Here is a 284,640-nt window from a genome sequence, read left to right on the forward strand (position 1 = left end):
TGCGTAATCAAACTGAACACATATTGGCCACATGGAGAGCACATGTATTTTAAAAAGGCTATAATTGTCACATTTCTTTTACATTTTCTAGACAGGTATACTAGAAGACAATTTACCTTCTAATTTTTTTACCTCACAATTGATTATTTCGTGCTTGAAAATCTTATTTCCGTTGTCTTCGTTTTTGTTTAATTTTATCAGAATTGGCTCAGTGTCTACTCACGAACTGTCTATCACCTACCGATGTCGTAACAAGCAAATAAAAATATACCTTTCGCTTTTAATTAAATATGTCTCTTCGTTGTTATAGATTGTGTAGGCAAGAATCAATACAACGCTTTTGGTTTGTTTGAAATCATTAACCTTGATCACTTTAATTTCGACAATAATCGTAATTAATCCTTAATATAATAAAAATATTGCTTCCTTTCCAAGTTTTAGACTTTTACAAATTATGGTTTTAGCTATAATTTGTGTATGATATGCCGCTTAGCGACAGTCAATTAAAAGGGCGAAGTATGTTTACCTCTTTATTGATTCATCCCAGCTTAGCTGTCAGTTTATCAGCAATGAAACTTCATATCAATGAACCTTCACACTCGACCTTTCACCCGGACATGCCTCCGTCCGTCGAGTGCCGAAATTGATTTTTAAACACATAATATTTTTAAACGAAAGTAAAGTAGATAACAAAAATAATGACCTAAAAAATAAGTCACTTTTCATACTTAAAAAAACTGTTAGGTATAACCGTATATATATGTATAGATATAGCTGAAATCGATTTGTACTAATTTATATGAAAACTGCAACAATTCCTATTATTTTACATAAAAAAGCTTTAGCAACATTCAAATATTGCAGATTAAAAATCATGATAAAATTTTAAACGTATAAACACATCAATATCTATAATAATTTCAAACAGTCCGCTTCATTCACAACTCACAAGTCACTGCAGTACGTGACGCGGTCGCGAGCTGACATATAAATTGTTACAATACTTTAAGAACTGTACAAGATGTTAAAGACACTCTTCCACTTGTCGGTATTCGTAATAAACGCGTCGTTTCTGTGTTACGACCAAATGTATCTTGAACTGCCGATGCCACACAAATCCATGGAGAACTTACCGTTCAAATCAAGAAGCATGTTTTTAACTATATGGTGTCTGGTAAGCGTGAATACATAGTGCATACAGGATTCTTATAGTCAGTGTATCTAATATTATAAATTGATCAAGCCATTGAGAAATATTTAGAACACAATAAAATACTTGTAAAACCGGTTTTCAATTTACACGAGGTTACTTTTACATAATTTCATATTGATAGGTAATCATATTTTGAACAAGCAATTATAACACATTCCTACAGCAGTTATTTATAACGTAATGGTTCCCAGGGAAACATTCCTTATGATTTATAAACCATAATTCATCTTCTTTAAAAAAAAATAGTAAATCTGTAACTGAAATACAAAAATCGATTCAATAATACCAACAAACTTTTTAAGCAATATTTACTTCGAAAAGATTTTTGACATAAATCAAAAACGTTACAATAACTATTGACAGGAGCAAGACCTCAGTTTATCGAGTTGATTACTAATTCTTGTACAGAGTATAACAAGATTAAAAATATCACAAAATTTTATCACAGATAAAGGTCTGCTTTGATTTATAATACTATAGTACCAACTTTTCTTTAAGTTGTAACAACATAACATAATTAATTATTAAAATATAAAAGGTTCTTTCAATGAGCTGTATTGTTTTAAATGAAATATTATAAAAAATCTTTGAAGCAATTCATGTTCCTAAACACGCTTGCACAATTTACTTCCAGCAAGCCACATTCAACTTTGAGCAAGGCAGATAGGCGACTGTTATTATACGTGACAAATGACAAACGTCAAAACGTGACATATTCCACCATAGATGATGACCAGAATAATTAAAACCTGTATGAAACCTGTTTGAATAGAGTTAGTGTAAACGAGAATTATTAATCTACTTTGAATTGTTTTTTAATCAGATACACACATATAGGCTATCGTTATAAAATTAAGTCACATAAACAAATATTTTTTTAATCAACGCTTTACTGAATATTAATAAAATATTTTAATTAAAATATGTTAATATCAGTAATTAACGCCGAGTGCATTTTAATATTTTAATTTATTTAACAAACTCATTACGGGTTATCTTTATAATCTATTAAGTATTAACCTTTCGCTATTATTATAAACGTATGTCTTATAAAAAATCGCAGTAACGCGATTTTGTTTATTGGTTGTCCTAAAAGTGTCCAAATTTGTAAAGCCAATGTGGAAGTCCGTTGAGATATCGATAAAATGTTTTGTTTTATATTAGAAATTAGCAATTTATATTTTTATCCGAGGGATGTTTTTAATTTTTTGTGCGTTATTAAAAATATAAAATGTTTTTTGAAATATACATTATAGGTAGCGCTCGTTACTCCTTCAACGTGGATTTAATAACAATATATAATGAATATAAATTACTGTTAAACCATTCATTTGTCAAGAAAAAGAGTAAAAGACATTTTTGTACTAATTACTACAACGATTACACATTTAACTTAGAAATTGAGTTTTTTTGATCAGTTTTTGAACGGATAATCTATTAGTGTGGGACCGATTTTAATAAAAATATCGTAAAGACAATCTCCCCAACAGTTACTTAAAAAAAACTAGAAGTTATGGAGCATTTCTGTTCAGTGACAATTACAAAACAAATAAACTTACATATATATTATTATTTTATGTATCATCATAAAATTCGACCTAATTTTTATTTTAAATCAGTTTTTACGATTAATATTTTTTTAATTACTTTATCTTGTTTAAAAATATGAAAACCTTTATTGATCTATTCGTTTTATAATTTTGATTTTGTATATTACGTTCGTCAATATTAATGTATCAACACAAACGCCACACAACCCTAGCTTAGTATTAATAGCCCTAGTTTATTATTATTTAGATTTATATGAACTATTCGGGGATTGTCATTTATAATTTAAGAAAAAATAAATTATTTACTTTTATTGATATTTAAGACATTTGATCGTACATATGTACATATTTTAAAAAACCTATGGTTTAGAAATCCGAGCATTATTGTAGTTATATTTAATCAACTTTGAAATAAAATATCAAAAAATTAAAAACTGATGTCTACTGTCATAATTTAAAACTATAGAAAAGAATTCTAAGAATAATTTTGAGTCATAATATGTACATAAATAACTGCACTTTTAATAACTAATAAGTAATTATCTTTGATAGACTTAAATATTAATATTATTTACAAACAAAAATTATAGTTTATAATAAAAATCTTTTCAGGTATTGCAGACAATATACCACTTGGTTTCGTTTTTAAACGACATCGCGGGATCAAACGCGAGGGCGCCAAAAAAACCGCCTGTCATCCGAAAAATTAAAGACACTCTTTTCAGTGTTGCATTCACGGCAGCTATTTACGTGTCTCTCGCGTTTTGGGGAATATACGCCGTGGACAGAGACCTCATATTCCCAGATTCTATAGCAAAAATATACACACCGTTATTCAATCACATCATGCACACAACCGTATCTGTGTTTATATTAATAGAACTGTTGACATCCCACATAAATTATCCGTCAAGAAAAGTCGGACTTAGCGCCCTCTTTAGTTTCAAACTATTGTATTTGATGTGGTTCTTTATTATTTACGTCAAAACAGGCGCCTGGCCGTATCCTATATTTGACAAGCTGAATTGGCCGGCAAGGTTCGGATTTATAGCCGTGAGCCTCTACATTGCTTTTATTTTCTATGTAATCGGTGAGAAGATTAACAAAGTTGTGTCCCATTCTAAGGTTACATACACAAATGGCACCACGAAATCCAAGTCGAAGAAATCTTAGAGTTTGAATTTAAATTGCTCAAATTATAATAAAGAAAATTATAAATACATGTTTTTCTGTGTGTGTTTTATTCCTACAACAAGTTTGTTATCTTGTAAAATATATGGTTAAGATCTCTTAACATATCTATGTTGGTTTCGTAATAATTTTTCTACTAGCGTGGAGGTCACTTAATTATTACCTATTGCAGATAGTAAAACTTGAAACGAAGCGACTTGAAATAACACAACATCCTTTGCGTAATGGTAAAATTATAAAAGACGGGAAATTAAATAACGTTTCAGTGTGGCCATGTTACACTTAATGACCAATAAGGTATCATTCAACTGAAGGTTTTTAATTGTATATATGTATATATATGTATGTGTGTGTGTGGTTGTGTGCGTTTGTTATTTGTATGTTAAATTCTCGATCCAAAATAGTGTCTACTAAAGTATTAACAATACAAAGTGCGACCATTTCTTGTAATATATAATTGCCTACATGTAAAAAAATGATAAAAAAGGATTATCTTTAGAAAGTAATCGGTATATTTTCATGTGTTTATATAATAAAATTGCATTTTCATACATTTCCGCCACTGCATTTTTGTAAATATGAAGCTATTATAATCCAATTACAATACAATACAATTTATTTTCTTTTATATAGTCATTTTCTTGAAATTCTACAAGACAATACAGGTTTAAATACACTGTTAATTAAAAATTATCTTACGACAATTATATATGATTACAGTAGGTACAAGGTCTTTACGCCGATATCATAACTTCAAAGATTATTTTTTGTTCAAAACTTGTAAAACATGTTTAAAGCTAAGTGTATTAAAACATTAAAGTAACTTCCTTGCTTATATCATTTGACCTTGAATTTACTTATAAAAATATTTTTTATGACTTTCTATATAACTATCTCTAAGTACGCAGTCTTATATGTTATTTATAATCATCTCTGTACCGGTTATAGTTAATGACATTATTCCATACACACTGTTGTTTTTATATTACGATACAATAATAATAATGTTGAAATGTTTCTTCAATTAAAAAGACTCGAACCAGATATCTTCTTTTTGTCACGTTATAATTTCTGTACTTTAATAGCTTTATCAGCTATCGTGACCTCACTCCAATTAAGCGTCCTGTATGTATAACCATTGTATAAGGACAGTGGTGCCATCTGTTAGGTTTTCATATGAAATTTGTTTTAATCATCCTTTCTATCTTCTCTTTTCTAATTATGCAGTATATGAACATCGTAAAGATGTCACCACCGTATATTAAATACGTAAGATTAAATTTTTAACAATTACAATACTTTACAATTAGTAATTCTATGTATAAAATTTAATTTATATATAAATTTAATTAAGCAAATTAGGTGGTGTTGGATAACCTTTCGTTTTTCATATACGTTATTATAATTTTAGTAAAAATAAAAAATATGTTTTGTTCATGTTTAATATTAAAAATTATGTTTATGATACAAAAAATATGTATTTATATTTTCTAATGTGCAACACTATTTCTTTCTAGATAATAATATTTCCTATTTTTTTTTTCATAATCTATGGTTACATATGACAGGTATGAGGACATATCTTTAAGTAAATCGGTAATGAGCAATCAATGGATGTGTTATGAAATGAGAACAATGATATATAAATATTTTATTTAATATTGAATTATCTAGAACTTGAGTAGCTTTGTAAGCGAGTAACGTGTTTCGGGCATTTGTTTCTTGTCGTGGATCGCTAGGTGGGATGGTGCGAACGTTATTTTGTTATACGCGACCCTTCGGTGTAGCAGAGTTATCATGTGCAAGAGATCCCAAGATTTTTGATACTCTTCTATAACGTTACAAAGCTCCTGTATCATGAATGAACCGTCTCTATCTCTGAACGAGACATAATCTGGAAAAGATTATTTGGAAGTTTATACTTCATGAATAGTTTTGTTGTTTTGTCATTAAGTTCCTCAATTTCAGATATTTATGAGATAGCAAAAAAAATACTTATTAGATCCTTTCTATGAATAAAAAGAAACAATCACTTAATATAAGTATTTATAAAATATAAAATTGATATATTATGATAGCTAGAACAAAGCAATTTCTTTATTTTATAGACAATAGTCTAATAATTAATAAAAGACAATAGTCTAAACAAATTAATACTAGTAGATTTAATTAGAAGAAACCATTTGTTTTTGTATAAAATATATACGAGTTTCTAGGTTGTCGCTGTTATACACGAAAATCACTTGTTTTTGATGTCTCACATACACTTGACTCGATTAATATGGCTTTAAAAAAAAATCCGAAAAACTGTACATATAATAAATATTTCTGCTGAAAGCAAAGTTCTTTTTAAAACAGTTTAAACAGTTCCATCTCGTTATAAACGTCATGATTGGAAATTCTTTAATCAGCTCGATATACCTACCTTCAACAGTAGAATATAAGACGAGGAAGTCCGCGTGTGTCGGAATTACAAACGTGGCCTCGCTGCCGTCCATCTCAAGTCTTCTACCATCGTCCACCAACCGACCACGACATGCCTACATTTTGTTTAAAACACAAACGTTATTACCTAATATAATAATCTATATACATCTCAGCGTTTCAGTACCTACTGAACCGCTTTTTTAAACTGGGATTCGTTTTCCGGCTCTTAAATTGAAATTGATTGTCCGATGTATTTTTTTATCAATAAGAACCACCAAGACAACCGGGCTATCGAGAAAAAAACCTCAACTCGATTGGACATTCGGTTGCGAAGATCATCTCCGTCGATGACTGATCTGAGTCGCCAGTATGGCGTTCCGCTCGCTTCGATAGCTTCAGTCAACAAAGAAAATCGTATTTTTTGGAAGTTTCACTTTTCCGCGCGAAGGGACTTCACGCACAATAATTTGGTTTTTTATATACATCTTACATAGTTTCTTAGGACCGAATAGTCAAAATCAAAAAGTATTCGTTTAATTAAAAAATAACCATATAAAACATAAAAGTACCTGAACGAAGAACAATTTCGGTTTGCCCACGAGTCCAGCGTCGCCGCTCTCTATCATCATAGTAACATCTCGGAACTGATAGGTCCTGTCCCTCGCGTACAAATCACCACATTTGTCACCGTGCGTCAAAAAAGCGAAACACACACAGGACGTCGCTTTATGATTTAGTTTGCTAACTAAAACATTGGACAACTCACCAGCCGATCGTAACTTTATGGATAAGCAAATTCTGTTTATCCATAAAATTATAAACTAAAGCACTCTTTAAATAAAACATTTCAACAGTCATTTAGCACAAAACAACTAGCATATTATTTATAATATATGCCGAACATTCGAACAATCACATTCGGTTGGCAGTTTCATTTAAATTTGAAACTCTATTTTGTTGCTGACTAAATATTTTGTTTTTAATAAAAAAAAAACCTTTGATAACGAAGATTAATCGCATGCTTACTTGTATTATGATTAGGAGAATTATGTATTCTTTTTGGAGTGAAAAAATTACTCACACTCTACTACAGCGTCGAAAATTTCACCGTGACTGAAGTCATCGTGAGTTGTAATTTTGAATCCCAAATTTCCAAAAACTTTTTTTAGCCTTTCGACATCTTTTTCTGTTCCATTTCTATCTGATGGTTTTTTGTAACTGGAAAATCGTAATATTTTGTGTTTTTATTATAGTATTGAGATAAAACACTTAAAAAACGAAAGATTATAATCTGTGTGCAGCGTAGCGTAGCGTAACATATCTATTCTTTGTTATTTTTAATTCGCCAACTTTTTTGTCTCCATATTTTGTGGCTTATTTACTTTTATATTCCTCTTTGATGAAAACCGTTTTACGCATAATATACTGTTTCATAAATAAGTAGGTACACCTAAAATCTAAATGCTTCTATCTCTTTTCCTGAGTGAGTAATGCCTTGGTCTGATTCTAAATACACCTTGTTTAGAAAAGTTATTTTATAAAGTAACAAACAGTCGCATAAAGGTTCCATTATTTTCGAGCCAATACAGTTGTGGGAATAAAATTATATATACCTAGTAGCCATTGCTGACTTGAACTGATATCTTTTCGTCACTGACGAACGAAATGAAACGGATGATGATGATGAATGGGAACGAAAAGAAATCAAAACAAAACATCAAGAGAAAATTCAAATATGTACATTGTTTTTAGAAGATAGTAGATACTTACAATAACAGAGTCTTACATAGATGAGAGGTTATGCTTTAGAAGTATGTTATTAAATATATTTAAACTTATAAATGAGGTACCTGATCAAAACAAGACCCTTCCAATTGCAAATGTTTATATGTTGATTAAATTGAAAACAACAAAAAACTAAAACATACAATTATTTTGCTTTATTTAGTAAAAAATAAAACATCACTTTATTATTTAGTAAAAAACGAATTATTTAAACCTTCTAAAATTAATAAAAAGTCATAAAAAATACGTACATTTTTTATTTTTTTCAATTAAAAGTAATTATTAAGTAGGCATTACTGTTTTGCTGACTTTGATAAAAGATAGTATTCCAGGAACTAAACCTAGTCTAACTAGAAAACTCTGATAGAAGCCGAGCAATAGTTTTCAAGATTATATGAATACATAACTATATGACTTTTAATAAAATTTTACGTAAATTCATAATTTTGAATAAACTGCTTCTAATGAGATCTAAGATTTTCGCGAGTTTAATTCATTTAAGTGAAACTAATATTTTTCGGATATACTACGCGTGCTTTATTTTTTGTTAAAAGTACATACTCCCGACTTTTCGGTTACTTTTCGGCAACCGTGATCACAAGTGATCAAAAGTAAGTAAATAATATGTGAAATCAGGATTAGGTAAACGTCGATTCTAAATATTATTTAAAAATAAATATAAAGTAACAAGTAAAATTACACAAATAATGCACTTTATTACACTTACTTAAAATAGCGCGTCTTTTCATACTCGAAGTGATTAAAAATCACAAGATATTTGTCGCCCGACATATCATAGTACATAATATCTTCATCGGTAATTATTCGAGATTCTTCTGTGGGGATGAAAGTTCTAAAACCAAGTACAACTTTAGCTTTAAAACAAAAAACATAAAACCAAGTAGCTTTAAAACATTTTCAAGAAAAAAATAACAACAAAACTATCATACTCAACTAGCTACAGAAATAATAACGGTTGATAAATTCGATAATAATTAAAAACGGAACACTCACTCAGAATGAATATTTGCTTCAATATAGGGACTCCCATCCGTTACTGTTTCATCCATTTTATATATACGTAATGAATTATTTGCATATAATTTGTAACGTATTCACAAATACGTGTCTTTGTTTGAAATATAAAAAACAATATAAAGTGAGTAATCAAGCCAATAAGTGATATCGAGAAGATAACGACGATAATTCCGCTGACGCTTCGCAACTCCTGATAGGAGCTTAGTGTATTTAAATGTACCTAATCTGATGGGTGTAACGGGGGTGGCCTTACAGTTACGATTCCACGAAAGATGTATATTTTTGTCCGAACATTTTGTCATTTCCATTGACAAACCGAGCTTCATGTTAGTTCAAAATATTTTTCGAATATAATACGTATATAATTTTTTGAATAGTTAAAATATATTGAACTACCGTCTCCGCAGAAACTTAAAAGTATGACGCGTGACTTACGTCACCGACACCATAACTGACCATCCATTATTCAGAGCTAAAAGTTACCGCGTGGATATTTTCCATAATCTATATATCCGGATATCCGCATGTCAAGTATTAGTAATAATATAATCGAAAAATTAATTAAAAAAACTTAATTAATCATCTGCTTACCAAGTATTAAAATAAACAAGACAATCGAGTTAAGTTTACTACAATGAAAATGCAGATATCCGCCGTATCTCAATACATTTTCAGACCTCCCTTAGATTACCAAGGAAAGTCACCAAGTTCACGTACTTCATACAATATGGCCACACAAAAACCTTTTCTGATTTATTAAAAAAACTGCAAATAAATAACTTTCAAATCCAAATTAAATTCATACAATCGGATGCCATAGTTTTTCAAGCGATAATTCCTTAAAGGTTATTTGTAAATGTACGGTTGTGATTGGAGTATATATGATAAAATAATATACGCTTTATTATATAGTAACGTTTATTTTAATCAAAGTTTTTATCTTCTGCTCAACATCTCAGATATAAAAATACTAAATCCGTTCAAATCTTAAGTATCAATTATCATGTAAGGAAGACTACGCGTCAAGGATGTGCAGATAATAAAATTATATTTTGACATCTGATTCAAAACCTTTGACAACAAACGAAATATCATTTTCATCCGGCTCATTCCTTCTCCTCCTCGGACGTTTCCTTTTTGGAGACCACGGTATAGTGGATAACTTCATTTTCTCCATTAAATTATTTAGTACAGAAAATATACTTTTATACAATAGCAAAACCGTATGAGATCCTTTTAGATATTGTCGTAAGAAATTCATAGGATCCTTCTGATTTTCCAGTTTCAGTGCAATGTTATATACCAATACGCCATTATAACATCTATAGTATGTTGTACAATCTAATGGCGAGCCGCATAACGTGTTTAAGCTGTTTATAGCTTGCAAAGAAACTTGAAACTGAGCCATACAGTGTATTTTCTTAATATCATAACTTTTAGGTCTCTTACGCACGCTTTCGTCAATTTCAAAGTGTTTCAAGAGAACACTAGCAGCTACGACACAATCTTCATATAGAACCTTATTTTTGTTGAGAAACAATTCATCGTTAGCTTCATCTGCTACTCTATTTCTGAATTCTTCGATTTTCTTAGCGTGCCTGTTATTGAAATGAAAGGCGCCACGACTGGTGCCTGTTCGTTCATCGATGACGCTCAACATTATATACGTCAGAACTAAACTGTGCAAATGAAATTCTGGAACATTACAGTACGATATCCACCAAAGAAGCGATATGGCAAACAGTTGGAAATTCGTCGGCAGTAGCTCAATGTCAGACCAATCAAGATTGGGTAGTTTTATGCCAATGAAATGGTAGAAACATTTCTTCAATTGATCAGCGCCGAGTTCAGGGAACGTTATTCCAAATGGCCGCTGTACAGAATAATCTCTATCGATTATAAACTTCCTGTAATGACGAAATTCTCTACCGATGTAAAAACATTTGTCATGAGAGTAGTCCGTCAGCAAGTCAAACAAGTATCTTAGAACTGGCAACACACAAAAAAACGAGTCGTCTTCAGTGAAATCCTCCGCTTGTGGGTTGCAAATATGGAAGTGATGATAGTATAGATTCAGAAACATTTTCGGAATTTGGTTGTGTCGTATCTTTTCCACTAACCAATCAGGTAACCGGTTTGGACCAGTTTTGACAGGTTCCTTAATTTCTATAGCTTCCACAGCTTCTTCTACACTTTCTTCATCAGTAGAATCTTCTGAATCACTACTCATATCTGTTTCACTCTTTTCATTTTCTGAATCACTACCATCTTCATCTATAATATCTGGCATTTTGAGCTCCTTGCTTTTTATAGAAACATGCTCAGATAAATTGAAATATTTTAATGACTGACACTGGTTATTGTGATAACCCTCAACACTCCGTTTAATGATTGCACACACTTTACTCTTCTGATGTTTTTTCAGTCTTCCTAGAACTTTTTGAACAGCCGAATCAAATGTTTCATTCTGCAACCATACAAATAAAGCATGAATATTTCTCTGCTGACTATTCTTCTTCTTCTTAGTTTTTTGCAGCTTTAATTGTGAGAAGAATTTATTGAAGACCCTCTTCTTTACATAATCATTTCCGAGCAACGTGGCCAGTAATGGTAATAACTCAGGCTGTAGGTCACCAAAATGTTTACAAAAGTATTCCACTGTGAATAGCCTACATTCCAATGCAAAGAATTTATTATCTTTTTCTTCTATGGATTGTGCCTTCACCTCTAAAGTGTTAAAGGGTATATACTTGACATTGTAAATAAAAAAATCAGAATCATAGCTCAGTACAGGGCAATCAAAATATCTAGCCAGGGCTGCTATTTCATCATCTGCCTCAAACGCACATACAGTGTATGATATTTGGAGCTCATTGAGAACCTGTGTAAAAACATCTTTCAGTAAATAGGGAAAGATGTGTAAACTGTCCTGAGTTACGGGATCCAAGCGAGCTGTTCCTTTTAATTTTGAACGAAGCCGGCTAAACACTGTTTTGAGTTTTCTGTGCTCGTGGCAGCCATCAAATATAATAAAGGGTGTTATGTTACATTTACGTAAGTTTTTAAAAAAGGTTTTTGTATGCGAGGCATATTTATCATAATCTCCACCGAATGCTGAGAAACTGATCATAGATCTATACAATTGGGCACATAAACTGTTACCATCGATTACAAGTTTTGAGTCATGTAAATAATACCTTTTCATAAACATATTCTGATTATAATTTATGTAAGTAGTCAATCCTCTAACACCCATCTTGTCAAGGTATTGATATGTTTTCTCGTTTGTAAATAATTTTTACATTCTTCACGTCACGACTTATTTATACAAAACTGAGGTTAGTTTAAAATGTTATAATCCAATTACCATTACAACAGGTGAAAAATTATACTAACTTTCCTCTTTGGTAAAATTATACAATAATCTAATATCGTGATTTCGTAAATGATAGCACCAATTATAAAGAATTAAAAATTATTTCTAAGACGAGAAATGAAGTCGGGACAACTTTGACGGTTGTCAAACAGTAAAGAGAAGAATTAAAGTAATTTGGTGTCTCGAAATAATTTTTTGATATATATATTCTATATCCTGAAAGTAATGGTATAATTTTTAATTTCTTCGATCTTAAAACCATTATTAACGAACACATTTTTTTGTCATTATTGTGTTGACGTCCTATTATTAACATTAATCTATTTATAATCTATATGCGTTTTAAGTCAAATTTTGCTAACTTCAGTTTCTAATCTTTAATGCCGGTGTTTCTTCATACAAGCGTTTGCATGTGGCTTTTATTTAAAGCACGTGTTTTTAGTATAAAGCTATACAGTTACAGTAATTAGTAAAACTTATAAAAAAAGGTATCTAGTACTATAAATAAGAGGTTGCAGTCTACTTGTAAGTTCGAAAAACTAAATATTCAATATGACTGAAGAAAAAGAGGTACAAGCTGAAAATAACGAGAGTCAAGATAAAGAAAATAAAAATGAGGATGAACAAAACAAAAATGCAGAAGTTGACAGTACAGAAGAAAAATCTGAATTGGACAGTAGTATAATTCGTCAAATCGAATACTATTTTGGTAAGTTGGTTATGAATAAATTTTTTCCATAAATGTTTACACTATGCCAGGGTTACAACGATCTGTTGATGAGTGATCATTCTATAACAGCTATTTATTTGCCTAGCCATTTAAGTTTTTAATCGAAATCGTTATAATTCAAATTAAAAGCCAATAGTAAACAAAAATGTACGCTATAAAATAATGTACATTCTTTACAGAATATATTTATTTATAAATCTATTTGTTTAGGTGACCTTAACCTACCAAGAGACAAATTTCTCAGAGAGCAAGTCAAGCTTGATGATGGCTGGGTGCCACTGGAAGTGTTGACCAGATTTAACAGACTTGCAAAACTGACGACTGATATCGGAGTTATTGCAAATGCTATCAGCAAGTCTACATCAGGTCTTCTAGAGGTATTTAATGAGACAAAACTTAGCATTCCATGGATTCAATGTGCGGGGGCTAGACCCATCACATTGCAGGGAGAGGAGCATCAACAGTGTTTGGGACTTAGGATCCAGGTGTAGGTTTAAGGGGCCCCTATCTAACGCACTTTAAATGCTCCTCTCCTTACCTAATCAAATTTGAAAATGTATAAATAAAAAATATACTTATATATGAAAAAGTAGGACAATTTGACCTAAAATGTTTTCCTTCGTTAATGAACCTATAAATCCAATACTGATTAAATTAGTACAACTCAATAATTTATTTAACTTACTTGTTTTTTCTCTCACTCAAAATAAATACAATAATATTAGGTACATATACATATATTTTTGCAATGAATTTTTTAATAATTTTTTCTTGGTAAAATCTTAATCTACCTGAAAAGTATAATAAAAGGACCGTGCTGGATTGCAACCAGTTTTAATAAATTTTTAATCATTATATCATAAGAATTAAATATAATTTCAGATATCTGATGACAATCTAAAAGTCAGACGGAATCCTGAATTGCCGATACCTGAGATGAATGAAGAAAGACGTAAGGAGTTAGTTTCTAGAACAATCTATGCTAAAGGATTCGGCAAAGACGCCTCCCTCGATGACATACTAAAATATTTCAAGCAGTTTGAAGAAGTGGAAAACATTATTATGAGGAAATATCAAGATAGGAAGACAAAGACATTCATTTTTAAGGGTTCAGTATTCGCTACCTTCAAGACAAAAGATCAGGTATGTAAAATAAAGGTATATAAATATTTGTAATCAAATGTAATGTGCATTCTATACAATCTTATGGTATTCTCAAATTTTGTACATTAATTCAGAAGAATTTTTTATCTGTTTTATAGGCAGATAAATTTATGGAAACAAAGGATTATAAATTTAATGATACCGACCTACTGGTTATGTGGCAAGACGCATACGTAGAGAAAAAGAGGGAGGAATATGCAAAATTGTCAGCAAACAAAAAGAATAAAAACAAAAATGGAGAATCCGAGGTAAGTGTAATAATAGTTTAAGGTATTGGATAAATGAAAAAGTGTTAACGCGTCAATGGACGAGCCGTGAATGTTTGTCCAAACCACATCAAGTTTCTTTTAAGATATTATAATAATTAAATCTTCATGCTTCAACATGAATATATCATTAAAAACACATATGTGTCATTGATTGATTGATTGCCTTCAATCGACCGTCGTAGTTAAACAAGTATTAAGTATTATGTTTGTCTTAATTGCTAACTCTGATTGAGATGTTCCTACTAGGAATAAATCAAGTTGCAATCAATACTCTTTATTATGGTATAATGCACCATTCTTGAGATTCAAATTAAATGTTTAAAACTAAATAGTTTACCGTTGTTGTTGGACATTATACTTATATATTATAATATTAATAAAGAAATGAAACCTTCCAGCAAAAAGAGAAAAGTGAATTCAAACTGCCCACTGGAACAGTGCTTCACTTCAGCCAGGGTCATGACAAAATGACCAGAGAGGATGTCAAAGAAGTCCTCACTCCATTAGGTAGTACACACAATAACTTATTACTTAAGATATTATGCTCTCCTAACATCTGTTAAACTGTAATTTGCCAAAAAAAATAATTTTCTCTATCCTATATTTATTCTTAAAGTTAACGATACAAAAATCTTAAGACATATTTATAGAGACTAACAATTTTACTTTTAGGTGGGGAGGTGGCTTTTATCAGTTTTAAGGTGGGAGATACAGAGGGTTGGGTTCGTCTGGCTAATGAAGGTGATGCTAAGAAAGTAGCCGAGAAGATTCCGGATGGTAAAATCAAGATCGGCGAATCTGAGGTCGTTTTCCGCGTATTAGAAGGGGAAGAAGAGAAGAATTACCTCGATAAGACTATAGAAGAAATGTCAAAGAGACGACAGAATATGAAAAAACAGAAGAAAGGTGGCAAACCACAGTACAGGAAAAGGAAACAAGATAATCACGACGATGCACCAAGAGCAAAAACAAGAGCAAGCTAATTTTGACGTACAAATGTATTACGATCATATATAATGTAAAGTAAGACTAGCAAAACGAATTCCCCACGCCTATTATAACATGCTGTAGTCATGTTTGTTAAATCTGTTATATACATAGCTATTTTGCTTCTGTTATATTAATAACTTGGATATATTCAACACATTAAAGTTCTATTTTGGCATTATTGGATTTTCATTTATATTTTACGTAGTACATGTTACCCTATTACTGTCAAAATTAACCTTGTTAAATGATAACAATTCTCTCATTACATTATAATAACTTTGTGATTTATTTTTCAAATTTTGTTGTTTTGAGAATATATATGAATTACATCAGCTGACAACTGCGTAGGTCGGATTTAAAGAGCGGATATTTTTCACAACCTTTACTACAGTAATTGATTTACCAATGAATTAAAAAGCGGATTATTCAGATTGCATCCTTTAAAAAAACTATAAGCACTATCCAAACAAAAGGAGCCTGTGTATTCTAGCTCTTGTATAAATAACTGTTCATTCAAATTTTGTTGTTTAAATAGGAAGGGTTATTTATGCCCGTTGAATATCGAGTATAAATAAGTAGTACATCTAAATTGTATTTTTTCCGAAGTAATCCAGTATATAATATTTTTTTATATATTTAGCTTTAAAGATGTTCATGTTGAATAAATATGTTTCAAATTATAATAAATGCTATTGAGTGAAGTAGTCCTCCAAAGTCCTCAAAACGGAAGTCAGTATGGAACAACACAATAATTTACTAACATCTAGTCTATTCAGTAAAAACTTTGTTAAAGCTAGACCTGGTTAAAATTAAAAATATTGAATAAAAATTTGTAGTATTATTTTATAGTTTTTTTTTCAAATATTTTTTTTTTAAGCAGAATAATCATTCTGTCAACTGTTTCGACAACAGGGTCTGTACTGTGGATTGTCAAAGTCAGTTAACTATATATTAACTCTCGTATCAACAAATATCACGAATCACGGCTTTAATCAATTTGATTTTAAATTGAGTTAATAATCGTTCATTACAAATTTTTATTTGTACTTTGAACAATGAAACCAGAACCGTCGTCCGGCGAAGACGAAAAGGATGGAATTGTTACCGGTGATGTTATTGGAGATACAGCTTACAGTGAACGATTTGTGTTGAGACTATTACTGAAATTTGCTAATTTAGACACTTTATCTGAGGAATTAAAAGAGAAAACGTTTGAAGGAGATCTTTGCACACTCTGGGATATGACTGCAGAACGCGATGTAGTTGTATTTCTTCAAAAACACGATACACTGAAGCTAATCAATTTTTCTTGGCCCATAATCGAGTCCCCGCGAATTATAGAAATTCTTATCGGCATTATTGGAAACATGTGTTGTCAGAAAGAAGTAACTGAGAAGCTGTTAGAAATGAAAACATTTGTAAAGTCTCTGCTGTTGTATATACAATCGGATGATAGTTTAATAATTATACAGTTACTTCGTCTTATTAATTCAAGTTTATTCTTAGCACAAGACAATTTTGTATCAACATGGATAGAACTATTCATAAGTTCGGGTTATTCTAACAATCTATATTATATACTTAAGAATTCATCTAATAAAGAACTTTTAGTGACCGGTTTGGAAAATTTTAACACTATATGTTCTTACTGTAACACTGAAAGGCACAGGACACAGTTCTTTGGTCACTTTGTTAACTCTGTTGCCATGGAATCTTTATCAACAGCATTTATAGAGGTTGTTGTAAATCAAAAGGACTCTTGTGAGAGAGATGAATTAGAAAGAATATTATTAATTAGTTTACAGATTTTATTAAATTTAGTAGGCTTTGAAAAATCGTGTGAAATGTACAATGAGAATAAAGATGATGTTACAAAGATGATATCCATCGTGCTATCATACTATGAAGAAAAATTAAACAATAAAGAGATTGACTTGGATCTAGTCGATATAATTGAATCCACAACAACTATAGTGAGAGCCCTTGAAATAGCTGAGGTTTGTAGTCACAAACAATACTTCCGTCCCAGTTACAGTATGTGGAAGACGTTGAGCGAAATCGCAATTTTCGATAAAAATGGAGGAGCCAGCTTCGAAAATGAAGACAAAGAGGAACTGCAGGTCTTTTCTAAAAAATTTAAAGCCTGTTTGAGTACACTAATTTTCACTTACATGGAAAAAGCAACAATTGAAAACCTATTGAAAGTTTTAGACGAAATAGGCGATGATTACGATGAGTTCCTGAGTTTAGTGAGGGATGTTGATTTGGCCAAGGCAGTCTCGGAAAGATGCTCAGGTTATAGGACAAGGTTAAAAGAGACGGAGAATTGTTAATTTATAGGTTATAACATTGAGATATTATTTTGTATATTTATGTAATTTTATCTCTAAATACACAATAAACAATGATAACAATCTTTTAATTATGTTTCAATCATTTGTAACCATTTAAATCAATAAAATTCATATCAATTTTTACTTATAAAGCAATGAACCAGGTAGTTTAAGGTATCCCATCGCCCACCGGGTAACCGGTGCAATCAGTCACGGGGGGGGGGGGACCTTGACCTCCTTGTGGGGTCTTGGTCCATGGCTGGGGGTCAGCCCATGGAGGAGGCGGCCGTCCGCGGCTGCCGCGTTTGGCGTCAAGACGTGACAACCCCATCGTCCACCGGGTAACCGGTGCAATCAGTCACGCGGGGGAGGGTTCGCCACTGAATGCGGCGAACGGAAACTCGGGCCTCTTCGGAGGTCCGGGTCACTTGATGGCCGGTCTCCGCTCTGTCTGCCGTTGGACGCTTGCGCTCGGCGGTGGGTAGCTGGAGACTGGACGCGTGGGCTTGGGTGGTAAGGGGTTAACCCTCTCGCGATTAAGCAAGCCCGCCAGGCGGAGGGTCGCTCCTTGTCACGTGGAGTGAGCTCTCGGGGGAGGTGGCCGTTCGCGGCCTGCCGCCGGATCGTCGCGGATGCATGCCTTGAGCGATTCCCGCGTCGAACCACCAGGCGGTGAGGAGAGTGACCGCTGGTGTTTTAGTGGGTAGCATGGGCCCTTCTAGCCGATGAATCCCACATAAGATCCTCCGTCTCCCCTAGACGGAGGGGTAGGTATAAAACCTTTCACCGCGTTAAAAAAAAAAAAGGTAGTTTAAGGTATGCCTGCAAATTGGTTTAACAAAAAGAAATAATATATAAGTATTGTGATTGGTGGATTAAAGTGAAGTGAATAAAGGGAAATCTTTGCAATTATTATTAAATTTAAATATTGGGATACCATACAAAACAATTATTGGTCGAGTAAAAAAAGAATTAATTTAAGAAAATATTCTTATCACGTTAAATCTTTTTCATGTAATAGATATTTAACAAAACTAATGAAATATATAGAATAAATGTCGAAGTTCTTTTCATGCCAATTGATCAATATATACATATATATTATAAAGTCCCTCGCCGCGTCTGTCTGTCTGTGTGTTCGCGATAAACGGAAAAACTACTGCACCGATTATCAAACAGTTATCACACCCGATAGCGTGATTCTCGAGGAAGGTTTTAAGGTTATAATTTGTTAAGTTTTTGTATTTACTTGTGTGTACATTAACGATATTTGTTGAACATGTCGGGAAAACATGAGCCGTCTGAGAGCTTTTAACGAAAACGCTGCCTTAAGTCTTTGAGATATAACAAAGTAATATATAATGGAGTTGTGTATCTTATATAGATCTACAGAAAAGTCCGCGGTGGCATATGTCTATACCTTAAGGATAACATACTATATCCATTTTACAACTTTTAAAAATTGGCATTCCTAAAGCGTTTATTAGAAAGCTATTTACATAAATACGGTATTAAGTCTTATCAACATAAATTACTTTGTTATCAAGCCTTCATCAGTATCTGTCTCATCATCATCAGCCTATCAGAGCCCACTGCTGAGTAAAGGCCTCTTCTCACATGGAGAAGGTTAGAGCATTAATCACCATGCTTGCTCAAGACGGGTTGGCGATTTCAATCTTATAATTTGAAATTGTAAGTCCAGGATTCCTCACGATGTTTTCCTTCGCCGTCTGTCAGAGGCGTGTAAATACTGTTAGAAAGTATCCGTAAATTACTTTTTAAATAATTTAAAACGGGCATCCCGTTTGAAAGTTATCATAATATAAGTTTAATTATTCTCAAAATTAAATAGGCTATTTTTTATTTTTTGTAAAGAGCCAGTGCGCAGCCGGGGCTGGTACCTAGTTTTAAATAATTATAAACTCACGGTTAAAATTAACTGCTAAACTGAAACTCTTTCTACGATTTAACTAACAGATTGAATATGAAATAAATACTTAACTTCAAAAAGTTATTTTAACTGTAGTACACTTGGAATTAATACTTAAAGCCTGAAAAATGAAAGGGACCAAATAAAATGACAATATATATGGGATTATATATTTTGTAGACATTATAAAGCAACATTTACATTATCATTAACGAGTTTGACACCGCTGGGCGACTAAAACTACTCGAATGTAAAAGTACATCAACAGTACGAAGCGCTACATACATCACAAACACGCGGCCGACAACACGCACGCACAAATACTGAAAGGGAGAACAGACATTAATAACTGTATATAATATTTTTTTTACATTTAATGTACTTATACACTAACTAACCACTGGCCCCGAACGGAGCTATATCGCACGTTAAATATCAATTCGTATATATCGATTAAGAATAAAATAAAAAAAAAAACAGGATAAAGACTAGACTTTACACTGATCAACGATAAATTACTAACAGCAACAACGCTAGTGGCGCCTCCAGCGGAGCGGACGACCTAGACAACGCAAGCGCCGACGCCGACAGCGCCTAGCACGCGTCGCCGCCGACAAACCGGACAGCGGGAACACTCTGAACGCCGCGTGTTCGGTTTGACGACGAGGAGCGCTAGGGTGCCGGCGGTACTCAAACAACTGAGCGAACAGAATAATATTATATATTCCCTCAAACGTAACACGTGACCGTAGCGGCCACTGTCCACAAGGCGAACCAATAATATACAATCATATACGTTACGGTTACACTACTTAATAAATTATATAAATAATCTGAATTTCTTTAAAACAAGTCTTAGGCTTCAGAATCGCGTCGCATGTACCGACAGTGCCGAGAGCCGGCCCTCGCTGGCGTCTCCGCACATAAACAAATCATTACACAGATAACGCTGTCCATATAACACTCTCTATATATAAAATAGTTTTCTATCGCATTAAATTTAAACAAAAAAAAACAAAATAAACTGAATGCGTGAAGACGTAAATAATTATTATTTACATACTTGTAGGCGAAACAGTCGCTGTACCTGCGCGGGCGGGGATATGTGCCGAGGCGACGGACACCCTGTATATGCGTTACGTTATCAATTTGAACATTTATATCATTTAAAAAAAGCTACACAATTCATTAAAAACACGCGAAGACTACTCTCTCGTATATATTTAGTACACCCATCAAAATATATCTAACATCAATGTAAATATTAATTTTTTTAAAGCAACACCATAGACAATACCACTCCAGCCGAGTTTTCAAAATGGTCCGTTTTTGGCACATTCCCATCGAACTATTTCGTAAAAATAATACTTGTAACGCATAGACTGGCAGTGTCTATTGATAGAGCTTAGACTATATTGACCAAACCTCCGAGCTTATGTATCATAGAGCAAACTTTTAACGTTTTATAACCACATATCCATCAAATATTTCAAATTTCCATAGACAAGTGGTGGTGGAACTTAACGGGCGTCGAGCGACCGCGCGACATGCCTACTATAACGATATGTATCGACTGTTGGGATATGCTTCGACAAAGCCGCTCTTCCTATAACGACAACGCGTCCACGTCCCCCGCCGTTACGCGGGCGACACAGGTAATAACTATTGGACATAGACAACACCAGCCGGCGACACGCGAGTAGCGTTCCACGGCCACAGTCTATAGAAGGCTACGTTATCTTTGGTACATTTTGTGAGCGAGACGATTTATAAGTGTTCGACTAAACATTAAGAGAAAAGCCTTAAGCGATTACGAATACATCTATATACCGAATACTGTCGTTGCCAATTGATTACGAACCTTGCGCCCGTCACTATAAGATCCGATTCCCCGTGGCCGGGCGCGGGGACCTCAATCACTGGAATGTTCACACGATGGTCCCCCGGCCGCCAGCGCTCTCCTTAGGCGTATCCAACCGATACACGACGACACATCCATTTGTACTTATACACAGACATCAATATATTTATATTTCTATATATATGTATATTAACCACATTATTAACAACCTAGTTTCCCCTCGTTCGTTGTCTTCGCGGACAGTCGTGTTCCCTCTATCTCCGGGGTCGCGGCTACATCACATACGGTACGTAACAAAAAACGAGTATATCAAATACAACCGACGCGGACATCTCTGTATCATGAAGATACATCGACAGATATGCTTTGTAATCAATACAAACGGGGTCAGGATGTACGGGAGCGGTCGGGTCGGGCGACAATCGATCCTGACCCATCGCAATATCGACTAAAATCGCGTGCACGATCCAAGTCGGGTGACGTCGGAGGCTGCGATGGGGTGTATCCGAATGCACGCGACTATCGCTCTCGGGTGCGGATGAATAGTGGCGAGATTCTTATGCGCCGGAGAAGCCGTACACCTCGAGCACGCGGATCTCGAAGTCGCCGGCCGGGCAGAGCGGCGGGTTGTTGAAGGTGGAGCAGCGGTCCGTCTTACCGAAGCGGATGTTCTCGTCCATCCAAATGGCCTGACCGTCACTGAAAAAGCGATTACCATAACAGCTGTTTAATTTGGGTTAAAATATCGTGTGGGCATAGGCCGTATTTAACGTGATCCTTAGCTCGCCATACATGATATCGTTATACTTACCATATTGGACGTGGGATATTATGCGCTCCGCTCAAGGCTTTAAACTAACATCAAGTAACAAAAGCTGCTCGTATAAACCAGTATATACTGACCCTCCGCCGATAGTGATCATGGTATTATCAGCGGCCATGAAGAGTGAGTTGGCGTGCGTCGTCTTATTCTCCCCCTCGTCCTTCTTGTCCGTGCACCCGACCCACGGGTACTTGGCTCGCACTGGGTGCAGGCTGCAATGTTATGATAGTATACAAATCAACTGACCCGCCTCCTATGGTGATCATCTTGGAGTCAGCCGCCATGAACAACTCCGAGCCGTGGGAAACCCTCTCCTCCCCCTTCCCCTCCAGCCCCATAGAGCACCCCACCCACGGATATTTGGCGCGCTCCGGGTAAAGGCTGTGGATTTAATGTTATTCGTCTCTGTCTGTTACTGTGTGATATGTCACGTGAAACACTGTTAATATATAATTACTGTAACGTATCCCCAAGGCTCGGTCACCATGACATTTAAATATCACCGTTAATTTACTAACACAACGTGAAAATACACACAATATTATTCGTAACATTTTTAAGTCTGTGAACGAGTCTTTGACGTGACAATGAATTCCACTATTTATAATGATGTTATAGACAGGGAATTATATCTGCCACTGCTGGGTTTGATTAAATTAATTGTTAATAAAGGACATATGTTTTATTTCTTCTATTTATTATTATTAATAGCCCAAGAGCCCGCGGCGGTCAGACTTTTTTTTATATTTTTATGATATTAAACTAACATCTTTTTACTCCATACAACCTGGTTATGAACGTAAGAAAATTATATTTTATTAGATATCTTAAAAAACAGTACTCGACTAAGCATTCGCGCTCGCACCTATAGTGGACTTTCGATGTGTCTGGCAAGATGTAAAACCTGTCCGACTATTGAGGTAACGTCTTTTTATAGCTCAGCAAATAACATATATAAAATTTAGCTTTTATACTATAACGAAAGTATAATTGTAATTTATTAAAGTTTAGGGGTGTCTGCTAGAGGGTAGCAACTGTCATAAGTGTCCGGCAATGGATGACGAGATTTCTCAAGTCATCCCGAAGGAAATAATAAAAAATTGAACCTTATACTTTAACAAATTTTAAGAACTGTTTTATACACCTTTACTACCTGTTACCTGCCCAGGTAAGCACAACCCAAACTCGCTGGTGGTTCTTATCTGTATAGGAGACATATACAGAGAAACTTTCAACTATAATAAAATAATGAAGATCTGGCTTTCGTGGGCTCTTGCTCTATAAGGGAGATTATTTACAGAAACATTAGGACTGGAATACTTGATGAAACATTCATTACACTGGAAAAAGATATTTAGCGAATCTTAGCAACAACTAGGTATTTAACTTACTCACTTATAAGTCTAAAACGCATTCAAAGCTATTCATTACATTTTCTATAAAGCAAAAAAAATTACAAAACATTCGTCATGCAGGAAAAATAAAATGAGCATTGTTATTAAAGACGAGAAGTGAATAAATTGAAATGATATGACAAGTTTGTTAAGACAGAGATAGGTCGTGATGTGTGTGCTCAAGAATATGAAGCCTTTACCCGAAGAGACCAAAGAGTGTGATGATTTATATATATATATATACAAGGAATAGTTAACGCGGATCGATTTGTTGGTAACATAATAAAAGTTAACAAACAGTTTGAATGTTCGCTTTACATTTGAAATGAAAAAAGTAACAAATAATATGAACACCTAAACGTATATTGATAGTAAAAGCATTTTAGCTACTGTTGTTATATCATAAATAGCCAATTAAATACCATTACAGGAAGCCTCAAAATCTACTTCATGTAGAAAACCAACTTATGCAAATATAAGTGCATAATTACTAACTTCTTAATACATATTAGTGAAAAATTAATTAAATTATCATATATCTCCCTAATGTCCACTACCCCCAAAAAAATCCCAGCGAACAGATTATATGTAAGCTAGATGTCTCACTGTTAAAGTTATCTCACCTGAAGAGGAATGTCTCTCCAGTGCCGAAGTACGCTTGTCTGTTACCACGTTCGTCTTTTTGGTTCCGTTCGAACCACCGCGTCGAACAATACGCTCCAAATACCTGGAATTGTAGTTGTAATTAAAAAAACATTTCACCGATTTTGTATCCTGGATTATGTTGGGGGTAAAATTATAATACATTATGGATGCACAGCTTTATTTAGGATTTTATTATATATAACATAACCTCTATCACTCACGTGCAATAGTGTGTGTGGAGAGTATTTATTAGTCATTATCTTATCTGATCTGATATCTTTCAGATAAACTGTTACAAAACATCAGTTTTAAAACATGACAAATTCAATATACGTTTAAGGATACGATAATGAATTGTAATATAACATACAATCTCACCTCATTATTACAAGTCTTAATCATGAGTAACGTTGGCTCATGGTGTTCCACTCTGACGTAGAATGTTGTCAATGAACAGCCGTGCTCCTCGGTGGTGTAGAGCAGCACAGGCTGATACATGGTGATACGTATCGGAAGCCACGACCACAACGTGAATAACTGGAACATTGATAACGTGTAGTGCGGGTTCGATCCCGGTCCAAGGTACATACGACATGCGTTATGCTAACTAACATCGAACTTTCTAAAGGATTAACTAATTAATGGTTGATTATAATTAAAAAAAAATAACTCTGAAACTAAATCTTAAGTTATTTTCTTAATGGAACACATATGTAGACTAAAGTGATACATGATATAACTTAATCTATAGACAAAAAACGGCACATAATTAGTCGTGTCAAGTGACAGCTACGGTGCCAGTGCTGTGAACATCTAGACAACAAAAAAACATTAAGACGATTTAGTTATATGGATAGACAAACGACATCACATGCAAGTATTAATATAGCTATAGTGGAGATATTTTAACACGACCCAATACATACAAACATCTACGAACTATATATTGGCTAATTAAAAATATCTCCATATTAAAATTACGCTATATTTAATATTACAGAGATAAAAAAAAATATGACACAAGTATAGGAGCTACATTCTAAATCGAAGAAGCTAGCAATAGAATTAAATGAAAATGACCGGTGAGGTGTGATATCTGTGTGTGTTCGTCCGCTTGCCCCCAGTGCGGTGACGTTAATCAACCAGATGTTTATGTCTCTCCTTGGATGTTTTAACAATTAAACTATTATGTGAATAAAATAAGACCACCCACCAGATCCGTGGGAAGTGGCGTTAAGGGAACAGTACCTTGGAACATTTAAAACATATTTTGTTAGGACTTGACACGCGTCTGTTTGTTATTGGAGTTAGCAAGCCGTTACCACCAGAGAGACATAAACGGCAGAAGCCACCAACCCGCAACCCTAACCTTCTGCCGGAGGTCCGAAGTGTGTTGGCGTTCGCTGAACACCGCGTTAGGGAATGGGAACCACAGGGCCAGGTGGGAAGAGCGCGGGCTCTGTGGACACGACGTGATGATGAACAGGCTCACGGCGGACGGTGATGATGAACACGTGAATGTTCAGGGTGAACTTGTTAGCGGTGACTAACGTTCTTAGGAGAATGCTCGTTCAATAAATAGGGTTGAACTCGTAGTGCCGTTTAGTATATTCTCTTATTTATTTAAACTTAATCTTCCCGTATGGCAACTATAGCATTTTCAAAACCATAACTTCTTTGGAATATAGGTACATGTTTGTGATGATACATAGACTTATTTTCTTGATCTTGTGATAACGAAAATAATCGAATGTTAATACTTCGGAGACTATCAGTAACTGGTCACATGATGTTACTAGCAAAACAATATAAAAAATAATAATAAAACCGAGCGGTCATGCGCCACTGGCTGTGTTGATCAGATTCCATAATTAATCGCGGTTAAGTATAAAAAAGAAAAGATAAGAATTACAAATAAAGAGTAACGCTGTTGCCCGACTGTTACATGTAAGAGTGAACCGAATTAATAACAAAATCTGAACAAACGTGCACTTACCACAGAGATGCAAATCATAATATGTAACAAAAAAAATAATAATAATAAAATCGAAGCGACCTTTCGACTGGAAAGCTTGGCAGCAACAAAATAAAACACCTATAGAGCAAGCTGTGCATCTAAACATCGATAACTGTCGCAAAGACATTAGATGACAACACTACGTCTTACTTCGCTCTGGTCTAGAATCTGCGACTTGATCGCTTGAATCGGATAAACGCCCATCGATAGGGCTCGAGGGCCCGGCGAATGGGAGCCCTAACAGGAAAACCGACACAAGAGTTAGCACACACAATCGATGACATGCCTTAACATCACTGTAAACCTATTTGTTAATTCGTCAAGCCGATACTCTTACACTAGACCGCGACATCATACGCATGCCAATCAAACTATCATATAGATATAAATTTAGGAAATATTAACAGTCTTACAATAAAACGGAACATAGATACATTAATGGTGAATCGAAAATCAAAACCATCCAAAGCCAGTGGGAACGAACATCGGCTGTCCGCCCGCTGTCCGGTGCGAGGACCGCGTGCGGCCAGCACACGAGGATATAACACATGATATCTGTTACAGAGCTACACGGAACGGTACAGACATGGCGACAAAATAAAACAGGATAGGACGAACGGGATATAAGTAACGAGAAATTGAGAATCGTGATTTGTATCATCGAAATATTTACATTCGATGTGAATCAAAGTTAGTTTTGTTAGGGACGCAACCGAATGATTTTATGACAAAATAAAAGCGAAAGCCACGCCTATGTTGTTGTGTACGATACCATCTGTTTGCACGTCTCCTCAGACATTTTCTGCAAACCAAGTAAAATAACATCTGATATACCATAGTAACACATTCAATATCTGTTCTCCGCGCTGCTCTACAGCGTTCATCGCATAATAAGTACAATTTAGTTTTTTTTTATCAATAATTCCATATATTGTCTTCATCTCCATGAGCCTTGGCTTACATTTATTACACGGTATGTCTGCACGTACCTCTCGTATGGTGAGCGTGTGTGACATCATCTGTATGTTGACTTGTGACTGGCTCGTCGGCAAGTTATCGGACGAACGGGAACGCACAAGCCTCAGGCCAGATATCACCTGCTTCGACTTGAGTGTCATCTCCGTCTTTATGAACACCCTGGATATGTACTGGGAGCTGGAAGATGAAGTGGAAACGAGACATGTGAATTGGACGAAATTGATGGAGCGAGCTTTCGTACATTGATGATATTACAACAGAAAAACTAGCAAACTCGACTGAATTGTATTCATTTAAGAGTTTCACTTACCTCAAGGCCCTTATACTAAAGGCGGTTCTTAATAGTTTGGTTGGCGAGGCGGGCATGTTCCTACAGAACTTGTCCACGGCGTGGTCGACCCCGTTCTTGGTGGCCTCCGCGTACCACTCCGAGCTCTGGTTGCTCGAGTGCTTTTGGAACAGGATAAGTATCGCGAGGGCTACCCTGTAGAATACCTGGGTGAAGGATTAGGCGGGTATTCGTAAATCTGCTTCATCTAAATGCTTCCAATTCTGATGCCTACAACTGCTTTCCTTGAAATTTTTCAAAGAGCAAAATGAATGGGATGAGTGAACACTCAAAAGGGGTCAGCTAACCTTCATCCCCTCGTGGAAGAAGCAGTCGAGCACTCTAACAAGATGTGGGAATGGCAGCGCTGCCAATATCCACCACTGCCAATCAGCGTAGATGCGCTCCGGGCCGATGGTACCAGACAATCGAGACAGATGCTGGGCGGCCGACTTCTGCAACCAATCGGCGATGCTGTACGGACACTTAGATAAACCTACATCCTCTTAATGGACTAAACAAACGATCATAGACGACAGCCTTAAATATATATTATGGTTATGCATAGGTTGGATGTTTTAAAACATTAGAGCTTATAATTAATATAAAAATTACGATACAAAATACTAATTAAATATGTGCTATTTTATCAGTCTTATCTGTTATCATTTCAAATTTCTTTCGGAAACTTCCAATGCATCATCTGTTTTGAATCAATATCCCGAAATAAGTACAGAATATGTTAAATAACAATAAAAAATATATAATTTTCTTTTACGATAATCGTCATAGTTTCTGTGTTAGATGTGAAGGGAGATAAACAACAATGTATTTTTAATTATAATAGAACATAATTCTCCCGATGACACAGATACTTGATTGTTCGTGTTTTATTTACGTTCGGACGTCACGTCGCGTCGTGCGTTCAATCATTGAGTAGTTATAAATTGGATACCAGTTTTATAAAATTTTGTGATAAAATATATTCTGCTTTAAACGACAGCAATGTTGACCTAGGTTATGAACCATAATATATGTATTTACATATGTATAAAAAAAAACTATATAAAATCAATTCTATTATCATAAAATTATCTAAAATATTTAAAAATTATGAATATGTAAACATAACAGGAGACGTGTCGCGTGCCAGTTGTGGTAGTGAGGTGTTCGTGACAACATTTCATAGCCGCCGCGTCACGCGATTCCCTTTTAAGGTTCCCATACACTACCCCTCTCAAATAATTAGTAAAGTAGCGTGTTTGTTATCGTCTGTGTAAAATTCTATCACCATAAACTATGTATTATATTTTATATAATTTGTTTGTACGTATATTTTATTAAATTTATTTCTGTATCGACAGTAACCTCGCCGACACGAAGGAATAGTCAGGTTGTTGGTTATGAATTTCATTGTATATAGACATTTATATATATATATTGAATCTCATTTTTCAAAAAGGACATTAAGTATGTTCCTAATGAATTTTATTTTTGAAATAATTTCACTAGCAAACATTTGTCGGACAGCATATTCATGAGCCAGAGTAACATATTTTATTTCACAAAAAGTATGTACTAAAAATAATTACGCGTATGTTTAAGCCAAATAAATTACAACTCTCCGTTCATACTTACATAAAATGCTATATAACAATATACATGACTGTCGATAAACAGATGTAAAATGCTTTAATTAAAGTACGTCAGTAACCGATAACAGATCTGGGTGTGGTTGATATCACAGCGCCGCTATTTGTTTAAGGATCCCAGTTCACCTAAGATACGATAGCTCTTCATGACGCTGCATCATAAAAAGAACATTATTATCAGAACTATGCAGACGGATCCGTCTTCATTGAGATCTGAGTATGGCGATATTTAATTTATAAATAAACTAGATTTTAAGTTCTAACGTGTTCAAAGACCTAAAAGCTAAGATTTCTGAGTTTTAACAATATTTTGAGCGCGTCGCATTTTTTTTTTTTGTTTACAACATTTATTTGTTTTATTTAGATTTTGAGATATGAAATAAGATTATAGTGGCTTTACGGGGACTTTAATTTTACGATTTTATTATTGTTCAATGCAGGATTTTAAAACCAGGGCGCGTAGAGGAATCCTCGAAAGGGGGTTCAGAATACGAAAGTTTGCATTGCTAAGAGGAAAAACTGAAGCTGAGGTAAATATTCCGAAACATAATTCAGACGATGCTTGGTGTGTCACGACAAGTCGTAACACGATGAAGATAAATTGGTATGACTTTTACCTTCTTGAAATACTAATTAAACGAAATTGCTTAAATAAAAAATAAGTAATACTTTTGACGTAATGAAAATTTATTTTTTAACATCGTGAGATAAGGCGGAAAAAACGGCTGAGAGAGCCTGTTTAGAGAAATAATTTGGAGACCAGACTTACGGCATGTTTTTTAGCGATCTGCATAACAGTCTTCCATGTGACTTCGTTGAGTAGTTTTGTCTGTGTTATGAACATCTTTTCCTTGGACGCCACCAGACTGGCCATACAGTGGTAGCATTCCTCCTCTGAAAACAATTAACAAATAGTCATACATTTACAATTAAATAAATCCTTGTAGCTGAAAGAAAAAATATACGATAATATAAAATTGAAAAAAATCATAACCTGTTCATTAAATATGACGCTGTTAATAAAATTTTATGGAAACATTTGCTATCGTAATTAATGCTTCCGTTTTAAATGACAGTCTCTGTTTAATGTACGAGACGAATATAATATGATTTATAATAATGTTAACCGGATTATAATTTTAACGATCCGTATGATTAAATATGATTTACAATTCATATAAATGCTCCACATCTTGACGGGTTATTGGAAATTGGATTGGGGGTGTCAATTTATCCATGGTGGCGTCACCCCCAATAACTGGCGATACCAAAACATTGGCGCTGATTTGTTCTTGGATATGACGGCGAAAGGGTCCATTGATATGTGTAGTATGCATCGCGTTATGTAAACGAAATAAATTAATTTGTCGCGTAATAAAGTATGTGATTTCAAATGATCTGTTATATATTTTATAAACAAATTTGATTTTATCTATTAATGAAAACACGAGAAATGTTTTACATTCACGTACACTAATATACGTGTATGTGACGTCACACGAACTCAATTGTGACATAGACAAATGTATAAAAATGGTTTCTTGAAAGTATATTTATTATATTTCTGAACGTAAAATCTAATTTTCTTTACATAGCTTCAGAGAGCTTATAACAAAAGCTCTTACAACGCCCTCCTTAATACAATTTTATCGCCCGGGCAGTCTAAGTGTCTGAGTGGAACGTTAATAGGAAAACCTTGTTACCTCAACAGACATTACATACTTATAAAAGTATATAAACACTGGAATATAATATCAAGAGAGTTATAATATATAGTATACAGTAAAATACAAATTCTCTAAACTGGCTCCGTCTTTATCTCGAATCTGATGTGTGTTAGTTTATAACTATATCAATCAAAAGCAACAGAAGCTATTTTTTTCAATATTTAGTTAACGGTTATATGGGAATAATTCTCAAGGACATAGTATTCATAGTATTTCTCTTTCAATAACTATCGTCATGTTAAGTAGACCAAATAATTAAAGCTATGTTAAGTGAATCAAGTGAAAACACAAATTAAGTTTATGCAATTGAGTATTCTTATTAATAAATGCGGTAATTTATGCCTATATAGTAACATATGAATTATTTTATATATATATTTATTTAGTCCTAATTCATAATAAGTTAATGTTCACAACGTACTCGAGATACTCATAAACAATTGCTTATGTACTTCCGAATTTCTTTGCAGCGAGCGCAAGCATCCGTCTGACGTGACAGTAATTCAAATACTCCATCAACATATATATTAGTTGAAATATACAAAGGAAGTATTACATAAAACGCACTATAGAACATGAAGAAAAATGACCCAAATGTTATATTCCGAAGCCAATACCCAATAAGAATTTAATAGTATTTTGAAAACATATAAAACATTCTTGTTTTACAACTGTTTGAAATTTTTTAAGAGCCTTCACGATACAACTCATCGTTCAACATTTCTTACCTAAATTTATATAGAATCTAATTCAACCGACTGGTTGAAACTATATCGCATCTTGCGATGGACAATATTAATAATCCTGTCCGTCTGAATGCGTTATTAATGCGAGAATGTTTATAGAGTACCGGAAAAGGGCAGTAGGATAAATTCCTTAGTAACACCCACGCGAGCGAATCCGCGGAGAAAACTAGTTACCTACTGAGATGTTAGATACGAGAATCTATTGTTCTTCTTCATCTATCTCGCACGGAATAAATTTTATTTCATGAGTCTCGCGACTAACATAAAAAACACGCAATGATGTGGATATGCTTCAAAGTAATATATCATATACGAAATAAGATAGCGGATAGGATAGGATAGGATAGGGGATGTATTTCAATAATATAGCTAGGTTTAAAGTAATTACTTCCAATTCATGCTTAAAAAAAGTCAAGTGTAATTTAAACAAGTTTGTTTTGTGTAACCAAAATCATATGTACATATATATATATATATATATATATATATTCATTATTTTTAATATTTGTATAATAACAGGAACGTAAATAAATCTCCAATACCTACATATTACACTTCCTCATTCCTGACACTTGACCTTATTACCTACCCTTTCCGTGATAAGCATGAGATTTTAAAACGTAGCTGTTGTTCTTTACTAAGCACGTATTTAAATTATATATGTTATATAAATATATAATTATTATGGAGTAATGGAATACTTAGACACTTCTAAAAAAAATTGTATTAAGTTAAACAATTTAAATTACTTATGAGGTCGAAACTCGAAAAAAAATGCCTACATTATATACATGTATAGATGTGAATTCAATCATTTGTTTTTTTTTTTGGTTATCTAACTGATAAAAAAAAAATAAGATTATTAAAAATCTGTTCTTTACAGAAAAATAGACCAAACACTGTTTTACGTTAAACTGTGTAAATTACGTTACTATTAATGAAGTAGAGGACGTTACTTCACAACCAGGAAATAAGTTCGGTATTTTTACATTAATTAATTAATCTATTTATTTATTTACATTGATACTCATGACAAAAATCCTGATTATATCGAATTGAAGTCCTAAACGACTTCCTTCCTTCGCAAACATCAAAATGTGGAAAATACTTAAGTAGGAGATCTGACGTCAAGGAAGTGACACTCTACTCCCCAATTCATTAACAAACGTCCTAAAGGCACAAAAACGAAGCGATACTTAAAAAGTTACATCTTTATCAAATAAAATGTATGAGTTAATGTACACGTGAGGCCAATAAAACGTTAAAACACGTATTATCAAAATTGATAACCTATTATTAACATTGAAATAAAGTTTCATATATAAAAAAACATTATTGTTATTAAACAATAAGGTCAAATTTAAGATGAACGACCAAAACAAATATAAAAGTCGGTTATCTCGGAAGAGTTTATGAGCTAATTAATAACACACAAACACACACAGACACACACACACACACACAAACACTGTATTTTGAATTAGCTACAGACGACAATTTGTTTACGTCGAAGTTTATCAACAGTGTACTTGGGTCGTGTGAGGGAATATTAGTTGCAAAATAATAACATATATCACATACTAGTTTTTGTCTGCGACGTCGTCCACGTTGAATACGAAATCAGACACAAAAAATAAATGTTTAGTTGGATTATACGGTTATTATATAACTCTATTCTGTGATAACAAAATTTCAGGATTTTATACAATATCTTATTTTCATCTCTGTGCTTCATAATTTTAGATTTTTTTCAAAACACTTAAAGTAGTTTTTCCTTTGAAGAGCAACAAACATCCATACATACATATATATCCTGCTAAAATTTCACATTTATAATATTCTGATAGAACGAAGAAAGATATATATATGACAGATAAGAGGCACTGAAGTAGTGAACAAATTAAATTTGAATATATCATCGAATGACACAAAATCCTCTCGTAGTACGACAGCGTAGTTCATAGAAGATCCCAGCCTAAGAAGAGACCAGAACTAAGAAACAACTTTAACAAGAATAACATACGAAAAAATTCTTACACATAGCTACTAAGCATATTGTATAAGTAACAATAGCTAACATACTATGTTACTCATAATATGACATTATATATGCGTCATATAAATAGCTCTTATATATTATTTACCTCGATTTTATACGGCTATAACTCTATAAAATGTCAGCAGAGAATATAAATAATATGTCACATACTAAGCGGCTTGTTATAACGTTATGCGACAGTATTTTAAATGATAATGTCTCTATTTGGGTATTATGTATTGACTAATGTATATTTTATTGAAAATAAATATTTATATTGTATTTTTATTAACATTCACGACACAGTTATTTGTTGTTTACTTGCTCCCTATTAAATACTAGTGTTGGTAGCAAATCATTGGATTTCAAAAGAAACAATACAACCTGTGTATCCGGATTTTTATTGAATAGGTTAAACTTTAAAAATACCCACAAACCGTCTGTATACAGACATGAATATTCGACATCGATAAATCGTTGCATATATAGTGAGTATCGATTTATCGGACACGCTCCGACAGTGCTCTGAGAAACTTCGAAATAAATCATCATCTTGGGGTCAAAGGTTATGTTATTTTCGTACAATGGGTGGCAATTGAACTGGTGACCTCGGCACAACGTACGCGATTTATTACTGTGACACTGAACATACCGGCCACACTAAGGTGTTCTCTAACATGACTTATCGCGATGATATATATAGATAACATGTAACACGTAGAGTATTCAAACAAGTGTTTATTAATTGAAGAATGCGATAATATTGTATTAAAAAGTAACCGCTACAAAGTAATACACAATATCTTATACACAGCAATGATTTATAATTTATGTTATGTAAATAGTTTCTGCGATTTGATACTGTTAGAAATAATCTGTAGCATGGATTAAAGAAAAAGAATGAAGTTAAGTTTTTCAGTCTTTTAATAATAAAAAAATATATTTATGGCTATGATTGTTTTGTTCGGAAATAACGACAATTTTCAATATATTTAATTATTTTTAATTAAAAAATTAATTAGTTTTGAAACTAATTATTTCTTACAAAGTAAACGTTACTACATAACAGTGCTATGAGATATTGTGAAGTCCGCGTGTGAAATTACGACTACCCACCAACTATAACTAATGGCAAATATTTATTGTTAAAGGATAGGATTTTTTAAGGCTTCTTAATCCATCCATCTGAAACCATTACCAGGTTTACGACGCCATTCATCATACGAGATATCCCCTTTCAATGGCAACAATGTACGATACTGTTCCAACTCGCAGACGCACACACAACATATGTTCAGTTATATTACGAAATGGCAGTCGTAAAACATAGACGAGCGCAATAAAACGAGAATTCGCGGTCTGACATCGAACAACACAAAAATATAATAAAACCAATCGAGATAAATAACCATAAAGCAGAAGCTTTGATGGTTATTAATAAATGCTGGTCAGCCAGCAAACTTCAATTGTATAAAACTAAGCTCCTCCCGCGGCTCCGGATCTATTTGGTTTGTTTGTTTTGGACGACTTTTTTGTTTTGAGATCCAACATATTCTAATATCAGTATGTTAGCGCTAGTTTACACTCACACACACACACATACACTAATAAGAAGCCTTTCCCGTTTAGTGTTAAATAACCTATGTTAAGAATGTAATGTGCGAAGATTTATGAATGAAAAAAATGTTAACGCTGTGTGCTATGAAGTCGTGGTGGCCTGGAGGTTAAAGGCCCGCCTCTCATGCGTGAGGGAGCAGATTCGGAACCTGGCAAGCACCAATGTGTACGAGCTTCGCTCGACATAATTACGGAATCCTTTCAATGCACGCATCATCATTTTTGTTTCATTGCAAAATTACAATAACTTATAATTTAATTCAGTTCGCATTCGGTCACCAAGCCTAGCGGGCGTTCTCATCACTCAATCAATGATATGTTTTATAATATTATAAAAAGCAATAATTAAGTGTAAAGCAATCATTTTATTAAGTGTACGAACAAACAAGTGCCCGTACATTTAAAATTTAAACGGTCCTACGAGCCTTGTTGCTCGTACACAATGTGATCTTTTCCGAGTCATATGTCCTTTCGAAGAGTATTAAGACACCACTGACAGACGGTGAAGGAAAACATCGTGAGGAAACCTGGACTTATAATTTAAAAATTATAAGATTAAAGTCGCCTATCCGCCTTGATAAGCGTGGTGATTAATGCTCTAACCTTCTCCATGTGAGAAGAGGCCTTTGCTCAACAGTGGGCTCCGATAGGCTGATGATGATGATAATGAAGTGTAAGAAGTACTGAATTCTGCATTAACGGATGAGTAATCGAAACAAAAGGGTACTTTACTAATACAAATGATATTGTCACTTTTATAATATCATTAAAGATTTATGAAATTAAAATAAATCAGATGACATTCCGAATAAACTTTGTATAAAACAATCGTCAATAATTATCAATTCCTGTTTGGCTGAGTTGATATCTTCCTGGTTATACAAAACATACTAAATTTGAACTACTAGCGACTAATAGTTGACGGGGAGCCAACTCACTCTACAACACTAGACTCGTGACATCTCTACATTAATACATATAGTAAAACAAGGTGTTATCATAAATATATATATATATATATATGTATATATATATCGGCGCCATTCTTATTACTTGAATAACTAATTATTGAGTGTAGTTGAAATTATCAGGTTTTTCGCTATAACCACCTGCGTGGCCACTTGTGCCAGTGTCACAACAATGAGCGTTGTTTGGTATAAATAGAGGCGAGGGTACATATTAAAAACAGTCTTGTTCGAGCCGTTGCAGGGATCAGACCTCTTCGAAGGAAGTCATTCGTCAAACCGGCTATGATGTTCCCTTCAATAACCTGAGAGCCTGACGACAGTCAACAATATAGGCGTTGGTGATGTCAGTTATGCTAACGTCACTCTTTTCTAAAACCACGGTTTGGACATTACTCCGACATGTACATCTTAGATAATATTCAACTTAGGCTTCTATTTTGGTATTTTAAAACAATTTAAAGATATTTCATAGTATATATTTCTTAACATTACACAATATAGTCGGCGACCCGAATGAGTAAGTGATAATTTTACTATGAGAGACTCATTACACTATCTTGTACCTAATTTCAAAGTAGCAAATGTCCTTAGTAATTGTTTCACGTCGTGATGCAATAGGAATTAATTGATGAAGGTTTAAAATATACATTATACATCGTACATATTTAGAAAAAAATATAGAGAATGGATTAAAAATCATAATCTATTTTAAGAAGATTTCCATTAATTATAGTTGAATATCAGGCTGCAATATTTTAAAATAAATAAATATTTTATAATATCTTGTTTTAGTGTTTGTTTACTATAGCAGTATATTTAAATAATAACGAATACGTTACGTCAAAACGACCGAAGTCACGGTTAAGAGTTAATGAACACGAGGAAAATTTGCCCCTTGTTAAATATATAGAGAAATAGAACCGCTCTAATGTACTAATAGATAAAGACTGAGCGAAGTTTATTATTCTAATGAAGATATAAAAAATAATATGGATAAAAGTTCACTGTTAAGGAAAAACGACTTTGTAAATAGAGAAATAATTAATAACAGACTTAGAGGTAACGCTCTGACGGTTCACGGGAAATTGTATAGTTTTTATGATTTCACGATAATTTTTTTTGTGTAATACATCTGATCTGATGTATATATATATATCGCTCACATTGTTCTCTTACGACAAACGGATAAGGCTTCTTTAAAATAACGATAAAATACGAGACCTCAACAACCAAAGATATTAGATCAAAATCTACGCACAATCATATCACAGATTTAGTATCGGTAGATAAATGAAAATAGTAATAGTATCCAAGTTTCCAAAATTAAATTTCTATATCACGTACACTACCAACGACTAAGCTAGCTGATAGATAAAGCCGGTGACAGATCCAGGTCCGACGTCATCATGACATCTGATAGCACACAGTAATATCAACCGGTCACTCATCCAATTAACACCGATTAACATACGTACCGCAAAACTAATATCAAATGTACAAAACAGTACGAGGCTTAGCTTGTAGGCTTGATATCAAATGTACTGAACGGTAATGTTGTTTGTTTACGATGAAAAAAAAATAAACATATTACGAATTATATCAGTATGATTTAAACAATAATTTATATACAGAATCTAATCGTTGAGTATTATTGAATAGAAAATTAAACTTATAATGCTGGTAAATACGTATTACCTATATATCCAAGTAACGGTGGAGACAAGAACAGATTAATATAAAAATACGTACACTTTTTAACGAATGAACCACTTTAAGCACCGACAAAAATTCTGTTGAATGTAAAAAACAACAATCTAAATATTAAAAATCATGTAAAATTTGATTACTAGAATCGATATAAAATTTCAAAAAAAAAAATCAATACAATTATTACAAAATAGTTTATATAAATTTCCTTCAACAAATTAACCGATTAGCTATATACATATTATTGATTTAAAAATGGCGGAATACGAAAAACCCGCTTCCATTTTATACACATTAATGACATCAGTTCATTAGATTTGCTCAATGTCCCTGCAAACAGACACACCCACAGATGACGATAACGTCAGTGGAAAATTGCAAGCGCACAACTAATAACAGCTTTGCTATCGGTTTTGCAATTTTCAAATAGTGATTCGTTCACGAATAATTTTATTTCATACAATGTTCTAAAGAAATATACATACGAAATGTTACATAATAATAACACAGCACACAGACATACATGTTATATATTTATAAAATGAATTTCAAATTCGTTTGTTTTTCAAAATCGTAATAACCGAAACGTATATATATATTTTCAATACTAAAACTATGCCATCAATTAAACGATTATAATTAAGAAATATCAACATCGTCCAATAAATAAAAATATTACTTTGTAATGATTTCTAATCGAAGTACCTTCAATGAAAACAAAAAATGCAAATTACTGCAGCTCGTTAAACTGTACTATTAAAATGAAAAATGCCATAAAATACAGGTATTGTAATAAATTATACATAAAAATCAATAACGACCAACCACAATGATATTACTATATAAAACTTTTAAGGCATGTCCTCAATTTTATTGCATATGAAACGAAACATCCACACGGGATACTGTATAAGAATCAAATTAAAACAAAGGACATGTCCTTTCTGAATTCTAATAAAGCACTTATATATCAGGCCGGATTATAAGACAGTTTCATTATTATAATGTAAAGAAATATATAATGTTGAGTAATATAAGACATCAAAATGAAATGTTTTATTATTGATGATGTGAAAATATGTTATGACCTGAAAAACAAAGCACCTAAAAGATAACATAAACAAAGGTAAACCGTATTTATATAATCCTTTGTTTGTTATGCTAACGATGCTGTTCTATTCAAAGATGGCAAATTAATTACGGTGTTGTTTTTAAACGTATTCTCTACCGTTGACGATAGCGGTTGTCTAAACTATTTTTTATTTGATTCTTATTCACACAATACGAACATAAATCTAATAATTAAATGGACTTTAGTTATGCAAACGCTTGATTCTAATGTCGGTTTCTATGCAACCACGTATTGTTTATGATACATTAGAGATTTTATTATATATTGTCTCATAACTTCGATGAAAATAAGCGAATTGAGGCATTATCGTGTAATAATAATTTTAAAGCTACGTGTATTTATATAAGTGGTCATTTGAAATCTCTACTAATATCGAGTAGAACTATCAATACATTTCTTATGCAACATTACTTAACATAACTAGGAAGATATATTTAATTAATTATTAACAATCTTCTGTACTAACATTCCATTATTACGGCTTCATTAAAAATTCATCTAGTTTAACATTTATATTTTTTATTGTTACCGTATACACACTTAATTATAATAAAGACAGAAAGCACATCACGTTTTAAAATTGTTGTAGACCTGTAACCTCGTATTCCCGGCGGAGATTGAGAATTGAGATTTCATATAGATTTATAATCCACTTCGTCCGACCGGCTCGTCGGACCGATCCGACTTAATAACTAGTCGGATCAATTCGACCTGACGACTCGTCGTACCAAACAGTTTCCGTAATATATTGGTTATAAACGCACGGAACCGAATTCTCTGTCGTTTCTTTACAGCTCAAGGTCGAAACTATTTTCTTTAGTCCTCACGTGACTCTTGAACGGCTCGAGTTCCTATATCGAATACGATAATACCCCGAGATATTATAATGGCAATTTCAAATTGATTTTAATCTCCAGACAACACTGACTTGTTAGATAATATTTTGTATGGGTTAAATTTTTAATATCGCGGACATTTTGACTATAATTCTACAAAATTATATTTAAATTACAACCAGTGTATAAAATTATATTTATTACATAATTTTTCGTAACAAAATGTTGCTGATCTCGACTTAACCCACGTGGATCGAGGCAAAGCGTCAAAGTAAGAGATTAAGGGGCGTGGACGTCATGACCTATATAACAGTAATGGACCCAGCGGGGCGGGCGAGATAACTAGCTTTTGAATATTGGAGACGTGTTGGTTATTGCATGGAGGAAGGTTGGAAATGTGAAAATGGTCTTAGTATTGCTAGGAACACATTTTACAAACATTTTTACGAAACTATGAAATTATTTAACTGAAAATTATAAATTTTTCTTTTGTAAAACTAAGCTTTATTGATCTGAACGCATTTAGCATACGAAGCGTTTGGATTACCAGAAGAAATTATATGAAAAATATATTATTGGTTTGTAACACAAAAGTATAGGCTCATCGATTAATTCGTTCATATATTTCCATTATCGTTCCGATAATACAATATCGCTTCCAACAAAGGTGTGTAAAACAGACACATGTTATTTATCTCAGCTTCAAACGGAACCAATAATTCGGTGTCTGTATTGGAATCCGCAAGCATTGATCTTATCAATTCCTAAAATAGCTTGCAGACGCGCTAAGACGCAGACTGTGTTGCAGAACGAAACACATCGGAGATATAAATACAGTATAATGAAACATATACAACGAGTAACAGAAACAATGACGCCCTTGAATTCATGAAGTACCCATTCTCACGATGGAAATAAAAAAAAAATCGCTATCAGAGTATAAAAAGTTATACAAAGCGAGGGCTTTGTCGTAATTTTTTTGTTTCGGTTAAACGCAAATCTTTTATGACAGAGTTTAATTGTGCACATTTTAAAAATCTAATTATATTTAAATCATATTAACAATTATTTTATTTACGAAAAATATATTTTTGCTTCTAAGAGTGCTGCTTAGAAGAAAATAAATATAAAAAACAATACTTTTATAGGCTCAGGTATTTAGTATTTTTGACATTAATTTTATAGTGGTAACAGAGAATTTCCATAAACTAATAGCAACTCTAAAGTTTTTATATGTGGACTGTGCACATAATTTAACACGTAAAGTAGCCGATGGCTTTAATTTCTATATAATAAGTTTAAAACACACATGTGCATGTTATCTGTATATTATGTAATAACTGTATTGGCTCAAACAGTTTTCGAATCATGTAATTTTTTATTTTATTATTCAAAAAAAGTAATTATAACAGCATATGTAATTATCCCATGAATTAATACTATTTGTGAACATGTGCATTATAAATAAACCCAATGCTTCTATTTTAAATGTACAAACTATACTCTGATAAATAAAACAAAAATGGCAGGAATCAATGAGAAACTCATTCTATATAAATAAATAAACACTCAGTTAACAAAAACCAACTCAAATTATTAAACAGTATTTTAAAAAAGATAACAAAAGAAATGAGAAAATTAAGATCGCTTATCTAGTCCGAGTTCGTATAAAAAAACAAAAATATTAACTTATCAGACTCGTTTTGATCTCTCACAAACAAAATGATATGAAAAACCATTGTACGAAGCGGTGAAGGACAAGAATGAAGCTGTTTTACGTGACACGAGTGTTCAAGTTAGCTGTATTGATGTACAAAAAGTACAGGAAGAACGCGGTCGCGGTAGACTGACCGTGTAGCAACTTGCTAAGGGACGTTTTGCTACTATCTTTCTGAATAAACCTTCGACCTTTAGTAATATGAGAGATTGTGCTTCAATCACTCTTATGAAGGCTATAAAAACGGTACTGAAGCTGTAAGTAATTGACAGTTTTAATACTTAGCTAGCAAGAGAAAAGAAACATAAATATAAATTACAAAGATGGAAGTGTCTGAGCAAACAACTTATCTGGACGTGAATAGAAATAAAATTTTCAATACATTCAGTGGCAACTTAAATATGTATGGTACAAGAATAATTTCTCACGATCCTCCAACGATAACACGCGCACCAGCTGATGCTTTGCGATTACTATCAAAGTTTTATATGAAATATGACGCTATTAACTGTATTGAATAATAACAAAATAGATAAAAAAATAACATATAATTGAACGGAAATAAATGATTGCTAAACAGTAGAGAATAGTGTTTGTATATACAGGGATTCTGGCGGAGAGCCAAACTAAAACATGGGGGCCCCAGTTTATATTGAGCGGCAAATTCAAAACAAAGTGACATTTTTTTCGGTGTAAAACGCCAGCAGATAATAGACCGTATACTACTGACGCGAACCCAAAACAACGAACCGCCTCCGAGCGTCAGATAACTTCAGTGTCACGGCCGTCATGACACTGCGATCCCAAATTGTAATCTAATGACATTGACACGCGACTGAAACAAAACAGCTCAAGTTGGATGTTTCTATGTTCCAACTTGCACAGACCAAGCGGCGCCGGACGATAATTTTAAACATACGCTGTACCACCGAAGCCGGTTAGTGACGTTCTTTTAAAGAAATTGAATTTATATAACCCAGAATATATAGGAGAGTTTATACATCGCAATCGATTAAAGCGTTCTTACTTTTTATGCTTTAGATCATAAATTATTTAGTTAAGAGGAACTGAAAAGGAAATGGTCACTTTTTAACCATCCGGTCGGTGGCTGAATTGACGCAGTTTATTACCACATCTCCGCAACAAACAGTTTATCTTGAGGCCCAGGTGTCCCAATTACAGTATTATTCCATTAAAGTGTAAGAAACGTCACAGCCAGCGATGTTTATATTGAGATCTTATATAAACATGTGTTATATTTAATAAATTCCTGATTGCTCTCAAACAGAATGAGGCGTCGAATGCGGGATTAACAAATCGGTTGACGTTTTGCAAATCAGTGGTATGCCGATGTGGGGGGCTATTAATCGTGATCACGTCAATGCTTCAACATTTGATGGAATAGCATTACCGACCGTGTCTCGTCCTACAAGAGTTTAATTTAGATTCCTATATGATAGGTCGGGAATCAGCTTCAATGTTAAAGCATTCTGTGTTCTATTCCCGTGGTATATGGTTTAGAATGTTGGATGTCGGTTATGGCGCAGGACCGGGCAGAAACTCGTATGGCAATTTGCCTATTGCCGACTTCAATTATCTCCCTCCGCACTTATTACTGAATTAAGGCGATAGCGACTGTAAATTTTGTGACGCCTCTGCAATTCTTCTAAATTGGCAGAATGGGCTATATAACCGGCTCATACCGATAGGACTTGTGTAGGTACATTTTTTAAACAAAAACTATTCGATACTCCGACGTCCACGGAAATTGATATCCGAACCAATAATCATTTTATTATTTTAAACAAACAGTTCGATCAATACGAAACCAATAAAATTAATTAACAGGAGGGACGTTTGGAACGACAGCAATTTACAAACCGACAGCACTACACATATCAAATTAAAAACGCTGTTGGTGACGTCCGCTTGAGGAACATTTTAATAGCCGAAGATTATTGAGTGTTTAAAGCATAACGTTGACGTATTTCATTTGGTCAATTATAATGAAGACGTTTTGATGATCATTATCGAATGTCGTTTCTTTACGTCTTTTCAAGTCATAATCACGTTTTATCTGATGGTTCGTCTGCGTTCACGTGACGTGTTTATCGTTTTACGTGTCTGCTGGAAAGTAATGTTGACAACTCACCAGGCATGAAGTGCAGTAGTGCAGCAGTGATGGGATAGAGGCTGGGGCTGTATGTGATGTCCGGGCAGGCGTATCCCAGGACAGAGACCACCCTGTCCGCGACCGCGCGACCCTTGCGAGTCAGATGGTAACCCAGACAGTGGGTCGCCTCCACGAACGGTGGCAGCATGATCGGTTTGTCCGGCAGCTCCACTGTCCCGAATACCTGCATCATTTATTACAGAACATAAATATCAATCTTACGAATAAAATTTTATTATTATTGCGCAACAGCCTGTCTCGTTACGCAGTTGTAACATTTCATTGCTGTTATAATTGATCAGGAAACAAACATTAATAAACTGTTTTGTCAAAATGCCAGCCAACATATTATATTAGTATAGGTATTAAATTTAAAAAAATATATATAGAGCACGACAAGTGGGCACTTAAAAAGGCATTATATAAAAACGGGATTTCAGTAAACGAGTGAGGCTTGCTTATATTAACAATAAAAAAACATTTCACAAATCCCGTTTTACGACAAGAAACAAAAGATTATTATTTCTTTATCGGAGTTAACTGAAAGTTACCGCGATATCAAACTAAGTTTTCGCGATTATATATTCTAAAGACGGTAGGGACATGTTTTACGTAATTATCGCGGACAATCATGACAAAAACATTACATGCATGAAATATTTATAGATGATTGTATTGTATATATACTTCAAAGAAGCAATTCAGCAATGCTATTCTTTGTGAAAAGACGCCCTTAAACGAACTTATTATTCAACTGAAAATAGTTATGATATTGGTATTTTTAAAAGCACCTAGGCGTACGTAGAGGAAGATAATTTAAAGAAAATTACATAGCTTTAGATTGAAAATATTTACCTACAAAAATATATATTTTTTAATTATTTTGTAATAGGTATATTTTTATATATAGTACAGCAACAAATCAAATTTTCACGCATTGACAATTTACGTACCAAGCTGTGTTTATATATATTTTTTACTATAAATATAAGGCTTTGAAATTATAAAACTTATTTATATTTATTTTAATAATTTAATATATCCGTACAGATTTCTATAACACTCTTCTCTGCGAAAACTTATAAAAAACACTATATATGTAATATCGAAATTTAACAAACATACAAGATCGAAATGTTTATACATATATAATCTAATACAGAACGCTAGTAAATCTTTCTAACTAGTTATAACATACATTTACATTTTCGTTTATTATCGATAACACGCAAATGAGTAAGTAACTACAAACCCACCAGTCGTTCTGACCGCGACATATTCGCCACAGTGTTCGTGATTATCCACTTTACCGACAAGGTCGGCTACTGGCTACTGTACTGGCTCTACAAATTATATATTTAGTCTAGATACAGCAACAGCACGCTATGATTGTCTGTATTTACTCGACGGCGAAACTGTCAGACCTTAGCTACTTATTAATAATACCGCTCATGGGTCATAAGAGTAACATTTGTTCAATGTTAAAGTAAATTAGAGCAAGTTAGAATCCAATGTAAACTATTCTGAAAGCTAAAAGTTGTTATACTTATTCTCATATCCTCAGCAGGACACCGGTCACTAAGCATTGTTGTATAAAATAGCTTATGTCTTAGTCTACTAATGTACCAAACTCCGTTATCAGCACAAACCAAGATATCTGAAAGTAAAATATTTTCCTAGCAACCGTCTTTCTGATGACCATTATCGCTGTTCAAACATCTTGGATCAATATTTTCAGGAAAACAGATAAGAAGAAACTTTTTGTTGGGTTTGAAAAAAAAAATTAACAAAGCATAAACCTTAGAAATATTGACGTAACACAAAAAATAAGCGATCAAGTCATTCATGAGAATCGTAACAAAACATCTGCGATGATGAGAGTGTTACTAATTGAATGCTAAAGAGGATACAGGTCCAAGTCTAGACAAGCTATTTGCATGCACAGGATGTAAATCTGTCAATCTGACTATCAGACGGATATTATTGAAATATATACGGGAACAAATCAGAACATCCTTTTCATATCAATTTAGGTAATGTAATGTGGCCGATGAGACGGCTGGATGTATACTGAAATATTAACGAACGTTTTCATATTATTTTATTTATTCATACAATTTTAACTAATATTATAGTTAAGTTTTAGATTGTGATATGTATAAACGATTTCGACACTTATTTATAGCCCCGTATCGAAGTTGTAAAGTATAAGATACGGACGATGGATTGCTCGCTGACTTGACTCATCGCAGCTTGTACGTTTTTTAATTAGGTAACAAATCTTCACCGTGATATCGACCTACAACTACAACAGGTTCGATGTACGTTAATCTAGTCTTGATAAAAAAAGCATTAAAAAACCACGTTAGAAAATTAAAACGGCCACGTGTCACGTGAATTTATGGAGCAACGACCTCGTTATTGGTAAATGATAAAATAGCGTAAATGTGACAAACAGATCTGTCTTTGATGTGAATCACTTGGCAACAGCTGGAACCGAGTATATAAAAATTTTAAAATAGTATTTTTTTCAATAATAATTATCTGTAAAGTATCAGATATATTTTATAACAAAAAAAAACATTAAAAATATTATATTTAACTAAAAAAACCAATCGCTTATACCTACTGTCATTTGGCAACAATTGATCCCGTACTAACGCAATGATTCTCATTGACGTAAATTACTGTATTTACTGCGCATTGTAGCATTAATAAATGTATTATAATATCAAAAAAAATATAACAAGAATAGAAAAATTAATAGAACATATCATGAGCTATTATTACAGTGGCGTAAATAAGTGTATCTCATTGGTCCTGACGTGTAGCCCGAGTGCCGCTCCTAACACCGGCTTTTACGCTCAAGGCCGTAGAACGAGATAACTTAATAATCAGGGCTGTTACTTTTATTTACATTTCCCGACTCAACGGATATAATTATGCTTAAAGAGTTCCGCGAAAATATTTAAACTTTTATGTCGCTTTGAACATCGCTTTTTTTGGTTAGTTAAAATCTTCGCTTCGAAATTCGTGTTTACGAATTGCCCAAACCAGTTTCGGGGACTAATTGACACCATTGACCTTGAAATGAATGCTGCATGGAAGTGACATTATCGGTATTGTACTGCTGAATAAAAGTTTAAAATGATCGTATACAACAAAATAACACCAGGTGTATGAAAAGAAAAAATATATGATCTATTTTATGTCCACATGAATCTGGTCATTAAGAGATAATCAAACTAAAATATTATAATGTTTAAGTTATTACAACTATTGAAATAAAAATAATACTTTGGATTATATATTAATGAATAGACTGAATAACAAAAAAAAAAAAAACAAACAGACAGCTCTTTGAGCTTTATATTGATACGTGGATCGAAAACAAAACAGTGTTAAAAAATTGGAGATGTATTGAATTCTTGGCAGTTGTTACAACTGTTCTTAACATCGATGTGAGTATAAAACGCTGCCCACTTTATATGTTTGTCAAATGAACGTTTTAAAATAAAATATATTGTATTGAAAAACTTTATATTGGATAAAATCAAAAATTCAAAACTACATATATTGTTTGTTCCTCAAGATCGTATCTTGTATGTTAAGGTCACCTGTTACTGAATAATATGCATTCATGGAGAGCACAAAACACTTGTTGGCAGGTGGGATATATAAATGTTACATACCGCACTAGACGAATACCTCGTCGACAAACGAATCAATATATTTTATATACGAAGTACATATAGAGGTACATATGATATAATATATTAAACGATTTCATCTATTTAAAATCTGCAAATGCATTCAACCTTGATAACGGATAAGAATGACCACTCGATGCAGCTTGGGATTGAGTGGCTCTCGACGGAGCGCAGCTGATAATGTCTTTGTTCTGAATACACGAGCATAACACACTGTATTAATTAATAATAGTATAATAGAAGTATTGTCTTAATATAAATTTATCGTCTTGATATACCAAACGAATATCACTGTAATGAAATCTTAAATTTTATTTCTATCAAAACAAAACATTTCATTTATTTTATTAATTTCATATCTTAAATATCTCTTTTTTTTTCTTTCTTGTTATTCTTATATAGGTAGCTCTCTGGCACAGTAATGAAGCAATTAAAGATCATAATAGGTCTATAATGAGGTGGGTGAATCGCTTAGGTTCTAATTAGTGTGACACAACCTCGTCGCGACCTCATGCAGACAATCAACCAGTAATTGAATCAACCCGACCGCCGCTAACATCAAAATTGATCGTCTCTGTTTACAGGTTTACAACTATTATACACTAGACTTTATAATAAGGAAGTCATTTAAAAGAATTCTTCGAGTGTTATGTCATATAGTATCTCTATGCATTTAAATTACAAAACTTCTAGACAGGTCGCAATAAGATCAGTTCATCAAAAATTCGAATGAGGTCAATGATATAAACGTTGTTGTATTCAAAGTAAATATCATCTATATATAAAGCTCTTTTTTTCGCTATGTACCAAATGTTGTTTAAATAAATACATTGCCAACGTTATTCTCTCGCGGATAAGATGGATGGTACTATTTCGGGAGGGCGAATCAACGAGGAGGATTCGTCGGAAATAACTAGTGATGTTGCTACCAAAAACATTCGAGCACAACACGGAGAGACGGGCGTTACCCACGATATAAACATACTTTAGCTAACAGGTTTAAAACATGCCCATTGATATGTTATAAAGTATCAACAATTAATATTATTTTTAAGCGTTCAACGAGAATGGCGTGTAATAAATTTATTTTCAATTCGTACATCATTACTTTATTATATATGTATGTTATATACATCGGCGAGTTATATTCGCATCACAGCGGAATACCACCGCTCTACACAACACCGTAAATCTTTCACGCTCTTAAGTCGATTATGGGAAAACAATAATAGATCTACCGACAATAGCCGAGATCCGTTTGAACTTCTTTATAGACATGCTCTGGATTGAATAATGGGAGGTGAAATATCTTCTTCAACCTTCACTTTATACATCACTTATTATTCTACGTTAACTTATTAACTCGTTTCGCGATACAACGCTATGTTTACAGAATCATATACAGATGTTTGCTATCTGACAATTCCGATTACATATATTTTTTTAACTCAAGTGCTATGTAGTAATCTATAGACTACCTTATTTATTTATTGCCTTCTGAGATTTCAATAACATATAATTTTCAACTATAGATATAAATACATGTTTAATGACGTTTTCCGTATCAGAGTAACATTTCTCTGTAAACACTAGCGACCCGTTAACCTGGCTTGTTTACAGCACACTGCTTGATTGATAGCTATCAGCTGCGGCGAGAGGTTATCACATGGGTGCATTATTATAATATACTTTTTAATATATTAAACATTATATAACAGTCACAATATATAATAAGGTTTAATTTACCGTTAAATAACTTAAGAGACAATCGCTAGATGGAAATCATTCTAATAAGATATGAAAGGTTAAATTTAAATCACGTCATGCTATATATATTTATATAGAATTATAAATACATGCACATTATGTTGGTATGTATATTGATATGTGTGCATATTATCGTATTGTGGTATCTGTGTTACGCAACGAGGATACAGCCGATGTACTAGTGTCATTACACACGGTATACATTTGAATAAATTGCCTCAGACGTCTGATCAATGACAGCTTCCTAACACAGCGTGTTCACTACGATTTTCATTAAAAAAAAATAGTTTTTCTTAAACTTTAAAGTCACGATGGACAGCTATTTCTATAAAAAAAAATGTTTTCAACAAACTGTTCGAATGTAATTCGTACGTAAAAAAATGCAGTAATGTTTCATCGACAAAAGACATGGTCACTGACGTCACGGTTCAACGACCGCCTAATGTTTGATAACTTTACACTACTGTGCACTCATATTTTAACGTGTAGTTAAAAAATCGATTGCTTCACTTCTATTACTGATATTATATCAATAAATTATAACGGAGACTTCTAAACAGATGCTGGTATAAGGTGATATTTTTTATATAAAAATTAATATATTTTAAACAAGACAAATATCTTAAATAACATTAAAAAATTTAGAAAGCGAATACGAAGCGGTTTTACTTTTATTTATTATGGTGAGATCTTTTTTTTATGGCTTTAATATAAAAACTAAATATTATTTTTAACGATGCCATCTACAGCTATAATTATCGTTTGCAATAATAACTCCATTCAGTTGTTTTTAATAAGGATTTTGTGAAATAAATTTGAAAGAAAAGGGAAAAAAAAAAACCTACCTGCAAAATACATACTATACTGACCTAATATAACTATAGCTCTGTATATATTTTATCAAATTCGGTACAAAAATAAACCCACATGGACAAAGTCGAGGGTAACATTAAGCGGAACGGTAAACATTTCAACACGTTACAACAAGCAAACAAACTTAGAACATACAAAAACATGCATGAGAAAGGAACAAATAAATGTCTTTGAAGTCAGTTTTACATAACATTTTCAAGGTACTACAGTCATGTGTCTCAGACGAAACACTACTTAAAACATCACTTGTAAATCAACGACAGTTCAATATAGTTTATATTGAGATGATAGTTTTTGTTATGACAAAAATATATATATATCCCAAAGTCTATGTGAAATGTATGACAAATAAATTGATATTGCGAAAAGTTTTTAATAGCAGTAATATACCTTTAACATCCCGAGCAGGATGGAGGCAATATTGGCAATATCGATAATATTTAGTTCAATGTTCTAGAAATTCTGTTTAATGTCCTTAGAAAATGATATCGATCAAAATCAAATGTGATTAATTACACAAGCGTACTTGTTATACGAATAACTAATAGCTTAATATAATTAAATAGACTATAAATTTACCTTGCGTATATTATTGTTGGGGTATTGAATAATAGAAGCATTTTTTACCATATTATCTTCAATCGACAATTAGAATTATTTTTTGTAAAAATTAAGTGCGTATTCATTTTATCGTATAATTTGAAAAAATTTCATTCCGACACATACATAGCATGGCGATGTCGTTTATGTTTAATAATAAAAAATACATATATATTATTTATAACAAGTGTTTTATACCATAGAAATATCACAACTGTATGAATATAATGAGGGAAAAAAAATGCTGGCAAATAATGAGAAAATCTAAAACATGAAGACGATATTAATTTACCACAACATGTGAAACAATTTGATAAATAAAACTAATATTTTTCGGATTACACTACGCGGATTTTATTACTATTAAAACTACATACTCCCGACGTTTCGGCTACTTATCAGCAACAATGTGCTCATCTCGTCTGCCCGTGATCACGGTTGCTGAAAAGTAACTGAAACGTCGGGAGATTGTAGAGCTTCTTAAATTTTAAAATACGCGTAGTATTATCCCAAAAATATTGGTTTTATTTAAATGAAAACTCGCGAAAGTCTTAACAAAAAAAGAAACAATTTGATGTCAACAACAGCATGCTGTTTTTTTCTTTAAACAATGATAATATCAAGCGTCTTGTAATGTATGTTACATCATTTATTTTAATAAAGCCATGTCCGAGTACAAAAGTATATTACGCCAATACTATTTGTATTATCTGATATATATATCACCTCTGTTTTAGTCATAGGTACGTTTCTTGTACATACATATTTCATACAAACAATAAAAAACAGTTTTATTGAAGTTGGGGGAAGAACCGAACAAATAGGTCAAAATGAATTGAGTGCTTTGAAAACTAAATAAAAAAAGTTGAAGTGGCTCATTACATGGCCTGCAACATGATAACAAAGTCGTTACAAAAACTATATTTATTTTGCTTTTATATTCAAAAAATAATTTTCTTCTTAATTTCAAAATAAAATTAAATATTATTAACCTTCCCATATTTATTTCAACATTGAAATATTTTCATAGTGCAAATTTTCACGGCCAAATGTAAATGACTTATTATTATTTTTTTTAGATTTATAATTATTTTAATTCAATAATTTTTATTTAATTTTTTTAAATAAATCTAATCCAAGGTTATAAGACAACTATCGGTAATAAACTTCAAACTATTTAGTAACGATAGCATAAAATTTAATTAAAAAAAATGTAAGGATAAAACATGTTTAAGAGACGAAAGTAAATTATAAAATGTCATATTTTGCTTTGATGAAATTTTGATTTATTTTTATCATAACGACAACAGCATCGCCGGACAATGGGTTTGCATCAACTGTCAAATCTGTCGCTTGAAGATTTGAATCTTTCAGCCTTTCTGTATTCCCCTTTGTGTGACTACACCAGAGAAACAGGACGATTCTTAAAATATATTTTGGGTAATTACATAAACGTTATTTTTTGAACCTGTCCTGGGTCTATAACATGCGTTACAATACATACAACAGTTAAGTATTTATATAATAAACGTTATAAGTCACAAAGTGAAGTTTATTCTCTAAATTAAAGTTATGTCCACAACTAATTTAACTACGAATTCATGGAAATACCTTAGTTGTATATATATATATACACAATATCATCATAATGATAAAACGGAACCAATTAATTCCATTGATTATTTTAACAAAGTTATATAAAGCATAATAATCGCTAGTTTTCACCTTAAGACGTAAAACGGTCACTTTTTTCTCATTCATAAGTCTTCGCCCACGTTCTCAACATAGGAATAATGGACGACTGGAAACTTTGATGATGCCGATATTAAAGTACTTATACCACGCAAACTCGTGAAGGTACAGTTAGCAGTGGGACCTTATACTTTTTATATATAGAAACATTATATTTATATAAAAAAAGCTGTTTCAAATTCGATTTAACACTGAATATAATTAACATTATCAAGTTAAAATTGTACGTTTTTTATAATAATAATTTATTACTTTTTAGATCAAAATATTTTGCGAATGTTGTTTACAAAATAGATCAATAGAAAAACATTCTCTAACATATTATTATACAATCTCTAATAGGTATTTACTTATGATTTTAATAACTCCTTTTTTGTTTGCATGTTCCAAAACAAGTGTCAAATTCAATTACCAATATTTACTTTAATTTAGGTAATAACAACTTTTGAGATTTTCAGTATCAAATAATATTAAGGAATTGTTATGTAGAATAAATTTTCGTAACACGAAATTATTTCGCATACGGGCACTTGTTTCGCGTCACGTGTATGGGGTAGTTCAAGGTCGCCACGGGAAGCCTCGCGGGGACAGGAAGTCGCCGTCTCCTTACACTTCCTGCCACCGATACTACTCACAGCCGGTTATTCAAAGTCAAGGTTACATGATCAGCTGATTCCATTTTTTTCTATCCATTGTATTCAATAAACACCACAATTTTTTTTATAGAATTCTTATATCCGTTTGTGTTTAAAAATATGTCTTATGTAGGATAAGTGTATAGAATTATACATGGATAACTAAATGGAATTTAATTTCGACGCGGTTTAAATAAAAGATGATTAACACGTGACCACAATGTAGGTGAGAAAATCAAAGTGAAGATATATTTTTGGTATTGGCTCGCGGCCACCGCTCGCGCGCAACGCTATGTTAGTCAATAAACCGCCCGTCATGAATTTTATATCACGGACATAGCCAGGCGGTAAACAGATATTAAAATAATAAATTAATTATCTATGCATTAAAATACCATAGTAAAAACAATTCCTTTCTAAAGATAACGTTGCATAAAAATATAGTATGAATGAATGATTGTTGAAGCGGAAAATTGGAACGTTACGATAACACTGCACCATGGCTTTGTTTACTATAATAGAAAATCATCTTGTAGCCTTTTAAACACATTCATATATTCATATATAAAACATACTTTAATATATATGAGATTATTAAGTGTTTTATTGTTGTAGGTCGTGATATCTTTAATTAGATGACGTCACGACTGATGACAAATAACATTTGTAACACATTATCGATTGGAAAATCAAATAAAATGTGTTAAGATAAAAGTATAAACGGGAGCAAAGAACTACATTTAACTTAAGGCAGTTGATAAAACTACCGCAATACTAGTCGTTGGATCATATATGACTAGACTATAGCGCGCCTATTCAGGTTCACCGAGATCGATTAACGATAACACGTAGACTCTGGTCCCTGTAAACTAATTACCAAATATTATGTCAGATAAACATGATTAACTACGTTATTGATCAATAAAACATAGCCGTTGAAAATATAAAAACGAAGAAAATATGAAAATAGTTCTCGTTGCTGAAATATAATTAATTATTTAAATATAAAGCCTACATTGAGTAACAAGTTTGTTTCATTATTCTAAAATTATTTATATATAAGCCCAACTCAATATGTATTGATGTACAGTAATAAAATTAAAGTTTCTCTGTATGTTCAAACTCAATTAAATAATTGTTTTATGAGAATAAATATACAGAATATATCATACTTTCATATCGATTAATATTTCAAAAATAATGACTTGTATCCCCATAGATATAACAAAACAGAGGCCGCGGCGTCCAAAACGTATCTAAGTATTTTTATCCTTACACTGATAATGTCTACTCCGTAATCAAACAATGTCGAAATTAAAAAACACATCATTATTTAGATTGTGCCTTGGAAAAACAAGCGCATCTGAGACATCGCTAGGTCAAGACACGAGAGTCGTTGGCACAGAACCAGGGTAGTCCGAGTGACAAGTGATATGAATTGAGAACGCCTTTCAAAACAATCAACATCAGGAATGCTATTGACATACTCTAATACGAATGGAATCCTATTTAATATTCGGATATCGGAGCAAGGTTGATCTGGGACCTGTTTAAGAAACACCATGTGAAATTCGTACACAAAGACTTTGAGCATCTTTAGATAAAACCAGTAACTACCCTCAGCTTTCCTAGCTACTTCCATTGTTATGGTTCGATATAAATTTTCCTTGTGTCTTATCAAACTAATCTTAAAGTAGGTATATTTAAAGTTTAATGAACATTTTCTTTTGATGACTAAGAAGTATTTATATGCGTACAAAACTAATAGGATAAATATTTCCAAACAGTCACAAGTCAAAAACTTCGATACATATTTGGTAAGGAAAGCCAAGAGTGATGTCATCTATGGAGGGAAAATATCAGATACAATATTCGAGTAATTTCCGAGAAAATCGGAAACTTGGCGAGCGGCTCCATCGCCTTGTTACCGCCACGTGGCCGGAGTAATGCTACTTGATTCATCTCTGAAGTGATTTGTCACGCAATGAAATCCTATTCTTTTGCATCACGAGGAAAACAAGAGAATGATAATTAAGCCTCTGCTAAGTCAGAAGAAAAAATTATATTCCTTTGAAATAAATTAAAAAAACTTTATGATTACAAAAACAACGTACAAGTTGCACAAAGCCTACACATTAAGGCACATACGTGTAGCGAGTCATGTGCGTAGAGCGCAGTCTTTGAAGGTGAACCGGCTCACTGAGTGTATTGACAATAATTTTTACCTTAACAATGTACCAGAATATATGGCTTTCTTTATATAAAACAATTCTATTGTTAAATATCGGAGTGAGAGAGTTAATTTCATAGCTTTCGGAATTGTTTATTATGGTGATTAATAAATTTGAAATATTGTAAATAGTACACACTCTTATTTTTACCGATTTGGCTTACTGTAATCTTGGATCTAAAAAAAACAACAAAGATATAAACGGGGCAGGTCGTGCCAATGTGTGATAAAAATTCGTCTGAATCACAACGACATTAACAACGTTAGTCAGATATCGGTATATGTTTAATTACAAAGCAACAACGGAAGGAAATGTTTTTGCTGCGCTGCACTTAGATCACCTGTTACTTATGACGAAGGTTAACTGGTCATTTGACGCCGTGCCAACGCAATCCGTGCGAATAACATCGGGAACATAACGTATTCCAAAATACAACCGAATCGATGTTTATTCGTCTTCCTTTTTTTTTTTTCTCGTATCAGCTACCAAACGGATGACAAATGACGTACAGATCGAATATATTTACATGGCGACCTTGACCGAGATATTAGTTGGTAATGATTTTTATTCCGAACAGATTGTTATAATAGACTAGAAATATATTGACTTGATCATTTATTAATTGGTGACATATTTAGACTGAAATAAACAATATAATGACGTACTAACAACGTGATAAGTGTCTAAATAAGTGTCCAGTAGATAAAATGATAATAAATAAACTAAGTAAATAATATGTTTCGTAAAACAACAGACATCTTATAATATCGTAAAGACAAAGGACAATAAGTGCCTTTTTAAACGCTAGTATTATATAAAAAAGATTACAATAATATATATATATATATATGACCACCCTTTAAATAGTAACGTTATTCCACCTAGCCGACCTTCACAATGGATCATAGCAACAAATGACTATTGCTACACTTTATAATGGTAGGCGTAAAGGATTTCCTAACATTTTAAAACAATAACAGCTCGGAATGGTAAATTTTCATCGACACCAACCTCTTAGCGGTGTGGCCATTGTTAAGGCTAATTGTAATGCCAGAGACGTGTTGAATGCGCGCGCGCACGTTGATATCGAACGCAAGGACTCGCCCGGCGCTCGCCTAAAGTTATCCCAACAAACATTTCGCTACGAAATGACTCACGGACAAACATACATTTTCTTTACATCAGTTAATATAAAGGCCATATTTCAATAGCGTAACGACATATTTGTTTTGCTGTTTCACACGCATCACACGTAAAAATATTTTACACATTAATTTTCCATTGCGAATTCGTTTAAAAATCAGAAAATTTTATGCTCTCCACGTCTGTGAATTTTAAATAGTTTCTGAACATATATTACAAATGTCTATGAAACCATGACATTATATTATTTTTAGTCTATAATTAACTAATTAATATAACTAGATAACATTTTTTATTTCCAAAAATGCTGGTACCTGGCAAAATTTTGTGTTAGGACGAACATTCATATTTAGAAAAATAATGTTCCTTTCGTCTTACGACAATATTTACAATGCATTAATGAACATGTTTACTGAATTCAGACTTAAGTCTTGTTTTGAAATCAAAATAGTCAAGAATTTTTGTACTATTTAATTGAATAATATTAAAATTCGTGTTTATTGTTAATTAAAAAAAGTAGTCAGAGTTTTAAGAAAAAGAAAAAGAAGTGGATCAAAATGAATTGTTTGTTACACTTTATATTCGAGAAAGATTACTTATCTTAACCTGAATGAAAATTCGAATAGACGACCTTGGCGGGAACGAACGTCACTTTCTTATCAGAGGGCAAGATATGACACAAATATTTGGGCGGCGTTAAACAAAGCAAATTAGCGCGACCTTAGACGCTGTATACACGGTTTGGCGCGATAAGAAAGATCTACTAAATAGTAAAAAAAGGTTTTTATTTCTAACGAAGCGAAAGTTAATAACCTTGCGGTGACAAATGTGGTTTGAGATCACTGACCTGTGTAACCATGTCCCAATAGAAACCATCGAGCATAGATTTTCCATGTTGGTGCTGACGGCAGAGTGCCGGCCAGAGAGACGCTCGTATGGGGCTGTTGATAGGCCAGGAGTTCTCTCTGATGAGCAGTTTGAGATCCCGTTTGCGGCCCTGCTGGAGGAGCGGCTGGAGTTCCTCGAAGGTCTTCAGAGGCGCTTTCTTGCCTGCGAATAAGGGTGAGGGTAAGCACTGCGTCCATATGGGGATCTGTTCGTTCTGTGCGAGTGATTCGGCGCTCTGAGCGCGGAACGCGGCCGGTTCTATGTACATCGCAAAGGTGGCGCGGGGCACATGCTTTCGATGCGCGCGCGCCTGCGGCACTGCCGACTGCCGACGTGCCGAGGTGCCGGCCGCAGCCACCGCCAGCCTCCGAAATATAAGATAGCGCGCCGGCACTCTTACTAGAGTTTATCTAACACTGTCACCGTCCATGTGCTATTATTACAACAATATTGAACTTAGATTGGAGTAAAAATAATTTATATAATAAGTAAGTTATTATTTATATCCTTTTAAACAAACGGTCGTTCTATATATAAATTCCGATATTATTTCGAGTAAATCGTAGATCGAATGCGCTGTATATAAATTATAATTTATTATAGCTCTATACAAATAATTCGCAAAGTAGGCAACAGATTTCAAAGGCATCCAAACTAATTTTGGATAAAAGCCAAAGTGTTCTCGGTCAGTCGTATATTTACGTACATACACAAATGGCACATAACAATAGTTATGCATTTCTGCGATAATATTATTATAAGTTATAGAACTAAATCTCAAATACCGTGAATGCTTATTATAGATATTTTAAAAATGACTATTTTAATATATATTTTTTTACTATTACGTTTGATTTTACTTTGAACAATAAACATCATGACATTATAATTTAAACATTAAGTACATAATATTTCAAGGTTAAACACATACAAATACATTAATCATTCAAGTTAAATTTCTACTCTCACCGAACCGAAAGCGGTCGACTGTTGGGAACAGATAACTGGAGGTTATCAGTGCAGTGGCGATACTTATAAAAATCGTCGGTCGATTCAATGCATTTATCACAGAACGTTTACTAAACAAACAATATACATAACGTGCATATGATTATTACGCAGTATTTTCAAAGTGATTAATTGTGCACTCAGAATGTTGTCCACGTTTTATTTTTATTATCATTATGTTATAAATCAAAGGTATGAAGTTTTCATAAATTCATATAGCGAATATTATAAGATTTACGGTTTATTGTATTAGTTGAATAAATTGGCTTCATAGAATATTTTTCATTATTTAGTAGTCGGATATATGCGCTTTATAGGATAGTGCTGAATTATTACCTAAAGTTTTAAAGTCTTAAAGTCGCACACTATGTAATGGCCGGTAGGTTGGTGTCTCAGCGTATAGCAAATAAAGCATACTGACAAAGGTGTCAATCAAAAATAAATAGAAACCCTTGTAGCGTCTCCGCCACCACCTGCACTTTGATGGGGTTAAATGGCAACCAGTTGATAAAGAGGTTATCTCAAACCCTTATACATTCAGTTATGTATTACTTGTTTTGGCCGGCATGTTATTTATATTCATAAACTTTGTCACAACACTTAGAATAATTACGTTTGCGGTTTCAACAATAAAATCTAGACGTATGAACTTTATTTTAAGAGTATTGTGTTTTATTATAATTATAAATTTTATAACTCTCTTACTATCCGTTTATTTTACATTCGTATATATATATTTGATAATATTTTCCTTTCAATCTTTTATATTCGTCCAAACTGAAATTATGATTACTATTTAAAAAAAACTGTTTATATAAGACAAGAAAAATTAAATTAAAATAATCTACTACATTAAAATCAAAACAGTTAACGTGTGATTTGCTGTACCTACTAAAATTAAATCTTCTACGGTAAATATTTTCTCAGTCACAGACAGTATTGCGATATCGTTTCGTCATACAACGATAAAAACTACTCGACATTATCTAACAGAATAATCATTTACAATGCTTCGACTTGTAAGAGTATTGTTACCTGGGTGTTATAACCGAAATTATAATAAAAGTATCGTGCTCAGTGTTTGATTGTAAGGAATTCAGGAGAGAACTCGCATATCATGTAAGTAGCGTTCACGATTAATGTATGATAATGTATGATATTCATATGAAATATATTATTTTTAATGATACGTCGTTCAATAAACAGATATTAGCACTTATTTCTATGTATATCTCATTGAAATCAGATATCAATACACATTTTTGACAAATGGTCCTTTCGTATGTAGATTTATATAAATGTTTATTATCTTGTTTGTTATTTCAATATATATATTCAATATATAACTATATACGTTGCTTCGAGTGTGTGATGCCAAAACATAAGAGTAAACAACGATTACTTTTTTTTCTATTTCTATTTTAAAAAGACGAAAGTTTAGTGATATTTGCAAGGACTTAATATATTTCCATGGGATTTTCCATTTCCATGAAATTTAGACCACATTTTACTGAGAAAAATTTGGGTTTCGTAATGGAAACCTTTTTTTAATAGTACCTTTAAACGTAATGAAAAGAAAAGAATTAAAAGTTTTAAGATATGTGTAGGCGAGGCGCCACCCCTAGTAGTTACAGAAATTATACTTTTTTACGGAACCCAGCATGTGTTTATATCTTTTTTCTTTATAGTTAATAAACATTAATTGCAGGCAGTAATGTGCGGTGCCATTATTATAATTACTTGCTAATTATTGGTTAGAAGAAAGAATGAGACAGTAAAATGTCATTTTATATATGAAAGTTAAAAAGTGTAATTATATATTAATATCCGAGGATTCGGTATATTACAGTAAATAAATTAGATAAAATTACATTAATAAATTATTGGATAATGAACGAATTTGTCGGAACTTGTATTTTGATGAACCTGGTTGTGATATCAACGTCCATGATACCTCGACAAAGTCTTTTTTTTGTCGACTGCACCTAATTCTTCCACCTTGCGCTGTTTGGTATTTCTTTATGCTTCTATACCAGAAATTCTTGTGAGAACATCTTCATTCTACCTTCAGCTACGAGTTGTATAGCTTCGTTATTCCAATAGGCAATAAGTATTTTATAAAAGTGGTCTTTGGACGTATCACAATCATAATTAATTGGTCTCTGAGAAGAACAGATAATAATTATTTCTTCCATATTTACATACAAACTGATGTTATATACAGGACTATTTTGTTAAGTTAGTGGAAAAAGTATTCTAGCCCTGTGCTGGTTGAAAAACTGTATTACAGTGAAAACATTTAGAATATAGATGTATATATACGGATAAACTTATTGTTAATAGACTTACAGCCTTTGATATTATCACACTAACAATAAGTAAATCCATTAAAAGCTACGTTTCTTTTGTAAGTGATGTAATTCACACTTCATAAATTTTAGTACGGAATCGCAACATCACGATTCGTTATTTGTGAACAAGTACAAATATGTTTTTCTCATAATCACTATGGAGTGATTTTCAGCCACGGGTTCAATTCCGCTGAGACGGTTAAATATTTTAATTTATCAATCGCAGCCAGTTGCCCGCCGACCGCTGGCTTAGGTGAGATTAAACATGCGTGTTAACATTAACCAATAGCATTCTGATAACTATAAAGTTTTATAACCAAGGAAGCCCAGAGGATTTTTCCGCTTAACAGAAGTCGAACACACTAACGTAAATCCTAAATGTATCAAAATTAAATTCGTTTATAAAATAAGAGTTAAATAGTTAATATTAAATAATAGATAATATCGCTTACGCTTGGTAATTTTATTTAGCAGTAAATCAAATACCAATTTCGATCTAACAGTATAAAAAAAATCAAAAATAAAACAAGAATAACCACTGCTGACATCTAACGACACAGATTGGAAATCAAATATTAACTATTATTATTTACACTATTGTGTTATGATAGATGTCACTAGTATACGTTATTGACAAAACGAGCCGAATCATTAACCAACCGTTCTATGTAAAATATATATATTTAATATAAACCGTTTATAAGATTCACCACCTATGTCCTATAGTGATTATCCAAGCCACACAAAGCAAGGTGATACCTAGAATAGACTTAGCGGATAATCCCCCAAATCCTCTGGAAATAACGTTTAATATAGTCTGATCTGAATCATCGCGATTAAAAAGAATTCCCTCCGATAATATCAATACAAAGAAATCCGAACACGTTCCAAATAACGCCGGCATCACTTGCAGCATGTAAAAAATTAATACACTCGACACGATTCCATTCTATATATAAAAATAATGTTTTATATTTTGGTGTGTGTTTCGTAATAGTGATCTGTTAATTAAGATGAGATTATCTTTATATTAAAGTGTAGTGCATGTTATTTTTGATATTATTACACAGGGTGTTCGATCCCATTGTGGCCGAAAGCACTACGCATGAGCCAGCCAGGCTTATTCACCACTACCAAGTACATATTAATTTTGTTCCGAATTGTTTCTGTATTAACAGACATATCCAAAAGCTTTTGCTTAAATAATAAGTGAGATATTATATATTTATTAACATCATTTTTAAGGACCAAATCAAATTCTAATTTGTTTGATGTCTCTGTTACACGATCCGTCGGCAAACACTCCCTGTACCTGTTGAACATTTATTCAACTTATCCTGTTGATATAATTAAATATAAAAAAAAATACACACCTTTTCCATTTCGCATCACCGGGTTAAGAAATTGCATTCTCTAACTAGAATGACTTCAACAAATTTTTGATAACACTATTAAGTCACAATACAAACGATCACATATTTGCACACAAATATTTAAAAACCATTTTTTTCAAAGTACTCGTATAATCAGTACTGATTTCCAGCGTCGGCTCAGATTCTAATAAAACATATTCAACTATTATTAACTAGTAACTATTGAAAACGTTGAAATCCGTGATAATACTAGCATAGTAAAGAATTAATTCTGTTCAAACACTCGAATATGAGACATAGGACTGAAACAGAAAATCACGAATGGTTAACAAATTAAATGTCATCAACTATAACAAACAGCACCACAATCCATGTGATGCTGTAAGCGTGCCATGAAACATAAACAAGCGTTCTTATTACTTATTAAATGTTTTGCAATGATAAGATTACATACAGCCACAGCCATACAGCCGACGTCGAGGATTAAATATTTGTATATACATATAACACACACGTTTTATACACGAATAAACAAGTCTTAGAGATTGGGCTAGTTAAACACAACCGTTTCGAGTTAAAACAATATTTGACAAAATGTTCATATGTAGCTGCTGCTGTTATTTGAACATTTTGTACATAGCGATCGTACGTTTTGCGAAAGTTTTGCGAAAATACCTCTGTTATATATTCACTTAAAAACTATTGAATGCTATATATGTACTTTTGTGGAACACCAGCCTAATGTGGATTATAAAGAAATATATTCGTACCCATAACGTTATAATACATTCGTACTTACGTACGGTAAATATAATATATATATAGTAAATATGAATGTATTATCACGTTAACTTTACTCGTAAATCCTAACCTGGTTTCCTCAGATTCATTGTCAGTAAACACGGCCACATTAACAGCTCGTTGTTCATTAATCTGAGACTTTTATAACCCACGACATAAGCGTAATTAAAATTAAATATAGCCACTAAAAAGTAGTCTATTTAATATTGTGGCGAATTTTACATTATTGTTATTTGTCCAATTACATTATTTGTCCGATTGAATTTTAAAGTCTTATTTATTGAGTAGCTATTATTATTTCATACGCGTTTATGTAAAAGAGCCTAAATACTATAGACTACCAAATCGCACTAAATTCATTTCTCGCTATATATCACGCTAGTATAGAAAATGTCTGTATCGTAAAAAAAAAAAATATGTTAGAACGTCAGCTACAATAAGTTGTAAAGTCTATTTGTCTACCGGCAAATTCAAATCAATATTATAATTTTATGAGACAAAATATGTCCTCCTGCACATAACAGCTTGGCATTTACATAATACATTGGCCCATACTCTTTTAACTCATTTAGATTTCGTTCAAGATAGTTATCGAGATGTTTATTACTACTGATGTAATGCACGAATCACTTAAATTAATACGAATACCTTTAACACAAGTACAGTTCACTGTTAAAACCGTTTACGTCATAACTTTATGAATTAACGACGCGGTATTCATCCTACTTGATGGTCGCCGAGTGGCCATTAATCTTACTTCTCATTGGTTAAAATCCAAAACTTCACAAATTATCCAATTATGAGCCAATTTAACAAAATTTAATCCCCCCCCCCCTTTGGTAACTTTTCGTTCTTGTTTGAAAATTATTTTATAACGTAAAAAAAAAACAATTGATATCATTATGGCAATTTGAAATGAGAAAGCTGTCTGTTATTACAGTATATTAGCGAGGAGGGTACAATTATTTATTTTGCGTGAAAGTTAATAGGAAATGACTAGCGAACATTCTGGTATGTTCAAGTAATTTAATTTGTGTATTTGATTCACAATGACACATTATCGTGAAATTAAATCGCAAACGTGCGTTACTTCGTCTTAGCCATAAACTTATAACACCGACATTTTCTGCCCGCAGTTCCGTTTGTTTCAATAACTATCGCTGTCATCAAAAAATTTGAGATCCATTTTAAAAGTAACTGGCTATGCAAAATTTACTTAAAATACTCTATGGAAAATTTACATAAACAGATAAAAAATGTAGGACTTACAATCAGACGGAGTTATTTTCTCATTTATAGTATTATTATGATTTATTGCTGGCTCAATCCGTTTCGAGCTCAGGCACATCCTCTTACCTATCAATTTAAATGAATATTACGATCATATGTGAAAAAAAAATATTCTATAATTTTTCCATATCTGGGTTGCAACATCCTTATCAGCGGCGAACGTCTCGTGTCGAGTTACATCTCTTATCAGCTAATCTCGATGTATTTCAGATAAAACTTGCACATATAATCTCATAATATTTTTATCAATTTATTGTATAATTTAACCTAATTGTTTCTTCTTATCGAGAAAACGTAGATTCTAGCAGCTTATATCAATATATAATTGATAAAATACGTAATAATAATGACGTCACGCCATCCATGATAATAGAAATTAGAAATGAGTGTTTATGCAAAAATCGTATACATTGTATACATAATATCAACCCTATATTTTCAAGTAGCCAATGTGGTTGTATTTGAGTTTAACATAGGTTATGGAAGCCTATTGTTTCACTGTTTAGACATCGTACATACAATATGTCTCTGTGTTTCATAAACAAATCCACAACAATACATGAGAATTCAGAGAAATCATTGAACATTTGACATTTACCAAAATATACAGAATAAATATGTGAAAAAAAAAAATTAATAAAAAAAGATAATATTAAAAAAAAACTGTCATTCATAAATTAACAGCAGCTCTAACTATACAGCCCGATGTCTGAATCAAGACCAATTTAAAACAACATTGTATGAATGAATCACTGCAATTCTTTTTATAATGCTTATCAAATTATTAGATACATCTCGTGTTGTGTCATATTTACTTTGAGATATCAGTATTATTTGATAACATTTTTTTGAATTATTCAATATTATTTAATTCATTGTAAATGACAAATTTTCTAGAAGTAGGTTATTTTATCGTCACATCAACATGCAGAATATTATCTTATGTGTTTATTATTCAAATCATTTGCAACAACAATATAAGTCATGTTTCATAAATTAACAGGCATGTGTAAAGGGTATTGTAACTTACATTTTCAGATTGAAATTACTTTGGCATTCACATTTTTAATATAGATTACACAATACCATACAAACTATTGCCATGTGCAATGTAATGGACAAGCACGTTTTGCCAAAGGACGTACTCAATGAAAGGTCAAATTTTAAATTGTTGATTTGAATATTTTCATAGACATGATATTCTTTTCATTAAATTAATTCAACCAAACATATTCATTTAGTTTTTTAATTAATTATACAATCAATTTATTGACAACAGTAATATATAATATTTTTTAGGTATCAGGACAAATGTAATGTATTGTGATAATTCTTAATTATCTTTAAATTATATAACATACTACATATAAATCAAGAAAAAAAAAAAACTAAGAAATATTGAAAGTGTTTGAGAACATACCTGGAGGGCTGTCTGTTAAAATTGTTATTCCGGATGGATCAACATGAGGGGGGAATGCCTCATATAGGTCGGGCTCCTCTTCTAATACCGCAGACAACATCACGGAGGGCATACCGGCTCAAAACACACTGACTAGACACTACACCACACTGCACTACACTGAGTCAGCCTGTCTTCACACCTGGCTCACTAGGCCCATCTCCCAGTCACTAAGTTGTTCCACCGGCCCCAACACCTAGGTCAAATCCTGCTGCACCATTTTCAGATCTGTAAGAGGCAGAGAATAACCAATAGAGTATTAAAGTTGGATCGTTTAGTATCAGTGCGCGATCGCACATGAATTGATCGCCAGACGAGAGTCGATAGTAAAATAATTATCTAATTGGTTATAATTAAAACAATGTCTGTATCAGCTGATTGCCTCCGTTGCCAGAAGGGGCTCGTTATTTTACATCTATTTTAAGACTTTATGGCAGCTGATCGTACGGTCTTCAATGTCAGGTACCGAGAAACGTCCGACTACTGAATTTATGAATTACAAAACCGAATAAGATCGGTTTGAAACTATACTTACCGAAATCTTGGAGATAAATGATGCGGAGCAGGATTCGCGACTCCGTATTTACCGCTTTGGAGTCCCCGCGGCAACTAAGAAGAGTGCCCAGTTCCCGGCGCAACGTAATCACGGATGGGATAATAGTGTCGAGTGGGAGCCAACGCTTTTGCTTTGTCACTTAAACGAACCACACAGTACATCACAGAGTTAAAAGAGTAACTGACCATACGCACGCATACATTGTAAGATTATATCAAACTTTTATATTATAACTTGAGATTTTCAACCTCTAAATGAATAATCTAATTATCGATGTATCCGGTGAAAGTCCTATGTGAATTCAACTAAAAAATAGTTCTCTCTGTTGTAAATTAATAAATTTAATTTATTAACTTAACAATGACTTCTTATTAAGTAAAATCTTAGCGATCAATGGAGTTGCACGTAATATTTCGCGATTTGCATGAAAGCGAATTTTGTAAGAACATTGCTCATCGCCCACCTTCTTCCAATAAAAAGCATAGACTAATCATTGATGTCGTTTAACAGTAAAAGACTAAAGCACAATGTAAAGCTCTCTGAAAAAAATTTAAAGTTTTTTTTTAAAGTTTCTTATCATTTTAATATATATATAATATAAAATATGTACAGAGCAGACAATTAAAAACCTACATAAATTGTTCTAGCGTTATACAGTTAATTCTATTTAAAAATATTTTTATTTTAATAAATAAATTAGACGCTTTAACTTTGTTTTTTATTTTATTATAAAGGAAACAAAAAAGTATATTATGTATATTTTTGCTACATTTGTGCTACAGTATATAACATATTTATAAATAAGTATAAAAAATCTGATAAGAAATAAAGGTAGAAACACAATATAACCAACATTTTTAATGAATACATTAATATGTTTCTAGGAAATTAAATATTATTACAAAACGTCTTAATTTTTAAGTTCCAAACACACCGGTATTGTTAAATTTGGATAAACGTAACGCAGGCATTATGAAATTCAAAGAGATTTTTACATGAAAATTACGTTAATAAGCAATTGCTATTAACTTTAAACTAGAAAACGGGTAACGATTAATATAAACAGTTGTTAACTTTTCATCTTTTGCGAAAATAATTAGTTTATTCTATTAAACAAATTTAATCTAAGATTCAAAAAACCTATTCTGCAAAGCAAGTAAAATGACTGTCTAATATCGATAATTACATTAAATTCAGCTTAAAATATGTTTGTCATACTATATAAATGAAATATATATAGTATGACAATATAGTATTATAGCAACATCATATGTGAGATGTCATTTAGTGCCAAACTCATTGAAATGACGTTTGACATATCAGAGATGAAAATTTAATTTTGGAAGATTCAACGTATTCGTGAAAACAGATACTTGGATGGTGAATAAGTGCATAAATTGAATCTAATCAAAGGGGGTCATGTCTTCTTCAATATCAGAATACTTGAAAGGTATAAATAATAGTTGGACCTATGTATGTTTGATCAAGTGTCGTATTAGTTACCATATGCATTTATTATTGTTTGCAGATACAGTGACTGTGCTCATAAACGCTATTGGAGATAATGATAATACAGTCAACAATGTTATTATTAAATCTCTGGTGAAGATATCAAATGTACATCCAAATGAAGTTATCGAGATATTTTGCGAATTCTACCGCAATACAGTTAAGAGTAATGTTATTCAGTTGGGAAACCTAGTAAAGTACGTTATGATAGATTTAGTCATTGTTTAAGAGGTATCTATTATCCTAAGCCAGTCAAAACATGAATTAGTAAATGTATGTTTACCTATTCTTGAGAATTTTTACAATGTGCCTAAATGTAAAATTTTTCTTCGCCAAGTACTATGTATTGAACTATTAATATATTTATTGTAAAATTCTACCGATGAAATATCCTTATACTAATACTACAGGGTATTGGAACAAACATGTGTGAATCAGCTCAAGAAAATTGATCAAAATGTAGCTAAAGAGCTCATTAATGCGATGCTCCGTGCCATGATGGAGAATCCTCTGTATGAGCCGGTAGTTCAGATGGGGGCATCATCTGTTCTAGTTGCTATCAGCCATGAGTACTTGGATCTGGTGAGTTGGGTGATTTTATTTTTTTGTCCATTATAACATGTGCTTATTGTTCATGAGAGATTGTCATATTCATATATGTCGCAGAGAGAGTGTAATCTTTCCACAATCAATGAAATTATTATAAAATGAAGCTATGGAAAAAAATTATGTGAGCTATATTCTATGCTTAGCATTATTTTTCTTATTAATTTGTCATTTTGGTATTTATCTCGTTAATTATTACACAGTTATATACATGGTGAAGGTCATATATAATTTTCAATTCAAAAATAGTGTTATTTTATTGCCTCATTAAAATTTTTATGCAAATTTCATGGTTGTTTTTGTGATGTTGGTCACATCTCACAAATTTTTTAACCCTCTAATGCATTCAACCGCCTTGAGGCGGACATAAAACCACACTCTTGTAACTTGCTCTGTATGTAAATTTACTTGCCAATCTGCATAACACCGCCTAGAGGTTACTAATAGGTATACGTGAATTTTGTTGGTATGGAGGGGATCATGCCATGAAACGTGGTCGAGCGGATTCAGTCACATGTTTGCGGACAAGTGGTGAGGTTACATGCATAAATTGTTCTGCGTGAATGTCCAATCTTTGTGTAATAATTATACGTTTGTGGAACTTCGGTTGAAGCAGAAAAAATTATTGGTGAGTGACTAGATACCTTTATTATACATTTCTTCATTTGAGTGGAGTCGAATCAAATTTGGTGTCCTTCTTTGGGCCCATTTGAGGACCCCGTCTTTAGGCGGACTTATGCATGTGACTCAAAATAAAAATTTCTTTCGACGAGCTACAATATTTTTGACTTGTGTTGGTATGCGGTAGATAAAGTATATATTTTCAGATATGGCAAACCAAATGCGTAAAGATTTCATAAAATTATCTGAAATGGGTGAAGAGGAGATCTGGCAATTGCTAGATAATATTCCTACTGATGATGAAGGGACAGACGATGACAACGATGACGACGTTGATAGCGATCAAGGCGCCCCAAATCTTGATTTCATGCATACTGAAGATGAATTGGAACCACTCACTGACGAATCTCAGAAAACGGAAATACCTACTAATACAACAGAATCGGGCAGTGCAGTGTCAACAATTTGTCCGATTGTTCCAGAGCAACTTGATCAAAATGAAGAAATAAGATAACGTGATTTTTGATGGTATGCCAGATCTTGGGGCTGCGTCAAATGTTGTAGTTCGCTTGTCAAAACAAATACCAAATTTCGTAAATCACATCCTATACTTCGATAATTTCTACACGTCCCTTGGCCTGCTTACGTATCTCCGAAGTAGAGGAATTTACAGTTTGGGAACTGTGCGAGTAAACAGAGTACCCAACTGTAAATTGTCTAGCGATGCAATTTTGCAACAGAAAAAGTTGATCGTGGTTACTCAGAAGAGTTTGTAGGTACTGCATATGGTATTGATATATCCTCTGTGCTATGGAATGATACGAAAACTGTGCGCCTATTGTCTACCTACGTTGGAGTAAAACCATTTGCGTCTAAAAACATAAACAAACAGATTTCAAAAGTAACACGTTGGGATAGAAAAAAGAAAACCCACTATGACATTGACTGTCCACAAATCATCAAAGAATATAATCGGCATATGGGGGGTGTCGATTTGATGGATGGCTTATTAGGCCGTTATCATATTCGTATGAAAACCCGGAAATGGACCAACCGAATTTTTTATCATATGGTCGACGTGGCAATGGTGAATGCTTATATACTTTATCATCGGTTGCATCCCCATGCAGATAAAATTGAGTTGCCAACGTTCAGAACACAAGTCGCAGAATCACTCTGCGTGTGCGGCACTATTCCAGTAAAACGAAGCGTTGGCCGACCATCCAATACGACACCGCCACCAAAGATACCAACAGCGAAACGAGCCTATCTGCCAACCGATGATATTCGTTATGACCAAATTGGCCACTGGTGCGTTTTTAGGGATCGGTCTGGCAAGAAGCAGTGCAAATACCCTAAATGTAAATCGGAAACTCAAGCATACTGCACTAAATGCAATCTATCTTTGTGCAGTTCAACAACAAAGACATGCTTTTATGATTTTCATAACAAATAGTAATTGTAAAATACAGAAAGTCTCACTCAATGTATAATAAAGGAAAAGTTTTTTAATACTACTCACTGCATGCGTCCGCCTAGAGGCGGATGATTGTTTTTTACCTATAACAGCCGCACCTGATAACAAAATCAGTTTTCTTCTTCATATTTGTTGTTCTAAATATGAATCTAAAATTAGCTGAAATTTTCAATACGATAGAAAATTCATGCATTAGAGGGTTAATAGAAAGGTGTCAATAATATGGATAGGATATGTAAAATTTAATACCTATAAGTTGAGTGCAAAAAATTATAAGCATAGTAGAGTAGCCAAAGATCTGGTATCTTATAAGTGATATAAATAAATTATGTATTCTTACGCAAGATTTGTTAAGTTGTTCAAAAACCAGTTTGTTTTACATGCTAGTGTGCTGTTACTAGTGATTCTGTCAATTGTATCAGCACAAATCAATCCATTACAATATATTTAGCCATATTAGCACTAATTTTAAATATTAATGTCTCAAAGATTACTATGTCAAATCATTTATGTACACGGACGAGAGAGAAATATTAAATTGTACATATATATGTTATTATTTGTGGTTATATTTTCTGGGTGGCAGAAATGTAAATAAAAGATAATCTTCCTCCTTCCAAGGTACTCCGATCTTTAATCGATCAGATATCACCCGCTTCCTTGCCGCATTACACGATCGCGCACACACTCGGCACGCTAGCGGCGGTCAACACGCACGAACTTGTGCCACACGTCAAGGAGATCCTTGGCAAGATGCTGCCGTTACTGCCTCTCGTTAAACAGGATGGATCCAAGCAAGCCTTTGCTTATGGTCAGTGGAATTTGACATTTCTTTCAGATGACGTCAATAATTCCAGGTGTACTGCTTCTTCACTTATATCAATCCTGGTCTTCTTTCGTGTTGTTAGGTACATTGGTCAAAAACAAATTATGTTTATCCTCTTGTCCTGTATTTAAGTATTGCAAATACTTTTTAACCAGCGAAGCTAATTTATTTGTTCCGTTTCTTGATATCCGTGGATCAGTGTAAGGGTCACAGCTGTTTTCAAAAATTATGTTAGATATTTTTGGCTTGTGATTACTCAGTAACCTCTAATGCGTTGAGGTTTTTCAAATGTTATAAAATTTTGATATAATTAATTATTTCAATTGATTCTCCTTAATATTTTTTCTATTTGCGAATTATTTTAGTCTAGATATATTGGAAGATGTAGAATGTACATTTCATTTCAGCGTTCGGCCACTTCGCTGTAGCCGTGTCCGAACAAATAGGCGACAATGTTGCAAACGACAATATAACATCCATAAAGGACAATTTTGTCACGGAATTCACTATAGTCTTCGACGTGTTGTACAATCAATGGCTGCCGTGCCACGAACCCAAAGTATCAGAATCGGTACTCGAGGCCCTCGGCCCCATCACACGGCTCATATCAGAGAGACAGTTCAACGAAACGGTCAACAAGTTCGTCCTGTCACTGCTGTCCTTATATCGCAAACCAGCTATCAACTTCTACTGCATCAGTCAGTGCATATCATACTTATTGTCACCTTCGCCCTTAAATCCAAAACTGACGTTAAATGACAACGTCATAAATTCCATCAATAATGTGTTGTTTAACCTGGTGCTGTTGGAGCCCGATTACGATCAGCCGCACACCGTCAAGAATCACTTTGAAGTACTGCGCTGCTTCGACCACATGACGACGCAGTTCTCAGACCAAACCGTCGAAAGTCTGTTGCATCACTGTAAACATAACCAAGAGAAAGACAGAATGAAAGCCGTCATAATCCTGACCCACCTAACGACGTCCTCGCAGATATTTATCGAACATTTCTCGTCAAAGTTCATAACGATTTTGAAAGTGATGATCGTGATGGAACAGGGCGTGAAGATGAAGAAACTCCTCGTCAAGGCCATAGTGGGCCTCGTGTACAGGAACTGCATAATGTCGCCGGAGGATTTTGTGATGGTGGAGTTTATAATAAAGCACTGCGGATACGAGGGTACACCCACCACAACGAAGGCCGAAGTTCTGGATCTACAAGACACTTGTAAAAGTTCCCTCGTACTCATGTGTAATACTGTCACCAGCGTGCGCTCGCAGCTACGTAATTTGTTATTGAATTCGCTAACTGTCGACGAGTTCACCTCTTCCATGTCGACCGTCAGCCACTGTCTGACTTCCCTCCTTCAGAATAATTCAGACGTAATTCCCGACGAGCAGTCGGACAGAACAGAGAGGTTGAAATTAAACTGTTCACCAGATTTAGTTTTTGTCAGATGTTTGATTCAAATTGCGGACCCTGACCGAACCGAAACTAATAAAAACGTACTCGTCTTCTTGGACGAATTTTCCGGTGACGTTCATAAGAATTTGAAAAATAAGTGGACCATCGAAATACAGCGGCTGTTGAAGTTTGTGGAAAAAAACGAATCCAAAGAACAATGGCACGGGATGCTTTTGGATCTCCTAGTGTCAGCCATAGAAGAAGTTAACAGTAACAAATGGGTGGAAACGATATCGACATTGGTGTCGCAGCAGATTATGGGGAAAAAGCAATCGCCGATGTTTAAAGGAGTCTCACTTCAATATTTAGCGATACTTTCATGTCACTTGTCTAATGCGGCCGTCGTAGAAACTGTTCTAAAGATAATACTGCTCGCTTTGAAATCGATCCCCATGGCCAGTGTGGACTGTGTGAGCAAAGCGGTCGGCATCGCGTCGAGGGTTCACGGAGAATGTGTTCTCAACGAGCTTGACGCTATCTATAAAGAAAATGAAGCGAGACGCGGCAATAAACTCCTGAATTTCCTGTCAACCCGAGCCTCGAAGAACGAGCTCGAATTATCCATAGTTAAATATGCCGTGATAACTTGTTACGGTAAAGTAGCGAACGAGTGCTTGGATGTTCACGTCCTGGCCAGGTTAGGCGAAAATATAACTTCCATACTCTATGAAATATTGAAATCGAATCCGCCCTTCGATTTGTGCAAAGCCAGTGTGACGACTCTTTATGAAATAAGTAAGGCTTTATATCCAGCGGCACATCACAATGTGGCGTTAAGAAATCGTTGGCAGCTATTGAACGCGGTGCTGGAGCAAATATATAACAGTAACCTCGACAAGCGACACGTCGAATTGTACCCGATTGTGGTGAAGGCTTCTAAAGCGTTGACAAAATTGCAGAAGGGCATTTTGCCTGAAGAGAGAAATACCATTTTAAGAGTCTTATTCAGCAGCATCTTCGGTGAACTGTCCTCATATAAACAGAAATATGAACTCGAAAAGAACGGCGATCAGAACGACTTGCTCGCCAAAACATTGAACGATTCCCTCACGCTGTTACATGAACTAATCAAGGAATTGATCATTCAGTCAACATGCCTCAGTACTATCGACGATATTGTCAGTCTATCGATCGAGTGGATCCGCCACGACAACGACGAAATCCGCACCGCAGCTACGCTAATACTGCAAGTGGTTTTCGATGCATACATTAAAAACGTCAAGCTCAACTACGAAACTCCAAGTAAATTCGGACAAATGGGATATCTCTTGGGCATCATCGTACCTGGAGTCGCCGACGCGAATTTCGCTGTCAGATTGACAACGATAGACTGCATCAAGCTCGTCATACAGATACAGGATCTGTACGAAGGGCACACCGTGAATCCCGAGGACGAATGCATAAATGGTCTATCGAAGTTACAGAATAACGTACTAACCAACGACTTGAACATGATAAGTCACTACTGCACCAATCTCTGTGATATGATTTCTCATAAGATACCGCATTTGCATAACATGCAGTTTGTGGAGAGCCTGTTGGACGGCTACGACGACCAGGAGTTCAGGAGCGTCGGCATCAGCTCTGTACTGGACGCCTTCATCGTCCAGAAAGGTCAAGACCTGTTCCAGAACATCGAGAGGATAGTAGAGGTCCTGTTGACCACCATGGACGAAGTCGGCCACGACGCTCGCATCAGACTCATGAGACCCGTGACGTCACTCACGCGTCATCACTCCAATGCCGTGACAGCCGTGCTGTTGGGACAAAAGCTGCCTTTAATACCGTAAGCTCGTTAATATATTTTTAAAAGCCCAATGAAAAGTATGCCTTTTGTAACAGTAACAAGGACCATAATAGCCAAATGATGTCTAAAGGAATGGTATTGTTCCAGTTCCGTCATATCTTGCTGGCGTTATCTGGCCCGCGACGAGAGTCTGTCTTCGGCTATAGTCGATAACTTCTTGCGACTGATGACCTCCATCGAGCTTTACGAGGATCCTTATCACATCACGGAGAATCACGTGGCCGCCTTGCAGCCTTTGACCGTAAGGCCGCTAAGATTTATTGTACAATGCACAATACATTACGGCGCGTCACAACACACATGAATCACAAGCTTCTTTGTTTATATTTATAGAGTTGTATCAGACTGGACTTTATCGTCGCCACATATTTTATACAACATCACTTATATTAGAAAAAAATACTGATTCATGACACATGTTTTCGGTTAAAAATCTTAATCTATATAAATGTTTTTAGCGTAGAATAAAAAGAGATTTCATATTAATTCCCAGCTGATAAGCGCCCTCGGAGAGATGCTGCAGGAGTTAACAATGAGAGGAACGTGTCTCGCCAAGTTCCCGGAGCTGTTCTCAGTACTGTACACGACTCTGGCGTGTTACATAGAAGCCGAACCACCAGCGTACAGTCTGCCGCACAAGAACCAGGACCGCTTCGGATTCATACCCAACAGAGAAGCCATCAAGTTGTCGCCGGCTCGGATCACCATCAACACCTTCAACGTCTTCCTCGAGAGAGCTGACTGTTACAAGGTACACAGCTTCACTGATTTCACGTTATGGGTACGATCATTCGCGAAGGAATAATTGATATGTATTAAAGAATTTAATTCAAAATATAGAGATATTTTTCTGACAGGGATTTATTAATTTTTTATTCAAGACCCCAGTATCAACAAAAAAAAAAATGAAATTATCCAAAATTTAAAATTGTCGTGTATATTTTTTGTTCTGATGTATTCTTCACAATATCCAGGTGAAGGAGGCGTGTTCTCTGTGCCTGAGCGTGGAGCACGGTGACAGCACCGCCACTCTGTTGGAGCTGGCTCCGATTCTGTCCGCGGCGATCAGTGCGTCACCCGCCCTGCCCAAGGTGGTGTCGCGGGTGGCGCTCTACTCGCGGTCACCTCTCCCGCCACAGAGATGTGCTGCACTCGCCTTATTGGCGGATCTCTTGAATTACAGGTGACCTGGACAATGGCTCCGTTAACATTCCCTGTGAGGACGCCTTAAAGTTTAGAGCAATCTTATATGTCCATCGTTAGCTATTATTACGCTAGAATTGTCTACTCACTTAGTGCATTCTATTTAAAGTGAGTAGTTTTCGACAGCATGTTCTAATAGATTCGTTTTAAATCCTAACTAAGTTGATAAATTTATATATACGAGAGCTTGTATTATGTATGCTTGTATTATTGTATATTATGTTAGTTTTCCTAATATATAATCTGTTTTCAGATGTAATGACAACAGCGTGTTGATCGAGACGGTGTTGTCGTCGCTGTCCACCGGCTGGAAGGACGGGGACGGGCGAGTGAGGTCCGCGTGTCTACGGACCGCCGCCAACGTGTGTCGCCTGGCCCGGGAACACAGGGAACACGCCGTGCCCGCCGCACTCACCGCGCTCAGCCAGGGAATAGACGCGCACACCACCATGTTAGTTACCACACGAACAGGGACGAGATTAGGTCTGAGGGGAGTAGGGACACGAGTAGCGACACTTTGTAGTGTACGGCAGAGCACACACTGATAGGCTAGATACCATCCACCTTCAGAAGCTGCCGGTCAGCTCGCATCTCATACGGTACATACATTTCATTATAGAACAATTATATTCAATGAGGGATTCGTTACTACAATTTTTAAAAGACTCGGATAGTATATTCGGATACTACGCTCTTTTAAGGGTAGTTTCATTTAGACCTAAATACTATTTACTACATTTTAAAACTAAAATGTCGCTTGATGGCAAAGTTTTATCACAGGTCGACCGTAGACAACGTCCCGCTAGCTGCCATCCAGGGCCTGAGCCGACTGCTCATGGAGACAGACGACATAGACAAGGAGTTCGAGAGAGAGCTGGTGGCCGTCTCTCAGAAGATACGACCCTTCATGAACACGGACTGCTGCCACCTGAGAGAGAGCTCCATCAGACTGTTCGGGCTGGTGGCGGGCAGGCTGCGGCGCGGCTCGCTGGGCGACCAGGCCGTGAGCTGCATACCCTGCTTCCTGCTACATCTGTGTGACACCAACCCCGCCGTCGTCAGGGTGAAGGACGTTCCAATATAAACTACCTTATGTATAGATTTAGTATTTATCACCAGAACAAGATGAACTCTCTATGTTCCAATATAAATTATCTAATACTTAATATAGTATTTACAATTTTAAAAATTTTGCCTTTTGTCCTTTTGAGGCCGAACCTATACTAAATTCGATACATGACCAAAACAAATTGAGCTCTCTTTAGTGTTTTTCCCTCTTTATTCTTCACCTGTGCTACACAGCACAAAACATTGACGTGTACAGAGTATGATACATGATGATCCCTTCCAGGCCAGTAAGTTTACCCTGCGCCAGGTGTTCAAGACGTTCAACGTGAAGAAATCCAACGACTTCGTCCAAGCGCACCTGCTGGACGAGGGCCGGCTCTATCTGGACGAGTTCCTGTCGGCTCTGCTGCGCCACCTGGCGGACGAGATGCCCGCCGCTATCGTCAAGTGCATCGAGACGGCCGGCAACTACCTACAGGGCGCGAGAGACGAAATAAAACCACACGCACCCCTGTTGATAGGTGAGGTCCGCTGTATGTGAGCGGGCGTCTATACGTGCAGGAAAACACAGTTTATATTACAATAAACTACTCCCGTAAGGTTCAAAACAATTGGCAGAAAAGTATTCACAGTTATTTTGACACGGAGGGTGTTATTAGAAATACCTTAGATTAAAAAAAAATATATAGCAAGAACATTAACACCAAGGAGTATCAAACAGACGTTTTACTAAATAATCAGTTGCAAAGAAAGCAAAAACAAAGAGTAAATATATACATACAATAATAATAATGTTATATCTGTCTTCTATGAAGTCGTTAGAGTTAGACAAACGGACAGCTGCCATCTGGAGACCTGAATGTATAGACAACCGGGGTCTAGTCAGTGTTGTGTGTTTGTGAAGACAAAGATATAGAAAAGAGGCATTGTTTGTCAAATTATTAAACAAAATACGATGTATGCACTCATTAATGTTCATGAACTTATATTTTAATATATATTGTAGGAATATGAGAGGGTAGGAGAGAATCAATGTAGGAATATGAGAGGGTAGGAGAGAATCAATGTAGGAATATGAGAGGGTAGGAGAGAATCAATGTAGGAATATGAGAGGGTAGGAGAGAATCAATGTAGGAATATGAGAGGGTAGGAGAGAATCAATGTAGGAATATGAGAGGGTAGGAGAGACTCAATGTAGGAATATGAGAGGGTAGGAGAGAATCAATGTAGGAATATGAGAGGGTAGGAGAGAATCAATGTAGGAATATGAGAGGGTAGGAGAGAATCAATGTAGGAATATGAGAGGGTAGGAGAGACTCAATGTAGGAATATGAGAGGGTAGGAGAGAATCAATGTAGGAATATGAGAGGGTAGGAGAGAATCAATGTAGGAATATGAGAGGGTAGGAGAGAATCAATGTAGGAATATGAGAGGGTAGGAGAGACTCAATGTAGGAATATGAGAGGGTAGGAGAGAATCAATGTAGGAATATGAGAGGGTAGGAGAGACTCAAACGACATATAAGCAGTTGTCAGAGGACATCAGGGCTCTTTTTCGTTCGTAACGCGCGTTGGTGTGTTAGTTTAGTCGTTAGTAGATTTTAGAAGTGTGTTTAAATCTTTCGATTGTGTTATATTCGGATTTCATTTAACGATTAGTTTAAATCAAGATAGTTGAAAGTTATTCATTTGGAATTGTTTTTATTTTTGTGTAAATTTAATAAATTAGCGGTGGAATTGTATCGAATGTTATTTTTTAAAAAGTCAATTCTTACCTTGTTTTCTAAGAATACATATAAAGCCTGTATGATGACATAAAACAATGAATTGAATTTGTTTTACAACAGTATGTTCGTCCAACGTAAGCCACTTCATTCTATTAATTGCCGCTGTCGGGACCTCTGTATAAACGTGACTTGTATGTGCTTAACATCAGTAGTTGTTGCTGTTGGTCCGAACACTCGCGATCCCGTATAACCGGGTTACTACTGAACATCAATATATAATATACTACTGACCAACAAATATATAGTTGCGTTTAGTATAAATCATTATACAGTACTATTGACAGCGTGCATATATTGTAACGTCTTCTCCAGGTATTCTATATTCCGAGCTGGCTCGCCTCCCGGCCTCTGAGCGCTCGTCCCTGGAGCGTGACGTCACACAGCGTGCCAGGACGCGCCTCCTGGCGCTCCTCACCGACACCGACGCCAGAGTGAGACAGAACGCTGCCGCAGCGCTCGCTAACATGTGTCTAGTGTAAGAGAGAGAGGGGAGAGGGGAGAGGAGAAGGAAGAGATTATCTGACCAATTGTATGTTTTAGAAAGTGTCCTTACTGTTTGTCTGTTCTCCATAAGGAAAGTTATATGTTGTCTTTGATGTAGCGTGAACCTTAACAATGTGATGTAAAGGTTTAACAAATGATACTTAAATATTCAAGAATATATATATATATATATATATATAAATCAGGTGCTAGCTACGGTTATTAAAAATGTATGTTGATTAAATATATATATATATGATATAAAATAAAATAATATTCGTTCTTCTCGTTTCTAGTGCTGTACTGTATGGGAAAATAGCATTAGTTATATGTAAGATGATTCATTGTTACTTATATACTTGTCTGCTGAAGTCTCCCGCCGCCTCCCTGCTATGGTGTGTACCGACATCGCCGGCTCTGCTTGCGAAAAAGCTTTCACAGAAAAATTCTGCAATAGATTATAAACGTGATGTATTTTTATCTGTCGATTATTTATAATCTGTATATTATCGTTCATCTCACTCGGATGCGATCACACATCATTGATTAAAAATATGATGTAATCGCTGCGTTATTTGATATTAACCTGCAACTTGTTATTCGAGGCTTTAAGAGAAAGCTTACGCCTTGCTGACACACCCCGGCCGAGTCGAGGAGTGAGGGGACTGTCGGGGGACTGTCGCTGAACTATGATTACTAACTTAACCAAAAAAATATATTGGCTTTAGAGTTTTAGAAACTTCTATATTATCCATTAATTTATATTATATTTGAATACGTAGTCATTAAAATTTCTATGATTTTAAACATATATCGATTTTATTATGAATTTTTTTTTATCGATTAACTAGTTATGTGGCATATTGATTCGGGGACTTATAATGCAGTAGTCGTCAGTCGTTACGTCCTGTGATGTTAAAATAATTCCAACACACTGTATATATCGGCCGTCTGAATGAGCTTTGTAATGTTGATATATCTTATATAAGAAATACAAGAGTTATCGGAGCGGCTGTGGCTGGTGTTGTTTCAATAAAGTGATATTAAAATTTCAAGTTTTCTTCATTCCCCTCAGCAGCTTCCTCTGAGCTTCCACGGCTGCTGTGACTTTACACGCGGCGCACCTGAAAATTAATATTATATATATATATATATATATATATATATGTATATAATTTATGCGTCCCTTGGTTGTAGGATCTTTGTAATATTCTTATCTTTTCTTTATAATTGTAAATATATATATAATATTATATTACAAAGATCCTACAACCAACGGACGCACTAGTTAACAAACAACTCTTCCCACGTCGAGGTTGCCAACTCGGAAAAAAATTACTGAAAGCATTCTACGCAAACATTCTCAACAGGAGCAAATTGCCAAAAACAAAATCAATAGTACAGTGAAGACATCAGACCGAACTTTTAATTATGTTGAACCATTATTGAGAAACGCTATGTGCATTTCTCAGTACCAAAGAAGTCTTGTGTAAAATACATTTCAATATATGTTTTTAGGCAGTATCCTTCACGAACTCCTTACCTTGGAGTCGGGACGCTTTGTGAGTTTCAAACATTAATTCACATAAATAATCTAAGTGTATTGCAATGAGCATGAAATTAATTCTTGTTACCGCAAGGGTCTCCTGAGATAGAATTCTTTGTTGTGGTCACAGTGAGCCCTCAGCTGTCTTCCGTCCCAGCCAACAGATTCCATGCGCCATTCCGGCGACACGTAAGGAACTTGCAGCTTCTCCAATGTTATCTAGTTATTTATATCGTTAGAAACTACCGCCAAACATTATATATACATAATGTTCTACATATAATAATATTTTACCGGGTTTGCTGGAGCTGGTAGTCCGGGGAAGGGCGCTCTAGTCGCGTTATTTGAAGTGACGCCACCGTAAGCGTTACGTATTGTAGTCTCGTACATGAAGCTGATTAAGAGGTTCCGAATCCTGTGACAAGTAACATGTTTATAATCCTTAAATGTTGCAATGTGTGGGCAGTATCTAAGACAGCTATATTTTTATTTACTCTGGATCAGCTATGTCGTCCAAGCTTATTGCGGGACTCATTATAAGTCTCGGTCGAGTCTTTTGCGCGTTCTCTCGGGCTAGATCCACTAGATTTTCCTTGATAGAGAGGGAGAAAATAAATTAATCCAGTGCCACAAATCAGTATACAACTTTTTTATGCTATGGCTTCATTCGCACTGAAATCGTGGAGTATTTTACCAATCCTGACGTATTTTATTTGTTGGATAAATATAAAAATTATTCAAAATATAACTTCAAAATAAGAATATTTCTGTACAAACAGATCCAATTCCCTATATACATAATGGTCACCATGAACTCACTTGCGTTTGTTGAATGTGTCTTGGGTTGGTCCGGACTATTTCTTTAGGTTTCACGAGCAGTTCGGTCGGGATATGTGGATTCTTCCAGTACGAAAGCGTATGTATGTCTTTTAAAGGAGGAGGTCTCACTCTTAGACATCGAGGTTTCTCCTCATAAACTGTTCTGTATGGATTTATATCTATTTCACCATCTCGAAAATCAATTCGATTTGACGTGCCATAATTGAATAGCATATTTTCTACTGTTCTTAAATCTGTCATTTTTAAGGAAAAAAGAATATAAAAACTTAGTATAAAATAAATTGATTTACAAAATTTGCGTCAATATTTTTATTTCTTTCGCCTGAAAGTAATAAAAAATTGCCGTCGTTCAATATATTTCACTACTGTCATCGAAGAAAGAAGGTTATACTATGAGATATTATTAAAAATTGCTCTTTATGGAGCGACTTTCATAACTAAGCTCTCTTACCTATGTCCGGTAACTTACTCAGTACCAAATTCAGTGCAAGACATATTTATATATCTATGAATATTTTTATTCATCTTTACATAGATTTTACTCGGACCATGTACTTAAATTATTGTGTTTAACCTCTTTAAAACTGCCTAATCTCTCTTTTTCACACTCCAAGGGGTGAGGTCCTAATTATATAATGAATGTTGACCTACTTTCGTCACGGTCCTTGAACACCGAAATAAAAACCGCAACGTGTCGGTCATTATATTAAGTTTATTAAATATGAATATTTCGTATAGTCGAAGCCGACTTTCGTAATTATTCAATTGAATAATAAGTTATGTACACGAACCATAATCACATACTTGATATTGGAATGTAAACAATAACATTTTTAATAACCTGATTGCTTAATTTTTCCTTTTAATAAACATCACACAACCTTTTACCTAATATTTTAATACCTAGACGGTATCTGTTTTGGCTATGACCTATTTATCGTCAGTTATTTATTTGACAAAACATGAAATAAATGTTTTGTTTTTGTCTTTTACTTAAAATGGGTTGAAAAAAATGAAGAAGTCAGATTTATATCTTATCTAAAGATGATTTTGATGCGACCTAGTGCTTTTTTTAACAGGAAGAAAATCATTAAGAAAAATCATTTGATAATTTTACGATTGTAACTTTACAAATATGTCTTCAAAGTATTTTTAATGTCTGTGCTATAATAAATTATAAGATAATTTAAAATAAAAAAACGTAATTCTTAATTGTTATATTAATAATTAATACATTTCTTAAACAAAATAAGCACAAAATTAAAATAAATAAAACTATTCACTTCCTTCTAAAACAAAGACAAAATCTTACAAAATACAAAAATATTAACAAACTAAGTACATACTTTAAACATGAATATGGGACAATTGGATGTGTCTGTAAATAATATAGACAAAACTTAAAATGTCACGCATTTGACCTGACCTACTTACACGAATACTCTATACTAAAATATGTAGGGTTCATAGAGAATGCAGAGGTTTATGAAAATTAAAATGGTGGAATTTTAAAACAGCCAATGAAATAAACTCAAACTTTGTTATGTTTCAAATTCCTTAACATTTTTCTATGCGCGACAACCACGGCAGATTCTTCACACATCTTGCATCTAGAAATATATTTTAATACATTAATTGAAATGTTTTACCTGTCACAACATTCTAAAACACAGTAGGAGTAGGTAGTTGTTTGAAAACTACATTGCAGACATTAAATTTAAGTCTATATTTCCTTCCTCTAAGGTATTCAAATGTGTAAAAAAAAAACATGTCACTTAAATGTGTACTATTAGTATAAAGTTTTAAATACTTAGGCAGCTCCTGTAAGAGCCAGAACCGCTGAGTGGGATCGCAATGACTTCTCAGTTGTTTTTGATCCCAGGTCACAGACTCCATACGCCATTCCGGCGACACGTAAGGAGGTTGATATTTTGGGAAGATAATCTGAGAGAAAGCATGTGTTGATATATTTTACATTTAATTTAGTATAAATACGTAGCAATTTTTATAGTGTGTTTATTACATTCGAAAAAAAGGACTATAGTTGTGTAAAATATAACTGCTGTTGCTACTTTATCATTTCCATGAAATTTTAAACGATTTCTGACATAGACAATAAGTACGTACATACTTTGCATCGGATAAATAACCCATTCACACAATGGTGTATTGTCTAGTTCTCAATTGAGTACTCACAGGGTTAGCTGGCGCAGGTCGACCTGGTAGGGGCGCCTTGATGCCCTCACTCGCACCCGAGCTCACGTGTACCTTCATGTTCTTCATATTATCAGTCATGTACATATCAGATATAATAATGTCCCTCGCGCTCGAGTCCTCGATGTCATCCACACTGACAGCTGGCGTCATCACCAGGCGAGGGCGTGTTTTTTGGACTCCTTCTCGTTCACAGTCTACAGGCTTAGCCTATAGGAAATATATTATAACGACGTCCAGCAAGACGGGTGACATCACTACTTAATGTATGAACACTTACATGAGGTCTTTGAACGTTATTGGGATTGGTGCGCACTACATCTTTGGCCACATGAAAACAACTAAACGGCGGTCGCTGGTCCTTCCACTCGATCAAGGTGTGACAACTCTTGTAGGTAGGTAGCGCTCGCTCGTGATGCGACAGTTTCTCCTTGTGGAGTGTTTTCGGATATTCCCGTATATCATATTTGTGGTAATCGGTCCTGTACGTGGTTTCGTCTTTGAAGAGCATTTTCTTAGCGTTTTGTATTGTCGTATTCATTCTGATATGCAATGTCCGCGATAAACTTCGTTACTTAATGACTGTTGACTGTCAGTTGCCACCAGCATGTTGAATCAGGTTTAATATGAACAAAGAAGTATGTATAGAATTAGTAGTACATAAGATATTAAAGACAGGTAAAGATAAAATAAGGATTAAGGCTGTCATCTAGTATTCTAAGACCAAACGAGTTCGGCATACCTCCTTAAAATTGGGCGAAACATGTTTCGAGTCCTGTTTTAGTAAATGTCCTAAATATTGTTTTATTTTTTATTGTCTTCAGTCAAAAGTCAAAAGTCTTTCAGTATTGTGTTATATATTTTGTAATTTAATTCAAAAATTCACTTTAATGCCGACGATATTGATTTTCTTTCGAATTCTAATAACTGTACACACTATTAACAAGTTACAATTCTTTTAAATTAGGTGAGATATTGTACAATTAGGGAACAAAAGTTGAACAAACGAACATATTACCAGTATTTTTGTGTTTCGCGTCAGTGAGTATAGGTACGTAATATGTGGGTATATGATTTATTTGAACTGAGTCATGCAATAAACTAAATTAATAGTATTTTTAAAACTAATGTATTTGTAAAGTTACAAATAATAATGCAAATGAAAATCTCATTTATTTATTTTAAAATCCACCAAATAAATTACACGTCGGTAACAATCGTTATTCAATAAAAACTAATAAACATACAAAAAAAATAAATTATATCTTTATCACAAAAGTAGGTAAAATGCGATAAATCTAAATAATTCTTATGTATAACGGAAGGAAATTTATTATATAAAAAAAAACATATTTAAATTACACAGCTATTGATTTCTTTGATTTGGATTATAAAAATAATATTATAGCATTAAACGGATCGCGGTGACAGTTTTGAAAACTGGCAACACTTAGAACAGATTTAATAATATCAGTTAAAAAAAATAAAAAAAAAAAAGATATTTACAATTCCGCACTAAGGAGATTTCCGTCGGTTGTAAATACGAATTCACGTACAATAATATAAAAATATTAAGAACTTCTGTCTCTTAATACACCGACTTACTTCGTTCAGCGAAGGAAAGCACATCAGGTACGCCGTTTCGATAAAACATAGACAGATGCTTACATCTATTAATGGAAAGCATTAGCGTCAAATCAGTGACTCCGAAGTCTAACGATCACTCATATTATTTGGCATCCATCTATAGTCTTGATAATGAAAGATTTGTAGAAGAATATTTATTATATGTCAATAACGTAATAACACATTTGAAATATAATTCGGCAAAACACTGAGGAAAATAAGGACGCAATACTTTATTTACGTAATAATAAAGAAATTCATTGGTTCCGTTTAAAATTATTATATACATTATTATTATTAAATAATTCAATAGAATAGAATCTACAGTAAATATATAATTTAAACACGTTATATTTTAATTGTAAACATGGCATCGTTTAAGAAAAATATTCAATCTGTGCTTAAAGCGAAATTACAACCCTAAAGATGAAAATGGCGGCAAAAGTGACATTCGGTAAAGATGGCCGCTTTAGAGAAAAATAAATAAATAGACAGAATTATATCGTATTGCGTTACAATACAAATGCGAATTTTTTCTAATAATTTATTATTATAGTCAACGTCAATCGGGTACATTCAGTTCGGCCCATATCGGACAGAATGGGGACGCGGGTCCGCCCCACGACCAGCCGCGAGGTATGGCCAGGTGGCAGAGGCCTGTCTTGACGACGCCCGCGTGTCCGTTGAAGGAGCTGTCCTCGACCTCCCCTACACACAATATAGCACACTGACCCGCGACGCTCGGATCCAAAGACGACACTATCGCCGTGTCCAAAACTGATTCACAGTTACGTAAACCTGAAAATCAACATTAATCATTCCATGGTTACAACACAAATCATATCTCTATAATCCTAAACTCGATAAATTACAATGTTACAATATAAAATCCGTTTCTTATCGAACGTTAGCTTCCTGCGATAGTTTACAAAAATATAGCAATATACAAACTCATCGAAGCGGTAGTCGCTGAGATATGAAACACGATATATTTCCTTTCGGCCGACAAGACGTTACTATTTCATTTGTTTTCACTGATGTAACAAATTTTATTAATATCCTGCAATATGTATAAGCCTATGTTTAATTCTATTCAGATTACATCAGCGTCTACAAATCCAATTGTAACAAAATTAAATTTCATCGACGGCATTACTAAGGTGCGAGTTTTTAAAAATCAATTTCCGAATATACTTTAAACAGCCACTCACGTCGAAGGTCGATTGAGATATTTAAAGCCAGTGATTACAAACCACAAGATAATGTCTGTGATTTATGATAAGGGTATTAAATGAAGAAATCTTTATTCACGTCATATACCTAATGTTATGCGAAAAAAATCACTGATCTTTGTAACAATTTTACATAGAAAATATAATATTTAATATTTAAGTTATCATAACATAAACTCGACGAAATTTTAAATAGAGAATAAATGCTAAAAGATTTGATTGAAATAAAACCTCTTTGTTTGATTCTAACTATTTTAAGTAAAAATCTATAATATTATATATATATGTTTCGATTGTGTACAATCGAACCGCTCCTAACATCTGGTTAATTAGATATTATAACATTATTAATTACGTTAAGTGGCCGTATATTTGAGTCAATCTTTGTTCTCGTGAGTCATTATCCCACAATATCGTCTCCAAACTATAAACAAGTGTTAACATTGTCCTCGCATGATTTATTAACGCAAGTGCGAAAATATATAATATTTATATAAATACATCAACCAATATAAAGCGATCAAAGATTAACAATGAATATGTTATAATTATTAATTCCCTTTTAAATTTAAATTACAGTTAAAATAAACCTTAAGACGAACTTCAGTGAGTATATTTTTGAATGTATTTCGTCTTCATTAACTTTTACCGCGCAATGGCGCTTCGGTTGCCATGACAACCAATAGTTAAAGAGTTTTAATAAAACACGTTTTACATCCGGCAATTATGATGTTCAGATCTAAATTCCTTGCTTCGAGTCAAAGCTCATTCAAACCGTAATTAGCGCACAGCGGACCTAAGCTAACAATGTCAAGTAGTTTCTAGAACCATGAAAGACAGAAATAACCAAGTCTAGACAATACTCCAAGTAAAGCGCAAATTAGCATCAAAATGGTATCCAGTCAGCGGAACGAGATATTCTAAATTGTATCATATACGTATAAGACAAGGTATAAAATGGTTTCTATACATACATTGTACATTTTTCCAACTCAGAAAATCCCCGAAGAAAGCTAATTGTAATTTTGAAGTGAGCGCCATGTCAGCTATCTCTCTCAGTTTGTTGCTCTCCTCTTCACTCAGACGGTCCTTACATTGGACGTTCAACATTATTAATGGCCGGTCATTTAGTAGGAACACTGAAAAAAAAAATATGTGTTATTAAATAGTAAGCCATGTTGATGAAATATTGAGGAATAATTTAGATCGCTCCAGTTATAATCAAAAATTAATAATGAAAGTCTATTAAACCTTGCTAATGAATACAGCCTATTCGTATGAACTTATTTTTTCCGTTTTTCGTATAATAAAGAGCCAACGTTATAATACTTTAACCGGTTGTGTTAAAATACAGACATAATTGATATTAAAAAAAAGGCAAAACACAAGGATATTATAAATACGATTTATATAATTAAAACTTCTCAATCCTCGATCTATGTTAGAAATTAGCAATAATATTAATTATGCAAGTTCAAGTTTTTAAAGTCGTTTTAACGTTTCCCGTATCTAAAATTCTTCTGTCGCGAGAGCACTCCTTAAACTAGGTGTCACGTGATCATGACCACAATGACATTAAGGAGCACAGCTCTGAAGGTAATTGGATCAAACTTGTGCGGATTCTGGTCGTGTGAGCCGCCATCCGCTGATTAGTGGTGGTATAAGTTTCTAAGGATTTTAAATGGCAGAAATCAAAAGCAATATCATATTGCGAAGCAAAACGACTGGTAGGTAATAAACGTTTAAAATATAGCTTTATCACAAGTTTGTATCAAACTATACACGATCACTTTCTAGTTTCAAAGCCTGGCGCGAGGAGGGTAGTTAGAGGTTGACGACGATGCGTGTGTATTTGTTTGTAGCATCATAGCTCTCAAACGGAACGACCGGTTTCGATGCAATTTTTTTCATCTGAGAGCCGTATTTCTTGTGAAGGTTCTTAGCTGCATTAAATTAATTTCGCTCTAACAGTGTAAGAGTATCAATTCTTTTCCAAAATAATGTAAGGTATTTCTGGCCTGTGTTTCCTCGATAAAGTGCCTCATGCGGCCCACTATAATCGTTAAAACGTAAGGTCGGTATTTTTTTTTATTTATCCAATTTTTCACTTTCTTATACATATTCCTATCATGTGTAATCGACACATCATCATCAACGTTTACATGATAGTTCATGTGCGAAGATTTACAACATACTGAAACATGTATTAGGTTATACGATGAGAATTCGTTGTCGGCTCATTTATATGAACATTGACTTTTAACTGTTAAGTCAAAAGTATCCCGTCGTGATTACCCTCAAGCTGCATTACATACGTTGATACATAAAATATTTTAATACGATACATATTACTATATTACTATATATATATATATATATACAAAATGCTAGTAATCTCAAATCTGTCGCATTGGACATATCAAATCTACCCGCGTGATGATCGTTTGTGAACATTCCATTCATCAATTAACCCCGAGCTCCTCAGACGAGGGTCAAATTGTTACGAACTTCTAAATATGGACGTACACTGTCTGTGTTGGCGTACCTTATAAAATTAATTTTGCTCGAAGGCAATTATTACACAGATTATAACACATTTTAGTAACAGATATATAGATTAAAAATGTTTAAAAGAAATAAATGTATTTACAGGAATATTACGCTCCAATATCAGTTTTTTATTTTGCAGATGTTATTCCAGGGTCACCTCCAAGTGTATTTAGTGCTGATCAGGGTTCGGACCCTGGCTAAGTACTGATCCGGTACTTAGCAAGAGTCCGAACCCTTTTCACGATACGTTCAGGAAATGACCTTGTTTTAACGAACATTCTAATTAATAGCATTTATTGGTAAACGTAATTAATTTTAAATTACCCAATAAAATGACGGTTCAATCTTATTTAATTATTAATAAACAACGCAACACCTTTCCAGTGGTCCACATTTAATGACGCGTCGTTAAAGACGGATCTCATTAAGGAAACTGACATTTCGATTATGTTTTTGTTTTTAAGATATAGACGCGTTTAACTAAAACTAATACACTCGACGTTTCGGTTACTTCGCAGCGAGCGTAAACCGTAAAAGTATTTATTTTGTTTGCAACGTATAGTTTTGTTTCGTTCTTTCACTGTACATATGAATACAACGGCAGGTACATTTTAACGTTGTATTTCCTTCGATCTGGTGAAGGTTAAAAATATGATATTACTTCAAAACTTCAAGTATCGTCTATAAATACTAACGTATTCGTGACTGTTTGTCTTCACGTAGAATGTTTTAAGAATGGTCTTTTTGTGCTATGGAAACCATTGAAAAATTACTTAAAGTGAATTTTAATACATTCGAAGCTTTACCCACACAAGACTTATCGTACTTATTAAATAATATATGAGGCACACATTTATGTAAATGTTCAAATATATTGATTCCTGTCACTCATATTTAATTGGACACATTACACAGTCGACACGCGATAGTCAACACGAATACTTAGTTCCATAGTCGTACTTAAATTTTAATAACAGATTATTTGAATATGTATAATAGTAATAGGTGTAACATATTTTTTTTATTAATTACCAAAAATATAGTATCCAATACGTCAACATATACTTACCATTATATATTTCTGTATTTTCATTATGTAGTAAGTTGCGTTTATTTATCGACAGTGTGTACCATAGTATGATTCCTCTCACCATATACTTAGCGTTTCTGGTTTTTGCATTCATAAATCATCGCACAATAAAGTATTAATGTAGGCTATTTAATTGAAAATTGGAAACGCTTCGTAAATATTATAATAGTAAATAGTATAATAGACGATGTCAAACTTGTGGTAAACACGAAACACGTTCCATACAGTTCGCACGGCTGTGATTAACTCCAAGCTGATGTTATACGACGTTATACGACGAGGAGTAAGAGTAGATGAATCCACTTGATTTTCCCTTTCATATTAGAAGGCGGCCGAGCCAAAGAGTATTTGATAAGAACTAAAATTTATATCGCGGCAGTGACGATTTTACTTAGTAATAACAATTTTCTGAACATCAAGCCATCTTCTGTTTCAGTCTACAATGTATCCGAGAGAACTGCTTTATTTATAACAGGTACACAGCTGATAGCATCAACAAACATGTCTAAAATCTATATATAAATAATTTTCAATCGCATGGAATTAATTTATACCTATCATATGATGCAAGAAGTCTATACTTTTTTATGCAAAAGTTCGTTTTATTACAATTATTTTAAGTACTATAAATTTGTTAGTAGTCATTTGCAAGTTCATTGATAAATGATAACTACGAAAAAGTGATGACGGTTGATAACAGATAAGATCGGTTATAGACATGAATGTGAAAAAATAGTTGTCATACATGAAAAAAAAATGTTATACATGGAAAAAAAAAAGTTATTGATTGACATCTCGCCATGACGAGAAAACTATTAAATACTTAAAACTTCCATTTCTAAATTTAATTTTTTTTACGTAAGAATAATATCGACGCTTTGTTGAAGTTCTAGAAAGATCTTTATAAAATTATATTAATATGCAACTCATTGACGAGTTGCGGATTGAATGCAGGCCTTAAACGGCTCGGGCTTTGGTAGTCGGCCGATGCGGACGAATATGACCTTTAATCATAACTAAATAAGGTCAATATTAAACGCAACAACGTATGGTAAATGTCGTTAGCATTGGACATTAACGGTTAATTGTTCTTATTTTAAATAACTTTATTCATTTTCAATAAAGCGATGAAAGTTATATTTTATTCATCACCTCGTATTACGCGGAGTATTCTTTTTATGAAAACTATAATTAACACATAAGTATTCGTTCGGTATGCGTGTTGTTGCGAATGAGGCACGAATTGAACCAATTATGCCAATAACAATGGTCGATGATTTAGAATCGTTCGTTGTGTAGACACGTTACATCGGACGGACAAACGATATTGTACACATATACAGTGCGTCTAAATCTGTATACACATACGGGGCAGAATCTCTAAAGGTCAATGCCAATGCTCTTAAAATACTTAACAAAAATCGAACAAATATCCACAATGGTTGAGCTCTCGAGTGTAACAAATTATGGCAGCGACAACATTCATTGCAAAATGTGCTTTATAAATTTGAGTTATAGCTGAAATTTCAGCAAACCATGTCAAGATAGGTCTTCGAATTGTTTAAAACACGCGATTGTTAAGTATTAATTTCTGAAAATTTTATATGATTTATGTGAATAGTATTAATAAAGTACATATTGTACTCATATAAAGTGTTCAAGCAATTAATGTATCTACACTTATCTACATATCTACGTATCTACGTATGTATTCTTAACAGTAAAACTGTTTGGTTTTCAAACAATGCACTTAAAATAAGACGAGGAAAAGCGATCCTTCCGCGATTCGTAATGTTACGGTAGAATACAACCCGCACGAACGTACTTCTAAAACATTCGATCAAACGATACTTGCGTTGCTTGGTAGCCATCCGTATAACTGAGAGTAATAGTGTATTCGAAATTCAAATAAAAAAAAATCACAGATTCCCAATTTGACATATCGTTGTTGATAGCTGGAACACCTGATTTGAATACGTACCATTTGGTACCGAAAATATAATTTAAACTAAACAAATATTAGGATTTTTTACAGATAAAATATATGGAGGTTACTGGTACGACTGAAACGCTGCCACAGTATATGATAATACATTACTAATATGAGATCTCCCTTAAGGCGCTCGCGACAGTTGTTATGACGAACATCTAGTTTACTCTTACTATGCGTCACCAAAATCGAAACAGGCAGTTTTGAGTGTCTCCTCTATATACTCGTACAATTATTTATAAGGATTCATGATCAAAGAATTAGAATGTAGTGCCAAGTGTAAGCTGAGACTGGTATGACCTAAAACTAAAGGCTGTATACATGCGCTGTAAGCAATTAGTTATTCAAAAAACTAAATACATAAATAACTGGTGTAATTCTATAATGTATGTATTTATTATCTTTATCATTATAAATTTTATCTTTATAATATGTTTATTAATGATAAGGGACTTTTGAATCTATCAAAGTCCGACGTTCAATCACGAAGAACATTACATACGAATAGACATCACATACTACACTCATGATAACCATCATAGACATATCGTATCATAGATTTATCATACAAATGTTTATAGTCGATGTATGAAAATTAAATTTTTGCATTTCGCTATAAATCGAAAATCTCTTTATAAATATTGTGTGACGTGATCTATCTCGGGAGTGGCTAGACAGATTTTAAACAAACTTTCATATTCAAGTACTCACCCTGTGGGAATAGTAGCAATCTGTCACTCTTAATACTGTCAACTGTCTCCAGGATCCTCGCAGCGTGTTCCGAGATGACGTCTCGTTTCGCGCGCGTCACTTCCTCCACGGACACGTGTTTGTTGGATCTCTCGTATAAGAAGCCGAGGCTGCTTCTGTCATTTAAAATACATAAAGCAACTTAATTATAATTTTCACTTCGATCACAATCTCTAATGTACATTGTGTATAACAAATGACACGAGTCATTTTAACATCCCGATGTAGTGATATTTAACATTTCTCTGAAATATGGTCGCAGTTGGAATTAAAACATAAAAAACTTGTCGAATAACTCGTTACTGAAGGTTATAGGACAATTGCGTCAATGAAAATTATGCATTTTTGTTCCAACATTAAACATTATACGAGCATAAAAATTACTTTAAACTGACATCAAAATAGGGAGGTTCTGTGTATGTCATGCACATTGTATTTCATACAAAACAGATATGCGATTCAGAGATATTTGATTAATATAAAAATATTATACATATAATAAGACGTCGTTTTGTTTAAAAAGATATATTCTTAATATATTTTTTTTATACGACTCCTGTTAGTTGCATAAGGACGATATACTAACGGGACACATGCCGTGATCTATGTGCACACAATTATAGTTTAAAACTTTAACCAGACACAATGACGTCATCGCTAGTAATTTATCGGAATATTTAATGTCGGCTTGGAATTTGAAATATGTATTTATCAAATTTTTTTTTGGTCAACTTCGCGACGGACGGTAACGTAATAGAAGTATTGTTGATATTTTTATACAAGATAGAATCCTGCCATGACCTCTCTTAAACACTAAAATTAAATTCATTAAAAAAATTAACTTCATACTTGCGATATAAATTATGAAAAGATTTATGGCTAGATAAATAATGTTGACAAAATACCTAGCCATTAAAACGCATTCCACGTCTCCTTTATCAAAATAACATTATAGCCCATTACCCTAACCACACGACCTCATTGTCGAATTAGAAACAAGACTTTCTAGTTTTTCATTCATAATGATATTATCAGCTTAGGTATATGAATAAAAAAACTCGAAATTGTCTGTGGCTGGTTGACGAACACGAACAGATAGTAGGGGTACTCGTTTCGTAAAGAATTCAATAGTTTTTTGTTTCACAGAATCTCGTCAGACATCGCGATTAGATCATTACGTTATATTTGATACCTTTTCCAATAATCGCGTATAGCTAACACAATTAAGATGAAATTTCGTACAAACTTATACTGGAATTAACTCGGCCTAAATTAGTATTTCAGCGGATGTAGCGAGAATACTGCCAATTACAGCGTATAACTATGCAATAAAAGTATGTTTGGAAACTAGAAGCAGACTTAAAAATATGTCCGGCTAGTTCCATTATATGAGAGATATCTGAGATTTAAAAGAAAACTAAGCCCATCAGATACAATACGTTTTTTTATTATTTTAAACTACATCCTACCGACGCGTATTATTGTTTACGAAACATTTTATCTGGATATTAACCAATCGACACTATGTGTAGAAAGTGCATCATATCACGCAACAACTAGCGACGATTTTTTAATAACGTTTATAAAAACAATAATAAAGAAAAAAATCAAGCAGCATTTAAAATCGGTATCAATATATTAATCTGTGGCTCTCAATTGAAAATGTGTAAAATAATTACAAGAAACGTGTACCATATGGGGGAAAACAGATATAACAAAATATAACTATTTCGCGCCTTTTTTCAGAATAACGTCTCGTTTATTTCATATTTTTTTTTCGTATAAAACAAAAATTTATAATATTTTAAATTTATTGTAATGTTTTTTGTCGTTTTAAAATAAGACAGTTTAAGTAAATATGAATATAAAATTGTCAATTTAATGAAAAATCCTTAAATAAATAAATTTAATTTACTTATGGTATCACTAAAAGTGAAATGTTACACTTATATTTTTTTCATGAAATACCACAACAGGAATGTTTGACTGTCGCGGAGATACGTCAGAAAAAACAAACAGACAAACATATAATACAAACAAAACTAACAATGTTTGTAAATCAGTTATCCAAGTTAACAAAAGTCAGTAGCGCAGCGCGGAACCTGATAACATTCATTGCAGTTAACGAAATTTTATTAGAAAAGAAAAAAATGCTTTGTATTTTTGTTGAGTCCAAGGCTCAAGGGCGTGCAGCCGATGTTCCTAAATTACAAATTTATTTATTCGATACCTAACACTATACTGGACATTATACATAGAATCGATATGAATATTTACACTTTACCGATTTACTCGAAAATCGTTTTAAAATTATGTTAAACATTTTTTGTGTCCAATATTCTTCAGTGCCAAACAAACTCGTGAATATACGTATGTACTTAAAAAAAAAAAACCATTATTGCTACAACGACGTATTATTATTACAATGAAATGTAGGTACATTTTGGGTATGAATTGTGTAACTGTAAGCGTTCCATATTTAAAAAAGAACGCGTGTTCAGTTCCGTGCAACACTATTATATACATTTAAACAGTACACAAATAATAATATTTTATTAATTTTATAAAACAATACAGATTGCGACGTGAAATTCTATACTCTGTCCGCAGGCCCGATGTATTTCGCAACAATATTGAGACACAGCTAAGGTTCAGTATACAATATATATATGATAATATAATGGTTAGTTATTTGAAGAAATATACTATTTAAATAATTATAAAAATCTACATTTCATTTTTAAAAATGTTTGGTGATTTATACATAAAATCTATTGCCATTTGTATTTATCAAATCTAATTTCATTGTTTTTTTTTTCATTCGTAATATTCATTCGTAATATTCAAATGCGATAAGATTAAATATTTTTCCCAACTTTTTCACGTGTACACGTATCAACGAAACCAGAGTTATCTTGATCACAAGATGACTGAGATGGATATAGACAAAATAAAATAATAAATAATATATATTTTCTTACATTACATTTAAATTGCTTTTATAAAGCCAATATAATGTGAACTCACCCTTTTCCATCACTCGGTAGGCAGTAGTTCCAAGACCTATTATTCCACCTCCACTCAGTCACTCTCCTTAGAGCCGGTGAGTTCAATTCTTCACATATCATACGTAGAGATGACTCCTCACACACATCCTGTATAGCTACAATTGACAATCTGAAAATATGATACCATTAACTCAGAGCAAGCGAAAAAAAAAAATTTAATTGCAATGTTAGTACATGTCATTCAGCGAAATGGCAGTGTTTTATTACTTGACATACTTATTCTGCTGTTTATGTAATTCATTTACGCAGCAAATATACAACAGTTCAACGGGTTTATATATTTTAAAATTTACAGGAATTAAGTTATACAGTTACATTTAAATAATTATATAATACCTATATTCTAAAATGGTCCGGCATATCACTTCTCTGACACCTGGATTTGTGACTTTATCGACACTGAGCTGATGGAGGTTCCAAGATGCGAGACGACAGCATCTCACTCCATCCCTCTCATATCTGAAGACTTCCTCCACAATGGGACGGTGAGAGTAGGCTGACAGCAAATCTAATATATCATTCACCGGCGCCGTAGCAAAACCATTTGGCAATGTGATTGGGAACTTTGTAGGCATAGACATACTTTTTCTATGAGGACTCCTTAGTGATTTGGTTTCCCTGTTTAGATATGAGTCATCGAGAGATGTCTCTTTCCAACCATTTACATGTCCGTTAGTTAAATGTTGCACACTCTCACTCTTGCGTAATTCCAAATTTAAATGTGGTTTAACAGTACTCAGCCTGACAATATCTATGCCTCTGACTTTTATTAAGTCATCCAATGATTTGAATGGTCCTTTCTTATTTCTATAATCTACAATATTAGCAGCTAATTCTTGATTGAGTCCCGGCACACATTGCAGTTGGAATACACTGGATGAATTCACAGAACATAGTTTATTTTCATTTGTAATTCTTACACTGTCTAAGGAATGAGTACAGGAACTTGCCCTTGATATCTCTCTTTTGGAATTTGTACATATTTCTGGTCTTAACAACTCAAGCTTTTCAGCTCCAATACCTAAAAAGATTTTATTAAAGTTTAGTTTAAAAATACTTTTTTTTTTATAAATGGAACAGAAACATAATTAAAATGAGGAAGAAAAAGTAATAATACATGTTCTTAAAACTATTTATTAAATATTCAAATTCAAAATAAACACAAAAGAAAAATAATCACCTGACACTAAGGCAAGGTCGTCGACGCGCTTGAATCTGCCAATCATTTGTCTGTGTCGGACAATTTCCCGCGCGAGCTGGCGAGAGACCCCCGGCAATGTCATCAGCTGTTCCTCGGTGGCGGAGTTCACGTTCATCAACTCAGGATACTCCTCGGAAGGTGGCAAACTGAATGTGTGGCTCAAATTAGACTTATTCAACTTGGAGCGCCGTACAAAGGACCTGAAGGACCTTCGGCTACTCCTACTCCGAATAGAGCTCGGGCTTTGCCCCATGACTGCTCCCGCCACTTTTATAAAAAAATAATCATACCACTTACAATTAAATGTGCACTTTAAAACTATTATTAGATTACACTGAAAACCTGCGCTTACTTATCACTGCGTACATAACCGACACTAAACTTAAACATAAATCACAGCAACACTAAACTTAGAACCCGCCAAATAAATATTTTATAATTTCTTCCTTTAAAATATTACTTCTTACAATTAGAGCGATTAACGAGACACTATCACCCGACAGCCAAATCACTACAATAGAAACGTCAAAATAAAGGTATGCCAAATGACAAGAGACAATTGACAACTATGAACTGACTTTAGAGATAAGCATATAGGAATCGAAAATAACTAAGCATATTCATAATTATATTACTAATTATTTTTTTTTAAATTAATTAAATCACGTATTCTTGTTCAATTTATAATGATACAACAATTATACTAGTGAGAATGTATAAAAAAATCCAAAGTAACTTCTTATAAAAAAAAAGTTATTAATGCACCAAGGTTAGGACATCATTATCTAAAAATATAAAAAAGTGTGTGAGAACAATTATTTATTATCGTTTTATTAAATTAATAAAGTAATGACTTTGACGAACATTTACATTAAAATATGGGTAGAACGCGTAGTTATCCGAAAAACTTTATATGAGTACACGAGAAAATATATCATTATGAGTTAAATCTAACAAAATACAAAAACATCTTTGTGTAATTATTAAGAATATTACGCTTAAATAAGTTAGCTTTAATGATTATGATAAACGATCCTTCAGAAAGTTCTATGACTATTAACTCTTGGGTTTTGATTGTGATATAAATAAATCTTGGGTACCTACATTATGGGATAGAAATATAAATAAAAACGCCTTCACAGATTCCTTGTTTATTGAAAATATTTTATAACTTGTACAACAGTCGCCTATAATCTGTATTGAATTATTACAGCCACAATTACACTTCAGTGCCTCTGTAAGATTTACATACAGAGTAAAGTGGTTCAAGCTCTGCAAAGCTTTTTTATTATATTCAATAATAAAAATATCTCTAGAGGATTAATTATTATAGGACAGTCTCGAGCACTACATTATAGCAATAACTAGTTCACAATGCAGATAAGAAATATTATGCCACATTAGGAGAATGATATATCATTTTTAAATAATTAGTGCGCCTCAATTCTTTATTCTGTGGAAAAATTAGAAGCTTTCAAAGCTACAGTTTCAAATTAGAATATATTTATTTTTTTTATTAACATTAATAATTACTATTAAAGTATCGAGTAAGCTAGATGTATGTAAATGTCCAATCAGAGCATTCCAGAGTAAATATTAAATGCATATTTACTTGGATACCATTGGAATCTATTAGACCTTCCTTATACCTATATGTGACACTCAAACAAATTAATATTTTATTAGTGTGTGTCTATATAATATATAAATTATGATTTATTTAAATAAAACATTGAACAACCGAAAATTATATGAGTTAATACAATCTAGACTATTGAAGCGTATCGACTACATTTAATGAGAATCTAACATTAAATCACTATGCCTTTTCACTTATTTGATAATTAATAATTATAAAATAGTGAATTTTTATGGTAAATTATCGTTCATATCAATTCGCTTTCTCTGTTTCTAAAAATGACAAAATTAAGTAAACGGTTGTAAACAAAAAAAAAATTAATTAAATACCTAACAAAGAGTAAGTATATATGAAGTATATATTTTATATAAAAAGATGATTTTGTACAAAACATAGTAGTGAATAAAGCGTAAGACATTACAACGCTTGACTTACAGGTGGCTATGAAAGTGGAAATGATGTTATCACAGAATGAATATTTAGTACGAAGCGATAATAAGATTTCACTTTGACTAGGAAGTTACCGAGTACATGAATGAGCAATATCAGGATATAAGCCAGATTTCACCTCAGATAATGATTAAAGTTGCCAAAATTATATAATATATACATTAATCTTTACATACACAAGAGTTTGGTGCTTATTATGCAATTTAGCCACCCTCGATTAGTATTACTATAAAAATATATTTTTATCCTTAAGTATCCTGTCACATCCTCAGATATATTAAGTTCATATTATAATTACTAATATTAATACAGAATGGAATTTATTTATATACTACTGAACATTCATGTCCTGAATGAAAGAGATTTTCTCAATGGGAAACTTATACTTTTGTTCAATGAAACGTTTAGTGTTAAGCTCTCAGAGACTTGACGCCTCTTGGGCATAACTTAGAGCCGTTATATGATTTACATTCTACATGGGTATATTTACTGAATCAACATCTACATACAGATAGATAAGTATGGCTGAACGTAATGTTATAAAGCTATGCCTTCGTCTCTTAAGTACTCAAATTTGATAATAGTGACCTTAGTGCGAAATCACTAGAGAGCAAGGGGCGAGAAAATGAAACTTCAATAGATATTAGATAAATTTACTATATTAATAAGCACCAAACCAGGTTTGGAATGTTCTGTATTGCACCAACGAACACAAACCAATCGTTATCAATAACATAGATACATCTCACAGTACAAAAATTTATATTCAGAATAAAACGTGTTAACACAAGAAGGTCACCATTACAAAGTCTGTCGACTGAGGCGTCGCTTCACAGAATCATTACAATGTGTACTCTGAATTTGACTTCAGTACATCGGTGTTGTCACATTAAGTGTTATTTTATCTTAAAACATGATGAGCAAAAAAAAAAATAAACAAAAAAGTATTTATATATTATTATTAGCCTGCCATCGTGGAAAGATAGAAAAATTGGTGATATGCTATGATGACGATAATACTGTTTTTTTTTTTTACTACATTTGAAATGTTTTTAACATAGAAGTGCTTGTTGTGTTTAATTATCAGCAGGCAACATTGCGATTATTTTGTGTGGTTTCCAAAAAACATTTTTTTTTCACCATGACAACATTCTTTAAGTCACAATCGGATAATGATTTGTACAAACATTTGACTTCATTGTGCATAAACCCCTCCTATGACTTCCAGTCTTCATAGAAGATCACAATTTTGTCTAGCATTTTATATAGAATAAAACAGTTCAAAACAGTATCCATCATGTATCCGAGTTATATATATATTAATTTCATTCTATACAAAATGTTAAGTAATCTCAAGATGAATTCGAACATTTGCTGACTTATCCATAACATGAAACCTCGGCTAGACGCCGGCATTCGTATCAAAGTTCAAACATAAGCTAACTAAATAAATACTTAATATCATAAAACATATTACATGTAAAATATTACCGGATAGGAAACTATTACGACTATCGATAACGCACACCCGATGTGTGATCGGCGCGACGGAGACGCCTTCCGGTCGTGGCTGCCGGGGAGGATCATCGATAACATGAATGACGGAAAACGCCTCGTCCCATCCCTAGCGTTACGATACATCGATACTTCACGTGGTACATCACGCAGCCGGTAGCCTTACCGTTAACATTTCACAGTGTATTATTAAAGTGACGTCACAGCGGCGATGGATGCTATAGTAGGGGGCGCTGCGGGTCACACACCACCGACACGGTCCTGCGATACAAACACGGGACGTACATTAGTTAATGCGTGTTATGATGTTGCCAGGCCAATAACGGACCAACCGAGGAAGCATGTTGCAGAGTAAATTTGGATTCCTCGTATTCACTACTTGAGAAAATAAAACTTATACACACCATAACGAATATCAACGGCGACGAAAACAAGTGGAATAGTCATAGCTTCAGCTTACCGTACTTTTTATCAGTGTGGTCGAGAATACTCGGATCAAAGCATTTGCTATATTTTAAACTGCCGCTACATGGAAGGAACATATCGCATTTAAGAATGTTGTGGTTCATGAAGCAGGGCAATGAGGACAAAACAAAAATAATTGACAAAGTCTAGGATCCGGCAAGGGTGTCCACTCGGCCTACCGTTTTTAGTTATCTTCGGGCATGATGGTATGGACGAAGATGGTCGCGGTCAGAGTAGAGATAACAATCAGTGGCAGTATGAATGGAGGGTAGGTACGGCACCTTCTCGTTTATCCCGCTAGCAGTCGGAGGAGTTGAGGTCTATGGGCGGCGGAGGTCTCTTGGCGCGCGTGAGTCTATCGAGCTCTGCCGCGGCGTCCGAGCGGGCGGCGGCGGCTGCGGGCGAGGCGTCCGGGGCGCGCGCCCCCGGCGACCCCGTCTTCTTGTATAACAGCGAGTTGAAGAAGTTGGCCAGGACGCCCTCGTTGCCCGGAGTGCCGGTGCCCATGCCGATCTTGGCGCCGTCCAACTGATGACGTCATCAACGGTTACATATCACCTCTTTAATTTGGTTGCCGCATTATATACATACATATTGCATACATTTGAAGCTCACAAACGTTATAAGCTTACACATTGATTAGTATCTATCAGGTTACAGTGAGAATTTAACAGCAATTTTGATCAACTGTATATGATAAGGCGGCCCAAGCGTCTACAGTAATGTTGCACAATATAGTTGATTGTACAACATTATCAGCAGCGTAGGGATCATATTGAAAAATTGCACAATGATTGAACAGAAGTTTGAGTAGGGAGTATTGCGCAATTGTTTTTCAGTGCACTGTTTCGAGCGGTTGTGATCGGTTCAGTCCCGTGAATGGTTCGTCAACCTTAATGCTAAATATTATTGAACGTTTGCATTACAAGAACGTATTCAATATTATTGCACATAAAAAGATTGTGCAAAATATTGTACATGTATGAGCCGCCTCAGTAAGATATAGTACCTGTGGCGTGACCCTCTGCGCGGTCCTGAGCGGGGAGTCAGCCCTGGGGGCGGGGGCGCCGGCCTGCAGCGCCGCCAACTGCCGCTGGAGGAATGCCTGCTCGTCCTCAGCCTGCACCTCCGCCTCACAACGAGTGCCGCTCTGAAGTGAACAGTCATACAGCATTATAGAACTTCTTATTGGTGGAATACTTCGTCGTAGCAAATATCAGCCAATAGGAAACCCGAATACGAGTTTTTTTTCCCGTCAAAATGGACTAAACGGATATCGCTGACAGAATTGTTTTATTATCACCACACAATAATTACCACGGAAATTGTATTTCAAGGTGTATCAGACATGACCCGTGGCTCTGTTTGGCTTACATGTTCTGTCCTCCAAGTATCCGGATGGATTATTTCTTTATTGTGTACAATTTACTAATATCAGCTGGCTGCGAGTGTTTCTATTAAAAACGTATGAAAGAGGCTAAGCGCACGAGCTCAATAAACCAAGCGAGCAGAATGCGATAGACGGCAAGTCACAGGTTCGGAGTCCGAACTCTATGAACATCAAGTACATGACTCATGGTCTGTGAGAAAGGTTTAATTGTTTTATAAAACATTCATTACTATAGCTCAAACTCCGTCGGTCTTTTCGATATAATTGACAATCATCCATCTCTCAAAGCCTATTACCTAATGTTATCCTAATCTGTACATGTTTGTTCTTAGCACTAAATGATCTATTGAAGATAGTTTATTAGGTATAGACACACTGTTTTCCTACCAAATCACATCAATCAATCAGTCAACAAGCTTTCAGTACGTCAACCAACCTTCCTGGTAGCGGGCTGCACGATCGCGTCTCTGTAGTAGTCGTCGGGCTGGCACGTCTGCATGTTCTCGTACAGGATACTGATCTTCTTCATGCTGTCCCAACCCGCCGGTCTGATCGAACAATATTATAATTAGCTCAATAGATACTTTTCATTTCTTCTCTCCAAACTTTTTTATCGTAGAGTATATTCAGTAGCGAACAGTCGGAGTAACGAGATCTGCTACACAGACGAATTAGTCTCCATATATACCAATATTTGTTTGGGATGGACATTATAGCGGTTATACTCAAATTGCACGACTGTAATTATGTTTGGTTGCCTTTAAAAAAAATTTAAGCAACTTTATAACAGCGTATCGGTATTAAAAGTTTTTTTTAATAATTTGGCCATGTTTTATCGACAATTTTTTATAACACAGAATCAGACCCATAATATAAACATTGCTAAAATCTAGTAATAATCCCGTTAAAAAGGCTTCTTACACTTCTTCGACGCCAACTAACGTACACCGGCCCTCCAACCACCTTAACGAGTGGCGACTGTGTCCACGAGCATTGCTGCTGCAACAACGACCTGGTGCCAATATGACTTATACCACTCACATGAGCACAGCATCTTTCTCCACTATGAGCGCCGGCGTCCTGAACGGCAGACCGTATATCCGGTGTGTGAGATATTTGTAGAGCAGGTCGCAGTTCTTGTCCTCTTTGGAGCTGGTGTAGAATAACGCCGCTCCGTATTGGAGACAGAACCGACGGATCCACTGCTGCATGAAGTCGAAATGCTCGTCGCGATAGTCGTGCTCCTTCTCCAGGGTACTCATGTAGTCAGTCTGAAGGAAAAAATTAAATAATTAATTTAAGAGTTAAAGGAAATTATGAACAAAGATATTTCTAAAGTTAGAAATGAGTAGTCTCCATTGGCTGTCGGGCACGTGTTCGTATCGTTAGGCTAAATCATAAGCTGACCTTAGTGGCAACAACCACGATGTCCAGGCCAAGGTTAGTTGTGAGCACAGCCTCGGGCAGCTGGTTGTCTTCATCGTCGCTGTCCAGGTCGTCGGACAGGTTGCGGGAGGAACGCTTCATCGGGGACGAGGCGTTGGCCTCGAGCTCGTCGCCCGGCTCCGTATACCTCTGCCACTTCTGTACCTGCTGCTTCTTACTTTGTAACCTTTGTTCTGGAACCGTAGAGTTGATATCAAAAGTCGTCATTGAAATTATCCATACACATTACACAGGACATACTTAAAACAAATACAATGTCTATTAGATCATTAATATCTCAGAGGCAAAGAAACGTCACACTACTACACACAAGCCATAAACTGTCAAAAATCGTAATTCATACTAACAGTTTTGGGTTTAAAACTTTCTTTAACGACGTAAGTTACTATGATATAGCATTTATTTAGTAATAAAATCACTCATAAAGACAGATGGGACATGTTCAAGGAGAAAAGAGCCATTAGTTGAAGAAAATTATTCAATGTTCTTTTAAAATCGCAGTGCTCTTAACATGGAGATAATTTAAATTTCATTTATATAACAATTAAATAAATAACTCATTAATAACATAGCAACATTTTAGGAAACCATAAAAATGCCTATAATTACTTTAGTATCTTGTTACTTCGGCAAAAATTCTATGAACTGTTGACAGTTTTATTTGGAATTAAAAACATTTACACCTCAAGTAATTTTGAGACGAACTAGCTTATATAGTTTGTTATATTCGATTTTAACACGAACTGTTGTCTCCGACTCATATGGCTATCTTTAAGTTATAAATGAAGTCAATTTAAGAGCTCAACCAGTTCCAGGATGTCGAGAGCCGAGTTTATACGTATCATAGCTCACAGGTCTTTATTATAAATTAATGTTACCTTAATTAGGTAATAATTTAATACGTTACGTTACGCTACGTTAAGTATCATTACTATCTGTAATATGAATAAAGAGGAGCTGCATTGACTAAGGGATGCTTGGGCGCGGCGGGATAGGCGCGGAGTGGTGACTGGTGTGATGTATAGTGGAGGGGGAGAGGTTATTTAAAGAAAACATTCAGATAAAATTCATCATTATTCTGTTCAAATTGGAGATAAACGAGTGCTTTGCAAAGAACTTGTACAATTTTCATCATTCTCTTCAACAGTCAGTTGTATTGCAGCTAAAATAATAGTGGACATATATTAGCAACTTTAACTATAAGTTATTTTGCAATATTTATGACTTTCGACAGCACACTTGTTATTCACGGAATTACTTGAGGTATTTTATCATTCAACATTTTACGCGACGTTTATAACTTTGCAGTAACCGTGATCACGACCACACGAAACAAACATGACATAAATTTCGTAAGAAAATTGTATTTTTATAAAACTGTTGATATAGGCGGAAGCTCAATGTCCTTTGTACGTGAATCGTCAAATAAACAATCCTATCAAAATATACTTATGAATGAAAAAACATCAAAGTGATCGTGTACAAAATAGTTATAAAATTATTTTTTATATATCAATCAAAAAAAAATTATTATTTAAAATCATAAATGAAGGCAAAATGATTTGAAAGCATTCGTTTTTATCACAAAGAAATATCTTATTAAAAAATACTTAGACTAAAAAACCAAAAATTGATTATAGAGACATTAAATTTAAAAATTTTGTATTTTTACTTTTATACGCTATACACGTGTCTTTTCGGTACCTAAGCCTATAATTCTTCCCCCCATCCGCCATACAGCGCGAGTCTAGACGGTTAGATCCGCGAACTGTAAAATGATATCTACTGTATAGAACCCGCGCACATCAAAAGGTTTAGGTAGAACTAGTTAGCGGCCAAGGCTAAATAAACAGTAGCTACTATTACACATCAAGCATCAGTTAGTTGCCGCTGCTCGTTTCAGCTGCTACTTATTAGAAAAGAAAAATTTAACGCCTCAAATTTTATACATATGCATTAGAGATTATGAAACAGGAAGCAATGAATAAAACTAATATTTTCAGACGCACTATGAGTTTTTTTTATATTATTTTTATTTAAATGAATACTCTAGAAAGTCTCAGGTAACAATATGAGAAGCAATTACATTATTTTTTAAATGAAATTATTGTTTATAACTAAACATTATAATGTGTATGAGAACGCAGATTCCGTTTACGCTTGTGCATAAGAACATTTTAAATGTACATATTTTTATTTTCAGCATTTACAGTTAGCTGATACAATGAGCGGTTCTCACGTCAGCTGAACATGACACACTTGTAGGAAGATATTTAGTCAATATACCTTTCACTATATCATATCATTTCGCGTGTTCTTATATTACAGCTAAACGAACAGATTTCGATTAAACTATTATATTTATATTCTACAGATAATAAACGTTAATTTAATCGAGTTAAATAAAAAAAAAAACAAAATTGCATTATAACGATTTTATTTTATTGTCTATTGTAAATCAACGTCGATTATAATTATCTGTGATCACAAAAAAAAAAAAAAAACTCAAAGTTGAAGTTTGAGGGAAAGCGTACAAAATAGGTTGATGAAGATTTTCGATTCATCCTTACAATGCGAGAGCATGAAACAATTGACACACATACGACAACTAAAACGCAAACCTGTCGCATAAAACCAGTTGACGCTTTAATTAAGTAACAGTGACGTAACACGTGACTCACCGCGGCAAATAAACATTGAACTTAACATTCTGTACACAGCTTTAAGTTACCGCCCGTGCGAGTCACTATTTTTATAGCAAATACTGGAAACTACTGCACAATGATCAAAAAATTGTCCAAAGAAAGTTGTATGCAATATCACGATGTAATAAATCGTATCAAAATATCCCTGAATAGGTCGGTTAATTTTGCTTGACATTTGAATTGCATAATTCCGAATGAACTCATTGATATTAAAGTCGCTAATAGCAGACATGACTAATAATTTTTTTTAATAAAAACTCATTAAACAAAAAGGAACCATAAATAATAATTATTTTTTAATTTCATTTGTCCGACAAAGATTTTGTATCAAGATTCTCTTGAAATAAATCAATGAACAGCAAAGTTAGGGTACAGTCATATGTGACTCGTTTCAATTTTATATTAGCTTGTTATGTGTTATCTATTTTCTTATATTAAAATATAATAATAAAAACAAAACACGACAAACGAAACTAATTAGAATCCAATTAGCCAGTGACTAGAATAAGCCAATGTGAACCCAATGTGAACCTTCTCTTGTTGGTATGATAACATTATTCGTCTCAACATGTTTTATAAATATCGTGATATATCAAGCACTTTGACATACTTTGTTACAAGTCATATAAATATATAATAATGCAAAAATTACTATTGAAGAAACTTTAATATATGTTAGCTGACAAATTAATTATAAAAATTGTTATTTGAATTAAACAGGCCTGTGCAAAATTTTTAAGAATTTTTTTTTCAGCTTAATATATTAATTAAACATATACCCCTTGTTGATATAAAATGTTTCCATAAATAATTTAATGTTCATTTATTATTTTAGATATTATGATTCTTTGATTTTTACTCACCATAGACATTCTGTAATTTTTATGTTCTAAATTTAAAATAATATATAGTATATACCGCTCTTAATTATGAAATGAAATGATGAATGAAAATGAAAATGTTCTTACCGGGGGTGAGATCCAATTTGTCTATGTGATCACCGAGCACAGACGCCCAGCTTTGTAACTGATCTAGTATACCCCATGGCGTTGTCATTGCCACTGTGAGCATCACTAATGTGTGGGGGAATGTTTCTTCGTTAAGGGCAAACTTGAGCAGATTTGTGTGACCTGGATCTCCGTCGAGTACCCATACACTGAGCCTAGTGTGGTCTACAATAGAAAGATTCTCTATTATTGCTTCCATTTTTATTATTTAAAAGGTACCAATAATAAGTTTGAGCTATATATTAAAAATGTGTAAGAGTCATGCTAATACCAATTTCATTTTGACAAAAATTTAAATTGGGCATATTAAATTTAAATACACATAATGTGTTAATTCTAGACAAAAAATATCTAGTGTAATAGTTCAGTATTACTATATAAGTGCAACCTATGGCTATTTTTGACAATTAAAAATAAATTACAGTACTGTAATCATATATTATTTCTTCAGTGACTACTTCATTACAATACCTACCATCACGGTACTCATCTCTAACATCTATGAATGCATATTCAAGAGCTGATCCTTTTTTAGGGTCTTCAACCCCCTGTAACTTAGCTATGAGAGTTGTCTTCCCAGTTTCGTTGTCGCCCAGAACTAGCACGTTCTTATTGGAAGGTAATTTAGTATTCCCCTGATTTTGAACCTCCTCTAGTATAGCAGACCTAAAACATAACATCCACTTGGATATACACTTCTTAAAAGCATGATTTAAATGCTATGTAGTTAAATCAAATCTAATGCCTCGAGAATTACATACAATCCTTTATAAACAAAGGTAACTTCGCAGCCAGGTCACATATTTCTCAGGTACAATTCTTTGACATCACGTAGGTGTGACACATTGGATACCCTATATGGATGCTGTATGCTAGTTATAAATGATCAGAGAACAATTACCACAAATTATCCTTCGAATCTGCGTCATCTTTCTTTTTAGACTTAAGCCCATTAGCTTGGCCGTTTGTCTCCATTCTTTAGAAATGATAGAAGATAACAACGGCACAAGAGGCTTTTCTTTCGTTTTCGTTTCGGCTGTTCATACGTCACTCTTACAGACAGTACACAGATTGTACAAATTAGAAGAATATTTGTCTCTGACTTTACGCATTATGATCACAAACATGAAGATTCTTTGATAAGTAAGAAAATTAATTGTATAATTAATGGAGAAAAGGAGTATATAAAATATTTAAAAAACGTTGACACTTGTATTGCTCCATTTAGAAATTAGTTGTCTTTATCATCATAATGGATTGTCGAAAAATTTTTATTGTTATTAAGTCAAATTAGTCTTATGTTATTAAATTTTTATCGCCTACATATTTGTGTCTCTAAAATAAAAAAGAAACATATTCTGTGCATTTGCTGCACAAATAGACTAATTTTTCCGTCAAATATTTGACAAACAGATGGACTTTGACGTTAAATCCAACACAAATTCTAATAACTTAAACTGTGTATTTTCGTTCATTTGTACTTGATAGTATTCCCTTTAGATTAACAATCGAAATAACTTCTTTGTTGTTTGTTTGATATACACTTTGTAAGAATTAAATGATCATACGATAATTTTTTTAATAATTTGCTTATTTTCAACGAGTAGATGGGATTGTTTACTATTTGTAGTCATTGTTTAGTGTGTCATTCTTAAAATTATCACCGTGTTAATCTTTAATTAAATAACGACATCTTAGAAGACTAAAATATTTAATAAAAGTGCTTAATAAACAATAAATAAATCATGTATAAAAAACCAACGTCCGGGAAAAAGACAAACTTGTCTCAGGTGAGTCATAAATATTCTCGATTGCGTTTATATGATCACTATTATCTAGTTTACTTACTTTGATATAACAATAACCCTCCGTCCTGTTTAATAAATTTATAGCGTGATGTCTTGTATACACCTTTTTTTTTTAAAAAAAGAAGTTATTAATTTGATGTGAATACTTTTTTCTATATTTTTATGCAACAATTATAATTGGTCTCAGATACATTTTTTTTCATGGAATGCTATGTTTGAATAAATTATTTTCCAATCAAATATATGCTTTCAGTTTGGCCTGATAGACATCCCAGATTTGGATGACGAAGAAGCAATGGATCTGTCTGATGATGATGTGGATTTAGAAGCAGAACTGGCAGCACTTAGCGGAGGAAAGAAGCAACAAAGACAACGCAAACCAGCTCCTGTACCAGCCAGTGACCTTGACGCTATGATCGCTGCGAGCTTGAAAGATATACCTTCAGATGAAGATGTGTCAGGTATTGAATAACGATTTTTTGGTCTAAAATATTTCACAATAATAACAGAAAATGCAATATCTTTGTTTAGGGACTACATTAAAAACCATATTTTACTGTTTTACAAGGTCAACAATTATTTAAATCCACTTGTTTAGTTTCCTCTAGAATAACAAGTAACATTTTAACTGTGGATATTTTATTTATTGGTTAACATATGAAATGCAGAAAGTAGTTTAAGGTTTATATATTACATATTGAATATTAAATTGTATTTTAACACCAAGGTACTGAAAGCATATCTTTGTTTTAAAGACAATGTTATAATTTTTATACATATTTCAGGTGATGAGGATGATCCGGATCTTCTAGACGAGCTTCAAGCCCTAGCGATAGATGACCAGCCTCAATTAGAACCTCCACGATCAAGGACAAGTCGACCGGCACCACCTCCACCGTCCGCTGAGAATAGTATTGTCAGCCTTCTACAAGAAAGAATCTCCAATTATGCTATCGCTGAGAAGAATGCTAAGGAAAGCGGGGAAAGTGGAAGAGCTAGACGGTAAAGATGGAGGATATTTGTTAAAAACTTATTTTGTATTAATTCCGAATGGTAGGTTAAAACATCAAAGTCTCAGATTTATAAAAAACCTACTAATAATGACATGTATAGTTTTTCACATGACTTTACTGATCAGGTTTGGTAGAGCCCTCAAGACACTCAATGACCTACTGAAGCAAGCTAAATCTGGAAAATCAATAAACGATGAGGACATTCCTCCACCAGTTAGTGTGGGGAAACCTAAACCGGATGTACCAAGAGAGATGCCATCGAATGACCCACAACCAGAACCCACTAACACACTTCCTGAGCCGCTGACACCAACACAAGTCCCCTTACCCCCGCCGAGAACCACTTCCATACCACCCAACCCTGAAGAACCTAGATCTCCTACTCCACCAGAACCCAAAGAACCTCCACCACTTCTATCAGATGTGGATCCTGCCAGGGCTCAAGGACTGCAATTGATACTGAGTGAGTTCAGAAATACAATAATGTAATTAGTCTTCGTGATAGGATTATGTCAGAAACAAGAACTAGCAGGTGGTTTTGTTATTACTTATTACATTTTGTGGTAAGTCACAGTGTTATAATCCTACACCATAGACAGCACAACAACCAAAAGCCCTTATTTTGAACAGACATATTAAAGAATTGACATTACTATCTTGTGCCTAACAAAAGACAAAACACAGGAAGTTTCTTAATTTTATTGTTCCCAAAATGTATTACAGTTAGTAACTGAAATTTCTCATACTTTCAGATAGGAAGGCGGAATTCAAAGCAGCCGCCCTATCCAGCAAGCACTCGGGAGACAAAACCTTAGCGCTGGAGTACCTCAAGGTTGTCAAACAGTTTGATATAGTGGTGGAGGCGTACAAATCTGGTCAAGAGATGGATCTCAGCGAACTGCCAACTCCTGAGGGCATCGCGGCCGCCGTCAAGGGACAGAAGGAAGAAGAACAAGTCCAGAACGCCGCAGGTGTCTAGAAGATTACCAAATATTTTGAAGCACATACATTTATATACTTAATTTTTTCTCCATTGTATCATACATCAGATTTTTGTTCGTGTATAGAAAATCAAATACAAACATTTGACTGGTTTTTTTTTCCGTATTAATTCCTACTTAATGGTTTAAGTTAAAAAAAGCCTAAAGAACTGAATAACTATAAAATTAAAGTGGTTAGTTTTATGTAAATTCAATTATGGATGAAAAAAAAATTACAAAAATTAAATGCTATAATCTGTAGCAACTTATCTGGCAATACTAATCAAAATAGAATAATAGAATAAAATTTATAATCTTTGGTATATTTATAAACTATAGTGACATTTATTTCTTCTTTCAGAACCAGACCCTGAAGTCCCTCCGGAGCCAGCAGGTTTAATCACTGCCTCCTCTGTAGACGAGGCTCTGAGACAACGACTCGCGCATTTTCAGGTAAAATGTTTATATTAAGTACCAATGTGATCTTTTCCGAGTCGTATGTACTTTCTAAGAGTGTTTAGACACCACTGACGGACGGTGAAGGAAAACATCGTGAGGAAACCTGGTCTTATAATTTCAAATTATAAGACTGAACTCGCCAATCCGTCTTGAGCAAGCGTGGTGATTAATGATCTAACCTTCTCCATGTGAGAAGAGGCCTTTGCCTTTGTAATGTTACTTTTCAATAATAATTACATTATAATAAATCAATCCTCTATAGTCGGTCTATAAAATCCGTTAGTGCTCTGTGATTCTTCTTTAATGTTTCAGTATTTTGTCTCTATTTCAACTATCAGTTACACAAATGTTAAACCAATCAATCCTACTTCTATGTATCTATAATATTTTTGTTTGTTTTTTATTCAAATATGTCACTTCAGAATACACAATAGGAATATATGTGATGGTTGAAATTAATTAGTAATTTAATTCTATCTATATAAGTATTAATATGGTAAATGATGTCAAAGGAACAAGAAAGTAAGGCGAAGGACGAGGGGAACACGTCGAAGGCCCGTCGTATGGGGCGGATAGTGAAACAGTACCAGGACGCCATCAAGATGCATAAGGCCGGGCGTCCCATACCCACCGACGAGCTGCCCACGCCCAATGGATACGCACCCATACCGACTGGCGAGGTGACGCACACATCAATACACACGTTGATGTCGTATAAATGTTATATAATTTTTGGTCTAGATGTTAATTGATCATTATGTTTCCAGTCGCCCTCCCCGCGGCCCGCTCCGTCTGCTTCCCCCCGCCGTCCCGCCCCTACGTCTGTCCCGTCCCCGTCCCCGTCCCCGTCCCCGTCCCGTGCCCCGTCCCGTTACGACAAACAGATTGCTCTATTGCTACACAAACAGAAGCAATTTAAAGAGGCAGCGCTGCAAGCTAAGAAGGACGGTCAGTTGAACTTATATTAATATTCATAATCATGGTCAGTTTTGATAACTTCCTAAACAAAACATATCACGAGAAGTTTGTACGCGTAGGTTTCTACACACACCTACTAATATTTTCTTCATACAAGATGAGGTTTGAGTTTAGACGTGACGTATTTCTATAGAGAATAACCCGCACCTACTTCCGCTTACGGTGACACGGGCTGGAAGGCGGCGCTAGTATCGACTCGTCGTTTAAATTCGATAGATGGCATTTTTAAGAAAATATTAATGTAATGTAATAAATCTTTGTGAACATCGCATTGACTTTTGTGTGAAAAAAGTATGTAAGTGAGATCGTAACAATATTGGTTCAGCCGTTTCATGTGTGGGGTAAGCACTGCTTATTTGCTTTCATGAAATGCTCGTCACTGGGTGCGTATATAACGTATAAAATATGTTATATAATAATATTAAATATATATATGTATTTAGATTTAAAAGTATACTATAAGAATATCCGTCTTGCATTAATAAAGACTGGGTTATCCTAAGACTCGTTTGTCCCTAAATATCTCGTGTGCGTCAAGCCAGTTTTACTTAGAAATGATAAGTAAAAAAAAATTACTAATTGATTTCATTCTAGTTTGTAGCGAATTTTTGTGTTAATTTAACATTAAAGTAGTTTTATTAATAATATTCCAGGTAACATCGAACAAGCGAAGGAATACCTCCGAGCAGCGAAGGGTTTCGATTCAGTGTTGGAGGCGGCTCGCGGCGGATTGGCCGTGGACCTCGCCTCACTACCACCATCTCCCGGCGAACAGAAGACCTTGGAGGACACGTGAGATACACTCATATAGTGATCGTAACAAATTAAACGGTGACGTGAAAAATTTTGCACGTTTAACCGGAACTGTACTTGGTTATAACAATCACGTTATCGTAAATATCCAAATTCTAGATACTCCCAAAAAAGCTCTACAAGAGGAAAAATTATCTTAACATTTCAGTTTCGACATAGTAACAGTGGAGGAATGCGTGTCTGTTGGCGACATCACGAGCGAGGATACCGACGTGATGGCCGCCTTACAGAGGCAGCTCACCAAGCAGATGAAGATGTGTCTCACCAACAAGGAACATTACCGCGCCATGGGCAACGTGGCCGAGAGCAACAGGTACCACCACCTCGCCGCCACCACCAAGCAGGACCTGGACATGGTCATAGTGGCCAGGAGGTGGGTTCAGGAATACAAGCACCATAAATCATATATAGTCCAGGACTATAAGATAGCAGCAGTCACTGGTCCGCATACCTTGACATATGTCAGCAATAAGCTCTAAGAATAGTTATTATGTGAAACTGTCAAATTATTTATATCGGAAAATTTGTAGTGAGTTCAATCGTATATAATGTTCGTAAAAATTAATCCTAATTTTTTTTAGACACTGTTGAAATTGACCAACGAAACGATATATATATTTAATAAAAGTCCATAGACTAAATCCAATAGACGTCCCAAAAGAAAATATTGTGGTAAATAAAAACGTTTTTAATTAATTCCAGTCTCAGCCAGGGTCCTCCCAAGTTCCACTACGAGAACCGCAAGTTTTCTATAGTACAATGCAACACCGACCTCAACGAGACGGACCTCGAGCTGACCATAGTCCGAGGGATCACGTACAACGTCGCCAACCCCAAGGACGTCGACACATACGTCAAGTTTGAGTTCCCGTTCCCACAGGTTATATTCAAGTATTTAATAAAAATATTTTTCTCATTGTACACTGTAGGAAGCATATATTTTTTCTTTATGTCAACACCTAGTTATCAAAGCTGACGATATTTTGTGACTTTTCTTATAAACATAAAAATTACATGTAATATTATTGTTTAAAAATAAAGTAAAATGCATTTTATATAAACCTGTAACCATCAAAAAAATCTTCAACGAAGCTATTAAAGGCTGGATATACCCATTATATGAATATCGGTAGTTTTAAATGTTGTAACACCCTCATTAATATCATTTATAATGGTATTAAGAATTCATACTAAATTAAAATAATTGTAGTTAACATTTTGATATTTGCACTTAAAGCTGGTTACAGTATTGCCAGTTATAAAAATTCAACTTTAAATAACCCTGAAAAGTAAAGAGAAATTTAGGTAATAGTTACTTAAGGATAAAAACTAATTTCTTCCCCCAGGATGCGCCCGTTAGTGACCGTACTCAACTGATCAAAGACACGAACAATCCTCAGTACGACGCAGTGTTCAGTATACCGATACAGAGGAGCTCGAGAGCGTGTCTTAGAGTGTTCAAGAGACACGCCATCAAGTTTGAGGTGTACTCCAGGGGGTAAGGAAATATCTTATTAACCGACTTCAAAAATAGTTTATTATGTATGCATGCGGCTTCGCACAAAACTGTACATGACTCGATACAGACTCGATCTGAGATAATATTTACCAATGTTATCTTATTCTAAGACATTCAAAGATTATAATGGAGCCATATTTCATATTTCTCTCATCTGTAAATAACAAATTTTCTCACCAGAATGAAACAAACACAGGTAATTGTACACTAATTATGACATTACCACATCGGCTCCAGTCATGACATTACCTCATCTCATGACCATCAACGTAATGATAACCGATAATTTAAATTTATCGCTCGTAATTTACGTTTGCTACAACGTTAGTAATTCATATTATTATTACTGTGTTTATAATTTTTTCATTTCTTTTCCTTTTTTTTTTATTGTCATACTTATTTTAATCGGCTGTGACACTGATACGTTGTGAAGCTGAATAACTCCGCAGTGTATTTAGTTATTACGCTGATATTCGTAAAAAACGTATAACTTTTGGTTAATATAAATCTTTTGGTCATTTGCATAAAATACTGGACTGTAGTTTATTACATCATTGCATTATAAATGTTATTTTAGACAGATCACCCAAACCTATTGAGCCACTTTATTTCGTTCTTTAGTCCATTATTTTGTCAGTCTTGATATATCCATCTGTTTCTTCGTCTGCTTGGACTTAAAAGAATACATGTATTAAGATAAATGGGATAACCACAAGACAGCGCCATCTATCGTCTGCGGAACGTGACTTGATACAAAAAGCTACTTTATGCGTCTTCCAAGTTGATCCTCCCACTGCATACGTAGTTTCCAGTTTTTGCATTCACAAATCTTGGCGCTCTCATCTTGTAAATATAATCAGAGCTATATGTTAATCACTTTCTACCATTCATCGTCCATGAACTCATCATTTATATTTAAAAAAAAAAAATTTCTCATAGCTTCTGGCATGTATTGTATAATTTAGTTCGTGTATAGACAACCCCGCACGTGATGAGCCCTTCCCCGTTGTATAGGTGTTCGTTGTGTTGCAGCGGATGGTTCAGGAGCGACACCCTGGTGGGTTCCGTGTCTGTGAAGTTGGCGCCTCTGGAGTCCGTCACCACGCTCCACGACTCCTACCCCGTTCGTATCATATATTAAACTCAGACACCAACACTTTTCATACATATATAGCTATGTACAAGTCACTCAGTACCTTGCATAGTACAGAAATCTTTGATATTGACCTTGTAGAAGATTTCGCAATATTTAGAAGTAATCATATAAAACTTAGCTCTCATAAATTTTATTACCTTAGTATTCAAATCTCATTATATGATATCACAACAGCTTACTTCCTTTTACTTATTATATTAATTACTTACAATATAATTCTGATACTTTTCTCCTATAAAATTAATTAAGTTACTACAATTTCTTCTGTAACCAGCTTCCCATACATTGCCAACCGTTGGCTCTCCTAATACTTATTTGTTCATCAATTAATTGTATTTATAACTGTCCCCTCAGTTAATGGAGGGTCGTCGTCCTGCCGGGGGTTCCCTGGAGGTGAAGCTTCGTGTCCGGACTCCCCTACTTCAACAGCAGTTTGAGCACACCACAGTCCGATGGCTCATCATAGACCCATAGACTACAACATGCTTGATAATTCACAAAAAGTAGTAGGAAAGGTTCGAGTCTCTTAGACGATTGGGTTATACACATATAACTTTAAAATAGCAGGTTATATTATATAATATTTTTTGCTAGGTGGCATTAATTTTTTATTTTTCCAAAACAATGGAGAAAAATTTGTAAGAACTGATAAACAGCTTGTTTTATAGCAATATTTAGTGCCACTGTCCTAAAAAATGTATTAATTTTGTTATGTGAAGTAATTTTAATGCTCCTCACATTGTTTTGTGAACATTGTGTTGTTTTTTCTCCTTTGACAGTAATATTTTTAGTTTCAAACTTATATAAATCCTTTTTATTTTCAAAAAATTTCTTCACAATCGTTTGCTATTTCATCTTTCAGCTGAAATCTCAAATAAACTGCTTTAATAAAGACGTGATCCATTTATATCATTAAAACATAATAATTTAAGCCATAATAATAATCTTCATTCTTTTCATGTAAATAACTTTATATATATATATATTTTACAGTATATATCTTTGTTGTATTTCCAACAGCAGTTAGATAAGTTTATTTTGTATATTGAAGACAAATTATTGTATGACAAATATTATGAAGGTGGTAGAGCCTGGCTGTGGTCATGTAACTACAGCTCGAACATGGGCTGGCTCGACCGGGCAAGTACCACCTTCTTACAGAAGCTCGGTTTGAAGTAGCCTTTAATGGCTGCGTTTCATCCGATGAGTCAGAGAGCCGGTTGCCCTTTCCCTATTCCCACCTTTTCCTGACATTCCCTTATTCCCACCCTTCCCTATTCCTATAAAACAAGCTTGGCAACGCATCCGCAACAGAGATGTGCGGATGTCCATGGGCGACGGTAGCTGCTGCCCACCAAGTAGGCCGTCTGCTCGTTTGCCACCTTTAACATAAAAAACAATAAATATATATTATCATATGTCATCAAGTCCACACCGCTTCAAGTGCCTGCTTGCTTTGTACATAATGTTAATACACCAAATATATATGTAACGTTGATATATCGTTTCATTCATTAAATGTCTTCTGTACGCCAGAATCTTATTTAAACTGCCACCTCTGAATAACCAGTAATTACCATAATTTATGTGCCCTGTAACATAATTTAATATCAACAAAAATAATTTCTTTAACTCCGAACAAATGTTTAATATTTCGGTTATATAGATTGTGCTTCAGAATGCATCGATATGATAATTGAATGACAACAGTGTATTATTATAATATATTAACGGTTACCCAGCATTTGAAGGCTGTTCGAATATTTCATGAGGTCACTGTTACCGGCTGTCGGCCAGTTTGACAGCATCCATGCCTTGACTTTGAGACATTCTGTTTAACTGGATTTGATATGCGGAAGTACATCGGAAATTATTCATTCACATTACATCTGCGATTCTTTTAACTGTTTATAATTTTTATTTCGTCATTTCAGATATCAAATAAGTAAAGATACGAAATATCTATTTCACAGTATGTGAAATGGATTTTTACATAAATTTGTTATTAATGAATGTTCCTTCCTATTATAACAAAAAAAATCAAAAAAGGAAGGTGTGGCCCATGAGGGGATCGAACCCGCGACCTTCGCGTTATTAGCACGACGCTCTAACCAACTGAGCTAATGGGCCTGTACTAGACATGTCGAAATAATAGTAAACTTTAAATGAGACAACATCTGTTTAAATACTATTTATAATGAATCTATGATAGACAGGAGTCATTTGAAATACACATTTTTATTTAATCAAAAACATATTTTCGTATGATTTGTATGTAATTTGTTTAGTTTTAATCTTATATATAGCTTTCTAACTTTCTGTAAATAGAAACATTAAGCTCAGACGTGTTTGACGTCATACCGACACGCGATCACTGCGAAGGACATACAACACGTGCGTGTCACACTGCAGAATATTGCTCTCTTCGGGAATATTTTAAAATAAATATATATTTTTATGCACAAATTTCTATGTAGTTTTTGTCCTTAAAAAGACTTTCGGATAACTATAATTATTTCAAATATTTCCTGAACAACCCACAACGGTTTACAAAATTAAATTTAGACATTTTCCAACAGATGTTTAGCGAAATTAAATTAATGTCTTGAAATCTCTGTTTATTTTTGAACGGTTCTAAGTCCACTAGTTTGAAATAGGTGTAGATGTTTAACGCTTGCCAAGTTAATTTTATATGAGCTGACATCTTTTGTGTAGAAATGGCGGTCAAATTACGAGACTGGAAACTTCTAATGACATTTAGTTTTTTTTATACGTCACAAAATACGTTTTACTTCCAGAAACGTAATTCATATTTATTTCGTTACTTTTAGTTGAGTTAAAATACGTAAACTTTAAAAATTGCATACTTTTTTTTTTACTGTAAAGTAAAAATTTTTTGAATTTAACTTTATAATATTTATTATTTCATTTATTTATAAGTTTTAAATAATTACATTGCCGTTGGATTGGAGAGTTCTAATTTTAAATAAAAATCGTCGATTTAAAATTTTGTCGTTTATCTGTTTTTTTATACGTACATAGTATGGTGATTTATATTTGAATGAATATTCTGTAAGTCAATTCAAATTAAATTTAACCATTACATTTAATAGTACTCATACTAAAAATACTCATTTAATAAGCCAGGGCCATAAGGTCTATGACGACGTGTTTTGGGTTAAAGAACTTGGCACAAATCGATTGTTTTAGTCTTAATAGGTAAAACCGGCGGAGACCGGTTTTTTTGGCAAGCGGCCGACCACGCCTTCGTATTGACTAAGTCACACTTGCACTTGGGAATGTTAAGCCATTCCAAATATGTAATATATATACATATTATTGTATTAATAATTGTTTAAAATTTTTGGTAGATGGTGATCAAACGTGAATTAGTTTTTAAAAATAACCAAATTTACAAAATGCAAATATACGTTCTTTAAGGGACATTAATGTAAAATAATTAAAATCGTGCCATTTATTATGCAGTACAATGGAAAGAAAAAACATCTTTTGCGTAACCTTTAGTTCTGCAGATATTTTCTCTCGATATGTTCACCTTCAGTGTTGACGTCACAGGCGAGGGCGAGGTCGAGGTCGCGTAAGGTCACTACCAACGTCTGCACTCTCTTTATGTGAAAATGCCTTTTACTAAATACCTATAGGTTTAAAATAAATATTATATACCAAATCGATATTGCTATAATAAATAGAGAAGAATTTTAAACATGTTTTTTTATGAGCATCGCTTCACAAACCTGTGAAATGTCTCTTAAGTGAAATGCTTTCTCTATATTTAGTACCACGTGTCTGCTGGCTTTGTGTTTATTATTAAACAGGTCTCGAGTAAAATATTACGCAGAAGTATGACATTTCATTTTATAAATAAAAGAAAACACACTAATTTCCCTGGAAATAGTGATCTTATGACAACGATATTGCAATTAGTCATTAGAATAAAAATTGAACTCTCATCTGTAGGTTGAATGAGTACCGTCGCCGTACTGTCCGAGCCCTAAATACCGTGGGAAGCAGACCAATTTACACTTGCGAAAGGTATGGAGCCGTGCGTGTGTCGAATTGGACGAAATCTGTTACGGAGACCTTTTTCTTTACACTCTCACCTTACGAAATAAACATGTATCCCACTGAAGACACACCTTACTTAGTATAACATTGTAACACATACAATTAATGTTTGAAATTAAAGGATCTAAGGACTTAGTATTTTTATTACATAAAATTATACAATTCAAATATGTATAACGTTTCTGACAAGATTAATGTGATTACTTATGACAGATAAGTGACATTTTTTAAAATAATTAATAAATTATAGAAAAATAAAACTTATTCTTATTAAAAATTGATTTGATAAAATGCGATCAACACCTTGAAAAATATCGTTTATAAGTACTTAGTTTTCCGTATATTTTTCTAGCCTTAAACGTTATTATAAATCTGTAATTTAAATATAAAAATCTGATTGAAGAAATATTTTTGCGAATTACATGTTTTCCTATTATATTTATAGTTTATATAGAAATAGCGTCTGTATGTTAACAATGATTCTGTGTTTCATTGAGTTGGCGTAAGGGGGGAATCGATACTGGGCCTTGGGGTGAGCGAATGACGTCAGAGTTCAGACGCCCACTCGTCGGTTTATATATATTTTGTTGGGTGAATATTACGATATATTTCTTATAATAGATGTATTTTTGAATTTATATAGAATATATTAATTTTGGAATATGGATGTATAAATAACACGGAAAGTATTAATTTTGTAACATTATTTATAATATAAACTATGTTATGAATATGAACAGTGGCTGTTTAAAATTTTTACGTAGTAAACACTATTTGCAATTTGGAAGCAACTAAAATATATCAGTAATATTAGTCGTAATACACTTTAGTCTTTAATATTCTGGTTTAGGTAATTCAATATTTATTTTGGATAAATTCTTTGCAGTAAACCATGTAACCTAGTAAATTTACATAAGAACTTATGCATTTGCTCCTTCTCATGTTTTTAAAAAGACAAGTTGAGAAAAATTAAAATACAATCTATTTATAAACATAATGAGTTGTGAAATGGTCATAATTTAATGTCAATTGAACTGTCAACGCTCAAGTGACATGAAAAGTCATTCGTACCAAATGTCAGGTTATAAAGCAATTGATGTGAATTAAAAGGATTATTGCAGAAATTTTCTTGGACGTGACTCTATTACCCATCGTTGTGGTGAAAGGTAACCAGCGATTTGTTTGTGAATAGTTGTTTGAATGAAAATAGAAGGAACTTAGGCTTATACAACATGATACTGTGTATATTAGTTTTGTTTTCAATACTGTATAATTTTTTTTTATATCAGCGTGTTAATATTTAAAAAAAGTATATTATATCATTCTCTTTTGAATTAAACCAAAGCATAGTACCCTTCATCGTGAAACCATCCCTGACATTGGCAGAGGGTGCGTCGTCCAAATGTCGGGTGAGGTGTGGGCGTGAGGGTGGAGGGTGGAGGGTGTTATGAATGGCTGACGTCACGCGGCGCGCGCACGGACCTTGAACTTGATCGATCTTGCACTTGAATGCAATACTGTTTATTTTGCGAGGTTATGTAAACTTGGTGTGGGTTTCATGGACATACTTTGATGTTTACATTTTCTAAATTTAAACCTCGTCGTTCTACAGTCGTACTGATACATTATTTATTCATTCTATTAAGTATTTTTTTTTATTTACTAGACTTAAATTGAATAACAACTCATATTAATGTTAATATTAATATTTTATTTAGAATGGTACGTTAAATAATGACTTGCTTTGGTTTTGACTTGTGAGACTGAGGTTTACACGGTTCGTTTATATTGCTCTGTAACTCGACCATTGAACATTCGTCTGATTCAATGAAAATTTTATATCTACACAAAGTCGACAGTATTGTCACATTCTTCTATATTTTTAAACACGAAAAATCAATGATCCTTTTATATAATTATAAACACAATTTTATCATTTCTGTCAATATTCAAATATTGTAATTGGGCTGAAAGTTAGATGAGACGAGAACTTTTGCGCATTCCATGGATTCACCGTGCGGGCGCCTGGTCCATCACATTGCAGGGAGAGGAGCTATATATATACCATATGTACCATATATATATGGTTATATTTTTGATACGTCATCTCAGGTGTGTAACATAATTTGCCGGGTGACGTCACCGCGCGTCGTGATTCGAAGCTGCAACGAGATTCGGGCGATGTATCGTGTAGTGTTTTCGTAAAATTAAATTAGTGACTAACTGTAATAACCTTAAAACCATTATGGTATCTAATTTCAACAAAACTAACGTTGTTAGTCAAGTTTTTGTATAGTTTTTTTTTTTATGTTTCTTATGTTTAACCTCTAGTGCAAGGGCGCAGGTCGCAGGGGCGCGCGTACGTGATTAACGACTCGTGTACACATTTGCTATGTACTGTCCTTGAATTTAAAAAAATACATCTGTAATGTTCTAGAAAAGGTAATCTTAAACGTGCAAGGGCAATGTGTGATTGTTTTTTAATTGAATGAGTCGGATTATTTACTTTTTTATTTGTAATTTAATATACCCGAAGGCGTATAGCATAATGTATATTATATTCAAAATGAAAAGTTTCTATGAATAAAAGTTGCTTAGGTGATCCTGAATTAATTTGCTTAAACAACTATAGTAAGAAAGGTTCACACTTCAGTTTTGAAATTTTTTATAAGTTTGTTTTTGTGTAAACAAAATAAACAAATGTTACGTATATATTTTTTTTTATAATTTGAACATGTTCTTATACGATGACAAAAATGTATACAGGGCCCTTCAGATTAGATAACGTTTGAAAGTACTTTACAATGTCGTAAATAGTTTTGATAGCTTACGTAAAATAATTTGCGAGAATATATCTTACAATCTAAAATATATATTACAATAAAATAATGTACCTCTGTGTACTTTGGCTGCACATAATAAATTGTAATAGACGAATAGTACGTTTAATTTTTTTTTATTTTTCACAGTAGCGCTTTGAATTTATTGTTCATAAACATTTTAATGTATTGCTAAACAAATTCAAAGATGGCGTCTTGAAATTCTTTTCTGTTATCTAACAATTTAATTTTTATTTTATTCGAAGCAGACGAGTAATATTATTTGTGAACATTTCAAAGTGTGTCAACAAATGTAATAAGGTTAACGTTTATAAAAGGTTTATTTTTAAAAGTTATACCTAGGTTGTATGTTTTAAACCAATGATCCTATTTCGTCGAAACGTTGCTTAATTTTTTTATTCCAATGTTACCATATCATAAATAATAAAAAAAAAAAACATTACTCGTTATCTCATCATCGCTTTTTTATTTCTTGTATTGCCATTAATATACGTAAATCTTACATCATTACAAATCAGATGCCACTGATGAAACACTGAGTCATTACGAACCTATAAAATTTTATTTATCGTATAGTTCCTGTTGAGGAACGCTTTGCTTGAACAAAAGAAATCTTGATGAAATCATCATTCAAACATAAACAAATAACAAAGGTATATTATAATCGAAGTTTTTAATATAAAGAGATTTATATATGTATATAATACTTCGATTATGTAAAGGTGTTAAGTTTATCTGATAGATGAGTTATTACGTCCGTGGGAGCGGTTTTACATCGACTGATGTGTGATAAGCGATAAAAAAAAATATTAATAAAATATTATAACATAGTAAATACAGCGATCATGTCAAAGAGCAGGTTCAGATTATTTATTTATTGCTATTATTATTAAATATAATAATCGTTTTTACTATTATTATTATTACATGATAAAATGTCTACTTTGTTTTTTATATTTATTAGCAAGATTTTTTAGCTGCTTATAAAATAGTACTACATTTTTGAAAATTAAATTCTAAAAAGATTCTTATTTCATTATAGAACCATACAGATAAATAATTATATATTTTAAATTTGGAATACTATTCAATATGAAAGTACTTTTTGTTTTTTGGAATTTTCATCCTATAAAGCAGAACAAAACTTATAAGACTAAGAACGGAGGATAGCACCAGGCGTTTTCGCCGAAAAACCCGCAATTATATCTCCATGATGTAATTGAGTAAAGCTGGGACATTTCATGCAATTTGTAAACCTTAAAAAACTCATACATCATAGATTAATTAAAGTAAAAAAATACTTTATAAAATACTCGTATATTTTATACTTTAGTTAATTTTTTTTATAGCAACCTAAATGCTTTAATATTTAAATGTTATTCCAGTGGTTTTCACGAGATGTTTGCGTGATGTTTTTATTAATTTGTCAATAGTGTTTTGAGCGTGATGGCACAGATAATATTGTTATTAACATTGATAGTGATGTAGTCGCCAGGTGGCTATTTCTTTGCCTTGTTATATTAAAAAATAAATATGTCAAAATGAAAACAATACAAGAATTATAAAAATATTAAATATAATGCAGTTTATAGAACTTGTTGTATTTAAAATGCATTTTTATCATGTTTAACTAATTCATTAAATTATCAATTTAATTTAAATAATACTTAATGTATCAACCGATATATATTTCAAGGTTGTTTTTGTGTAATGTATTTGCAAGTTCGGTATTTAGTTATCATTTTGAGTAAACAGATAATATACATACTTGGTACTTACAATTCAAACAAGATTTTTGCGAAATAAGTAAATATAGATGCATTTTCTTTCACACTAAATTTGAATGATCAATGTAAACTGGGCTTCTTTAAAGAATTTTTATTTTTAAATATGAATTAAATTCTTAACATGTTGCGTTATTCCGTTTATTATATGATAAAATATATTATAACGTAGTATGAAATACGATTTTTAGGGTTCGTTAACTTTTATATACACTGCGATTGTTAATAAGTTTTCTCGAATCGATTTAATGTGTGATAAAAATGTAAAAACCGATTTACGTGAAGGAATCGATGACAAATTATATAATCTGGCAATTAGTTAGTCCTATTTGTGGATATGTTGGTTAATTAATAATATAAGGGAAGAGTAAGTCTGGAATATACATTATTTATAATAAAAATGTTATACCTGTTATTCACGCCATACGACCTTGTTTACTGAAGAGCGCAATATTGATTTATATTACGAGAAAAAAAGTTTTATAAGTCACATTTTCCATGTGACATTGGCGGAATACAATATGCATATTTGGCACAGATTAAAAAAATATGAATTATTAGCGAATTCCAATGATGTTATGACGTAGTCAATTAACGGTATTTATCTCTATCTTATATGTACCAACACTTTGACAGCATCATCAAGAAAATTGTCTCGTCTCTAGAGGAAAGATGCTTTATGTATGCGTGATGTAAATTAATTGTAATCTGTAAATTTCCTTACGATGCTACCTATGCAAAAATAGAATATATTACACATTGGTGTTATCAATGACCACTCATGGCTCTGTGCAGTAAGGGTCGCGATCTATGAACCTCGATAAGGAACCGGTTCGAAGCGGCTAGTTTACTCAATTGATCCGAAGATTGCTCTAAGACGTCACATATCTACGAAAGATGAGTATTTCATGATATTTTACAAGTATTAGTATTATGAAATGTGCAAAAATAAGCGTTTTAAGATATTTCACGAAAAAGTATGTGGCCCATGAGGGGATCGAACCCGCGACCTTCGCGTTATTAGCACGACGCTCTAACCAACTGAGCTAATGGGCCGTTGGCTGTTTTGTCCAATTTGAGGATGTCTAAATTGTAGATGTTTTGAAGCTTTGAAACCTTAAATATTTTGTAAAAGCAATGGAAAATCAAAAAATAATTTTGTTATGGTTAAATGTCGGTGAATTGTTAACCTTAATTTTATTTTAAAAGATATTAATATAAAAATGGCTGAACTAATAATTAGAAGTAGTTTTAACTAAAGTAACTACAAAACTACCCTCTGGACGTATGCAAAATAAATCTCAATATAATTTTTAAAAATTTCTGGTATTTCATACGGACTTTTAGATTTGATGAAAAAAAAGAGTACATCTTGTTCCTTATTCGAAAATAATACTAGTAATATTTTATTTTGTACTAAAAAGTACAGGGATTTCATTATACAGCCACAGTTATAAAAATTTTCAATGTTTCAATACGAAAAACTTTCCATAATATATCTTATATGTCGTTTTGCATCAACTATCAAGCTTTGAGTTTGAATCTTGTGATAAGATTACAGACACTGTTATTTGCATCAGACGCTGATAATGTAATCCTTATTTGATGCATACATTTAATTTGGTTTTTACAGTTTACTAAATCAGAATAAATCGTTGGAACTCAATTTTTTTTTTCTTATATATACTAACCCGTTCATTATGCTTGTAAATAAAATTATTAAAGTGTGTTAATTTAAGATGAATGTGTTTTAAGAATGTTGACAGTGTTTATGTTTAGTAAATATACCAAACAAACAGCGACCTGACCCCGCATTCAATATTATGTAGAGTGATATCTTTGTTGACATTCGCCAATCTCTACACCGCGTGAACCATTTGCGTAAGCGCACGTCTAATCAATAGCCAGTTTAATATGATCTTTAAAATTCATATGTCGTGTTCGATGAATGAGTGGAGGGGGAGGTCGTGTGATGTTGGTTGGGGTTATCGTCGTAGTAGTCGTCGTGGGAGCTCCTCGGCGTTCTTGACTTCAGTCGGCGGCGGATCGTCGTCGGCTCAACACCTCACTGGAGGGCTTTGCGCATTTTTTGTGAAAAAAACATTTAATTATCCACAAAATAAAGCACAAATATTTAAAAAAAAACAGTTTTATCTTTTTTTTTCAAAAGTTCAGATAAAATGAAACTTTCAAAACAATAACAACCTTACATCTCAGGTTTTGATAACATAATTTACTAATTGCGTGAATGTAATAATTAAAAAAAAATACTAGACAGTGACAAAAAACAAAAACAAGTAAAGTTTGTTTATTTTTAACGCTATCACCAGCAGAGCTTTAATTAACAGATTTACTTTAATTAATGTTTTTAATATAAAGATAATAGGCTCACTATATTGTATAGTTACAGATGATAACTGAAAATCTCAAACCACGACCCGTGAGTGTGAACTCACTTCGCGGAGCAAAACAAAGACACGCGGCGCGCGCGTGGCTCGCTACCGTTTAAAAATAGAATGCACCGAACTAACGACCAGTTTACGAGCGACTTCCTCGCCCTTCGCGCTTTATTAAAATTATAATCGGACGGCAGGAGTACGGAGGTCGAGCGGCTCTGGTTTGGCTTTCTCGGCTTTTCATGATGACCACGCCTCGGTTTTTAAAGTTGTTTGTTCTTAATTCAAATTCGTATACAGACTTCTTGCCGGTTCCGATTTTAATTAAAAGACAGGTTTATGCTTCAAGTATTTAGCAAAAAAATATGAAAATAAAGAATATTTTCTAGTAACATCATCTCCAATTATTATATTAAGCACGACTATTTCAAAATAATGAAGACAATAGAGTCATTTACAGATTATTATTATGGTATAGTCGTTAAAAGGAGAATGTTTGCAGACATTTTTGTTCTCATTAAAGTAATATAAAATTTGTGAATATATTGCACCATATTTTTTAAATAAAAAGATATAAAGTTTAAATGCAGTATTCCTTTTCAAATATTCGAGGTGACAAAACATTTTGGTTTTAAGTATATTTTATGAAAACTATAGAAACATTCGATCAGATCTATTAGATCTATTTAAACTACCGACGGAAATAATTTAATTCTAATAGTACATAATTATTAATATTACGCTTATTAAATAAAAAAAACAGTCAGTAGAGATCACAAAGTCCATGGTATATTTAGTATTTATATTATATTATTTCAATTTTAATACAACCTCTTTTAATCTAGTCGGTATTACCAACATTAAACACAAATCCTGTTTACAACAACGCACGTGAACGTCGATAATAATTGCGTAAAACAAGACGGAGGTCACTGTTGTTTGTTTTTTCATTGGACCAGATATATGATAATTGGACCAACTATATGATTTCCCTGGATTGTTACATATTGCGAATTTTTTGTGCTAATATTTGCATTTATGATTTGGGAGACAAAAATTTTTTGAGCTTGTTTATTTTATTTGTTATTTATAGTAAATGAAGATTATAACTTCATATTCACTTATCTCCGTATAAATACAACTAAAAACGTCAAAACGTTACGAATTTTATTCCATTGTTTGTCTTTATGAAAGAGTTATTTGATAGCTTGTAACTGAATATGAAGATACTATTACTGCATTTGTTAAAATGTGAGTAATGGATACGTTGTTTGAATCTTTCATAAAAAAGGCCGCGGCAATAGACAAATTAACGTTACTTAGACCTCTATTCAACAAGATAATGCCAATTTGATTGACTAAATCTCATAGTGTTAAATAAATTCACAAGATTATTATTTAGAAAATCAAATTAAATTCATAACAGCAAGTTTTTACATAAAAAATATTTGCAAGAACCATCTACAGTAATAATCTCATAAGTTATAACGATTTACATTTAGTTACTAAGAAGTGAGCGGATGTAGGAACGGTGGGCACGTCAACGAACACGCGGCGGCGGCGTGGGCTGACGTCATCCGCGTCACTGCTGACAGCAAACGGACGAATATCGACCTAAACAACACGCAACAAGGATCACGACACATGTACGTGAAACGACGACGTACTTTTCCATTCAGTCCAAACAGTTGCAGTACACTCTACAAATCCTCAATTTCATCGTCATTAAAATTTTAGCTAACAATTGATTGCATTCTTTTTATAAATTGTTGGAATTGTCGCGTCTAAAAACAGTGACAGTATTTTATGCCAGTACAGATGTCGTATCGTATAGTAAATACGTCCGACCGAGGCTATATAACCGTCGCGCGCGGTGTTTCCGCGCCCAGTGCGGATCGCACGGGCACACTGTAAACAACTGATAACAAGAGATAAAAAGAATATTAACAATGACTAATATTTCAACCACACTCGTTTTGACCAAGTGATAACTATTAAATGTAGAAATTTAACACTATCGTGACAAAGTTTGCTAAGTAATAACTTATGACCTTTTCATGATCCAGAACCGGTTTCTCCGTTCGCAATCACAATTACCTCCTAATAAGAAAATCAATCATCTATAAAGCCATCGACCTAATGAATCATGAGGCTTGCCCGATACGGAATCATAAAAAATTTGATAAGAAAGTAAACATCCCCGGGAAACCCTCTGATAGACGAAGAAAAATATTTCCCGTGTAGGTCAGGGACAGATAAAAAATACAATTAGTTGGTACGTGCTCTAAATAAAAAGTCATTTTATATTAAAAAAAATCATCCATAATAATGAGTATCTATACCTAATTTTGTAATGAATTTCTCCCAACATTTCATTTAGTCCGGCATCGAGCTGTCTGAACAGTTTGTATGAAAACAAACACTTGTAAATATGAACCTTGATTACCCAAACAATATTACCCATTATTAGATGACGAATATTAAACAATAACGATAGATTAGATTACAGATAATATATTCTGTCTGACAGCTGTAAACAAAACAATATGTCAGCTGAAATATTCAAAATAATTTCTTTTATTAAAATCACTTTAATGTTTGTTTGTTTTCTATCATGTTACAAGAGAATGGCATTTTGCAATAGTATAGTAGTAATAGGTTGGACCTTATTGGGTCATAAGAGAGTTAGATTAAAGATACTAATCTGTCAAATTTTCCCAGCCTTCCCCTATGTCCTTTAGTGTCGCGGCCTTCGTAATATGCTTAATAAAGATTATTTTGGTCGGATCGTCCTCATCGCCTTTGCGATGTTTCGTTCAGCTGTGAGGTAAACACACAACACTGTTGAAATCTGTTCCTGGTTCATAAAATATAACTGAATGCACCACGCGTGTTAATCACAGCTGACACATGCAATAGCCTCGGTTATTTAAAAATGAAATCTAACTGTATGTAAATAGGACACATTTTGGACAGACAATCTATTCTGGTATTTTGGTTTCGGTTTCTGCACACGTAATCCACGTTAGACGCGTTGAATATTGTATTGTATGTTAATGATGTAAAGTTTAATTTGGTTCGTCTTATTCTTTGTGTCTGTTTGTGTGTCAATGTTGCGGTGCGGGCGCGGCGGTGACGTCACGCGCACGCCGTCCGCGCGTGTCACACCCACCGTCTCCGCGGCTTTATATGAAAAGTATTAGAAGCAAAGAGGCTCGCGGTCTTTCATATTACGCGTTGAATTTCATTGACACTGTTCATTTATTTTTTTAATATTGATTAGAATAACGTGTAGATTATAAAGTCTGTGCTTGTTTAATAAGAAACATCTATATGACAAAAATTTCTAATTATTATCCTGAAGAAGGAGGCTAGGAGAGAAAACATTTGTTCGTTATACTTTTGACACGCTGATAGAAAGTAGATACTTCTCTCATTCTGTGTAATATATAATTTTTACTAGAGCTACATTTATAATAACATATTTCTACGTATCAGTTGTCATTTAAATCGTTTTATTTAAATCTTGTTTTTCTTCAGACTATGTACGTTGTTGTAGAATTCATAGCGTATTCAAAACTTCCTCAAACGTGTTGAGGTCGCATTTTTATTAACCGTTAAAAGATATTGGAGTAAACATTACAATTTTTTTTTTTTATTAATTTAGTAAGAACTAAGAAGTTAAACAATGACGCTACAAGTGACTGGAACGTTCTATAAAAATTATGAACTTTCTAAATAAAAAAATTTAACAAAATTACAAAAAAGATTCCCCGCTTATAACTGTATATTCCGTGTATAATTAAGTTAGCAAATAAAATCTGTTTTTACCTTGAATATTATAGCTTTCATGAGCCTTTTGTTCTCACACCACATCGACATAAACAACGCAAATAGTATCCACGCTTTATGTTATTTTAAATGAATTTGTCTCTGTTTTATCTATTATTCATAACAGAAATTGTATTTACGGAATTAACATAAAATCGCAGTGCTTTTCTTACAAGACAGTATTGAATGTAGCTTTCCTTAAATCCTGATTCAATAGACTAAAAAACACATGGAATTGTAGTGATGTTACTTTTACCAATAAATTAATTACTGAAGTTGGCAAGATCGTTACTGTTATACATTTTCTTAATATAATTTGTCTGATGCAGACTAAGGAAGATCAACGTCGGTAGATTTACTTATAATATTTAACAACTGATTTTAATACTATCAACTTAATACAGAATTATCTGTACCTTGAAATTTTAATTGCTACTAAAAAAAAATGTCTTTATATCGGTATGTAATGTTATGATGCGTTCACAAAACCGTTGTGTCACGTATTCTGACGTCACGTCACGTTACGTCAACACATGACACGCTGTATTCGCGTGACACTGAAATGACACTCGCTTATGACGTAGATACTGTGAATACTATTTTGGTTACATAATAAATGTATGATTCGGGCAGTGGTCTAGATTCTATAACTCGACGTCACGTTTTAAATAATGTTTTAAAAAATAACCATCCCATAGTTTACTTATTTATATGTTCTTGCATAAATTATCAGTTTGTCACAATCTCGTCAATGTATCAGAACAGCTTACAATATAAATGATATGAAACATCAACTTTATTAAAAAATTTTAATCTATATTTAAATCGGTAGAACTATGAGAAATTTCTATACAAAACTCAACTTCCAACGATTTAAAATTACATTAAATCTTATAAGGACTTTTCTGCAAAATCCCTTCTGAAAAAAGCGATATACCTACTCCGGAAGACAAAATCTTTCGGTGGAAAAGTAATATTAAATTATATTACTTAAAAAAATTAACTTTCAAAAATGCTAAACACAGACTTTGAATATATTTATATGAAATCATAAGTAAAAAGTAATACTATTTGTGATATCTATTTGGAATATAGAAACTAAAAGCAAAAATATATTATGTCTTAATATTAACATATCAAATAAACGTACCAAAGTCTATATATAAATTATTCTATGTATTTTTTTTTTCATTCATTTCTTATTATTGTGCAGTTGACGTATTTTGCATGAAATAAAAATAATCTCTTTTATTTTAAATCAAGACGAAACTGAGAGACTCCTGCCAAAATACTCCTACATAATCCTCGTGGACCAGTGTCATGTTAGTGTCACGCGAATTGAGCGTGTCGTGACGTGACGTAACGTAAGGTGACGCGAAGTGACGTTCCCAAATGTGACACGACGGCTCAATTGACATATGATAGGAGACATATAGGAATAGTTTCCAAAGCAGACTATTTGAATGTTTGTATTTAAATTAATTATTTGTATTTAAAGTTCTTGCATTCTTTTGATGCTATGCACGTTGGAATATTATTAGTTTTTCAATTAAATTCAAAACAATCATCTTTTGTGTCCGTTTAAACAGATCAACGGTAATAAAGATCTTAATAACGCTGTTATATCTTTGTTGTGATTTCGGAATCCACCACTATTCATGAAAATGTAAACATTGTTGTGGTAGGTCAGCGTTTAATTTTAATTTCTCAATTTTATCGGTTCACACAATACGTGTCTTTGTATTAATCTATGAGTATATGCAATACATTAAATACATTTATCATAGGAGGCATTACAAACGCTAACTGTTTTTCCTCTACCTCTCAGTAGAGTCGTTAAGATTTACCAACGATTCTCGCTTACAAGTCCGTGCAATCAAGAAAATTTTTTTTCAGCAAGAAATGAGATTTCAATTGAAGTGAAGTACGTGGTGAAATAAACGATATTTAGCGACATTTCAAATGTTTTGTAAGCATGGCTTAGTAAAACAAATTATTAGTTTATCTCCCGTGAAATCGTTTTGTTAAACGTGATATATAGAGATCAAAGACAAGAAACAGAGTTTACGTATTAGTATTTTTGAGTATTCTACTTTATAATATATGCTGATCAGATCTTCCAGCATTCTTAGATTTATCATACAAGGGAGTGTTACAGTTGACAGCAGAGATTCCAAAGCACCAGTCTTTGTAATGACGTTCTGAACAGCGCTTCGTAACAATCTTATTAACGTAACTAATACCGACATTTGGATACACACAACTCGTTTCATGAAGATGTTAATGAAGATATTTTAATAAGAAAACAAAACAAAAATGTTCAGTTACAATAAATTAAGTCATAAATACCTATTTGTTTACTTCATACCATCTGAATTTTCAGCCAACGCTGTTAGAAGCGGCCAGTTAAAATACATTTACTAAAATCGTTATATATCTATTTATTCGGCGAAAAGATTATGATTATCGGCAATTTTTCCTCGATAAATTCCTATACATCTTAGTGAATGTAAATTTTAGTAACACAATCTTCGAGCGTAGTTACACACCGTCTGTGATTCACATGAAAAATAAGTTCAAAGTCCAAACGTTCAAGGGAACAGAACAGTTCTTCGTGATATTTTTATAACATTCAATAATGACTTCATTCTGCTTTAACCTTTTTCAAATATAACTCAAAGGTCGGTACAGACGGGCCTGAATGTATGATCGAATTGTTCTTCGCATATTATAGTACTACGCTAATTAATTCGTGGTCCTTTACTAGACGACATATTCATGTATTAACTAGTCAACAGATTATAATGATACCTGAAAATGAGCTTGCTCGTTATGTTTGTTTATACGTTTGTATGTCACTGTTATGGAAAGATAATAATTATTAAAAATGTAAAGTTTTTCAGCCATTTAGAAGGATTACTACAGAATTATCAACTATTTTAAATATTAACAGTTTAAAGTAAATTGATTGTGTTAAGTAAAATTTTCTCCACTCCTTATTTCGAGTTTTCATTGTAATTCAATGTGTATGTTATCCGAGAACTATTTTGAACAAAGGAAGGACAATGTTTACTAATAAAGACGGAAGCTGGTCACGTCCAGATCCAAGAATAGAGAAGATATCCTCCATCCGTCCTCCGCATCCAGAATATTACTCAACATCTGATTCATAAAAGTTTCTCAACGGAATTGTTTACTTTGGAAAATCACGGAACTTATAGTATTTGATTCGGCGGATTTCATCGGCCTTGCCGTCACTTGCTACGGGTTCAAATTCCAAGACGTAAACACATGTCAATATTTTACATCTAATCGCGTTATTTTTAACATCGAGCCAGTTTTTATTTTTCGTTCTTTAAACGTCTGTTTGGAAAGGACAAAACTTTCGTAAAAAAATTTGACCCGAGTATAAATGTACCTACTCTTTTTTATAAAAATAAGTGTATAGTGTCAGCTACAGGCGGTAGGCACGAGCTATTTGTAGGTTTATGAAACCTATTTTATTTTCTTCTCCTACTTACTACATATGTAGCTATTTATAAAGATTTAATATGAAGTAGTAAATACTTTTTTTTAATAAAATATATACAAACTCTTTTCGAACTGGCCAGCACGTATCCTGTTTTTAAATGAGTCTAATTACTTATACATATACATAATTATCATAATAAAAAATATTGCATCATTAGTATTCACCACCATTATTCAGTGTCAGTACGTACATGATTATAGTATATATTGTTCCTGCGTAAAAAACAAACGATAACAATTAATTAAATGTATAATTTGTATTGATATTTGCAACACACAATACTTGTGTCAAACCGCCATTTTGTTTACCCTTGCCAAATTACAAACACATGATCATATTTATTAGTTTATAGAGCTTTTAAATAAAAGAAATTTTATAATACCATTCTCCATGTGTATATTTTCATAAACAGTAAACATAACGGCTTCATCTTTTATATTGTTATATTTTATTAAAAGATTTTTATTAAGTTTCTTTACCTTTTTACCGCTTTTGTTTTATAGATCTATAAAATGTCTTAATATAATAATGTTTCAGTTACTAATATTAGAGGGATGTTCAGTAACTAGTCTTTTATTAAATGCTAAGGGTTTGTTCTTAGATCGACCTTGACAATCCACCTCAAGTTTCGTGTACTTTTTCATATGTGATTGCAGGCTGGATCAACATGAGCCGGTAGACCATTGACCTGCAAAAGTCTTTTTTTTTATTGTGGCTGTTAAAATAATATGTTTTACACGTGAACCATCTTCCCCAATCTCTAATTCAAGACACATTAAGGAGACAACTCAATTGTCTCCGACGATTCCCTCTCTTCTCGTCACAATAGTTCGAAAATCGTTGATATCCTGTTGGATAGTAGTTGTAGAATGTCATAATAAATTATTACAACTCGTTATATTATAATAAATGAAAAAGTCGTAACATGAACTTTGTAAGCAAGGATTGAGATTTTAGTCCTCTGATAGAATATATAGGGTGTCCCAAAATTCACGCAAGATTGCGTTAATTTTGGGACATCCTATATATGTGTAAGCTTCATACAAGTCACGAATTAAGTTGTTTTGATGTATACTGATATGTTAAATAAATATGAAATATGTTTGTGTGTTTATAAAACATATTATATAGTTATTTAGAACAGGTTCAGTGTGAAAAATTTGAGATAAATCCGGAACATATCGTGAGCTATTCGTATTAAAGCAGCTATGATTATTGTTATAATGATTGTTGTCAATTGAAAGAAATCACATAACATAAAACAATTTGCATAATCTGAGATATTGTGTAAAAAAAATATAAAAAATAGTAGGCTATAATATCATAATTTTTGTATTTAAAAATAAATTGTATATGTATCAACAGTTAAACTTGCTTTGTTAAAATTGTTACAGAATTTGCGGCTTTGCTAATGAATTAGATATTTTTCTGTAATAAAAACATGTTCCCGACATTTAGAGTTAAAATTTAAGGTGGCATCATTAATGTTATGACATTTAAAAATAGATGTTGGACATATCTAAGAAGAGATATGTGATTTGATAGTTATTAATGGCCGTTATAAACTCAATGCTTGATCAATGATCAAGTCCTATAGACTGTGATTCCAATCAAAATACAAATAATCCGATTTTGTGACAAATTTGAGCTCTACATATTCTAGAAGTAAGTTATCAGCTGTTTTAAATTTAAACTGTCTAGGATATATGTTTAAAGATCTCAGGGTGTAATAAGTTAAAACGTAACTCACCATCCCTAACAGAATTTAAATTTCTTATTGTAGCAGTTATCACCTCCGTAATAGTCATAATTAACGAAGAGCACATAAAAACTGGTTAGCTTATAAATAATATTAGTAGGTATTTATTTTTATTGTACACATTTGATATCTGATTTATTATCGGCATTATATTTAAAACCGGATTTTTCTGTGACAGTTTAGATTTTATTTTTACATTATCTGTAACTTTCATTGTGACGTCAGATCACGCCCCCCCTTCGTGATCAATGTATGGCCGTGTCGTGCCTATACGTAATTATCATAATACAATACATAATATTTGTTTAAGTTATAATAAAATTAACAAACATGTTTCCATAAAACTGTCTCTTTTATTCTTTTTTTTTTATTTTAAAAGTAAATTATAAAAGTGCCTACCAAGAATTTAAATTTAGAATAATTTTAAAGTTTGGTAAAAAGGTTTTATATGTTTGATATCGTTTGTTGGCAACTGTTTTTTTATCATTACTAAGCGGACAGTTGACCTCTCATTCCACCTGATGGTGAATAGAAACGAAGACGTAGCTGGTGCACACACTGTTCATTGCTAGTAAAAGTTCATATCCTATTCGGTTATTTAAACTAGAACTAAGTTAGTCCATATCTTTTTTGGAATTGAAGCACAAATTTTGAAGACCAAATATCGTTGACTTATAGGAGCCGACGCTCTATAAGAAATAAGTACTCTCTCATCTACGTGCAGATACATTAAACGCTTCTAGATAAAGTAAATATATGTGATATATAACAAAAATAAAATAGTAATTCTTTGAAACGGAATTAAAAAAACTCTAACATGACAAATCCAGAGAGATGTGCTCTTATCGAAACAAAATAGAATAATCTATATAATTTATATTAACGTTAACCTCAGTTCTACTTATATTGGATATTTTTTAAATCTCTATAACAAACGGTGCAAGAGCATATCTTTAGAGCCAATTTATTTTATCACATGAACAAGGAAAAAATCTGATTTTATCTATAGGGCCTTCCAGTTATCGAAATCGAATATAAGACCTCGTTTTATTTATAATTTTCATAGAAATATGACAGTGTTCCAATTCGTTTCCTAATTATTACTCTTTGAAAACTTTTTAGTAATATATTTTTTCCAACTCACGGCTTTAATTATTCATAACAGTACAGAACTAGGAATATGTGAACATTAAAGTTGAATAAAGATGTAGTATGTTTTATCTGTATACACGTGATCACAGTGTATCTCTCACTCGCCCGACACGGCCTACGGTTGTGACAATGATTCATACCAATCTTGTTAGACTGTGGCAAAATATTGTTTCTATGCTGAATACATTTTTTTTAGATGTGATCTCGTGTGTAATATAATAATTTTATTACATTTATGTATATCTGTCCTTTTACTTGTTCCTGTGTGTTGTCATTCTTGTATTATTTTTTTCAAACATATGTATAATTTGATTATATTTTTTTGTATTTTATTTTATTTTGTAATACTATTAAAAATGTAACGCAGAGCATAGACTTGTTAACGGCATTGACGATTACTTGATAAGATCGAGTTTATTTCTTTATACTGTTTTGAAGTTTTTTTCTTTTGGTATTTACTAAAAAAATTCTTTACGTCCTCAATAAAAGTAACGGTATATACTTGTCGAATTTTTGGTGTCGATAAGCGTTATCTGTGGTCGGTGTGAGGAGGGTCGCAGCGGCAGTCGCTCGCCGGACGTCGGTTCGTATTCAATTTACCAAACTTTACATTCAGTGAGTGTCGCGGAGTGCGGTGGAGTGAAGGAAACTACGAGATCGAATCAATGATTTATATTTTACTTACAACTAGACAATAACATAGACTTAAGGCTTAACATAACGTAAGTAGTCGATAGGACAGTCTTAATTCATTTCTAAAGCTAGTTAAAGATCATGAGATCTGGTGAACAGTCGTGTCGCTCACTGGGCGACTGTCATGAGCGCTGCGGGCGGGGAGGGCGGAGAGGCTGGTGAGGGCAGCAGTCTCACGACCGGTGCGGGCGCCCGCTCCTTGGCGTGTCTCTTGACGTGTTTGGCGAGGTGGTCTGAACGCATGAAGCGGCGGTTACACACTCGGCATCCGAATTTCTTCTCCCCGGTGTGAGTCCGCTTATGTCGCGACAGCTCGTCCGAACGCGAGAATCGCCTCTCGCAGCCCGACCATCCGCATTTGAATGGTCTCTCTCCGGTGTGAGTTCTCGCGTGAGCCTTCAGATGTGACGATTTGAAGTAGTTCTTCCCGCAGCCTGGATACGAACACTCGTAGAGACGTCTCCTTGCCGCGGGCGCTGGAGCCACCAGCCATAAGGCGGTCGTGGGCAAGAGGGCGCCCGGGACGAGCATAGCTGGGGCAGGGCGAGGGGCGAGGGGAACCCAGCCCGGAGTGGACACTGTAGGAGGAGGGGGAACACGCTCCTCAGGTTTGGGGGTCTCTGGGTGTGGTGACGGAACCCGCGCCTCCTCGACCTTAGCGGGAGGACTGGCGGGCGCCGAGGGTGGACTCTGTACTTGGTTGGCGATGTATCTAGCCTGGGAGTAGCTGTGGCCGCGATTCATTTTGAACTTGAGCGTCTTCAGGATGTTCATATTGGAGGGAGGCGGCAGCCGCAGCGGCTCGGGGCTACATGTGCCGTCTTTGTGAGCTCGCATTATGACGGAGGGTCGACAGCAGGGCTCCGGGGGAGGAGTCGTGAGGAGAAGCCTCGCCAGCTCACAGCGGGATCTCTTGGCGAATTCATCTTCACCTTCAGAATCCGAGGGTTGAGGCGTGACGAGTCCCCCGGGCGGGGTAGACTCGCGGGCGCGCTTCACGGCCGCTTTCTTCAAAGGTAATTCCACCTGTAGACAAATAAAGATAAACATTAGCGACCGTTTACTACGCACCGTTCAGAACACGCGCGCTCTGCGTGAACACCGGAGACACTCCTCTTACACTTTCCATTACACAAGGTACAGTAATGTTCGAGGAAAATGAAATGAAATTATTTTATAATGTAATTTTTAATTTATAAAAAACAAAATAAAAATAAATTTATATTGAACACAATTATTTAAAAAAAAAACAAAAAGTTTTCATCGTAAACAATGGCACACTCACTTTAACATCCATCAACGGCGGCGTTGAGGGTGGGGAGAGGGGTCCGCAAACATCCAACACGGTAGACATTCTGATTATTTTCTCATTCAATATTGTCAAAGTTTCTTTTGTAATTCACAAAAGTTCCGTTTCCCGTCCTCACTTGAGAGCCGTCTCTTTCGTGAGGCGAGTGTCGGACGAATAAACCGCTCCGCGAGCGTTCGAGGTACGAGGCGCCGACGGGTGCAGGGCGCGGGCGGAGCGCGGCCAATGAGAGGCGGCGGCTCGCCTCCGCGGACCAACCGGCCCGAGCTGATCACGCACGGGCCGCGTGCTCGCGCGTGCTCTTCACGTGCTCACCGAGTGACGGGCCGCGGGCCGGGGGCGAGGGCGCCGCGTGACGTCACCGGCGCGCCCCCGGCTGACGTAGCAAGGTCGCCGCGACACTGTTCTCTGCTCGCTTCACACTGCACACTGCACGCCTCATGCTGCACCAGCATATTCGAGTGTCAACGACCACATGCATAACAGAACGACACAGAGTACGGGGGTACAACAACAACACACTATCAGTATGTACGTAAATATTAGTGTTGATAGTAAACAGGTCGTTATCGCGAGTGATTTAATCAGATGCGGTGCTCTGTGTAATTAACATTGAATGCCCGACTTCAGCATCTTTCGTATATTCTCACATCGTTAAGTATAACATAAAGTATTATATGAATAATTACAGTTAATTATAATTCCTCCAATGTTTTATAGAACGCATAACATTTTTCCCACGTTTTATCTTATCGAGACTTCTGGAGCTCGATGATAAATACCCGAGCAAATATTTCTAAGCAGATAAATGTGATTGTGTCTATTTAATAATGACGGATTCAAATTTTAAGGTCAAACAATTGCATGTTATAAATAATCTATTAAGAAATGTTATTTTAACGTTCAAATTGACAAATTCTAACAAAACTCGACCTAGAAATGTGCATAATGAAGTTAAAAGGCGCGTATTTCGTAAGTGATTCACAGCCCGCAGCCGGTGTTGCTGCAAGGCCGGTTCGTACTTCGCCGACGTAAAAGTCGATCACTCCTCGGCCGAGTGACCGGGCCTGGCGCCAGTCACGAGCTCAGCGGACAGCGGGCCTCAGGTGAGAGGGAACAATAAACATACATACAGAACGGTTTGTTTGGTAATTCATATTTGAATACATGTTTTTACTATCTGCATTAAATTGTCTTGTGACCAAAGAACTTTTGTTGTCTTATTTTTAGCGGTATAAGCAATGCATATTTTCATTGTAAGGAAGTGTTTTTGCTAATGGTTTCGCTGCTTGTATATTTATATATAAATAAAATGTTTCATTAAAAAATCTGTGTTTCTCTCATTTTATTCGTTTTGTAAGCATTAAGATTATAACTTGGGTCACACCTATCAACCATTACCTATGTACATATATGTGCGGAATCATGACTGTTAGTGACGTGTTGAGATGAATCATCGAAGTGATACATAATGATCCAATATCTACATCACAGCGTTCAGATTGAAAGCTGAAGCATGTCCAATGACTGTCTATTAAAATAGAAATGTTCTTTCAAAATAAAAGGTTACTCGCTAAGACTTGACAACCGGCGCCAGCAGTTACAACGTATTATTTTAAATATATAATAGTGATTACATTTACAGCTTGCTTTATAGCATGAATCTCTTCCACGTTAACAATAAGAACCATAATATAACAGAAATATTTTTTAGTCTTCATGAAATATAACTTTCTCGTAAATAACAAATATTTAGGATAACGCAAGAAAGACGAAAGCATGAACGCCCCTAAGCTGCCAATTACGGTAAGTAGCGCCATCTATTGGTTGTTGTACTTACTCGTAAATTGTAAAAGCTTTTTGTACAATAAAATAGTATTAGTACTGTTAATTTTCCAGAAAATAGAAAGCTATGTTATGGAATCTGAAACGACTTGAGAAAATATACAATTTTTTTAATTTCTAATAGTTATAACCGTCAACGAAATTATATGTAAATAAAATTGTGTCAGGCTCCATCTAGTAGGTCTTCATGAAAACAGCTATATAGATATTCAGACCAACCTATTAAGATGAACAGTAACAAATATATTTGTGTAGATGGAGCTGTTAAGAAATAAGTCTGAGATTTTTAAATAAACCTTTCAATTCACTATTGTAGTATCTTTAACTATTTTAATCCAACATAGATGGAGCTACTGCAGTTAAAAGATCGTCTTGAAACTTATTTTTGTTAGTTATTCTTTAATGCAACCAAACAAATCGTTTTAATACATTTGTATTTATGTTGAAAATTTAAGCTCGTCTCTTCTTGTTTGGATGTAAATACGAACACCAATTCAAGTAAATGAAAATTCTATCTAAAGGTAAATGTGAGTGACGTTTGTTTTATTAAATTGAGGTATTTTGAAAAGTGAGAAAGTAGCAAAAAAGGTTACAAGAAGACTGGGGAAGCATTAGTGTGATTTGGAGAAGAATAAATAAGGTTTATGATGAATGGATCGCAAAAGGTGTTCACAGGTCTTAAAATATATCCATACATTGGTAATGATTTCGATAATAGGCTCACAATGAGACAAAAAATTAAATACTTTAAATGCCTTTATAACGGTTTTATGTTTGTCAAAATAATTATGTTATGTCAAGGTTAAAAGAGTTATGTAAATTATTTGAATTAATATTTTTGATGCTCTAACCAAATTACGTTAATTTTACCAATAAACGTTTTACCTAAAATACAGATACAAATATATCAATAATATTTTTGTCACAATTTTCCGTTAACAAATAAATTTTGAATTTGTTAAAATAAGTGTATATATTTAGTGTATAAAAAAATACTTTAATAAGGATCTAAAGGTTCACGGCTTCAGCATCAGTTTAAGAAATAAATAAAATAAAGAATAATGAAAAAAATTATCTCTTTAAAAATGTTTATTAGCTAATCACGTGTTGATTTATAAGTAAACAATGTTTGGTACGAGAAATTACACGTAACTGAATAGGTTGTGCTTCTAAAAATCGAAGTATCTTAAACAATAAATAAATGAGAGTTAATCTTATAAATCTCATTAATTTGAGGTCAATAATAATTTAGAGAAAAACAACTTAAAATATTGAATTGAAAAATAACCAATAGTTTCGACGTGGTGACTCACAACTGCAGACCTTTGTCATTTTATTTACATAAATATATTTTTAATCTCATTGACATCAAGTTATTTATATAATACTATGTACTTTTTGTATATCACTTACGTTTATATTGTTTTACGAGGATAACCAAAATAATGAGATATGACCAGTTGAAGTCATGTTTTTAAACGAATTGCTTATGCAAATGATTATTATTATAATAGTCCTATACAAGTTTCTTGGAGACTTACCAGTTTTTTTTTGTCAGTTTATTAAAATAATAAAAAAGTAATTAGTAATTTAATTTAATCATTTATATCCTTTTTTGTGTGTTTGACAATGAACATTTTATATAAAACAAATATTTTTCGTTTTTCATTATTTTAAACTACATAATCTCATTGTTTCGGTTACTTAAAAGCAACCGTGATCACGGGCAGAGGATATGAAAATGCACATTGTTAAGGAAATTTTTTCTAAAGTAAAATATTTAAAACAATTCTTTAGTACATTATTCAATCATTTAAGTTGTATTTCATATACTATATGTTGAGCTTAAAGTTTATTTTTCGTAAGTAATATAACAACTATTCAGGTAATAACGGTCTGTCTTTGCTTATGATATTTTTTCTACTAACAGCAGTTTTAAATAGCAACGTAAAAATAAACATGTATAATATTAATTATATATTTAATTTTACTAACTTTTTTATTCAGAATTCTTATTATTTTTATATAATGTATCATAACATATCGTTCCTTATATATAATTAAGTAAGTATGTATACAGCAGTGTGAGTAACCGAGCGGTGAGTGGACTGCAGGGTAAAGTACCTTATACGACTGTCAGTAGGTAAAAACGTTATGTTGTTTTAAACTAATTATTATTTTTGACTATCCAATGAATGAATCACACATTACGTAGGAGCGTTTACGCACAATGGAATTTACAAACTTACGAATAATCATCTTTGTCGGGTTCAATGAAAAGTCAATGAAAAATATTTTTATAAGAAAAATTTCGTCTTCAAAAAAATTATAAATAATATTATTCGTAAGTGCAGTTGCGCATTTAATACTATTAACGCTCCGTATGTAGGCGAGCGAGTGACGATCTGAGTTTTGAGGATACAGAACTGAGAAGGCGGGCGTCTGTGTAAAGCTGTAGTCACATACACTATGTCAGTAAAAGCCTAACCTCTCTCGTCTTCAAGACATGCTAATAATAAGTGGAAGGAAACAGAGGTCAAGCGAGTTATTCAAAAACTTTGATGTGAACATGAGGAAGGAGGTAGTGTTCTCTGTGTCTCCCTCGCGGAATAATATCCACGAGAAAACGATTTATTTAATATATTTTCATAACAATCTTATTTGAACAAAGAGGTTTGATTTCGTAATTTTTTCTCAATTGTCCTTTGATGGTAATTAATTAAAAAACATGATATTTTTTTTAATACCTTACCGGCGTCAGGCGTGCAATGTCATAAAGTACAAAATGAAAATAATCCATACTAATATTATAAATGCGAAAATAACTCTGTCTGTCTATTACGCTTTCACGCCTAAACCAACGAACCGATTTTGATGAAATTTGATACAGAGATAGAATAGACCCTAAGGAACAACATTGGCTTAGCATAACTTTTTATCGCAAAAATGGGGGAGAATGGGTAAAAAGAGGGGATGACTGTTCGTATGGAAAATCGTCATTTTTGAAGATATAAAAGTGAAACTTTCTATTTAGACACTTTATTAGGAACGAAAGAACATAGGCTACTTTTTATAGCGAACAAACAGGGTAGAAGGCGTAGAATGGTTGATAGAGGAGATTAATGTTTGCTTGAAAATTCTTCATTTTCGTTAATACTTTTGCCTCTGGCTTCACTCGCGTTCGATTCGTACCTGCCTACTTATTTTATTCGCCAATATCCCTCCTACCATACTAATATTATGAATGCGAAAGTAACCCTGTTTGTCTTGAGGTTACGCTTCCACGAATGTTTTTTATGGAATATAACAACTAAACAATGTATTTTTTTATTGATAGGCAATACATAGGAAATTAAAGGATAATAATATAGATAACCTTGGCTACTTTTCATCCATACTAATATCAAAATATAAAAAAACATCGTATATAAAAATGTATTGCAGTAACCTATCTTCTTCTTAAAATGTATTAACCTAACCTATGACAATCACATTTAGTATGGCCTCATCCCGTCTCATCACAATTCAAACATACGTGCAAAAAAGTACAGCTCAGGTTTTTTCATACTGCTATACAAAAAAACTATCCAATGCGAACGAAGTCACGGGTAAAAACTAGTGAATTAATAAAGGCTTCGCATTTATTCAGTTTATAAAATCAATTTTACAAATGAAAACATGTGCTGTGAATTTGACAGAAAAGGTCATGTACAGACATGTAAAAAATGACTAATTTCATTGAATACTTGATGCGATATCATAAAATATAGGAATTATTAAGTTTAATGTAAAGTCGAGAACAGACTAATGGTTTGTTAACATCAAAAAAGAGAAGAAAAGTTTAAAGTTAGTGAACAAATTAAACACAAATACATTGTATTGAAATAGCCATTGAAGTTAAAATATTAAAAAGGCGCTTTTACTCGTATTAAAAAATAAAATAAAACTATGTTCAGGAGATATCACAAATGACAATAATTTTTTGAACGTTCGTTTGTCTTTTATTAAACGATTTTATCACTTCTGTGAAATTATCAATTAAAATACGTAATGTTGAACAGATTAAAGATAATATTTAGACATTCATGTTATCAGAAAAAACTATAGATGTGCCATGTTGTGTTATACATATGTTTAATATAAAAAAATGTTAAAAATGACATCAGTAAAGGAAAATAATACCAATTTTACACATAAAATATTTTAAATTTGAAATCTAGACCAATTTTTTTTATGGGAGTCATTTACAAATATAGATAGACCAACGTCATGTGAATTAAATGCACAGATAATCTACACCACAAGTGGTAAAAGGAAAATTCTTTCAATAATTCCTATTATTCATCATTCAAGACATTTTTATAAGTTTACAGTAATCATATGAACTATCAGCTCTTTGTTGCAGTGATGTCTACGGTGTATGTTTGTTGGGAGGTTGTGTTTGTTCTGAAATATCTTCAAAACTTATTAAATGTATATATTATATATTTTATTATTTTCGTCAGTCACGCGTCTGATGAAAATCTTTGTGATATCATCTCCAATATCATAAAATAAATGTTATGATAAGGATACGCGTAATAGATGTTTAATTGGAATTTAATTCTAACCTTTGTGAAGTTATGATATCCTTAACTGATAATGTGATCGAGATTTCTAATACGTTATATTTTTTATGCTATGCCTTCATTTGCACTGGAATCGACGAATATTCTGCCAATGTCAACGTTTTTAATCGCTGGACGAACTATAATCTTAAGTAGGTGAAACCTACTTGCCGTGTGGTGAAAACATAAAAGAGTTTGGAGAGTTTGTCGAATGAAATAATTACTAATACGTTATTAAGACATTATTAGAGATACGTAATATGACATGTTTCTACATCTAAGAAGGATTTTATGAGAGCAAAATTAAAAAAAATATTTCACAGGACAAGAATCGAATCAGATAGGTATTTGAAAATAGAACCTAGTAGAGGTTATTGTGGTTAATATTTTTTATTACTCCTGGTGTGAAGAAGTCATCTCTGATTTATATCGTTCCATATTTTTAGGTAAAATGTCTTAATTAGCTGAGTTTTTAAGTTAATATTGATAAGTGATATGACTAAACATACAAATAGCATTAGAAATGCTTATAATATTAATTTACTACGAACTAAATAATCATTGCTATTTGTTTTCAACCATTATTTGCACGTATCATGTACCTATTCTCTCTTGACATTTAAAGCTTGTCTACTGCTACCATCTTTATTTGACAAAGAATTTCTTTATTCAGCCTTTAGTGAGGTGAAAAATTCATAAAAACCGGTACATTTATATCACGAATCGATCGGGGACAAAGGTACATCACTATATTGTCTAGGATTCAATCTATTTCCTTAAACTAATTATATTAAACAAAGGAAGCACAGACTGTATTTTTTTTATTATTTTTACTTTTCTTTTGTGTTATTCATTTATTTTAATAAACATTATTGATACCACAAACAAGATAGACTTGTCAAATCGTCCTCTATTGAACATTGTTAATGGCTTAAACTAAAAATAGACAGTTTTTTATACCCTCCAGATCTCTAATAGAACCTCTTTGTACGGTCATCTCAAGAATTTTGTTACGTATCATTGGAATTTGGAAACATTGATCCGGTCATAATATTTTTCATCAATGCGCCGCCTTCTTCTGCTGATCGTAAATCACGTTGATTTTGATATTCGCGTGATGTGTCCTCGGGTCTGGTATAGAACAATCTAGAAATGCAATCTTGAGTCCCATTGTGAGAGATTTATTTTGAAAAATCTTGCCAGAGACACGAGGAGTCAGTCAGTCATCGGAGGGCTTTTAATTATAACTCCATACGTAACAAATTATTTTCATATTAAATTAAGTTATTGTTATTGTAAGAATAATTTTCCTAGAAAAATTTTATTTATTTGTAAAACAATTTACGTGTATATTTCTTTCGCAATAAAGATTACGTATAATTTTTAAACCACATGTATATTTTCATTGTTACATAATAGGTTTATAATTGCAATGTATAATAATTATAATTAGTACTTATGAAAAATAAGTAATTTATATAGCAAGTGTAACCTTAGAGGTTCCTTTGAAGTTTCGTAAATAGTAAAAGTATCGCAATTGTTGTTATTTTGAAAAATTATTATTGATTTTAAGAAGTATTTTGACCAAGTAAGGGGTTAAAAAATATGCACGAATCGTTCTAAATTCAAAGTTATGTTAAAACTTTGAACTAGTTGTTATTATAAGTTCAGTTAACATTTTTCAAAAAACTGGAGCTGATAATTAGGTGAACTTATTAGATTCTGTTCAGTATAAAAAAAGAAACAAATATATATATATTTAAAAACAAGATAATAACATACAAAAGATAGTTGAGCAAATACGTAATAAAGTAGAATTATTATTAATTTTTTTTTATTTCATAATAATAGTGAATATTATTTTTAAATATTTTTTTTAAATATTTATTTTTTGATGATAAATTACTTTAAAAATATTCTTTCCGTCAGTAAGCTTTAAACTAAAGATAAAGTTTAAGTAACAAATTGAGATCACGAGGAATAATTAAATTAAACACATGCAACTTAACTGTGAGATCGGGTCGTAACAAGACAATAGTTAAAATAATAAGGGTTAGGAAAAACTACTTTGTACAGCTTTTTTAATATTAATTAAATTTTCTCCTTAAAAACTAACATAGCATTTCTTGCTAATATTTTTATCAATAGTTAGTATGTATTTTCCTGACATGTAATTTAAAAATAAATTAATTTTCTTAAAAACAAAAACTACGCCGCTACGCCTCTACGCGCTACGAGGGGCCCGGGGTTTGGGGGTCGGAGAGAGGAAAGAAAAGTGGGCGGTGCTCGAACCAGCCCTCAGCTGGCTTCGTGTGGAGGAGTTCCGCCTCCAGGCGCCAGTCGGCAGTGAGGTCTCGCGAGCGCTGGTCGTCGGTCGTGTCCGTCCTCTGTGACAAGTTTGCCTTTCCTCTCGTGTGTGTGCTGTGTGTGTCATGACAGCCCTGGTGGAGGAGACCGCCTCTCCATAGGTCATGTCGCGAAGGAAACAGAGCAACCCCAAACCCTTGAAACGTGAGTTCATTGATATAACTCGTGTTTACTTACATTTAACACGTCGCAAGTCCGCATCAAGTGCACACTTTATTAACGACTAAAACTTTTTTTATCAATCCTATATTGATTCATATTTTTCTCCTCTATTAATCTGTGTATTTTTTTACCATAAAAATGTTTTTAATGTAACACGAAATTATTAATTTTCTATACAATTAATATTTAATATATGTATATTCAATATAAAAATAATGAACGCAGCGACGTATGGGCATTCCTCGATTTTATATTTTGAGAAAAACCTATCCCACCTTTTTATGTAAACTTGTGAAAACTTTTGTATGACTTTTTACTCTAAAAATAGTTTCATTGAAGTTGAACATGTTAGGAGTAACGTGGTTCCCTTTACCTTGACATAGCATACCGAATAATTACTAGAGTAAGACAAAATATATTAGTGATTTTATAATCCAACACATATGTAAGTTAATCTGATATATCTATATTAATTTTTATATTATGATAAGAAACTGTCGACTTTCTTACTGAATCATCTAATTAGAAGTATATATTATTATCTAATATCTCGCTAAGGACTCACGTCCACATGTGTATTTTAATATTTTTTCATAGATTGGTTACGAACAGAATCAGATTCGGAAAATTTCTAGAATTTAATAGAATATTCTGCCATCATATACGGATCTTATCAATGCTGTCAAGTTAGACAATCAAAAGTTTTGTTTCACTTAACCTATGCCTGTTTTCTCTCTCCAGTCTCACACCAAATATTACTTAGCCACAGTCTACAAAATAGATGGAAGCGATTTAATCGAGATAATATAATAATTATTTCACAGTTATACCTCCATGATTAAACGAATATAGGCTTAAAATACAGGTTTTTGTAGTTTGTATATATATATCTAATAGAATTTATGGGTAATGTAGTAATATATTTTTTTTCAATCATGAACAGCTGACTGATATTAGTCTACTTTTAAATTATTATTTTTAACATGTTCATTATCTTTGTCGATGAATACAGAATATAATATTTTTATCATAATATCCCATTAATACAACAGATAACATAAACTTTTAGTATTAATAAATGTATATAAAATATTTTAAAAATACGTTTGTATCTCTTTCACGGCGATATTTAAAAATTAAGTTATCAAGAGCTGGCTAGCTGTTTAGTTACTTTTTTTTTAAATCCGACATCCTAATGAAGGGTGTAGATAACATGACCATAATATGTTTGTGTTACAAATGGGATACTAGGTGAAAATATACGAGATAAATACCGTCGGTTATACCTCGGAATCACATCAAATCAAATATATTCTGTAAATATACAACATCATAACGTATCAATTCAGGAGAATTTAATTTCAAAGAAAGAAAATTCTACAATACATCAAAAGTTAACCTAAATATTATTCTATTAATGTTAAGATATGACATTTAAGAAAGGTCTTTGAAAGGTCTCAAATAGGGATGTGTACGTATGTTTATAGTCAGTTCATAGACAATATAGAATACGGTCGTCAGTGAAACGTCAAGGTGACAGCCATTTAATAAATATTTCAAACGTCAAGGTGACAGTGGTTTATAATATAGATTTTTTTTTGTTTGTATTTCAAAGTACGTTTGAGTTCATTACACTCTTATCTTTATTAATGTATTCTTTGATTGTTTGTTTATCAATGTCAATGATAGCTTTAATTATACTGTGGAAACGACCACGAGCTATCGATCGTATTAAAATAGTATGTTTCTGATAGATTTTATATAACGTTGACATGTACAATGTATATGCGAGATATAACAGAACGATGAAAACTAAGTTCAGATATTAAGGAAACGTCAAGATAAAGCAGCCGGTGATAATTAAATAAATTTAAAATAATCGACAGACTATATTTCTCAGTCATTCTATTTTACTTTTAAATTAATGAAGTCCTAATATTATTGCGGATGGCCTTATGGATCTAAATAACGTGTTCTACTTGATTTTGCCAGAAGCAACATTTTAAAAAGTCAAAAATTCGGTAAATTTTTGTCTTTGGCATTAAGATTTAAGCGTAGTTATCACAATCGTATCACAATGTATAATTAATTATTATCAGAATAGAAACCTGTCAACAAACGTACAATGATGCAACGAGAACGGACTTATCGAAATATTCTATATATTTTTATAGAAATGTGATTAATGTAGTGACTTGTTATATGTTAAATTAATAAGTTTGTTTTCATACACACGTCATTGGATAATATTATTGGTTAAGTTTCATATTTAAGATGCGGTGAGCTTAAAAGACTTTAATACTATAATGTATTGGATATATTTTGTAACCAGTTTTTAAATTACTTATTTTGTATTACACCCTAATCTAACATTATATTTTTTGTTTTTCATATATATGTATTTTTAAATTATATTTTTGATATGGATTTTCTTAATGATATCAAATTCTTCGTTTTTAATTATGTCGAAATAGTACCACACCACTCATCACCTCAAACCTAATAGCCATGAGTTCCAATAAATCTGTACCCAGGACTTTAAGAAAACTATAAAATGATGTAATCGCTCCGTGTGTAACAGATTTTATTCTGTAGAGATACATCTGAGTGGTTTACACTTGAGCGTAATGGAGAGATAACAGTGTTCCCATCGCACGCCAACATTGAATCATCAATCCGCTTGTTTTTAATATGTACATTAATTGACGGCATTTATGCTTCTGTAAGCGTCGCTTTGATTCCGTATATTTTGAATTATAACACTCCGTACCTTTTATGGTGATATTTATTCGCGTCTGAAGATGGTTCATGTTGAATGTAAGGATGGCACAATGTGTATGGGACGGATAAACAACATTAATCGTTTCTGTGTCGGCGGGCACATGAAAGGGAAGTATTGTGCGCACACGCAGACAAACATGTGACGGCTGTGCTATTGTGCGACGAAATATGTAACCCATACATACTACACGCCTTTAATAGTTAATTATTGTCCATTGGTTTATGTAAAAAGGTTCTCTGTTCTCGCTGAAAGCACTCATAGGTTACGTCTTTCTATTTTATAGTGTAGTTGTATATCATTCTTATTTTTATCTATATATATATATAGAAAATCGTGTTAATTACACTATCTATAACTCAAGATCGGCTCTGTGGATTTGGCTCATAATTCGTGTGGAGGTAGCTGCGAACCAGGAGATGGAGATATGATACCTTACACATCGTTCGATCGAAAAAGAAAAAAATTACTTGATAATATCCAAAATCTCCTTATCCTCTGCCTCTACGGCGGAGTGGAGCTCGCCCGGTCAGCTATACATTTTCAACGTTGAAATTGTCACAGACGATGTCACGATCACAAACTAGTTAAATATATATAATAAGATAATCGATGTGTTCGCGTTACTTAATTACAATATTTGTCTCTGTGTTAAGAAATACTTGATAACGTTATATGATAATGATAATATTTTGCAATAATTTTAAGAACAAAGATAATATCGATAAGATTTTACGAGCTCTCAGTTTTAATTTATGTTAATGTTATTGATATATAGATTCATATAATTGCCGTTAAAAAAAAATCTGTCCTAAATATTCTTGAATACGAGAATTAACACATAAAAATTAATTACATTTAATGTTATCCGTGTAAAATGTATATATTTTTAGATAAAGTCCTTTGGTGTTCAATAAAAAAAATCGTCTTTAGGAAGTATATTTACTTTTGGACGTCCATTTTATAAGAATATTTATAAAATAAGCGGAATATAAACGACATGACCCAATTATTTTTATGACAGCTCTGTTATATGTACTTTAAAGAAAATATTAAATTAAATCATGAACCTTCGGTAACCATAAAATTATTCATAAAACTTAAGCCTACCAGCTTGTATTTCGTCACATCCGTGGGTCGACTAGTGCGGGCAAAGATTTATCGATACCGATATTATTGCTTGAAGAAAAAAACTCTTTTCTTCCCTCAATTTACTCATTTAATATCGAAGATATTTTACAGTTATAGGCCTTTTAATAGATAAAATCTGAGGGTGAGAGTGAGCCGTTATTGAAGTCAAAAATCAAAAGTGACAAGGTCCATGGGAACCGGGGAGGGTTAAAATTGACCTTTGCTTTGTTAAAATACTATTGTTATAGTGGTTAAGGGTTGATACTATCGATAATATGATAGACTTACAGTCTTTACGTCACTGCTAGCTTGCTATTATGGGTATTTGTCTTAGAATCTTTTATTTTTATGATGTCCCAACCTTGTAAAGGATAGACCTGTATACAATGTTTAAAATACTACACGTGATGATTTGATTTTTTTAAAGGATTGTAGTTTTTAAAGTACATGTACTTCGACGAGAGCTGAACTCGCCATATCAGAATACAATTTTATTATATATTGTTGACTGAAAATTCTTATTTAATTCTATAAATTGATTACAAAACGGTCGGAGATATAAATTAACAGCACTTTATAAAACAATTAATGTGGTTAAAGTGATGCAAAGTTTTTGATGAGTTTATATATAACAAGAAATAAGAAGAACAAATGAGGTCTTTCCATTCGACAGTTTCGTGTATTACTCGTCTTCCTCACCCATTTAGTGATTACTCATATAACTTAGAATATAAATAAAACAATCGTTTGTAGTGTAACATGTCAGTAATACTTTAATGTTCATGCAATGCGTTCAGTTTACATATGAATTAATATAAAGTATACCTTTTAGTTATATCAAACATGATATGTACGATATTCTTGTTTTGGAGATTACTTTTAGGCTTATTAGGCCATCTTAAACCTACACCTGTCGCAAGTTCCAGGCAGCGTTGAAGCTCCTCTCCCGCAACGCGATAGACCCGGCACCCGCACGGTGAATCCATTGAATGCTAAGACGATACATCTCTAAAGCAGTTTTTTTGTTTGTTTTGTAGTTAAATAATAATATATGCAGCGATTTTGTCATTTAAGCTAATAAGGTTTCAGTGATTTTTTTTTATTCAGTCACTGCTGTTTCAGACAGATGAGAAATTTATTTCAAAATAGTTTTGATAGGACAGAAATCAATTGTTGGTTTGAAAGGATGTAAATTTAAACAAAAATATATAATATATATATATATTATATTTTTGTTTAAATAATGCTATGCATGTACTGGTTTGGTGTGCACATGGAAGACAGTTCATTGTAAGATTTTTGTCATTATAAAAGAATCTAAGTATGTTAGGGATGTGTTCAACAATTTTCAAGCGACTACTGAAAATTAAACCACTACTGAAAGTTAGTTCTGAAAAATATTCTTATATATATGATGAAATATAAGACAGCGGGTTTATTTTAATTTGTTATATAAAAAGTTCTACAATTATCATAATCAGAATTTACAGACGTCACGGCCAACAAATCCTTAAGCCATACAGCAAGCAACATAACTATAAACACAAATTAATGTAACCAATTATGAAACCTATTCATCGTGTATATGGAGTTCATTTTCGATTAACCCAGTTCCATATAGTCAGTGAAATAAGCGATCGTCTAGATAAAGATTAGCGATTTGATAAGAGTTATCATCGGATTAAAATCGCTCGGATATATCCAAGTGATAACGATCTCCGGATAAGTCTTTAGATAATAATAAAATATACATTGCAAAATGTCACTATACTCGTGTTTAATAACGCCAAAAAAGTTAATATAAATGTGTATTGACTCCGAATAATCGTATATTTATCAAACTATATCAATGTTACTGATCGTGAGTGAAATTTAAAAACAATGACTTAAAGACATATCCGTCAAAAACGTGTCCCAGATACAATATTTGTGTTGAATAACAAGTAAATAATTCTAATTTGTTGCGATTTGAAGGCAGAATGTGTTAATTCCTTTTTCAAAGAATTAAAAAAAATGAAATTAATACACATTAGACAGTTACAGCACTAATTAAAGATTAGTCTTTAAAAAAAGAGAAAATCGATTACGAAAAATTGTTCGTTAATTGGAAATATGCTCTTTTTTTATTTTAATCTCATATACAAAGCTAAAGGTCGCAACATTTGTACTAACATCAGCCATTAGAAGGAAGTGTCCATCATCACCTGCGGCTGTACAGTCATAACGCGCTACAAGCAGTAATTTGATCAGTATCCACTCCCAAAATCGCCGGGAGGTATTTTCTGATAGCGCACGTGATCGATGGTCCAAGATATCTATTTAGATAAGGAAGCTTATCTTTTTGCCAGATTACCTTCAGCTAACGCTCAAAAATATCAGACGCGGGGGTTTGCGACGTCGGATGAATCATTGTTATGTGGGAAAACTTCTGTTACGAACGCACCTATCTGTTTTTGAATATGCTGTACATCTGTTCGTCATTACTTAAATTACAAATGACTTATATTAATTTTATGTGCCATGTGTGACAAATTTAAATAATGAAAAATCAGTGAAAATGGGGGATTAAATTCAATTTTTCCATAACACACGTATCTTGATGGTAAAGTTAAGTTACAATTACTTAATAATATGCTTAGACTGCTATTCCTTTATGGTTCCTGTAAACTGCCACTAGATGTCACTACAGGCGACGTAAAACATCTCGCCAACGGAGTCACAACGGATAGCGGATGGTCAATTAAAATTGAATACAGTACCAGAGACAAAGATCATGCAATCCCAATTAGAATATCTTGATGTTTGTTAAGATAATGTTATTTATTAAGTCGTATTGAAGCACGGCTCGATCATATCACGCGAGGCTGGATTTATGTAGCTCTCAAACGAAACACACATTACAACGTGTTCATTCTTAACACTCTCCGGCACGATGGCAATAATACATTTATGTTAGTAAATATTATTTTCATTCATAATATAATACTGTTATTCTATCCGTCTATTGCATGTTTGTTCGTATTTTCTCTTATATTTAAAGATACAGACATCTACAAAACGTAGTTTAGAAGATTGTTTGAAGACAGGATTAGAAGAAATAGAGCTACTATCTTTGTATTTCAATGTCAATTTGATTTGATTTCAAAAAGATATCATTGTATATAAAATTTTAAGAGTAAATTAATTCTTATGTGTTACATACGTATCACGCTTTTTATTATTTTTTACCTAATTATCAAAGAAAAATTTTAAGTTTTTCGAAATTATCTTATCACGTCATACGTAACAATACGTTAAAGACATTTTTTTGTAATAATGTTGCTTGTAATTGTATCGTAATCATATGTGTAATTATTTGTGTAACTGACGATTTCTATCGGCTATTGCTTGCTGCTTTGATAAATACACGATTGTTAAGTGCATTACATAATTATCGATGTAAATCAGATGATGCGTACGATTGAATCGATAAAAAAAAAACATGTACGTAAAAAAACGATACCTTATAACTCTTAGTTGTATAAAAATCACAGTTGGGACGATAAGAATTATTATCTTAAACAAAATTACCGAATGATTACCAAATATGCTCGAATAACTGAAATCATCCCAACATAACATATTTATCGATAAATTTGATAACATGCTTCCATCACGCTCCACCCATCTCTGTCTCTCCTGTTGTATAATCATCATCTTTCTCTGTCTTCGGTTAGTTGTGAATTAAAAAACCTATATATAATGAGTGTAATATCGTTATCGCGTCCACATATCGCACAGCATCCGCAATGCTATCGCATACGATAAGCACACATCTGCTTTGTGAACGGTCGACTCGAATTACGCTGGAGTTTGAATGTTAGAAAATAACTTTGGTACTATATATATATATATATATATATATAGATATATATATATAGATCTGGATGTATTAAATCTTGTCACGAGTGTTATGTACTGTTTATCGTGGGAAATTTTTTTATTTATATTTAACTGAATCGCTCGAGCTATGTTCGATATTTTTTTGGTAAAATAATTATGATGCCATGATCCCTTCGTTTCATTTACATATCATTGTTATTTAAAATTCATACATTCTTTATATGTTGAAAATACAAAGGTGAATTTGTATATTCCTTTGTCATTCTTGCACGCGAACTGTTCAGGCGATCTCCTGGCTTTACATGACTGGCCATACGTTTCAAAAAGTGAACAGGTGAAAAGGGATTATTTCTGAAGGACTTTAATGACAATCAATTGATTTTATTATAACTCGCGGTTTCCTCAAACCTCGCTACTGAATAAAACGTTGCTCTAACATAAACCGTCATTACTATGTAATTTAACTAAACTATTGATAAAGCTGCAGGTTACAGTGTCCTTTGTCTCGGAACGAGATAACGCACGTAACGAATGTGTTAATCTGATAGCTTTAAACTATATAATTTCCTAACAAAAATTACTCAAAATTATTGTTAAATTAAAAAAATAATTATTAAAGTAACAAACGTAAAATATATTTTTTTGATCTTTGTTGATTGCTTAACTGAAAATGAGTCACGTCATTCCAGTGAGCGACATTTTTATATATTTTTCTAACTTTAAGCGCGCGTGTTTTATTTTTAATGTATTATAATTTATTCCAGATGTTGGTCATCCCATCTATCTGATTATTAGGTGCAGAGCTATCTCGGTTCAAGGGTTATCATCGGCGACATATTGAAATTCGTTAGAGGTTTTTATCGACCGTTAACAGAACTATCAAAAAGATTTTAACTATTACTTGACTGTGTGATAGTTCTGTTGTGATATGAATAATCCCTTTGAATGTTATTTTACAAATTTTGTTATTTTATATTTGGTCAACTCATATTTTTTTTTATTTTAACCGATGTCCGTAACCAGGTTTTTAGTCCGTTATTCTTGCATCATTTTAATATCTCTCTATATTATTTATTTTTTATTCATTGGCTACTAAATAAAAGCGGAGATTAATTGTTAAGTATAAAATTAAAGTTTTCGAAAATGCTACTTATAGTTTTAAGTTAATATCAATATCAGTAAAATTAAATCAATTATCTCTCCACGAGATGTCGCCAGTGATAACATACATTCGTAATAGAAGATTCAATCAATGATACGTATATTAATTTTGAATAACTTTTACCTTATAATATTATATAAATTGATATTAACACCTAACTTATATTCCGGATTTCTCAAAAATTTTGACAGCTGTCGATAATATTTCAATGAATTCGTTTTTTTTGAAGAAATTATTGCTATTTAATAGTCGCTAGATGGCGCTCACCAAAACCGTATATAATTGTGGTCGTTCAATATAAATATATTTTTAATAAATGAAGTTCTATTTAGCCGTCACACGGATCGCGTCTCTCATCTCTTGGTGATAACAGAGCGATAATACGAGATACGTACCTAATGGACTCCTTTTAAAACGATAAGATAGTCACTAATGAATCTCTGTTTTAAAATGCTATTGATAAATAGATGTTTGGTCTGTTTTATTTATGGTAATATTATTTGTGTTGTTAATGTTGTTTATTCATCTACTGTACAAACTTTTTGTGCAATTTAACAGAGTTATATCTGTAGAAAATATACCTTAAATAGTGTTACACGAGATTAATTGACGACTACAAGTCATGAATGCAGTGCCCTCTCTTTATTAATGTAATAATAATAGCGAAAAAACAGGAACGTTATGATCCTCAATTAATTATATCTCCTGTGTAAATACAGAATATGCTTAACCACGGTAGATGTTAGAGAGTATAACTTGGCTTTAAAAAGGTTATAAGGACAGGCAGGTCCAATTAGGTTCTGTCACCGTATAGACAAATGGCTTACTTTATATTAAGAATCGCCGGTAATGTTAATGAGATCTAATACTTTCGCGAGTTTTATTCATTTAAATGAAACTAATATTATTCGGATATACTACGCGTGATTTATTTTTGTAAAAACATTCACATCCCGTCTGCCCGTGATCACGGTTGCTGAAAAGTAACCGAAACGTCGGGAGTATGTAGTTTTTTACAAAAATAAAGCACGCGTAGTATATCCGAATAATATTAGTTTCATTTAAATGAATGTTGGTCATATTAATTTCGAAAATAATATAATAATATAGATAAATAGCTCCAGAAATATTACAGGAAAGTTTAAAAAATACCTCTGACAAAACAAAATAATTGGCAAAAAATACCTCTGTTTTAATTAATTTCTCTTTTTGCATTCTATTTCCCAGTAATCACGAATCAGGTTCACGTATCGTGAACGTCAAAAGTGTACCAAATAATGCATTGTACACACGAGCGGAAATTAAAGTATGTACATATATTAATTTGAGCAATAAATAAACTACTTACAACTAATGTGTTTCTTAATACAGTTAAATGTATTTAATTTAATTTAGATGAGATTCCTCAACGTGCCGTAACCCCAGCCGATAGGTTGTGATATAATCTCAACAGTTAGAGAGCTGTGATTAAACAATGGGGCCCTAATAGAAAAAATAACTACGCCTATACGTCTTGAGGAATAGTACAGGCCCGTGCACAAGCGATTGCTGCTTACTTTTCATACGATTATTTAAACTAGCCATTGCATGCGACTTAGTCTGTGTTAATTTTTATTTTTGCTTGAAATAGATGTCGTTAGTAATAACAAACAAAAATACAGAAAATTATATGTAAGGTGTAGATAAAATGTATTGTTAGTGTTGTATGTAACGGACGCTTGTTAGTGCAACTCGTGTGGGTGACTGTACAATCAATTTGTCTATGAGATTGTGGTTAATTGCGCTTCTAAAGTAATTAGAGTTATTTGTTTTTATAATCGCGGCAGCAGCGTAACAATGGGGAAAGGTCGACCGGCTAATGTTTCGATTACCAACTGCCACTTGAGCTGCTGAATAGATTTTTTGTTCTGATACTCCTGTTTAATTTAATTTTTTATTTTTTTTGTTTAAATTTTTTGTCTTATTCTATTAACTTAAGAAGATTACGAGACCATTATATACTTTTTTAAATTACCTCATTTTAATAAACGTATAAAATATATGTACATGGGTTTTTTTTATTTGATGTTCTGAGCAGTCAGGTCAGGTGTGTTATAAGTTGTTGCTTCTTATGTAAACAGAACTTTGATATTGTAAAATAATATCAACACTATTATAGATAATATAAAACATGTCTGAGTAAAAAAATATGTAAATATTTCAAATATCACAAAGAGGATCATTCATTCAGATCATCGCAAGAAATCTTTATCGTAATATTGAATTTCCGAACATAAGAATGATTTATAAACGTATTAAAAACAGTAATAATATGAAATGTACACAGAAGTCTTATAAGACCACCCGAAAGTTATTGAGAAATCTCGGAACACATGATATGTTTATCCAAGTGACCACACGGGAACGCAGGTGTCGTGACGGGTACCTTCGTATAACAAAAACAAACAAACTATGCTTCATTATACTATAGAAACTAACAAAACTTAATTATAGCATTGCAATAAATAAATCAAGTATTAATGAACATACAATACATTGCGCCCTCGCCATTATCTAAACTGAAATCACTCCGTACAGCCTCCACGATGTACATCCAACTTTATTAAAGTACACTTTTGATTTAATGCAGTACTAACCCCTGTCTAAGGTACGATGTACGTAACCTAATCACTTGTCCCATCTCGCTGAGCGCATTGTTGCTTCACGCCAAATAAAATTCAACTTTATATTTCATTAGCCAAAGCTCCGAATCCTCCGGAGTGACACACGTCGACCTACGGCCTCGCGATCCATTTCATCTTGAACATAAACTACAGAACAGGCGTCAATTGTTAACAAGTTTAACAACTCTCGATTCTCGTGAATCGATACAATCGAATTCGTTTATTTTCTCGCACTAAACTCGATTGTTCGATACATCGCCCACAGCACAGGTACAATCGGAACATTCGATTCTACCCTCTAATTGCCGATAGCTTGAGATCAGTTTCGCGGTTATGATTTTGACACTTCAATTGATTCATCTAAGATATCGGAGCCGATCTATTTCAAACGTTATTCTATTAGTAATAAGTTATCATTTCGTCTGTGGTTCTGGCGTATGTCGTTTTTTGTATGGGTATTGTGTAGGGACAGTCATTTGTTTTGACAGACCGTGTATGGGCACGGTGACTAAGATGGTGCGATAGTGGAGCGTTTTAGATGAGGAGATAATGGGAACTGACACACGGACACACACAAACATATGAACATCTACGGTAGCATACAAACACACACCGAATCATTCAACGTATGTGTTTTAATATCACAAGAGCTTTCCTTTCAGTAACGTTCCACACTGAATTGTCTCATTGGTTTCCGCCAACAGCTGAACTGCATTTACGAAAATTAGCAATAATATAATTGAATAAAATTAAAATAAATTGGTGACTGGTCTGATAAATAATAAACATTATTCATTATAATTATTATCTATCAACATTCGTATGAAGCCGTGTGTAGTGTGAAGCTAGATCTACGTAATGTTTTTTTCCGTGTTTCATAATGTGTGTTTGTGTGTGTTTTTTGTGTTGCCCCGTTAATGGTTCGACGGGGAGATAAGATACAATCTATTTCAGTTTAATTACACGTGTGTAATATACACTTTGTACTAATGCTTCTAACTGTTAGTGTATAGCACCGTGTTCAGATGGCGACCAACATTCCCATGGAATCTTCTTGTTTACTACGGTTTATACATAAAAAATACATATACAAATGACCAAAACCATGCCTTAATATAAATACTTTGAAATCTATATTATATAATGATGTATTACATATTATTTAAACCGTTGAATGCTGTTAATGTCTATGAAAGAACGTAAGAACTCGACTTAAGACGATCCTGCATCTTGTGAGACATGAAATAACTTAATTGGGAATAATACCATGGTACTAGTTTTGCCCGCGACCTCTTTCGCGTGAGCTTCAGAATTGAATTCAGAAAGACATGTACCTATAGAGAGGTATAACGGCGAAATCTCTCTACAACCTACTAAAAGACTTGGGCCTGTCCAGAAGTCAAATCAATTCATTCTTGGAACGTACTTTGAAGGCAGCCCTAATAGGTTCTTTTCAAATTTTGTTAGGTAGGGAGAGGAGCGTGGACGGTGGAGGTGAGCGTTTAACGCGCGTTATATAGGGACTCCTTAAACCTACACCTGATTCGCAAGTTCCAGGCACCGTTGAAGCTCTTCTCCCTGCAACGCGATGGACCCGGCGCCCGCACGGTGAATCCATTGAATGCTAAGAGGTTTCGTCTCATAAAACTGTAGATATTGTGACCAACAAGTAGCGACATCTATAGTCTTGACATGTCATGTCATACACTATACAATTGTTAAAAATTGTAGCCCATGTCTTAATCCGATGTCTGAGTAAAATTAATGTAGTCATATAAAAATCTGTTCAGTATTTGTTGCGTCATAAGGAACCAACCGTATGTAGTTCCACACATCCTTACAAACGTTAGCATCTGCAATATTTCTAGAATAGTAATATCGATGACAGAGACATACTTAAAAGAAAATTAAAGGAATATTAGATTGGATCCTGAAGCTTCCGGAATATGGCGTCTTTCATATTTTTTTTAATTACGTGTGATTACAATTGATTAATCATATATGTATATAGGATATATTAAATACTCAGGTTTGACAAGTTTTCTTCCCGACAGGAATCCCGTATTATCACGTCATCAGAAAAGTTTGTGCAATCCATAAAGGACTTGTTTACCTTATTTGTCGTCTGAGTTATAAGATATTAGTTCCTCCACAAAGCTAGGTTCCAAACAATAGCTACATAAAGCTAAGTCTGCGATGTGACTTAACTATCAACTAGTGGGCATATCGATACATTCCATGTTTCTCGGTAATCAGCTCCCACGCACTATTGTTCCCGGCGATAAAATCACAAACAAAAACTCCACTTATATAGACCCAACGCTAATTTCATTTGTGAAATATCGTCGGACCGCTAGAGCTTCTTGTTAAACCGTCTTTATGACGTTTAAATGTTAATGTATGGGTTCCTTGGAAGTGAATGTATATTATCATTGCAGTACACATATGTACATATGTCAAGGGTTTTGTTGTACAAATATGATATTTCACATTTAAGCAAGGACACGATATATAATCCGTCCAAACTAGTTTTAAATTGTCCTGAATCACAGTGATTTCGTGTCATTTGATCGAAACGTTTCAAAATACCTCATAGTAACCATTGTGGTTGTCAAAACCGTTTTTTTTTTGTTTATCTTGTAAATTATCGAATAATCGAGGTTACGGTGCGCGCGCGCCGGACGTCACTAATGTTTTATTAGGACTCTATCGTACGAATCTAAAGTATTGTGAACTCTAATAGATATAATTTAAGGTCACTTTTGAAATGTTTAAATGATAAATAACTTTTATTTCGTATGTTTACAATAGCAGTAGCCCAACACAAACATTTTTAGAGTTCCGTAAATAATATAATATTTTTTTTTCTGTTAATTTAAATTTTTCAATAATTTCTCTCTTCAAAGTGTAATTAAAATTATTACTTTTTTGGTTATGTAGAATCGTAACAATACTCCAATAACCGAATCGAAATGATGCAAATACACTAATTTAATAACTATAATATCTATTGCAACTAATAAAAATTATATTCCTAAGCGTTTTTAAAGGATTCTCTGTACGGAACCATAGCCCTAGAGTATTCTAAGCTGTCCCATCACAAAGCCTCCAAATGGACGTCCGATCGTACATTCTGATACACAGATTTATGTTGTTTTAATCGTACATTATATAGTTTTTTTTTGAGGTAACACAGGCGGGCATTTTTGTGTTATCACAGTTTATAATCAACGTCATTAGAAATGTTCTTATCTGTGCCCATCTCCACCGATAGGTGTTAACAATACACGAATGTTATAAGATTGGTTATTAGACTGTGATTGAATTGATTTTTATATTATTTTATTGCGTGTTGTCTAAGAACGAAATGATTCGCTGTGGGGATGTTCACTTGACTTATAATTGTAACCGTTTAGATCGCTCCTGAACTGTCTAAATACGATAACACTTTTGTTTTATAACATCGATATTATTCACTCATTTGAAGATGGCTTATGAAAAGCAATAGATATGTTATGAAAATTAATAATCGCTTGAAAAAATTACACTAAATAGATGCGTTTGTAGATTGGATGTTCCAAATTTTCGTAACTTCTTTGATTAGAGGCTATGGATGAAAAGATTAAATGTTTTTTTAAGGCGAGTTATTATTTTAATAACATGAATTAGTCTGAATTATAATAAAGAAAGGTTTCGGATCCCTTGATATATATATTTGTCTCGTCGCAAGGTGGAACTAAGGCTCATATTTTTCTCAACCATACACAAAGGCAGGGCCGTAATAAAGTCCTCACGAGTTTCCCGTGATAGCTTCAACAATTCTCCGCTCTCTTCTATGATTTAACACGGTACGTCTCGTCGTGTCGATTGGCGATAGCGTTTCTATAATTAATTTCAATTCATTCCTCAGTGTGTTTTAGTCGTGACCCGCAAGTGCAAATAGATTTTGAATTTATTGCCGGCTCCGTTGATGCTTTGCTTGTTTCATAATAGTATTGTAACGAGGTTTTTAATTTTATGATAATGTGTATTTAATGTTGTTTGTGGACGCAAGAATATTACATTCTTCGTTTGTGAAGGTTCCGTTTGATAAGTATGTTGGTGAGACTGTGGGAATAGCAAACTGTATTCCTTTTTCTACTCAATTTATCGCTAAACTATATGGAATTGTGATAAAAGGCACCATGAGTTGGATAATCAAATATTACATTGTAAAATTTTATAATAAAATAAGTCACTCCTGTGTTAAACATGAAAAATATTTTACTATATTTAATATTTTATTTAAGAATCTATTTCCGTCGGTAAAATGAACTCTGAGAGTTATTGACACGACAATAAATGTGCCTTCACAATCCTCGTCTTCTCATTAATTGATTAACATATATATTTTTTCTTGTATAGATAACACGGAATTTAGCACGGAAATTGTTCACATAAAACAAATAAGATCGAAATTAAATTTCAAGACGGCCAGGCCTCACGCGGGAGTGTAGGAATTTTCGAACTGAATAAAATAACACAATTACCTGTTGGCAAATGTTTCTGATAGGGGCCGCTACAATCGACTCTCAGCTCGCAATCTGGCCATCGGTAATTTGGTAATAAAATGAAAATACGCTCGCCTCTTATCTACAATCCAAACTATATATCCTGGGCTATATAAACATTACCGTGGGATGTTCAGAACGTGGTAAGCGACCAAGACATTGCATGCTAGTTGAAACCAGATCGCCCTGAACCTGCTGCCGCGGTCGGAACTGTTCCTTAAACACTAAGGATTATATTGGGACGTCGCTGACTGTCGATGCTCTACTGCATTTGCGGTTTCGTGTCGATTTCGCGTGGCTGCAAATTTAATTTTCTTTAATAAGCCTTTTACGGCTAGTGCGTTTAAATTTTAACTCTATCGTGCTGTACATTTGATCGGGAATCGCTCGTCGGCGTGCCGTGCCGTTGGAGGCATGTATCTCGATAGGAGCTTGTTTCATCGCACGAGATGCAACTCTCGATAGCAGCCCCGCCCCTGCTTTTTTCGTGGTTCTCTAAGTAACAATGGGGTGATCTGTTAACTAAATAACAAGTCAGATGTATCAGCGGGGACGATGCTGATGCCTGTACTTTATTTCGAGATCACTCAAGATGTGACGGAGCTCTCCTATGCTGGTGGATGGAAACACTGATGATGTGACATTGCTAGCTGAAATTATTTGATCATATTTATCCGTGTATTAGACCGTGATACGAAAGTTACGTGTAAGGTGCGGTTGGTAGAGACGTTTATGTGTACGTAATAATAAATGTCATATTTAGATTCGGTCGCCGTTTTCAGTTTCGCTATCATTACAACCGTATTTTCCTTAACATCAAGTTTATCTCCTGGTTAGCTTTAACTGGCCAATAACAACATTCATTACCGACTTTATTTCCTTAACGGCTCCGCTGTTAGAATGATTTGAACAGTACTTTTATCGATGGGCATTCAAGTTTCCTTATAAACGTTCGAATTTAATAATAATGAATCTAACCGTAATGTTTAATTACAAGAATACGTTTTCCTCGACTTGTTTGTGAGTGATTGTCCGCTATTGATTTTGAAACGGATGATGTTCACTTTTGGAATATTTTATTCCTATTTTACTTACAATATAATAATAAGAATGTAACTACTGAGGTTGATTGAATCGTCTGATATCATGTATTATTGTAATTATTTTTTTTCTTTATATTTTTTTTATTTCGACTGGACAGTGCTCGTCTGTCATTCCACCTGTTGGAAGGTGGGAATTAAGTCGGGGGTTTTGAACGCGCTCTCAGTGTCGGCCTATTCATCCTTTATCATAAGTATTGCGGTATGCAAAATGCGTTTAACAAATTCACAAATAAAAATTTGTTTTATTATGATAACAATATTAACTATTAAAGATGTATAAAATGTAATTATATATACTTTGAAATAAGTTAGTTTAAATTATGTACATATAACATTCCGTAGTTTGAAGCGATTATAGTTTTTGTATCTAGTTTTTATACGAAGTTGGAAATTAGTGTATGGTTCACATCAATATTATCTATCACAAAACGAACGAAATTGTTTAATAAAAGACAAAGAAATATTCACATATTATTAAGTATAGTACTATACTTAAGAGACAATACAACGAAATAGGAAAACCTCTTTTTGAGTAAATCATATTTTCTTTGCAAGTTAAAAAGTAGCGCTTATTTATTATAATTAAGTTATGAAAAATTTTGCAAAAAGTTTTGATGGGAATGTAATTTTTTCATTACTTCTAATATTTAGGTAAAAGTTTTAAGTTATTCAGCTTATGAAAGATTTATACGGGGGTTAAAAATTTATATGAAAAAAGCCATAGAAAGGTAATATTTTTTAGAGACTTTGAATTATTTTACACTTATTTATGTTTTTTTTTTTTACCTTTGTTTACAGCTTTTTGGAAATTCCTTTAGAGATTAATTGAAACGGATGTTATAAGTACAGTCATTTTTCATTAAAATATTTATTATATGAATATAATAACGGGTATTTGAAGAATGACTAAATCAGGTCATTGACCTCTAGTGCCTCATGTAGTACAGAGTGTAATATAATTAGTTCATACATTAAAAAATATCAAATATTTAATTTCTTTATAGGTATTTAATAAGTATTTCGTTTATGGTAACTACTCTATTAAGGTAGAATTGCAATGATTATTGTATCGTAAACACTAAGAAAAGGTGGACCCTCATCACAATTTTGAGTCGTTACCTACATACCGACCGTTTTCGGATTTTTTTTCATAAACCTACGAGGACATTACAGAATAAAATACGACAAACGCTCCGTATTTAGTGTCCCTCTGCACCTTCTGTGTAGGTTACATTTTTTTATATTTTACTTCGAACAGTGGAATATTTAGAAGTAACTATGTATAAATTTTAATTTTTTTAACATAATATAACGATAGTATTAAAACTCAAGGAATATCAAATACTAGAATAGCATTTATACAAAACGAGTTGACAGTTATTAGAAGCGGGAAAAAAATGACATGTCACAAGATGTTATATTTCAAAAAGGTTTTAATCCATTCAGCATTTAATTAAGTGCTCTATAATTTGACGTAATCATTTTAAACATTGACGGCCATTTTGAAAATGATCTAGTATGTTTTTAAATGTTACATTTATTAACGAATGCGCAAACAAGGCTTGCAATATGGTCGCCGTCCAAGGTAGAGCCGGTGGTGACGTCACCAGAGGTGTGACCGCCCCGCCTCTATGAACCACTAGAATCATTCAAGTCGGACCTCACTCGCTACATGCGCCCACGATCCTAACAATTGCTCGTTTTTGTCAACTAAATACCGCCAGTGTGAAGATCGCTTAGCTTTTTATATGTGACAGTATTAAGCAATGTATTTCACTTATCCTTATTTGAATTTAGCTTGCATGATGTATATGATTTTGTATTACTTGTGTTGAACTTGTGTTTATCGTATATACTAAGATCAACCATTATTTCATTTTAAACGTTCCGTTTATTAGCAACCGTGACCACAGGCAGACGAGGTGAAACCGACCAACGGAGGACAAACTACAAAATATCTTTTCATATAATTTTTTTTGAAATATATACTTTGAAATATAAAAAAAATTTCTTCTACAGATATCACGACTGAAATTATATTGGAGTAAATGAAACTAGTATTATTCAGATTTACTACGCGGATTTTATTATTTAAAAACTACATAATCCCGACGTTTCGGTTACTTTGCAGCAACCGTGATCACACCTCGTCTGCCCGTGATCACGGTTGCTGCAAAGTAACCGAAACGTCGGGATTATGTAGTTTTTAAATAATAAAATCCGCGTAGTAAATCCGAATAATACTAGTTTCATTTAAATGAATACTCGCGAAAATCTTAGATCTCTTTATATTGGAGTACATATTAGTGCGAGGAGTTTAATAAGATTTTGCTAATGAGGAAAAATATATCGAATTACTTGAGACGTTTCTAGAAGCATACATCACAATGCTTATAATATAGTAGAGGAGCGTGAACTCATAAACATTTAACCAATACAAGTTCAAATCTTTACATCAAAGGCTATATTTCTATATTTAACCTTAAAACAGCAGTAGGAATTAAAAGTATTTTTCATTTAACCCCTCATTATAACATAAATATATAAATCTATTAAACTAACAGTTAATTTCAAAACACATTTTCTCATAAACTCCCGCTTTTTTATGGAGGATTGACGGTAATTGTCCCGACACTTATCGACGGAAGCCTTCGATTCTTTCAACAAACAAATTATCTTGACACCAACATTAGGCGACGGTATTAAGAAATAAATTAGAAAACGACGAGGGCTGCCACTGATTCATAATATATATACATTGATATGAAACACATATTACTTTATTATTAAATTTTGTCAACCATGTCTTTGTTTTTTTTTATCCGTTCAATAACGTCTTAAAATATTTTGATTTTTTTCAACGGACAATATTTTATAATTGATGAAAACTGATAGAAAATAATTGACAATGTTCTGAACTGGTCTCATTCGTAGCAAATAAAGAAATAAAAATTAAAAACATCGTAATGGGGCGTCACTCCCGACCCCGGGCGGGGGCTCGCGACAACGCATATAAATTACAGATTTACTCAGAATCTTTCATTTTTCACTCCGCGGTCTCTCGATTGACGGACGGCGCTATGTTCGATTATATTAAAAATATCGTTTAATTTAAAAACACCGAGGCATTGTACAGTACAGGGGACGGGTATTTACTTGTATCATTATTGTGGTCATTACGTCTCACTTGTCTGCTGTCATTGTTATAATTTTTTAAACTAATAATCCGGATTTACTTTTGAGTTTATCCCAGTATGGAGTCTTGTATAAAAAAAAAATGATTCGTTTTTTTAATGCTTTAATTTAATTCACACGGAAATTGTGGAGTACTCTGCCAATGTCAACGTTTTCGTTTCTTGAACGAATTATAATATTTCTTTTTACTGTTTAGTTAATGTTATGGAATAAATGCCTTTATTTTTGTTAAGAAAAATAGTTCTCATTAACATTTGGTGACGTTAAATAATTGATCGTATGGCATTACTTGCCAGATATAAAAAAAAATGTACATTTGTAAGAATACAAAATTAAGCAATTACTATTCCTTTGTCAGTGTTGAATGAGTATCATTAGTGTAAACAGATATTAAAAACAAAATAAAATGACAAAATTTTACATTAATACAAAACCGGCTTACGCTATTTCAATTCATCATTATATCAGAGAGTTGTTGTTTTCGCATCGTATATAATCTGGTAGCCCTTCAGAAGACGGGCATCGAATTTCCGCTGTGACCTTACCGGAAGCGACGCCATGTTTACAAAGCGCGCGGGAAACGTCATCGCGAATTTTAAGTAGTTCTCTGATGTCAAAAAATGGTTGATGATAGAGTAACACTGGGGATACGAGTCGTATTAATGTTAAAAATAAGCAACGTTTATATTATACATTGATATTTTAAGGACGTCGATGTCGATAATTGCTGTTTTGGTAATCCCATCTTCATCAGCCATAACAAGTTGGCATATCATGAACATTATAAGTTACGACGCCATTTTGTTAAAAAAATATGAGTGTCTACATAAAGTTAATATACTTTAGATATAATATAAATTATAATTAAAATTAATGTTAAAATTATTGTTTTTTTTTTGTATGAAAATATCGACTAATGACACAGTCTCGTAAATATCCTTAATGTTTCTCGTTTTCACAATTTGAAAGGAAAATTTCTGCATCGCGAAAAAAATTTAATTAAGCTAATTGAATGAATGTCTAGAAACAAAATAATTTCTCCCTTAATGTCTGCATTACTGCTAATGTCACGCGATTAAGCGTTACTGTTTTAATTTGTAATAATTTATGTATATTTTTTTAAAAATATATATATTAAAGCAGGAATTATTATTTGGCTTTATTCACGATATGACGTAATGTTATTTTTTTTACAGGTAAGTGAGCGGTATTGTATCTGTGGCGCTGGCGGTAAGCTACTTGTCATTTGGAATCTCAAACCCGAACTTATAATATTAAGTGTCCACAGTCCACACTATACAGCCATTTGTTATTATTTTAGTTTTAGAACATATTTTTTTATTGAGTATGGAATAAAACTTCGTTGCTTCGCTCTGAATGGCTGAGATACCCACTTGGTCTATTTAAACCGGCTTAACCATTGTTTAAACTTTCAACTCGCATAATGCGCCATTTGCATTGTCTGTGCAGATTAAAAAGTTGCTATATCCGTGTGTGGCGCTCTTTACAAACTGCTTATTGATTCGAAATGCGGATGTTATTTTTACTTTTTGCTGGTTAAAAATTCAGAAAATCTCTTATGTTTGCTTTCATTGCTATTGTATTGGATTTTGTTTCGTTAATGAAATCAAAGTTCATTTTTATCTTTGTCATAAATATACTCAATAATCTTGTTACCCTTACATACTAATATATAGTTTTATCGTATATTATGGGTCTTTGTTTCAGTTGATTAAGTATGAAGGGTTTATTAAATATTTATCTTAAATGATAAAAGTCTATCTCAGATGCAAAGTACCGTAAACAATTTGTTTCGGAAATGAAACACGTGACTGAGGTTTAAACTAACCTTTTATGTAATCAATGTATAAAAAAAAAAACAGTTTGTAATGTAGAAAAGAAGCGTTTCTAATAAAAAATTGCACCTAGTTACATTATGTAAGCCTAGGTCGCATATCAATAACATAAATATATATTTAGATAATTAAAAAGCAACAAAAGATATCGCAGTAGTCATAATAGCTAAAAAGAAAGCTCCCGCCAGTGATATGCGGTCACCCCGCCAATTAATGAGGGTGTTTACAAATACTGATAACGACTTTCACTTTATCAGCAAATAACAAGTTTATCAGGACAATGCACTATCGCCTATAAGTATCTCAGGGTTGGCGACGAGATGAGCTGCAGATGAGGCGGACGAGAAAACAGCTCAGGTTCAGTCTAACTCGGGGTTATCACTTGATAATGAGTCGAACCAGACTAGATATAACGATGAAATTAAAAGTTAACATTCTATATATGTACATAGAATTTATATTTCATTATTAGCTAAGCTTAAAAAATTTAAATAATATAAAATTATTCGTTTAATTATTTAAAAATGATATCGTTAAAAAGATAGCATAGCAACTAGATATACACCCCGAGCTGTGACAACCCTGAGGCTGAGACTGAGTATCAAATGAAAGTGCACGTCTCGATATCAAACAATGTGACACAGACGATAACGTGACGTGATCGGTCCGTCACTGAGACGACGTGGACACGACACGACCACACGACCGTACGATATAAAGTGACAACTCAAACAATATGCGACCTGCACAAGTATAAACAATATTGTAGTAACATAAATATATTTATATTAAATTAAATCAAAAGTTAGGAGACCTCAAAACAAACAAAGGATTCCGACACGTTGAGATTTAAGTGAAATAAAGATGGCGTGTTAATGGTCCGAGGACTAATGCTCGGTCGATTTAAATCGGCTCGAAATTTTAATATCGGCTCGGATCGGTCACGGGCGGGAATAAGTGTAATGGAGTATATATCACTCCTATCAATGTTATACCGGCTCTGTCAATATCTGGGAGAGTTGGAACTAGTGTGGATACGAACATGACACTCGTACATATGGGGACATATCTGATTTAGAAGTCATTAAATTCTTCTAGATATCCTACAATCTCTGTGTCAGAAGTATAGTTTATTTCTTCTGTTAGTAATGTATTTAGAGGTAAATTATCAATTGTTAGCAATCGTCATATGCAAACATCTCATTGAAGTTGCCTGTAAAGTAAAAACCGAATGTTTTTGGAAACGAGAATTTTAAAATATATAATGAAATGTCTTATCCACATAAACATGTCGTCCGTGTAAAGTCCATTATCGAGAGCTGAGATGGGATGATAGCGGCTTATAATTTGCAATAAATATAAGGGCGGAGGTGTCAGATCGCCTTTGTTATCGAGATAGCGACAAATATTGTTACAGTACCTGTAAGTGTACCTGTGACACACTTGTAAACAATATGTTTTTTGTTTATATACGATAAATATATTGTCATAATATTGATTTTAATTAACCGCTTTATGAGCTATTTTGTTTGATTTAATTTATATAATAAGAGCGATATAACTTAGTGATTTCTTATATTTTTGTATAGTGTATAATATTTATTCCATAAAGATAGTCCCTATGAAGGCCATATTAATATTTGGAGGCAACCTTCGCTGTAGCTACAAATACAACTGTCCTGTAATATAAACAAACTAAGCACAATGACGTAATAGTTTTCTTCTTGTTGTCGGTTGTGTGAAATGTCATCGCAACGTCTCCGTCACAGGTTGCTGTTATCACAGAACCGGTATCACATATTGGTTGCGTGGCTCGGAACTGATAAGGCACGCCACCGTCAACCCCCTATCAGTTATATTTGTAAAACAACCTTATCCAGTATTCGCAACTACGATAAACAAAATAATGTAATAATAATATTATGTCAGTTCTAAACTATTAATAAACGGTAATGAAATTATTTTTATCCATTTTAATAAACGAATTATAAAAAAAAGATATCAAAGTGAATAAACTGATTTGACAGATCTGTTGGGAACTCCTTAGTGTGGTATAGAATTTATCAATTAATTCCTTTATATTATTCGTTGTAATGTAACTAGAATCTGATACATATATATGTATTAATAATTCAATAAGTCTATTTAATATGTGTCATAAAAATCCTTGTCGCGGCGTTTCTGATCTGATAATTTGCATTTTTCGATATAATCCGTCAATCACACAGATCACACAGTGTTCAGAATGCGTGAACGATTATCACCAACACGTGTTGAGATAAATATTAATGGCGTTTATGAACTTTCATGTAACATTAGACACGCGAAACTAAAACCTGGCCGGTGTCGATAGGAGTCATTTTAACGCGCACCCTCGCACCCAAAACTCAATACACTTCATAACGAATAGTCTATATTACGGATTAGCATAAATAATATCTATTAACAAGACTTTTTTGTTGGAAAGTCGATCCCGTTGGGTGTTAGTAACATTTCATTATGAATTAATTGATGTCTGTATAGATTACTCGCTGGTCTGATTCATATGTTAATGAGTTATTAAAAGTCGATAGATTTGAATAACAGCGACTTCAATGTGAGCCGACAATATTTTTTATAATCATGTGTCAAAAAAAAAAAAAAATTATTGAAGAGCCGATGAAACAAACATAAAAGAAAAATATAGTCGAATTGACAACCTCCTTTTTAGAAGTCGTTTAAAAAATACCTCCTAAATTATATAACAATGATGTATACGATGTTTTTTTCAAGAATACATTTAATTAAGTGACGCGCATATAAAACGTCCTTGTGTTGATATTAAACCTCTTTTATTTGAGTTCTATGAAAGGTGTATATTATCTGTTCGTTTTAGTTATTATCTTTCTTCTCATTATTGATACTTAATTAGTATTCAGCTACTCGAGTTTTTCTTAATTGAATTTTCATACAAAAATATTTCGTGTAAAATTCTCTTAGTTTTGTTGTTTGTAGCGATATTTGATTTTTTATTTCATCACGGCTAAATGGTAGGTAATTTAAAAATTTATTAATGTATCAATAAGGGAATTAATATTGTATTAATAATTTAAACAGAACATATTTAACTCCTGTATAGTTATCAGATAAGGTTTAAATAATTTACTAAATCACTAAAATTGTACTAATTTATTCTACGGTTAAAAAATAGAATGTAGTATTTTTCTCTCTTTCTCATCGTTTTCTTTGCTGTACGAATAAACAGTACATCGAAACACGTAGGCGTGCCTAATTGTTAAGTCACCTGTTCCAATTAGCGCTTCACACGAGTGGTTGACTGTATCGGGTAAATGGTGTGGAATAGATACCACCCGGCCCCGGCACATCACCAACTTACAGATCAACATCGGGGTAATTGCCCGGTCACAGATAGCGTTCGGCGGGTAAGTGATTTTAGAACTTCATAGTCTATGGATACTACATATTTATTGTCTGTCCGTCGATTGAGATTAATTTTTTAACGATTGTTCCTCGTTTGTTATGTACAAGTGAATTTATTTTCACCATCACTTTAATAATAGCTCGTTAATAGTTTTTTCATATAAGTATAAACACTATCACTATCATATCGGTATATATTTTTTACAAATTTGCCTCTTTGGATACGAGTCAAAAAAAGTTCAAAACAGACGTGCTACAGTCGCTGGGTACTGAAACCCACGCGTATTGTGAATGCGAAAAATAACACAAGTTGAATATAATAAAAATACTAACATCGGATAGATTTATGGGTTCTATCGCACCTGTAGGAAATATTCTATATAAGATTACAGTGAGTAGGGTAGATTGATCACAGGGAGTGACGTTATCGGACGCTTGACGGCCGATTGGCTGTGTTCATAGCTATAAGAGTGCGGAATTAAGTATAAGGCCTTCTTAATATAAAATTATATCTACAACAAGTTCACTGTGCACGTCATATAACAGCAACCAAAATGTTCAGTAGATTTCATTTATTAATCAATGTATTTGTAATTAAATCTTCTTAATATTATCCCCCTTATAGCAATATGTTGCCGCCTCATAGCGCAAGATGTTCAGATCAAACCTGCCAAATGGCGCGTGACGTTTTTATCACGATGTTTTTAAAATCACCGGACTCGATAGCAAAGCTTTCATAATCTGTACAACACTATGCGAGTGTTGTACGAAATCATCGATAACAGCTGACGTTTTATCTTTAAGTGACGTTCTTGAAGTGAAAATACATTATAAGTGTATTACGAGTGAAGTTAGTGTCGATTGAGATAAGGGCATCCACCTGAAAGGAGATGTTTCGTTTTCATTACGACGGTGTTTAATTGGCCGTGAAGAGGATAAGGACTCGCGCCCTCTTAATCCGAGTCGCAGTCATAATAAAACAATTATAAATACAAAATCTAATATTATATTCTAGTTTATATAATGTTAGTTTAATGTTTCACTAATGTACTAGTACCAATACTAATGTATTCAGTGACATTTAGTGTCCCAACTATAAGGCGTGAGTTTTTTTCGATGGCAGACAAAAGATAATTTTGATTTGTTGTGCACAGATAATAAAAAATATTGAGACTACAAGTGTATCGAAAATTTGTTATACATATACTTAAAAATCGTTGAGTTAACAGTGCTAATTTATAAATGGCTAACCTCAATTATCGACATTCTGAAATCGATTGTAACAAAAAACTATCCGTGACATAAATACAAACAATGCACAGCCTTATTTAAACATCATAAAGTCTCTTTCCCCTTAAAAGGAAATTAATTTAATAGAATTTTACATAAATATATACCTTATTGCAATAAATTTTAGATTGTATTTCATTCGGTGCGCCCCAATCGCCTGTTGCGCCGGAAACTGCCGCTTTCGGGCGCCCTCTGACGGGAATCACCTTGTAATTCACCAAATTAAGCTCAGATCTTTGTGTAATTAAATCCTTTTATAAAAATAAATCATTTTGTATAATAACATTAATTCCAACGAATTAATATTTCGTTTTGTTGATGAAGTATCGCGTGACTATGTTGTGTAAGGAGGTTCTATCAAGTCTCTGCTAAGCTATTCTATTTCACATTATAGTTGTGTATTAATGTTTAATATTTATCTTCGTTATCGTTACAATTCCTTACGTATGAAGGTCCCTGTTCCTGAACGCGTCCTGTCCCGTGTCCGACCTCACAGTCCGCGGTCCCTTCTCTTCCTGTGGGAGTGTTAGTAATATAAACATTATCAATCATAAACTCTCACCGTCCCTCTGTTGGTTTTGATCTCGCTGATTTTAAGATCGATTGTCTCAATCCTTTAAAACGTCAGGTTTACTTGATTTTGTAAAACGTAAAATGCTTATTTTTACGAACTAATTGCTATAAGATTTATTTAAGACGCCACTTAGGAAAATATTTTTTTTTGTTGCGCGCTTTGTTCTTGATAGTTGTTGAAGATACTTCTACTCTAAATTTCAATAAGTCGTATTGGATTAAGTAAAGCATTAAGATGAAATAATATTAAGTTGATTTCACAATGAAACTAAGTTATATATACCTAGCAAGTATTGGGAATGTTTTTGGAATTGTTTAATATCTTACAGTTCAGTCGATTGTTAAGTTAATAGAAGTAAAGTGGTAACGAATGTCTTGTTATTCACAAGGCTACAGCCGTTATCACCCGCCCTGTTATCACTGGGACCAGGCACGTTCGATATCATCTTTTTTAATTAATTCCTATACAAAAATGTCTCCCCTCGTCACGCGTACAATTCATTATCAGCACATACTAATATTACTTAGCATGTTGTATATAATTTTTCAGTTAGTTACATTATTTGTACACGCCTGTCCGTGTGTTTGTATATATTGTATGAACATCAATAATCTATTTTTAATGAATTCGGTAAACATATATGGATGATAAATAAAATTATAGTTAATTTTGTTTTTATAGACAGGAGAAAGGACATTCGGAATCAATATTTACGTCAGTGGTTGGATATTATAAGGAATATAGAATCGCAGGTCAATATACTCACGTTTTGTATGTATATAAGTGACATAGAATATTTTCACTTGACCAGCGACACGTGAAGAACATACACTTCAACAAGGATCTATCGCTACAAAATGACATACATACGTCCACAATCAACTCGTCCGTCACAGACGGTAGTGACGAGTGACGACGTCTACTAACATGGTTCTTCAATTTGAGAATTAACCGCTCCGATTGTCGAGAACCAGATAACACGCTGACGTTATTAACAGTGACAGTGGAGTTCATGAAAGCGTTATACGAAACGCACACGAGATCCGAGAATAATTACGTTCGCATCGCGACTGCTAAACAACTTGCTCGTACATTCAAGTGGAGACATTTTATTTCCTATGCAACAAAACTCAAAATTCACGTATTTTAAATTGTGAATAGGAACTGGTCGTTATTTTATAAATGGAAATATTCATTTTAGCGACGTCCCGCAGTCTCGCTGGACAGTGAGTTCGTTATGTTTACAGACGAGCTGAATGTGAAAAATATTCTGAATTTTTATCGAGTACGACAATGGCAACATCGATATATGTATCTGTAAGGTCGTTCGTCACACTACTTTGTAATGTAAGTTAACATAAAAACAAGGTTATCGCCTCTGTGTGGTATCGGAAGCAAAACGGAGATAATGCCTCCATATTGGTGGTATTTTAATGGCCGCCATGTTCGCAACACTAACAAGCGTGGCCTAACTAGTTCAATGCTTTTCGAAATAAAACACTATAATACATTATCTCGTTCTATGTAATTTAATTTCGTCGTTTAAGTTACAATGGGTCCGTTTCAGATCTGAGACAAACAAATATCTATAAGAGGAACGTAATACAATCAGTTTTAAAATCAAACTTCTCCTAGAGGATGTTTCTTTAAAAAAATCCATTTGATAAATGTTTGCAAACCTCCTGAGATCCTCAGTAATGAGTAGTGATGGAGTGTGAGTGTGTGCGGACGGCGATAAGGATGTATTAGAGCATTCCGGCGAACGCCACTGTATTTATTCTTATCCGGAGTAAGTCAGGTTACACCCCTAGTGACGGGACGCGGATATCGATAGAATTGTCTCTCTCCTTGCTGACTTCTCTAATCATTAAATTTGACAGTCGCGTTGCATCGTACGAGTACCGATAGCCGGCGATATCTAAAACGTGTATTGCGAGTAGCATAAATTATAATTTAATATTTATCAATAGCTTAAAGCGTTCTAATAGATATCTTAGAAGCCATTTTTGATTATTCAAAACGGAAGTCGTATTAGATAAAGCGAAAGCAATAATTGGTTTTTTTAATATATCGATAACAATACTGTAATACTTTTAGTTTGGGGGTTACGTGTTGTTATGCATCCATCTATCATCTGCAATATATTGTCAATGTAATGTAAGTATCGATATGTTGGTGTACATCCCTCCAGCTCACCGAAGGGGGTGAAGCGACGCTTGGCGCGGCGAGATAGCGAGATACGATCACGGGTGGCGGCTCTGATACTACGAATAATAATAATTTTATTATCACGATCTAGGGTTCACCAGCGCTCGGTTTACACTAAGTGTTTATATACACACGTCTAGATTACATTCACACATCGAATTACTGAGATTATATTAAACTAAACATTATATTTTTTTATTAATTAACATAACCAAACATTCATATTTCGGAATCCTTTGTAACATAAACAGTGAATACCAATACATATGTTATATATTAACAAAATATATATGAGTATTTTTGATGTTATGCTTATTTTATATACGATGTTTTATAAACATTATTCCAGCGAAAGTTTGTCGTGAAATTGCTCTGTGCCACACATGGGTCAAAAATTGTAGCTTAAAGCGAGGGCGGCGTTATCGTCCTCTCGCAGATTGAATATATTTCGTATGATTTCACACGATGTGTTTCAAAACTCTACCGCAAGTATTCCCCGTTTTAAAGAATCACTAACATCTCATACAATGTACACAACCACTACAGTTCACATAGGAACATTGATAAACATTCATTTTTAATGGATAGGTACTTAACATTATTATTAATTATAGAACTACAATCTGAGCAACATCGTATTGCTAATATCTCGAAGCCTGTTAAATGAGTTCTAACATTTTAAATAAGCGTTCGTGTAATATGGCGTGACGACTTAAATAAGGCAGTGTTATGAAAATATTACGTACGGTTAAATTGAAAATTTCAATCAATTTTTAATTGATTATAAATGATTATTAATTGATTATAAATGATTGAAAAACTTTATAAATATATTATAATACTAAAGATGATTTATTTTCGTAGTGAGTGTCCGGTTATATAAAACCGGGTTCATAATGATAGTTTAACTGTGTCTTAAATTGTAAAACACTCACAGACCAGCTGCTTTTGTTATTATTTCTGTTAATGTTTGCTTCAAAGTTGCCTTACATATATTTTTTTCTTTTATATGTCTTTTTAATATCTGCATATAATGTGATATATCTTAAATATAAAGTTCAACATTCGTATCTGTGTCTCAGACTAGTACATCCCCTACTACAATTCTTCTCGATTTTACACTTTCTAATAAAATGTGAGATTTTTTTAACTGTTGTAGGAACTATGTATATAATAAGGTTATAGTGTTTTTTATGTCGTCAGCTACATTTTCTTTTGTTTATTTAAAATAATTATCCCAATATCATCATAGTTAAACTGATCTGTTCCCAGAGCGATTAATCAGAATTATTATAGAAATTATACCTTATAATATAAACTGTATATATTTCGTATTAACATCTATTTAATAGTCGTTTACGTATAGAGTGAAATCAAAACTGGAAAACGTGGAAGTTGATGTCGTGTGTGTTCAGATCGGTGAAAAACGTGAAAACTGAGTGAGATAAGAATTTGGCGTCGGCCGATAACCAGGGACGGCGCGAACCCTTTCAGCGAGCCCTTTGTCGGCAGCCCCTGGTCACCTCCATCTATACAATATGACGCCGCAGTCCTGTTTACTTATAATATACGGGATATCTCCTTCTGAACACTATGATATTTTATTTTCTTAACATCTCATCTCATATAGAAATCATACACATTTACAAGCACGCTAACTGCCGTGTTTCTAATGAATCCATTTGAATATTGTTCCAAGACTGTAAGAATCTACATTGTTGAAAATTATTTAAAAATAAAATGCTTATTTATTTATTGCACTATCAACAGTAGGGATGATGAAATCGAGTTGCCGTCTATATTAATAGTATTAAATCTAATTTAATATTATATGCTATTTTATTGGAAACAGCAACCCTACCTATCGCTGTAAGTACTGCAGCCGTTGTTGAAAGAATGCACCTTAAAACATTCCGTGCTAACTTGTGTGCTGTGTTCAATATTATTTACGTCATTTCGTTTTAAGAAACACTTAACCATTTATAACAACAAATACGTCGAAAATATTCAAATAATAATATCTGAGGGCGCTCGTGACATTGAATTAGAAGATAATATACAGCAGAATATTAAAATCTATCTGTTTTCTGGCAATAGTTAACATCCTTATACCGTATTTCGTATCGTTAATATCAATATCGATCTAGTTACAAGTGTCCATTATAGTATAGAGGTACTTCGTCCTATAAAGCAGGCTGGGCCGGCGCGTGTCCGCGGCTCCACATCAAGATAACATCTGATTTGCATATTACTGCAGATTTTTTCAACAAATAACATACGTGGCTAATATACTAATGTGATCGTGTGTGGTCCAAGTCATGGGCGGTCGGATATTAAACATAATATTTACATATTGGTTAAAAACATTTTTGATTCCCTTTTAAAATTTTCTTTATATTTTCTTTTATTCAAAAATAAGTGACATAACAGAAAAAGATTACGTATTCTTTAAACAGGACGTCTGAAGTAAATTTTCTTTGGTTAATCTATACTTATTTTATTAAGGATTTTCATGGGTAAATTGATATGTTTAACAGTGAGAGAAGGATATTGTGTGTTCGCACTTTTCCTCATATCCCTCTCTCTCTCCCTCCCAACTTTCTTTCACCGCCCCTGATCACGCTATTCTTATTGCTCACCGCTTTACTTGAAGTACCAACAGCCTTTTTTTATGTCTCTTGATGATAAACATATTTTAACATAGTTGTAGTTTTTTCTTAACAAACGTTTTTCTTATGTAGTGGGCGATCCTCTTATGACTTGCGACCATGCTTTATAGGTCAAATGCAGTCATTGGGGGTCGTGACACCTAGCGGGTAATGATATTTTAATGTTATTTAATTTCACCGTTTTTTTTCTTGCAGGTAAGTAGGCTATCAGCTCTCTTGACGTTCTCGTAAGCAATTTTCAACTATTTTTCAACTATGAAACATTTTTCCTTGTATTAATGGCGTGCTTTGCAATGTTATGCAGCGGAAAATTTGAGTGATACAGTTTTTCCACGTACATAACTAATCTGGGAACTGAATGCAAAAACATTTAATAGTTTAAAATTAATTGCTGCGGGTCCAAGACCATTCCTTCGCCTGAGCTATGATGTGATATTTTTAATTCATAAAAGTTACCGTCACTTAATATTAAATAAAAATCTGTACAAGCAGAACTAGTATGTTCAAAAAGTGTCGTTTAAAAAACTTCAAACATAAATATTATCAGAAATTTTAAAAGTAGAGTTATATGTATGGTTAATACATTAACTGAATATGTGACTGCGTCGCGTAACTCACGTTATTAACAGTACGTTCACAGACGTCGAACTGATTACGTGCCCATATTGTAAAATGTTACTAAGGACAATAACAATGTATTCACAGGCTAAATTACAAATGGGGGGTGTGTGTGGGGGTTGCTTAGGGGGTCGCGGAGTCGGGGTTTGGGGTTGTGGGGTTGAGTGGGAGAGGAGGGGGCCCAGACACCAAAACTTCACGTTATCTCATCTGTTTGACGGAATCCACTGTTTTCATATTTGACTTAGATAACTGAAATGTAAATCTTAATTAAGAAAACATTTGTATTTTATAAATTATTTGAAAAATATATCAAAATATATGTGTATGTTTGTTTTTTAATCGTTCTTCAACAATTAGGATTTTTTTTGTTCAAGTATTTTAACTGCCAGTTTTCGAAGGATCTTGATAACAAAAAATAATAAACACAACAGAAATAAACATATTATTACGTAACGCGTTACTGACTCAAGGAATAATTGGTGCGCGGGAACCCTAGCGAGATCCTTAGGCGGTTGATAACGTTATCAGATGTGGCTGGGCGGGCGGCACCTTATCAGCTTATCACCCTACATCCAGCGTTCCATAGAACATTTTCTTACTTCGGTGCTTATAAAATATTTGTGACATGTAGAATTATTACTTTTCTGGGCTTAGTGACTTTATTTTATTTTTTTTTGGTCTATTTTAATGCAATACGATATTTAGTTTATTTTTAACTCAAAATCAAGGGTCAATTGTATTTTAAAGTCAATGGAGATAATAATTTCTTTCTCATGAGGCTACAACGATCTTTCATCTCATAGCAACTAGAGCTATTAATGTATTGAGTTATTTCTACATTGAACAATTAAAAAAAAAATATTGTTCAAACCTAGATGTATTTAATATCTTTGACAGAACTGTATTCTGAATTATGCTTACTAAAATATTTAGTAAATTAATTTCTGAATAATGTGTATTTTTACATCTAATTAAGTTATTAAAAATTAAATAAGTTAAACTCGCCTCTATTTCAATCGTTATAGGTAAACATTTTTTAACGAAGTCTTTTCAAACCATCACGAAAATATATTTTAAGTTCTAAGTAGGATTCCTTTCCCCCGCACTAAGTTGTTCCCGCCACTGCTGATAACACTATCAGATGGCGCTCCTTATCGCCACCCCGTCTTATCAAAGTATAAATTATGATTACTTTCCCCGTTTCCACAAAACTTTTTATGTTTAGGTGTTACATTTACTATTTATATTTTTGTTTAATGCTATATTTTCACGTAACATCGCAGTAATGAGCATTTGTACTTCGATATTGTTCGTGTGTTTGTGTGTACAACACATGCAAACAAAACAAAGAAACGTACACACAGATACAATAATTAATACGTGTTAATGAGCGTGTGTGTGTGTGTGTTTTGTTATCAGTCCCGTATTTTAAAGTCGATAGTATCGGGCCACGCAAGCCTCGAGATAAGCTAATACAGCGGATATCGACTCCGTATGTATAAAATTAGGTTCCAACAATTATTAAGTAGCTGTGTTAGTTTAGGAATTGCTGTATAGATTATAAAATTATATTTCCATGCTAATTAACTGACGGCTGTCTGCAGACTGCTGATGTAGACGGTTAGTACGGGTGATAATGATTGATAATGATGGAGAATAATGATATCTTTATTGTTATATTGTATGGAATTGAATAAAGGAACCAGTTATATCGTGAATACATTCCTATGTGGAATATATATAGATAGTTTTTTTTAATTATTTTATATTATTCTCTCTCAAATTGGTCTCATCGCTGTGCCGTGTACATTTGTATAGCGAATTAACACTATAAATTCAACTACTGATTTGATCGTATTTAGAATATTCTTTGTTATAAAATTCGCAATTTCAATTATTGTAATAAGTATGTTTGAAGAACTCTCCAGAAAAAAAAAATTTACGATGTATTTAAAATATAAGAAATGAAAATTGCTATCATATATATTAATGATCCTCGTAAATTCGCTTGCATATAAAGATTTAGTTACTATCTAAATATATATAAATAAATATTTTAAATTAGACATATTGAAACCATACTTATGTCAGTCAAATATAAAGCGCAGATCTTTAAGACTTATGATCACGTGTTATAGTCAGGTATCCGATTGTATCCTACGTATCCGACAGGTAAACATTATTTCGGTATAAAGCACGATACCCTAACGCTCGATACACGCGTGTCGTCAGTTCAGCGAGCGTTCGTTAACAAAAATTAATTACCTGCATTTATCGTCTTCCTGTGGCTGGCGTGAGATACGCCCGTCGATTACATCGCACAGCTAATTACATTTATCGTAGACCAATTATTTATAAGCCTCCGTTATCGTCTCCAGCCATTGTTTCACACTACACACAGCCAGCGAGAACAGCCAATGATAATATTTGTTCAAATTAATTAGCTTTTGCTAACACGCTATCAGATGGGATGTAGTCATGTAGTCATGAAGCGGGCGCTGTGTTCTATAATATATTTTTTTTGGTTATATTTTAAATTATTTCATCGAAATTGTAATCGTATATATTGACGTATTTTAAAAATTCTTTTGTAAATGCACAGAAAGTTACGATTGTAAATATTCTTTAATTTTATTTAATGTTAGGCCGATGAGCAGATTATATTATACACTAGTTTTTGCCAGAGAATCCGTCCGCGTGATTTTCGGAAATGTAACACTCAGAAAGAGACTACGGGGTCATGGAAAAAACTTACCCGCGAAATGAACCAACGTGTAGAATGCTTAGTAGGCTGATACTAAAATGTAAAATAACCTTGAGTACAGATGAATAACTGAGTAAATGGGATTTCTCAGGTGCAAGGGAGGAATTACGACTACACGGAACTGCACGGAAAGTCCGGATAAATTATAGCCTACGCGTTATTCTGATACGTAAGCTATATAATTGTGAAGTCTCACCAAAATCCATTCAGCAGTTTTTGCGTGAAAGCGCTACAGACATACATACATCCTCGCAAACTTTTTTCATATATAATATTAGCAGGATTTAAAATATATATAAAATTTATTATATTTATATAATAATGTCCGTATTTTTTATAATAACGTATTCAGCTGTTAGACGGTTTTAATTTGTACTGACTGAAACAATGTAGAAAAGAATTCGTCTCTGACATAAATATTTTATAGTAATTCTGTTTTTGTTATAAACTTAAATGTATCGTGAAAATCGATAAATAAGATTAATGCTATTGTTGAAACGAATCAAGCTGCGTTAAAGTCGCGTTTGCCAAGCTGCCATCAATTGTTAAATGCAACATTTCAAGAATAAATTGCCCATAAAAATGTTAATACTCTAATGTAACTGAACATCCCTCTCTGTAATTTGCCACTTTTAAAAACGAACAATACGCCACAGTCGCGGTACGAGGCATAGGCGACAGCGGTTTTCATCGAACGTAACTCCAAACATTCAGAATGTATTTACTCGAATAATTCCTGATGTTAAATAGTCTTCTTTCTATTTTTCTAAATAAATTTATTGTATTGAAATAATATATTTCTTATATTTTTTTCATTATGTGTTGTTTAAAAAGGTATGGTTATAGGCAATTTTTGAATTAAACCATGCATACATAATTGTAAATTTATTTATTTCCTTATCCCGCCCGTGCTTATGAATTGAACCGCAATAAAAATAGTCCAGCCGATGCAGTTTTCTTGAAACTGCCGTTTAGGAAATGGGACATGTAAATGAAGACTTTAGGTATTGTGCTAAGATTTACAACACGATAATAACCCGTCGATACTTACACCACAGAGTTTAAACTCATTGGAAACTAATTTACGGTGAACTACGTGATTGCTTAATTCTAATTTGACTTTAACTGTTTCGTGTATTGAGTTATACGACTAGGTCAGTTAGTTGTACTTTTAAATACTTACAAAAATTTCGTTATAATAAAGCGATTTGTTTTCAACAACACCGGGAGCACGGTTATGTTCTAAGTTTTAAATAATATGTGAACTCTTTTATATTAAAATATTAATTAATATATATTTTTTTTGTGACTCCATTTATCTTTTTCTATAATAATATCCTCTGGATATATAATTCAAATTATATGGATAACAAATGTACGAAATAAACATCGCTCAAGGAAAAACGAGACCTGCTATTCAAAACTCCGATCCTATGTAACAGTACTGTGTAAAAAACAACAAACGGTCAGAAAAAACATTTGTAGAAAAGCAAAAATCGTATTTTAAAGTTTAAAGCTTTAAAGTCATGGATTTAGGTGGCGTGTTGTCCGCCGTGTGTTGTAAATATTGGATCCAATCGGATCGCTGCATCGCTGCATCGCTGCCAAAACCGCTGCCAATACAGCGATGAAAACTCCCATACAATTATCGCTGTTTTGAGTTTAGACCTCGATTTTATACTTTCTTTGCTTGTTTGGATATTTGCTGTAAGGAACAGTCATAATATGTCATTATAATGACGTAATGCGGCTGTAAGCTACGACGTCAGTACGCTTAGAACGAGTTGGCATCGTCACTGCGTGCGAAAGGTTTCCCGTTGATTGTTCAATAACACATTAATGTCATAACACGCGAACATTACTGAATAAGCACCACCATTATAACTACCAGGAGATGGCTTCGTTGAATTAAAAACATACAATTTTACAGTTTTCGATCAATATATCTACACTGATACTGTCAAGTTGGAAGTATTATGAACGATATACTCGAAACTGACCGTGTTTAGTTTGTCGATTCGAACCGATGGTAAGGATGCTGTTAATATGATTAAGTAATATAATTCAGTAATTGGCCAGTTTATGAGTGGAAACAATAGGAAATAAAAATGATTTATTTCAGTCTCATCGAATTAAGTTTTAATACAATTAAGTTTCGGACATCTAGGTATAGGTCGTTGCCGATAAAATCTATAAAACGCAAAAAGTTTTTATTTCTTATTAGATAACGTATTAAAAATACATCATACTTATAAATGTGACGTGATATAACTAACTGGAATCACATACATTTGTAACACTGATCAGAATCACTCACGGGGACAATAGTATCGGACGAAACAAAAAATAATCAAACAAACTCCACAATGGACGGACAAATGGGTGTGACTGGGATAAATGTAATAAACAACTCAACTACGATCGCGTTACATTGAAGGTTCAGTCACCAACATGACTCTGGTACACCATATATAACTAGCGATGTTTTCTATCCAATTAGAAAGACACACAATAACTCGCGAATATCATATGCACAAACTCAAAACCTATTCATATTAATAAAAATATTATATATATATGTATATACATATATATAATAATAAGTGCAACAAATGTCCGTATTCGTAAAACACAGGCACAAATGTCTCAAGTCCTAGTGCATTGTTCGATACAGATCGCAACACAATAGCGTATCGTGGTAGCGGCCAGCTGACAAATGAGAGGCCACCCAGCCAGCACCACGCGTTACTTCGCCTTATAGATATTCGGTTACACGATCATGTTTTAACTTGTTTTATACTTGTGTTACTCTCTGATTAATATATTCCGTAAAATATATACAGATCTCTCCACAGATATAGTTTTATGACGGAATGTCCTAAAGTCCTTATTACGTGACTATAATGCAATCGTTTTTTTTAAATTCTTATCTGTGAGAGCGATTATATATTTCCCATTGAATTTATTAATATTTATACGTATATGTTGTATTTATTGCAAACTTTATGATGCCACAATATGAAATTTACCGTGAAGTCAAATTGGCAAACATTTGAAACGTGCTTAGTCATAGGTCATAATATTTTACTGACCTGAGCTTATAATTTTATATTAAAAACAAATTTAAAATATATATATATATAATTTGATTAACAATTTTTTATATTTTTATGTTAACAAATATAAAAACGTGATGTGTATGATATCTGTGATCAGAAATCTCGTTAACAGAAGCGACTAGCAGCGGCCATTTTTTTTACGTCAAAATAAATATATCTTTATTAATTTTATTTTATTTTAAACAAGGCGTAACGTTATTAAAATGTTAAAGTAGACGGAAATTAATATAAAAACTACATATATTTTACATAAGAATTGTTTATGACTTCAGTTTTCTCAATATTTATCCATTATTGGAATAAAATACAGCGATTACATATAAATATATATGAATGCAGCGAAGCTATGACTCTGCCTTTCTGGTTGCGATAAAAATATTAAAAACAACAGACGGAAAACCGCACGACTACGAACATTATGACGTTGGACGGATCAGTTTATTATGCCTCCTTTGAATAAGACAGACAACTTGCTACAGCTACGTACAACGTTCACCAACTACGGGTTTGTATCGATAAAGTACATACGGACTGTTTCTTGTTTCAGACGCTAGTTTATTCGTCTTGTGAATTACAACTAAAACAATGTCATAAAGATTTTTATAAGATTAAATTTGTATGTGATCTTTAATCTGAAAGTTCTATCATCACTTTAACGACCAAACGCGTGTTCCAGTGCTAGCCGAATGTAAACGCGACACCATCCTCCGCAAGATTTCTATCAGGTCACGATTCTAATAGTTCGGTTGTGCCATAATAATTACGCTTCATCAATAAAGATTTACACCTCCTTATTGATATTCATTAATATGGTTGTTACAAAATATTTTATGTCATTTAAACAATTCATTGTAACCGAGATGTCGCTCTCAATAGTTTTTTAGCGATTATTGTTTGTGAGCGTACAGCGACGTTCCGTGTTCGCTTCATTAGTAAAACAATGGCGTCGCTGTTAATTTTATAATTGCATTATGAGGGATCATAAATTCATATTAGTTTGTAAAAACTGTGGACTCTCAGCTTCAGTGTTGATTTCAGGGAATCACTGTACGGGAGATCATCGGGAACAGTTTCGCAAAAACTACACAACACTGCTCGCTGTTCTGATGCTTGATAGGATGTACAGACAGCAGAACAGAATTATACACAGATATATATATATATATAAATTTATAATCACAGTAAAGTTAGATAAGTACACCCAAAAAATAAAACCATTTATATGAACTGATCGATATTTCGATCTGATTAAGACACCGTATCTAAATCTCCCAAGTACATGTCCATGTGAAAAAACAAATATAAAGAAACACGTAACCCTATACGAGTACAAAAAAGTTATTAAAATACCTCACAAAACCGAATCGGATTAAAATTAAAATAAAAAAAGGCGAATTGAATTTTTTTGCTATCCCTCCACACACGGCTCGTATCGTCCAATCTAATATTATTCTGAGAACGACCTTAATAAGTCACTACAGAATGTTATCTATTCCATTTTATCGTTCCCTGATAAACATCTCTATCCAATTAGCCTCACAATGCAATATGGGCCGTCGCTGTTATGATGGAATACACGAATTACACGATTAAACTACTAGTTTTGGACTTAAACGACGTGATCTTGGCGTATTAATAATGCCATAAAAAAAAAAGCTCAATAAACATAAACGCATATATTGATATCATTCAGCCAATAATGAAGCTAACATCCTGTATTAATTCTTAACGGTCAGGTGATGAAATTTCATTTTGTTTTCACTTTCTATAACAAAATGTTTCCAAGCGCTAGCCGAGTCACTTTCCATTTCATGATGCAGCGATCAAGAATGTGTCCAGTCCAATGTGTCATTTAAATCGGATTAATCTTTATTAATATACATCCTTGATCGGAATACATTCAGTATATCCTTTGTAATAAACTATTCTTGGAATTGTTTTCTTTTACATTATATTTTTTTATATCGACGTCACTTCCTTTTCCACCTATGACAAATAAATCGTGCTTTAACAATAAACTTCCTCTCGTTTCTAATATAAATAAATGTATCAGGTAATCGTTTTTTGCTAAAATAATTTTATCACTTTAAAGAATTTCAAATCCGGATTCTCAGAATGGTATTTTAAATTTATTCTTTACCTAGTTCGATATTCAAAATTGACAATTACTAAAAACAGATTCATATCTGCAACGTCATTGCCAATATGTTCGCAGATATCGCTTAGAATCTAACGTAATGGCCAAGATTATTCTAATGAGCTGACTTTGTTCTGCCATCATAAAGACAGTTAAATGTTTGTTTCATTTAAATCACATTTGTAGCGTCGAAAATGGTAAAATGTGATACATTCAACACAAATATTCTGTAAACAACACAAACATGAATATAACACGTGAGATTTTTAAAAGGATATAGTAATAAAAATCTAATATCTCGGTCGCATTAGGAGTCCATTAGGGGCCGAAATCTTATTAATTCCTTATCACTCTTATCAGCTGAGTACACGGATTGATTTATACATTTTCTTTATCTGAGTGGATGTAGGTGGCGCCACCGTTATCTGAGCTTTCTTATGAATTTGAGTATTTTTTTTTCTTTACGACACGCCGGCTCCTGAACACTTCCATATAAAATTACAACTAGAATACGTCTATCTACTATAGAAGTGTCAAATTTGGCAGATCTAAACATTTATGTGCCAACTCGGATACGTTAATGATTCATACGTTACGTGAATCAGTAATGATCATATTATTTTAATGTTTTTCAGACAATAGTCATTTTATGTTGCTCTCGTTTGAATGATTTGTACATTTAGTTTTTTAAAGTTTTTATTTATCGTAATATATATTTTTTATTTATTCTTATCAATAATTATTTTTTATGTATAACATCTTTGTAACATAAATCATAGTGTTTGTATTCAAATCTCTTGTACTTCAAAATTTAAGAAGTTATTTAGTTTAGTTTATGTTTAAACAAAATTAATTTTTAAATCAGCCTATAAGCTCTAAACCGCGCCTATCAGCTAACTATCGAAAATACTTATTATAAAAAAGCATTTTTTTAAGCTAAGGCTTCATTCACACTGGAATCACGGAACAATTTGCCAATATCAACGTTTTTATATAAAGACTGACCGATTTCTATGATTGCTTATGAATTAACGAATTTTAAGACTGACATTAGTTCCACTGTCTCCAAACAGAGTTTTTACTACCATATGTATTCAATCTTAACACAACGGATCATTTAATTTATCTCCGGTTTTCGTTAAAAACCTTTTTTTAACCGAATGATAAAGTAAATATATCACAAGGTCCTAATAAAGATCTTCAGAAAATTATCACAAGTACACATAACACGTATCCGGAGCAGGCTGCAATGAAATTAAGTAATCGTTGACAAATAATATGACTGACAGACGCTTTCAACTGCTCTTAACGAGAAAATGACAACCAGAACCACAGATAATAAAACAAAGCTTTTAACACATGACGTTTATCAATACCGAATTAAAAAAATAAATAGTTATGAGGAATGAAAAATCAGTAATAATTTAATGTTGAGATTATAACTTATCACAAGCTTTTTTTAAATCCTTTATCATTAGTAATTTATAATCTGTTTTGGTTACTATGAATCGTGTTTTATATTTAACAGCGAGAATATATAAACTTAAAAATTCTCAAAAACATGTCAGTGTCTAGTGATAGTCGAGAACGCTTGCTAGAGCTAGACTTTAATAACCGCACAATCACACGAGTGATGGCTGTATGATATGAGATGAAAGGATAGACAATGAGAGGTACGTCTCGGTCGAGATGACCGACAGACAGGTGTGTGGTTAGAGCTGCATATCTTTATCAGCATCTTATCGCAGCATCTCATGTTACGCTGTGATCACATTCTCGGTATTAAAATAGTCTAAAACGTAATCTAAAAACACAGTACACATTCAGACCGTGACAAAAAAAAAATGTTTTGTAACATGTCTCACTGTATGAAAATAAAACAGAAAATTTAGAAACGCCTTTATATATATAGAAGTCGCAATAAAAATTTTCATATAGCCTCTTTTTTTATTTTCCTTTCTACGAATGTTGAATAATCACAGATCGTTAGATAAAGTCTATGAATATTTAATTCCTCAGATACTTATAACCCACTATGAATACCAGGTTTTATCTTAAACGAAATCAACAGCTGGCTATGCTTAATTAACACATTCAATTGATAATAAAAGTTTATTTAAAAGTATTGGCAAACAGTTGTCTGTGTTTTAAAATCATATAGATATAATACACGAGAGTGTCGAGTAACAAAATCGATTTGTTGTCCGAGTGATTGCGAGTTTCGGATCGATTCTCTATCGAGTGTTTTTCGATCTCTTCCGAGATAACTCGGCGATGGTCCGAAGTGTGCTAGATCACAATCGATGCTGGATTTCATATAAATTTATCTTTATTGCGTCGGTTTATTGACAATGAAGTGTTTGTTTGTATAAATAGAAAGTAAATGGCCAAGGTTCTTTTATGCACGCGGTCGGAGATAACGTACTCGACGTGAAATTATTATTATCGTGATTTTGAATTCCTCAGATAAGGAAGAAAATACGTGAAGAAACGCCTTTGATTGGTTATGTATCTGCTTTGCTCCACATGGATAGTTTATAGACAACTTCATGAGAGCCATTAAAGAAGAAGTTGTTGCGAGCGGCCGTCCAAGGCGGCTCTGTCGCAGCGTGTAGGTAATATCTTTAAATGCATGAAGTTTTTCGCGTCGCATTCCATCGTCAGCGACCTTCCAAATATCGCCGTAGACTTTTATGGCGTAGCTTTTTATTTGTCATTTTATACAAGTTTATTCAAACAGAGATAGCATCGCTGACGTTATCTTTCAATGCAACGTTACCGCGAGCTCCGGGCCGATAGGATCTCGGGCCATTGCTAGTTAAACCGAACTGATAAGGGATCGGCTGCGCTGGTGTGCGTGATCACTGCCCGTACACACACCACACACACCGGCGGGGTGGGGCGAGGGCGACGGTTCCAAGCCAGTCACTAAAATTACGCGGCAAAAGAATGACGTCGCAAACGAAAAACCGTGCTCCCTTCGAAAGTGTCGTGCTCTGACTTGAGTGTTGTGATGTTATTGTGGCTCAGCTACCTCAAGCAGCTGGAAATGGCGTGCGCGAGTGCGGCCGAGCTGCCGCCAGGCGGCGCTGTCGGCATCAAAACAATCTGTAAGTACCGGACGTCTTGTTTGAAATTATGTCACGGGAACGTTGTTTTATTAAAATAATTTAATTACTTGGAAAAATTAAAGCGTTATTTTTAAAGTTACGCTGGCAAAGCAGTACAGAATGTATCACTATTATATGTGTTGACGAGTCGAGATTTAAGATAAGAGTAATGTTTTAGTTTTTAATCTTGTTTGTCTCCGTGATTGTGGAGTAGCCGTCCGAAGGATGTTCAAACAAATGATAAGTGTATCAGTATCTCTTCACTAATCTATTGCTTGTGGTTATTTACATGTCGCCTGTTAAAATATTCCGACTGATGGCTGTTTAGACACTAATTTAGATACACTCTGCTCTCACTCTTTGAGTATTTTAATAATTATATGTTTATCTCGTATATTTTATAACATATATATTTGGAGAATTCATGTTTTAATGATGTATCTTATCAAATTTTTTATTCATATATAACTTGGAATAATGTTTGTAGTAAAAGTGAAAAGCCATTGATAAAGTTCCAGTTTGACGTTACAAGTTTTTTAGATTTTAAGAAATCTTATAATTACCTTTAATATAGAAAAGTTTCTTCGTGTTGTTTTAATTTCATCTGAACAGTAATGGAGGCCTTAAAATATATAAATATGTATATACAAATTTTCATCAGACTTGCTCCCTTGCTGTAACAGAAAACCACTTCGCCTTCTCAACAGACATTATATCAACATAAAATCTTAGCATATAATAAATAATTGTTAACTTAGAGATTAATCTAAGTTACTGGTTCGCCTTTAACGGCCGGAGGTCAGATCGCAATCGCTGTAAAAACTACTATCCTTGCCAACCACGAGATACATCATAAAATATATTAACCACACACAAAACCAAGTTAAACACAGCACCACTGTAACGTATTTATTACGACTTATTTGTTAACCGTTGGTACATGTTCTTCGAGAAAACATCTGAAAGACTTGACATGTAAGCATTACGACATGAGACATCTTAAATTCCCGCGTTGTGCGGCGCCGCCATATTGATAGATGTCAATGTCAAACCCGTCCACAGACTGAACTTTGTTTTGTTATTTCGCAAGATTTGAATTACGTGCTATGTAGGTACAAATTGGTTTATATTCACAAATTAAATACTAATTATAGTTGCAATGAGGGTTTACATAAGTTTTTTTTAATGTTCACATCGACATTGAATATTCATAACAGTATTTAAAATTAGAAACAAAACAATTATTTTAGCGTGTTGTCTGTACGTTGATAAAAAATGACGTGTGCTGTGAATGGGAACTCGAGATGGGCTGATAAGATGTGGGGGCGAGCGAGGGGGGAGACGCGGCGGCCGGGGCGAGGGGGGACGTTATCTCGGACAGAGATTTCACGTTCATTATCAATGTTGTCAAAGATCGGGGGGTGTTTCATTGTTGTGAATACTGGTGCGAAACTTAAAGATGCGTACACATTAGATAACAATATTATTATTAATGATTTTAATTTCCATCCTACAAACATATTGCTATACTATAGTACGGTACTTTTATCTTATTTTATATGTATATACATATTAAACATATTTTTCTTAAGCGGTAACTTACTCCGAGCTCAGTAGTCGCACTTATACGGTGGTTCCTCCTCAGCTGTAGTTTGTAATACGGTCAGTCTTGTACACCGATGAGGACACCAGTTCTAATGATTCCTTTTATGTGTATTGTATTTATATAACAATAACAAACAGATTTGTATTTATCTAAAGAATCACATTAAGATTTTACTGAATGTAAATAAAACTAAAAGTTGAAATCACTTTGAAACACAAATGTAATTTGCCATATTGAAATTATTTTTATTTATTTAATAAAAATCGGTCCTCATTATTATGTTTTTTAAGAAAAAAATGTCTGTGATGTATTCGTTCTGCTTAAATCTAAACTAAAAAACATTCAAATATTAAACTTTAATTATTAAGTATCGTCTGCTTATGTTATAAAACGAGTCCGTAAAAACGGTTCTTTTCGCCTCCTACAAGTTATTTAACTATATGTATATATACTGTTTTATCTCATTTGTAGCTAATAAAAGATACGTCAAATTTTTTATGTCTTTATTTTGACAAAAATTACCATCAAATGTTTATATTAGATAAAATACAATAAATTATAAAATATATGTTAATAATATGATATTTGTATTCAAAATAAGTCTTCCAAGAATAATACGAAATATATACGGATATGAATTAATTTTATAACAATCTTAAAATCTATTGTTAAAAATGTATATTTTTCCGAAACACGTTGTTATCGGAGGCGAGATCGTCGGGAATCGAACCGGCTATCTCTGGCTTGTATCGCCTCCTCCGTGTTTTAGAGTTATCTGCCACATCTTTGTTTTTGTAACTGAACAATTTTTACGTAATTCCCACATAACTGACGATGTTTCTATATAAATAATTTTTGTTTCAATACATTAATAAAGTTATTGTTTATAATGAGAGGGAGAGGAAAAGGCTACTTCGAGCTTTGTTTAAAATAAGGGATTGGAGTTTAATCTAAGTGTTCTTCGTTTTACCAAAAATTTGATTTTTATAAAGAGCAACGCCGCGCGCCGCCTAGATTTGGTTTACAGTTACTCTTATATTTAACGTAAAAGTTATGTATAGTCTGTGGTTTGCTAAAACAAAGCGTTATGAATAGAAGAATCATCCTCCGTTGATTAATTTTTAGACACTAAACACATGTGTGATAGAAATCTTATATTGTTTTTTAGCTTTAGTTATTTATGGAAGTTAAGAGGACATATAGGTTTGGGATGATTAGGCAATGATTTGATATATTCAGTTTCAATTTCTTTCTAGCTATGAAGACAGTATTTAACAGTTTGTACTCTGTGACGCAATCGATTTTTTACATATAAAAGTGTTGCCATGATATTCTGTCTTACCACAAAGATTTATAGTCTGGAGAATATATATATTTATATTATTTTAAATTGAATTACGACGCGGAACGAAAACTGATAGTAAGCATCTAATAAATAAATTATAAGACTTGGAAATTTATGTCAAACTTTTTGCGAGTGTCAACGACATAGAACTACGGATTCCATTGAGACTTTAACGATTATAGCTGTCAATTAATTTACATAATCTCAATAAAATTGTTAAAAAAAAAACAAAGAAACAGTCTTGACATTGTAAATTTTAATTATAATGAGATTTTAATAGCGCGCTCGTAACTCAGTTACAAAGAGTTGAATCCAGTTTATCCAGCGGTAATTGTTTGACAGATAATTTGGTAGAATTACGAGTATATTGGTAGAAAATGGTAGTAGTCTTTATAGTTGTTCGTTCTAAACATTTTTATATTATAGTTGTAACTGTATATTGTAAAACAGTTAATAAAAACTGTAGCGTGTATACCATCATGATTACCATAATTACTGTGACATCTTAAGCTATGGCTGATTGAGAAAATTTGAACCACAAAGTCATACCTAACTGTACTTTAATATAACAAAGTGGGCAGGTGTAGCTGATTTAATTTTATAATATTCCTATTTTAATATGAAATGGTTTCTTATCTAAGCAGTGGGAGGGAGAACTGGGGTTCCTTTATCGTCAAAACGTCCGATCGCAAGACGATTCGCCGATTAAAGATCGGCCGATAATCGATACAAACAGATAGAATGCCTCCATACAGAACGGTCTCCAAATCGGCTCTGGAATCTTTTTATGTTGATCGTATTCTTAGATTATGGCCGATTATAAATTAAAAAAAAAAATGTATTCTTATTTCAATAAAAGATATATTTATAACATTTTTTGTAAAAATCAGAAATACTCAGACGCGATTATATCTGATATAATATATTTTCGGAACATAAAGCCAGTTCTACACATATCCAAAATAATAAAATCTCTCGATGAATTAAGTCAGAATATTTTCTACAATATATAATACATTAATGTTATCTAGGTAGAGATAAATTTAAGTAATGCTACATATAAAATTAGCACGAGAACTAATAAAACTCTGTCGTTGATAATTAAAATCAGCTGATACATAAATTTTAACTAACCTACAGAAGTGTTATCTGCATGCGGGTACTATCACACTGATAGCGATTTTCTTTACCCCCTACGCTTTGTCATACACACGTCAGCTTTATTATCATCATTTTTACAATTATTTTTTCTTTAAAATTTATTTATCGACGATCTTTTGTGATATTTGTATTTCATAATACACAAACAATTGTGAACTATTAAGGAAACACGTGTTAAATACCGGCTAGTGAATTAAATCATTGAAAATTTTTTTGACTTTTTGTATTTTTATAGTCGTTTATGTTGTAAAATGACACCTATGTATTCCATATAACCTCGTTTATGAATTCATATTTAAAATCGATATGATTATTTATTACCGATTCATAATTTTATAAAAAAAAAAAACATTAATAAGCCCCAAAATGGTTATCAATTTTTTTTACAGAATACCTGTGTCAGTGAGATGATGCTTCATTTTGTCAGACATTTATTTAGACACACCCAAACACACACACAGAAGAACGCGCAGTTTAATAGAATAATTTCTTAAGACACCATCGCAGTAAGATTAAAATTATTGTATAATAATAACCGTACCGTTTGAGATACTTGAAATAAGTTTTAGGTGAAAATCACAAGCTATAAATATAGTTTCAGTTAAACAGCCTCATAGATGTAAATTTTAAAATATTTTAAAAACGTTATCTTTACGTCATTTTAATGATGTTAAATAAAATGAGGTCTCAATCATTGAATTATTCATATGTATTTAAATATAAGCGATACTGCACACCGTAGCGGACGCCGTATCGACGTGGTCGTACAGTTGTTAAGAAACAATCATATTATGTTAAACATTCCAATGATTAAATCACGATCAATAAATAATCATATAATATACATATAAATGAATTTATTCAACAGATCACACGAAAATTTGTATCGTCGTTAATGTCAGGGCGTTGTAACTCTATAAATCTCAGCGCGTACGTACGTTTAGACGGGAGATCAATTTTAATAATATTTCGCGAGATTTCTTTGTAAAGCAGCATTACTGTGTCATTATCATCCTCGTTGGAGGTTGAATTTTAAAATATCAGCGTTTTTAATTCTTTTTAATATGGCTGAGACCGTAGTCGTTGTGTCAGTCTCGCTGCTTTAGAAGGTGCGAAGTCTGATACTAAATATTTGTATCATTATACAGGGTGCTGTTATATATGGATAACTAAAGCTCTGATAACACCCCTATTTGGGAAAAAAAATATTCCAATTTTCCAACGACTACATATTCCTAAGTTCCGATTACTAAGACGCGAGTATCAAATATGTACCTTCAACTACCACCTTAATTCCCGTTGCTAACAGTTATTGTAATATATTCATTGGAATCAGAAGAAAAACAAGAGTTTTTTTTTATTACTAGAGGCAAAGGTTAAGTGTTTTTTAATTCGATTTCTATGGATGTCACTTATAAAAGATGTTTTAATATATTCCGTTGAATTCAATTTTATTTAGACACATTATAATGTCGTACTATCTAGTATCAGAGTGTGTACGGACGACTTGAAGATGCGTGGGCTCGGTCACGACTGAGCGACAGACGGCGGATCGCTTACACTGTAATAAATAAAAAACAGACGTACAAATATATTATATTTAAAAAAAATGTATGTTATTAATTCAAAGGAATATTAAATATAATATATACAGGTTATAATGAAGAAAGTTTCCCGTGTGGGTGTTGATTTATTTGCTTGTGTCGATGTGCACTAACCCTAAGATCGGCGCGTTAACAAGCGATTCCATCGTGCCAATTTGTAAGTGTGTCCCGACGCGATTTATTGTCCACGCGAACTATGAGACGATTCCATGGAATGTTGGCTTATGGGAAATATAACTAATACATTTAGTATTGTATTATTCATATTGTATAGACAATTAAGACATTAAATGCCCACAGAAATGAATATTCTACCGGTTTCCAGACATCACTAATGCTTTAAAATTTAACACAACCGGAACCTATGATTGTCGTCCTAATAAGATGGTATTAAAGATAATTTTCAATATTTTTTTGATATTTATCATAACTTAAAGTATTCAACTTCAGAACAACAACCTCTAATGTTCACAAACTGCCAATTTGATAGTCCTCGATATATTTAATTACTGTTCAAAATGCCTATTAGGTATAAATAGAACTAGCTCAGTCTTCCTCTTGCATATTAATTATAACATTAAAAATGTTATATTGCTTCTATTATTATTTGGGAACTAGTAAATAAGTATATTAATATAGACCTTAAATGTTATTGTGAAGAGATTCGGAAATATCAAAAAAAATAATTCAACGAAGATGAAAATCTAATTCAGATGTATTGGTTTTGTCGTGAACGAATAGTTTCCCGTCCTCTGCTGCGGTCTATCTCAGTTTTCTCAGACTACAATATTATTATAAAGTAATAAAATATATAATAAATTGCAACACTCATATCCTGACGCCAATTAAACGTAGAGTCACACGGCTAGACATTATATAACTAGTGATGAACAGTAGCGATGTACTTTATATCGATACTATAATAAAAAAACTGAATAATTATTTGAAAAAAAAAATTCTTTGAAAATCCGAGTCAAAAGTAATCTTCATTCATTACGATTCATATAAAGAAAATATTAGGTATACAAATTACAAAATAGTGGAAAATTAAAATGTTACTGATATTTTTTTGGCATTCATCCAAAAGAGAATGAAACATTAGGTGTCGTTGATTAAATTATTTTCAATTAAATCGATAAAACAAAAACAATCGAATTAAACTTACATGAAATATGAATATCCTCTGCGAGAGTCGCCGGGAGACAAATTATCGACAGTTCAGATCGGAATATCATTATTCCATTCTCAGCCAGATAAAGGACTAAAATGTAAATGAGACGTGTGAAAAAGTATGCGATTATCTCACTATTAGGTATAAATTAAGGGGAAGGCATGCGGCACAATTATATTGTCACGAAGGTCCCAGCACCTGCGCTGCCTGCTCGGGGGCAATCAGCTGACCGATCAGAACCGAGGCACGCTACCATGGCTGACTTTTAATCGATATTTAAAATATCGACTCATTACCACTCTATTATTATTAAGTAACTTTGATATCTATACGCTCTTCAGCCTGAATTAAGTTGTATTATAGATTGTTATGTCTTCGTTTAGTTTTGTATCTTGGGATTTTAACTTTTATATATTAAATTGTGTAAGGTATCGATAATACAGTTTGCACTCCTTACCGGTAATCTCAACGCTCGCAGCGGACGGACATATTCACATTTTATTGTATGCCAATTAAAATTACTCCTTCCTTATTGATTTTAAGGAGAAAATGTATTGCTTTAGGTTTATCGGACTTTTTTTATTGTTATATAAGATGAAATTTGAAACAAACTTTATTTATTTATTTAAAAAAAAGTATATGTAGAGAACAGCGAGATATATATATATATATATTATTAAGACTCAATTTTGAAATAAACTTATAAAATATTTTTAAAGTTTTAAATATTTTCACGAAACGTAACATTAAAATGAATAACATTTTGGAAATGTAAAAAACAAATGTAAATGATTTAGTTACATAATATAATGCACATAAAAAATAATGTTGTCATAATAAAAAAATTTTGAAATGAAAAAAAATGTTGACCTTGATGGTACTAGGTTTTAAACTGAATTGACGCGTGGATTTGTTATAGCTAAAGGTCAAAGTTCCTCATTTTAAATAACATGATCTAAATATTCTATATTATGTATATGTATATAAAAAATCGGTAATTTTCAATGTCGTCGTGTACATTTATATAACTATTTCCGTGTTAGAGGTTTTTTGATGCAACAATTTTGAAAAATCGATAATTGGTATTTGTTATACAAGTAATTGTGGCCTAACGTCAAATTTTAACAAAATGGCCGTCATTAATGCGAGTCGAACATTCTACACATACAGCCGAAGATATATTTTTTTATTTTTTTTATTTTATGCCAATTACACGGAGGTTCAATCTGAGACTCTTATAACATCAAAATAGTTTGATTAAAAAAGGTTTTCAGTTTAAATAATCAGACAGTAACAGTGTTCGGCATTTCACGAAGCCACACTAATGAGTGAGCGATAAGCTATAACACTGATAACGATGATAATGGTTATAACGGCTATGAATGCTTTGTTATTATTGCTGCGTACTACGACTACTTTTCCAGTTGCATACGGAATATATATAAAGTATATGAACAGTTAATATTTACATACGATTATACAATATTTAATTTTGTACATATGTATATAATTTTAATATAAAAACTATACTTTATACTGTTTTTCTCCCTATCAAATGAGACAAGTCAAGATGTTATTAAATCAGATCGCTGAGGGTGACTCCAGCCTGACCGAAGATTGTCTTCCAGACAGCTTCAGATGACTAAACGTGACCTCTGAACCACAATGGATATTGTCTTAGTCACCGTAAGTTAGACATAGAGTTTAGTCGAACCGTTAACCGTTATAGTTAAAACTAAAGTGGAAATCTTAATAACAGGAAATCTAGCTATTGTTAGGTTTAGGATTATTATGGGATTAGTAATGAAAATAACGTTTAAACTAAGCCCAATACAAAACAACGGAGACATTATTCTGTAAAATATTACATATAAATATCAATATAGAGAATCTTAGTTAATTATCTACGGTATTATATATTGATAATTTTCATTAATAGTGTGTATCGTTAGAAGAAATCACACGGAGACGTTCAGTAATGTGAAGTTATTAATCGAATAAATAATTTCGATTTTATGATAGCTTTATATAAGATATATCAAATGTATCAAGCCGGATATATTGAACTCAGCCTAAACCATGATTTTAACATGCAAAAATAATAAACACCAATCAATAAACACATGTACAAGTAACACTTGTACTTCAGTACAATACAACGTTTTCATCACGTGCTCCCGTGAACACGGCCATTGCGAATAACAGAAACGTCAGATTGAAAAACAAAATGTCACCCAAATGTTAGCGAGTTACAACGAAAACATAGATAGTGTTGTTGTCTAAAATCTGATATGTTTATCGTTATTGCATACCATTTTAGTTGTACGTTTAAAATTCCCACAACGTGTCAGGTGATATTCCGTCAGCTATCATCGATCTCATCAATCAATCTATTAAACACTCATATCACGAATCCACAGCCTTTTGCAATGTTCGCCACTGCATTTCTGTCATAATCCTGGTTTGATGCGATTATGTGTTTTAATGGCCTAATATTACGGTTCAATATTCTCTCAAACTGTACTGCGACCACAAAAATGCATTCGCTTTGAATGTTTATTAGGTCGAATTTTAATCGGCTGAACTGAGGACGACATAGATATGCAATATGAATTTTTGTATTTTGATTCTCAAGTAGGTTCTTAAATTGTACTCCCGGCTAGTTGTGTGGAGTTAAGCTGCGTGTGCGCAGACAAAAGGGCATGGAGATCGTAAATCATATAAAGGTAAATTAAAATGGCACAAGACTTTAAGACACTATCAACGGTTTTAATATTATACGGTGCAGAAATTAATTAAAGGTAAGACTGAATATAATCGACTGTAGTCATCACAGCATTGTATATTTAAGAATAGTTAGTTAAATCTATAAAGTTTATCTAAAAATTAATATCTAGCCATTTGTATGCATTTTACTACATGTTATTTTTTAATTCATTTCGATCTAAATGAAAGCATTTATAATTTTTTATGTTTGACTCAAACTATTGTAGTCGTATCCAGAAGAACAATTAGGTTTAAGTCATCGAAGAATATTATCACGATTTTTTCCAAGCAGACGTCTTAGTTATCGATATTTGCCTTTATTAAAAATCAACACCAGCAGCCAGTGACTAGGCCGATTTATCGATATCGATGATTCACTAAGTTGACTCACTTGGGCTTTGTTATAAAGTTTATGCAAAAGATAACGTTAAAAATATATTTCAACTAAAACGATCTGTGTTCGTCATTCGTTATAATATTGCAAAATCTTCCTCTACATAAACGAACAAATGCATTCCTAAACGTTACCGCTGATGACGTTACCTTTGTTATACGAACACTCGGAGACTTACACTTGTCAAGTTTTTCGATGCCGTATCACATGGGTATCTCACTTCACATGCTTTTGCATTCTATATCATCATGCGCCTCGTGCATCCTAATCTTCTGCTGTCAAATCTATTAGGAGACGAGATAATTAAGTTAACATAAAATCTTCCAGCGTCCACAACTATAAGTCTTGTATAGATTTAATATAATGATAACTTGTGGAAAGCGATTTGAAACGTATGCGACGTCACGACGCCAATATCCGACGTTAAATTGAAATATCTGACCTCATGCTAACCCTTCCAGGATATACCATCCATCTGATACGAATGTTAGACGTTTATCATCATACATAGAGCCTTATCTAAACACGCACTGCGACTTGTTATACGAAATTTAACTAAAGACGATTAAAAATAATCGTTTTTTTTTTTTTTTTAATAGGTATAATAATGTCGAATGAGCTGATATTGAGTATTTTAAACTATTTATGAGCTGTTTGGAGTTTAAAAATGCATAACAATATAACTGAATCTTCTTTCTTGTCACCCAACTACCATTGGCTATCTAAGATGAAATGAGATAACGGTACTTAGTCCACGTCTGCATCGTGACACTAAATAAGAAGCGTTTCCCGTTTCACTCACCGAGCTGTGTTAATACTATAATGTGTGACGATGAATGAAAAACTGGTAACGCTCCGTATGTAGCTAGAGGCTGCCAACTCAGACTAAGCATAGTTTTGAATTAAGTTGCAAAAGTTTTTAAAAATTATGAGTCATTTTCATGAAAAATCTTTTTACAAATATAGCAGTTAAAAAATTACTAGCTTAGATAATCACTGGAAACTTTTAGTCTCAAGTGCTTTAAACGTCACGCCGAGATGTACAACGCTTTGATGCTAACAAAATAATTTACGAATATTTAATAAAAGTGCTGACATCTTTACTATTCTCTTGGAAACATTATAAAAAACTTTATGAGGTTTTTATTGAAAAACCTAATAGATGGCACCTCCGTCGAGTCGCTATTAATGTTTTAAAAATAGCATATTTTTTGTTGTTGTTATTTACACACACGATATAATTATTTAAATGATTATCAATTTATATTAATATATAACATGTATTTTTAAATTTTAATTTATTTGATAATAATAGTTTTATTGGATACGGTTTCTTTAAGGAACTCGTTTTTAAATGAATAAAATATATTAATACATTATGTACTATTTCAACTTTCGTCTAGATCGTAGGTCGATTAGCGCGGTCTCCCAGATGTTTATTCTTGAGCACAGACGTACATAAATAAAATATTTTTTTATTTTTTATAATGGCAACATGAAAATATATTGAAATGGAAGAGCAAAAGGCAATCAAATATATTGAATATCACGGCCGTGACGCAATGGCGACCGCAATTTCCTATAATGTCTCTCACTGTGTCACTCGTATTATTTGATATTTTTTATTCAAATAGCCATGTACGACATTATTTTTTTAATGTCCAAAAGTTTACTTCCAGTTGAACTAAACCGTTCATGATTTCAGTTAAAAAAACAGTCATTAACCGTCTGATTTTGTGGTAAAACTTAACTCTAGATTCTAGTCAAAGTTGTCACCGCGTCTAAAACTCAAGACATAAAGTATGCATAAAGCAATCACAGTTCATCAAAATCTAGTAATATTTTGTCCAGCATTCATTAAAAGGGAGGTTTTAAATTTTTTGGCTTCTGTAAAATCGCTCCATCAAATCTTCAATCGCATAAAAGAACAATGAAAACTACATACACACGCATAATAAATGACGTATGTCCAACGTTTCAGGCCTATCTTCCTCGTTTTTTTTCATCCTTGGAATAATAAAACATAATGGCTAACATTAGCTATTTATATAATTTATAAACTTTTTGTCTCTTATATTTATAATGTATTATAAATGCTAATGTCAGTCGTTTTTTCTTTAATTCTGTTTCCTGCTGACATACCGAATCTCCTGGTGTGAACTTTATTATCGTGGTAAAGATTATTGATTAATTTTCTTTAAGATATTTAATGTTACGCCTACTAAATCTTATTTTTAGCGTCCCTATAAACAGCAATGGAAGAGTCGACTAAACTGACAGTTATAATTTTTTTTGCATTATAACAGATAGATATATTTTTCCGTTCTATACCATAGACACGACAATAATTCGTTTTTTATTTATTATGTTTTAATTTGATCGAACTAAATAAATTTATAGATAGATGCGTGCACCGTCAACAACTTGAGTGTAATTTTGTTTCTCAAGTGACTTACTTGTTTAGTTATTTTTTTTTTGTTAAGTCTTCAAACTATTCCCTATAAAACTATGTAAAAGCTTACAATATTGTAAGACAATACATATTTATTCAGTTGCCATCGAACCCATGATTTCTTACGGCAAATTTAAATAATAACATAAAATAAATTTAAACAGAATCGGACGCGTTCCAAATATAAAATTTTGTGAAGATCTTTTTAAAACAGCATATAAATGGAGTGATATTTTATTTAAATTTATACTAGATTTTTTTTTTAAATTAAATAAAACCAAAATTTTATATAAATTTTTTGAATCAATAGTAATAACATATATATATATATATATACATGTATCAAATTACAACCGATATATAATTCTGATTTATCGATGTATATATTAATGACACACATTTAGAACTATTTTGCTAATAATATATTTAATATGAATTTAATTTATTATCACAATCTATTTTTAAATTTGACTTTTTCTTAAGTGGCCAATAATTATAGTATCCTGTCAAATAAAATATACTATTAATATTCTTATAAATATATATAGCAATAAATATGTATTATATGAAAAACACAAACAGAATATATACAAGGCGTTGTAATGATTAAAATGGAATTAACAGGAAACGGTAATCAAAATTCATCAACGGGAATCTATGAACGTTTCGCTCCAAGTAATCCGAACAGAGAGTATTCGCGAATGGAAACAAATGAACGAATGAAATAGATTGTAAACAATATCTTATTTTGCAATAATCCCGCGTAGGAAGCTGTGCTAATTTCCTGAAAGAGATCGCCCGAACCGTTTACCGCTCTCCGCTTTAAACTTTATGTAACGAATACTTGGAAACGGCTTCCATTTTACACACACGCGTATTTTTATTGTTATTTACATATATATTTTATTTTCATTGACTCCACTCATCTCAACTGCCAACAGTAGTATAAAGATAATTTATTTTAAGTGATATTTCATAATCTTATCATTGAAATTTTAATGGCCTTTTTTTTTATTTATTAATTTTATGTCATATTATCTGACATCTGTTGCCTATTATATTAATGGCAACCTTGTTTTGGTCATGACGTGTAAAAAAAGTTGTATCTATACAACCTGTGTTTTACTTACGTCGTCGATGGTAAAACAACAGTCACCAGCATTAACATATTTAAAATTGATTTCGTTCGCTCCGTTAAATTTGTTTGTGATAACTAAAACAACAGAGTAACATAAATATTAATTTGAGATCCTATGTAGGAGGATATCCAATGTGTTTTTACATATATTTATTTAGAATATATATTTTTTTAATTTTCAGTACACTTTTGTTAAAACAATACTTACTATGAATGCTCAAGATAGAAAGCAAATTAGTTTTGAGTCTTGTTATTCTGATAGTTAGAATAAAAAGAACTAACGAACAGTATCCATATCGTTGATGTAAAAGTTAAGCAGTTAATTTGTCTTTGGTTTAATAAAGTCACAAGATGGCGTTCTTTGTCTATGGCGGGATTTATCGCGCGCCTCCACCGGGTGTCGCTTCATTTCCTGCGCTTGCCTCTTGTCGAACTCTTTGAGTGGAACAAGTCACAAGATTCGGGTAACATATTCTGTTAACTATAAATGTTAAAGTATTTATGCTTTGTACCATAAGTATGTAAGCCCCGGCGAGTTCATGTTTCTTGTCGATGTGCGTTTTTCTCTCAAAGAAACAAAATTTAATGTATGTTCATTCAATGGAACTTGGAATTATATAGGAATGTTCATTAAATATTTTATATAATAAGTTTTAATATGAATGAGTTAAATATTAATTAAATCGGTTTTTTTTTATCTGTAATCCTGAATTCATTTATCTGTACTGTTATAACTCGCACCATCGTCTAACAGAATGCGCGGGATAATCACATTGTTTTGTTTTTGATTCATTGCCGTTCCTATTCGGTAAGTTTGTATTAATAATATTTCTTGCTGTTCGGATGAATATTCCGTTATGGATTTTTGACTTCCACCAAACTAATGTGTTATGTTCATATCTCAATATTCACATATGTTGTTCGATAGCTTTGTTCGCAAATATTAATAAATATGTTTAACATCTTTTCATTTTATCACGCGGACGTGTGTTCACACATATTTTCACTGTCACTGATGATGACATTATAATTAGTTTAGTTTTTGTAAGACTTTTATTTTTCATTTGCGTTATTGATCAATATTTACCTCGTATTAGAGGTAAATCATTCAACATTTTTATGGAGTTGTTCGTATAAATATTTGATTTGTTGTTAAGACATAAATGATTAAACCTTAAGAATATAAAATATTATTGTTTAATCGTTTAGAGGAGGTTCTTTTTGTGGTGTTACTATTTAACTATGTGCTATAATCACCCGATTTAAGTTAGTTCATTGTTCTAACACAGCATATATCAAGGCGATGTATTAACCCCTTCTCGAGCTGAGGTAAGATTTTGGATGCCGTAACTTAGGTAACGAGCGTGTTAACGTACAGCACGTCTCCATTACATAAAATCGAATAGATAAATGATCAGTGCATATATTTGGCATTATAAATTAAAGAATAAAAAAAAAATGTCTTATGTTATCTGTGGTACTCATAGAATTTATCTTGAAAGCTGATTACTTTATTATACTGATGTAATTGTTTTTATGACTAGTTTAATAAGAAACAATATTAATAATATTTTAAAAATTATACTATTTAATTTTACATACAATAATCAGATCAATTTTAATTGCAACATCGTGTGTCGGTTAATATTTGTTATTGTAATAAATATTATCACTTAACCGGTGAGTGAGTGAGTCGTGGGAAATATTCAACATTTATTGCCCACATCGACTATTATGATGTTGACTGTGTAATCGATGTTTTATCGATATCGTAACATCACTATATATGTTACAAAAAAAATTATATATATATATGTATATTAAATTCTGATTATAATTTCTTTTGTCGAACATTATAAATATATTCTTATAAAGTTGTATTTGTTTTGTAAATAAAATGAAGTTATTTTAAATTAATCTCAAATTATAAATAATTAATGATTAAATTATAAGTGGACAAACGAGGTCATTGTTCAAACAAGCGGCAAAGCGGCGTCAGGATCCCTTATAATGCAATCCGAATTGTCGAATAAGCCTAAGATCGGTCCGCGAAGACAGATTAGCCGCGCTCGGGCCCTCAGCCTCAGCTGTGATGACCCTCGATGGTATCTCGGCTGCTCTTTCTACGCCTCGAATACTTCAGAGGGTGTATTGATATCACGAGTGGTGTGAATCTCTGGAAACTGCTAATGTATAGAATTTTGTTGAACGAGGTGCGTAGTCGTTGCATTCACACAGATGCTGGTAATTATTTAATAATATTCTGGTTTTAATAGTGTTCAGCTTCCGTTATCACCGCGACGCGTAAATCGACAATCGAATCGTCATTAATATAAGAACCCCATCCCAGACACCGAGCTATCCTCCTTGAACAGTTATCTGCGTATTATCTATGCGACTGCAAGGCTACAACCAGTTGACAAAGTGCACTACGTGATATTGCAGCCATTACTCCCAGTGATTCATATCTCTCCCCCCGGCCTCCGCGCCAGCCCTCCAGTCTCCACCCCCACCTTGACTGAGATAATGGACCTCACGTTGTCCAGATATACCTATTAAGGTGGCCGCATCGAACACATAAATAAACCGAATCGCACATGTTAACACCGCGAACAATGAACCGGGCTCGATTGGAACCGAATACCGTAAAAGATGCTCGCAAAAAAAAATACGGACGTCAGTGCGAGGGTCGAGGGACGGGACGCAGGGGACGTCCGAAACTAGCGCAACAAAGAAACAAAGCGACAAGATGACTCGAAACAATCAACGAATTCCTTCCTAAAAATGAATCGGACGTTCATTGTCCGCTATCTTGGTGTTCCACCTCTGTTGTTTATAACAGAGACGCCCAATTTGCTCGGGAGACTTTTTATCTGGTATTCTCTTTTTTCTACACGCCGAACAAAGAGCTGATATGACAGGTTCGTACGGCGGTATCTGTGGCGGGGCACGACCAAAAACGAATATCGAGTAATCGAGCAATCGAGTAAAAACAAGGAGCGCCGGCCGGCGGGCGAAGCGGTGGGCCGTGACAATTGCATCTGCATTCGAATTGCAGACGCCATGTTGGATTATTGCGAGTCTATTTCGATTAAGTCTCTCGTCGACCTTGTTTCAGTTACAACTTTAGTTTTATTGCATCCGTTCTGTCGCTTTTATTTAAAATGGTAACTAGTTTTGGCTGTGTGAAGCAAAAAAATATCCTACTGTACGTATTTATTTTTTACATAGCATATAGCTTTATTTAACTTCTATTACAAAGAAACAAAAAGTTTCTGAATGCCAACGTCGCGTCATCAGTTAACATTCGATAAACCTATATCTTTCAAGCTAACAGAAGAACACAAGAACACGTGTAGCTCTGTTCACACGTCTTAAACACAGTATCCAGTTACAAACTTACTCGGAAGTTCACCTCACAATAGTGTTGTACTCACAATATTCTTATTTTAATCGAGTCGGTGTATCGAGAAGGCGAGTATCGGACGCGTTCGTGTGGAATAAAGATAGTGACGGACGTTGGTCTCGCCCGATACGCTCCGACTCAAAAATTTATTCCTATTTTAAAATATCTGCCAAAAGGTTTGTGAGCTGTTTGAAGTTTTAAATGCAATTCTCTTTGTATCACTCACCTATCTCAAAAGTATTTATATAGATTATAGAGAACATTACATAAATGAAAAAATAAAATTGGATACAGCCTAAAGCTAACCTCCTTTCCATCACTGATTAATTTACATAATAAAAGCGTAAATATTTGAGTTGTAACTTTTAAATGATTTTCCCCTATCGTAAGTGAAGTTGTCAAAACTTCGGTATGGAATATTGAAACCAATCAAGCTTCAATTTCAAAGGCAGACAAGCCATTCGCAAAAACGCGTCAATCATCACCTAACTTTGGCAGTTCAAAAAATAATAAGAGGAAGCAATCGGGCTTTCGATTTGACTTTTGCAACAAAAAGCGCGGGAAGCGACATGTCAAACTCGGGATGGATTCGAAAATTAAAATCCCGTTGGGTATGTTGGCAGCTATGACGGCTGTCGGCATGACGCTGTACGGGTATAGCCGGCTCGATTTCAGGCTTGTTCTAAATATGTCAACACTTCTTTGTTATCGAACGACGTGTACGCGGAAATGAAAACCTATCAAGTACACGTTGTTAATATCAAAGCATTGTATTATTTCAATAATTACAAATTAAACTTAATCAACGTCTTACCAACTTATTTCAAGCAATAAAACGGGACAAATAAATATATTAAGTACTGCGTAGTTTTTACTACACAGCCGACGAGTTTATGAACCGTAAACTAAAAAGAAGAAAAAGTGAGTGAATCTTGATTTAAGAACCGAACTCTCCCACACGCAATTTGATTGACAAAAACAGAAAATCCATTTTGAACAGTTCGCGCGATATTCCTCATCAAGAAAACTTGTAGCAGTATGAGTGACGTATCAGAGGGCGGCAGGCAGTACTCAGTGGCTGGGATGTATGGATACCTGAGTCGCGCACTCCTCACTACGCTAAACCGTTCGCTGTTCTCCGCGTAGTTAAAAAAAGTTCTGGGAGTGTCGGTGGCGATAGCGGTATTTGAAGTTCATGACTTTTATGTACAGACTGACGGCTTTAGATGCCTATTGAATATGAAAAGAAAATGATTTGGCGCTGACGGAATGCAGTTTACATATTCATGTCATTTTTTTAAACGAGTTCTCGTTGTGTAACATAAAAAATAAACTAGATATATTGACGCGATTTTTCACATGTATCGCAGCGTCACCTGTCCACGAATAGATTGGCCGCGATCCGGCGACATTATGTTTGGTTAATCGTCGAAAATTCTTTTGTCCGCTTAGATAAGTTTCGCGCCATTGGTTGTCACCGGTTTTTCGTATCCGTAACATCTGAAACGCGCATTTCACATTTTTCTAATTCTTAAAAAAATAATCTCAAAACATTTTATCTTTCCGCTTATTATTTTCAACGCTACATTAAAATTAAGTGGACATAGTTATTTAACAGCTCATAGAAGTCGCAAGCCATTCATCCAGATAAGTTATCGCGGCCAGAATGTAAATAAACTTCTGTAAAATCGGTAAGTTCGGTTACAATACAATAAACCGTATGTTCTTGATGTTTATCGCGTGTAATCCGCCGTGTCGATTGATAATAAATCGTAAAAAATGATTGATTAAACGCTATCGGCGTTTGACGATAAACGGCCGGTAGTTCCAGTGCACAGACTGTAGGCGACTGACGCTTGTGTCCGATGCTGTGCTTCAGTGTTTTGGCGTCCATCTTGTAGGTATGTTATTAATATATTTTAATAAACCTATTATATTATTTGAACATAATTGTTATAAGAGAGAATTAATTATTGTGATTATGGATTATTTTATGAAATAAATAAATACCTCAGTATATACAATTGGATCGTCGTTCACATATTCGGGTATGATTTGTTTGTTGTCAATATTGTACCAAATACATTTACTATACATATATATTATTTTGTTTGTTTCCTTCACCGAAATATCGTAAGATACATAAAATTTAAATCATCTTTCGATACAACGCCAAAGGACTCGGCAGTTTTGAGAAGTGTAATACAGAATACAGTAACTAAGTAGCTATTCCTCATCAGGAAATTTTAAAATCAATTAAATGTCTGCCTCGGGTAATGTTAACGGTGTGATGTGAGTCGGTAACAATAATTCGCGATCCAATCTTCCATGAACCACGGGTTTGCGTATTTTGTGATTTTCGCATTCAATGATAAGGCTTCTTATCGTCCTTATCGGCCGGTTTGTTTTCAATCGTAACCGTGTAACTGTGTTACGCTGTATCGTATTACACTGACGAGATATTCAAATACACCACTAATCGTATCTTGCTTGTTTTGTTTAATTGTGTATGTGAAAAGATAAAATTTATTTAAGTGTTTTCAAAAAAAAAAAAAAAACTACGAAAAAAAAGGACTTCATTGGAGAAGCAAAGAGGTATTCAAGTATATTTTTTTCTTTTAAATAATATGTTTAAAGAAATTTCGTGGGAAATCTTTGTTACTTCCTTTTAACTTTGTCTTTTCTGTTCTTATTTAAATTTCTGTCACACAAACCTTCGCTTACTTTAGTTTTAATTCCAGTGTGATAACAAAAAAGTCGATTATCTTTCGGTTTCCGATTACAGATATCAATCTTTGATCAAATATCAATATCGCAATGTCAAATACGAGTTAACATTCATTTCTTATCAAATCTCAAAGATAACAAACATAATTGCAGATGTTTAACATTTCGATAAAGGGTTACTGTTTATTGTCTATCAACATTCTTGCGTCATTGGCTTGGTGCTTTACGATAGTTTTAAGGATTCTTAAGATATATACATATATATATATATATATATGTTTTAGTATATCAAAACATCTTGAACTGTCCTTTTGAATTCTTTAATGGCCTTTGGTATATTAATTTCGTTAATATCGTAAACTACATATAATCTGTGTTACAAATTAATTAACCTGTTACATAAGCAGCGTTCTTATCAGTAGATGTTTCTAAATCCAGATTGTTCAGATAACAAAATCACGAGATAAGTAATCTCCTCAACATTTCATTAAAATCTAATTAATAAAAAGTGATATGAAGATTAAATAGATGTGTCATGTGTCACCAAATGTACCTAAAATAAGGACATGATATTACGAATTAACATTATTGTATAAGTTATAAAATATATATATATATATAGTCCGTGTTAGCTTTTATATTATATGTGGTATGTTGTTTTCTATTCAATATATTATAAAGATTTACATTATCCAGGTCATTCAATTCGTATATCCACGTCCGATAGCGAAACCAAAGGCTAAATGTCACATATATAATAAACCGTGACATTATCAAACCAAATGTAAATAATAATAAAAATAATCATAAATAAATGTATTAACATATTTTCAACGAACAATGAATTTATTTATAAATAAAATTATAGTTTGAATTCTTTGAAAATTATTTAAATAAATTAAAACTTTTTTACTATATTGTTTTATAACGTTTCTAAGTAGATCTTTATCCTATTAATGGCAACTAATACATTCAGATCTCGTCAGTTTGCAGCCTTTATTATAGTCTCGAATTGCTTATGGTATTGGAGATCGGTGGCGGGGGATGGGGTCGTTTTGGTTCCTCAACAATATAATATTAAATTTTAAAAGCTTTCAACTATGTATAAATGTATCAATATTATAAACTATCAGACGGTGATTACGGAATTAAAATTAATTATGACAAGCGATGTTTTAAATTTAATAGGCTCAGACTATAAACCCGTCACAGAGTATACTCACAAACTTTTAATATTACAAAGTTAGATTTTAAACTTTTATTAAAGACAAATTAATACAAATTTTAAATAATTTTAAGCACTGATATTATATAAGTTATATTACATAACTATTGTTATATTTAAAGAGAGGATTAATGGCTTTCTATTTAACAGTTATTGGTAAAAATTAATGATTACTCAAGAGTTGAGTTTAAAATACGCAATTCTACGCAATTTCTACGCAATTCTGTGTTTATACTAGATTGTTATCGCAATTATGTAGATGTTTTATACTTGCTTCATATGAAAAAATATATTAGCTTTAATTCTTATGTGTAATATATTACTATTTACTATTTAGCTAAATCCCATGATTATATGTATATAACAATTAAGATAAAATTTTAAAACCCATTGTTTGGTCACCCGAAGCTGTCTTCTCACAAACATTTTAATCGCCAGTTCTTGTCTTGTTAAATCATTCTGCTTTTTATCATGTTGATTATGTGTAAAAATGTATTACATCAAAGAAATTACATGACCAAATAAAATTCTACGAATCGTTCGTCTCAAAGCTCAAGACTCAAATAGGAATGCGACAATCGACCAGAACTAATAATGCCATACTATAAATATACCGACGGAATTTTAATCGGAACTGAATCCACAATAAACAGCCATGTGTTTACCATTCCGTTACAAGCCCACCCGAATATTTCGAGTAATCGATACCGAAATCGATTTTGAATCGCTTCATGTTAGAATATTTCTCTTATCGCCAAACATCTACTCTCATTAATAACATATATCGATACAAAAGCTACCGACGCGATTTATTGATCGATATTAAATAATCTTTACCGAATACTTGTAATGTATTTGTGTTCGTTTCAATAACATACATTTTTCCGATGCTTTGAATACGATGTACTGGAATCTCCGCTGTTCGAACTATGTGATTATTTTTTGGTACGATAAATAACTTATTATCAGATATGTACCCACCACTGCGGACATATTGATATATTTAAGCCCAACAAAGACGGAAAATTTACCAATAATATAGTAGGTTTAGCAATGGACATACGATTTACTGAACCGGCCTCAACTTGGACCTAGCAATAGAGAAAATTAAAAAAAATGTGACTTTCTAAACAATTTAAGAACTTAATCGAATAAGTGTTGACAGCATACGAAAAAAATATTATAGATCACAAAGGCGAGAAAATGTAGAGTATTGATAGATATAACTGCCGTTATAATAAGATAGAGAATGAAACCGCCTTCGATCTTTTAAATAGTTTTAATGGGTGGTCTAACACAGGAAGTCTAGAGAGGGGACGCGTGCGCGTTCAAGTGCGCTTACACTGATAGCAGATTTCCTATATCTCACGAGAGTAACACGTGCCATTTTAAACTTATCTTTTAGAACAATACATTTTTTATGTTATATAAATTTCTGACATTATACGTTGAAGGCGAACGTTCGGAAATTATATTAATTAAACGAGTTCCAGACGCGTCGAGACAACGCACATAATCCGGTTATGTGACCGAGCGTAGAGACCCCATAAATGACACCTACGTTATGTCGGAAATATATATATTTGGTGTTTAAAAAACCATTAGTCAGTGATTTATAGAAATTTAACGCTTCGAGCACACATTAACTTTTAATATATTTTTCCTTCTAGGTAAGTAAATACATCAGAGTTATCACTCCCGTGCCGTCATTAGCAGCGAATGCCGAAGATGAATTGTGCGGGACATTTGTAAGTAGGGTGTGTTATTTATAGGAAAATGCTGTTTCCTTTTAACTTTCTTTTAAAGAACTCTTGCTGATATTTTTTTTCAAATTCAGTTGAGTTGGACGGGTATGTAAAACAAATGTATATATATAAATATAAAAGCAAAGTTGATGCACACAATCGTCTTAGAAATCTGCAGTAAATGACAATGATAATACGGAAAAAAAAAGTTAAAAAATCTGAAGCAAAAAGTATGATTGAAGTTGCCGATGTCCCGCGGCGAGTCACTCCGCTAAACTCTAAACTCTAGTTAATATATTAACCTCTTCAAAGAGAGTTATCGCTCGACAATTTATACAGCCTCAGCCTGCAACAGAGATCCTCGGACAACTTGAACTTTGAGCCTCAAGACGTACGTAGATTAGGGCGATATTATTATGAAAATTTTAAAAAAAACATAAACAATACATATACATACTAATGAAATTAACTATTTAAAAAAATTACAAGATCTGAATAAATTAATTATGCTTATTTTATACACGTAAAGTGGCGATGCAAAGATTTAACTTGGTTGAGATCTTATAAATCATTTGTTACTTATATGTTCCTCAAACATAATTTGGACAAAATAACAAATTACTTGTCAACTACAGAGACATAGAATTATCTATATGTTGTTAACCAATGTTAAAAACTAAGATTACATGATTTCTGGGAAGTCGATAGAATCATTTCAACAATTAATAATCCAAATAATTCTCGAATCTAATCATACAATACTTTATCTTCAGTCCAGTCGCGCTATGATATGGAGATATGTTACTCGCAGGACGTTAACGAATGAATTGTAAAATACAAAAAACGTTATTCGACACGAGCACATTAAAAGTTGTATCAGTTTTATCTGTAATATTAAGTTGGAATCATCGGAGAGGGCAATTACCGAAGTTGTCGCATCACGCTTGACAAATATCTAGTCAACTTTAACAAATATCCAGATTTTTTCGGGTGTCGCTTATCTCCTCGCCGCAGGGCGGGCGACCCTTGGTACACAATTTTTCAACGCGATATAACCAAGTTGAGTCTTTAAAAAGTTTAACGTGGAAGTTAGCACACCTCGTCCCGAGCCGGATGATGTATAGGACCGCATTCATCTTCGTAAAACGTTAGTTAGTGTGATTTTTTGGCGTAATTTGTATAAACATTCTAGGATATGACTCGTGTTGGAAATATTCGCTGTTTTGTTGCGGTTTTACTCGTCTCGATAATAATTTTTCAGTTTATCTTGCCGTTGAAAGATGAAGTTAAAATAAAAGAAAGAGTAAAAATAGGAAAATTAATGAAATCGATACGATTCTTTTTTTTTAAGTCACTTTACATGTTAAATATTTTTTTTACCAGTAATCAAAAAATAATTTCAGGATCGACGTAGTATAGGTCATATATAATTTGTAATTTTAGTTCAATATATACACTAAATACTTTGAAATAATACCGAGATTACACGAAGGTTTTCGACTAGCGCTGCTATACCTAGTACCGTAAATGGAGAAAAAGCCTAATAATATTATAACAAACCTGTTTCCGATCATGGTGAGAATCGTTCAGGACGATTTCCCCATTTAATAATCAATATCCGGTTGAGTTATCGGGAATCTTGTATTATTTTTATTGCCTCTGTAACAGATGTTACGGACAAAACAAAAAGTCATAATGTCTGACAGCATTCCGAGCCTTTTATATGATTTTAAAATATATTACAATAAATACCATACAAAATTAAATAAATCAACATAAGAATTGATATTGTTTTTATTATTGGTGATGTTAATTTAATTGTCTTCACTAACACAGAAAAATATAAAACCAGTCGTATGCGAACTTAATTGTAAACATTGTTAATTCCATACAAAAAACCGGGAATTTTGAAATAAGAATATAATTTTTTAAGAATAAAAAAAAAAGACAATTTAACATTAAATTCTCGTTAATGTTCTTGAACTTAAATATTATAATAAAATTTAATCGATCAATATTAGTTACATGACTTGTAAATATGCGCATTTTAATCATAAATTCTAAAAATAAAATTCAGTTTTTTTTTTTAATATTTGAAGGGACAAAGCCTTTTATTTAGTTCCACATTATGTATAGACCTTTATGGCAACATCGACCGATTCCATCCCATCCAATTCGTTTTGATTAAAATCTGTCTCAGTTTTTATTTATTGCGTCGCGATCTAGCGGTTCAGTGTGCAGATGTGTGTGATACAACATACGCCTACGTCATGCGATTTGAAAATAATACACGATAAGATTATTAAATTAGTTTTATTACAATACTTTATTGATATATGATGTAACTCTGGTTTCACATTCTATTTATTATAACGCAATATTATATAAATATTTAAAGACGTAGTATCTTATTATCTGGAAGGTTAAATTTGCTTTTATCTGTTGTGCTACAATGATTCTTTGAAAATATATTGTACGATGACTGTCTTATAGAAAACTTTATAGCACCTGAACCATCATCATAATGACTCCACCGTTGAAACACTGGAACAGTTTGGATGACAAGAAAGTATCAAATATTAAGCATCGAGCACACCTGAGGTCAGACAGCTTGGCATGCGTGTTACGAGGACGAGGATACACAGACAAACAGCACGAACCGGCAGCCGAGGCAAGCATGAACCTTAACACGAACACACTGGAACCAGAATCACTATCGAAAAACCGAAGACTTAAAGTTGCGAGATAAGATCGAGTGGTACAGCAAGAAACACATTTCATGAGAAACTCGGACGATGTAAGCCCCAAAACGAAACAAAGCGTTGTGACATCGAGATAAAGATCGATTGGCTCGCGAAACGTCGCACCAAAACGGACCGAACAAATTATCGATTCATAAAAACATCGATTTTAAAATATCACCGGCCAGCTCGCGCGTCACTGCTGCATTTTTGATAGGACGGCCTCCGGTGGCCGTCGCTCGTCTCTGGTGGCTGGTTTTTAGCGGAGTCAGATTCCTAACCGATCGTGAATAGATCCACACCAAGCATTTAAAGCCACCTTAATATTTATAAAATTCTCATTTCATCTGATAACGTCGTGCGGATGAAACGAAACGCATGAGACGCATGTGTGCTACGCCTTTTTCTTTCACATCAATATTCTACTTCATTAATTTACGACGAGTATTTTAATGTGACAACACAACGTTAATGATATCGATTGTTTTATTTGTTGCGTTGTAAAAAATATCGTTTGGTTTTTAAACAGGCTCAAAGAATTGGCATTGTTGACTAGGCATCGCTATATATACGTGTAACGTATTTCTCAAACGTCCACCGTCTCCTTACAATCTACCTACAATCTCCCAACCCATATCACCATACGTCATAACTCATACGGTATCTCGTCTTGTCGTCGCACAAGGCGAGATTTCGTCGCGATTTCGAGCCGCAATTCATTCAGTCTTATTTATATCGTATAATTGTCGTGTTTATGAACAAACGGACATCCATCAATGTTGTCTCATTTATAGTTTTAATTCAGTTACTTAAAATATTATATTAAACTTGTTTTCACGTATGCAAAATTAGCAACAACTAAATTTATTCATCGATACATTATAAACAAAATGTCGCATAACGAATTCGCGAAGGTTTGGAGCCGATATCACAGATGTGTTGACGCTACATGTATAAAAAATAAAAATAACATCCTGTATATAAACATGACAATGTAGTACAAGTACTCGTATCCCCCACCTTCTCCACAGTGAATACGTCTTTTCTTCACCCTCTGATGTTATCAAATCAACGTTTGTATATATTTCTATCAGCCACCTGTTAACTCGCTGCCACTGAACACTGGCAACATTTAACCCACACGTGTGCTGAAATTAAGCCATTTCGGCTTGTGAACACCGGGAATACTTGAGCTTTCAACTCATGTTTCATGTTGATTTATCTCTTAAACGAGTATCTATGCACTGTTATACAATGAGGCTACTATATTTTTATATTCATCACCTAATATTTACTATCTCCTGAACTAAACATCTCTAAAAGGATATAGGATAAGGGTAACTATTGCCTGCCCGGTGTTGTTACTGAAATCAGTTACTTAAAACATTTTCATCATAATTTTGATATTTATTTTTTGTATATGTTCGATTGTAATATTTTCAACTGCGATAACAATATCGATTTTTTCATAATACATCATGACGATTTTTAAGTAAGTTATACATCACTTGAAACACGAGAAATGTAGAGAACGAAAAATTTGTAATAATTTGTACGAACATTTAATCAGCCTCGTTTCATTCAATAAAGCCAATCTTGATCATTTGCTAATTACGCTTGATCTAATTGGTTGTCATGGCAACATTAGCGAGACAATATGGCGGAAGTGTTAGTCAAGGTCGACAGATGTAGCCGGAGCCGGGAGTCAGAACACGTCAGAATACAGTAATGTAGCTTGTATACAATTAGTGTCCTATATATTCAATACATATTTTACCGATTAATTGATGTATTGTCTTACTGATTAATTATTACTAAGGACGGAAGATGGAATCTCATGAAGCGGCTTGAGTAGTAACGATGAATTCATCAAATAATAGTTATCAAGGCAAAATTACGGCTGAAAAATGAAGTCTTGATATATATTATATATACAATGGTGATAAAATTATGTGTCAAAATTAAAAACAGATTAAACAAACTTAATATTTGATAATTAAAAAAAAAATCGTCAAAATTCAAACACAGATTAAAATATCGCAAATTTTATTTAAAAGCGAATATTTTTTTTTTACTAATAAATGATGTATCGTAATAATAACGTTAATGTTAGTCACCACTAACAGAGTTATGCTAAGAGGTGGAATATTTAACAGTCGGGTGGTGGCTGGTGGTGGTGTCGCAGCCAGAGATAGAAGCGTGCAGGACGAAGATAACGTGCCTCTATAGCAACCCACGTGATTTATAAACGAATAGTTACTATATGTATATATGGCCAGTCGACTGTCCTTTATAAAATATTATTAGAAGAAATTAGCACTAAAAATTTGATTTCACTGCATAGTATAAGACAAGGTAGCTTTCTCTGTCCCTATATCCCTATGTATGCTTACATCTTTAAAACTACGCAACGGATCTGGATGCGGTTTTTTTTTAATAGATAAAGTGATTGAATAGGAAGGTTTATATATATAATAACATACAATAAATATCGGAGAAAAACTTTTATTTTTAAGGTTTACTTTTAAGGTAAATAATTAAACTTTTTCCGCTTACATTGCTAAGGCAGCCTGTACCCTTTGTTTTTATATACAAAGTTCACAGTTCTTCTGTAGTATATTCTGTAGTGCGAAGCCGGAGCAGGTCGCTAGTATGTTATAAATGTTATATACTTAACAATTATCAATTTGAACCTCCCGTTTTTTATGTATGGATTAATTATTTTTATTATTATTCTAATTTAACGTAATACGTAGAAGATTAATTTAACTATCACACTCAACTTGATTGTAACGACCGAGGTTATTGAATTTAATAGAGATTTATAGACATGTATAATAATGATTAATAATATTCTTGATATATGTTAAATAGACGTAAAATTAGCCATATTTATATATACATACCATGATATCAACATATATTTATATACAAAAATTTACTTTATCTTACATCATTTATGCTTGCGAAGAAAGGATCCCAAGTTAGTGGCACTCTCGAAGCATAATAAATATATAATAATTAAAAAATAGAGTAAAAACAGATTATTTAATTAAAAAATAAAATATTAATGTGACGTGTAATATAAAACTAACAATAGTAATAGTGACTTAAAAAAAACATATGCTCTTGAAGGTGTAAACACCTGAGCATATTTAAAAGGCTAATACTAAGGGAAATAAAAGCTCGGATCAATGCTACAGCGGCTGCATCAGAGTTGGTGCGGCGTCTTATCTCAGCGCCGCAGACACAGTTCCAATACCTTCATAAAAATATACATGTGAAGACAGATGTACTATATAAAAAACTATATACAGACGGACGATCGCGTTGATTACAAACTTTCCGCAGTCCATCGCCTTCGTTGTGTTCGTTATTTTTCATTTTATTCGCCTGTAATCCCATACGTATTTGAACTTTTCTCCCATAGACTAAAACTGTTACACAACAGTATCCCTTATTATATTAATAAATAACACCACTGGCAACACGCCATAATAGTATCCTATATATTTCTTTAAACAGTTTAGTTAATTTATCTCTAGGACTTAAATCTCGCTGCGATATAAGACTAGCATAAGCCTCTTCTTCTATTTAATAGAATAATTCCGTTGTAAAAACGAAAGAATACAACTCATACGAATAGTTTAATGTTGGACATTGAGATTTATTGATGTTCAAAGTCATCAAAATGTATGAAAATTAAAATTGTCACGTATCAGGGATATGTAAAGATATATAAGCAACGCAGAATCCTTTGCAGCGATTAAAACAGTCTAGTTTGAACACAGAGCGTTGATGTAAAAGACGTTTATCAAGTCCCGGGAGAGAGGGACGATAGGAGTGTTCTCGTGCGATAACGTCCGCCATCACGCTGGCCCGCTATCACGTTACCCGCTATCACGTTACCCGCTATCACGCCCGCGCAGCTATCACCATCACGCAAGCGCATTCATATCACCACTTGTGATTTATTCATTTTTATGCAACTTCTGTAGCATTCACGTATCAATTTCTTTCTATATTTTTTCTGTTCGTTTGTCATACACAATTTCAACTTTATTTTTGCGAACCGTTGTTTGTCGGAGTAGATATTAAATTTCATAATTCTGACATTTGTAGAAATATAGACAACGCCCACACCACGGAGCTTGTGAATGTAAAACTGAAAACCGGACTTAGATCGTAGATGGAGCGAAGTCATGAAATGCTTATTATGGCCGCTGCGAATCTGCGCTTACATCTCAATTGTAAAACAATGTTATCTGTCCGAATGAAACTTACTTCCATCGGTGCAATCGAAATACGACTCTAACCCCAACAGCCTTGAGTTCAAAAGGATATCACGCCGCCCTTGCATCCTACCCACACAGAGCGTTCAAAAAATCGCAATCGCGAATTTTTCGACAATTAAAATCGAACTTTATGTTAGGGCAATACAAATGAGGATCGTCTGAGCGGTGGCAGAGGTTATTTATTAGGTTAAGGGTGGTATAACGCCTCCACAGCTCGGTCTGAATGCACCAGATACTATCGATACGAGGTTAACTAAATACGTGCAAACGCCTTTGGGCCTGCCATTGTGTGGCCTCCCCGCTAACACACAGACTGCTCCATTATAAATATATATTTAATCAAAAAGTTAGCGGCTCTTTATGATTATGATCGCCATTATAATATAGATAATAAATATATTTGGTTTTCAAAGATGTTTTAATTGGTCATCCTGTGCAGATAGCGGATATTTTTACAGCGTAAAAGATATTACAAGTACGAGCAACTCTGTTTAATGTAACTTATGGAAAACAAACAGTTTCCTCAACCTTAACCGAGAACAGCTCGACTCCCCTGAGACCCTGGTGTTAGTGTGCACCAATTACGGAGATAACGGAACAAACAGTCGACATTTTTAAAACTAATGTTTGCAGATTAAAATAAAAAAGTGCCACAGATACATAAACTATTAATTATATTATTAACTGTTAAATTTTAATCTTTGTCCTCTTTTACAATTGCTGAATTAAATTTAAGTGTTTCAGTATCAACTTCTTACAAACGCCATTTGCGACCGCAGTTGTATAGTTTTGTTTAATTCCACAGCATATTTTTCACACAGCGTTTGTTCCTTATCTGTACGGCTACATACTCCCATTTCATACGAAATCACTAATAATTCTTTGTATTAGTTTGTTTGGGCGACACGGTACAAAGACGTAAACTCTACTGGAAAGGTTACACCGAAACTGTTACCACATCAAATAAAACCTTTCTCAATGATATAGATACTAGATTTATTAATAACAATTTTCATATCTTTTCTATACTAATACAAATGTATTTTACAACTACTTGGCATTTATTATGATTGATTTAGATGCATATTTTTCAACCCACAAATTATGTCAACCAGAATAAAACCTGCGTGTCAGTATGCAGCGATTACAAATTTACAATGAACCCGCTGTCGGTGGTACACCATCTAGAACCGAGCGATATCCAGTACGTTTAGTTCTGGGACAGCGTGCTCTATCTCACCCGGCTAACGATTTATTTAGCGAGTTGGTAACGTTTGCACCAACACACACCGACCACGTCACTCGTGCTTTTATCACACTGATAAACGATAGATACACTCTTTGTACACACTTTGTTACATTAAACGCTAACGTATCAGGTCGAGAATGCCATTATATAATGCCTGATCTCCGCTAATATTCAGATGGCTGTACAGTTATTTAGATGTAGTGGATGAAGTGAAAAATCTGCTCCAATTAGGACGGGAGTTATTATAAATATAAAAATATACAGCATTAAATAAAAATTAAGTGACAATATGCACGGCAGCCGAAGTTTTTTTTAATTCTTCATTCAATTCAAAGATACATTGGAATTATTATTCCTACATTATTATCAATCGTTATTTGCATTCAAAAAATAATTAACAAAAAAATTTTTGGGAATCGCAGTGTCCGAATAGTTTTATCTGAAGTAATTGAATTCCCAATAAATGAACAACAAATTTACGATCCGATCTGGGCTATCACAAAAGGCGGGAAGCGGCCGCCCCTAACGGCGTCGTTACGGCCGCTAACTCCCGCTAACGGCTGTTAACGGGTGTTATCGTGATGCAGGGCGGGCGGAAGGCCACCTGCGGGTTTCTGGCCCGTCTTAATGCATCCGCACATATTTATTCCCGAGCTATATGTTTCCTGATCGCCATCGATATGATTTTAAAAATGGCCGCTTCCGCCATTTTGGCCGCTTACTTTAATGGCGATATTGTTTTTAATTGTCATTTTCATTTGTGTTTATCAAAACAAGCGGCCCTATTTTTAAATAAGAGGATATTAACCATCGTCGAAGATCTGAAATGTAGCACCTACATTAAAATAAAAAAGTTGAAGGCCCGTTGTTACAGAAAACATACAATAAATATTAATTACAATTGAGTTTTATAACTTTATTAAAAAAAAAATGATGCCTTATTTCTTTGTCAAATTATAAAATACAGTATCATTTGGACGTTCCAAACAATATTATTCATTTTAATATTATTAACGTTATATTGGTTATTCATTGTCATAAAGAGCTGCACCATAACATATTATTAGATGGAAATCAATGGAACAACGTAAAAATATAAGCTATCTCCCAAAAATGTTCAGTACATAGTCAGTTGTAGTTTAAAATTTCACTCCGATATGGGTATCTGGATGCAACAAACTTCTACTTTGTGCGATACCGCGTGATATATTCGGGGTAGATAGTTCAGAACTTAGCCGTCCCGCGATTGTTTTCAACGTTTTAAATAAATATTACTTTACAATTGCAACGTTATTTTCAAAATCACGTTCCAGAACGTTTCTAACCGCCATTTTTATTATGTCTAATTGACAGTTTAAGATTCATTGACATTATTTTAATATAAATCGTGTTTGCGCTCTAATTATAAGTGTTTGCTTCTAGTCTTCAATACAGGCTAATACGTGGTAACATTAAAGTGTAGCGTTCGTTACATTCGCAACTAATATACGCCCAAAGACGATACGTGAGATAACAGAAACTTCCACAGATCCAATACTACCGAACTTGTACCACGTTTGGTGCAAGCTAAACGAATTACATACGAAATGTAGTTATGTTAATTTAAATGACAGTTACTATGACGTTCTATTTAGTGTTATGAGCTTAGTACAAATCTTTAATGGAGTCCTTTTTTATTGACATAAAAAATATACATCAATAATAAATGACAACCATAGATAATATATATATTTTTATATTTCATAACATTTTTATCTATAAACGGATGTTTATGTTAAATTCTTATGGCGCGATCGTTGTACACTTGAGACAGTGTTTAACGTTGCAACTAATACCCTTTATATGTTGTTGTAATTAAACTGTTATGCTGGCTGCGTCTGTGTCGTGGCTACGTCGCGAACGTACGATAAGATTGCGCTGTGTTCGTGCATACCTAAATAGCTGCTAATGTTTGATAAACTTAACTGAAATATGTGTCAAGTTGTGCATTGTCTCGTATACACTATAGATGTAGATACAATATAGACATAGATACAATAGTGTGCCGATGACTAGACTCCTGTGTCTCTTTAAAGGCACGAATATTTCGATCTATGTACTCTGATTTCCCATATAAATCGAAGTTCAGTATGGAACGAGTAGGTATTTTCTACGCTTTAATACGCCTGTAATAAATTCATTGTTCGTGAAATGTCGCTTGACCTACTACAACTTCATTACAATTTAAATTAAAGAAGTATTTACGAATGGGTTGAGAAGATTAATGTATTGTTTATTCGAGAAACTAAAAGTATGTCTAATGTCGATGGCATTTTTATTTTGATTCTGTTTTATAAGCAAACATAATTTCCATCGATAAGTCCGTATCTCGGACTCCGAGCGCCACACGCAGCCGGGGTAAGTAACAATAATCTTATTTAGATAGACCGCTTTACTAATACTCGTACAATCTCCGTACATATTTATAAGCCTGTATGGTTTCTTTATTAATTATCCTCATAATATTTCCGTATAGCACCTAATGGGGTGATATCTGTCGATTGCTGGTAACACTGGGACATTTATTCCCCTTGCTATCGTTGGATAAGCTCAAAACATTTGGATAGCCGTGAGACAAATGAATCACTTTGCCATTATGAAGTAAGGTCGGCTGCACACGATGGAACATAATGCACCCATCCCTCTTTATTGAACCGGCTCGACGCGACGTTCGAACCTCCGCAGGTACTGACGTCTTATCTGAACTAGAATAGGTTTTGTGTATATATTAAGAACATATTTTTATTTTAGTGTTTGATAAATTATATGATTATTTGTCCGATGTCCAAGTAAAACGGCGGCCTTACATTAAAGATTACGTCGGCGGAGATAAGCTAGAGTGCTTTCCGAGATAACGGCGGTCGGACGGAGTCGGTGTATTATTCATGTTTTAGCAACATCTTATCTCGTTATTAAATCTCTGAATTAATCTGTTCATATAAAATCTTCGAATACAGTGAAACCCACGGCTGGTTTTTCTTGTCCGATGCGCCCGATGGCAACCTGTTCCGAATATTAACCTCTTACGTCGTGTCATCGATGGCTAAATGGTGCAGAGTTGAAGTATCAATTCAATGTATCGCCGGGTCCGCGGGCGGCCTAACACAGATTACGTCGCACGAGATACGCCGGAGTGCTTTCAGAGATAAGGCCGCTGGACAAAATCGGTGTGTGATTCAAATTGCACGGATGTGTTATCTTGTTAGCCATGTTAAGAAACTCTATACCTCGTCTGAATACAATTTGTTTGTTACTCTTATTACTTATATTTAATAATCTGTGGCACTTGTTTAATGACATTGACAGATCTGTCAGACCTATATTTTATTTATTATTATTTTACAATTAATGTTTAAAGAAAATTAAATCTTGCAAGGAAAAAGGGCGTTGTAACATTTCGAAATATATACTGTAACGATAAAATTATAACATAATTTTGCTATGATATCAAATAATAGGAAAAATTCTAACATTTATCGACAGAGGTACATTGTGTTAGACGTTTTATAATTCCTTAAATACCTTTAAATAAATGTAGTTCTCACTTGTCAGTTGTCAATCCAATCTACCCAAAAGTCGTATAATTGACGTAAATTGCTAACAAACCGCTGTTATTGGTCTCTTCTAACTTTTAAAACGTCGTATCAAACCAAACACAGTCTAGAAATTCTACTGAAAAATCCTTATAAAAACATCATCATAAATACAGTGAAAAGCAAATATGAAGAGCGGCCATAATTGCGGAGTGTTTACCTTTTGGTGGCGTAAGTCAAAGCGTTATCGGCTCGCAGCATCCATCAGGATTTATCTCGACGCTGCACGTACCACCCCGCCCGCTTAGGATGAACTATGACACCACACTAGATTTAAAACCATTTTAAACTCCACTTTGGACCTTAAGCGTTGATAAAATAAATAGCTTTATTTAGAAAAATTAAAAAAAATAAATAAAAACTTCTCGATGCTCAGAACTATGGCTAATTTGTTATTGTTATAAAAATCATATATATTTTTATCTATAATTATATTCGGCGTGTCCGTTTTGATTACAGTTCGCTCCTCTGGTTTATTGGTGTGTGTTATCTCGCCGCAGCATCCATCAGCTGAGAGTTATCGTCGCAGTGCACGTTTTATAGCACCCTGTATAAAGCCGTTACAGAACTGTGAAGGACGTGAACCGATCCGTTTTCATTTAAATTCAAATATATGCATATAAAAACATTTGATAATTCGTTAAATTAATTTTACTACAGCGACGTCTAAATATATCACATTACACTTAACATAAAGCCAAAGTAGGATTTTCAGATGTTTATATTATAATGTTATTAACATATATAAAAATAGACAAATTGCGACGTCGCGTCGCCTGAACGAAGGTCGTCTATTTATAATAGCTACCAAACATTATCATAATGATAAAAATACAAGTGGCGTTTATATGTATATATACAATATACATTACAGACAGATCTGTATCGTCTCCACTTAAGGTACATCTGATATACATTTCTAAACATCAAAGATAAATAAAGTGGGACTAAAATATTTAATATTAATACAGAGAACCCTTAAGAAGTTTATATGAAAACGGAATGAACAAATAATAATACAATATTCATTATAAAAATAAGTCTAAATATATTTTATTCAATACTATTGTTGAAGTCTCATTAATCCGAATAGAACTATTTGGATGATCATATCATAATCATATGATACTTATCATAGCTGGATTTCCTTCAACTAGTGAGAGGTTTCAAACCATAACTCCAGCCTTCGAATCTGACTCCTATAAAACCTTTACCTAAATCATATCCCCTAAAGACAGCACCGCTACAGTAAGTGCGTTAGGTGTCCGCAGGCGACCATAAACATTTACCATGAGTACTCAGTAGTTTGAACATAACACATAAAACTGTCAGTTAGAACGCTTATTTGAGTTAAAGAAATGTTTTAAACCAAATTTACATAGAAGGAAATATTATTTATTTATCTTAATGATACGTATATAAATAATACAACATTAACATCTGTAATTAACGATTTGAAATTCAACGATATTAAACTATTTCCACAATCGATTCTAATAACATTAATACCTAATATCATTTTAATTTTATTGTATGTGATTAATCGATTCTGTCGACTTCGTTTTAGCAAGACGCTTTGATGTTTGCATTCAGTTATCAAGGTTAGCTTATTTATATTTTTATTTATTTACTTTGAAGTTAATCTTTTAATTCTCTTCTAAACCCGTATAAAGTATATAGTATACAAGTTAAAAAAAATCCTAAAATAGTTTTGGAAGATCATTAGAATTATAAATTTGTGACATTTTTATTATTCCTTTCCTTGCGTCTCAGATGTGACTCGTAAGTCATATTCTGTCAAGGTTCGAGAGTTGAGAATGTTTATATATTTTTCAATAAACATTAAATCCTAGGTAAATCTAAAAGCTCGCCTTAGACGACACATCATATCAAAACATCAGGACTTGCAAATTTACACGCGTGTCCTGACCTCAGGGGCCCTTCCATCATCAAGATACCATTGTACACCCGCCCACCCAAGGCTCAGATAACGCGGATATCACCGCACGATGGATGGATAAACCCACGCCGTGTCCTGTACTCTTGTGAAATGGAGAAATTGAAAGTGAATCATTATTTTGACATATGTTTGAGATTGTGGAAGCGATGTAAAATACATACATAAAGCTTTCATTATAAGCACTTGCGAGCAACACAGTCCCTATTTAACATAGCGTAGGTGTTATAATGTTAAAATTAAATCGATTAAGTTCTCATATTTACGGTAGAATAAACGAAATCCTCCAGCATGTACACTATTCAATATATCATACAAATTCCACATGCATACAGACGCATGAAATAAATATAACACATGTGCACACACCTCAAGGTTGTGTGTGTGTAGCTAAAAGCTCTTATCTCGGCATCTGGCCCCACGTGCTCTGATAACGCTACGCAGAATGGATTGCTTCTCGCGCATGTATTTTTATTTAACTAAGATATCTTTGACAGACATATACGTATAATGGATACATTACATAGAATTTGTAATATTTAATATTCATATAAAATAGAATATCACGTTTAATTAAAGGTTTAAGTGGGGTGAACCACGTTCACAAAGAAGAGTACTGTTCTGGGCAGAGAGCCAGCCGTGTGGTGGTGGCCTAAGCAGTAAATTAAGACGAGTTCAGATAGAACGCATAAATCGTCTCTATCTCTCAATAGACGATCGGATCGAGGTACCGATACCTATTTTGTATTACAAGATCTTATCGAGGGGGTACGATGGAAAATGCTAGGAAAATTCATTCGTTTTTAATCACGTGTTTTGCAAATGTTTTGTTACTTTGGATTTAAATTTTTTGAATAGAATTTGTTATTGCGCTAAACTGAGCCTTATAAAAAGTTGTTTTATTCAAAATTTAAACGTCCTTTAAACAAATAATTTGAAATTGATAGCCGTTGTGATGTTTTAAGTCAAACACTTCTTTAACCGATTAATGAAAATAATAAATAAAATGACTTTTCAGTAATGCGTTTACCTGGAGAGTTGAATCACAATCTGCTGATGTCCCACTTCACCGCGATGGTCTCGTCATAAACAAACTCCATTAACATCGGCCCAACTGGTCCAGAACTCAATCGATCGCTCATCTCACAACACAGCTGCTTCCATTCGCTACTTATCCGATTAATTGCGTACACACATGCTGCATGAGCTTCTTTAGTAGCTTTGATAGCTCGTTTTGCAGGACGCAATTATAATATCGTTACTAACGAAACAAACTATACTCGGTAATATGGTCGAAATTCTTAATTTCTGTTTTATTACATCTACATGTCGGTCAGACGATTAATATAAAATACGGTAATAAATTAAGATTATTTCAATAATGAAATACTTTAAGATGGCCAGATTGTGCGCTGGTAATAAATCCTCGGAGAACACGACAACCGCCTCACAAACGACGCTCCATACAAACTACACAACTGATCAGTTAATAAGTTTCATTTAATTGTATGCGATATATAAATTCAATCCGACGAATAATATTATTAAATGAATATAATTTAAAATGACAACAAACGAGAATTTTAAATTGTCAGCTCTCCGACGATCGGAAGGTAGTTTTTAACGTCGGGACGAGACGTCCGTATAACGAGGTAGGTTCTTTAAGATGGGCAGATCGATTCGCTCACAATAAATCCTTACAAGACAAGCTACAAGGTACAAGGTTCGATGCGGAATCTATTAACTGAGTCCACAAAGTCCAGCCTAGCGTTGACAATACAGATTATTATCGGTCGCACCCACGTTTTCAATGTTCTGTTAAAATTTGAATTGTTGTAGGAATACTCTTTGTTTAGTTACTACGTTCATTATTTATTTAAAGATGCCTTTAATTTTAAATATCTTATAGTTTGGGGATACATATTAGATATACAAAAATTATTTTGTAGCATACAAAGTAACACACATGAAATTATAAATCATATCCTCCCAGACCCTTAGCGATATTAAAATAGGTTATAATATTTTCATTAGCCTATCTCATGTAGCATGCAAGTCGTAATCACACGACATTTTTAGGCGCGGTTTGGGAGCGCTCTTATGTCCAACTGAATATCCACCTTAGCTTCATATTCTAATTGAAGAAAAAAAAAATATAATCACAACAAAATCCCTTATTTTATTTTATTTTTTACTATCTAGATATTAAATATCTAAATACTTTAACATAGTAAGTTAATTAATTCAAATCGTTGACACTTTGTTTTAGCACTAGTAAGTTATATAGTCTCGATTTTATTAAAGGACGACCATACACCACAGACAAAAAAGAACCAATAAATTCAGATGTTCGCATAATCTATATTACAGATGTCAAAGTGATCCCTTACGTCAAATTAGCGTGACACAGTGTTTATCGAAATGTGTCACGCTATCGTAGCGTGTTCATACGCACTTTTCGAGGCACCTTTTAAGAATTTATTAACAACAAACAATGAAAAGTACAACAATACTTTTATATTTACTTAACAAACAAAGTTTTGTAAACAGCAAGAAGCACTTTCTACTGTATAAGAATTCCATTTTTTCATTCGAATGATTTAAGTTTTTTTTTCGAATCTATCTGTTCTCTGGTGATTTTTTTAAACAGAATATTTCGTGGACCACAGGTAGAGGTCCTGCGCTGTAATGTAATACAAGCAACCCCTCATATAAATATCACAGGGAAATTCATTCAAAAATAACATTTGATATTTATTATGTTGTATAATATTAAATATAAATTCTTTTTCTAACCAAAATGATATCCGATAAGCATATTACCATAGAAGGTGGTCCCTGTTCGTAACCACCAGACAAGTTTTTATCTTAACAGAATATCGTATAAGTAATCTGTTGTTGGAAAACCTGAAGAAACTTCAAATAGCTTCTTGTAAAAACTAAATTTTGTCCATCAAAAATATGGAAAAATAACGGCCATATATATTTTAAAACAATGAAGCGTAATTTCTTTTTAATATAACGACAAAGAGAACAAAGACACCATAGATATTATATTTTTTTCATATTAATGTGCAACATTGTGTTCCATAACAGTTTTATCATCTGTCAAAACGGGGAATGCGGAAATAACAAATAAATATCGCGTGATGGTGAAGTAAAAGTATTCGCCATTACCATAAGTCGGTCGTACGAAGCGCGTCCTGTCATCGGTGCCATAGACGTATGGGGCTTCCACAGATTATGAAACTGATAACTCACTTGATATATTATCAGACTATATACTGTGCATTATATTATATGCAACATTCGTCAGTGACGCTCTCCTTTCATAAATAAACATTATATAAGTTTTACTTATTTGTTAACAAAAATTGTACAGGTTAATTAAATGACGTTAAAATGAGATTACAAGGGTATGTCAAATTTCACCCTCAAGTAGATAAAAAATTAAAACCCCAAGTCGCACTGTCATGGTGTTGTGTGCGTGTGTGCGTGTGTGCGTGTGATAGTGATCTCACACACCTACATGTGTGTTTTGGGTTATTAAGTGAAATCGTGTCAGCCACGATTTAGGACAAGGGCGCAGACTATGCTTCAGACATTAATGTTTCAAACTAACATTTGTATTCTCGTCTGCGATGTTGGACAATGTCTTCTACCATATTTTCCACAGTATATGAATTTCGCTAAATGTTATATACTCCTTCTAGGTAAGTGTTCGCTGAATCTCCGCAGCATTCTTAAGTCGGTTCACACATCCGGAACACACATCCTTAACGACCGCAAAACGCATTTTAAATTCTCAATAGCCTTTAAAACGTCCCATACAAAGCGGCGCCGATACGTACAGAAAACTCGAATAAAATTCACGAGACATCCCAAACATCAGCACGTATAGCAAGAATTCTTATATAATTCATGGGACATTCAAAATAAATATCGATTCATAACACAATACAATCTATAATCGAGTAAAAAGTAAGTGACCACACGTTAGTATCGCGGCGACATCGTGCCCTGTCGGGTTATTGTCATTCGCTGCCTATCTCCAAACCGATCGCGACTCGCGAATCGCATGCGAGGACAGCTAGTACACTAATGCCATCTGTCACATTTATCTATCTATATGACGTTCCGTTTACAAATTACCACAGTTTTTTTTTTAATATCACATCATATTATGGAACCTTCTTGGATGAAAATACTTTTTACAGTCAAAGTTGAAAGATACGTTATTGGATGAGAATACTTTTTGCTGTCAAAGTTCAAAGAAACATTTGTAGAAAGGTTTCGAGATGTTGTACTGTAGCGGCGTCAGGCGTGGACGCGTGCTAACCTGCTGAGATATTTACGCGAAAGCCTAGCCGGAGATTTGTAGCCGATTTGTTAACTCGTACTGGTTTGCTGGCAGACAAGTTACTTGAGCCGTTTTACGGATCAAGTTTTTGAATTCTATGTTGTGATAAAATTTTTTGAAATAGATTGATTACTTTAATCGATTAATAGATATACAAATTAATGTTCTCTGGTTAAATGTCGTATCGTTAATGATGAATAAATAATAGTATTATATTATTTAATTGTTTTGACAGATTATATAAATAGTTTTATGTTAATATGTCCTATTTATCTCTTTGATACGCCGCTGATAAATGTGTAACATCTCAAACATTTAAATATTGGCGTTGAGACGACTCTACAAATTCATTATTATTCAACATTAACACAACGGAAGTATTTAAAAAAAGTGTTGCTATATCAACAGTAAATATTTAAATAAAATTGCTTATAACAATAATATTTTTTTCTTATATAAAAGCTAAGTAAATTATGCTCCCACGAATCCCTTTGTTTTCAGCAAACAAGCATCCAATTATGTGGCATAGGGCTAAGTTTATCGATAACAAATTACTTGCATCGATGGATTTGAACAAAATTTTCACAATCGGATCGGAACATGCAAGTACACAGAATAACGACAACGGTATACTCATAAACATATAACATCCAATTATGTCGCACATGTTTCGTAAGACGAGTAAAATATTAGTGATTTATATAAAGATAACTTTAACAGCATGATTAAAATCGTTTTCATCTCCCATTATACTATTACAGATTCCAATTTTGATAGCGGATGGTATTTTATCGCTTACGATATGCAAATTATTTTTTTATCGGAGGAATCATCTAAAAATAAACTGTAATGGTTAGTTGTGCGCTAACTAATCGATATAGACGTCATGAAATATAAAACCTTTATTGTTATTCTAAATATAGTAAATTGTTTTTGTAAATTATTATTGTACCTATTGAATCCGATGTCAATAGTTAACGTGGATGACACCGGTTGGTCTACTGCGTTGTATAGTCTGTGTCGTAACACGAGCTAGCTAATGAGACCGTGATCCAAGTACCATTGTTTACAGATGCGATCTCATTATCTCGTATTTTTCCCTTGTTTCACCTTATCTGGACTCATATGGGGCCAATTGTTTCGGTTTTCGTCATGTACCTTGTAGATTATCGATAATGTTACAATTGGTTTTATTGCTTACGAAATTTCTTCCAGGAATTTAGTTGTTTGGAGTGTGGATCTTTAAAAATCTAAACGTATGTCATTCGTTGTCCTAACGAAGGGTATTGTATGCAAACTCACTTGATGTATACGTTTATTATTTATGAACTATTAATGATATTTAGTACACGGCACATTTTTTTGAGCTCAGCTTAATAAATTTAACAAAATTTAAGAAGTTGACAGTTGATTTATATAATAAAAATATGTATACTTATATCATAGCCTGCTTAATTGTAAATGGATATATTTTTCAATATGACTCCTTAATAAATTTGTAACCGAAAATTTGTATAATGTCATAACCGAGTTGCGTACAATTTCTTCATCAAAAATCCACGATCGCCTATTATAAGTTCCATTGTGAGCTCGATGGTCCGCGAGTTTAAGACTGATCCTTCACAAACATCGTGAGCTGCAAAGCGTTTTAAACTTTATCTCAAAGCATATAAAATTCATAACTGGAAACACGAGGAGATCCCTTATGGCGTTCCCTCATAATGTTATATTTCAGTGTTAGGCTGGGAGCGGATTTCTTACAAGCTGAACGACATCCTGAGGCCTGGTGTTAAGGTCGGTTATCGCGTGGAAGTTTCCGTGCGGTTAGATCGATTTAGTAGCGACGGTCCGTGGCGCTATCGGAATCACCTTAATGATGCCTCGATGGCGGATAGTCCATTGTGTTGGATGTAAATTTGTAGTCGTCGGCGCGGGTAATGATGTGAGAACAGGCTGCGATCCCGATAGCTGGCTCAGGATTCAGCTGGACGATTGTTCGTTCAGAGTTCGGCAGGCGGCAGGCTCTCTCTGATCTCGACTTTTTTTGATGTACCAATACATTCATTCTCTTTTCATGTGTCATAAGTTCGCGAGTTCTTTTAAATTTATTTGAATAGCGTTCCGATCTCCTCTGATAACATAGTTTTTATTTGTTTCGATAAAGTGTAGACCGCAAACTCCACATGAAATGGAATGCAATAAAAACGTTCCTATGTTTATATCTTAAATACTTATAGGTATGCGTGTTTAATAGGGCTAGTTGGTTGGTTTAAACAATATTATCTTTCACCAGTCATTAGCTACGGCGCATCCTAATCACTAACACAAAAACTAAACAAATGGCGCATACATTAGCAATGTAACCCCGCCTTTGACGTTACACGTCGCGGACAAAACCTTCCAAAATGGCGACTGATCATTAGCGTTACTATTTTGTCGAATAAACAAAATTGAGTCTTTCATAGCTTAATGAATAAATAAAGGTTATTTGAAGGGAAACTTGATAAATAAGCCACAGAATGAGCTCCGTGAAAAACGATGTATGATGCGGGCTCTCATTTCAGCGGGAAATATAGCAACCGTTTTGTACCATCAACAGCAATGACAGTTTGAAAATGTTTCAAACACTTTAAAATTTATAACGTGATATTTATTATATAAATATGACAGTACATCCAATTAGTTTATTTAATGAAAACGTAAAATGAAATAATTAGATCTAGCGACTAATGTGTTATCATTTTTATGAACAACAATTAAACATTATCGTGGATACATAACAGAGGAATCCACAATGAAGACGGCGGGGACATGACATCATTATCGGCTGGAATCGATTCTTTTTTTGTATCGAGTATAATCGACATCGAGCGTGGCGCCGGTCAATCTGTTTTATCGTTGTATTATCGACGACTAATGCACTCCTACTGATAGCGCATAAGAGCGGGTGCAGATAAACTCAGTGTGGCCCTGGTCGAAATAGTTTACACGCATACTTTATTGTCTGCGTTAGGGCTGGTACTTGGGGTTCGTTACTCTTCCGACACTATTAAACGGGATTATTATGTAATCGATCATTATATATTTTCAACTAAAAACATACTAATGAGAGTTAAATAGATGTTCTGTTAAGACGATATTTATAAAGTTATGTATGAGCAGTAAGCCCTGACGTCTAAACCAAACAGCGCGTATCACTTCTAAGTGCCATTAATATCCAAGTTCAGCTGATATGAAGTCCATTTACTGGATTTATCGCAATGATTAAATACCATTGAGACGTATCTTTATTTGGGTACAGTCTTATCTCGGTGAAGTCTCAATATCGTAAAAATTAAAAATTCGCGAGTTTTTAATTTGTTTTGCATGCCTTATGGGATAATAAAATATATAATGGACGTTCTTATAAGTCGACACTAAACGGATACCATTAAAACGTAACCAAAAAATAACATTACGATCGTTAAAGTTCTATAAATTATAAATGACGGTACAACCCTGAGTATTTTTTTATAAAATTCCACCGAATTCCTGAGTTATCAGCGGAAAGGCATACATCTTTACTTAAATCGTCATTACAAACTCTTTCCTTTATCGTCAGGGCCGGCTTCGGAGAGATGGCAATAATAAAAATTATCTATACAAATGGGCTGGATTACTCGACGACATAAATTCGGCTCTGGCCCAATGAGCTGCCGCTGGAGATAAAGGGTCAACGGTTTTAGAAGCTTTTTTGCTACATTTTGATTGATTTCCAATTTATAGTCAATTAGTTGAAACTTTGTTGTTAAAAAAGTTAACTAGGAAAGTATTTTGCCGTCCACTTTATGGGTTTATACCCATATGTTATTAAGTGGTGATGTCTGGTTAGACAATATGTTAATTAAACCAAGAACAATGGATACCAATGAAGTTAAACGTTCATATTTCTTTTTCCGAACACTAAAAGACTTTGGCAGCGAATAGAGAAATATTTTAAACTCCAATCCGTTTAAAAAACGTTAAAAAAAAACGTCGGCTGGTCGGTATCGGGCGCTTACCGAGACACCGCCAGAGTTATACGACAAAAATGCTAATTTTCAAATCTCCAACTTTACTGTTGCCACAATCGGAACGGGACTTTTTCAACAATCGATACTCGTCCAGCACATCACTATATTATTACATGCTTCCCTAATAATGCAATTTTTTGTAATCAAAACATGATCTTCTTTGATTAAATTATTTTAATCTAACTTAAACTGAATCATCTTGTCTACAATGTCAAATAGTAAGAAAACGATTGTGAGAAGAGAGAGTTGACGTGATTTTAAGAATGTTAAAATAAAACTTTTCAAAGTTACTCCACCGTTGAACGCCCTGTATAAGCTCAAGTCATAATTACAATACTGTCTCCGCTCCGCACCTTATATTATCAACACGGTCGCCTGACGTTCATTCGAACATTTACTATATCGCAAATGATAGCGATCTCTGCGATTTACTTTAATTATACAAATTACGTCCGTTATCAGCGCCATCTCTTATCCAGTTCTGGTACCGATGGCAATTAAAATCGTTTTCATAAAACGTTGACTCGTTAAATGTCAGCTCTGATTTATCAGACGTCTCTTGTTGTAGATATCGGCCGATCGGTAATGTTACTTACGCAACGAAAGACGAGTGTCGACTTATAAATATCAATAAAAATAATATTCTATTGTTTAGCATCGAGCCAAAGTCATATATACAGGATGTATTGAAGTCGGTCCTGTCGTATTTTTATGTACCATACATGAAAAAGATAAATTACTATAGATATAAAAAACACTACGGTGACGTAATATACATAAATTTTAAGTGACACTTATTCATGTCGCACACTATAATATTTCTTTTAACTGTGTTTAAATCTGAAATGACATTAAGCAGTGTAACAAAACACCGGAGTCCGTAATAGATCGTGCAGCGATCCATCAAAGACTTAAACAAGTTTATTTTTTAAAAATAGTGTTGGGCTGTTTTGTATCGATAGTCGGTAGTAATTGGTATGGTAGCGGTTGTCGGACAAGCTGTTAACCGAACCGAGTTAATTATTTCTGTGTCGTAGGCGTGTCGATATCCTTTATCGAGATAGTGATGTAACGATTCGATGTTACTCTTGTTTTGTGTTGTAAGGTTATTGTTATTACATATTGAGTTTGTCTAGTGTTGGTATCTGTATCTGATATCGAACAATACTTATTACGAAGTGAAAATTGTTATTTGTTACATACCTTTAGATCGTATAAATTGATATTTATAGATTAGAAATAAAATATTAATAATTATTTTTCTACTTCTAAATAGTAGTAATTTTTATAATTAACTTCTTCGACCACAAGTAATAAAGTAACAGGCGTAGATTATAAAGCCTTTTGGGTGAATGAAACCTTGAGATATAACTATGTGTCAGACTAATAACACGCCAGCAGTCGGCCGTCATCAGGAATAGCTAATGCGTCGTTTCATTTAAATATCTCCGATCATTTGCGGAACTTTATCTGGAATCATTTTCTCGGAATGTCATATAGAATTACGCATTTAACGCACGCGAATTTCGTACGAACGTATCAAAGCTATCGCCGCGTTCGCAATCGACATATTAATATTCGATACAAAGTCGATGTATCGATTCTTATAATTACAATCAAGATCCGATCCGATTGGGGCTCGGATTCCGTCACGTCGTCGGTCCCAGGGCTCCGCCCTCTTTCGCCGCCTCCAGCGTTGCGTACACGCAACTTTTACCGTACTTATCGCTTTCGATATCTTTAATTTAATGAACTAGTTCTTTTTGGCAGTTTAATAACGTCGACTCGGTTCCTATACCACGTGTAATCATATTGTTACTACATTCCCCCGTACCGTGAAGTGTTCTCGTTGTACGTGTAACACAATCATAACTCCAGTTATTAATCAACCGTATATTGCCTTTTTTTACGCCAAGTCTCGTGAGCCCGAGCTCGTATCGTTTCGTTTTGCATAGATTTAAAAAGTCGATAGTAATGCAAATGACCGACTGCCGTGTTTGCTTGCTTCTGAGTTAGTGCACCTAGATTCAGAATATGGCTAGTAATTGTGCTTTCATGTCAGTCTTTTAATTTATTCATTACGCGTTACTCATTAAACTAAATTATTAACCGGACATTGTTACTTCAGTTATTTTTACTATATTTATCGCGTTAATAGTCAAGAATAAGAAATAAATTATCGTAATTCGAATCCCTCTCGTACAGGTGTATATGACTCGCTATCGATTATCGATATATCAAAAGTGACATGTAATACGTCACTATAACTGCGGTCCGCGGGTGTGTTTAAGTATTAATTAAAAACAATATATATGTTAATGTCAAGTGCGTAGTGTTCGTGTCTGTACGCGAGTCATTACCAGAAAACTCTTTAATTTCCTCGTTATCGTGGATCTTGTGTGTGTCGGGAATTCTTGTTTCTTATTACAATGGAACGGTCATTAAAATAAACAAACATAAAATGTATATGGTAATTAAATAGAATAAATAACGTATTTATAATTAAACGTGTTCCTAAGCTGAAACAAAGCCCTCACGGTCCTGGGAGTTCTGAATTAGTGATCACCTTGTATTAACATATCCGATATTTAGCACGTTAATGTAAAATCGCAACACCTTATGAATATAAAGCTGGTTACATCAATCATTGTTAGAGATCCCGCGCCAGATACGGCCCTCGCTAAAAGGGTTGCTTTGATTCAGCGAGTTAAACTTTTCTTTATATGTAACTCCTGTGACATTAAAAACTTTACTCAGGCGTGTGGCTGTATATTTTAATGAAGAAAAATACCTTTTCTATCAAAGTCGTTTGTTTTTGTGTGGCATTAATTAATCCAGCGAAATATTAAATAGGTAGTAGGTAACTTACTTATTAACTTGTGTAACTGTAGCTGAGTCATATAAATTGTTTCACAAATGTTGGAAAATATATATATTTGTACATATATATTAGAAACAGAAAGAACGATTGTGATACATTAATTGATGTCTTTATCCCACGGTATGTCTAGCTGTAGGTAGGTATTTGTAAATGTTTATCTGAGATTCACCAACTACCCACATGCGAATGTTTTAAAATAATACAGTACTCTGTTCTGCGGCGAGTTATCGCTGACGACATCTGGATATACTGGCTGGAGTCCGTCAAGGAAGCCTTCACTGTTCCCCCCCTCTGGTTTTTGTTCCACGCTTCTTATACACCGATAAGCACAATCTATAGCGCTGTGCACTACGACGGAATATATTACTTCTTGCTACATATAAAAATAGGTACTATTAAAATGAAAGTCGGTAGGCGAGGCGTCGAAGGAACAGCCTGACGTCCATCACAATATATAATATAAGGAATCGACGTGTCTAAAAATAAACAGAATTTGTGGGAGACCATTAAAATATATTTACAAATAGCAGTGCAGGATAGCGGAATCGCTCCCGCGATATGTAAATCCACGTCCGATCGTGACGCACGACGTCCAGCCTTCGCCAGACACTTGCTTGAGATCTCTGATAGACAACTCAACGGTTCCTTTATAATCTGTGCGCTGTGTGACATTCGACTACTGGGCTTAGTGTTACAGATTAAATTAATACTAATGTTGGCTTGTTACTTTAACCTCGTTTATAATATAAGGTTTTATATGTTGAATGACGGATTGCTGTTACATTACAATTTTTTTTTTTATATTATAGTTCTTTGTTCTTTGTCGCTATATATATAAAATTTATAGTTGAATAAGTTCTTGTAACTGACTATATACATTGGTTTTCAATTATAATTTTCATAAGCTAATTCTACGTCAATATTTTACAAATAAAAAGAAAAAAACAAAAGTTTTCTAAACTGTATTATGAACTAAGTATTGTGAACTTTACTTACATTCAATATTAACGCATGGACAATAAAGGAAATTCAAATTAATGAGAAATAAATTAAGTTCTAAGATTTTACGTTAGCATTATAAGATTCGCGCTTATCGTCAACCAATATTGGCTTTTAAATTCTCGACTATCGATTTCCGCCATCAATTTGGTTTCAAGAGATATCAGTTGTTGTTAAGGATTCTGAGGTGCCACATGAATAGTCCTACCTATTATATAAATTTTAATTCCATACATACGATCCGTTTCCCGAAGGCCTCTAAATAAATACTTCTATTTATTCCGCTTAAACAAACATATAAACTATAAAAAGTAAGAAGAATTTATAAAGAAGAAAAAAAAGTGACATTGACATTATAATTTTTTTTTTACCTGATTGAGAAATAGATAACCGTCTAATATTTTTTTAACAATTTGGTTTGACAACGCCTTTTGCTTAAGATGTCTCGCTGTGGCAATTTTTTTATAATTATATTGAGGTGTCTCAATTTTAGATTTAAATAATACTCAATTGCGACATAGCAGTTAAATTTGTTTGAGACAAATGTAAGTAAAAAATTAAATTTAATGAAATCAGATATTCTCTAGGTGATCGGTCACCAGTGTAACAGCATCAGATCTGTATCGCGTCGATTCTGACTGGGCCGATGCACGACTATTTTAATTGGGCTCCGATCTCCGATCAGATAAACATAAGGACAAGATGGCGGCTTTTGTTTTTTTTTATAAACATGTAGGCACGTGTCCGATGTTTGTCCGACTTATACAATTTCTGAATGGTGTGTATTGGTCATATCGGACAATTGAATGACTAGGTGACACTTAAAAATAAAGAGAGAATGTTATTAAGTTTAAAAAAAAAACATATACTTGAATATAATTATGCGTGTATTTGTTTAAATTACTCAGTAGGTAACATAATCAACACAGCTTTAACTCTTTGAGTTTCGCTAAGGCCTTTGCTTTCAAGAACTTCAGTCATTTTGATCGCCGCTACACCAAAGCAATGCGGGCTCCTGACGTTTCAAATATAATACGCCGGCTTCATGCCTTTGCGTCGCCCTCTCACATGAACACCGTTTTAGCAACATTATTTGACATGTTTATAAAGACAAAAGGATACAGATGAATATCATTTAACGAATCGACATTCGGTTTTGCGAAAGTCGTTTAAACGACACCAAGTCACGCCATCTATCTGATGGAACATTCAACCTCTCTCAACAATCACAAGTTATAACTTACTTAAGGAAAAACGGGAGCTCGAACGCAACTAACGAAGCGCGATAAACCGCGTTCGCTATGACGGCGACATTAAGCTGGCTGATACATCGACAGCTAACCGAACCAATCGCACGTCACTGCGGGATCCTAACAGCCAATCGTAATGCGCTGTGACTAGGATAGCGTGACCCGAACGCAATCCGATTCAAATGGCATTCGTTACCGCGAGATGGCAGTCGGCGCGCGCGCCAATCGTCGCGTTCATCTCGTTGTCGTGCCCATATAATGATCTTCACAGGGGCGAAGAGAATGAAGTTGAGCCTCTCATTAATTGGCATTTTGAGTTGAGATCGCTGAGCGAAAGATAGGTTAATTCTTCGCCCGGTCGAGATCGTTGTCGCTCAAAAAGGAAGGTGAGCGAGCATTTTCTGGAAATCAGATCCAATTACAACAAGGGCCGTTAACTTTTTATTCTGTTTGTCCTATGGTCGAAAGCATACTCACGCGCAATGTTGACTGACGAGGGTCTCGCTCATGTGACCGATCCGATCTGAAGGATGGACCGTTTAATTCTCCCACTGCACGGAAACTATTGTAGAACATTGCTTGTAACTCAAATTCACAAACCCCACCCACGCGGAGATATTTGCATACAGCGAGCACGTCTCAATTAGGAGCGCTAATGTATGCCTCGACCGAAGCCCTGATCTGTTTGACGTCGACCGATAGTGGCTGAAACGTGACGGGTGACGACTATCGCGAGAAAACCGCTTCCATCACTCCGCACTAACAACGCTAATAGGAGCCGATATGGTCGATTTCTTTTATTAGCATGAACTACTCTAAAATCCATTTGCATATTATTAATGATAGTGTGCACGTTAAAAGATGTATTTTAATTTTTTCAGGTGAGGACGAGGAATGGGGAAACGAGAGCGAGGCGATGCCTGGAGAACCTCGCACACCAAGCTCGGGCGGTGAGCCACCGGCTTCTAGTGGAGGAGCTTCACCGGCGTCCGAAGGCTCAGCAGCTACCTCACCGCCGCGCCTTCGACTGAACACTCGACTGGCGACCGATCCCGCTCTCGCACCTCAGGCCACAACTCTGAAACACGAACCGCCATCCCCTTCGCCGCCTGCGCCGTCACCAGCACAACAAGCGAGGGATTTCCTTAATCTCACAGCAGCGAATTTCCCAGCTCTTTTTCCCGGAGCCCCAGCTGTAGCGGCACCGCCCGCTTACACATGCATTCCTTGTGGGATACGGTATTCTTCATTAAGTACGTTACAAGCGCATCAAGAGCATTACTGCTCCAAACGGAGATCGAAACCTGATGGAACAGATGTGCCGACAGAAACAGTAGCAGATGACTCGAGTGGTGATTCGAAAACACCACGACCTCCGGGGAAACAATACGCCTGTACTTACTGTTCATACAGCGCAGATAAGAAAGTTAGTTTAAATCGTCATATGCGTATGCATTCTTCTTCACCTATAAGTAGTAGTACTCCAGTACCACCTCCGACATCCAACGGGGAAGCGACTGATGGACAACCAGCCCAGGACCGTTATTGTGTTGATTGTGATATTCATTTTAGCTCCATTAAGACTTACCGTGCTCATAAGGCTCATTACTGTAACACGAGACAGATTGTCAAACAAGTTTTACCCACAGCCCGAGCGGGTTCTACCACATCGGGATCGGCTCCCACTTCCCCCGGTGCAACCCCACCAGCTCAAAATCAATATGCGTTAGCATTACCGACTAATCCAATACTAATTGTCCCATATTCACTTTTGAGAAGCGCTAGCACTCTTCCTGGTGCAACATTGCCAGATCCCGATACGCCATGCTTTTGGTTGCCAAACGGAACGTTTCAACCTATAAGTCGTGCGTTACCAAATGTAAATACGGAGGTAAAGGAACCCGAGGTTTTAAAATCGGCCAATAGACCGCGAGAACCGTCAAGAGATGGTGCTACACCTTTAGATCTGAGTGTTCGTCGTACACCAGAGTCGGTAACTACGGATGAGCACGAAAAAGAGAACAGAATGCGTTCTACGACACCAGAACAAATAGTATGTGCTCCATCCTTACCTGCCTCTCCTGCAACTCCATCACCTTCGAGGCGGTCATCGTCACCTAGTGGAGAGAGTTCACCGAAACGACGGAGAAAGAATTCAAGAGATCCAACTCCAAAGCCGCCCAGCGTACCTTCACCGTCAGAAGATAAAATTTCAGCCGTCATACCTCCCCCAGCATTCCCACCTTCCTTAGCTTTGCGTCTGACTACAGATCCAATAACGACTGTTTCTCCACAAGTTCTAGTAAAGCAAGGAGTTTCAAAGTGCCAGGAGTGCAATATAGTTTTTTGCAAATTCGATAATTACCGTATACACAAACGGCACTACTGTTCCGCTGGCGGCGGAGACGAGCGGGCCAGCCCGGCACCCCCTGAACCAGGCCCTCCGGCTCAGTACCGACAGCTCATCTGTATGGCGTGCGGCATACATTTCAGTTCCTACGACAACTTAACGACTCATCAATCCTACTACTGCACGAAAAGAGAGACGCGTTCTCCGCGAGCTGTTCTAGAAACATCAAGACCTTCTTCGGGGTCAGACGGTGGTTGGAAGTGTCCTTGCTGCGATGTTGTTTCTCCAACAGCCGCCGCTGCTCAGAGACACATGGAGGCGCATGCGGGAGTGAAAGCTTTCCGTTGCACCATTTGCAAATACAGAGGAAACACTCTACGTGGTATGAGGACACACATCCGAGTTCACTTCCGTGAAAAGCCCTCTGATTTGCAGGTAATTCATTACAATTACAATATAAAGTATTATAATAATAGCAAAACTTCCATTTGAATTTAATTTTAAAGTTAAACTATTACTAACAGTCTCATTGCTCAATTCCAGGAAGAGAGCTACATATCCTGCGTGCTTGAAGAGGAAAGTCGCGAGAGTACCTCGCCGGCCCCCGCTGCGGGCGAGCGCGTCCATCGCTGCAGCTCGTGCGCGTACACATCGACTTACCGCGGGAATGTTGTCCGACACGCACGACTCGTGCACGCCGACGAACCAGAACCCGACAGAACATCGCCGCCGCCCGACATCAAAAAAGAACCTGACGTAGACGAAGACACGCCCAACTTCTGCAAATCCTGCAACATATCCTTTAAATACGTTAATACTTACAAAGCACACAAACAGTTCTATTGCACCGCGGCCAATCAGGACGCAGCGGCCAACAACAACGTCCCCGCTCGTGTGCACGATGTGTCCGTTGTTAAATCACAATAACGACATTGATGAAATCGCGTTTCTTTTTACGCTTCCAAATCTATAAAATACCTTAAATATATCTTAATTCTTAGCTTTATTTGCTTCGAAGCCTAACTTATAAAGTGTATATCTACATTTTCGGAATTATTAAATTACGTGCAATAATTAAAATTAAAAATATATATATATATTGTATAATATTACACTCGTACTGCATATAAGAAACCAAAACGTCGATGGAAGAAAATGTGCGTGAACGGTGACGAGTGACAAATGTCGGCTGACGTTCATATGGCCTGTTTTGTTAAACCTTGTTATGTAAATTGTTTGATAGTTAAAGTTAACCTTTTCGTAATTGTATTAGTATACGTTAAAATACCAAATTGTAAATATTTGTAAAGATATTATCGCTATATAACTAAATTTTATTACCATTCGTTTTAAGTGATTGTTCTTTCTTTGTTGTTAATTTTGTTTACTATTAGAATAACTTTTAGATGAACTTTGCAATTCTAGATAATCAATTGAATGCTCATTCCATTTTACTGACCAGTTGTCTCTATATTGTAAACTGCTGCTAAAGTGGACATTGTAACTTGAGAGGGATTGTATCTTTATATTTGTGAATCTTCCGTAACACGATACGATTCGATGTTGTACGTACACGATAACTTGAATTGTGTTTCGTATACAGTCGGTGTCGTCTAGTACTATCTTAAAAGGAGTAAACGCTAAGGTAATGTTATTGCATATTTAAACACTACAGAATCCTTATACATATTGTAATAACCCCTCGGGTCAATAAATTATAATGGAAGTCTGCTTGAGGCGAGGCTTTTTGTAAGCTAGAAGCTGTATAATTAATAAAAATATTACCCAAATATTTTTGGATTAACAATAAGTAAGATTCGATGTAACAGATTGACATATAAAATACTTTATGTAATATAATAAACATGAACTGAAAGATACAAGAGTTCACGTTAACACAAAATACCATGTTTTGTCAATGCCAAAGCATCGCTAGATTATTGTAATTTGCATTTATAGGTATCTCACTAATTATAATCCTAGCTGTAAGTGAATACAAGACTTATTCCCTAGATATACATATGCATGTGTATTTATTGTGTTTGTCTATAAACTTTGGAATAAGTCTCGAATTGTTTAAATTTTCGGGTAAACGGCCGCATTGATCTTTTAACTGTGACCTAATGTAACGTCGTTAAGTCATTGGCAGACTGTATAAAACCAACCTCTCTGTTGCTCCGTTTGAAACTTCAGTTTTGATATAATCAAATACTCTTAAAGTATTAAAAAATTATAATTTCACATCTCATGTTGTAAAAATATAATTCTAATATGCAATTTGTCAACGACTTACAATAAACAATCATGACATTGTAAAATCTTCACTAAAATAGCATCTGACGTGACGTGCCATATTCGGTGTTAAAAATAGTTTAAGGTTATATTCTCGAATAAAAATTTATGGCTATAGCAAAAAAGATAATTGGCCGTTGGGAGTATTTCTTGCGAAACATCTTGGCCAAAAAATTAGTATCAATAATTCTCGACGTGTAATCGGGTAGGTGTTGAGGCGTGATAACCCAAGTACATTGATATTGTAAAATACGCCAGACAATAAATTATTATTTATCACATATTAATACTGACTATTTATTTAACTACCCCCGCTTGCAGAAAAAAAACACAAAACATTTAAAATATAGTTTATATTAAGATCAAGAAACAGTTTTATAAAACTAATGATTTGATATGGACATAACAGAGCGATTACACTTAGGAAATAAGACGATGACTTCAATCTGGGTTATATTCGTCCAAATCGGCATCGTGATCCTCCTTCTCGTCAGAGTCCTCTTCGTACTGTTCCTTGAACTGTTCCGAGTCCTCCTCCTGGCCGTAGTAGAAGCCATCATCGCTGCCATCTTTGTAATCATCATCCATCTCTTTAACGGTGCAGTGCACGTAACTCTGGCTGTCACTTATATCTCCTTCGGCTAAGACCTTCGCCTTGTACTTGGCGTACGCCGCTCCAAAACGTTTCACATCCTCCTTGAACAGATCTGGCTGTTCGTCATAAATTTGTGCCTCTTCCTCATCACTCGAAAGATCGTCTTCTGGCAGAACAAACATATAAAAATTTAATTTATAGTCCTTTTATTTTCTGAACATTATTCAATGAAATTAATTTATCTGTCATACATCAACATTTAAAATAAAAGATAGTGGAAAAATAAATGAAAGTGATAAAAATAATTTAGGGGTATTAAAATATAGTATAACACAAAACGCTAACGTATTACGCAGTACGTATCGCTTTGCCCGTACGGAAAGTTCTACAACTGAAGGATGTAGGCTCGCAGCGGCGCGGCGTGCACACCATAACTTCAAATCCGCACAGATCACTCTACCCATACAACAACTAAACCTACATCGTTTAATTCTTACTTACATACTCTTTAATCATACATTACGCAATATGAATGTGTAAAGACGTTTAATATGTCATTTGAGTCATGATTTGGTAAAATTGTTAAAAGTCATCTATCAAAACTAACATTTAAAATGTAAAAACTAACATTTTCGATCGGCCGCTGCTAGATGCTAGCGCCGCTTCCCAGCCAAAGCGGCCGTCTGCACAACTACTCGGTGCACATATTTCATACATATAATCTCAAGGACGATATACACATCTATTGTATGCAGGAAATACTTGCATGTGTGTGCGCGAAAACTATGCATGTGTTAGTGTCCGAGAGGCACTTACTTAACCCTGGTCGTTTAAAAGTTAAAACGTCATAGAAACTGAGTTTATTGTCAAATGAAAAGGGACTATTTAACTTGTCGGTATACCGTTCAAATATTTTTTTCGTCATTTTGTTATTATTGTCTGTCTGAGCGCGAGTGAATAAGTTGTTATTAGCTAATTAGTGAATTTATCTCCAAATTACGTAAAATTATAGCTGTGAGCTGTGTACGGGTGATGTGTTTATAACGAAATAAATAACGAGTACATTTGCAATGTCGTCGTTTGATGATCAAATTAAAATAATTACAAAGGGAAGGTGTGTGAGCAGTTTAGATTTAAATATAAAAAAAGGTAATGTTACTCGTTTTAATAAAAATATATTATGATAGTTTTCATTAGCTAGCAGGTCGTGTACGCACAAATAAGTTATTTTATTTACCTTGTTTGTTGTTTTCAAATAGTAATAATAATAATAATTTTTGGATCTCCAATGGATATTCCGATTTAAATAACTTTCATAAAGCGGTGATGAACAGATCGTAATCGTTTTAAGGTACTTCCGTGGCTCAGAGGTAGTTGATGGATTTATAAAATATATAGCTATTAGTTCTGATCGGACTGCTGTCACTTTATGCGCGATTATTATCAAATCCACAAGCTTTGTTTACGTTAAAACTACACAGTGTCCTCAATACCTATCTGTTAATAATACGGTTTTCTACCACACTTATTTATCAGGGGAATACCCGAATTGTCAGCTTGTATTGACACAGCCAGTCTTGATAGCTGATGATGGTAGTGATGGACTGTTAAAATTTTAAAAGTCCATCCCGTACATACAAAGGAGCACTGCATGCCTGATACCCATAGAGAGCTAATCCTAAATGTTATATTCCTCAAAACCTTTTTAGAGTTTTATAACTTTAGAGAAAATGCTAAACAATACATGCAAACATAAAGCAGGACAATTATAGACAAGTCGCTTTTAGATACATCAACATTCCAGCTCTCGGTGAACGATCTCAGCAGTATTAAAGTTCTTAGTCTCTAGTCGCGACCTTGTTCATTCACAAATCCCTCTTTACATAGCTCAGTATAATATCGGCCATGACATTGGCGAACTCTGTAAGGAAACGCCTCTAACCAAAAAGAAGAAGAAGGAAACTAGTCGCTACTAGCGCCGCAGTCGGCCAATGTGACTAACACCACTCGCTGCTTATTCGTCATACAAATATGCAGCATGTACATAGATAATATTTGTATGCGGTTACGAATCCTATCCAAGTGTTAGGGTTCGAAAGTCACTGCTTCTCGCAGCCCTCGATTACTAAGTATCGGCATAACGAAAATCTTAGCGTATATTACTTGCCTCTAAACCCGAGGAAACTCTAGACACCATATGTCTGATGGTTCCTAACTAAGCCGATGAAATTTTCCTAATTATCTAACATTTTTGAAAGTCCCAACCTATGTCAATTCATAACGGACCGACTTAAACATGAATATGTATAAAAAATATCACGAAACATTTTTTTTTTAATGTTATCTATTAACAAAGAGTTCATCTCAATCTATTCGCAGTTCTTACCTATATTACAGTTCTCCACAGCCTTTATCATGTCCCCCTCATCGATGCTGCTGGGATCCGAGTCAGGGTATTCATTCCTCCAGTCGTTCTCAGCGTTGGAATCTTCGCTGTCTTCATCAGACTCCACATTATCACAATCCCGATACGTACCAAATACGAGATCCGTTCTGTAATCCTCAATACTAAAATAAAAAAATATATATCAAGCAAGATATTATTTGAAAATAGAATAAGTGTAAAATAACTTTTTACAGTGTAAACGGTTTACTTAAATTAAACGAAAGTTACACTTGCAGCCTCAAAGAATCACCTTCATTTTAAACGTCATGACATCTCTATACTCTTTGTCATCTAGATATAAAACCTCATCCCAATTGGTCAAGTAGTTTATGAATACTTGGGTAACAATGACACATACACACAAAGAGAAACATTTGCTTATATATTTTAGAAAGTAGTCAGTACGAAAGAATATTTTTTGTTTTTTAAAGGACCTTCATTAATGAGCCTAAAAAAATATGTAGTAAACTTCCTGGAAAAACGACTACAGTACAAACTCCTGTACCTCAGTCATGGATAGTATAACTAATTCTACTAATATAACAAATGAAGAAAACTATGAAAATTCTGTAATACCGTCACGAGAATGTGTAAATCTTTTGGATGAATGCCTGCTCTGACAGACCACCAAGAATTATTGATGAGGATTTCCTCGCCCCAGGTAACATGGCATTCAACACCCAGTAGAAGGTATAGCTTTTACAGAATATCCTATAAAATGTTTTGCTATTTTGCAATGGTCTATTCCATGACACTATGCAGGTGATGATACCTAAGACTTCACGAGTAATCATTTAAATAAAACTAATATATTCAGATTACTCTGCATTTTTTATTATACTAAACTACATAACCTATGTTTCGGTTACTTCGCAGTGATCATGCTCATGGGCGGATGAGATGAAAATGTCTGTCAGTTGCTCTTGTTATTCATGGTCATTAATTATGGTAAATGACAAATAAACGGTGAGAGTACATAGCTTAAAATAATAAAAACTGCATAGTATGTCCAAAAATATTATTTTTATTTACTATCCAGATGATTTCTGTGATGCTGAGGGTGATAATCTATAATATAATCTATATAACCTGATGTTATACTATCAACATAGGTTTATGAACGAAAATCTGAATACTCTTGATACTTAGTTATACAACACTAGCTTGGGGTAGGTCAGAGCTATAAATATAGTAAAATAGTAACATCAGATTTCAATACACAACTACTACTTCTTGATACAGGACAAATAATTTTTATATGTAAATTAAGTCATTAAACGACTTCTATTTTACCTGACAAGATTATCCAACATGGCTATATCAAAGTCCTCCTTGACCGGTGTATACAGATCGTAGGTATACTGTGCATCTTCTTTCCCATCTTTCTTTTCCAGATCAACTAGATCATAATTGTCAGAGTTGCACTGAGCGAGGCCACGGCTACAATTCACAATTTCATAACGACTCTCATTCGCAACATCTTTTCTTTCCTTACGGATCTTCTGAATGATATTGCTCACACTTGTTGAACGCTTTAATGGGATATTTTGCGGTACTATATTTTTTACATGCGTATTTTCCTAAAATCACAATACAAGCTTTCAATTCACCACATAAGTTTTAATTACAGTCTAACTAAATATTCCTACTAAGTAGCAAAACAAATTCTTTCAATCTACATACAAGTTTATTCTAAGTCATGAATCTTTAATACAGAACTACATTTCTTACAATTAACCTAAAACAAATATCAATTAGTTCACATTAAAAAAAAAAAGCATAGTAAGTAGTTAGTGAGAGTCTAGAAGAATATTGACCTGGTTTTCAACACTTCCTCTAAATACAAATAGTGAAGGGGATATTTCGTCCTTATCCGTTTTCATTCGCTTACAAACAAGTACTAAAGCATCTTGCGGGTTTTCATCAAGCCGGCGTTTTACACGCAAAATAGTAGACGTTGACATTTTATTTATTTACAATAATCAAACAACACTTTAACTTAAACACAAGATTAAATTAATTTATTTATTTGAGATATTCAGTAGACAGAAATGTATTCAAAACATAAAACTACTGATAGCAAACAATTGATTTTATGATCTGACAATTGACAGTAAGTAATCTGACATAGGTTCGGTATAACATATAAAATTAAAAGTTAAATGGGTACTACATTTATCGCTTATAACATATATGTACATAATTATATATATTATAAGCCAAACATTACAACATATTTTTTTTTTAAGAAAAAAAAATATTTAGTGTACAATTCCAACATAATTGTTAATATCTTAATTTATATAAAAAAATATTTAGAAATTTCTATTATTCATTGAGTTATTTTGTGGTAACAGTTTATTATTTTCGTATATGAGCGAATAGAAATATTACCAGGAGAACCACGACATTGACGTTTTTCCAGTTCGTACTGACGTTTAGAATTCTGAATTGCGCGTCTTCAGTCTTAATAGCTTACAATTACAAGTGTGTGCGACTGTTTATTGAAATCAAATCGTAAATCTTTATCGGTTTATTTATTCACAGGTCATAATAGATAACAATAATTTTGTATAAAGATAAATAAACTTAAATAATTAAATATCATAATGGACAACTTAAAGCAGTTCACCATAATGGGTTCTGATGATAATTGGCGAACGCAGAATTTTCGACAGAATGTTGTGACCAAGATGTAAGTGACTTAAGTTTATTTGTAATCTTACATGAAAATTTATTTACATTGCAGTAACATTAAAATAAAAAAATAAAAATTTATTTCCTTGACGAAAAATACATATTTTGTTTATTAACTGAAGTACTTATTCCGTTTAAACGTTCATGTTGCATACTTTTTAAGGATATAAGATTGATATTATTTAAACCTTAATTATAGAGAGGAGGTTATTCAGAAGTCAGGTATGCAAGTTGCTCGCAATAGCAGTGAAATGGAAAATCACGTCTTCATGAAAGCTAAGACTAGAGAGGAATATTTAAATATGGTTGCAAAATTGATTTTACATGTGAGGGAGATGTGTAAGTATTGATAATAATTTAATTGTGTCAATCTTTTTATTTTATCTTTATTTATTTAGAACATTTCAATTCAAGCGCAACCAAAACAAAACCAAGGTCAAAACATGCAAGGGCCCAATCAAAATCAAGGAGGTCCAGCAAACCAAGCTCAAACTCAGCAGGGACAGCCTCAACAAGGTTCTTCAAACCAAGCAGGGATGGCCACTGACCCTATAAATGCCTTACAGAATATGACCTCACAGGGCTCGAGGAACCAAATGATGAACATGGGACCAGGTCAGATGCAACAAGGAGTTCTTGGACCAAATCCTGGAATGGGAGGGATGCAGACACAAATGGGACAACAAGGGCCCATTGTATCACAAGGCCCACAAGCTCAGACTGCTACAAATCTGCTCCAAACATTAAACCAGAGACCTCAATTAAATATGCAGCTGCAGAACAAATTAAGTGGGCCAATAGGCATGGCCCCCAACCAGGGACAGATGGGTAACAATATGGTCGGAGGTATGGGGATGGGTAATATGGGCAGTCAGTTGCAAAATCACTTAGCGGCTCCGGGAATGCAGGGGCAGATGATGCCCAACATGTCCATGTCGAACACCATGCAGGTCCCAATGTCGGGAGCGAGCACCATTGTAGGGCAAATGCAATGCAACCAGGTTGTGGGTGGCATTGGTGGTCAGATGACACAGAACACTATGCAGGGACAGATGCCTAATCAAATGGGTGAGTCACAGTTTTGTTGTCACATAATTTTTATTTATACTATAATTGCAGAAGTTTTTGAGGATGTTTGTTTCACTTTTATATGAAAACTACTCAGATTTTTGATGAAACTAAAGTTTAGACATTTGAATAAGGAATAGGCTGTAATTTAATTCAATGTTGTTAGCATGAGATTGCTGTATTATAGATGTGTTGTATTAAAGTCTCTGCCAGTCGTTACAAAGACTGAGCTTTAACACATTGTACAATAATTTTGCACCTTTCCCAGTTGGCAACATGGGCAACAATCAACTGGTGAACATCAATATGCTGCAAATGCATCGTAGTCAGGGTAAGGAGGTGGTGATGGGAGCTGGATACACCCAGCGTGCTCCACCACACAACCAGTTCCTAAGACAGAGCCCTTCGCCATCTGCGTCATCTCCGAACATGCCCGGGCCTAGTCCTGTGTCCATGGGTAAACTAATTATTTTTTATGGCAATACTATTATTACTTAATTTGTCTATATTAAAAAACTATTATCTGTTTGTAAAATTTATATATGAAATACAAATAGATGCACAATACATCCATACTAATATTATAAATGCGAAAGTAACTGTCTGTCTGTTACTCAATCACGCCTAAACTACTGAAACAATTTGCACGAAATTTGGTATGGAGATATTTTGATACCCGAGAAAGGACATAGGCTACTTTTTAGCCCGGAAAAATGACGCATTCCCATGGGAAAAATTACTTTTCTGGCCAAGGAAGGAAAAACAAAAAACATCGTATATAAAATGTATTGCAGTAACCTATCTTCTTCTTAAAATGTATTAACCTAACCTATGACAATCACACTTAGTACGGCCTCATCCCATCTCATCGCAATTCAAACATGCGTGCAAAAAAGTACAGCTCAGGTTTTTTCATACTGCTATACAAAAAAACTATCCAATGCGGACCAAGTCGCGGGTAAAAGCTATATATAACTAATTCTGAAATTTACGCGGACGAAGTTGCGGGCAAAAACTAGTATGAAATAATGCTACTTTTTACCATGTTTGTTGCATCTGTCTGTTTGTGAAGGATAATCTCAGGAACGGTCAAAGCTATTTTGAAGGGATTTTCCCTGACAGATAGTCTCGATGTAATAAAGGGTGACTGGCTGCTTTTATTTTTGATATTTTATAAAAATAAATTAACTAATGTATATAACATGTTGGCAGGCGGGGGAGTCCTCAGCGGCGCATTATCTTCTCCCATGGGTTTGGGCGGGCTCGGCGCGTGCTCGGGCGGCTCGCCCAACCCCAGCGGCAACCACCACATGACGCACCACCCACCACAACAACGGTACTGAAATAAAACTATCAAACGCGACTTACACTTGGTTTGTATGTCCGTAGAACTTAGGTACTGAAAATTAATTGCTACTGATTTTTGTAAAGATATTTATATTTATATATAGGCAAAAATAAATACTGCACAGAACATTAGCCTTGAGAACGAAACATACCCACGTAAACCCGACGCTTGGTCCATGACAGCAACCGAGATCACGGACAGACGAGACGAGACGCACTCTCATGTAATAAAATAATGAAAAAGCGTAGTAACCGAAAAACTTAGTTTGATTTAAATGATTACACGCGAAAGTCGCAGGTGTCAATACATTTTACAAAACAAAGTCTCTCGCCGCATCTGTCTGTCTGTGTGTTCGCGATAAACGGAAAAACTACTGCACCGATTATCAAACAGTTATCACACCCGATAGCGTGATTCTCGAGGAAGGTTTTAGTATATAATTTGTTAAGTTTTTGTATTTACTTGTGTGTACATTAACGATATTTGTTGAACATGTCGGGAAAACGTGAGCCGTCTGAGAGCTTTTAACGAAAACGCTGCCTTAAGTCTTTGAGATATAACAAAATAATATATAGTGGAGTTGTGTATCTTATATAGATCTACAGAAAAGTCCGCGGTGGCATATGTCTGTACCTTAAGGATAACATACTATATCCATATTACAACTTTTAAAAATTGACATTCCTAAAGCGTTTATTGGAAAGCTATTTACATAAATACGGTTTTAAGTATTATCAACATAAATTACTTCGTTTCCAAGCCTACATCAGTATCTGTAAATTACTTTTTAAACGGTTTTTTAAATAATTTAAATCGGGCGTACCGTTTGAAAGTTATCATAATATAAGTTCACAAAATGAAATATTTTATTTTTATGTTTTCTGTTAAGAGCCCGTGCGTAGCCGGGGCTGGTTCCTAGTCATTAATAATTTTAAAATTTTACACAATTAGTTAGATACTATACATATTTATCCGCAAACGTTGTGGATTAACCAGCTGATATAATGTGTGACTGTCTGTATTAGCGTGAACATGGGCATGGCTGCCTCACCGTCTTCATCTCTGAACACGCCGGTGGGTGGTGGGGTGGCGTCTCCCGGGGGGGAGGAGGCGGCCTACAGGGAGAAGGTTCGCCAACTGTCCAAATACATAGAGCCGCTTAGACGGATGGTGCTCAGGATGGTCAGCGAGGGAGAGAGTAAGGCTATCCAGGCTATGTATACTACATACAGATACACAAACACACACAGACACACATGTAGTATTGTACTGTAGCTATTTTGCCAAATGCTGTCTTTTCATTGCTAAATACTGAGGTAATTGTAATACAATGATCCCAGCACTAATGATCTCATGTTTCCAGATGTGGAGAAGCTAACTAAGATGAAGAATCTATTGGACATATTATCAAACCCTAATAAACGCATGCCGTTGGAGACATTGATCAAGTGTGAGGTGGTGTTGGAGAAGCTGGACTTCAAACGGAGTGAGGGTGTCGGACTAGGGCTGCCGTCTGCCGGAAAGGTTAGATACATATATATTTGGTAGTAACAAGTAAAAATACCGACACAGAATAACAGTTTCCTTGACTTTATACCTTCCATTAACCTGAGTATAAAATGCTATCTAATAATCACAATTAATTGTGTAATTTTATCCTGGTACCCAGGAGCAGATCTTCAACCCCCTACTGGAGGTAGTGAACAACTGTCTCCAGTCTCCGCTGGCCAACCATACCCTCAAGAGGACATTCGGTTCAACTCTCGATGCCCTCAATGGACCGGAGATCAAGTAATATTGATTATATTAATTTTAAAATTTTATTTGCCGCCTGAACTTTATAGTTGGTTTGGCTTTATTTGTTAGAAAAATTCTTCCTAATATAAGTTTGATACAATGCAATCAATATTTTACTGTGTCAAAGGAATCTTCCACCGCCGCCTCCGAAAATAGCGAAAGTGGAGGAACCCACCATGGAAATACCAGACGTCCTGCAAGGAGAGATCGCGAGGTTGGACTCCAGGTTTAAGGTGAGGCGTTTATGGTATTGGAGACATATTTCTGACATTGTTAGTATTTGTAACGCAACTAAAATAGTTTCTCTTTTTGTCTGTGGCGCCACTGTTGTCTCTCCTTTCTGTCTATAATTAAAATACGTTTAATTATCTAATTATAAGGAATATATCTATGTTACTTCAAATATAACTAATAAACGTTGGATATCCTAAAAGGCATGAACCATTCATGGTGTTCAGGTGTCCTTGGAGACGATGCAGCTGTCAGGTGGTGAGGGCGCCATCTCTTTGATCGCTCAGTTGGACGACGTGCGCCTGCCGTGTGTGCCGGCTGTCCACGTGACCGTGCCCCGGGACTATCCGGCCGCCTCGCCCGCCCGCCTCCGACCGAAGACCACCAAGAGGAACAACGAGGACTGCTTCCTGGCCAGGGTCGAGAAAGCTATGGACGCGAGATGTGCCAGGTTGACACTATACTGAAACGAGCACACACACATTCAGATACAACCATATTTTTCACATTTACTTTCTGTATTACAATAATCTACATAAATGCCGTCACAAGTGGCGCCATCTTTTCCATATTAATTATAATCCTTAGAATTATTTTATGACTGATTATAATTAACAATAATACTGAACCATTGTAGTTTTGTAATGGCAACATTTAAGTATCACCATGTATTTGAAAGCTAGAAACACTGGCTTCAGACATTTTGTAAGACGTAGCTGGGAGTAACGCTGAACATCGAAAATCAAGTCTGAAACCTTTACCTTTATTAAACCTTAAACCTTAACCTGTACCTTAACTCCAAACGTCAGGTAAAATATGTAACACTAAAATATAGAAAGTAAATTCAATAGAAATAATTCTATTTAAACACTATGATTAATAACAGCACATTTCTTATTCATAAATCGTCTCATTCAAATTTATATACACCTGTGAGCTGGAATGTCAAAGTTAGAAAAGTGACTGTTTTTATAAATCAATTCTATATGTTCTGTATACATTTCTGTTTAAAACACAATTAATATGTATCAATCTTCCAGATTACCGAAAAGTTGTTCGGTGGGCCAGTTACTGGACGCGTGGGAGATGAGTGTGAGACAAGCCTGTGCTCCGAACCCCCAGGCTTACAACGCTGTACCAGCCCTAGGACTGTAAGATGTTTGTTCAAGAAATGCTCACGGTGTTCGAAGCCATAAATCTCCAGTTAGAAGAGACGAGTGAGCAGTGATGGTTTTATTTGTTACAAAAATTTAATAATTTACAAGTTACGTGGACTGTATTAACACACACCCACATGATTAGGCATGGAACCAATATTGCCCGCTAACAGGGCGAGCCAATCAGCTATTTGCTATACTCATCTTAGGCACATGGGACATGAAATACTCAGTTGTTTAGTGCAGATCTGTTGAATGCATTATTTCTCTGTGAGCCCGTTTTTTATTGTTTCAATATTTAATTGCCTTCTGTTCTAAGTTAATCATTAATTTCTCGGTTCCCATTGCTGTGTGGTTTACAATCCAATCCCAATGAATGATATAGGTTGTATAGATTTTTAAATTAACCAAATGTTAATTCAATAGTTAATTCAATAATAATATCTGTATAACATTATACATGAAGCGCAATGTGTACTTGTGTATGTGAACCCCAAATTGAGGTGCACATTGAGCGACAGCAAACAATTTCAAGCATCAAAATTATAAGAAAATTGTTTTGCAGATTGTGATATTTATCTGTGATAAGTTTATGAGAGACAACAACATTGGCTCCATCGAGCTAGGAATAGGGATAGTGTTAGGGCGACTTCACATCTGGTTGAATGTACATGTGAAGTGACCCTTACATGCGTTATGAATCTTGAACAGAGAATATAATCATGAATAATTTGTTTACGAAGACGCTACTAAAATATAGTTCGATTTAATTTTTTTACATATATATTGTTTTAGATATATCAGAGAGTAGAGAATAAAATTTTTAATATATACCTAATTATTACTTGACAGGTAACCTATTAGGATATTTAGTTTTAAGTTTAATTCCTTACAACTAAGTCGGTTTGTACATCAACGGTTTAATTTAACAGAGACACGGTGGTTAATGAGTTAATATAGTTTTGTTATATCGTAGCAGTGAAATAAATTAAACAATTTATGCATAAGATAGTTTTAAGAGGCTACGTATGTTGAATAATAGTGCACATATCGAGAGCTGAACTAATATAATTTAACTGACATTACGTCCGGGAACCTGTTACGATAAGAACGAATAATGTAAGCTGTTTGAAATAAAATTATTTTATTATACAATACATTTTACACTTAATAATGAAAACAAATTTGTTAAATAATGTTTTGGTACTGACATGAAGCGACAGTCTGTCTTATACTGTTATATGAAAATGACCGCAGATATTTAATAAATATAGTATTAAATATTTTTTTTTTTATTTACAAACCTCGTAACATTATATGATAGTAATTCGTATTTTAATGATCATAAACATAAGATAGAGTTCAGTGTTGTCATCACCAAAAAGGTAAGTAGAACGTTACATAGACTATATGAAGAAAATATTTATCGGGAAATTATAATGATATTGGAAAGACAGAAGCGTCCGGAAATGAAATCACCCAATTTGGGAAAACTGTTTATTTATATGAGTGTAGTTAGAATTTATATAAATAGAGCCCTTGAAGTTTATCTTAACACTATTTACCCAGATTTTGGGGTAAATAAACGCGTATGTTTTCATACAGTCTGGTTCATACATGTTCAGAGCGACACGTGGTATGTGTGTGGTGTGTCGTTGGTAGTGCGGGTGGTACATGGCGCGTGGCGGGACGTCCCTCCGCAGCAGGACCAGTGTCTCGTCCCCGGCCAGCCCGCGTGACCGTGACCGCAGCCTGCGGAATACGAATAGGGAATACTTCACAGCTCGGACATAAGACCCGCCTGCCCAGATATCGGTAACAGTGGTTCAGTTGTTAAGAATATAAGACTTCGTTACTTTTCCATCAACATCCAAAGAAAAGACAGAAAACTACGGATTTTTCCATAAATTATTTAGAAGTCCCAAAAGGATAGTAAAGTATAGTTGCTTCACCTTTATAACCTCCGCCCATAGAGGATCCACAGCCGCAGGTGGCGTCCCGGCGACCTCCCGACGAACAGAACGAACAGCAATGGAACTGTCCCGAGTGGGACTTGGACAGGCGAGCTGAACACGAGAACGGACTACCCTGGGGAGGGAGGGGGGGAACTATATCAATCGGTTTAATAAGTAGACAGACGAAACCTCTCAGCATTTCATGGATTCACCGCTTTGTTCGCATAAGTCAGTTAGGATGCTCCATGTAGGTACCAACACTGATAGGTCTTATGCCTAGTTCTTTGTTGGGTACATTATTTTTGGATAGTGATCGATAATTTTAATGGATGGTATTCGATATATCGATTATATCGATTGGCCACTACTGGCAGTATTGACATGGGACGTTCAAACTTAATGACCTTTATGGGCTGGTTGTCGACTGTGACAGCCAGCAGGTAGTGTCCAGGTGTTCGAGGTGCTACATGCAGGGCGTATGAACCATCGACACGCGGCCTCACGCGAGCCGCGGCGGGCCGAGACGAACTGTCCCGACGACGGAAATATCCACAAACCTGGAGATCAACTTAGATTAGACACATAAGGAATTCTATACTATATGATTTAGCTTGGTTATATATAGAGACATCTTGCCCACAGATGCATTGAATTTTCTATTGAATCATCAAAAATATTGATTCCTGCCGAGGCAAAATAACTTAAGTAAATTTTTCCCTAATTTTTTCCCTAATTGGAGTCGTTGGTATCGAAAGCATATTTCATGTCCCGCACTGACCGTCTCGCCGCCGCACCAGATACGATCTCCGTTGCTGTCACGTAACTCTAATATAGCTGTGTGCTGGCAGTCCACTCGGAGATCTTGTAGACCTGACCGGATGACAATCCACAGTAGGTGAGGTGGTATGTAATATCAACAGCGATAATGCGATTCAAGGATCTGATTATTCATAGTGAAGTGCTTAACAAAGCTCACCGTCAGTATCAAGCACACATTGCTGTGGGTCTGGTCCCATGGTGTACAACCTGCCGACGAGTGAGGGGTTGTGAGCGGCCGGCGCGTTGGGGGCGAACCGAAGCTCGCACCGCGCCGCCTCGCACAGGGGCTGCAGCTCCGTGAGGTTCTGGAGACGTTTCAGCACCGGCCCGCTGAGGGACAGGATCTCGTCTTCCTTACCCTCACTTAATAGCTGGCCATGCAATATTATAAGTCGTCAATTTCCATCCAACAAAGTTCACCAAACACTTGTATAAAATACGGAAATCCAGTGAGGGTTTTAATCACGAATCCATACACCTTCATTCATCTCCAGTGATAATAGTTTATAGGAACATCAATTATAATTTAGTTGATAATATCAACTATAACAATATACTGTTATTAGACTTCCTCTTCGTTCTTTCTCTTACCTCCTCTGCGAACTTGACAGCCTCCCTGGCATGTTCAGCTCTCTGCTCCAACTGTAGCAGCTGTCTCGTGGCTCTGGCTCTGTACCGAGCGCGCGCCCTCACCGCCCCCGCACACAGCGCCCTCGCGTGTGTCTCTAACGATCTGCGATACTCCTCCGACCACAAGCGGATCTCGGACTCCACGCGGGAAGCTTGCTCCTACACACAAAAATAATTTATAATATTCGTACTGATACTAGTGACCTCTTAAGGTATGTGACCTGCTTGTGTAAACACCGGTCAATACAGTTGTCGTCAATGTGGTGTGATTAATTTTTGGGTCAGCTTGATCCTAACCTACAATATATACGTACATATCTCAAATATCTCGTCTGCACCACCTCCATTAAGGTGAATGGTGAGGAATAAAGAACATTATTTTGGTTTTGAAGTCGAGTAACAATTTCGTTAGTGATGGCATTTTCTGAGTCCTGTCTACATGAAGATTATGTTTCGTGAATTAGGTTGACTATAGTATAAATTATGACTGACCCCTACTTTAATTCCGTAGTTAATGACTGCTATCACTCAAGCATTGTTAATTGAGACACCACAATATATATAACCATCACCCACAGATATGTATCGAGAGGTGAGTTTCATCCACACTTATCACTCACATCAATATCCCTGGCGTGTACGTCCAGTATTCTGTTAGCTCGTTGTACGTGGTCTGGTACAAGTCCAGCCCTCTGCATGGCGTCCCTGAGGGCAGCCACCTTCCCTGCCGCAGCCCTGCCCGCGCCCTCCAGAGCATGTCCCCCGTGGGAGATCAGGCTGCAATCGCGACAAATCACCTAGGAAGAGACAAAACCTCTCAGCATTCCATGGATTCATCGTGAGGCTACCGGGTCTATCGCGTTGCAGGAAGAGGAGCTTCAACAGTGCCTGGGACTTGCAACCCAGGTGTATGTTTAAGAGGCCCCTATCTAACGCGCTTTAAATGCTCACCTCCACCGTCCGAGCTCCTCTCTCTACCTAACCAAATTTGAAACGAACCTACTAGGGATGCCTTTGACGCACGTACCAAGAATGAACTGGTATTAGTTCTGGACAGGTCCAAGTCTTTTACACTATTCGCAAATATCCTCTGGGACTTCCTTAATAAATTCCTTTCATAAAGAAATAAAAGTTCTACTAAACAATTCTTTCACTGCCGCCAAACTCATATTTAGGTGTTAAATCACTGGATACTTTTATTCATCGAAAAACCGTAATGGATTCTGTTATTAAAAAAAAAAAATTGCCAAACAAAGTATATATACAAAATTACCCAACTACTTTACCTGCTGGCAAGTAGCGCAGTAAACGGTCAGCTCGACTTTCGGATGTTGTCCGCAGAACCTTAGGAATGGTGCCAGGGGTTCCAGAAGATGTGTCGCGTTTCCCTTTTTCAGGGTGTGGGAATCCCCGCACGATGTACACACGCTTACAAGACATTGGCTGCAGCGACTCTCTGCCTGACGATCCATTTTAACATGAGTTAATGTATCAGAATATATTTTTATACCATATTTGAATTTCGGACTTCGTGCTGGAATCATATTTTATGGAACCTACAATACACATAATACATATATAGCAAGCTGGTAAGTTATAATTATTGTATTTTTAATGAGAACATCTGCGCGGCTATTATTCAGATTACTTTGGTAATAGACAGCGTAAATTCCAGTGAAAATGTACCTGTCAGATTCTCTGAAGGGTAGAAATGTTTATATAGATGTAGCGTTACGTTGTAAATGAGGTTTTTCTTAAATCATTTGTTTCGGCGGCCGACGCGATGCGCGCGAGTCGCGAACACGTGTGGAACTTTATTTTCATCTCGGTTAGCTATTTATATTTTATATCGATTATTCCCTTTACAGACTATTTTTTCCGTAATGTCAAAACGTTATGATAGTGTTTTGTTTGTTCTTTCAAATAATCTTTTTAAAATACGTTGAGGTAGGTACGTGATCACCCAGCTCAATTACGTTTTAAGCTGAGGGACGTAACCTTGGGAACAATATGTCCCTGGGTTTCCGAAACTTAAATTTAATTATGGTGAAGTTTCCGATGCTCCCCAATATAATTTAATTGAGAACATTATAAAATAAGCCAAAACAACAGCTGATAGCTATACAAAGTAATAAAAATACGTGTATGTATATATATATATACGTATATAAATGATGAAGAGTGTATGTTCGTGTAAGGAATCTTTAAACCTGTAATTTGTTGTGACCACAAATAACGTCTTGTCAGCTAGAGAATGTTATACCTTATTATCAGCACAGCAGAGGTCACAGAGGACAGCGCTGTCGCCATCTCTGCTCGTCATCCTCCGCAGCAGCACGTAGTTCAGCGGCAGTGCTGACACTCCACCGAGAGGCAGTTGAGTTTCTGAACCGCATAGTGGACACACCACGAAATGATAGCTCTTGCCGGATACCTAAAGATGTTTTGGTAAAATAAGTCGATTCATAAATATTGATGTTGTTACATAATTTTTTTTAAATTTCGAGAAATTTATTTCTTGCAGATTTCTTCATTAATTTAATAAATGTTTTTTAATTACCTCTTCCGGTACTTAGACCGTGAATATCAGACAAGTCGGAAATTAATAAATTAATAATAAACGATTGTAAATAAAAATTACTGAAAGGAAATATACTCGTATAACTTTGCAAAGATATTATAAAAGAAATATAGCTTTAACTCTGCGAAAACACAAGTTAATATAGCGATAGTCGATACTTGATTAAAGTAAGTAGAATAATATAATGGGATACAATATAATATGTTTTATTGTACACAAGCCAAAGTCACACAAATAGAGAATATCGCAGAAAAAGATAATGAAGTACAAAAGGCGGACTTAACCATCAAAGCGATTTCTTTCAAGATAACTTTTTGGCTATTTACGTGATATAAAATATGGAAGCGGGTTTAGTTGTATTGAAAACTAAAACATTGAATATGAATATAAACAAGTATGAACCTTCCTAGAAACGATCCCATATTTAATTTTCTCCAGACTACTTTCAGAGACGGAATGTCTCAGGGTCTCGTAGCCTGAGCCGCCAGAGCCTCCAGCTGATGCACTGCCAAAACCAACGTCATGTTCCGGACATCCTAGGACAAAATAACGTTTAGGAACTTCTAAATTTATATATAGAAAGTGGACATCTTGAACGCCAGTGACTAATTTTCTATTCTGTACCTAGTAAGGCGACAGTTACTAATTCTATAATCATTTGTTTTCTTTAATAGTGTTTGTAGACATTATCAATATTACAGATGTAGAATAACAATTTTGACTATTATTTTATCATAATTATGGTATTTCCATCAAATTCAAATAATATAATCTTATTTTGCAAACTTGCTAATAAAGTCCGACTTTGAATATTATATCCGTTAGCGGAAAGACCAAGTGTTTCTTTCATTACATCCGCTACTGAGTACGGAGACTCTTTAAATAAGTCGACCTCCGGCTAGCTGAATCATGGCACATTGATATTACTTTTGAAACATTTAAATCGTAAATCAATCCACAATATATGTAATATATTTATAAGTAATAGTTAAGTTTTAGTTGAACCTAGCTTAAACGATAGTTAAAGTTGTAAAGTAAAATATAACAGTAATCTTAGTCCCGAAGTGTTACAAATAACAATATTCTTTCCACGAACAAACATGAACTTCATTATAAGATGGTCTGCTTTAACTCACATTGTTATTGTTATACTTTTGATCTGTTGATTAATTTTAACATCTCGTGCTTCATCAAAGTTGAATAACTTCGTTTATCACATAAACGAAATTGAATGATTCGTATTTAGTCTGTAAAAACTAATGCACATTGGCTGTATAATGTAATTTTAGAAATGTTAATTTTCTAGTTGTCATTCATAAAATTTTAATATTTAAGTCAGAGAAGAAAAAAAGTGTAATTTGCTTTGTAATCGATAATTTCGTTTGATTTTCTTATGTTTGTTAATCATGTTTTCATACGCCATTGATGTGTCGATGTTCTAATGTGTTCTAATAATAAAACCGCCACCCGGCGCGCCGCGATTCAAACAAACTGTCAGTCGTTCTGTTTACCTACATTGTTTTTTTTTTATATTTTTAACTGACCTGTACTATTTACTAATGATAACTTATTATTTTTTGTTTAACTAATTACGTCACCAAACAAAATCTTATTTATTTTATACAACAGAAAAAATAAAAACATGAACGAAAAATGGCGGGCTTAGCTAAAGTGACAATTTAAATATTTTAATTGAATTTATTTTTAATTATATATAATGAAATATTTAGGCTTCTTTAAATAAAGCATCGGAAATCCGTTGTATGTGAAGTGAAACGAGGGTTACAAATTAAATAATCCGTTTAGAGAAGCGGGCCGCAGCCTTGGTGATGTGAGGTTTCTTTATTCCTTCTGCTTGATTTTCTATAATTGATATTAGCTAAAGCACACGGCCAATAACGGTTGATTGTCATTAGTTCTACAAGAATGATCTATTTATGCTGGGGTACAAGGAGGTACCTACTTACTTTAGTGACGTTTTTATTTTTAAGCAGCCAGTGTGTCGAATGTGTCAAAAAAATCCTTTTATTTCTGATTATGAATCATCACTATTACTCTACTCAACATTATGGATAATATCAATGTTTTTGCTATTCTACTTTTTTTTATTCTCAAAACTTATTTTTATCATACAAGTTTAATAACCTTAAAATTTTGTTTTTTATTCGTGTAAGTCCTAGTTTCTGAACGTTTTATAGTTTGAGAGTTCTTGTACAACTCTAAAGTATACTTAAAAATAATGTGCCCTAGAATTTAAGAACTTAAAAAAGTAACAGAAAAGCGTAGTTAATGCCTATTTTTATGTATCTACTAATGTGGGTCAACGATTAACAAACAACTTAAATCTTAAACACTAAAAAAACGTATATTTTCCATATAAATGCATATATTTTTCAAAACGACTATAGATAAAAGTAAATTAATCTAGTATTATTTTTTTATGAATTTTGACACTTTGACACAGATTATACAAATTGAGTACTTCTTCGGACATTAAATAGTATTATTAACAATATATTTATTTCCTATTTTCCGGTGACTTTTTAACCTATATATGAAATGTACGCTTCCAGATTTATTAATTTCAGGAGTTATTTCAATTTATTTAATTCAAAATTGGGGCGACATGTTAGAGTTTATGAAAACAAAGATCTCGTCTATAAGTGATGACTATAAAAAAAGGTTTATAGTAATAAAACATCCATGAAACTATAGCATCTGGCGACTGGCGGCCCGCGGTATGAAAAATATCGTTAAGTGGCTGTTAATAGCTCGATAACGAATGGCTTGCCTTTTATGTGAACTTAGATGACTGGATGGGTTGCTGGGATTTATTTTCTAATTACTTTACCTGATTTTTTATAGCGTAATATTGTTTCGAAATTACAGTTTTATATATATATATATGGAAATTCTATAAAATACGTCTTTATTAACATTCAACTTTCTTGTCCTGAATTTTGACTTTTTAAACCTTTTCTACAAGGTCAACGATGCCTCTGTAATGAGCTTTGCCAGAGCTATGTTTAACAAGCCACTAGACGGAAGGACGCCCGACATCAGACCAGAACTATTATTTTATACTCTACAATATATTCTTAAAAGTTAATTTGTCTTTCCTCTCTTTGTAATTCGTAATCATATTGGGTCCTTGGTAGATATTTAAATTAATTCGTGACAAAAAGACGCAACAATTTAACGAATTTTGGTACACGTTCCTGGAGTATAGATAGATTAACAACGTTTTTTGTTATTAAAACCTTTGATAATATATTTTCTAATAGAATTTAATGACTATGAGTAAAGACTGGATTACAACTTATTTTTGCGTTTCGCGGAAAACCACCTTTTTGCCAATTAAGTCATGATGTCCTAATTCAAAATCTAGATTTAATATAACATAAACATTTAAATTCTTTTTTTTTTAATTAAAATTTTAAGAAACGCTACAGAATGTTTTAATAGTAATATTTCAAACTTTCGTTATTCTTCAATAAATTAAAAGTGCTAATGTTTTGTCAGACATGTGTGTTATTTTAATGTTATAAAATATTGTGTCCTGAAGATTCGTCGTTTAAATATAAGTAATTACTTTATTTAAGAGGCTGTAGTCCGTAACCATAAAATCTTACCTTCGTTATCCTCCCATAGATCATCCCCCTCACAGTGTAGCCCCAAGAGACAGTCGGTACAGAAACTATGAAGACACGCGAGTAGTCTGGGTTCAACCAGCTCGCTCTTGCATATACCACACTCCCATTCCTTCAGTTTTGCCTTCCTCTTCTCCTCATACGCAGAAGTTCTTGGCGCGATAGCATTCTGACTAGATGGCCGAGATAGTTTGGACTTGGAGTTACTTTTCAAAGGACTATTACCAGCGCTGATCGACGATGGCTCCAGGGATTTCCTTCTCTCCCTCTTCTTCCTGGAGAAGCTTCCGAAAATATATAAAATACGGTCTACTTCCATCATCTATTTTCTGCTGATTCTACTTTCTATATCATGCATACTAGTTATTTTAGTGCAATATGGCAATCAAATATGAACTGGCAATTTATGATTATCAACGAGTGAACGCGCGCGAGTTTTTAAAAATAAACGTGCTGTCGTAACGGATGCGTAAGGTCGACTGACTCACAACAGATCACTGTTACGTGTTTAATTGTTTTCAGAGATTTATCTATTAATATTAAAACATACAATTTTAGACTGTCATTATAAAAATAACGGCATGTTTTAAGTTGAAAGTATAATAAACATGACACCTCATAGAAGATGTGATCAATTATTGAACTTTGTTTAAATTATTATGAGTTCTATTTGTATCTCTCAAAGTAGTTTAGGTAACGTGGGGTGACGCTACTTAGATTTGTTTCCGGTGTCACCCCTAAATTTTTCCTAACTATAATAATACTTTATTTTATCCTAGAAAAGAATAATGATTACACTCATATTATTTCATAGAATATATAATATTAGAAAACCTCTCACAAATAATATTTATATTTTTTAACAAAAATATATGTATAAAAAAAAACAAATAACTGAATTACATTGTGGAAAAAGGTGGATATAACATAGGTACTTATAATTAATAATGATGTAAAGAACTTATATTAAATAAAAAAATACACTAAAATAAAAATATAAAATAAATCTATAAAATTATTTTGCATTTACCAAAGAAATGACATCCTAATAAAAGTGGAATTCAATAAAGTTTTTCAACGGTTACACAAAGCTTTGACGCATGTTTTGGCGCGAAATATTATGTCACTGCAGTTGCAATAACATTTTCTATTAACGGTTTTCGCGTCCAAACGGCTTGAAAACACGACTAGTACTAAAGTTAATAGAGCTCGCAATGAACTATCACCTTGAAAATGTTTCATTCAACGAGCGAATTACGTTCACGTAAGTATATTAATAGCTGTAATAATTATTAATATCACACATTATTAAAAACATATACGCTACAAAATATTTTGATTACAAAATTATTTGATTAAAAACATTAAACAGAGAATATAATGAAAAATTATCAGAATTTGAAAACGGGGACAATTAACATATTTGTTATTCGTAAGGAAGCTTCTTAATTCACTTATGATGTAGATGATTTTTATAATAAAGGAGCCATTTTAAATTTAAAGCACTTGAAATTAACAATAAAAAATCCAATTCTCGCAATAGTCACTGAAATCTAATTATGCTACACCGACAAGTATCGATTATACCGTTCCACGGAGTGCTATTATTTATGCGGAACTCTGCTTTACGATCTTTTATTCTGGAATGTAAACTAATTCTAAAATGTTAAACAATTGTGCTCTATACTATGTATCGCAGTCGAATATGTTTTATACATAATTAGTTCCTATAATACTTAATGAAACTATTATTTTTAGATATACCTGCTAAGAGAATTTAGATAACATATTATTTTACATTTTATCTAAAGATTCGGTTACTTTCAGCAGCCGTGTAAGACTTTCATCTGTGCTCGTGATCTTCCGGAAATCTAAGATATAATTAAATTATCTAATTATGTTTTAATTTTTATTTACAGTTTTCTTGATAGTGTGTATTTACCTAAATAAAAGTGTATTCGTCTGTGTGGGCTACAAGTAAAAATTTTCTTTTAAGAACTTTCAGGTAATCGCCAGCGATAGTCTCCCTTAGATTCGGGTAATAGTGAAAAATATGTGTTTTCTAGTTTTCTTTATGGTTTATAATATCGTATTTCTATTCAGCCAAAACAGACAAATCCTATTCGTGTAATGTACTCTTGAATTACTCACAACAAATCGTTATGATTTTAAAAGTAGGTCAAGTCAAGTTAACTATTAGGTTCAGGTTGAATTTTTTGTACAAATAATTCCTTGCAATAGAGTGTTAATAAAAAAAAAAACGTTAATTACTGCTACAGTAAGTAGTTCATGACTATATATCAAAATTTGACTCTTAAGATTACGATTGTGATATAATTTGTCGCCATTGTATAATAATTATTATCTTTCCAACGCACTAACAGAATCCCTCTGCTTATCAAACATGAAGTCGTATGAGGGATATTATTTGTATGTCTGTTTATAGTTTTTTTACAATGAGTAATATGATAAATTTTTTATTTCGAAAAACTGTAATCGTTTTTATTGCATTTATTTCATAATCTTTTGATAATTAATTTTTTGTATGCAACCTCTTAAGATACTTTGTTTGATCCAAACGTTTTTTTCAAAAAGAAAAGCTACATAATTTATAAGGACTACCCAACAAAGAAATCAGTTATTGTTAAAAAAAGAAAAATCGAAAATGTTACGCCATCTTGAAATGAACCTCTGTTCTTGGTGATCTGCTATAAAATTCTTGTAATATGACCTAACTTGTGTTTTGTTCTATTAAGTTTTGTCGTTTTACTATATAATGTTTTTTTATATATTTTTTATTAAATTTCCAAACACGTAATGTTATGTTATATTTGCTCTTTTAATTTCTAAACAAGATTCCGATTGACATTTACTTGTCATTGTCATTTGTCATTACTGACATCGATCATGGCGACCAACTAGCTAATTTCACATACAGTAACTACAATAATTTTAGTGTGTGTGTTGTTGTAGTGGGAATGTTTATATTTATAATGTGCTCATATTTAATGAATGTCAGTGTTCATATGAGTGTGGAGTAGTGCTGTTTGTTTATGTAACGATATGTTGAACGTGCACAAATTATGGCTATTTACCAGTATGTGTGTTGTTGTTGTTGTCATTCTATATTTCCAGTCGGAAATAACGCGACTGGAGGACGTGTATCGCAAACTGGGTTAGTACGGAAATACCGTTTCTATTATAAATATCTAGAAATCGTCGCGTTACGTTAACGTTTTTTCCAGAGTTCAGAGTGTTGCAGTCGCATTCCGAGGCTCGTCAATACACGACGAGAGACCCGCCGAGAGATGACGACAATCTAGTAGTTATTTATAATAGAGTTCCTAAGACTGGCTCCACGAGTTTCGTTGGCGTAGCTTATGATTTATGTAAGAAAAATCATTTCAAAGTGCTACACATCAATATAACGGCCAACATGCACGTCATGTCGCTCAGTAATCAGTACAGATTTGCTCAGAATGTTACCAAGTGGCAGGAAGTGAAGCCCGCTCTCTACCATGGTCATATGGCATTCCTTAACTTTGAAAGGTTGGTTGTACTTTATAAATAGATTGATGGGATAGTTTGATAAAAGAATTTATTGTGCTTGATATAAATAGTGATTACTCCTATAATCAATCAGAGCATTACTGTAACATAACTGTAACTGTTTGTTTTATAATATGTCAACGTCTTTATACAATAATTTAAATGCTTATATACACTTTATAACACGCAATAATTTGTAATTAACAATATGAATAAATTCATGAGGAACTTATATGTAAATAACTTTAATAATATTAGTATGCCGCATGAGTACAGTTCTTAGATTCACTACTATTAGAATAATAATAGTATATAGAAGTGGTGGACTTGGTAGTCTTATTAGTAATGAGAGATCTCTTCCAGATAACCAATGAGGAAGAGTAAAATAAACATTTGATATTTGTCCATATAATAGAAAATATAAAAATAATGCATAAGAGGAATAGAAAATTCTATTCTTCATTAATTATTTCATAAAAATTCAATACTTGATATGAATATTGTTATAATAACTATGTTGTTCAATGTCATTCAGGTTGGAACAAACACGAGGCCTCTCTTCATCAATTTAATCAGGAAGCCTCTAGACAGGCTCGTGTCGTATTATTATTTTCTGCGACACGGCGATAACTTCAGGCCTCATCTAGTGAGGAAGAAACATGGCAATAAAATGGTGATAACAATGTATTTCTATTACTACTAGAGACAAATGCTATATATATATGTACTCTCGAACTACACAGATAATATCATCATGGTTTTAACTAAACCGAACTAAGGAGGTTTACAATTAAGTCCATTAAATACTGCGTCTTAAAATGCGTCGGCTTTATCATAGATGATTTGAAATCTCTGTCATAGTTTAATCAATCAAAATTACCAGCATATGCATATAATTCTCTCAAACAATGAGAAAACTTCTACAATATAAGTGCTCATGCTAGAATATATGCCAAGTTTAAGGTTCGAAACCAGAGTTAGTTTTGTTATATACTGCTAATGTTTCTTAAACACAATATTATTTATATAAAAACATGCGTAATGTCTATGAATAGTACTAATATATAAAATTGAGTGATTATTTTCACAGACATTTGACGAGTGTGTGGAGAAGGGTCAGGCGGACTGTGACCCCAGCAACATGTGGCTCCAGGTGCCCTTCTTCTGTGGACATGCTGCCGAGTGCTGGTGAGAATTACAGATGAAAACTTTCTCTACATCCAGAACAAAATAAATGTGTGATTTTATTTCAATAAATAAAATATTCCAAGCCAGATGAATAACACATAAATGATGTAAGATAATCTCATATCTACATGGCAAATACAATTATTATGTCCCTGTAAGTTAACTTTCAGCGTTACTTCTAGTTATGTCCTACAAAATGTCTCAAGCCAGTATTTCTAGCTTTCAAATACATGGTGGCACTTTAATTTGCCATCACAAAGTACAATGGTTCAGTATTAAATAATTCTAAGGATTACAGTATTCTTAGAAACAAGATCAGAATTGACTTTTATAAAAATAATATTCCACACAATTTCACTATTAATTTTATAAATTTACACAAAACTTAACTAAAAACAATTCTAAAACTACGAGCGATTAATTTATCACACCAATACGCGTTACGGACCATAAGGAGTGTCCTGATCTCCTCTGACAACTAATTATATGAGGTGCTCCCTCTCCTGCCCTCATATTCCTATAATATATAATAAGCACGGCATAGATGGCGCCACTTGATACAAGTAACTTAATATGTCGCGTGTTCCAGGCGTCCGGTAGTCCGTGGGCGCTGCAGCAGGCGAAGCACAACCTGGTGCATCACTATCTAGTGGTGGGCGTGACGGAGGAGATGCTGGCCTTCATCAGCGTGCTGGAGGCGACCCTGCCGCGCCTGTTCCGCGGCGCCACCGACCACTACCGCAGCAGCAACAGGTCGCACCTCCGGCAGACCAGCGCCAAGATAGAGCCCTCGCAGCGGACGGTCGACAGGATACAGCAGTCGGTCATATGGAAGATGGAGAACGAGCTGTACGAATTCGCGTCCGAGCACTTCAAGTTCGTCAAGAAGAAAGTATTGAAGGAGGCCAACAGCGCGCCGCAGGTGTTCTTCTACGAGAAGATACGACCGAAATGACGCTCTGCCGCACCGCGTTAAGGACGAGTTTCGTCTGAAGTCTGAACATTCCACGAGACGGCGTCCCGCCTTCGCTCCTAGGTTATTAACGTATAAAGACATCACCACAAAGACGCACAACGACGCCGACAGCCTCGGACAGCATCAAACGGCCTATATGTTCATAATTAATAAATATCGGTCTTAACACCTATTTTGTATGTAGATGTAAGTAGTGAATTATTTGTTTTTTTTTTATTAGATGCATTTACAAGCACTAATCGACTGTTCTTCCATTTTTGAAGTCTGTCAAACTTTTAACCGAGGCAATAGGATCATATATACAAGGACTAATTTAGTTAGTGATTTATATCAGAGTTAGCTGTTAATTTAACTTGACAATCGAACTAACCTCTGACCGACTGTTGATAGTTAAATATGATAGTAAAATTTATTACATTGGAATAAATTTTTCTTGTGACCATACGAAGAAACTTAAGGCTTAGAATATTTATGTTATGTTTTATTGTTTAACAGTTAGTTGCCTTTAACTTAAGTTACTGAAAGAATCGAATTGGTTTGCTCATTAATATATTAATATATGCTAGCTGCGACTCCTCACACGTTGTTATATAGCTTTAATACGGCCTCATCCGTTCCGGCCGCGATCTAAGATACTTCTATAAGACATCCTTACCACGAACCCGCATCGCCGGACTGTATACTGATAGTTTGTACGTGTAGTGATGAAAAACGGCAAACTGTCCGTGCGCAGTCTGATGCTATCCGTGGTAAGGGCGCAGGTTAAGTTTATTTATGATGTTTGTTAGTGATTGTTTTCTCGTACTTAAGCTAGTTTATGATATTGTACTTGTATGTATATAGGGAATCTCCGTACGCACCGGTTGTAACGCAAATGTTGTAAATAAATCATTTTATTTATGAACGAGATATTATAATCGTATTTATATATGAACACCGTTTTATTTTTTATAATCTTTTGATTTTAATTTTTCGTTTAACTAAAAAAGGTTACCTTCTAATGCGGCGTGGGCAGGCTGCGCGTCGCCGGAGTATCTGGAACTGGTATGAATAAAACAAGTGTCCTAATTTATTATTTGGTGTCGTCGTATTGGGGAGTTTAAGTATCGGTTTATAATCATAGGACCCGTCGCGAGGCCGGCTTCTGGGAACCGGAGCGTTCGGAACGTATCAATTATAGTGAGTGTAACTTTTGAATAAATAACAAAAGACCCCGAGTCGCGCTGAAAATTAATTATCCGACCCTAATAGTCACCGGTTAACCTCTTGAGTACATACCATTACTCATTCTTGCAGTGTTGCATTTTCAACGTAATTCTACACCTGTTCATTGAGGGTGGCAGCCGTTTAATTATTCAATGTGTTCGCCGTCCTTGTCGCGCTCGCCTCTATGTAGTGTGTGCGAGAGAGACGGAGCTATACAGTTGGAACTCTGAAGGTAGGACGGTGTTCAGTCGCGCGGTGGAGTCGCACGAGAGCGGTCGGCTCGCGATGCGCGCCAGAATCATATCGCCGGCAGCGATGCTCTCTCGCAGACACAACTTTCGGAAAACTAAAAAGTTAATCATTTAAATGAGACGGAAGTCATTTGATGTGTATTTTTTATTTTGTTTCAACTAGACATTATTTATGTTTAGCTGATGACCGATCCGAAGGTCGCGTTCTTTAATCGATGAACAATTAAATACGTGTCCACTGTCCCGTGTACGTAGCCGACTGTTTTTGATATATTTTATCATAAGTGCCAACGTAAAGTTAAGGTTTACAAGGACCAAATTTTCATTAACATTTAGGTACATGGAATGGGCATCTGTTTAGACACTGGTAAGTAACGGTCCCACGCTGGGCGCCACTTTTTTAGACTACCCTTAATTTAATATCAAATAGCTCATGCTTAGACGCGAATAGGACTCGTATGTAGTCACTAAGATGATTAATAGGTTTTTTATATTACGACCCGGTTCATTTTAACTCACTTGAAATGGCTTTTACTAGATTATTTTAATGTACTTTCATGAAAATAAAGTCAAATAAAATGGACTATATTATGAAACGCGTTTTCAAGTTTTTGAAGTGTAAAAAGTCGGAACCATCATGCTTTTCCGATATCGGCGCGTGGGTGACGTAGCTTAAATATATATCGATATATTTTTTCTTTTACCATTTTCCTCAATATTGAGAAACAAAAAAATGAAATATATATTAATCGTATACTCTCTCTAAACCCGAATACATCGTCCAGAATCTTTATCACAATAGCTAATCTGTACTGGCTCTCTCATTTAAATTATTGCTTTAAAATAATAAAAAAAAACACAAGTCAAAATACGAAAAAAACAGAGTACATATTATTTTAACAACATATATATTATTATCTGTGGGGCTTCATCACTGTGCTGACTCTCTTATAAGCCTGAGCGTCTATCTAGCAGATATTGACTTCAGCAGATATTCATCTCTTTTTTTAATAATAGTAAAACTATAAACATTAAGTTTTTCAAACTACGTAAATAGCTAAGGTTGTTTTTCTATTTAAATTATAAGTCCCACAGTATACAAATAAATGTATTGCTATTTATATTTAGTCTACAATTGGCTTTGTTCGTGTTTTCTGGCAGGTGCCTTTTGTTAAATCTAGACTACATTACATTTTCTAAAGAACAGGAAAATACCCTAATTTATAACGTCAAGACCTTATCCATTGGGTTATTTTTATTAACATACTTCCGATGTAACTATATATTACGCAACGCAACTTATACATGCAATTTGATATTTAAGACTTACAGTAAACCACAGGCATACACATTTACTTAGAAAAGCCGAAAACCAAACACTAATAGTTTGAAAATATAAGATTCATTACATACACATACTATCAGATCTTAATACTCATTAAAATATGAATGAATTTTTATCTTGTCTTATTTCCATTGTCTGAAAAAATCATTGACGTATCATTCGTGAATGAACGAATGAAATAAATTGTAAAGACTAAAGACCAATATTTAAGTGACCTTTAATTCATTTTCTTTAAATTCATATCGCCTTAGATAATTCTTGTATAAAACGAATACTACGTCTGCTCTTTAAAACAGTCCCATGTTGGGCGCCAAGGCGAGCGCTTTTATTAGTGACTAATTTTTAGTTTTAACGTCTATATCCCGAAAAATGACTTGCTATAGCTCGTACCATCTAAAATTCTATCGTAAAACCATTAATGTCTGAGGCAAGTCCTTGAGGATGATCAGCATTTTTTTGTATAGCTGATAACCCTTCCATTGATCAAAATATAAACTTTCAACATTCGTCACACATTGTATGAACGGTAATATAAACAAAGTTTTAAATATATTTATGGGAAATACATTAAATGAAATTGAGATTTTTGAATACTACGCAGTTTTTGTTATTTATATCTACATAATGCCGACGTTTCGGTTCCTTTACAGCAACCGTGATGACGGGCAGACGAGATCAAAGTCTCTCTTGAGACTGTCTGATTATGTCGTTATAAAATATTAAAAAAAAAAACGCGTCGTATTCGAAAAACTTACTTTCATTTAAATGAGTACACATGAAAATCTTAAATATCATTAAAAGAATAGGTCGTTTCAATCTCGTCTTTATTGCCAAAAATGTTATTGTTGGGGTAGAGGTGTAAAAAAATATAGAAATTGTACATCAGTCCCAGTCTTAAAATGAAATCATCGTCAGCTCATTAGTGCCCACAGCTGAGCAAAGGCCTCTTCTCACATAGAGAATGTCAAAGCATTAATCACCACGCTGCTTAAGGCGGGTTGGCGATTTCAAAATTATAATTCGAAATTATAAGTTCAAGTTTCCTCATCATATTTTCCTTCACCGTATATCAAAGGTGCCTACGTACTCTTAGAAAGTACCTGTAAATGATTTAATTTGTTTTAAGTTTTATATAGACGTATACAATTCATAAGTAGGTACTTTAGAAATCATTGAGAAAATCCACAAAATGCGTTTTTTTGTTCTTTGAAACTTTGAACATAGAAGGAGTTTTACGTTCCTTAATACAGTAAGAAATTCAATCAATCGATAAGAGAAACAATTAAATCGGTTTTACAAAATACAAATATTATATGAGTATTTTTAGAATTTAGAGTGTTAAAGAGAGTAAACTTTAAAAATGTAGACAAACATTGGCAAAGCATGCCGCGTAGTAGTAATAATATTTAGGTGTTTTTTTTTTTCTTTTAGCAATAGTTTTTAAGTATTCTTGTGGTTCCTTTTATTAAACAAATATTAAAATAAGCTTTCAGCTCAATTAAATAAATTAAAAAGAAGCCGACTCGATTCTGTTTGGACGTTTGAAGACGCGAATAATGAAACACAAATTTCTGAATTGTTATAAGATTGATTTATTTAAATTCGATGACTTCAACTTAATACATCAATACTTGTTAGTGATTTTCCGAATATATCCCTTTAATAATATTTCCTTTTCAAGTGATAACTTTTATGGGAATTATGGGGTAAACCGCTTCGTAACGTAACGCGTAACGGTACCACTGAATCTGGTCTCCCTTTCGTCACGTATACGGTATCATTCATGCGGCAAAATTGTTAGGGTAATATTAAATTTATTTATTGAAGGAATCATTTATAAAAAACATTTTTACGTATAATATAAAACTACTTATATTAGAATTGTGAATTTATCAAAATTCTCATCAGCAAACTTCTACTTTTCTGTTCTGTGTTCTAGACAAAACAATGAAGAACTGGAGACGGTCGGAGAGCGCAGTCGTCGTGAGAGCACGTGGCCCGCGACTCCTTCCGGCGTGCCCTTCCCCATGCAGAACTCCAGCCACGTCAAGTTCGAACCCCCCGCGGTGCCCGTTATATTCGTACTGGGTAAGTTATAGACGTGGTGCAATTGTTGACAGAGAGGACATTTCAAAATTATACACTGCATCTCTAATGTAGTTAAACGGTGTCCAGTTCCAACGTTTATGAATTTAAAAACGATTTTATGTCGATGGTTAAGGTAATAGAGCTTAAGAGAGCTGTTTAACGCGTATTCTTCAACGTTTCTACAAAATCTAGGAATCACGTGTTCAGGTGGTATAACAAATCTTAATCAAGCGAGTACTGCTCACTACCCGAGCCACTGCTGAGCAAAGGCCTCTTCTCACATGGAGAAGGTCAGATCATTCATCACCACGCTTGCTCAGACGGGTTGGCGATTTCAATCTTATAATTTGAAATTATAAGACCAGGTTTCCTCACCATGTTTTCCTTCACCGTCCGTCAGTGGTGTCTAATACTCTTAGAAAGTACGTATGACTCGGAAAAGATCACATTGGTACTTGCCAGGTTTCGAACCCTCCCCTCACGTATGAGAGACGGGCCTTTAACCTCCAGATCACCACGACTTCCTGCACTGCTAGTCCGTATATAAATTTGCACATATAGAGAGCAGAGTTACATATTTACCTATGCAGGTCTACTCGCAGGTGGTCCTGGCAGTGGGAAGGTGACACACTGTGATAACCTGATGCAGGAGAGGCGCGGGATGGTCCACATCAACATGACGGACCTCCTGCAGCAGTACGCCATCGGCAACGGTATGATGATAGTGATCTATACACAGAAAGCGAATGTAAAACCTACTAGATTTTTTTCAGAGACATTTAACAGTAGGTATATACATTTTTCACACTCATCGCCTAATTTTTATCATATTTTTTTTTGACAAACATATTCATGGTAAGCAAATACTTACCTCATCTTAGTGTATGCGACTGTAAATCGGCAATCTCTTCTACTATAATAAGAAATTCAATTGAATGACCTAAACGAATGAGTAAATAGTTATTACACCACACAACATTTTTAATTCCATGTATGCAAATGTAATGTAAAGCTGCGAGTCCTCACAACGCCGTGTCAGTAATCACGTAATATTCTAGAGGTCACAGTCAATAACAGTGTCATACGATCGATATCATGCATTATTCAGGGTCCGGATTAAACATCTGTGATGACGTCTGTGGTACAGACCTTGGAGGCGGGTCCGTGGTCAAAGATACATGGAGTGTTGTGCATGTAAAAGATTTATACAAAAAAATTTCACCGGACACTTCCGAGAGCAGCGAGGATGTATAACTTTATACTCTATTCAGAGACAGAGAAAAAAAATAATAAACAAAATTGAATATTTGTGGATTCTTTTTTAAATGACGTCACCCTGACCGTGAGAACGGTTCGGATGTGTCCGAAGTTTCGACCTCTCATTATGTAGGAACTCAATTGTAATATATAATGCGGCTTATTTAAAGAAAACTCATCGATTGTTTGAAACCCAATTTTTCAAGTATGCTCTTTGATGTCAGCCTTCAAAGTCATTACCTTGTGTTATTGACAAGTCCAATGCTAGTAAATGGGTGTGAGTTGTTTGTTTTTAAATTATTTAAGTGACAATAGTGTACGTATTTATGAGCATAACATGAGAGACCCCTAACGACGTATTTTCAGTTAATATCAGATCTAACTGTCTCGGTTTAATCCACTTAGTATATCACGTTTGAGTCTCGACCTATTGAATATCTCTTAAATTTTTCTCATTTGAGTTCTTAATTAACCGTCTCGCTCGAGATCCTTGCGTTCTCCTGACAGAAACGTATATATTCTAGAGTCTAGGTTTTATGGTTTAAAATGCCAGGCTATACTGATGAAGACTCAGTTTACCTCCGCCCAGACATGCTAGACTTTGGCACGCTGTCTAGCAAGACGGTGACCGAGGTCCTGATGTTGGAGATGAAAATGGCCCCCACAGCTCGGACGTATCGTGTCCGGATACCCAGATCCATGAGGGACGTTGCGGAGTATTCTGATAGGGTAAGAATAATATGTTAGAATTAAATAGAGCTAAGTTTTTCGCGTTTTTATTATATTAAAACTCCGTACTCCCGACGTTTCGGTTCCTTTGCAGCAACCGTGATCGCGGGCGGACGAGATGAAAACGTCTGTCGATCGGTCTTGTTATTTGTCATAAAAAAATATATATATTTCACAATATATGCAATAATGAATTTTCTTCTATACTTTCTATTGTGATATTTAAGTAAATTAAAAAGTAATAATTCTTTCAGTCGCTGGGACTGGTAATTAATTCATATACACTTAAAGGACTTAATAGTGTTCATTTCGGCTAAGGATGATTCACGTTGAGTCATTTCGTTATAATGATAGCTTTCAATAGCTCAAATAGCATTTATGTGACGGTCACTTATCGATTGATACTCGGTACTTTATAGATGTATTTTAATTACATGAGATCAATACGCTATGAGGGTGTGTAGAAAAAATATTTTATATATCTAGATTGATATTCAGTGATGATATATACCAACCAGTCTCAAGTCTAACTCTGAGTCTTGTACGGGCGTAAAACTGAAGTAGCTGGTTAAGTAAACTGTCTAATAAATAGTTATTTATGTGAAATTTCTGCACATAATTATATAAATAATCTGATGAACGGACCGCGATTAACATATTAAATGCATTAAAACGTGAAGTACTTTGAAATGTACGTAATAACTTTGTGTGTAACAGAAATGTGCATTTTATAGAAAGGTCGCTCGGGTGTTGGGTGTGATACAAAGATTAAAAAATTAACTACATTAATGGAAATAAAAATGGATGAATTGAATTGAAATAATAAATAGCTGAAGATGGCATATCAATAGTGTTATTCTGAACTATATACATACGTGTTCTCCATCTATTTTTCAGTGAAACAAAGTACAAATAGTCTTCTGTTTAAAGCCTTATTGTACCAGAATTATGAAGACAGACCGATTTTGCCGAGATGAATACTGTATTATTTTTCAAATATCGAACTTTTATAACATATTAAACCTCGAGGACTGTAACTCTGAAATTCAACACAACTACCGTAGCAACCTTAGTCAGTAAATATTATTATATAAACAATACAACTCAATTAAATCAATATAATTTTATGCCAAATAAAGATATTAACAACGGTTCTTCTCAATATGTTCAGAAAAACAATAAAAATATAAAAATTAATGCTGATATAATTTTATTTTACGTTCTCTTATTATATGGAAAACATTTTAACAAAAATTCAATGTTTGTAATTATAATTGCTATACATAATATATCGAAGGGAATACTTCTGTAGGCTATGAAGTATCATATAATTAAATAATCGATCGAGGGACTGACAAAAATCGTCGGCGAGTGTGTCAAGGACCAAATAGGTACAGCGTATTAACGTATGCATAAGATATACATACGCTAGTACAAGCGTCTCGTAATATCTTCAATATTAATTATTTATTCAAATTCACTTGTCTCGGTTATATTTTGGATATATTTTCCTAAAATCTTTTATACACATTTAACTAAATATTAAATTATTCTCCGACTGGAAAAAAAAGTGACAGTCTATTTGGCAGTTGATGTTCTTATTTCTGCTTAAAGTGCAAATAGAATAAGATGTTAACATTCGTCACGGATCTCACGATTATGACAAAATTCTTAAGTAAGAATTTGTATGATTTGAAAAGAAAAAAAAAAGAAACTTTCCGGTCAAGTCCATTATATTTTTTTTGTGTTTCTCAAAATGCTCTTCAATGATTGTATAATTTGTATAACAATATGAATGTTAGAAGTGTACCTACCTTCCTCGTTCCTTTAAAGCGATAGAACGAACTGTCAGTATTGTAACGTAATGATAATTGTTCCACCGGGACCTCAGAGTTATGGACGCGACTATAGAAGCTACTACCCAATTTTTTGCACGATTTGCTGGAGTAATTTAATTCTAACGTAATGTATAGCAATTCTTAAATCTTCTTTGGCGACATTATATGACCAATTTGGAATAACAAATTTGGCAGTTAGTAATTTTTCTAACAGGGTATTAAAATGGGTGATGTTTGTAGACGTCTAGGTGCTCATGCATTAAAACAAAGCCTGTAGCAAGGACTCGTATAGGTAGGGCAATATAATTACTATAACATTGAACTACTGCCCATGACAGTAAAAGTTGTGATAAAATCTATTCTCATTTATGTATAAAAATTAATTGCACGCGATCGGTGTTAAAAACGTGTAATGTCATGAACAGGATTTACTATGAATGTTCACTATTCGTTCCAGAATAATCCCACATTATTATTACCCATGAGCAATTATCTGATGAGTAGTGTGTAAAATACCTATTTTTACTAAATAAGCTATCTGAATTAATTGCTTTATTATAGATAGTACACTATAAACTTTAAGATCGTCCCTCTACTATTTAGTCACGATCTAGTCATTAGTCTAGTTTTTTAACTTCAATTTATTTACGACAGTTCAGAATTAAACGCCTCTATTTAAGCTATTTTGATAGTGCCAAGTAAAAAGTAATGCGCCCTATAAACTTCGAGATTACTTTTAATAAATGTATGG

At 33.8% G+C, this 284,640-nt stretch overlaps 19 protein-coding genes, 1 long non-coding RNA gene and 2 other non-coding genes across 31 annotated transcripts; 10 read left to right on the top strand and 12 right to left on the bottom strand.

The window, feature by feature from the left end:
* Positions 1-934: 934 nt before the first annotated feature.
* Positions 935-3,993, top strand: LOC133319286 (androgen-induced gene 1 protein-like). Its single transcript, XM_061523230.1, has 2 exons — positions 935-1,174; positions 3,376-3,993. The coding sequence occupies exons 1-2, from the start codon at positions 1,022-1,024 to the stop codon at positions 3,934-3,936; spliced, it is 714 nt and encodes a 237-aa protein (XP_061379214.1). The 5' UTR covers positions 935-1,021; the 3' UTR covers positions 3,937-3,993.
* Positions 3,994-4,862: 869 nt separating this feature from the next.
* LOC116765340 (caspase-1-like) lies at positions 4,863-9,502 on the bottom strand. The gene is made up of 6 exons (XM_032654793.2): positions 9,181-9,502; positions 8,894-9,019; positions 7,463-7,599; positions 6,951-7,126; positions 6,380-6,494; positions 4,863-5,848 (listed from the first exon to the last, which is right to left on the bottom strand). Exons 1-6 carry the CDS (start codon positions 9,234-9,236, stop codon positions 5,625-5,627), a joined length of 834 nt encoding a protein of 277 aa, XP_032510684.2. The 5' UTR covers positions 9,237-9,502; the 3' UTR covers positions 4,863-5,624.
* Positions 9,503-10,104: 602 nt separating this feature from the next.
* LOC116779688 (protein asteroid) lies at positions 10,105-12,736 on the bottom strand. The gene has a single exon (XM_032674087.2). It carries the CDS (start codon positions 12,458-12,460, stop codon positions 10,250-10,252), a length of 2,211 nt encoding a protein of 736 aa, XP_032529978.2. The 5' UTR covers positions 12,461-12,736; the 3' UTR covers positions 10,105-10,249.
* Positions 12,737-12,943: 207 nt separating this feature from the next.
* On the top strand, positions 12,944-15,909 carry LOC116779819 (la protein homolog). Its single transcript, XM_032674306.2, has 6 exons — positions 12,944-13,289; positions 13,521-13,687; positions 14,193-14,453; positions 14,573-14,722; positions 15,142-15,250; positions 15,416-15,909. The coding sequence occupies exons 1-6, from the start codon at positions 13,133-13,135 to the stop codon at positions 15,724-15,726; spliced, it is 1,155 nt and encodes a 384-aa protein (XP_032530197.2). The 5' UTR covers positions 12,944-13,132; the 3' UTR covers positions 15,727-15,909.
* A 754-nt stretch (positions 15,910-16,663) lies between these two features.
* On the top strand, positions 16,664-18,155 carry LOC116765270 (uncharacterized). The gene has a single exon (XM_032654703.2). It carries the CDS (start codon positions 16,789-16,791, stop codon positions 18,064-18,066), a length of 1,278 nt encoding a protein of 425 aa, XP_032510594.2. The 5' UTR covers positions 16,664-16,788; the 3' UTR covers positions 18,067-18,155.
* A 1,997-nt stretch (positions 18,156-20,152) lies between these two features.
* Positions 20,153-67,266, bottom strand: LOC116779790 (GTPase-activating protein skywalker). Of its 5 annotated transcripts, XM_032674231.2 has the most exons (14): positions 66,772-67,266; positions 66,198-66,464; positions 57,914-58,116; positions 44,335-44,539; positions 30,464-30,588; positions 28,351-28,497; positions 28,025-28,209; positions 27,726-27,891; positions 27,509-27,538; positions 26,887-26,973; positions 25,098-25,256; positions 24,698-24,801; positions 22,927-23,061; positions 20,153-22,556 (listed from the first exon to the last, which is right to left on the bottom strand). In XM_032674231.2, exons 2-14 carry the CDS (start codon positions 66,307-66,309, stop codon positions 22,415-22,417), a joined length of 1,800 nt encoding a protein of 599 aa, XP_032530122.2. In that variant the 5' UTR covers positions 66,310-66,464; positions 66,772-67,266; the 3' UTR covers positions 20,153-22,414. The 5 variants fall into 5 exon arrangements, with proteins under 5 accessions (XP_032530122.2, XP_061379275.1, XP_032530127.2 ...); XM_061523291.1 differs by lacking the exon at positions 26,887-26,973 and having other exon boundaries at positions 28,351-28,494; XM_032674236.2 differs by lacking the exon at positions 26,887-26,973 and having other exon boundaries at positions 66,772-67,265.
* Positions 67,267-68,078: 812 nt separating this feature from the next.
* Positions 68,079-80,699, top strand: LOC116779439 (maestro heat-like repeat-containing protein family member 1). The gene is made up of 12 exons (XM_032673714.2): positions 68,079-68,242; positions 68,321-68,498; positions 68,712-68,883; positions 71,627-71,816; positions 72,239-75,083; positions 75,192-75,345; positions 75,598-75,855; positions 76,079-76,287; positions 76,561-76,758; positions 77,088-77,370; positions 77,659-77,896; positions 79,474-80,699. Exons 1-12 carry the CDS (start codon positions 68,212-68,214, stop codon positions 79,638-79,640), a joined length of 4,923 nt encoding a protein of 1,640 aa, XP_032529605.2. The 5' UTR covers positions 68,079-68,211; the 3' UTR covers positions 79,641-80,699.
* Positions 80,496-82,543, bottom strand: LOC116779698 (uncharacterized). The gene is made up of 5 exons (XM_061521365.1): positions 82,010-82,543; positions 81,685-81,782; positions 81,485-81,605; positions 81,279-81,409; positions 80,496-80,768 (listed from the first exon to the last, which is right to left on the bottom strand). The coding sequence occupies exons 1-5, from the start codon at positions 82,268-82,270 to the stop codon at positions 80,696-80,698; spliced, it is 684 nt and encodes a 227-aa protein (XP_061377349.1). The 5' UTR covers positions 82,271-82,543; the 3' UTR covers positions 80,496-80,695.
* Positions 82,544-83,232: 689 nt separating this feature from the next.
* Positions 83,233-84,916, bottom strand: LOC116779692 (uncharacterized). Its single transcript, XM_032674092.2, has 4 exons — positions 84,525-84,916; positions 84,227-84,454; positions 83,841-83,974; positions 83,233-83,640 (listed from the first exon to the last, which is right to left on the bottom strand). Exons 1-4 carry the CDS (start codon positions 84,783-84,785, stop codon positions 83,562-83,564), a joined length of 702 nt encoding a protein of 233 aa, XP_032529983.2. The 5' UTR covers positions 84,786-84,916; the 3' UTR covers positions 83,233-83,561.
* A 490-nt stretch (positions 84,917-85,406) lies between these two features.
* On the bottom strand, positions 85,407-98,275 carry LOC116779651 (endonuclease/exonuclease/phosphatase family domain-containing protein 1-like). The gene is made up of 6 exons (XM_032674042.2): positions 97,731-98,275; positions 96,887-97,571; positions 96,510-96,659; positions 93,444-93,598; positions 88,077-88,241; positions 85,407-86,668 (listed from the first exon to the last, which is right to left on the bottom strand). Exons 1-6 carry the CDS (start codon positions 98,002-98,004, stop codon positions 86,433-86,435), a joined length of 1,665 nt encoding a protein of 554 aa, XP_032529933.2. The 5' UTR covers positions 98,005-98,275; the 3' UTR covers positions 85,407-86,432.
* Positions 98,276-98,886: 611 nt separating this feature from the next.
* On the bottom strand, positions 98,887-109,436 carry LOC116779633 (cytoplasmic dynein 1 light intermediate chain 2). The gene is made up of 9 exons (XM_061527546.1): positions 109,270-109,436; positions 108,844-109,034; positions 108,330-108,533; positions 104,618-104,829; positions 104,252-104,481; positions 103,647-103,758; positions 102,830-102,970; positions 102,102-102,348; positions 98,887-101,616 (listed from the first exon to the last, which is right to left on the bottom strand). The coding sequence occupies exons 1-8, from the start codon at positions 109,341-109,343 to the stop codon at positions 102,118-102,120; spliced, it is 1,395 nt and encodes a 464-aa protein (XP_061383530.1). The 5' UTR covers positions 109,344-109,436; the 3' UTR covers positions 98,887-101,616; positions 102,102-102,117.
* A 360-nt stretch (positions 109,437-109,796) lies between these two features.
* Positions 109,797-121,311, top strand: LOC116779419 (coiled-coil and C2 domain-containing protein 1-like). 2 transcript variants are annotated; one of them, XM_061528042.1, is made up of 15 exons: positions 109,797-110,158; positions 110,430-110,637; positions 110,962-111,178; positions 111,315-111,652; positions 111,942-112,160; positions 112,531-112,622; positions 113,141-113,308; positions 113,396-113,576; positions 114,260-114,398; positions 114,568-114,792; positions 115,122-115,299; positions 115,766-115,917; positions 116,953-117,061; positions 117,449-117,609; positions 121,073-121,311. In XM_061528042.1, exons 1-14 carry the CDS (start codon positions 110,114-110,116, stop codon positions 117,566-117,568), a joined length of 2,391 nt encoding a protein of 796 aa, XP_061384026.1. In that variant the 5' UTR covers positions 109,797-110,113; the 3' UTR covers positions 117,569-117,609; positions 121,073-121,311. The 2 variants fall into 2 exon arrangements, with proteins under 2 accessions (XP_061384026.1, XP_061384049.1); XM_061528065.1 differs by lacking the exon at positions 121,073-121,311 and having other exon boundaries at positions 109,798-110,158; positions 116,971-117,061; positions 117,449-119,560.
* Trnai-aau (transfer RNA isoleucine (anticodon AAU)) lies at positions 119,151-119,224 on the bottom strand. The gene has a single exon. It is a non-coding gene; the product is annotated as a tRNA-Ile (tRNA).
* Positions 121,312-126,786: 5,475 nt separating the features above from the next.
* Positions 126,787-126,860, bottom strand: Trnai-aau (transfer RNA isoleucine (anticodon AAU)). The gene has a single exon. It is a non-coding gene; the product is annotated as a tRNA-Ile (tRNA).
* Positions 126,861-127,844: 984 nt separating this feature from the next.
* LOC133318786 (uncharacterized) lies at positions 127,845-128,785 on the top strand. The gene is made up of 2 exons (XR_009752534.1): positions 127,845-128,101; positions 128,209-128,785. It is a non-coding gene; the product is annotated as an uncharacterized LOC133318786 (long non-coding RNA).
* A 10,346-nt stretch (positions 128,786-139,131) lies between these two features.
* Positions 139,132-140,592, bottom strand: LOC116779768 (Krueppel-like factor 9). The gene is made up of 2 exons (XM_032674193.2): positions 140,453-140,592; positions 139,132-140,193 (listed from the first exon to the last, which is right to left on the bottom strand). Exons 1-2 carry the CDS (start codon positions 140,519-140,521, stop codon positions 139,276-139,278), a joined length of 987 nt encoding a protein of 328 aa, XP_032530084.2. The 5' UTR covers positions 140,522-140,592; the 3' UTR covers positions 139,132-139,275.
* Positions 140,593-149,254: 8,662 nt separating this feature from the next.
* LOC116779540 (zinc finger protein ush) lies at positions 149,255-248,775 on the top strand. Of its 3 annotated transcripts, none has more exons than XM_032673890.2 (3): positions 149,255-149,439; positions 244,728-246,631; positions 246,740-248,775. In XM_032673890.2, exons 1-3 carry the CDS (start codon positions 149,400-149,402, stop codon positions 247,121-247,123), a joined length of 2,328 nt encoding a protein of 775 aa, XP_032529781.2. In that variant the 5' UTR covers positions 149,255-149,399; the 3' UTR covers positions 247,124-248,775. The 3 variants fall into 3 exon arrangements, with proteins under 3 accessions (XP_032529781.2, XP_032529780.2, XP_061379165.1); XM_032673889.2 differs by lacking the exon at positions 149,255-149,439 and adding an exon at positions 193,453-193,690; XM_061523181.1 differs by lacking the exon at positions 149,255-149,439 and adding an exon at positions 212,551-212,634.
* Positions 248,776-248,826: 51 nt separating this feature from the next.
* LOC116765231 (probable RNA polymerase II nuclear localization protein SLC7A6OS) lies at positions 248,827-253,632 on the bottom strand. Its single transcript, XM_061523198.1, has 4 exons — positions 253,347-253,632; positions 252,823-253,109; positions 251,470-251,651; positions 248,827-249,249 (listed from the first exon to the last, which is right to left on the bottom strand). The coding sequence occupies exons 1-4, from the start codon at positions 253,491-253,493 to the stop codon at positions 248,930-248,932; spliced, it is 936 nt and encodes a 311-aa protein (XP_061379182.1). The 5' UTR covers positions 253,494-253,632; the 3' UTR covers positions 248,827-248,929.
* A 328-nt stretch (positions 253,633-253,960) lies between these two features.
* LOC116779377 (mediator of RNA polymerase II transcription subunit 15-like) lies at positions 253,961-261,110 on the top strand. The gene is made up of 11 exons (XM_032673633.2): positions 253,961-254,224; positions 254,426-254,565; positions 254,641-255,294; positions 255,563-255,751; positions 256,507-256,630; positions 257,668-257,840; positions 258,006-258,166; positions 258,312-258,433; positions 258,567-258,672; positions 258,898-259,121; positions 259,711-261,110. The coding sequence occupies exons 1-11, from the start codon at positions 254,139-254,141 to the stop codon at positions 259,823-259,825; spliced, it is 2,094 nt and encodes a 697-aa protein (XP_032529524.1). The 5' UTR covers positions 253,961-254,138; the 3' UTR covers positions 259,826-261,110.
* Positions 261,111-261,310: 200 nt separating this feature from the next.
* On the bottom strand, positions 261,311-270,736 carry LOC116779378 (E3 ubiquitin-protein ligase TRIM45). 3 transcript variants are annotated; one of them, XM_032673636.2, is made up of 12 exons: positions 270,493-270,736; positions 269,445-269,737; positions 266,215-266,348; positions 265,495-265,665; positions 264,518-264,691; positions 263,852-264,028; positions 263,193-263,390; positions 262,759-262,972; positions 262,561-262,652; positions 262,187-262,339; positions 261,780-261,915; positions 261,311-261,579 (listed from the first exon to the last, which is right to left on the bottom strand). In XM_032673636.2, exons 1-12 carry the CDS (start codon positions 270,504-270,506, stop codon positions 261,449-261,451), a joined length of 1,887 nt encoding a protein of 628 aa, XP_032529527.2. In that variant the 5' UTR covers positions 270,507-270,736; the 3' UTR covers positions 261,311-261,448. The 3 variants fall into 3 exon arrangements, with proteins under 3 accessions (XP_032529527.2, XP_032529526.2, XP_032529525.2); XM_032673635.2 differs by having other exon boundaries at positions 269,445-269,746; XM_032673634.2 differs by lacking the exon at positions 270,493-270,736 and having other exon boundaries at positions 269,445-270,042.
* A 1,558-nt stretch (positions 270,737-272,294) lies between these two features.
* On the top strand, positions 272,295-275,360 carry LOC133319085 (heparin sulfate O-sulfotransferase-like). The gene is made up of 5 exons (XM_061522208.1): positions 272,295-272,637; positions 272,708-273,015; positions 273,547-273,684; positions 274,102-274,201; positions 274,790-275,360. Exons 1-5 carry the CDS (start codon positions 272,526-272,528, stop codon positions 275,152-275,154), a joined length of 1,023 nt encoding a protein of 340 aa, XP_061378192.1. The 5' UTR covers positions 272,295-272,525; the 3' UTR covers positions 275,155-275,360.
* Positions 275,361-279,678: 4,318 nt separating this feature from the next.
* On the top strand, positions 279,679-282,368 carry LOC133319361 (uncharacterized). The gene is made up of 5 exons (XM_061523431.1): positions 279,679-279,683; positions 279,917-280,065; positions 280,656-280,778; positions 281,912-282,051; positions 282,306-282,368. Exons 1-5 carry the CDS (start codon positions 279,679-279,681, stop codon positions 282,366-282,368), a joined length of 480 nt encoding a protein of 159 aa, XP_061379415.1.
* Positions 282,369-284,640: the final 2,272 nt, after the last annotated feature.

Source organism: Danaus plexippus, chromosome 2, assembly GCF_018135715.1.
Source record: "Danaus plexippus chromosome 2, MEX_DaPlex, whole genome shotgun sequence".
Classification (NCBI taxonomy): Eukaryota; Metazoa; Arthropoda; class Insecta; order Lepidoptera; family Nymphalidae; genus Danaus; species Danaus plexippus.

What these genes read in the sequence shown, in the direction of transcription:
- LOC116779633 (XM_061527546.1), bottom strand. Translation starts at nt 109,343, where the DNA reads ATGGAGACAAACGGCCAAGCTAATGGGCTTAAGTCTAAAAAGAAAGAT. An exon ending in GAGAAAGATGCTGTGCTCAT is followed by an intron (nt 103,759 to 104,251) that starts GTGAGTGGTATA and finishes TTGTTCGATCAG; the next exon opens with ACCGGCGGGTTGGGACAGCA. An exon ending in TGCAGCCCGCTACCAGGAAG is followed by an intron (nt 102,971 to 103,646) that starts GTTGGTTGACGT and finishes TGTTCACTTCAG; the next exon opens with AGCGGCACTCGTTGTGAGGC.
- LOC133319085 (XM_061522208.1), top strand. Translation starts at nt 272,526, where the DNA reads ATGTTGAACGTGCACAAATTATGGCTATTTACCAGTATGTGTGTTGTT. An exon ending in AGAAACATGGCAATAAAATG is followed by an intron (nt 273,685 to 274,101) that starts GTGATAACAATG and finishes TTATTTTCACAG; the next exon opens with ACATTTGACGAGTGTGTGGA. An exon ending in ACATGCTGCCGAGTGCTGGT is followed by an intron (nt 274,202 to 274,789) that starts GAGAATTACAGA and finishes GCGTGTTCCAGG; the next exon opens with CGTCCGGTAGTCCGTGGGCG.
- LOC116765340 (XM_032654793.2), bottom strand. Translation starts at nt 9,236, where the DNA reads ATGGATGAAACAGTAACGGATGGGAGTCCCTATATTGAAGCAAATATT. An exon ending in TTTCGACGCTGTAGTAGAGT is followed by an intron (nt 7,127 to 7,462) that starts GTGAGTAATTTT and finishes CCAATGTTTTAG; the next exon opens with TTAGCAAACTAAATCATAAA. An exon ending in CGAAATTGTTCTTCGTTCAG is followed by an intron (nt 6,495 to 6,950) that starts GTACTTTTATGT and finishes AACAAAATGTAG; the next exon opens with GCATGTCGTGGTCGGTTGGT.
- LOC116779698 (XM_061521365.1), bottom strand. Translation starts at nt 82,270, where the DNA reads ATGACAGATTTAAGAACAGTAGAAAATATGCTATTCAATTATGGCACG. An exon ending in GACACATTCAACAAACGCAA is followed by an intron (nt 81,783 to 82,009) that starts GTGAGTTCATGG and finishes CTCTCTATCAAG; the next exon opens with GAAAATCTAGTGGATCTAGC. An exon ending in GACGACATAGCTGATCCAGA is followed by an intron (nt 81,606 to 81,684) that starts GTAAATAAAAAT and finishes TACTTGTCACAG; the next exon opens with GATTCGGAACCTCTTAATCA.
- LOC133319361 (XM_061523431.1), top strand. An exon ending in GCCCGTTATATTCGTACTGG is followed by an intron (nt 280,066 to 280,655) that starts GTAAGTTATAGA and finishes TTACCTATGCAG; the next exon opens with GTCTACTCGCAGGTGGTCCT. An exon ending in TTGCGGAGTATTCTGATAGG is followed by an intron (nt 282,052 to 282,305) that starts GTAAGAATAATA and finishes TAATTCTTTCAG; the next exon opens with TCGCTGGGACTGGTAATTAA.
- LOC116765270 (XM_032654703.2), top strand. Translation starts at nt 16,789, where the DNA reads ATGAAACCAGAACCGTCGTCCGGCGAAGACGAAAAGGATGGAATTGTT.
- LOC116779651 (XM_032674042.2), bottom strand. Translation starts at nt 98,004, where the DNA reads ATGGGGCAAAGCCCGAGCTCTATTCGGAGTAGGAGTAGCCGAAGGTCC. An exon ending in CGACCTTGCCTTAGTGTCAG is followed by an intron (nt 97,572 to 97,730) that starts GTGATTATTTTT and finishes AAATCTTTTTAG; the next exon opens with GTATTGGAGCTGAAAAGCTT. An exon ending in CTACCGAGTGATGGAAAAGG is followed by an intron (nt 93,599 to 96,509) that starts GTGAGTTCACAT and finishes TTTAAATGACAG; the next exon opens with AAGCAGCCTCGGCTTCTTAT.
- LOC116779378 (XM_032673634.2), bottom strand. Translation starts at nt 269,784, where the DNA reads ATGATGGAAGTAGACCGTATTTTATATATTTTCGGAAGCTTCTCCAGG. An exon ending in ACTGCGCTACTTGCCAGCAG is followed by an intron (nt 264,029 to 264,517) that starts GTAAAGTAGTTG and finishes GTCTCTTCCTAG; the next exon opens with GTGATTTGTCGCGATTGCAG. An exon ending in TATGGGCGGAGGTTATAAAG is followed by an intron (nt 261,580 to 261,779) that starts GTGAAGCAACTA and finishes CGTATTCCGCAG; the next exon opens with GCTGCGGTCACGGTCACGCG.
- LOC116779688 (XM_032674087.2), bottom strand. Translation starts at nt 12,460, where the DNA reads ATGGGTGTTAGAGGATTGACTACTTACATAAATTATAATCAGAATATG.
- LOC116779790 (XM_032674231.2), bottom strand. Translation starts at nt 66,309, where the DNA reads ATGCCCTCCGTGATGTTGTCTGCGGTATTAGAAGAGGAGCCCGACCTA. An exon ending in TTTAACAGACAGCCCTCCAG is followed by an intron (nt 58,117 to 66,197) that starts GTATGTTCTCAA and finishes CCTTATTCGCAG; the next exon opens with GCAAGAAAGCGCCTCTGAAG. An exon ending in ACTACTGCACTTCATGCCTG is followed by an intron (nt 30,589 to 44,334) that starts GTGAGTTGTCAA and finishes AATTGTTTTCAG; the next exon opens with AGGAGGAATGCTACCACTGT.
- LOC116779819 (XM_032674306.2), top strand. Translation starts at nt 13,133, where the DNA reads ATGACTGAAGAAAAAGAGGTACAAGCTGAAAATAACGAGAGTCAAGAT. An exon ending in CTACATCAGGTCTTCTAGAG is followed by an intron (nt 13,688 to 14,192) that starts GTATTTAATGAG and finishes ATATAATTTCAG; the next exon opens with ATATCTGATGACAATCTAAA. An exon ending in AGAAGTCCTCACTCCATTAG is followed by an intron (nt 15,251 to 15,415) that starts GTAGTACACACA and finishes TTTTACTTTTAG; the next exon opens with GTGGGGAGGTGGCTTTTATC.
- LOC116779692 (XM_032674092.2), bottom strand. Translation starts at nt 84,785, where the DNA reads ATGAATACGACAATACAAAACGCTAAGAAAATGCTCTTCAAAGACGAA. An exon ending in ATAACGTTCAAAGACCTCAT is followed by an intron (nt 84,455 to 84,524) that starts GTAAGTGTTCAT and finishes TATTTCCTATAG; the next exon opens with GCTAAGCCTGTAGACTGTGA. An exon ending in GACCTGCGCCAGCTAACCCT is followed by an intron (nt 83,975 to 84,226) that starts GTGAGTACTCAA and finishes GCTTTCTCTCAG; the next exon opens with ATTATCTTCCCAAAATATCA.
- LOC116779540 (XM_032673889.2), top strand. Translation starts at nt 193,594, where the DNA reads ATGTTATTGTGGCTCAGCTACCTCAAGCAGCTGGAAATGGCGTGCGCG. An exon ending in TGTCGGCATCAAAACAATCT is followed by an intron (nt 193,691 to 244,727) that starts GTAAGTACCGGA and finishes TAATTTTTTCAG; the next exon opens with GTGAGGACGAGGAATGGGGA. An exon ending in AAAAGCCCTCTGATTTGCAG is followed by an intron (nt 246,632 to 246,739) that starts GTAATTCATTAC and finishes GCTCAATTCCAG; the next exon opens with GAAGAGAGCTACATATCCTG.
- LOC116779419 (XM_061528042.1), top strand. Translation starts at nt 110,114, where the DNA reads ATGTATAAAAAACCAACGTCCGGGAAAAAGACAAACTTGTCTCAG. An exon ending in GAAAGTGGAAGAGCTAGACG is followed by an intron (nt 111,179 to 111,314) that starts GTAAAGATGGAG and finishes TTTACTGATCAG; the next exon opens with GTTTGGTAGAGCCCTCAAGA. An exon ending in TTTGAGGTGTACTCCAGGGG is followed by an intron (nt 115,918 to 116,952) that starts GTAAGGAAATAT and finishes CCCGTTGTATAG; the next exon opens with GTGTTCGTTGTGTTGCAGCG.
- LOC116779439 (XM_032673714.2), top strand. Translation starts at nt 68,212, where the DNA reads ATGTCTTCTTCAATATCAGAATACTTGAAAG. An exon ending in GCGGATCTCTTGAATTACAG is followed by an intron (nt 76,288 to 76,560) that starts GTGACCTGGACA and finishes ATCTGTTTTCAG; the next exon opens with ATGTAATGACAACAGCGTGT. An exon ending in ATAGACGCGCACACCACCAT is followed by an intron (nt 76,759 to 77,087) that starts GTTAGTTACCAC and finishes GTTTTATCACAG; the next exon opens with GTCGACCGTAGACAACGTCC.
- LOC133319286 (XM_061523230.1), top strand. Translation starts at nt 1,022, where the DNA reads ATGTTAAAGACACTCTTCCACTTGTCGGTATTCGTAATAAACGCGTCG. An exon ending in TTTTAACTATATGGTGTCTG is followed by an intron (nt 1,175 to 3,375) that starts GTAAGCGTGAAT and finishes AAATCTTTTCAG; the next exon opens with GTATTGCAGACAATATACCA.
- LOC116779377 (XM_032673633.2), top strand. Translation starts at nt 254,139, where the DNA reads ATGGACAACTTAAAGCAGTTCACCATAATGGGTTCTGATGATAATTGG. An exon ending in CACCACCCACCACAACAACG is followed by an intron (nt 256,631 to 257,667) that starts GTACTGAAATAA and finishes TGTCTGTATTAG; the next exon opens with CGTGAACATGGGCATGGCTG. An exon ending in GGTTGGACTCCAGGTTTAAG is followed by an intron (nt 258,673 to 258,897) that starts GTGAGGCGTTTA and finishes CATGGTGTTCAG; the next exon opens with GTGTCCTTGGAGACGATGCA.
- LOC116765231 (XM_061523198.1), bottom strand. Translation starts at nt 253,493, where the DNA reads ATGTCAACGTCTACTATTTTGCGTGTAAAACGCCGGCTTGATGAAAAC. An exon ending in GAGGAAGTGTTGAAAACCAG is followed by an intron (nt 253,110 to 253,346) that starts GTCAATATTCTT and finishes TTGTGATTTTAG; the next exon opens with GAAAATACGCATGTAAAAAA. An exon ending in TGTGGAGAACTGTAATATAG is followed by an intron (nt 249,250 to 251,469) that starts GTAAGAACTGCG and finishes TTGTTCTGCCAG; the next exon opens with AAGACGATCTTTCGAGTGAT.
- LOC116779768 (XM_032674193.2), bottom strand. Translation starts at nt 140,521, where the DNA reads ATGTCTACCGTGTTGGATGTTTGCGGACCCCTCTCCCCACCCTCAACG. An exon ending in CGCCGTTGATGGATGTTAAA is followed by an intron (nt 140,194 to 140,452) that starts GTGAGTGTGCCA and finishes ATTTGTCTACAG; the next exon opens with GTGGAATTACCTTTGAAGAA.